This window comes from Podarcis liolepis (assembly GCF_965112155.1).
Source record: "Podarcis liolepis genome assembly, chromosome: 6".
Lineage (NCBI taxonomy): Eukaryota > Metazoa > Chordata > Lepidosauria > Squamata > Lacertidae > Podarcis > Podarcis liolepis.
This window is the reverse complement of record NC_139559.1, coordinates 87575205-87823876: the sequence shown is the minus strand read 5'-3', so window position 1 is coordinate 87823876 and position 248672 is coordinate 87575205. Positions and strand designations below refer to the sequence as shown.

At 43.6% G+C, this 248672-nt stretch overlaps 1 protein-coding gene across 5 annotated transcripts; it reads left to right on the top strand.

Annotated features, from left to right (window-relative positions):
* Positions 1-6861: 6861 nt before the first annotated feature.
* Positions 6862-226932, top strand: PBX1 (PBX homeobox 1). Of its 5 annotated transcripts, none has more exons than XM_083506828.1 (9): positions 6862-7543; positions 11123-11196; positions 177911-178155; positions 187344-187534; positions 188812-188947; positions 195418-195577; positions 203590-203702; positions 204887-204976; positions 207178-207796. In XM_083506828.1, the coding sequence occupies exons 1-9, from the start codon at positions 7353-7355 to the stop codon at positions 207214-207216; spliced, it is 1239 nt and encodes a 412-aa protein (XP_083362954.1). In that variant the 5' UTR covers positions 6862-7352; the 3' UTR covers positions 207217-207796. The 5 variants fall into 5 exon arrangements, with proteins under 5 accessions (XP_083362954.1, XP_083362955.1, XP_083362953.1 ...); XM_083506829.1 differs by lacking the exon at positions 207178-207796 and adding an exon at positions 221159-226932 and having other exon boundaries at positions 6863-7543; positions 195418-195466; XM_083506827.1 differs by lacking the exon at positions 207178-207796 and adding an exon at positions 221159-226932 and having other exon boundaries at positions 6864-7543.
* The last annotated feature ends 21740 nt before the right edge of the window (positions 226933-248672 follow it).

Sequence of the window (248672 nt, the reverse complement as noted above, 5' to 3'; positions counted from 1 at the left end):
AAAAGTCAAAAATATGTTGAATGTTGTGAAAGCTGCAGAATTGAGAAGGAGGCGTGAGAGCTCTGACAGGGTCCTAGAGTCCTCCTTCCTCCTCCTCAAAGTGGTGGGAGAGCTCTAGGACGCTTCCAGAGCCCTCAAACTTCCTTTCCAAAGCCAGGTGAACCTGCCTTGTCACTTTGATTCCAGTTCTGTGTGCTTGGATCTTTTCCAGCAGGATTTCGGGGGGCGGATACACATACCTACCCATTCTGTGCTGTGCATCTCTCTGTCTGTAAGGGACTCACCCTCGGGTTGTGTATTAAATTTGTTTAATAAATAAATAACCAATTAAATCCATTAATTGTGTATTTAAAGAGTGTGTGTGTGTAGTGTATATTAAATGATAACGATATTAACTATGTTGTGAACACTTTAATTAATGATATGGAAATTAAATTCCGTGTGTGGCCCAAAGGTTCTGTGTCGAAAAACTCTTGCGGTCCACTTGGCCTTATATTAGACCACCCTGATTTCTATCTGCAGAGCAATGGGATCCAGAACAAGAAGGTTTGGTTTGAGCTTGATACATCTTTTGCGACTTTACCCTTAAACGTGCCTCTGCAAAAGATCACAGGAATTCTCTGTACCTAGCATTCTATGGCATTATACTATAGCTAAGAAGTTCTGGTTCCTGGTAATTTGCATAAAGTAATATGTACTTGGTGGGGGACCACAGACCCTGCACAACTGTAACTTTTTTAAAGCATTGTTTTTAAAAATAAACAGAATATTTCATTTTTTTAAAAAAAATAAGCCTTGGCTGGGGAAACCCAGCCAGATGAGCAGGGTATAAATAATAATAAAAAATATTATTATTATTATTATTATTATTATTATTATTATTATTATTATTATTATTATTATTATTATTTACTTCTCCCTAGGATAGCAGTAAATCCCCCAAAGAGGTACAGTTGACAAGTTTATTTTAGCCTTCTGTTATCTAAAATGGAAATAATACTTACCGACACATTTCCTAAGGCTGTGGTGACAAAGAGCTTAGTGATACTGGATTTGCAAAGCACCTTGCACAACTACAGAATAATTAATACAGTCGTACCTTGGAAGTCAAATAGAAACATTTGGAAACCAAAGCACGGATTCTGATTGGCTGCAGGAAGCTCCTGCAGCCAATCGGAAGCCGTGGAAGCCCCGTCGGACTTTCGGCTTCCAAAAATAGTTCGCAAACCGGAACAGTCACTTCTGGGTTCGCGGCATTCTGGAGCCAGAACGTCCGAGAACTAATCTGTTTGAAAATCAAGGTACAACTGTAATGTGAGAAGTTAATGGAATAAAAAGTACTGATGGGGACCCCCTTAGTAGTTGGTGGTAGTAGTTGTTAGTAGTAGTTGTTAGGATGATTTCTGGCTTGTTGCTATGCATAAACTGAATCTTTCCTTATGTCTTCAGGGGGAGAGAGGTATCTTTGAAAGGAAGTCAAGGGGACAGACGGCAGTTTTCAAGTGGGATGCAGGAGGAGAGAGAAAGCTGAGTTTGGGCAATGTCAGTATTTGGGGCTTCTGGCTGTGTCTCTCTTGAGATCTGATGAGAGGCGGTAAGATTAGGCTCTGTGCTGGGAATGTTTAAGCTGTGCCTGCATCTATCTCAACCTTTACATTTGTGAATAAATGCAAATATTACAAAATGCAAATGAGCCTCCAGTGACGCCATTCAAGAGTAAATCAAACCTGGAATTTTGCCATTCGCCGCAATATGTTGTACTTTTGTACTGTTTTATTGTTGTTAGCCGCCCTGAGCCTGGCTTCGGCTGGGGAGGGCGGGATATAAATAAAATTTATTATTATTATTATTAATAAATGTGCACAGCACTAAGAGGAGTAGCCAATAGGAAGTCCTTCAGATGCTGCTGGGACTATAACTTCCATCATTCCTGACCCTTGGCTGTACCACCTGGGGCTGAAGGGCATTTTAATTCAGCAACAACTGAAGGATAACACGTTGGCTATCCCAGAAGTAAAGGTAAAGGTAAAGGTAAAGGGACCCCTGACCATTAGGTCCAGTCGTGACTCTGGGGTTGGGGCGCTCTTCTTGCTTTATTGGCTGAGGGAGCCGGCATACAGCTTCCGGGTCATGTGGCCAGCATGACTAAGCCGTTTCTGGCGGACCAGAGCAGCACACAGAAACACTGTTTACCTTCCCGCCAGAGTGGTACCTATTTATCTACTTGCACTTTGACGTGCTTTCGAACTGCTAGGTGGGCAGGAGCAGGAACCGAGCAACGAGAGCTCACCCCGTCACGGGGATTCGAACCGCCAACCTTCTGATCGGCAAGTCCTAGGCTCTGTGGTTTAACCCACAGCGCCACCCAGAAGTAGAAGATGGCAAAGCATCACTGAGCTCGTTCTTATATTTGTCTAGTACTAAGCAAGTTCCCACCGTGCTGAGCGATACTTCCTGCCCAGTGAACATGCATTGGACGGCAGCTATAAACATTCCTCTATAAAATATAAAACTTATTATAATGGCTAATATTAAGAGAAAATAAAACAATGCTAGTATTGAATCAATCATGCTTAAAATGCTGGAAGGAAGTTTTTTAAAAAAAAAATCTGGGAGCAGTGGGGAAAGTTGCAGGTGTGCTAAACTCGCATTCTTATTTATCCATATTTATCCATTTATTAAGGGACGCGGGTGGTGCTGTGGGTTAAACCACAGAGCCTAGGACTTGCTGATCAGAAGGTCGGCGGTTCGAATCCCCACGATGGGGTGAGTTTCTGTTGTTCAGTTCCAGCTCCTGCCCACCAGTGCAAGTAGATAAATAGGTACCGCTCCGGTGGGAAGGTAAACGCCATTTCCGTGCGCTGCTCTGGTTCACCAGAAGCGGCTTAGTCATGCTGGCCACATGACCTGGAAGCTGTACGCCGGCTCCCTCGGCCAATAAAGCCAGACAAGCACCGCAACCCCAGAGTCGTCCGCGACTGGACCTAATGGTCAGGGGTACCTTTATCCACTTATTCATATTAGGTAAACAATGTATCTTAGAACCAGTGGCAGCACTTCATGTTCTGGCACCAGGGGGGCAGAGAGCAGGCAGGGGCGGGGCTGGCGTGTGTCCTGTGGCTGTGGCGCGCCACCACAGGGGCGTGGCAGGCATCCTGGGTGTGTGGTGCACCACCTGGGGGCATGGTGCCCAGTGTGGGTGGGGAGCCAGCAGAGATGGAAACCCCACTGGGATTGCGCTGCCGGGGGTGGTGTGCTCCCCCCGTACTCCTCTTCCTCTGCCACTGCCTAGAACTGGAGCACCTATTTTCTACTGCCACCCAGAAACTCTGGCCTGAGGGAAAGTATTGCATACCAGCTCTTTTCCAGCTTTTGAAATACTGCACAGTATTGTTGTATACCCCTATACAACAACAAAACCTCTCACTGAGAGCCAGTGTGGTGTTGTGGTTAAGAGCGGAAGACTCGTAATCTGGGGAACCGGGTTCGCTTCCCCACTCCTCCACATGCAGCTGCTGGGTGACCTTGGGCCAGTCACACTTCTTTGAAGTCTCTCAGTCCCACTCACCTCACAGTGTTTGTTGTGGGAGAGGAGGGGAAAGGAGATTGTGAGCCGCTTTGAGACTCCTTAGGGTAGTGATAAAGTGGGATATCAAATCCAAACTCTTCTTCTCTTCTTCAGTGAAACTTACTGTCAGGTAAATGGACGTAGGATTGTAGTCACAGATGACATGGCAGGACCAGGTCCTAATCTTGCACAATCACTTGGGAATAAACCCTATTAGTATGTGCAGCACAATCCCCTGAATTTTTGCACAGAAGTAAGTTCCACTGTGTTTAGCAGGCCTTATTTCCAACTAAGCATGCGCAATATCACCATCTAATTATTATTTTGAATAATGAACAATAGTTGTTATAGCTTTTTTAATATAAAAAACAACACTGGCAGGCGGTGATGGTGTTCTACTCATTCCCCTCTCTTGCCAGATGCATATATTTTAGTCCTTTAGTCCTTTACTTACTTAAGTCCTTTAACAAAACTTATATACTGCTGGACCGAAACAAAAAAAAACCCCAAGTGGTTTTACAAGCAATCGTCGAATGATAATTCAGAATTCTTCGAAACAAGCAGTTTTAAACACTAAAAAAAACAGCAAAATTCAGGAGTAAAGAAGTAACAAGGGATCGGTTTGCCCAAAGATGCTCATAGCAGATGGCCTGGCACCTGCCCAGAGTCCGTGGGCAGGGATGGAGATGAAGAAGAACCTGGCAGATTTCTCCCACCCTCTCCGTGCCACGTCCAGCCACCCGAAGGGGTCCAGCAGGAAGGTGTGGGTAAGGCAGCCCTGTGATGGGCTGCACTGATGGCAGCCGAGAGACCACCAGCAGCAGCTTTTTCCTTTGGTGATCACTCGCAGCGGAGTAAGATTGTCTTCCATGAACACGGTTTTAACAGTGAGTCTGTAAGTGACTGTGGAGGCCAATTCTGGATCCACACTTCCTTCCACAGTGGGGACATTGGTTTCCTGGCGGGAGTTGATCACGGTGAGAGTTTGCCAAGTGTGCCTTCCTCTTAGCACGTTTCTCCCTTTCGTCCTGAGTTTGAGCATCTTCAAAGCCCATGACACCTTTGGTAAAGACTGTTCTCCAATTGGAGCGCTCGCAGGCCAGTGTTTCCCAGCTGTTGGTGTTTATACTACTTTTCTTTAGATTTGCCTCAAGAGAGTCTTTCCATTTTTAAGTTGGGAATAGAGTGGTTGCTTTGGAAGATGATCATCCGAACAACATGACCAGTCCAATGAAGTTGATGTTGAAGAATCACTGGTGATCTTTGCTTCTACCAGTACACTGGCAGTAATTCGCCTGTCTTCCCTGGTGATGTTTAAAATTTTTCGGAGACACCATTGATGGACTCTTTTGAAGAGTTGGAGATGGCGTTTATAAGTGGTCCATGTTTCACAAGCATACAGTACAGTGGTACCTTGGGTTAAGTACTTAATTTGTTCCGGAGGTCCGTTCTTAACCTGAAACTGTTCTTAACCTGAAGCACCACTTTAGCTTATGAGGCCTCCTGCTGCTGCTGCGCCGCTGCTACACGATTTCTGTTCTCATCGTGAAGCAAAGTTCTTAACCCGAGGTACTATTTCTGGGTTAGTGGAGTCTGTAACCTGAAGTGTATGTAACCTGAAGTGTATGTAATCTGAGGTACCACTGTACTGTATTTCATGCCTACTCTGATATTGACCCTTACTTTTGCAGCCTGCAGATGGGTTTGCAAAGGAGAGAGGATATCAGAGCAACCCAACTTATTGTTCCTTTCATCATCTTTCGAGGAGTTGGAGGTGGCGTTTATGAGTAGTCCGTATTTCATAAGCATACAGTAAAGTTTTTTTTTGATTGAGTCACTTAAGAGACATTCTTCAAGGGAAGTTGGAACCCAGTTTGCAAAAGAAAGAGCAAATGGAGAGTTTTGTTGGGGCCCAATACTGCTTCATGCTTCAAGTAGCTGAATAACCTGGATGGCCAGTTTTTAATGAAAATTGCTTTGGCTTTCCACATAGTTCTTCCTTCAGTTCTCATTTCCAGTTGTAGAGTAACAGTTCCAAATGAGAACTGTTAGGAAATAACGATCAGCTGGAAGGGTGCTGGAGCACAGCTTTACTGCAGAAGGCTACTCCAATTGGGAACCTTTGGGTTCCAATTCTGACACGTCAAATTCAGCAGGGCTAGTAGGAGCTTCAGGTTCTTCAGTTTCCATGGAAGATCAGTATTTCCAAAATACAGCAACTAGAGCAAGCACAACTAAAAGAGCCAGGATACATCCAACAATAATTGGGGTGTTGTCAGTTTCTATATCATCTGGAGGAAGCGTTGTCTGTGGACCTGGTCCTGGGTCTACGGCGCCCTCTCCTCCTTCTTCAGTGGTTGCATTTGGACCACCTGGGCTAAGAGTTGCGTTTCCGGGTTTGATGGTGGGGGCAGTTGGTGTGGCAGCTCAAACTGGACAATGAGAGAAACAGCAGCAGGAGCAGCAGCGGCGACGGCAACAAAGTTGGTAGTACAGTGGTACCTCGGCTTACATACGCTTCAGGTTACAGACTCCGCTAACCCAGAAAAAGTGCTTCAGGTTAAGAACTTTGCTTCAGGATGAGAACAGAAATCGTGCTCTGGCAGCACAGTGGCAGCAGGAGGCCCCATTAGCTAAAGTGGTGCTTCAGGTTAAGAACAGTTTCAGGTTAAGTATGGACCTCCGGAACGAATTAAGTACTTAACCCGAGGTACCACTGTACAATAGCTTTGCAAACAAGTATTTTGGTTTCCCTGAGAATGTCCTGGTCCTCAAACACTCTGCAACCTGGAAGGGGCTATAATAATAATAATATTTTTTTATTTATACCCCACCCTCCCCAGCTCAGGGCGGCTAACAACCAATAATAAAAACAAGTTGATTAAAACACAATTTAAAAGATTAAGATACCACATTAAAACTTTTAATGCTCCTGCATCTCCATCTGCGCTCTGCCCCTGTCCAGGGGCCGCGCGGCGGCGGCAGCAGCCCAGCCCGGGCAGCGCCTTGGCCCCGCCCACGCTCCCTCCCTCTCGCGGCGCCTTCCCCCGCTTGCCTCTTTAAGGGCCGGCGCCTCCCGCGCGCGCGGGGCCCACCTCTGAGCTCGCTGAGTGACAAGTAAGCGGGTGGGCGGGGCCTGCGACGCCGAAGCGAGCGGTGGGAGGCGCCGCCGCTTTCGTCCGCCGGCCAATGAGGGCTCGGCGGGCGGGCCTTCCCCCTGTGGCTCCTCCCGTGGCTCCTCCCCCTCCCGGCTCCCTCCCTCCCTCCTTCCCTCGCTCGCCTGGCGGCGCCTTCCCCGTGTCAGTTGGCGGAGTCCGGAGCCGGAGCCTGAAACAAAAGCGGTAGGCGGCGGCGGCGTTGGCGGCGGGGCTCCTGCGAGTTCGCCCGGCTGAGGCGCGGAGAAGGCGGGGAGGCGCGCGACCGGCGTCGTCGTCGTCCGAGAGAGAGAGAGAGAGGAGCGTCCGTGAGGGAAACTTTCTCCGCGCTTCCTTTCTCCTCACGCGGAGGCTCCGTCGGCGGGAGGCGAGGCAGCCGGACCGGCCTCCGGCTCCAGGGCGCCCGGGAGGAGGGCTCGCCTCAGCCGCTTCAGCCGCCGCCGCTTCCGGAAGGCGGCTCCGCGGGCACCGCCGCCGGAGAACAGCGCTCTTTCTTTCCCCCGCCCGCAAAAGAAGCGGAGAAGCCGAGCGGTTGCTCGGGGGGTCCCCTTCGCCGAGAAGGGGGCGAAGGCAGGCGGGCGGGCGGGCAGGCAGGGGCCGCCGGCCGCGCCTCTCGGGAGCGGGGCGCGATGGATGACCAGCCCCGTCTGATGCACTCGCACGCCGGCGTGGGCATGGCCGGCCACCCGGGCCTGTCCCAGCACATGCAGGACGGGGCCGGGGGCGCCGAAGGCGAGGGCGGCCGCAAGCAAGACATCGGGGACATTTTGCAGCAGATCATGACCATCACCGACCAGAGTTTGGACGAGGCGCAGGCCAGGTGAGCCCTCTCTCCCTTCCTCCCCCCTCTCGTCGCCACCATTATCATTATAATCGTCCTTATTATTATTATTATTGCACCACATTTCTTTTCGCGGCAGGATCCTGGTCCTCTAAAAGCCTGACTCGCAGCCGAGCTCTCTCTCTCAGTGCAGCAAACAAAAAGTATAGCTCTCCAGGAAAAACAACATCCCATTATCATTATGATCATCATCGTTATTATTATCGCACCACATTTCTTTCCGCGGCAGGATCCTGGTCCTTTAAAACCCTGACTCGCAGCCGAGCTCTCTCTGTGCAGCAAACAAAAAGTATAGCTCTCCAGGAAAAACAACATCCCGACTGGGTGTCTTCTGTGGAGCAACATGCCAGAATGGCATATTTAAGTGTACAGTATATAGGTGTGATTTCTAGTGGCGTGCGGGTACGTGAAAATGTTTAGAGAGAGAAGGCTGCTGCTCTTCTGCTCTTTTTTTTCTTTTTTTCTTCTAAGTTAGGTAGGGCTGAATTGGCTCCTTTGGTCGCCTTGTGCAGCTGCACCTTCCCATCTGTGTTTTGTGACACCTCAAGAGCTGAAAGGCTGGAGCAGCCACTTTCTTTGGCTAAAAGACCGAAATCTTGCCCTCCTCTTAGCTGAGCTTTGGGATATTTAGGGTCTTAAATGTTCGGCTCCTCCATTCCTGTCTGCTGAGTGGGGCACTGAATGGAACATATCGGTGAACGTCACACCAAAAATTATCTGGAAGACCTTTTAAACTTTTTAAACCTTAGTTTTATAGATCTGTTTTGAAGGGATCTGGTGACCTGAACTCTGTTTTTGAATTAGAGAAAAGGAGCAGCCATAAAAGGCCTTGTTTGCTGTACTGCAAACTTGGTTACTCCGAGTTCATTGCCACTACCGTTCTTTAACCGCAATCCAAGGAAGTTAAACTCACTTAATTCCATTTAAATGGGAAGGTTTATTCATAGATGATGCTTCGAGGATTGTGGCCCCTGTGTACGAAAAGGGCACATTTTCCTGCCCTCTTGTATTGGTGAATGTTGTGCTGCAACTGGAGCCTTGTAGCCATTTGTTTGTGTGTAAAGACACAAACAAGTTTTTTGTTGCTAAAATAATGAGTTGAACATATTAGCTGAGTACAGAGGCTCGTAGAGTCTAGCCACTAAATGCCGCTTCACATATGAACATACAGATTTCATTCACAGATCGTGCTTTCCATGTTGGAAATGGCATGAAATCTATGTATGTGTGTGACAATTGCACATGAGTATATATCATTAATAACACATATTGGAACATTTGGCAATCTACACTTACCCATAACAAGTATGTTTCAATTGTTGATTTTATCACAGAAGCCAACACACCATTTTGTGCCTCACACAGCTGAATTTTGGGGCAGGGCGTAGTATTTTAAAATAATAATAATAATAATTATTGTTACACAAATTTTGAAATATATAATATTTTTTATTTGGATGATTAAATGGTCTCATTGGTCAATATTGTGTGCACATTGGAAATTTAAAATACAATGCTTCTTAAAAAGAAACATGCCAGTTAAATAGCCTGGAATGCTGCACAACACTCTTAACATAAATCTACAAAATCATTATTGAAGTTGGAAAGGAATACATGGATTTACAGAAGAGAAGAATGGACAAGAAGGAAAAATAGCAAAACAAAAGAAGAAAAAGTTGCCCAGTGACCACTAGAATTTTATTACCTGAAAAAATCTTCACCTGCATTTTGTATCTTGCACTTGCCACAGAGATTTTCATTCTCTGCCTACTCGACTGGAGTAGGCAGCGTCCGTGTGTCCCTCAAAAGCTACACACATTACTAAATAGCTTTGCAGCTGCTATCTTGGTACTTAATCCAAAAGGCCTTAAAAAAACAAGAAAACACCTAGAATGAAAAATGCCAGTTGTATAAAACGCTTTTCGTAAAGCACTTGGCCTTGATGAGGAATAGTTTCTGTTGAATGATGCTTCCCAGTATTGCCGTTAGACAAAGGGGAAAGAAGCTGCTTCTGAAAGTTTAAGTTTATGTTTGGTGAAATGTTTTTTGTGTGTAAAGATACTGCACTAATTAAATTGGAAATCAATACAAATGTAAGGATTCTTTTTATAGCCAGTTACTCTTTACACACTCCTTTAGCCGCTCTGCTGGCGGGTCCCTTTAGTAATGCAGCCGTAGAAATCAGTTTGTGCATTTCAGTTTTTCCTATGGTTTTTAATTATATATCTCTTTATAAGGAACTGTAGAGATGTTGTGGTGATGGCAAGGCTGTGAAAATGTGGCTGTGATCTTTTCAGTGTCCTTTTACCCATCTTTGTGCTTGGCCAAAAAATATTTTGGAGGCAGAAAGAAGGTTTTGTGTACCAGATGCTCATACAGAGGGAGCCCAACTGTGAGAAGAAGAGAGGCAGGAACCTTAGGCAGTGATATGGGGTGCCATTTAAGGGGCAGATCCCTTAAAATGACAGGAGCTGTCCAAAGTCTTCACATGCCTTGTGAAGGAGACTTTCCTAGTGAGTTGTGTTCCATATTAATCAGTGGAAGGAGGGGGCTTCCTTAGATTTTTCTGCCTGAGGCACCAAAACACTCACAGACTTATGTAAGCTTCATTCAAAAACCCATTTTGCAACAGATGCTGGATGAAATTAGTCCTTTTGTACATGACAACAAATCTTTACATAGTGATTGTTTCTAATATTTAAGAAATTCTATTTCTTAGACATAAACAATCTGAGCACCTGCTAGGACATGAAACTGATCAGCCTTATAAACAGCAACTTGCTGGACCTCCAAGAAAAGAGGAGACTCAGAAAGATCCATTCTCATTCTGACCACTTGTGCAAATGCTAAATTAGCAAGGTTTTTTTGTCATTCTGATTCATGTATCGGAGTGTTTATGAGATTTCTTTTGGGAAACCGACTGATTCTAACACCTTCAAATAAGCAAGTAGAGCATAAAGGTAATAAGAGCATGGAAGTAATTATTTCCCTTCCCTCCTCATAGCATGTGTGCTTTCTCCTGGCAGTGCATTACTGCATTTCTGTGCTCTTTTCAACTCAGTGGCTAAAATTTCTGTACATCGGCTTTCCGTGTTGAAGCACCTTGTTTATACTGTGGCATCTGCACAATGAATTGAACCACATGGGTGAATAAAATAACAACGTTCTCTACACTGCCACGAGATGGTGGTTCAGAAGGTGATTAATAAATTGAGTGTAATAATAATAATAATATCTGAAAAAAGATCTTCATTGGACTTATGAATGGCTTATACATACTCCTATCATTGACCTACTCATAGCTTGGCCAGTAAACATGGTATATGAAAGCTACTGAAATGCTGCTATCAGACAGTTCCCTAAGCAAGTGGTATTTGTATTGCCATATGCGTTGGACAATCACCAAACTGGTGTCCCGTCAATTTAAAACTGTAAGCTGTTTTTCACCCTTGCATAATTTTCAGTGATGTCTTAACCTTCAATATTTCTGCCTAAAACATCTTTTTTTAAGGCCTCTGTGGCACACTCTAAATATAAACTATTTTGATCTTGTTGCAGAAAACATGCTTTAAACTGCCACAGAATGAAGCCAGCACTTTTTAATGTTTTGTGTGAAATCAAAGAAAAAACAGGTAAGGAGAAACGTATCGTCTTGCACCTTTTTCCTGTTTTGCTGCCTTTCACATTTCATGTATTTCTAAAAAAACAAACAAAAGAAAACTTGTTTTGGTTTAAATATTTTATTTAAAGGGGAAAGCAGCTATTGTTTTATTCTTCGGAGAATGCATTTTTCTATCATATAAATGTCTAAATAGCACAATGAAGTCATTTGTGTGCCTACAATTCAGGGAATATTTTTTTCCGGGCACTATATGCCTCATTACTTTCTTAAATATTACATTAGTTGAAAACAATCCAGAACTGGATTAATTCAGCTGCAATACTTAAATCGTTTTTTTAAAGGGAATATTTGCCTTAAGATTTTAAGAGCTACTGGGAAATACATGGCTCCTAATGTGGAAAACACACGGAAAAGCCTTCATTTGGCATACATTCAGTCCAGGTGATGCACACATAGACACTCAAAGAGGGGTGTGTGGGTGTGTACACACACACACACACACACACACACCTATAGATATGAGATTGTTGGCTGTTTAAGGATCTTGTTACTTTTATATCAAACAGTGGTTTTTTTGGTTACAAAGGTGCTAATGGCATGAGGTTGTTGATTCGGTCTGTGTTTCCCACTTCGCAGGCCTCCTGCCGTGCACTAATACACTTATAAAATGTCTCAGGGGGGCATTTAAATTTTAAAAGCAACAATTAAAAATAGCTGCCATCAATCAAGGGTGATCTTAAACAGCAGATGCTCAGAGAAGAGTGTTCAGTGACATGCAACACTTATTTATTTCAATTTTCAAATGGTCTTCGGAAGGGGAAATCCTGACTTACACCTTAGCCCACAGGAAAAGGTAGCTGGGAAGGCCACTGCTGAGTTTCAGCTCTTGAGTCGTCTGATGTGCGTTGCAAACTATCTACTACTCCACACGCCTCCCCCCCCCCCGCTTTTTTCCTAACAAGGATGTAACAGTCAGTAATTCAGATCTCAATCATATAAGTAAGGGGTATGACATGAATGAAAGTGACAACAAATATGATTGCAAACTCACTTGATATACATTGAAAAGTGATGCATAAAAGGGAAAGCAGCTTTCAGAAAATGTCTATGTGCCTTTAAACTATGGGTGACTATGTTTCATCGTGTGAACAGCTGAGTGAAATGGGATTATTTGACTCCAGCAATCTATATAAGATGACTAAGGAGGTCCTTTGTTAAATCTTGTTTGTGCAGCTTGTAACCTAGACAAAGCACCTAGCATTGGCATTCAAGCCTCTAAAGCCCTTAAGGCTGCGAAGCCGAATGCTGACCTTCTTTAGAAGCCATTCATTATGTGGCTCTTATAATATAATGTAAAGGGGTCTCTGAGGTCTTTCTATAATGCGATGTAATGCTGCTTGAATATATAAGTTTAATAACAAGAACATCTGAATCTTCTAATCTTTTTCTGTTACTCTATGTGTTTTCTCTCTCTCTTAAAAAAAATACTTTACATTGCCCCCTGTTTTCATATTCTCTTATTTGGGATTTTTTGTCTCTTGTGTGGCAATCTTCTTAATTGATTTCTGCCCTGATCTGAAATTGAAGTGCTTATGAAGTGGTAGCAGATGGTTAGTGAAAACTGAACCTCTTTAGAACCCCTCTTCCCAGTCTAATATTTGGAGAGGCTGGGATTTGGAGGAAGGTGAGAAAATCCGACTTTCACTACCAGTGGGCTAATTCTGGTTGTATTACTGGCACAACCAGTGAGCAGCAGCTTGTTCAGCACAGAGGGCCACATTAGAAATATTGTCAGCTGGAGGGGTGCAACTAATTTGCATACTATTTGCATGTCATTGTTATAATCTCTGTACCATTTGAACCTTGCATAATCAGCACCTGTAGTTGAAATATCTCTTAGACTTATTCTTGCTAAGACATTTTTGCACGTACAAATGGGGAACATTTGAATGGATCATTGCCAAATAGGGAGATGCCTGGAGTCTTCGGAATAGTAAATTTTGTGTTGAATTTCTCTCTCCGTTTCTACCTGATACTTTTGCATTTTTGTCATTACGTTTTCAAAAATCATCTCTGCATACACGGGAACAGGAAGCGGGGGAGGGGGAGAAATCCTATAATTCTCAGTTTTATAATAATGCTGGCTGTTCAGTAGTGTTTGGGGAGATAGGGACGGACTGCATGTTGATTGTAGATTGTAAATTGTCCACCTGACCTGCCACTCCGATGCACTGTGTGCGAGGTTGCATACAAAAAACAAGTCATATGTAGGGTTTTCTTTTTCTTAATGCTTATTGTTGTGCTGTTAGAAGTGTTTGTGTGTTTTAACCAGGCTTACTCCTGCTGGGTATACCCAGAGAACCATGCGTTCACACACCTATATCCATAGCATTGAGATTCGAGGTGTGAGTGGTTGCGGTTGCGCTCTTTAGCACTTTCAGCATAAAGCAATGCAGCCCATGGGGTGGGGGTTGTGGGTTCTGGCCTCAGGAATATTCCAGGCTGACATTTGCATGCTGGATACATTCTATGCCGTTGCTTAATTCAAAGTAAACCTTCTCCTGGATTGTTTGACAGGCATCTGGGCACTTTTTAATATTTTAACAATATTTAGCTTATTGAAATTATTTTCTGTGTGAAAGGATAGTTCCCTCCTCGTGCATTCATAATGCCAGTGCCCCATGGCAAAATCTCTGGTTATGGGTTTACTATACGTTTTGTAATTTAAAACCAAACTGTCATGCTAAATAAGTAGATGCAATTATTTTGGGGGAAGAAATTCCATAAGCTGCCGGTCAGAAAGGAAAGAAGCAGTGCAACAGAGGAGAGTAATACAACTGATTCTGTCAGAATCTTCTTCCAACAAAGATTGAAAGGGGAAATGTACTGATAGATCAAAATCTCACTCTGCTGAAATCATTTGCAGCTTCTACTTGGTGTCTCTGTGTTTTTTGTTCATCTCTTTTCACTCCTGGTGTTCCAGTGTTCTGAAATGGGCATTCACTTTTCTGCTACTTGATTTAAGTGACTCCAGAGTCTGCTGGAGACTTTACCACCATCCCTCGCAACAGTGCGGCTAATATTTCACAGTGTTAACATTGCCGGAACAAACCTAAAGTGTCTATAAACTTGTTGTAAAAAGAGGTCATCTTTACTGGCCAAAGAGATCCCCCTTGTCTGCTGATGTTTCAATTTATTTTAAAGGAAAGGATTTATGGGTGCTTTTTATGTAAGCTTGAGGTATAATACATTGAGATGTATGAAATCTGAGCATGTTGATTTAAAAAGAAGATAGAAGACAAGATTTAATTTTGAAGTAATGGGAGGGAAACAAATTTTGTTTACATGTTTCTCTGGATTGAATATGTACTTTTTTGGCAGGAAGCGAGTACTGTTGCGTAATGAAGAATTGAATTGTGAGGCCAGCTTATAGTGATTAATTGACTATTTAATATTTTATTTGCAAAATGTGACAGATTTCAGAGTTATTGTAATTTTAACTTGGGGATTGTTTTGTAGAGCATGGTGAGTGTGGAGTTTAAAAGTCAACTATCTGCATAATCAGAATTTCTGAGAAAGAATGAGAGCTGGTGTCCTTTAATTGCATAGTAGGTGTTAAAAATTAGACTTCAGTCTGTCATTTAGCATAGGTTTCTTTCTCTGATGTACAGGATCATTACCCAGTTTTGATGCCTCATTCATTCCTTCTTGTGAACTGTCTTTATTATTTAATTTTGCTTTCCAAGATCAGTTTTGGGATATAATGATCTTCCCTAGTGTTTTTTAAAGGAAAAATCTGTTAAACTTTCCAAAAGGAAAATGGAATTGTTGCACTACAAGACTATATTAATAATATGGAAACAAATGTACAGTTTTTAAACATGAGGATCTGAGTTCAGAGTTTAGAATTTGAGGAAACCTGAAGATAATCTTGAGTTTTGAAATCCTGATTATGTCTATTTAATTTCATTTAATTGCTTACCCCATCCATGTTTAAGTGGTTAAAATGTGTACACTTTATTCATGTTTTCAGCCTTAAGATACTATTTTTTCCTATACAGTAAAACATACTAAAAATATTTATAGGCAGCATTGACCAGTTCTTTAACTGTTAAGGAATAGTCTATTGCTCTCTCACGCTCACCACCAGTATACTGGTTCACACTACAAATATCTTCTGCTCTCATTCTGTACAATTATATCTGCTGCAAAGTTAACAGATATTTTGAGGAGGAACAGGTTTTTCCTTTCTTTTCCTTTCTTTCTGTATCCCACCACAATACTACATTCTTTATTTTCTTTATAAATTCTTAGGTTGGATTTCACTTCTGACACCTTTGTTGTTGTTTCTGCCTGTCACTTAAAATACATAGTGATTTTTAATTTTTTTAAATTTTTTTGGTTACAGATTTAGCTATATACAGAAACCAAATGCTTCCTGGCTGCACTCTTTTTTCCTCTAGTGTCCAACCTTTGTCTTATGTCCAACCTTCTTAAGCTCTGCTGTTGAGCTTTGTGTTGATGTTCTCTTTAAAATGATATCATGATCTAGCTAAAATTAAGCATCTAAGTCTCATTATACTTTCATGGGAGCCATGGAACTAATTCTGTTAACAGCAGAGGCTTGCACTGTGGTAGCCCAAGAAAGAAATGAAGACTTATTTGTGTCGGGAGCTGTACAAATACATAGAAGGGAGAACATTGCCTTTTATGCACCTGGTGTTTTGAACTGTACCTCTTACCTTTTTTTGCCTGGTGCCAGAAGATATGCAATGAAGGTGCCAGGGGAGCCTCCCTGGGGAGAGCATTCCACAAGTGGGGAGCCACTGCAGAAAAGGCATATTTTCATGTTGCCGCCCTATGGACCTCTCGTGGAGGAGGCATACACAGATGATGATTGCAGGCTTCAGATTGGTTCAAATGGGGAGAGTTGGTGCTTGAGGTCCTGAGTTGTTCAAGGCTTTATAGGTACCGTATTTTCCGCTCTATAACACGCACCAGACCATAACTCGCACGTAGTTTTTAGAGGAGGAAAACAAGAAAAAAAATATTCTAAACGAAATAGTGGGTATATGATTTTTGTGGTTCATGCTGTGGCTACAGACATGTGATCTGACAGTGAATTTGGAGTAGCCCAATGCAAAAATCCTGAGGATCCATGTGGATCCATGCTTTGTAACCACGGAGGAGGGAAGGAAGGGGAACCATGGATCCTCTGCTCACGACTGCAGCAGATCCCCCCCGCCACCTGCAGGCATTCGCTCCATAACACGCACAGACATTTCCCCTTACTTCTAGGAGGAAAAAAGTGAGTGTTATGGTGCAAAAAATACGGTAAAAAACAGCACTTTGAATGGGGCCTGGAAACAAACTGGCAGCCAGGATCCATGTAATATGCTCAAACCATCTTTCCCCAGTGAGCAACCTAGCTGTCGAATTTTGCACAGGCAATGGCAGTGCCTTCCACAGCACATGAAGGCAACTTGCTAGCTTAGTGGGTGCAGGACAGGCTTTGTAGCATAGGTTGCTCTGACGGGTCCCTTCCCCTCAGTGTCTGCTGCCTGAGGCAACCTCCTTACTCAGCCTAATGGTAGAGCCAGTTCATGTTGCCAGGTGGAACATGATTAAATTAGTTGGGACTTGGCATTTTTAACGAATTGAAAGAGCCATCTCAGGCAGCAAATCCCAGCTTTCCTGTCTCCATATCTGTGTGCAGCCGTTAGGTGCAGAAAATGTCCGGTACTGAAATTAACACAGAAACAGGGCTGAGGGGAGGGGAGAAGTCAAATAGAGCTCATATACTTTGTTTTTGATGTGCATTCATTGATGTGTATGGTGATTTGACTGACACACACCGCCAAATTTGTAGTGTGCAGGTGTAGCTTCGAAATATTCAGTTTGAATTTGGAAGGGGCTTACGGAGACAACTGCTTCAACTTTTACCCACACCCACACTGCCACACCACAAAGTAGAACTGAAAGTATGTTAGTAAGTGTGGACCAGGGCTGTGCAATGTCTGATTTTCAACACTGTAATATATCAGCAGTTAAAACATCACAATATTATGATATATTGCCATTGGAAATTGGAAATTGGGTGTTCGGATGAGGGAAGGAGCAGCCACAGAGATCACACAGGTGGGGGGCATGGAGGTTGGGCATGTGGGTGGGCGAAGGAGTGTGGAAATCAGGTTAGGGGGGGCCACACAGGGGCCCACTCCTCTCCTCCGCTGTGCCTCTTCCCATGTTGGGAAGGTGAAGTCCTTCCACTCCTCCCTAGACAGAAAAAGGGAGAAGGAAGAAGCAGTCCAACCGCAATTCCTGCTTGGGATAGAAAGTTGGAAAGCGGAGGCATGAGATGCTGAAGCAGCCCCCTCTTCTTCCCTCCCATGGGATGGGAAGGGCGGCTGGCTGAGGGTGAGCCACAATGAATTGGCTGGAGAGGAAAGTCAGGGAGCAGGACATTACAGTTATGGGGAGGCTGGGAGTGGGATGGCTCTGCTATTGGAGGTGCAGTTGTGCGGTTGTGGGGAAAGGGGTGTACAGTTCCTTCACAAACCCAGGCCAAGATGTCCTACATCTCCAATCCCATCCCTCCTGGTTGGTTGTGTTCAAAAGTGCTAATTTTGGACTGGGTGTCTATGTGCTCTCCCTCCCTCCCTTGTGGAGGGTGCTTAGGGTAAGTAAACCTAATTGTTTCATTTGGAACCGAACTCTTGCGAGGACTAAGCAGGCGGGCTTCCTGCCTCAAGGGTGTCTCAGGGAAGATACTGAACACGCTCTTCACTCTTCTTCCTTGTTCGAATGCGTTTGTTCTGCTTGTGCCATTGATTCTGCAATGACGACGAGAACAGTTTGGGAAGGAAAGAGAGACTCTTTTTTTTTTTTTAAAAAAAAAAGAACCCGGGACTTTATCTAGTCCTGACGTTAAGTAAACTTGAAAGGAACAACGCTGGTTAAGGAATCCTTACCTTGGCTAACCCTCACGGCCTCCCACTTCTTTGTATCTCAAATGAATTGAATCAATGAGATCCGACTGCTTGTCTGAATAGCAGCCACCTCAGTGTGATAAGAGCTTTCCATTTGAACAGTAGCCCCCCACCCCTCACCGCTTTAGGCTTTGCTGGTTTAATACTTCAGGGGGTATTGGTGAATGAGGGAGAGTTTGGCATGTGTGACAATGTTTCTCAAGAGTGGAGCTGGACCACCAGTGGGCATTAGGCCGCTTTCAGATGGGCCTCAGGGCTATACCCCACCCAGCCCTGCTCTGCCTCCTGGCTTGCCAGCCCAATCCACCTACCAAGCTAGAGCCTTTTGTTTAGACCAGCTCCAGAAGGAAAGGAGGGCACCCTCTTCTAAATGAAAAGGGCCTGAAAAGTGATAAAATGTTAGCATTTCCTGTCTCTATTACAGGGAATAGAAAGGAGAAGGATAAGAAAGGAAAGCTGTTATAGGAAGAAGTAGTCCATATAAAAGGACCAGGGAGGAAAGATGCATTTTTCTTAGGGTTGTGTCTGTGTTAAATCGGAGTGTGAAAAAACTGGTGAAGAAATCCATAGTTCTTACATCATTTGGTTAAAAACACTTTGAGATGGTTAAAACATTTTGAGAGGCATGCAGGAAGATTTTTTTTAAAAAAAACATAGCCTTCACATAGGGCCTCTGGGCTAAACAAATTCTGAATAAAATGAGGAGGGTGATTCATAATACAGGGAACTCTTCTTCCCCCCCCATGCCTTCCCTCCCACACTGGGCACTGGAATTCCCATTCTGCTGCTGCATATCACTGTCAAACAGCTCTTGCCATCCTAAAGTTCTTCCTGATGTTTAGTCAGAATCTCCTTTCTTGTAACTTAAAGCTAAGAGAAAACAAACTTGCTCCCTCATTGGTGAGGCTGGAGTCAGATTCATGGAGCTTTTTAAAAATCTTTTCAGGATTGCACTAAGAGTTGACTTTTCTTGCCTGCCCAATGAACATGTGTGGATTTGGGCAACCCTGTTTCCGGTTAGCCAGTTTGGAAAATAAAAATACATATCTCACCCTTTTTAGTCTTGCATGTCAGGGTTTTGTTACGTGCATTTCCATGTGTAACATGTAGTTCCACTCCTGATCTAGCTTCTGTTGGACTAGTGTCTAGATAGCCTGGCACTGCTTTCCACAAACTGGCATAGCTTTAGTTATAGACTTTCCGGCTGGGAGTTGGCAGCCTTTGTGTCTGGCTTGCCAGAGCTCCTGCTTTCTGCCATTAGATCTATGTTGCCCTGCAACCTTTGCCTATGGATTGCACCCATCTCTGCTTGGGGTCCAGACAAGCCCTCCCCCCCCAACTTCAACAGATGATTATTTTTAGGAAGGGAGGAAGATTTAGAGAGTCAACCAGAGCCAGGGCCAAATTGCACCAGCACCTTGAATTAATTATGATTTTAACTGACTTCACAAATTAATAAATTATCAACAAATAAACTCCAAAAATGCCCATCAGGGGAAAAATGCCTCCATTGTCTCGCTGCTTCCATGGCTCCTAATTCCTTTCCCCACCCATTACTGGTCTCACAACTGAAAGCTTTAATTTATTCAGCATACAATCTCTTTACTCCACTGCTTTCTGTAATTTATACCTTATACTGCCTGCTGTCTCGAATTATTTAACTCCGTAAGGCATTTAGTGAGAGACTGGGTACAAAATCGCTATGCAGAAAAAGGCTTGGTTAGACAGTCTGCCTTTCACATTATTAGCTGGATTTTAAAATATGGCCCTAATCAGATACTCCCAGAGGAACAGACGACAAGAAGAATTACACACCAAGGGCCAGTTTGCACAGTTATTTGCTTCTCCACGCGAATAGCCTGTTCCCAGTCACGTGTGTGCAGAGGACCTCATGGAGAAACAGAAGCATAAACTTGGATTTACATGGTTATAAGGCAGATCAGTTTCTGTGACCATGGCAGTTACAAAGAATGCTGCTGTGATCATGGAAATTGTTGCAGGACACAAATAGTTTAGTTCACACTTATGTTTCTTCCTATAATCATGAGCATTTGTATGTTCAAGCATGTTCCATGTTGTGATGCGTCTGCTCACATTGACTAAGAAGTGCTCATATAGACTGAATGTGCTGACCTGGGCATACTGGTCTGTAATCCTTAGCAGTTGCCAGTCACCAATCTGCAACCACTACAAGAAGTGTGCAGGGATGTTGGGGACATTCAAATGTAGCTCCGCTGTGAAGCAAGATTACATGGCCATCTCTAGTTAGTGGTAAGTTTTGGATGCTATGAATAGCAGCAGACATGTAGACCAGGGGTCAGCAAACCTTTTCAGCAGGGAGCTGGTCCACTGTCCCTCAGACCTTGTGGGGGGCCGGACTATATTTTGGAAAATAAAATAAATGAACAAATTCCTATGCCCCGCAAATAACCCAGAGATGCATTTTAAATAAAAGCACACATTCTACTCATGTAAAAACACGCTGATTCCCAGACTGCCCGAGGGCTGGATTTAAAAGGCGATTGGGCCGGATCTGGCCCCCGGGCCTTAGTTTGCCTACCCATGGTGTAGACTGAAGCTTTGACTCACAGAGTGCAATCCACTTGCACATTCTTGCACATTTTCTTGCACATTCCTCATTGAAATGAGTAGTAGCTGCAAGATAATAGGTTGTTGCAAGAAAGGTTTGGAAACAGAGTTTATTTCAGTATGATGGTTTGACCAATTAGCAGAGATAGGTTTGCTGGGAAATCTTAATTATTGGGAGGGAGTGGTGCAAATTTGCAGGACTGCAGCATGTTATGAGAAATTGATTTCATGTTGACATCATTTGCACTGGTTTCATTGTGGCCACTATGTTGGCTTGATACATCTAAATGATTAAAAAAAAGGATGAAGGTGGGGTGGGTGGGACACAGGGAAGGAGAGACAGAAGGGTGCTTGGGTATTTGTCTTGTGCTTTTCATTCTTGCAGGGTGGTTTGGGGACCCAACCCTGGAGCTGACATTTGGCTTCTGCTAATTTCTTGCCCATACTCTTATTCTATGAATTCTTGATCAAATACCCCGCTTGAGGCATCCGGGGAGGATTAAGAATGGGTGTATCTACCAAAGCTTTCTCCTCTCCCTTCCCCAGCTGCTTCTTGCTATTTGCAGAGCCTGTTTTTCAATGTTGCTCAACATTTCCCGAGGTGTCTGGAATTTGCTTTCTGCCTATTTGGGCCTTCCTCTAACATTTGCACACCTTGAGTGCCTTAAGCTTTGCACACAGGACAACATTGTGAAGCCCCACAGCTTTCCCCTACCGCCTCAGCTTAGTGACACGATGCAAGGAGCAAGCTCAGTTCCTTGTGCAAGTAGAGGACCCTCTTTGTTATTCATAGAATAGAATGGTACCACAAGGTTGGAAGGGACCACAAGGTTCATCTAGTCCAGCCCCCTGAAATACAGGAATCTTTCACCCAATGTGGGCTCGAACCCACAACCCTAAGATTAAGAGTCTCATTCTCTGCCAACTGAGCTATCCCAGAAGGTTTCAAAAATGGCATGAACAGGCATCCACTGGGGATGGAATTGTATGAAGAATATTATATTTGCAGGCAGGAGGTTGACTTGATAGATTCATGCCATCTTAAGTTTAGTCTCTTATTTTCCCTCTTTGGTTCGGTGGTGCTCATCATAAGGTGTGTGTGCGTTGTGTGGGGTGCACGTTAGAGTGGAGAGCAAAAAGATTTCGTTCTGAACTTAACGTGAGATAACTTTGAACATTCAGTTGCTAACACAGTTTATTGGATTTTAATACTTGATTGTAGAATATCACATTACCTATTTTGTGTCTTAGTATCCATGGCCATGTGACAGTTTTCTGTGGTCCCTGTTTGGTACTATAGGGTACCGTGCAGAGCTGGGAGCATGAATTAGTCCCTGGACTAAGCAGGTATCATTTTCCTGGAATCTTTCTATCCTGATTAGGAAAGAAGGCTGCCAGTCAGACTGTCCAAACCACAAAGGGACTGGTTGGTCAAGCCGAAGGACATTTCCATGTCTGCAGCACAGATTTCATCTGTTGAAGCCACCCATGAATGTGATATCTACAAAACGGAGACTTTTATTTCCTGGGACCAACCAGGCAACAAGAGTTTTTCTTAAGCTGTCCTTGTAGGCAAATCTAAAAGTGCTGCTGACTGCCTACTGAGGCTAATTTTTAAAACAGAAAATTTAAGCAAGTGTTAGCTGTAGGTCCCCATTGAGAGTGTAACATGGAAACACTGAGCCAAACAGCTTTTGAATCTGCCAAGACCTATTTGCAACTTTGTACACCCTTTGCTGTAGCCAAAAGCACTGCTCTATATAAAGCATAGGGACCTCCTTCCGGCCCCTGGCCTATTCTAGGCTTCAGTAAGGAGATACATAAACATACAGTCTGTGGGTCTCAAATTCAGAGCATGCCACAATAACATAGGTAGTTCTAAGGTGCTCAGCTCAATATTTTATTTCTGAATTTGCAGCATTAGCTACTTTTACATATCACTAGCATCTGAGTTTGAGAGTGGGGATATTTAGAGGTTCTAGCTCTGTACCTCCTTGATAAGGTTTGTGGTGGTGGTGAGGCATTCCTGTGGAATGTTATCAGAATGTATTGTCAGTTCTAAGAGCTTGCATTTTCCTTCTGGAAAGGAACCTGCTAGCATAGCCAGAGCAAAGTTTGCTCTGGTGTATTCTGGGAAGGATATGTCATTTGCCATGTCTTGAACCCAGTGATCCAGACTTGCCAGACCATTCTGGAAGAGAGAACAAAAAAGAGCCATATTAGACAACGAAAATTTTGACTGTAAGGGACAAATCTGGACTACTTTGTTTTAAAAAGCTAAACAATCTCATTGGAAGAAGATAATTTAGTGCATGCTTCTAGCTAATGACCTTAATTGGCCATTATCACAAATTTTGGCCTTCTCTCTTCCCTTCTCCCTTGTATTCCTGCTTCCTTTTCATTTACTGTTTTCAAAACATCTCTGCATCCAACAGCAACAACCTCCCTCCCAGAAATGCCTGTCCCAAGATTCAGGTTACTACCTCTTCACACTTGTTCACTTTCTAAACCTCTTTTCCCCGTTTCCTGCTTTCTTGTCATTCCTTGGTGTTGGTAAGAAAGCAGCAACAACAACAACATACTAGCTTTCCTCTACCTGGTGTGTGTGTGTGTGTGTGTGTGTGTGTGTGTAGTTGAAGCAGGGGTTGGAGGGCAAGGGTAAGGCATGAGACTGAACTGGCTAAGAGTTTTTTTTTTTTAAAAAATGGGGATCATAACATAACCTGCTTGCGTTATGTGATTGGGGCTAAACAGTGTGTGAAATCTGTGAAACCAAGGAAAAGACCAATCATTTTAGTTAGTCCTAGTAAAGGTCTGGCCAGTCCAACTGTGGATTTTGTGATTTTAAAAATAAAAAGAATTCCTCTTTGGGTTTTGCAAAATGCAGTCCCTTCTGGCTGGCCCCTAGTTCTGCTCCTGATGGATTTGTTTGAGAAAAGAGCTGTGCTGGCATCCGCCTTTACTGACCGTGCCCCCCTGGGAAGGCAGCTCTTATTGGAGCATGGTACTTCGAGGGGCTGCTGTTGTGCTGAAGGGGATGGAGAAGGACCCCTCCCCTCCTGATCTGTCTCTCTCTCTCTCTCTCTCTCTCTCTCTCTCTCTCTGTTTCTGGAAAGCTGCGCCTGGTGTGTTCACCCTGTTCTCTTTCCTTCCCAACAGAGTTCATTGAAAGTTCGTCTCTAACCAACGAACAAAGTGGCTCAGAACTTTTCCTGACTTCTTACCCTTTGTCCCCATCATTCCATTTAAGACAGGAATCCAACACTACCAGGGGGTGGCAGACGGGGCATGGTTTTTGCATGAAATTATACCCCCTAAAAAGAATATAGCAGCATACTTAAAAAAAATAAAAATACTGATCGGCACATACTACCCAACACCCTCATTCTGAAACTGTAGTGTGAAGGGTGGGATGGTTTTGCAAGTTTTCAAAATGTTAAGATGGAAGAGATTTTAAGGTTGGAGCAGGAACTGAATACTACCTGGGAACTTCAGTTGGCAATGAAGTTTGTTTATATAATGATTTATCTTGAAGCAACCAAAGAAACTTAACTTGTTTATGTGGATGGGGTTAAATAGAGGGTGAAGTCTGTTGAAACTGAGTAAGATTCCCTGGATAATTGAGAGGCTTGTGATTTTCATCTTTCGGCAAGTAGTTTGAAATTGTGTAAAGAAAACCAATCAAACACCATATGTAACCACGATGTTGGCAGTTCATAGTAAATGCACACTTGTTCGGGGAATCTGTTGGGGTGGCTTCAGGGCTAATGGGGTAGGGGAGCAGATACTTGTTTTTATCCGTAAGCTGCCTTAATTCCAGTCAGGAGGAAAGGTGGAATATAAATAAATAAATAATTATATATAACAAACAAACAGCTAGCTAGCTAACAAACTGATGACTTCTGTTACCACGGTCTGTTCTAAGCACCTGACTGCTGGAAAAAGCAGAGAGTAATCATATGAAAGTCAAGCACTACTTTGAATTATTTGTCTTCTACTAGAGCCCAGGTGCAGTTTAACTAGCATGGCTGCCACATTCTCCAAATTTCCAAAGTACATCCAAAATACAGATGTAGCAACTAATGTCCGCTTATACTGTATAGCCAAGTAAAATCCTGCTCATATACAGCATCTGGTGCAAGGTTTCTATTGTTCACTCTTTGGAGGAAAATGGTGGTGATATCCTTATTGATACAGAGATCTCTTTCAAGACATCCAAGCAATGACATAGGCCTCCGTTTGTTCATAAGTATGGAGATGGACAACAATTGTGTTGTATTGCTGTAACTATATCTGCAAGCCATTATTCACTTACCTAAATGTCCCTTCTCAGCCACCACTTTGCTCTTCACCAAAAGTTTAAAAACTTCCATAAATTAGTGTCTGCAATATTGCTTCAACGTGCTTTTAATAATGTGAAAAGACACACACTGATACCTTGATCCGTAAGGGCTAGGGGCCACTCCTTACTGAAAAAGAGTCCCCATTTCCTTAAGTATATTCCTACAGTTGCAGTCACTGTGGCCTGATTTACATGTGGTGGAAACCACTGAAGAGCACTTGCCTACATGGTCAGCACACTTTGAAAATCCTACTTTCAATTTGAAATATTAGGATAAAGTGGGGTGGGAAGAACCACAGACAGTTGGGGTGTAGTGAATAAGTGGGGAGAGCTAGGTTCAGATTTCCATGTTGCTAGGGCTGAGTGTTCTTGGGCCAACCAGCATCTATCAAAAAGCCTTAGCATTGTTGGGCACCTGTCAAAATTTACACCTCTGTCGTTCGTGGTGGTGGTGGTGGGTAGAGACTGATACCAACCCCCTGGCCTTACTGTTTTTCATCCTTGCCACAGTTGCCTGTTCATCTATGGTTTCCAACTAAGCAAAAAGTGAAAGGAGCAAAGAGCACTCTCTTAGTCCACACACCCTCATTCATAGAATTGTAGAGTTGGAAGGGATCCCTAGGATCATCTAGTCAGGAATCTCAACTAAGGCATCCATGACAGATGGGCATCCAACCATCATGTATCCAACCTCAACCCCCCCCCCCAAAATGCTGTGATAGGTTGCCTCTTCCTTAGGGGGCATATTTTCAGTGGCGTAGCGTGGGGGGTGCAGGGGGGGCCGGCCGCGCCGGGCGCAACAACTGGGGGTTAGGGGGCGCAAATCCACAGGTTAGGGGGCGCAAATTACTTGCCTTGCCCCGGGCGCTGACAACCCACGCTACTTCACTGCATATTTTGCCTTGCTTGTCTGACAGACTTGTCCATTTACATAACCCTTCTCCCTCATTTTAAATGAGGATCAAATAAGTGGCAATGTTTCTTGTTTTCCATCTGTAAATCTGCCCCTGCTTTCTTACTTTCTGCAGATTCCACACCCACCCACCCAGCACACACATGCTGCTTTCAAACGTGAGATGTACTTTCTGCCAACATTTCACCTCTAGCAGATAACTTGCTGACTGGAATACTGAGTGCCTTGGAGCTAAATATGAAACACTTTCCCACCTGCCACAGTTGTGGACAAGGGGAACGAGAGGTTTGGGACAGAATGATTTGATGGTTTTAAAATAACTCTCTGGGCATTTATATACAGTGTGGCTCAAGACTTAAGCATTGCTTCCTGTCTCTTAATCTGTCTCTTGTAGTTCTCTTTGATATTTGAGGGAGTTTTGATGTCCCCACTGTGGAAGGACGTGTGGCTCCAGAATTGGCCTCCACAGTCACTTACGGACTTACTGTTAAAACCGTGTTTATGGAAGACAATCTTACTCGGCTATGAGTGATCACCAAAGAAGAATGTCCTTTCCAATGTCCTTTATAATGGCTGCATTTTTAAAAGCTGATTTTATTCTTGTTACTTTGTTGTTGGCTTTTATTTGTGAATGGCCTTGGTTTTTCTTCTCAAAATGGTGTATATAAATTCTGATGGTGATATGATTTAGCAGAAGTGCTGTGATTCTGCTGCTGCTTCCTTCTCCAGTAACTAATAGCTGGATGCTATTCTAACATATTTAACTTCATGTGGCTTGAAACCCAAGTCAGAAATATATGGTTTCCACAAATAGTTTGCGGTCCAGTTGGAGCACTGGCCAATCTTATTGAGCCACATTGTTGCTCTGAAGCAGAGGTTCTCAACCTGTGGGTCCCCAGATGTTGTTGGACTAAAACTCCCATCATCCCTAAGCTCTGGCCTTGCTAGCTAAGGATGATGGGAGTTGTAGTCCAACAACCTCTGGGGACTCACAGGTTGAGAACTGCTGCAGGGAACTGAGAACATGCTCTCTTGCAGCTGCACATAGTGAAAGTCTCATAGTAGCGAGGAAGCTTCCTTTCAAGAATGCATGTCTGCCTTTATTGATCTTCTCATTTAGAAACTCCTGACAAGCTTCCAAGGACGTTTGCTGACAAGTAATGGACCCGAAATTTGTATTTAATATGGATTGTTGTTGAACTTGTAATGCTTAACTGTATTATGAACTGAACAGAATTTCCCCCCAAAGTTCTTCTCTAGCTCATAATGTTAGCTGAGATTCTGCACATGTGCCATGAAATTTCACCCTCATTTAAACCCCTCACATACTTCTGGATATAGCGTTTGAGAGGCCATTGGATTTAGCCAAGCTATAATTCTAAGGGAACAATATGATAACATGTGCATGGTGTCAAATTGCAAGCAGAAGAGAACTCTGAGAGAACAGATGTGCCCCCCCACCCCAATTAATCTACCAATAAAGCTAGTAAAAATTAAACCAATTGTGCATCAGGCCAATGGGAAGTTGACCCATTACTATTGCAAACCTTGTGCCAAGCACCCCAAATGAGAAAATGCCACAATGCAACTAGAAATATTAACTACTGCTGTTACTAGTGCTGCTGCTGCTGCTATGACAGAAGCTAACAAATTCCTGTGTGGAAGACTGGTACGGATGTACTAACTATCAGAGCTAAGGGAAATTGGAATAGTAGTGGTAGAATAGCTGTAGTGTGAACAGGACTGATCAAGTATTGTTCCATCTTTCCTTTAAGGAGGTTGTCAGGTGAGTCTTCTCCATTATCTGTTTTTGTTGCTTCAGAACTGCTGAATTATTTCTTTGTGCATTGCTCCCCATTCAAGCCAGTTTATCTCCATTTTTCACTGCAACACTAGGTAAACCTTTGCCTGCTGTTTTTACAGCGTTCCCATCTACAGGCTTATGCACAAACTTTTAATTCTGACTCCTTCTTGGGGTGGGGTTAATAGTTCAAACTCATCATTTTTCTTAGGGGTTGAAGTTGTACAAAAGCAGCCCGCTGTGAGATTGTTCTGGCGTCTTGGCCCTTGGCAGTTTGGGGGAGTAGGGCAAACAGAAGAAACAGAATCTGAAACTCTCTAGGGAAACTTGGGAAGGGTCTTATAGGCAGTAGGCTGACCTGAGAAGTCAGAGGAAGCCTGGTTTTTCATCCAAATTGCATTCCAGCGCAACCCAAATAGCTTACCTTTTTGGGACCTTGTGACTGGGAATTGTTTGTTTCTTTAGAAAGGATAGCTAGAGCCTTTGTAATTTTTTTGGTCATATCTTAACGTATTATAAATAACATCAAATGGGAAGAATGGCCACCTTAAACCACACAATGCTTTTTTATTGTAGAAATTACATAGCAAGGAACATCTTGGATGATTCCTGTAATTAGCCCACTCTTTGCATAAAAACTATCTGTAGTGAAGAGACACTCTAATAAGAAACATCCTTATACTTCCATATTAGTATTAATGGGACGTATACTTGAGCACTGATGGAACCAATACAGAACTAGGAGGATTTTATTTTTCAGTTTTGGACACTTGCTGAATTGCACTGTAAATTTTTAATGTGAATTGTCAGGTTAATTAAAACTTTCTTAACAAGACTGATAAGAGTTGGTTCGAACAAGGAAGAAACACTGTATTAATAGATTACGGCAACTTACGCTGCAGTCCAATGTGAGATTCTTCAGGGGAAGACAGACACTTTTTAAAAAAGCACAGTGGGGACTCTTGGAAGCACCCTCATGGCTTTAAGCCAAACTATGCCTTTCAGCTCCAGCTCTGGGGGAAATGGTGTTGTAAATGTGAAGCACTAGCTGGATCAGTGCTGATATGCTGGGCCTATATGTTGTCATCCAAAATCAACTCCATCCCCCAATTTCTATAGCACTTTTTATAAAGCCCCCCCCCCCAAATATTAAAATGAGAAAGGGATAAACAAATGCATTAACATTATTTTGGAACTTAGCTTAATAAAAGCACAGCCTAAAGCATGGGGGAAGGTTATTGGCTGGGCCAAAATTTGATTTTTTGATATACATGTAATTTCATTTGTGAAACTGGGAAGAATTTGGGCCAATCTTGCAGCCAAGGGACTCGCTGTTAGCTTTCTTTTTATGTTACACCTATCTTCACTCTTCAGTACTGGGCTGACATAGAGGCTAAGGTTATGCTGATTCGTAAGTTGGTGCATCTTTATTTTTAAGTTTTGCATAGTGTATTTTTAGAAGGGCATCTCCTTTTTTAAAAATCAATTCCTTAAGAATACTAGATGACTGCAGTCTTCCCAGTTTGTTTCACCATCTTGCTTGTTTGAACTTTTAACAGTGGATTGGAAAACATACTGCCTGCACATCCTTTGCCCTTCTCATTGTCAGCTGTTCCTCAGCCTCCACATCTGTCTGCTTCTCCTTCTGCTTTTAGGAGTGCTACCCAAAGGAGAGTGCACTCACTTGGGCCCTCAGGCCAGGCCCCAGGCCTCCCACCAGCCTTGATCCTCCTTTGTACTCTCCTCCTTGCTCAGTGCTTGGGTAATTGTCGCCTCTTGTCGGCTAATGATTATAAATTAGTAGCTGAGTGTATAAAAAGTTAATGAAGTTCTTGTGAGTGGAACCATTATGAGTTCCCAGGACGGCACGTAAAGGTTGGCTGCTCCAGTAAAAGAAGCCAGTTGAAGTTTGGCCTTTCAAGGTATAGAGTTTCAGCTTCGCTTGTTCTGGATTTCCTGGAGGAAGCCAAGCCTGCAGAACTCCAGCGAGTTTGGAGCAATGTGATGCCTGCTAGTTTTGCTGCTGAAAGAGATGCCTGAAACGAGACCTGTGCCTTGCCCCTCCTCAGTGAAATTAAATTAAGTTAACAAAGCAATGAATAATAAGAAAATGGGCTTTGTTTCTAAAGTATTGAAATAACAAAATGAATGACAGTGGAAAACTATACACTTTGTTAAGTCAGTTACTACAGAGAAGGCATGGATATTATAGCATTTTTCTTTTGCTTTCGTGAATTGCTTGTAAGTTTTTACAGGGCTGACTCTGTCTCCTCCTCCCTCTCCCCCCTCCCCTACCCATGCATGTGTGCACACCGACCGGTTCATCAGGGTAAGGCCTGGAATGTTTCAGTACCAGGGTGCCATGTGAAGGTGCCGATCTGTATAGATCATGCATTATCCCATGGACTTGGTACATGTTTCTGTAAAAAATAATAGTACATACACAATATACTTGTACATGGTTTTTGGTCTCTGAATTCATAAAGGTATTAGAAAGAACACAGATTAAAACTATCAAATGGAAGAATGAAACCTCAGTTTCTTTAATTCCAATTTCCTTCTCCTTGCTATACCCCAGTAAGGAGCCATTTCCTCTTCCTCTCCCTCAAGAAATTTTTGATGCATTACTATCATGACTTCTTACCTCCCTGCCGTTGGTGAAGTGTTCTTCGTACCTCTCTCTCCTCCTGCAGCACCAGTGAGCATGTGTGAAGTATCTTTCTCCCGCCATTTTGTGGTGGTGACACCCATCCTCATATATGGATTTCTGCATGTTGAAATGGCTCTTCCAGGTGGCATCAAAAAGCTAAGCACTGCTCTCATCTGTTTCAGCCTCAAGGCTCCACTTTACTCTCTTTGTGATTCTGTAAAATGTGCACAGACACACTGTGGCCTGGTCCACACATCACAATAAAATAAGCTATGGTTTTGATGTGAGCAAGCAAGCATGCTGGTGTAGTTTTGGGAACTTCTCCTCTCCTGCTTCTGCTGGGAAACCATTTATGGTTTGGTTTAGTGTTATCAGACCTGAGATTCATTATTTGCTTCTCTCCAAACAATGAGGGATAACTGAGGTTTGTTCTTGTCTTACTGTTCATGGTCTGTTTGGGGAAAACAAACCATGAGTCTGGCATCAGACACAACACTAAGCCAAACCATGGCGTCTTTGCTGGCATCATGGCAGTAACTGGAGCAGGGTTTGGGAGCAAAGTGCCAACTGTTTCAGCAGCATGCATTGACATGTTCATATCAAACTATTCTTTATTTTAACTATGTTTTAATATGATGGGCAAACTATCATGGTTGAGCTTCTTAAACCATTATGGATTGAAATAGAAGTCTTTTCTTTTACCAATATAGGTTTTCCAGGACCTTACTTGAGAGATGATGCTTGCACCTTTAAATTACATGAACTGCTGAGCAAAACTGCAGCAGGTCACAGTGCCTTCCTTTACTTCTGCTCATCCTTCTACCTCACTTGCTGTGCTTAACAATATTCTAATTTTGCCCCACAGCAGCCAAGATGATGGGAGAAGCCATAGCAGTCTCCATCCTGACTGCTAAGTGAAGTGACTGTAAAGGTTGCTTCCTTTTAATCTGTGTGTATTGTATAAACTTAGATTTCTTCTTTTTAAGCAAGGTACCAGTCCTTATGGATTCTTGTTAACATATGGAAAATGCCATGGAGACTTGGGAAGGGCTTCTCTCATTCAGGGGCCACAGTGTTTTACTTGGTCACTTCCTTGTTTACCTTGATGTAGAAAAATAGCTAAAGAAGCTGAAAACCAAGACCAAATAAACCAAATGAAGACAACCTAAGAGATATATATAAACCTTTTCCTCAATTTGCCTTTAGTCTGCTCTCTTTTTAATTCACTTCTCCCATTATTCCCCTTCTTCAAAACCTTTCTTTCCTTTCTGTCAAATAAAGCATTTTTCTTTCCTCTCTGCACTGCCCATTACCCTATTTCATCAATTTACCCTATTTTTGTAATTGTATCCATGTATTCTTTTGTAATTGTAACCAAGTGTGTGTTTTTTTTATAATCGTATCCAGGTAGGTAATTTTAAATTGTATCTAGTTTTGTTTTTGTTTTTTCTCTTGTAATTGTGTCTTTACTCCTTGTAAATGTGAATCCTTAGTGTGACCCTTAGGCAATTGCTACATTTGGCACCTTTGCAAATGGCATTGACCCCTTTGTATCCTTGTGGTTTATCAGTGTTTGTTCAACTTCTCAATGATTGTAACTACTTTCAGGAAAATAAGAAATGGAACCCATGTATTCAGATTGCATCACTTTATTGTAACCATGAAAGTATAAATGTTAATTTTAGCTTCAACCTAAGCACTTCCACTCAGCTCCCCTTCCTTCTTTCATAAAGGGCCAGATGACCAGATCCATCTCATTTGCCATCCCTTCTTGGATTTCTAGACATGACCTTACTCATGTGGATAGGATTTGCACCCCGCTTTGTATCTTGCACCCGAACCTCCCTTTTGCACCTTGCAAACCTGTACCTCCCCTTGTAAATTGACGAACCTGTGACGAATAAGACCACCCACAATTGCGACTGTATAAAATTCTGGACTTACCTTTGGGTGGGGTTCCTCATACCTTTTGTCACCTTTGCGTCGGGAACCTGTTTGCAACTAAATAAAGGGTCTTTGCTCTTAAAAAGCAGCTTGCTTCTTTCTTTCCTTGGTTGGACATCACCCGTCTTCTTCAACCGAAGCGGACCCTTTTGGGGCTCCGAACCCAAATTCTAAGTGTTTTGCATCAACCTCATGTTTATTCTTTTGTGCATGTGAGTGATTCTGCTAATATAGAATTCAGTCTATAAGAACCCTTCTGTTATTAGTCAATTTGGGAGAATCTGAAACTTAAAAACAGTAATATTGTCTTTCTTAATTTACACAATTCTAATACATATGTACCATATATACTCGAGTATAAGCTGACCCAAATAGAAGCCGAGGCACCTAATTTGACCACAAAAAACTGGGGAAACTTAGTATAAGCCGGTTCACCACACCACAAACCTGGTGGTGGTGGCAGCGGTGGAGGAAGAACAAGCAGCTCGAAAGGACCCTCACTTGAGTATAAGCCGGGGGGGGCGGGCCTTTTTCAGCATAAAAAATGTGCTGAAAAAGTCGACTTATACTCAAGTAGATACGGTAAGTTGCTAACGTGCTAAATCCCCAGTAGCAGATGGGGGCATGGCATGGTGGGACTTACCTGACCTCCTGGCTGCTTACTGGGAGGGTGGTTGGTGCTGTGCAAACACATAGCTGGGTACACCTTATTGGCTCAGGAGGTGTGTTTGCACAGCACAGTGCTCTCCACCATCATCTTCCTCCTGGTAAGCAGTAGTGACTCAACGGCTGGGAGGTCAGGTGAGTATCACTGTCCTACCGCACTGTCCACTGCTGCCTATCATAAGAGTTCAGTCTGGGCAGCTGCTTCTTCTTTTTAAATTAAATACCATATCACATTTTTAAAAATTGCAGAATTTGGAAACCTTTTAATACTGATCACACATTGCTCTGGTAACCATCCACCTTTGACTTTTCTGAGACGCCCAGATATGCAAAGAAGAGAGAAAAGGGTTATTTCACAGCCAAATCAAAGGGGGGAATTTGTGTGTGTGTGTAGTTAGATGAGAGAAGTGAAGTGTCTTGGTCAGGCCACATCATGCTAGCCTGGCTGCTTCCTGTTTAGTTTAGGGAGCTTTTGTTGAAAGTGGGCTTGGCTATTTTTATTAAAACTCATATACCAGGGGTAGGGAACTGCTGGCCTTTAGACTGGAATTGGCCTGCCCAGCCACCTACCAAATTGATTGTGGCACTATTAATGGCAGAGATGGCTTTTTGCTAAAGGAAAACACAAGACAGGTGAGGGGGTTAGTACTGGGGTGGTTTTTTCTATATTGATGCTGGAGAAAAATAAACTAAGTCCAGTTGCACAGAGTCCAGCAGAGTACCGGTTTGGTTTTTTTGCAGAGACATGTCCAACAACCCTTACAATTACAAATACTAAATACCATGTGAAATACTACACACACACACACACACACACACACACACACACAAATACTATACTAAATATTGGTGAGCAATTTCATTTGTGTTAGGGCAGGAATGATGAGAGTGTCTGAGGGCACAGTTATGAATTCATTTGATTTTACGTTAGTTTCTTGTCCAGTTAATGTAAGTGTATTTTGTTCATCTTTAAGTTAATGGGTGTGGTGTAAGTTTGTGTGTGGAGTGGATATTGGATCTCCTAATAATGAATATAATATTGAATTTGATTATGAATGTGATTTTTCAAAATTGCAAGCTGATTAGTTTTTAATGCAACTGCACTGGTTTCTGATAGGCATAGCTTGAAAAATGCAGCTGTTGGCTTTGGCCCCACCTACTTTTGGCATGTAACCACCAGAGGGTCTGCCAGAAAAGGCTTCCCCACCTCTGACATGAATTCCTCCATCAGTTAGCAGTGCCAACATTTTAATCTGGCCATTCCACACTGGGACGGTGTGAGTGTACAGCCTTGCCTCTGAGATATTAACCAGAGCAGTGGCACTTCTGCAAAACCAGTACCTTGGCCAAATGCCAACTTCAATCTCCCCAATTTACTCTGTCAGATTCCCACTGCTGCTTTCAGGTGGTTCTCCTACAGTTGTTCTAGCAGCATTGCACATAGTTACACACAGCTGTCTTGCTTCTTCCCAGAGGTGGCTACAGTTGGACTCATTTTAGGTGGTTGTGTGGCAAAGAGATGGTTATGTTTCTCTAGCACATGGACTTAATAAGAATATGAGTTCATCTCCATAGTTACAAAGGAGGTTCTTACAATGTTTGTTCTGTGCTCTAGTAAATACAATGCAAGGATGATGGATAGAGAATCTGCCTTATATGCCGATGGTTCTAGGTTCAGTTCCTGGCATCTCCAGGTAGCTTTGAGGAAAACTCCTGCCTGAAACCCTGGAGAGTCACTGCCAGCCAGTGTAGACAATGCTGAGCTAGGTGGGCCAATAGTCTTACTTCCTTTGTTCCTATGGGGAGGCCTTGCTCCCTGTTTCTCCATAGTTTCTGACAACAGTGGTATGTTTAGTTTGCAGGACTCATTTACTAGGGGAAGTGAAAGGGTAAATTAGAAGCAATATGACATGAACTCACCTGAGTTGTTCTGAACTCTGAAGACACACTCTCAGGACTACCCCAAGCCATTTTGTCACCTGAGGCAAACCACAAAATGGTACCCCCCTCCCCACCAGGGAAGAAGGGGTGAGTGAAGATCTACATCAGGAACAAGGGAGTGGAGTGAAGATCTGTATCAAGAACAAGGGAGGGGGAAATCAAATCAGCCTTATCCAAAGGTTGAAGTGGAAATCAGAGGCCATCACAGTGGGGGTGGGGGGAGAAGGGGCCTGCTCTGAATCATGATTGGTGGATGTAGAGCCCAGGAGCCCACCATTTCCTTCCTAGGGGTGAGAGGAGACCAGGATTGCCTCCTGTTCACTGAGAAGCCACTGTGGAGGCGGCCTGGGAGGGCTTCCGAGGAGGCAGCAGATCTGGCCTCCAAAGAGCGCACCACGGCTGTCGCTGCAGCATACTTCCCCTGCACATTGTTTTCTCCTCAATCCACTCTTTAAAGCTGTTTTTCTCCTAGCAGGAGTTGCTTTTGGTTGCAGAGCCCCATCATGTGTGTTTGTGTGTGGGGGGTGGGATTAAAAAAGCATTTTCAGGAAGAAAAGAATGGGTAAGCTTGGCAAGGGATGGCTTCAGTTCCTTGCCACCAACTCTGCTTTAAATTTCCACTCTGCCATGTTAGGATTTGGTGACATCCTGCTCCTGATTCCAGGGTCTTTTATTTTGCATAGGACTTCATTGGAAAGGAGGTGGTTCCTGACCTCAGGCCTGCACCTTTGTAATAGGGGCTGTTCGTTTTATTGCACTGCAAGCCTACCAGTGTCTCTCTCATGTCTGTGGATAATCTTGTTTCATGCTATATGAAAGGATATCTCCAGTTACCCATGGTAGGAAGTGGGGGAGTGCAGTTTAGGTACCATAGGCCCACTTAGCACAGTCCTGTAGCCACATGGTGTTACTTCCCTGTGATGCAACCCTACACAGCTGTGGTTTACTTGGAAATAATTCAACCAGGTGGGCAGAGCTGCTTGCAAAGACCTTCCTCACTCTTTTGTACTTGTCTCTTGCTAGGTAGCAAAAGCTCTTGCAATTGGTTCCACCCAAGAGTTTGCAACGTTTGCACAATGTCACTCTAGTTGGCTCTAAAACTGCTTAGTAGTCTTATCAAACTGCTGTAGAAGTAGCAAAAAATGAGAAATTGAAGGGTTACAGTTAAATCCTTGGAACCCACATTCTCTCCACTATCAATTCATTCCTTTTTCCCTGCGCCTAATTTTCTGTTAAGTGCAAGTATTTCAGGAATTTGTAAGGAATTATGATGGGGGTGGGGTGGAGGGAGTGATGTTGATGGAGAATGGGAGGTAGGGAAGACTCATCCAATACAAACCATCTGTTCTCCAGCTTCCAGAGCTGCAGCGTCTGGGATGAAGGCACTGATCTAAACCAGACGTTGTTTCAGACAATAAAACCATATTACATGTTAATGAGAGTGTACATCTCAGAAGAAAAGGTGTGAGGCTCACTGGGTGTTCTCACCCTCTTGGGCCAGGTGTGGCTCCAAAGCCAATGCATTGTCACTTGTTGTCATCAGAGGGCTTTTACGGCCAGTTAATGGGACCGACTGCTTTCTCTCTGGCCCTTATGTAGAAGAGATGCCCTCAAGTTTTGTTTTAGTCTTAAAAAAGAAATCACAAATGACCACCGCCCAGCGGCTTTTAGCCTGATGCTTCCTTTGAACTTTATGTAGGAATTTCTTACTCCCCAATAATTCATGGATTTGAAGACTAGGTGAGGTCGCCTTGACTTTTAGCATGAGAAATATTTTACTCCTGCTCTCCAAACATGTCTTAGGTTTGATCCATGATTTCAAAATGAACATGTTAAAAAATACAAAAGCTTGTTTGTTAGACCCATCGTTCAGGAATAACCTGAGCTGAAAACAGACCACTTGCTAAGCAGTTTTGTGAACTCTCTTCTGCCATGAATTTTCTGTGTAACTTTAGTCAACGCTACGTGTGGCCTGGTTCACGTCATGCTAAGCCAAATCATAGCTAAACATGAACAGCCAGCATGTGGGGACATGGAGCAAAAATCATGATTGCTCCGCTCCTCCCCCAGTCCTGCTGCTGTTTTGTTAACCAGAGCTAAGCCAGGATTTGGCTTAGCGTTATTTGACCATGACTTTTGCTCTGTGCTTGCTCATTCATGCTTAGCACTACATGTGAACTGAGTCATTATCGCTCAGTCACCATGCCATCTGCAATATGAAATGATACTACTAACTTATATGACAGGGTTCTTGTAAGGATTTCATCAGGACAATGTATGTGAAACACTTTGGACACTGTACAGTGCAATATGAATAATAAGTAGCAGCATTAGATATTAGGTTGGGATTTGCAAGGGCCATGTGTGTTTCCATGTGGGTTACAAGAAACAGGTTTGATAGGGACCACACTGGGCCACTTAGCTATTCTCCCTCCCCTGTACTTTTCCATTTAACATTTTGAACATAGCTCTGCCCATTTTAGTACAAAAAAACAAATTGCTTGCCTTTATAGAAGTTTAAACCTCTCTGCTACTCCCAACACTTGCCTTCTCTTTTAATGGCACTCTGGTAATTACTGCTAAGCAGAGCTATCTATCTCCAAAGCCTTTGGCATGACCTTCCCCCTGCTTATTCCTCTGTGTTCTCCTGAAGAAGAGGGGCTTATGCCCCAGACATGCCACAACTGGCATGAATAAGATTCTTTCCTTGGAGGGGAGGCTGCAAGAGATCGAGCTTGCTGATAAATTTGAAGTAGTGAGGCTTTGAGAGATGTGGGCTGAAGGCACAGTTCAGTGAAGGACCCATCTCTGGAGGCAAATGGCGTGCCCCCAGCAAGAACCACCTTTCTTTGCAAGAAGGTTTAAAAGGCTACAACAGCAGACACAGGAATAACTCACCAAATGCTCACTTTACTCTTGTGTGGATGTTTGCGGACTTGAGGTTTTGGCCAGTTCACATAATACGACTGTGTGAGGTCTGGGCCGTACATTACTGGTAGAGCACATGCTTTGTATGCAGTAACCCCCCATGTTCATGTTTTGCATCTCCAGTTAGAAAAGATCTGGGGTGCGGATCCTGCCTCTGAGACCTTAGAGAGCTGCTCCCAGTTGGAATGCTGAATACTAGGTAGACCCAGTAGTCTGACTTCGTAGAAGGCAGATTCATGCATCATTTTCTCCATGGCAAGGGGGTTATGTGCACAATTTAGAACTATACAGACGGCTGTTAAGAACTAGGGAGGTTTAAATGAAGAAGAGTCTAAAATTGTGGTTTGTGCTTAAATTAAATGATTCAGATATCCCCCCCCTTTCAAGTATGGTGCAATTCATTGCGCTTCATTTCAGTGAGAGGTGTGTGTGTGTGTGTGTGTGTGTGTGAGAGAGAGAGAGAGAGAGAGAGAGAGAGAACTTGTGGATTGTGCCCCATGACTCAGATCTGTCTCCCATTCTTCTGTCTATAATTGCACCCATAATCTGCCTCACCTTGATTCATGGTAGGGCCACTTCTGGCTTTTCCTGGGATTCCTGGGTTCATGGTGGGTACCATCCAAGTACTTGGCACATGCCTGAATTGTTCTAGTGCCAGCAGTGCCCTGGCTTTCTTTGTTGTACTGTATTTAACTGGAGTTGCAGCCTGCCTGTCGCTGCTCAGTTGGGCTCTCATTTGTGTTTCATTTCTTCCCTGAATCTTCTCTGGCAATAAATTTGGAACCCTTTCCTCCTCCTCCTTCTTGTCCTGCCAGCATTCTACTTCTTTGGTGATTTTGTGCTTTGTGTATTTCTGGAGCACTGCCTCCAAAATACAGTATTGCCTTTCTCCTATTGCCTTTCAAAACTCAAAAGTCTTATTTTAGTTTGTTTGGTTTCTTTTTGTTTGCCTTTCCATTGATTGTTGCCTTTGTTTGGGCTTTTTACCAGTTGCTGCCTTATATTCTCATTTTAATTTTCTTTCCTGCTAAGCCAGTCTCCACCATTCCTGAAGTCTATTTCTGATGCCGATTTTAAAACTGTTATCCCATTGTGCCACAGAGAGCATCAGAATGCTTTATTCACAAAACATTTTTTCCTCTCAGGATCCTGAACTGATTAATATATAAATAATTACAAGACTGATATATCTATAAGATTATTCTGTGGGACATCAGAATATAAGTGGCTCTAACGTATACCCCAGGAAGCTCTGCCTCTTAAAGTACATAAGACGCTTCCCCCAAAACATCACCAGATCCCTATCAATTGCTTTGACGGTGTCATGTTTTTCTTAGACTGTTTTTGGGTTTGCTGGAATTTTGCAGCTGAATAGCAGCAAAGGAGTGGAATTATTTTTCATTTCTTCTGTTTATTATGCATCGAGGGCCCTGAACTGGGTTTGGAAAGGAAAGAGGTGTGAATTAGTTTGGGGAAGCTTGAAAAGCCTCACTGGGGGATCAGGCAGCATAGATCCAAGGCAAGTTTCTGTCTCCAGTCTTGCCTCCCCCTCTCTGCCCCGAAACCTCTCTACTTAAAACAAGCAAAGAGAGCTGACAACCCACAACAATGGCTCCCTTTCTTCTCTGTTGCTGGTGTTTTGATAGTTTTATGTTACACCCCCCCACCCTCCGTTGTGGGTTGGAGCTATGGAGGGGGGCATGTAGAGAATCTGACATGAGCGACATGATGTAATGTTTTTTTTCCAGCCTAGAAACGAGGCAATTTTTCACCCAAGGTCAGCAAAATTTATGTCAAGCCCCCAGACTCCTAGCTGGCTGGGCCTTGAGGTGGAGTGGGGGGAGAAGGAAAGAGCATTTGGAAAGGCAGGCACCTAGCCTGCCCTGGCTGCACTTTTGTAGTTGGAGGGGCCAGCCTCACTCCACAGCTTCAACTAAAAGCATTGCATCTGCAGCCTATGAGTGGGGAAGACCATTTTATACCCCGCGTTTTGTTGATCAGCCATCACATCTGTTTCCTATTGAAAGCCTATTTGGAGGAGACAGACAGAGAGAGCGCCTTTTTATAGTTTAATAATCTTGGAGGCAATACGCCAGTCCCTTGCGGATTGTCCACTAATCGCTCCCCTCCCCCATCCCTTGTGGTTTTCATTTTAACTTCCACTAAAACAAAATAATCGTAATAAACCAACTTGAATGTTAGAGTTCCACCGAAATTATCCTTTTCAGCACCACCTCTGCTCTTTCTTGGGGTTCTAGAATATACAACGCACTTCTATTCAATCCCTTCCCTTTATGCTTTCCATTTTGGAGGGGGTTTTTTGTGTTGGCACTTAAAAGTTACATATGATAAGCTGTGAGTTGTCAGCTCTTTCTGCTTGCTTGGGGTAGAGGAAAAATGAGGAAAAATACTAGAGGGAGAAAGGATCCACCCACCTGATTTCCCCCTGCCCCTATACAGTGGTACCTCCGGTTACGTACTTAATTCGTTCCGGAGGTCCGTTTTTAACCTGAAATTGTTCTTAACCTGAAGCACCACTTTAGCTAATGGGGCCTCCTGCTGCTGCTGCGCCGTCAGAGCACGATTACTGTTCTCATCCTGAAGCAGAGTTAGCGGAGTCTGTAACCTGAAGCGTATGTAACCTGAAGCGTATGTAACCTGAGGTACCACTGTACCAGCTTTTCAAGCCTCTCTCAAACTAACTTACACCTCTCCTTCCTTCCTAGTCTAAGCACCACAACTGGATAAGATCCCCACCACCACTGAGGACAGACTAGTGTTCCTGAAAGATGACCTGGCTTTGCTGACTCTCCACATAAGTGATGCTCAGGGGTGGGCATGTGCTTGGGGAGTGTTAATGTGGCTTGCAAAGGAGAAACCTGGGTGGATCTGAGGGGTGAAAATGGGGTGGAGGAAGTACGTTCACCCCAAACCACTTAAGGCTTCCTGGATTAAACCCAGCACCTTGAATTGTGCTGGGGAGATTATCTAATTATGTGGGGACCAGAAGAGGCTTGGCCCGCTCTTTTGTGATGGCTTCCTTAGCCTCTGGTTTTAGAAGGCTCCAGAGGATCTAAGGTCAAACGAGGGCTTCTGGCGGAGTTTCATTACAGATGCTGAATTCCCTCTCCCATCAGCACTGCGCTGGAACACTTTTCAGGTTTGTAACCTCCCAAAGTGGGACATGGGTGGCGCTGTGGGTTAAACCACAGAGCCTAGGACTTGCAGATCAGAAGGTCGGCGGTTCGAATCCCCGCGACGGGGTGAGCTCCCATTGCTCGGTCCCTGCTCTTGCCAAGCTAGCAGTTTGAAAGCACGTCAAAGTGCAAGTAGTTAAATAGGTACTGCTCCAGCAGAAAGGTAAATGGCGTTTCCGTGTGCTGCTCTGGTTCTCCAGAAGCAGCTTAGTCATGCTCGCCACATGATCCGGAAGCTGTACGCCGGCTCCCTCGGCCAATAAAGCGAGATGAGCACCGCAACCCCAGAGTCGGCCACGACTGGACCTAATGGTCAGGGGTCCCTTTACCTTTACCTAATCTCCCAAAGTATTTTTTAAGTGGGTTTCTGGAATGAGGTTGGTTGGGGGAGTGATACAGGTTTTAATAAACATGCATCCAATATGACAGAGTAGCACTACAACAAATGAAACCTCTTGAAAAGCCTCACCTCACTACAGATGGTGCAGGAACTCACAAAAGAGCATCCGGTGATCTTAATAGTCCCGTTCTGGCGGCGGGGGGGGGGGGGTTAGGCAAACTGACAAGGGAGAAGGTAAGTCTCTTCAGATTCCCCTTTCTGTTCTCGTCAGGGTTTCTTGCTTGGGCACAAGACAGATATATCAAAATCTCTGGTTTGGGGAGCCCTTTGCCTCTTTTCTTGGGTCCCAATCAAACTCCCTTGTATTTTTTGCAGGCTGTTTTATTTTACTGATTCAAACATGTCAGCTGCTCCTATAATGAGGATGCTAATACCTTGACTCCTAGAGCTGCAGACAAATAATTGAAATTCCTAACTATGCAAATTTATTGCAACCTTTTTATAGCCCCATGTAAACTTTGATTCTGTAAATGGCTGCATCAACAACTTCGTTTGTCAGAATATTCTTTCTTTACTGTTCCTGCTCTGCTCAAATCCATGAATGTTGGCATTTAGTGTAGGTCTTGCAATTAAAACTGCAGCCCTAATTTCCCAATTTCCCAAGGAGCATGCATGAGCAAGTCCCACGGAAGGGAATGGGAGCTGCAGAAGAGCTTTTAATGTTCAACTTTTGTTCATTTCAGTAGGACTTGTTCATGAGGAGTTCCTCCTGGTTTGTGTCTTAGACTTACAGGGCTGGAAGGTGTAATTGGTGGGATTCTTCTGGAGCAAATCGCCAGTAAAAGACAACATGATTCTTTGGTCACATATGTCTTTTCCCTCTGACTTCTGCTTCCCCAAACTGGATGCACCCTGATCCTGAAGCTTTTGACTGCTGCTTCACTTCTTTTTCCAAGTGTATTCTTTTATCTCTACCCCCCTTTCCATTTTTGTTTAGCTTCATTGCTTTTGATGTTCCGAACCTCCTATCAGCACAGCTCCCATAATGCCAGCCCTGTGCCTTTCATTATCACGTTAACAAACTTGAGTCGTGCCTAACGAGGACGCCTCATACGTTATGCTAATGATCAAGAGACATGTTAATGATATTTTAGAAGCCTAATTAGTGGAATATATAACTATATGCAATTTGGTAATGGACTGTGACAACAAGTTGTTAAGAGGGGGCTTGACAAATCCGGTTGGATGTGGCCTCAGATAAACATTTGCTGAAAATGGATGAACAGGAACTGGTTGTGGGTGAGGGAAGAGAGATTTGTTGTGCATGTGTACATGCATGCATGCATGCATGCATGTTAACTGCATATAAATGCTATTCCAGCAAATCAGTTAGCTTTCCTCTTTCCCTTTTGACACTCAGATGCTGTTTTATGAGGAAGTAAGTCCCCAGTGATTTCAGTGAAATTTGCTTTGCCACAACTGCATTATGATGCAATCTCTGATTGGGTTTTTTGCACACATACAACTAATTTCCAGTCTTTATTCCAGAAACTAGTGTAAACCTACATAGAGTTTGGACTTAATATCCCGCCCTTCACTCCCCTGAAGGCAGGCATGTCCAAAGTCCGTTTCCAGGGCCTAATCCGGCCCACCAGTTGATTTAATCCAGCCCCCATGGCAGTATATGTCCTGGGGTAAAATCCTAAAAAGCTCAACAACTTCAATCCTAAAAAAACCCCTCAAAAACTTTGGTAGGCCCTCACGCATTTTCACTTCATCAAATCTGGCCCTCTTTGAAAAAAGTTTGGGCACCCCTGCCTTAAGAAGTCTCAAAGTGGCTAACAATCTCCTTTCCCTTCCTCCCCTGCAACAAACACTCTGTGAGGTGAGTGAGGCTGAGAGACTTCAGAGAAGTGTGACTAGCCCAAGGTCACCCAGCAGCTGCATGTGGAGGAGGGGGGAAGCGAACCCAGTTCACCAGATTACGAGTCCACCGCTCTTAACCACTACACCACACACTCTCTCCATATATATATTTAAAATAGCATAGAGACAGTGTTAGACAATGTCAGCAATGTACCAGTTTCACCATGTGTAAAATGGGCATCAGATGGACTTGCCTTAAAGGTTGTGTGGTATAACAGAGAAAATTGCTCTTGCTGCATCTCTAGCAAACTTGATCTTGAAGATGGGGTTGAATCAGTCTAAATAAATATTGACCTTCTTGTGAAGCAAGAATTGTTCAGCTTGCAGGTACTTCTAAATCCATCAAGTTCCCTGAATATGCTAGTATTGACAGGGTATTCTTTTTGCCACCTTTGCCAGCTGTGGCCTTTCTTGGAGAAGGTATATCTGGCATAAGTTTTCCAGGCCCTGGCTATTAGACTAGACTACTAGACTAGATTACTAAGTGCTTGCTATCTAGACTTGCTTTTATAAAAGCAACCTGGAAACTTTGGTGAAAAATGCTTGTTTTCTGGCACTGGAGGGTCAGATCACATTCTGATCTTATATAAATATGCAGTGGTTGTCCATTTGTATCTGGATTTAAAGTGCCGGCAATTCTCAGAAATTGCCTGTTCCCATATGAACTTGCCCAGCCTCTGCCCCCAACTGCTCCTGAGTGTTTTAATGCTTTAACTTACCCTAGGACCTTAGGGTAAAGGGTGGGTGATAAAGAAACAAACAAATAAATAAATCATGTCACGTTAACTGGTCTTCTCCAATTAACACACAGGGCTGGTTCAGACATCTGTGTGCATCATTTGACTGGTAGATCAGTTGCTGACATGTAGACAGAACTTGCCTCACACCTCAAACGGAGTGCTTTTCATTGGAGTTGAGTTCATGCGTTCAGCAGCTGCCAGTCACCAAGTGTAAAATGAGCAAGTTTAGAGAAATAAAGTGATGGGCATGCATGTATGGGCCAACGCACGCTCTTCCAGAGGCCCTAGTGGGATGGATACTCTCATCCTGGGGCTTAAACCTGCCTTGCTTGCCAGGCTTTCACCTCCCCTGGAGAGAGTTCACACTTTGTCTTGTATCACTGCCCTGGGAAGTACTATCACTGCTGTAGAATAGGCTTGATAATGAATTATTATCTATATTTGGTTCTGTTTGGTTAAAAAACCCCCAGAGTTTTTTGCATTTCTCCGGTGGTGTCATTGACCCCAACTTCTTGGGAAACTACAAAACTGGATAACTTCTCTTCATCTCGTAGAGTGATTGGTGTTTTGACAGGAGCCCACTAGCTATGCCAACTGGAAACTCAGTAAGAATTCTCACAAAGGACTGATTGACCCTGCAGAGGGGTAGCGGTTACTGTGATCCTACATATTTTTTTAGGGAAACTGAGGTTGAGGGACAAACTTACTTAGGGACACCAAGTGGATTCATGGTTGAGATGAGATTTGAGATGGGATTTGGAATGCAGTTCAAAAATGTAGTGGCACTGAACTTTAGATGTGATGTTGATGTTAAGTGTAGAATTTGGTGGATGCTGGGTTGTGAGCAAGTGGGAGACGATCACTGTAAGAAAGTACATAGAGAAAGAGGTGCCTGCATTGGCAGGAGGTTGGATTGGGTGATGCAGGAGGGATCTCAAACTTCAAGATTCCATGAATGTGTGGATACCTCTTTTGTGATCCAAGATGGTATTGTGGCTTATATGTTCTGCAGTTTTGTGGCTATCTTACAAACGGCTATGTTTGCTTTTGTTCAAGTATAAATTCTTTGGCTTCTGCAAAACGTGTACTTTGCAAGCTGTTAGTTGCTATAAATTGCAAATGTATACAAAATGAAAATGGAAATTGGTCCTGTTGCTTTGTGTTGCTTGAAGTTACACCATATCCACTTGTCCCCTTTCCCTACGTGTGACATGAGTGAGATGCACAAAATGAGTGGGGCTTGCGCTATCATATTTGACATAAACCATGTCACGATGCGGCATGAGTGAAGTTTGAAGGAAAATGGGTCGGAGTTATAACCCACTTGGTAAAGCACCAAATTAAAGAAATTTTTGGGACCTGACCATCTGTGTGCTTCTGATGCCCGTTGTGAAGGGGCCTCAGAAAAAACATCTGGAAGCATTGCCCAGATGCTGTGTTCTCATTACCTGTAGCTGCTTGCAGCTTTTCAGCAGCAGCAGGTCCTAGGAGAACGGTGACCATGTCCCCCCTTCAACCTCAACATCTCTCCCCCCACTCCACCCCAGCATGTCTGTCCTCCCCATCATTAAACAAGAACAGTAAAGCAGAAGAATCTTTACACACTGTGATTTTATACCATGGATCAAAGATCAAAGCAGAGCACAGTGACCATAAAAATAACTGCTTTTTCAATTTTACAATGCTTTCAGTGGTAAAGAATCAAATAAATTTAATATTAATTAAACACTTAGCTTTTAACCTCCTTCTGCATCCACATTTGGCTGCCTGTTGGAGAAAAATTAATTGGGCATCTTAAATCTTGCGTTACTAAATGCTTTGACAGAGGTTTCAGAAGCACTTATAACTTAAAGCTAAAGGCAATGGGACCATTTGTCCTTGCACTCACTTAATTGAAAAGTCTGAGATTGGAAGGTGGGGGGAGGGAGGAAAGTGCCATTTTATGGTTGAGTTTCATTCTTTCTTTTTTCCTTAAAAAAAAGCATAACTTACAGTTCCAGTATTACAACCTCCGTTTTAATTCCATCTCTGTAAGTGACACCTTGCAGAATGGAAACGATTGATCTTCTGTTACATGCGCCCTATTGATCCTGCACCATGCTGGAATTTGGAAGAAATTTGATATTTGTAGTTTTATGAGATGATAACATTTAAAACCTTTTTCTAGTATTCTTCTCTCTGCTTCACAGACTTGGATATGGAAAATAAAATCAGAACAAAAACATAAACAATTAAGTATTAAGAATTTGCATTGCTTTGTGAAATATTGAGCATTCATTTGAAAATGTAGCTGTTTTTGGAGCAAGATGCACCATACCTCTAGTTGCATCAGCACACACTGGATTAAGAATGCCAGTTGCTGGGGTGGCCAAGTGCTGAGAGCATTGTTGCGCTCATGTCCAGCTTTCGGACTTCCTGTTGGCATATGTTTAGCTACTGTGAGCACAGAATGCTAGACTAGATGGTTCATTGGCCTGATCTAGCATGACTCTCCATATGTTTAAGGCAGGAAGTAAAGAGGAATGGAGTGTTACACAACAGAATACTAGATAGTAACTTTTTAAAGTAGGAGAAAGCATGGGAAAGCAGAAGGAGCTACAAACCTATTTAGAGAAGTGACAGGAGCTGGAAATCAGTTGGAGTGCTGGCTTGGATTGGCTCCTTCAGTGACCTGCACCAACCTTCCTGTCACCTTGCCTCTTCCTGTCTTCTTCTCAGTAAGTGGCAGCGACACACCTACCAGGAACTGAATTTAACGTGGGAAAGTATGAGAAACTGAGAGAAATGAAACTTGACACTTTTGTCCATCCTTACCATATGTTCACCAGCCTTTGTGAGGGAAATTGTTGGGAGAGTCCTCATACCAGTTGCATCCCATATTCAGGTCGTCCAGCATGCTGTGGTTTTGTTTCTGTTTACCTGTACAGTGGTGCCCCGCAAGACGAATGCCTTGCAAGACGAAAAACTCAAAAGGGTTTTTCGGTTTTGCATTGCTTCGCTAGACGAATTTCCCTATGGGTTTGCTTCGCAAGATGAAAAGACTCGCAGAACGAATTATTTTCGTCTTGCGAGGCACCACTGTATATTGATAGGTAGAAAAGTCACAGTGACAATCTTCTATGATTAACTTTTAAAAAATATATATATATTTAAATGTTTGTCCATGGCTTTTCTTGCAGCAAAAGCAGAAAGGTGTGTGTGTGTGTGTGTGTGTGTGAGAGAGAGAGAGAGAGAGAGAGAGAGAGAGAGAGAGAGAGAAATCCTTACCGGACATCATAGAACATTGTAGGCACAGCTGACAGTTCAGGGGAGTCAGGGGAAGGGGAGACATCTCCAGAACCAGAGATGCCCCCATCTTCACAGACATGACAGGTTCTGAGGTGTCATGAACAGCAGAAAGTGCACTTGGGGCATGCAAGAGAACACAATCCAGCTTAGTAGTTGATCAGGTGAAGACTGAGATGAATAAAAAGAGAAGCAAGGAGTGTCTGTGTCTGTTCAACTTCCACCATAGATGGACCATGGCTTGACTGTTTCGGGAGCTCCACTGGACTGCAGTCTTGAACTGACTTTAGGATTCCAACTGGATCTTCTTCAGAGATGGGAAAGTGGCCTTATGGTTTGACTTTGAAGCTATATTTGATCATTGGACTCTAGCATTGCCATTGGTACTGTTGTCCCAATAGCACTTTCTTCTTAGACTATGCTGTTCGCTGTGTGCACTATTGGGACTTAACTCAGAGTATGCTGGGGTTCAGAACAGGTATAAGGAGCACCCTAAGCTGCAGTGGCCCTGCCTCTTCTCCCATAGTCTGGCCTCAATGGTTCCATTGCATGGACCACCATCTCCTCATCCCGAATCTACCTTCTCCAAGATGCTTATTATACGTGGTTAAGGGCTTCAGTAGGTGAATATCTTCATCTTACGCCTCCTATCTCTCTCTGCCCTCTTCCATGTCTTGATACTTTATATATCCTGGAAGCTCACAGGTACTCACATTTAGGTGGTGGTGGGATGTTAAAATATTTTTCTTTTAATTTACAAATGTATGGACTTCTGAGTGGAATCTCCCAAGTATGTAGAAACTACTACTTTATTATTATTATTTGCATGGACACTTTGCTTGAAACTGACAAGCACTCAACCAGCTGAGTTTGCTGTTCGAAAGAGTGAGGATGATAACGCCTGCGATATCTTTTGTTCTGGCATTGTCAAACCGATCTTCCTCCTCTACCTCTACCCGCCCTCCCCTCCTATGTCTTGTCTTTTCAACTGTAAGCATGAGGGACGGTGTCTCATTTCCATTCATTCACTACACTCTCCAGCAACATTTTTGTGCTGAATGTTAATTGCTGTAAGCCACTTTTTTTTGCTCACATGCTCTGGAACGTATTTCCACCAAATGTTTGTTCAGACCACTTTCCGCCATGCTTGTTACCTTTGCCTTCGCCCCAAACTGGCAATTGTTTTAATTCAGCAGAGCTGCCTTCTTATAGAACTGTAAAGTGCGACCTTAGAGAGAGACCTGCTCTGGTTGTAAGCTTGCAGCTTGCCACCTTTTTCCTGACAGAGGCTCTTTTAGCCTGTTTCCTTTTAACAGGCGCCTGCTTACAAGACATTAAACATATATGTCCTTTCCGATCATGGGCATGTGCTGTGGTGAGAAGATGGCACCCGTGGAGTGTTTGGTTTGCAGGCAGCTGTTGTGGAGGGAAGAAGGGCTACTGTAGTTCAGATGGGTGAATCGAAGTGAAGTGAGATAAAATAACCTCTGGCAGGACTCTTTTGACCTGAAGGTTTTGCAGTCTGGATGGTTGTTCTTCAGACAATAGCAGGGCTGCTAGCTCAGGAGAGGAAGTGCTAGAGTTGTTAACCAGCATTGTTTGCTCAGATTATACATTGCCTAGACTTAAAAGAATTTCCCCATTGGTTAACCTATTTACTTCTGAGTCCAGTTTAAAATGCTGGTGCTTCCCTTTAAAGCCTTAGACAGCTTGAGAGGCAAGTACCTTCTCTCATACCAAGTGGATGCTCTTCTCCAAACGGGAGTAGTGAATGTATGCCTCCTGGTATCAGCATCCTTGCTGGGGTTTTTTTTTAGGCATTGTGCAAAAACTTTTCTTTATTCACCCAGGCAATTTAAAACACTTTTACTTTCTTGGGTCTTTATTTGTGCTTTTTTTCTGCTGGTTGTTTTGAGTGAATTTCTTATTTTCTATTTTTGTATATCTTCTTGAAACTTTGATAAAAAGCAGAATACACATGGTTTAAATTATTAAATGGAGCTGCCAGCTTCTTAGACAACTGTCATGACTTGTGACTCTTGAATATAATCTTTCTTATCCGGCATGGCACAATTGGATTAATTGTTCATGTATACAAAGGCTGTTATTTTCAACATTAACCCAAACTTTGCCTTAACCAGCAGTGAAAGTGAATTTTGATGTTGCGTATGCAGTACTACATCCTTTAGCAGTGACATAACATACTTTTTAACGTAACCCTTTCTGACAATTTTTATGGACTGTGCTCAAAGAGTGGCCAGGTTTGCACATAATGAGAAGCCAGAGTTAAACCAAACAATAACTTAACAGGGAACAAACAAATGGGTCTGGTGCATGCTGCTCAAATCCTGCTTCTCCCCATCCCTGTCTTCACCATGCTGGGTGGAAACAAGCAAGAATAACCCAAGGATGAACCATGGTTTTTCTCCTGGGATGGTACTAGTACAACCCTTCTTGGCTGCACACCTGGTATGACTGCACTGCTCACCCTGCCCCCGATAGAGCCAAAGATCAGCACGGTAAGGCTCTTTGCACCACAAGGGCTAAGAACCTGAGATATACATGATGCAGACCATTATGTTCAGAAGCAATTTCTTGTTCACCCTCTTGGTTTATCTGCTCATATTTTCAGATTCATGGTAAGGTAAAGGTAAAGGGACCCCTGACCATTAGGTCTAGTCGTGGACGACTCTGGGGTTACGGCACTCATCTCACTTTATTGGCCAAGGGAGCCAGCGTACAGCTTCCGGGTTATGTGGCCAGCATGACTAAGCCGCTTCTGGCGAACCAGAGCAGCGCACGGAAATGCCATTTACCTTCCCGCCAGATCAGTACCTATTTATCTACTTGCACTTTGACGTGCTTTCAAACTGCTAGGTGGGCAGGAACTGGGACCGAGCAACAGGAGCTCACCCCGTTGCAGGGATTTGAACCTCCGACCTTCTGATCGGCAAGTCCTAGGCTCTGTGGTTTAACCCACAGTTGTGGTAGTTTCAGTTAAATGTACAGCTCAGATATGTTGTGATGTTTGGATGGAATCCTTTAGGAGGGAAATGCTCCTCCCCACCCCCATCTCAGGTGGTGTTTTTTTGGTAACATGTGAACTTGCAGGGGAATATTGTTTGATACATCCCAGCACATATGCCTCTTGGTACCCAGTCACGGACTACACCCATCAGCAAATCCTTTGCTCAGTGTGATTTTAAGCAGCCCTACCTCCTGTAAGCCCTCTTCATCACCCTGGCAGATAAGGCTAACTGCAGTCTTTCTGTGTACCCCTTTTCGCCCCAATCCATTTTCCCCCAACCTTTGCAAGCATGCTTTCTTTTCCTGTTATCCAAGGGAGGGGAAGCAAAAAAGAGAGAAGAACAACTGTATAAAAATGTTAATTTATTAATCATTGCCTATATAGCAGTTCATCTGAAATGCTGTTGCTATGCCAACACCCTGGGAGTTTATTTTCTTAATCCAAGTGAGGAGCTCCCGGTCTCTTGGCCCCCTACTGTGTCATTTGAATATGGTGCTGCTGCTGCCGCTGCCGCCACCACTGCTTTAAGGGGGGGCGGGAAGAGAGGGAGAGGGAGGGAAAGAGATGGGGGGGGGAGAGAAGGAGGAAAAGGAGGCTAAACCACCAAAGCAGTCAAATGCAAAGCAGTAAGAGGCCTTTCTCAGTACGACTTAGTAAAAATGACACAAATTAATATACTCTACTTAAACCAGACCAAGATTAATGGTTCTCTATCAGAGCTGCTTAGTCCAACTGTCACTCGGCAAGCACGCGTCGGACAAAATCAACACTAATCAACATTTATTCCTCTCTTGCCCTTGGGTCCGAGGAGGGAGAGAGGGCTGCGGCGTTCTCCCGCTTGTCTCGCCACGCTTTTCACCCTCTATCCAGCTTTGCCATATATCACCCTTCCTCGCTGTGCCTCTCCTTGTACAGATCCACACACTCAGCTATCAGACAACATTAGAGGCATGATAGATTTTCTGTTTTAATTTACATCTATTATATTACAACATAACAGTTCTTGATTCAGGGGAGGCTAGTGTCTCCTATAGATGGCCTCAACGGGAGGATTTCTGCATTAACTTATTAGGGCTGGTTAGAATGGGCTTTCAAATAGACTCCCCGCCCCCCACCCCTGCCTCTCTCATGCTCTTCCTTGCATGGTGAGTGAAGACACTTTGCTGCTGCCGCCCGTCCAGGAGTACTTGGACTTGTGTGCAGTGCTTTTCTTCACAAAGCTGGATGTTGTGCTTCGGCTGCCTTTCTAAAGGAGCACAGTGCTGAAGTGGAATTTGACACACACAAAAGCGCATATTAATATCAGGGGAAATAATTTCAGAGGGGTTTGTGCAGGTCCTAGGGAAGTTCCTGGTGCCGTGTGCCCGATGGCACTTCCCGAGGCTTACTTTTTACTTCATTGCTGTGTTTATCTAGATTGATAGCCCACCCATTTTAGCATTTTAACCCCTCCCCCTGGATCGTTCCAGCACCCCCCAGGGGGCGGTATCACCCACTTCGGGAAACACTGATCTAAATCATATCTGTGGTTTTATTGAAACTTTCATCCTTTTTACAGTGAATTGTTTTTTGTTTTGACTGTAAGTTACCTGAAATATATATATTGTAGAAACACAGTGTATAAATTTAAAAACTAAATACAATAACTAATAAACCAGCAACTAATAAATCAAGCACAGAACACTCCCCAGCTGAGTAAGCAAGGCCCTGCTAGGAACAGACTAATTTTCTAAATGCCAAATGGGGTTTTTCTGGCTTTCTGAAATTTCATTGACGGCCTTACTGGTATTTGCCCAAGGTGGAATACAAACCTAAAAGTACCTTAAGATAACCAGAATTTCGCACAACCGTAATAAGAATTCATGCTGGCAGCAAAGCATAATCATAAGCAGCAATGAAAAAAACAATTTAGAAGATTTGAGAAAAGATGTATTTTTATTTTGTTTATTTTTACTAGCTTGGCATACAGGAATTTGCCTTTCCCATTTTGCCCCCTCCCCTCTGGTTTGGGTAGGAGATTTTGGCTATTTTGCAGGTTCTGGGTGGAGGTGTGCCGGCTAATCAAACTTGATACCCATTTTGGCCTAGGGCTAGTATATATACAAAAGATGCAGGTTGGGTGCTTCTGTGTGTAGGGTTCTACAAAATGGATACCACAACAGAGAAGACCATGCCTTACCTATTAGACGCTCTCAGCTCATGTGTGTTGGTGCCACACGCAGCAGACTTTTTGTGTGAAGGTTAAGTATGTTGGATTTAGTGGACTCGTGGGACACAAACCTGTTCAAGAAGTCTCCAGCACACATCACACTGAAATGAGTTAGATCTGTGGAAGATCCCAACAGTGATCTTGTGCAGCTCCCATTTGTTTCAACAGGACTCCCATTGAATCCTGCCTTTTATCTCTCTCCCTGCCATCCACCCCTGACAGAGTGCAATGATAGAGCCACACTGTATGCCCAAGTGAACATGTTAGGTAATTTATAGTATGTTTGGAGGGAAGCTGGTAACTTGCATGTAAATTTTGTGTTCAGCATTAAAGTAAGTGATGCTTACTCAAAATTTGAGCTTAATATAATCACACTTTTAAAAAAAGGAGGGAAGGAAGATAATTCCAGTAATAGGAGGTGTTTGTGTTAACCATGTCTCAAAAGCTGGCCTCAATAATTTTAATGATGGGGAAGAGACTCTCGACTATGGAGGTTGGGAGAGGGAGGGAGACATGTAAAACACGGACATCCCTGCCCCTCTGATGAGCTGGCTGTGTTTATCCCTTTGTTGAAGCCATCACATCCCACTGGGTGCAGGAGAGATGTTCAGCATTGCTGCATTTGCAAACCACTCTTGTACAGTGGTGCCTCGCAAGACAAAAATAATCCATTCCGCGAGTCTCTTCGTCTAGCGGTTTTTTTGTCTTGCGAAGCAACCCTATTAGCGGATTAGCGGATTAGCGCTATTAGCGGTTTAGCGGATTAGTGGCTATTAAAGGCTTAGCGGCTTAGCAGCTAAAAGGCTATTAGCGGCTTAGCGGATTAGAAAAGGGGGGGGGGAGCAGGAAAAAATCAGAACACTCGCAAGACGTTTTCGTCTTGTGAAGCAAGCCCATAGGGCAATTCGTCTTGCGAAGCAGCTCAAAAACGGAAAACCCTTTCGTCTAGCGGGTTTTCCATCTTGCGAGGCATTCGTCTTGCGGGGCACCACTATAACACTAATAAAATGGGAAACACTGCTTTACAAGGTGGTTACTTAGGATAACTTCACTTCCATAAAATCTGGTAACCAGATCCAAAATATTCCTGATTGACTTTCAGGTGGCTTCCATTTTTAAAAGAACACACCCAAAATGAGACACCCAAAATGTTGGAACAATTGGATAATTCATTTGAAACTAAAAAGCCAATGGCTATTTTTTATAGATATTTATTATCAACAACTAAGTTTGATATGCAGAGTTTAATAAATGATTGGAATGTTCACTATTACCTAGACAGTGGGAAAATGTCTTGACATTGGTATCAGATGTATTGATGGAAATATTTTCAGAGGTGAATATGCTCTTGAACTATATACCCATTGTATGGAAATTGACAGCAGGACAGCGAAAATGGATTCAATGCACCCTAATGGTAGCCAAGCGACTGATATGGGTGAATTGGAAGAATTATAGATAATATTCCCCTTAATCAATAACTTGACAACATTGGCAACATCTGAACGGACAACTTATAGACACAGACTATTTTCGATAAATACAATGATATTTGGAATGAGTTTACACAGAATATATTTGATTCTTGATGATTATGTGTGTACTGTATTAGGATAATAAGAATATACATATATGCATGGTAATGTAGCAGTATTTTTTCTTTTTTTATTTCTCGCTTTTTTCTTGCTTTTTTCTCACTATCTTTTTATAAATGAAATTCTTCTAATAAAATATTTTTTTTAAAACCCCGCTTTCATAGCTGTCAACTTTTCCCTTTTCTTGCGAGGAATGCTATTCGGAATAAGGGAATTTCCCTTAAAAAAAGGGAAAAGTTGACAGCTTATGCCCACTTTTCCAGATCTCTGACTGGCTTTGCTGAATTTGTGCTAGAAAGAGTTAGATAACAGAACCATTGGCTTCACCTGAACAAGGTAGACTTGAAACTGCAAAAGTATTGGGTAGGATTCCACTAATCAGCCTCATCAGCAGAAGCTGATGTGAGTGAACATAGTGAACATTCCTGCAGAAAGACTTCTTTTTGCACAATGGGGCTTTCTTCACTCTCCTCCCCCGCTGTGCCTCCATGCCCACCCCCCCAAAAAAACCCTCAGAGTAGTGGGGTAGAAAAAGAAAGGGGTAATAATTTCACCTGGTAATGTTTGCACAGACAGAATGTTTGGAAGCTAGCAATGATGAGTTCTACTTTTTGGGATTAGTTAACAGGTGTCTGCCCAGCCACCTTCTTAGGTATCAAAAGAAACAACTGGAGTAATCATAAAGATTTAGCGCTCTATGAGTTTATCAACTAAACATTGCCTTCTGGTTTATTAATGGGAGGCATTGGCTGCATTTAGACATAGCAGTAAACTATGGTTCTATCTATCTTGTCTGTCTATCCCCCTGACAGGACTCAAGACAGCTTGCTGATCTTTACTTGAATGGCTTATCTTTACTGGAAGGAGCCTAGGCAAATCTTGTGTGCTCCCACTTTCCACCGGCACAGCCATGAGGAGACTGGAAGCAATCATTTCAATTAACGACAGTTTACTGTTATGCAAGGCGAAACCCTTAACTGAATGAATGAATGAATGAATAAATGGAGTTACTTTTAACGATGGCTTACAATAGTTAACTACAGAGAAGGGAGTGTGCAAGCCCAAGGCTTGCCTTGGATCATTTTGTAACAGTAAACCATAACTTATTGTTGTCTCCAATTTCAAGCACTGTTTGCAGTTCTCCAAATGGAAATTCTAAAGGAGATGGTTTTTGACTTAGAAGGGGTACCTCTATTGGTAGTACCCCTTGCATGCAGTACATGTCATAGTAGGCCACAGGCTGAACCTGAGTTGACAGTGATGCAGCAACAAAAATGGGATAATACTCTTCTGGGCTGCATCAACAGAGTTCTAGTGACCAAATCAAGGCATGTAATAGCACCACTCTATTCTGCCTTGGTCCGACCACACATAGAGTACTGTGCATCGATTCTGGGCACCACAATTTAAGAAGGATATTGACAAGCTGGAGCATGTGCAGAGGAAGGGTGAGCAAGATGTTCAAGCATCTGAAAACCAAGCCTTTTGAGGAACGGTTGATGGAGTTGGGTATGTTTAGCCTGGTAAGGAAGAGACTGAGAGGAGATAGGAACTTCAAATATCTAAAGGGCTGTCACATGGCAAATGGACAGAAGCATATTAATGTCTCTTCTTAGTTGTGACCCCTGAATTCACCAGCAGAGGTGGGGGTCCGAGAGGCATAATTGGTGGGTTATGTGTGACAAACAGCAGTTATTGGAAAGAAGAGAGGTTGTGCTGAGAGCATCTTCAGGTGTGCAGAGGTGCCTCTTTCTGGAAATCTGTCACTGGTTAGTGAATCTATTCCTTGTAGGAACACATGCTGTTTACTTACGATCTGCCTGTATTTGTAAAGAAGGCAAATATTACAAAGATGTCCTAAGTATCATTTTCTCTCTTCTCCAAAGAAACATAAACCTGGGAAGTGCTTTGCTGGTTTGCCCTTGGGCATATTATAGAGAAAGGTGGAAGGCACTGCTAGGTTCAGCCCAGTCAAGAGAAGATTGGGGGTGGGGTGGGGTGGGGTGGGGTGGGGTGGGGTGGAAAGTGTTTTTCAGATATTTAGAAGAGCCTTGTGAGAGTGTTTACCACTAAAGATGGAATAAAAAGAGATGGATTTAAACTACAGGAAGTCTGAGTCAGGCAAAATGTCTGAACTTCCCAACTACATGGACAGTCTGGCAGTAGGATAAGTTGCCCTGGGAAGCGGAGAAATGTGTTTTCTTGGAGGTTCTCAAGAGAGGCTGGGCCAGGAGGAGGGGGAGAGAGAATAGTTCTTGGCTGTGGGCCACCTGGAATTTGGCACCATGGCACCAGATTTAAAAACAGTTCCCCCTTCTCTTGGGTTATATGTGACACAATCTAGTGTAAGGTGCCTACTTTTAAGTGTTAGTCTCATTTTAGTATGCCTGCACAAAAAGCATTTTGGAGCATACGGTGGCTTCAGTTTGGGAAGAGAAATACTCTCTGGGACATAGGAGCCAGGTTCTAGGGGCTGAGGAGTCTTCGCCCCCCCACCAATAAAATATTTGAGCACCCCCCCCCCAGTAATGGGTATTGCCATTCAAATGGTGTGCATGCACCACATCATGTGATCGATTATGTGGGGTGGGGCTTACCTGGGCCTCTCAATATTTTATTCAAGTTGGCATCCCTGCTCTGGCACATGCCAAGCTCCCATATTCACCTTATCTGCAGGGTTTTCCATCCCTCATCTGGAGACAGCTGATGGTGGCAGTTATCAGAGCTAGGCTATTGAACAGGATGTTCCCTTTGCCCCTAGGCTGATGTGGTCTGACAGTTTCTAAATGTTGCTATTAGAAATACAAACCAGAAATGATCAAAGAGGCCCAACAAAGAAGTATAATTCTAACACACTGGTCCCTACCAATGCTCTTTGCGCCTTACGGTTGCCAGGCTCGAAAAAAGTACTCCTCTCTCTTTTGATTTGGCTTTCTTCCCAGCTGAGGACTGGATGACATCATGAGCAGCACATATCACAACAGGATTCAATAAGCGACCTTCTCCCTGGGTCAATAGTTGCCAGGGTCAGTTGGCTGCTAAGCTGCATATCAGCGATGCTTTTCTGTGCTGGTAAAGAAAAAGAAAAAAAAAGAGCAAAAGGAAGAGACTGCAGGAAGAGTCCAAGAAGGGAGGAGGGGCAAAATTATGTGCAAGTGTTTCTCTGCGCAAGGGCTGCTTTGAATGTCAGGGATGTGGTGCTCCAGAGCGGTGTTTTAACCCTTTTTTTCTCCATACTCTGCCTGCTGCAAATCTCCATTGCTCATCACAAAGCTCTGCAGTAGTGGGGGTGGGGGTGTGGGTTGAGTGTAAGCAGTGTTAGAAACTCAAATATATAAGCTAGGCTCCACATGGCTACTTAAACCAGGGTTACGGTTGCCAAAACGGAATGCCTAGTTGCCATTTTGTGGCCAGACTGCTCAAAGCTTGTATTTTTCAATAGGACTTTTGGGTACCTGAAATTCATTCTGCTTGTGCAGATAAAATATAATGGATAGAATTCTACAGGATGTGTTGCTAGTGTTAAACGGTCAAGATCCAAGGATCTCCAGACGTGCACCTCCAGGTGGTGGAGACATCACTGGCGCCTGGGCATCTTCACTTGGTCACAGGTGGCCAACAGCCAGATGCAAAACGCGCCTGGTGCTTAGTGAATTTCAGGCACTGAGTGTAGGAGAGAAAACAGAAACCCTCACGTTGCCTGTTGTTTTCTCTTGAGGGACTGATAGCAACTATTTGGAAGGAGGAGATTTACCTTGGGAGAAGGGCACGGAAGGAAAAGATTAAACACCACCTCCAAGAGCTTCACATTCCTGGTGTTCAGACCAACCCTATGGGCAAAATCATGGATGTTTGTTGTTAATAATAATAATAATAATAATAAATTTTATTTATATCCCGCCCTCCCCAGCCGAAGCCGGGCTCAGGGCGGCTAACAACAGAGTTTGTTGTTATGTTTGTTGGCCTTCAGTCTAGGAACATATTTTTAAAAGCCACAAAGGACTGAATGCTCTTGTGCATGTGCAGAATGCTTTCTATCACCACTTGTGTACATGCACTTTTGCTGCAATTAGACAGTTTACATTGGCTTCGAAGTCTAAGATCAGATGTGCTTTAACCAAAGTTTAGTGTACTTAAAAAGGCAAAGGACCCCTGACAGTTAAGTCCAGTTGTGAACGACTCTCGGGTTGCGGTGCTCACCTTGCTTTACTGGCCGAGGGAGCCAATGTTTGTCTGCAGACAGTTTTTCCGGGTCATGTGGCCAGCATGACTAAGCCGCTTCTGGCAAAACCAGAGCAGCGCACGGAAACACCATTTACCTTCCCGCCGGAGTGTTACCTATTTATCTACTTGCACTTTGACGTGCTTTCGAACTGCTGGGTTGGCAGGAGCTGGGACCGAGCAACGGGAGCTCACCCTGTCATGGGGATTCGAACCACCGACCTTCCGATTGGCAAGCCCTAGGCCCTAGTGTACTTAAGACCTGTTAAATGAACAAATGCATTAAGCTGTCCTTTTATGATTAACATTGGATGGCCATGCTCCTGATTTCTAAGAAAAGAATACCAAGACATTGCTGATCTTGCTTCTCCTGTATTTTTCATGTCCACATTTTCTTTTCTGAGCTCATTATGTATTAATTAATGAAGCTTAGGGAAGTTGTTTGGCTGGGATTTGGATTTTTTTCTTGCAGAGACTGTATGCTGAAGAGCCAAACATGGCAAGAAATCTTACATAGTACATAATCATAATAATAAATTAGAATTTATAAAATATGTAATAAAAAGCTAGTGTGTAATTACAGCATTTATATCTCACTAATCCTTGATGTAGCCTTGTGTGGTTTGCCAGTGTGCTTATTGCAAGCAATAAGAGGAATCCAAACAAATCTTACAAATGTACAGCAAAATGTGCCCCCAAAATATCTGCCTAGGAAAAACTATCCTTCCACCAAATGACAATGTATTTACTTATAATTTAAAATAAGACGGTTGAATTAACTCGCTTCCATCCTGATGTACAAGAAATATTCCCCATAGATTTGTTTCGGAACTCATTACACTAGAGCTGTTCAAAACCACATCAAACACGATGACTAAAAGATGCCATTTTTTTTGTCTGAGGCACCCTCTGACCTTCTACACCTTGATGGACTCACAACTCCCACCAGACCCAGCCAGCATGGCCAATGGTTAGGGATGATAGGAATTATAAATCCAGCAATAGCTGAAGGGCTGCAGGTTTCCCACTCTGGTCGAAGGAGAAATATTAGAATAGAATCATAGAATCATAGAATCATAGAGTTGGAAGAGACCACAAGGGCCATCGAGTCCAACCCCCTGCCAAGCAGGAAACACCATCAGAGCACTCCTGACATATGGTTGTCAAACCTCTGCTTAAAGACCTCCAAAGAAGGAGACTCCACCACACTCCTTGGCAGCAAATTCCACTGTCGAACAGCTCTTACTGTCAGGAAGTTCTTCCTAATGTTTAGGTGGAATCTTCTTTCTTGTAGTTTGGATCCATTGCTCCGTGTCCGCTTCTCTGGAGCAGCAGAAAACAACCTTTCTCCCTCCTCTATGTGACATCCTTTGATATATTTGAACATGGCTATCATATCACCCCTTAACCTCCTCTTCTCCAGGCTAAACATGCCCAGCTCCCTTAGCCGTTCCTCATAAGGCATCGTTTCCAGGCCTTTGACCATTTTGGTTGCCCTCCTCTGGACACGTTCCAGTTTGTCAGTGTCCTTCTTGAACTGTGGTGCCCAGAACTGGACACAGTACTCCAGGTGAGGTCTGACCAGAGCAGAATACAGTGGCACTATTACTTCCCTTAGACACCCCCACAGTTCTGAAATGGTTCTCCCAAGTGCATCCCACCCCTAGCACACCACCTGTTTCTCCCCCCCCCCCAGCCTGGTTTAAGGTCTGGTGTGATGCGGTATAGTGACTAATAACAGACCAAATCTTGAATTGAGAAGTGAGTGATTGGAATCCAGCCTCTCCTATGACAGCCTTATGGGGTTGTTTTTATTATAAATAAATAAAAACATTATGTTACATTTTTATGGTGCCCATTCTCCCCCGGACACGTGTGCACCACCCTGGGCTTTCCCCCATCCCAAGCACCCCTCATGCATGCTGGCACCGCTGCTCACTCTTGAAAGTAGTTGCTTGTGCATCCCTTTCTGAGAGTGATGAAGTGAATCCAGGCAGAATCTGAAAGCATAATAGAACAACAAAGTTGGAAGGGACCTCAGAGATCATCACCCCTTGCTGATGTACTGGCTTCTGCCTCCTTGAGAAGGGGCCATTTGACCTCGGCTTAAAAACCTCTAATGATTTGCATGTGTACATTCTGGCTCTAGCACTGCTATTTCCTAACGCCTAAATGGGTACCTCCTTCCTGCCTGCACCTTGCCCTACAGCTGATCAGTACTAACAGGGCAAGATAATCAATGGTCAGAGGTGCTACTTGCCACATATGACTCCTCGCTTATCCAGCAAATAACTCTTTTTAAGCTGGACGAGCGGCAAATGCGCGCTAAGTCTATGGCCAGAAATGAACACATACAGGGAGATTGCATCCACGATGATGATTTAACCTTGATAAAACAGTGTTTTCACCAAGGATGATGTTCCCCCATCTATCTTCATCCATCATGTTGCAGTTGAAATATGCTAATAAGGCCCATGGCCAGGAGCGCAATGCAGTTAAATGGGCCGTTGCAGCCATTCTCTGTACCCCATGACAAGGTGATGCTAATTACTGTCCCAGTTTGGTGTGGGAATCAGTGTATGCGTATGTGTGTGGGGGGGAGTTTCAGAATAGGTAGTAGGTCAGGGGAGTGGATCATCAGCGAAACAGTTTGTGTTGAAGTTGCTCAGAAAGAGTCTGAAATGTGGATTCCGTGATAATTTTCTGTGGTACTTAGTAGTCCTGACTCCTTGGAGTTTGTGCATGAGAGATTGCAGCATCTATAGAAAGGCATCCATGAATCTTGGACCCTCCTCCTTCCGGAGTCATTTGCTAGAAGTGATATACTAGCGTGATTCCAGTTCATTTCAGTGAACATTGTCCAAGAGAATTTCTCCGTGGATTGTGTCTATTGGCTACCATAATAGATGTTTGTACATTATTCAATCCATCACCCTTTCAGGTAAGGACAGAATAATCAACTAGGTAAGGGTTTCCATTGATATTTCACCAGATGTGAAACTAACAGTGAGTTCCTCAAGTGAAATTGTGGTGGAATCTGAAAGGAACAAGCAAGTTTCCTAGTGAAATTGAAGGGGTCAGGTTTCAACATATTTTCTAGTCTACACATAGTTATCTGACTCTTGACAGCAAAGTATTAATGGAAAATTGGGAAGAGGTAGCAGGACAGTTAGGTACTAAATTTTCTACTCCGCTTTGAACTTGCTGGGCACATTGGTAATCAACGAAGACCCACATTTTAATTCTCAGCCCATATTTTCTAGTCACTGGTGACAAAGTATGGCTAGAACTTGATTGGGTCCGCAATATGTTAGTTTCTGCCAGAACTGAACCGTGTGTGTGTGTTGAAATTTGCCTCTTCGTTGCGGAAGAACTGTTAATTAAGCAACTGCTCCAATCACACTGCCCCTCCAACATCAGAAGTGTTTCTCTGCTTTATTGTGGAAGTCTTAAAAACTAATTATAGCTCAATAAAAGTGGTAAAAAGCTTCCATAGCTGGTTTTAAGGCTTCCGGGATCTGTACAGTCTCCTGAGTGCAGGGCTAAGCTGAAATAGTCCTCTTAACTTCACAGCTTTGCTTGCAGACTGTAAGGAAACCTTTGCCCATTGTATACAGCAGGAGCTGCTGAGGTCAGCAAAGCTCAAACTATCCCCATCCCACTTGAAAATTGCTGGTAGACGACTAAATAATTTTTTATTGCTGTCAAATACTTTAATGACATCTGCCTTGCCTTTCAAATGCAATGGATATGTCAGTTTTTGAGAGAAAAAGTTATGTGTGAAGTCATTAAGGGGGGAAATAATCAGATGCAGAGCCAAGTACAGATATACTAAATACTATTTAAATAGTAATAATTCTTAAAAACCTATGACCCAATTGCTAGTAACATGTAGTTTCAGCTTCAGATCCAGCAGCACTGCATAATATCCTTTTTAACCCATAATGGATGTGGGGCAGACAGACAGGATCTCTGTGCTGCGGAGGGGCACTCCGCATCAGCTATGTCACCAGCTGTGCTCAACTAGCTTTTTTATGTGGGGCCAGGAATCATTGCTTTCCCAAGAACAATATAGTATAGTCTGAGCATTAGTAAAATGGGAAGCTGGGGAACTATGTTCAGATCCTGCACAGCAAATGGGCAACAGCTCTGTGTTTGTTGCTTGATAAGCTTATTGTCTATGCTTGGTCTCTGCTGAAATATCACACATATTTTGATTATTAAACTTTGAGCAAGATCTTGACAGTCTGGAAGGATTTCAGAGGAAAAGCTCAAAGATGAAGTGCTTAGAACATCAGGCCAAAGAGAAAAGTTTTGAGAAAGGAGCTGGGTGTGTGTTCAGTTCTACAGAAGAGAAGAAAGCTGGAACAGAGGAAAGCAGATAGTGATCAGACTGTTTGAACCTGTAAAATGCTGCCAGAATAGATGAAAGACGATTGTTCAGTGTGCAAGAGAAACTGGATTTGAACTGCAGAAAGGGAAGGATTTGGTTCATATCATAAATGGGTTTCTAGCCCCAAGAATGGAGACTATAGATATCTTAGGAGGGAAGTTTTCAAACAGGTGAGATAAGCCTTTGTCACTTCAAGCAGAAGCACCTGATGGCAGGCTCCCCACTTTAATCTTCATTGCTCTGGCAAGCTCACTTGGTTGTCTTCGTGACTGGTCTGTTCTTGGGAAGAGAGCATGCTGATACCTCCCCTAGTTTCTCAGTAATTCAATTTCAGCTACATAGCCATCCATCAGCACTTGAGTTTCGGGTTCTCCCCCCCCCCCCCATAGACATACGTACACGGAATCTCCCAACAAAATGTTGCCGCGTGAAGTGATCCTGTTTCCAACCAGTCATTATACACGCACACACAGTTTTTGTTTTTCTCTATCAACACACCATATGTTTGCTTTGGCCTCTGATTAGTTCTCATTGGACTGTTTTTGTTCCTCCATGTGGATTTTTTCCCCTTAAGATTTTATTTATTCTTCTTTTGCAGACTTTTCTCAGACCTGCAGGTGCCTCTTTCTGGTGCATGGGTTGTGCTGGTTTGGCTACATAAGGGTCAACTATCATACAATGAGTTTGATCCTCCTATATACAATATCTCCTGTCCCCCCCCCCCTGATAAAATTGCTCAGATTCAGAAAGAGGTAGACTCCACCGTGGTAGCCGGGCCAGGGCGGGAGAGTGCCAGAGCTCTGTCTGGTCAAGTTGTATGGGATCAGTTTCAACCTGTTACAGTGGTACCTCTGTGTGTTCGTTTGTGTGTGTGCAAGAGAGAGAGAGAGAGAGAGAGAGAGAGAGAGTGAGTGAGTCTGTCTGTGGATAAAGGAGCCATAAAAACAAAACTTTGTTTCACTGACAGAAGCTGCTATGCTGACTTTGGTTTTACTACATGTGCGAACTCCCCTCCCCCCCATTTTATTTTGTGAACCTTTAAAATTGCACCCAGTCTGCATGCAAGTCAATGGAGCATGAGACTTATGCTAGCAATTGATGGATGGATTTGGCCTGAGAGGAGGTCCAAGGAGGTGATATAAGTAGATTGACCTTTGCAGCAACCTGAGAAGTGTGGGGAATTTTTCACTGAGAATCCAAACCAGCTTCCAAACCCACTTCTAACCTGCCATGTTAGCAGCGGACTGCAGTTTCAGGGATGCCATGAACTGCTTTCGTAGGTCAGCCCTTCCAGTCTGTAATAGGGGCACAACAATAAGGTTGTTGTATACTACTCTGTCAACACAACATGTAACATGAGGATTAAAGCAGTGGTGAACAGTTCATGGTTGTTGTATACTTCTTTCTCAGCTTCTGCCCAACCTCAACAAGCAGTTGGGGTTTCATACCTCCAGACAATACCTGCAGGGGTATTGTAAGCCATCTAGAGCCTATCCTATGGGACATGTGGGTGGTTCTGTGGTCTAAACCACTGAGCCTCTTGGGCTTGCCGACCAGAAGGTTGGCGGTTCGAATTCCTGCAACGGGGTGAGCTCCCGTTGCTCGGTCCCTGCTCCTGCCAACCTAGCAGTTTGAAAACACATCAAAGTGCAAGTAGATAAATAGGTACCGCTCCGGCGGGAAGGTAAACGGCGTTTCCATGTGCTGTTCTGGTTTTGCCAGAAGCAGCTTAGTCATGCTGGCCACATGACCCGGAAGCTGTACGCTGGCTCCCTCGGCCAATAAAGCAAAATGAGCGCCGCAACCCCAGAGTCTTTTCAACTGGACGTAACTGTCAGGGGTCCTTTACCTTTACCTTTTTAGAGCCTATCCTGCAGTATGCAGAGTGAATGACACTGTAAGGCTAGATCTCAGCAAGAGCCTTTCCCAGCTGGCAGCAATAGGGGTTGTATTTGCTTTGGAATCTGCATTAGCAGGGCTAATTTTCAGTAAATAAGGTATCAGTTAAGAAACAGCAAGATCACTCTGCTGCTATCTCATGGGAGTTTGTTTGTTTTTGTTTTAGCAGTAGGATGGACAACACTGGGGATTCCCAATCCTGGCTACATCAACATTTGTTTCATTGATTTCTATGGTCATTTCTCCCTTTCATCTCTGGGGATATTTAAAAATAGTTTCTCAATGCAGTCCAGGAAATGATCTGTCCAGGCATTGATAAAGTTCTGTCTCTGCTCTGTTGCTAGTTTCTCTCAGTGAAGGAAAGAGAAAGAGAGCAATGGCTTCTCAAAATTCTCCATGGGTTGAAAGAGGGGAGCATTTTGCGAAACATTTTTTGGAGGGTTGGAGGATGTAATTATTTGAAGAAAATTCTTTCTTGAGAAATCTTGGCGCACTTAATGTTGAATAACACTCTGTTGCTAGTTGTAGTTGCTATTATAATTATTTATAGCCTGCCTTTTCCCCAGATCAGAACTCTAGGTGGTTCATAATGGTGGATGAAAGAAGTACAGTGGTACCTCGGGTTACATACGCTTCAGGTTACATACGCTTCAGGTTACAGACTCTGCTAACCCAGAAATAGTACCTCGGGTTAAGAACTTTGCTTCAGGATGAGAACAGAAATTGCACGGCGGCGGAGCAGCAGCAGCAGGAGGCCCCATTAGCTAAAGTGGTGCTTCAGGTTAAGAACAGTTTCAGGTTAAGAACGGACCTCCGGAATGAATTAAGTACGTAATCAGAGGTACCACTGTAGTGAGGCGGAATAGAACAGGTAGGGACCAAGCCCATGACTTCCTTAAAATATCATTAAACAATATTAAAACTGGAGCTACAGTTGCACCAAAAAATCATGGATGGTGAAACTAGAGAGGTTATATCATCAAATATTTTCCGGAGGAGGGGATTTTCCAACCATTCAGGTGGAGCTCAAAAAAGAAAATGGTACCAAGTTTCCTATCCCTTCTCAAGGTCACAAGGACCCCCAGAGCCTCAGGGGATGCTGTCTGCACTCCGCAGCATTTCCCCCTTCCATTCTCCTCTGTCCTCCACCCACCTCAGACTTTCCTTCCTTCTGTCTTTTCTTAATGCCTCAGTCCAGGTCCCCACTGCCTTGCATGGGACCAGTCTCTAGTGCATCAATGCATCAGGAACTTCCCTTTATTCTTTCTGGAGGCTCCTTTCCCACATGTTCCCTGCAGCTCCATTTCTAGCTGACCTGGCTCACCTACCAGTCAAGCTGGCAAATGATCATGCGGTCTCCCAACATTCTTCCCCCCCCCACCCCCCCCCAAAAATGGCCAGAAAGTTATTCTCTGAGAAATTTTTGTTTGTCCCTAGATTCTTGGCCTCATTTTTCCTAGAAAAGTCCTTGCACACTTGTGTGGGGGCATAAATCAGAGGGCTTTCTCGGTGGCTGCTCCCAATGTCTGGAACTCTTTCCCTAGAGCAGGGGTGGCCAACTCTCAAGAGACTGCAATCTACTTTCAAAATTAAAAACTGGCAGTGACCTACCCCCGTTTTTGGGGGGTTCTGCTCAAAGTTGTTGCGCTCTTTTTAGGAAAGAGGTTCTAAAATTTTTTTAGGGGTTCTAATATTTTTTGGGGAGGGGCAAAGTCACTCACAAAAAGATCCCTATGGATCAAGACAGCATTACAGAGAAAGCTCCATCTTCCCTTCCGGAGATCATACGACAATGGAGGAAGGGGCGAGGGGGCGGGGCAGGAGTCAGTTTTAGCGACGCTAGGGAAAGGGAGCCAGAGATAGACCGCAATCTACCAAAACCTTGTGGGGATCTACCAGTAGATCATGATTGACATGGTGGACATCACTGCCCTAGAGAAGCTAGCCTGGCTCCCTCCCTGTTGTCCTTCTGCCACCAGGCTTCTGGAAACTGACTGCTTTTAATGAAAGGACTAGTGACTCCCTGTTACAGTAATCGTCTGTATGTTTTTTAATATAACTTTTATATTTATATACAACTTTAATTTTCTCAATGTTTTGCCTTGTTTTTTAATTATACTTTTCTATGTTTTTAGCTGTTCCTATTTTATCTGTAAGCCACCTTGAGTCCCTGTCAGAGCAGAAGGCGGGGTTTAAATAAGTGTATAGTATATAGTCACCATCAGTGGCAGAGCATATGCTTTGTATTCATAAGATCAGAGGTTCAATCCCTGAGATCTGCAACTGAAAGGAACCACTTGGCAGGGATGAGGAAGACTATGGAGAGCCACTACCAAGTCAGAGCAGGCAACACTGAGTTAGAATGGCAAGCTCAGAATAAACAGCTTCAGGCATTCGGACTATTCAGCACGGTCAAAGGTCATTGTCCTTGCATGCCTATGTGCCTTGTCTGTGTCAATCCCGTGGCTGTTTGCAACACACACAGCCCAGCCAGGGGTCAGTCCACTGTCCCTCAGACCTTGTGGGGGGCTGGACTATATTTTTTTGGGGGGGGGATGAACGAATTCCTATGCCCCATAAATAACCCAGAGATGCATTTTAAATGAAACGACACATTCTACTCATGTAAAAACACGCTGATTCCTGGACCATCCGCAGGCCAGATTTAGAAGACGATTGGGCCGGATCTGGCCCCCGGGCCTTAGTTTGCCTACCCATGGTCTATGCAATGCCTTCCCCAACAAGCCCCACCCTGGCACCAGGGCCGCCCAATACATTTGGGCACCTGAGTCAAACTACAAAATGCCATCATCAGGGAAGAAGTGGTGAGTGATGATCTACATCAGGAGCAAATGGGGAATAAAGTTCTGCATTGGGAGGAGACAAGCGCACCTCCTATTTGCTCAGAGGCTGATGTAGAGGGGGCATTGAGGGACGCACGCACATGGGGAGGGCTGATGAGGTAATCCAGCCTCCAATGAGTACGTGGCAGCTGTTGCCACCGCTGTGGCAGCGATGGCGGGGGATACATTCCTTGGAGGCTGGATCTGCTGTCTCTGTGGATTCTGCCACCCGAGGTGGTTAGCTCACCTTGCCTCAGGGGTGGGCCAGGCACAGACATTAACTTCCGACCAGGTTAAGGCATCCCTCTTCTCCCAGCCAGGGAATATGATTATCATGCTTATCTGTGCAAAGGACCACTCCTTCCTCACCAACGCTTGCTCTGCTGTGAAGGAGAATGGAACAGGGCTTATGGAGTATCCCTTCACCTTTCCTGTCATAACCCTCCTCTCTCTCTCTGTCTCTCTCTCTCTCTGTGTGTGTGTGTGTGTCTCCTGCAGCTCATTCCTTGCTGCTGGCCTGGGTGAGGAAGGAGATGTTTTGTTTGTTTGCTGGCTCCTTCCTGAGAAGCCTTTGCCATTCTGTTGGATTTTTAAAGCTAATCCCAAGAGAAGCTACACTGTTATTTGCAAGAGAACTCCTGTTTTCCTCTCAAATAATGTTTCCCTAAGGGAGGAGAATGGGCCTGGTTCCCGCTGACATTTAAACTGATAAATGTAATTTGTATGGTAAGATGCTGCTAATTTAATTGCATTTCCTTTCCTTCATCTCCTCTGCCCCGCACCCCCACCCCTTTCTCCCCAAGAAGAGAGGATCGCAGTGAAAGGCCTTGGCAAGGTGTCGCTTTGCATTGTGCAGAATGGGAAAGGTCTCTACCTGACTTATTTTGTCCCCTTTGCTTCAGCTGTCACTGCTGACAGCCCTCATGTTTATTTCATCTCGCACGGTGGCTGTCTCGTTTCCCTATCCTCCGATGTCATTAACGCACAGAGAGTGGGGCCTGCAGTGCCGAGCCTAATGAAATCCACTGTGGCTCTTCATGCTCCCCACCTCGTTACCAAGGCTCAAGGTGTCAAATTAAATGCAGCCTGGAAAAGGAGAGAGAAAGTGAGGGGGAGCCTGGGGGTGGGGTGAGGGGGGAGAGAGAGAGAGTCATTAGAAGAGAAGAACTCATGAAATGCCTGCCCCTCATCTGGGATAGTGGGGTCTAACCCAATACCTGACCGTCTTTGCTTTGTGCTTCCCTTTCTGATGTTCACATTGGGGACATCTCTGCACTTACACTGAACGCCTTCCCCACAGAACAGGTGGAGCCTGCCTGCTTCCACACATTTACAGAACGATGACACGGCTCCCCAGTAGATGCAACCCTTGTGTCATCTCGGTTTAGAAATTAATAGTGAGCTCCATTGCCAGCAGAGCACATTACTAACTTTATTGATACTATTTTCTGTTTTCCCCTGACGAGACTCAAGGCAGCTTACATATAAAATTAAGAAACGCTAAAAGCATAGGGGAAAAAACACGATTAAAAATTGTTAAACTATATATATATATATTACACACACACACACACACACACACACACACACACATGATTTATTAAAATACATTCTGCTCCTCGCAAATTTACAATTCATTTCTCATCTTTCTTTTCCTCTTTCTAACCACTTTTCTCAGCAAGGGCTTCTTTTGCACACACACATGCCCTTTCTTCCTGCAGAAAATTTAATTTGTGTTCAGAACCCACCGAGAATCGTCTTCTTTTTCATTCAGTTCCTATGTGGAATCCTGGAATATGAGAATAAAAATGCCTCTGAGCGCATTCAAAGTGTATTTTAGCCATCATTTAATAGCTGCCTTCTCATGCTAGAATTCAGGAGCATCATATGCTTACACAGGATTTTCGGTATAAGTGCTGAGTTGACAATCTCCCCCACTACCACTCACAAAAAATCACATCTATTTTTCATCCCCCACTCCTGTCTTCCAGTGGTAAGTTCTTAAACCCCCCCCCCCCCAACACTGGAAGAAGGCACTTTACATTTTTAGTAATATTCATGTTGATGTCCTACCAATAAGTTAAACAAGGTGGTAGAAGCCAAAATCCCGTCCTTGGTCCCCAGCACTGGAAACTTCCATTGGAGCTCCAGCAAATTCAGGGGGCTGATGAAAACAGGAAGACAGCTCACCAGTAGCAATAGAAGCATCTAATGTTCATTTAACTCTGCAGGCTTGGGGGAGGAAAGTTCAGGGGCAGGAAAGCCAGGAAATGCAATGCAGCAGAGCCCATTTCATGTCCATTTCTTGGCTTGCCTCAGATATTGCAAGTTTAAATCTGGCATCAGAAGTAAAGAGGTATCTATGCAGCTTGTTTGTGATACATATAATGGGCTTCAGTTTTTATTGTCAGAACCATACAAATTGCCCAAAAGTTGTGGGTGGGGAATGGGAATGTACTTGATTCCTGAAATATTAGATGATTTGAGAGGGCTTCAGGATAGAGCTCTGAAAAAACATGGCAGACTCAGCTGATATAGGATAATTGGAGAATATAATGTAAAGGGGTGGGGGAGGGAATGTAATGAAGGGGAGACAAATAAGAGCAGGAGTTTATTAAATAGTTTTTTAAAACTGTAATGCAGATTTTGTTCTGTCGTACTGTGTTTTTTAACTCTTGTGATAAGTTATCAAATTCTGAGATTTCTGTTTTTTTAATTGCAACAATTCCCTAAGCCATGGAATGGGTACTAATACCTTAAGTGGTGGCACAAACCTGATGCAAGATGTGTTGTTGAAATGTCTGGGAGCAATAGATATGTAAGTGGGTAGTTGCTAAGAAAGTGCAACACAGTCACATATAACTTTTTGTGTGTGTGTGTGTGTAAACCATTTAAGGGTTTCCCCCCTATAATCAAGTGTATATAAATTTTATGAAATAAATAAAAAAGAAAACTAACAAATGAGGGAACTAGTGAAAAGGAAATGTAAAGCAAAGTAGGGATAGTCAAATCTCTCCATGATATACTGCAGAACAGGAAAGCAACCATCAGAACCAATAAGATGCCAGCAGGGCTAATGCATCAAGGAAGCTAATTGAAGGTTAGAAGACGTCTAAAAGGGATGCAGGTGGCATTGTGGTCTAAACCACTGAGCCTCTTGGGCTTGCCGATCACAAGGTTGGTGGTTTGAATCCGCCCAATGGGGTGAGCTCCTGTTGCTCTGTCCTAGCTCCTGCCAACCTAGCAGTTTAAAAGCACACCAGTGCAAGTAGATATATAGGTACCGCTGCAGTGGGAAAGTGAACGGTGTTTCCGTGCACTCTGTGACTCATCATGGTGTCCCATTGTGCCAGAAGCAGTTTAGTCCTGCTGGTCACATGACTTGGAAAACTATCTGTGGACAAACGCCGGCTCCATTGGCTTGAAAAACGAGATGAGTGCGGCAACCCCATAGTCGCCTTTGACTGGACTTAACTGTCCGGGAGTCCTTTACCTTTTACCTTAGAAGATGTCTTTCAGGAAATGAAAGTCTTGTCCAAATGAGGAGTACAAAAAAGTACAAATTTTGGCAATGAAGTACAAGTAGACAATAAGGAATGCGAAAGGGAAAAAATAATAAATTGGCCATTAACATCATTAAGAGAAATTCCACACCATGAGATGCAATAATGGGCTCTAACTTGGAGGTTGTCAAAAGCGGTTAGAGAAAACTAACAATGGCTATGTGCTTCCTCCACTGTCAGGGGCAGTATCCCAGATGGCTGTTATATTTAGTCTTCTAGTCAAACTCAGTGCTGAATTGCTGGCTAATAATGATCAGAAGCAATGCAAGGAGCAGGATTAGGGCTAAAAACCTAAAGTAGATTCTTAAAACTCCCCCCCCCCCATTGACAAATGCAGTCAGAAATAAAAAGGTAAAGGTAAAGGTACCTCTGCCCGTACGGGCCAGTCTTGCCAGACTCTAGGGTTGTGCGCTCATCTCACTCTATAGGCCGGGAGCCAGCGCTGTCCGCAGACACTTCTGGGTCACGTGGCCAGCGTGATGAAGCTGCATCTGACGAGCCAGCGCAGCACACGGAACGCCATTTACCTTCCCGCTGGTAAGCGGTCCCTATTTATCTACTTGCACCCGGGGGTGCTTTTTTGTTATATTCATTTTATTTTTATACATTAGTAGATCAGCAGATTAAATTTGGATTGTGATTAATTATCATCTCAATCCAATTATTAATTATTACCAATGCAGTGTCCTTAGTGAGCATTAGATTTTACAACAACAAAAATGGGTTCCCCCTCTGAGGAACTTGCAGAATAATACCCGTATGCAACAGAAGAATGAGTGGAAGAATGATTGGCAGCAGGGCAGTGTGATGGAATGGTGAGTGAGTTGACAGGTGGGGGGAGCTGGTTGAGATGGCGAGTAAGAGGAGTTAGTGAGATCAGAGAGCTAGAGAGAGATGGCAGGCCAAGGAAATAGAATAGATGGAAAAGTCAGGTATACTGTTTAGAACAGGCAAACTGCTTTTTTATTACCGTATTGGCTTGAATATAAGCCTCACTTAACCCCAAATTCCGACCGTGAAAAGTTAAAGTGCGGCTTGAAAAGTTAAAGGCGCCTGCCTTGTGCGTAGTCCCCCGTCCTCTCCCCCAAGGCCGGGAAGGGAGAGAGCGAGGAGGGGGGAAAGGCCGCTGGCAATGCAGCGTGGCTCCCACACCGCCGCCCAGCATGCAGCCAGGAGTAGCAAGGAGTGGAGTGGCTTATATTCGGATATTTTTTTATTTTTTTCACACACACCCCCCCACAATTTTAAAAGTGGAGCTTATATTCAGGTGTGGCTTATATTCGGGCCAATACGGTACAGTGGTGCCTCGCAAGACGAAATTAATCCGTTCCGCGAGTCTCTTCGTCTTGCGGTTTTTTCATCTTGCGAAGCACGGCTATTAGCGGCTTAGCGGATTAGCGGCTATTAATGGCTTAGCGGCTTAGCAGCTATTAGCGGCTGAGCGGCTATTAACGGCTTAGCGGCTATTAATGGCTTAGCGGCTTAGCAGCTATTAACGGCTTAGCGGCTATTAATGGCTTAGTGGCTATTAGCGGCTATTAACGGCTTAGCGGCTTAGCGGCTATTAACAGCTTAGCGGCTTTAAGAAAAAGGAAACAAACTCGCAAGAACTAGCAAGACGAAACGTCTTGCGAAGCAAGCCCATAGGGAAATTCGTCTTGCGGAACGACTCAAAAACCAGAAAACTCTTTCATCTTGCGCGTTTTTCGTCTTGCGAGGCATTCGTCTTGCGAGGTACCACTGTATTATTAAACAACTATGAGTGCTGTTTTCCATAAATACATATAGATGCTGGTTCTTAGACTGATGAATGTGTTTTGGTCTGGGTGAATTCTAGGAATAATATGCCTCACTCTACATGCCACCTTTGCTATTCTACATGATTAAGCATATAAAAGGAGAGTCCTATTGTTCTTCATAATACATTGGGTGATGGAAGCAAGAACCAGGGAAGGCTGGACTCGGCTGAGTGACTGAACTTTGTGTCCTCCAGGGGCCACAGCCTTTTGGGGACCCCTGAAACAGCACACCATACATTAGCAATGACTTTTAATTGAATAGGTAGCTGTAGGGACAGAAATAGCTCTGCTCAAAAGTTCATCTCCTCCTTTGCCGCTTTGTTTTTGAGATTTGTCAGTGAGTCAGTTTTTGATCTTGTGGTTTTAAGAAGTTTATTACACCTGAATTCCATGCAATGCATGCTGCGAATCAAAAGTGGCAGATGATAAATCCAAACCAAGGGAACCAGTGTCTTATTTCATTTCACTTTTAATTTGTATACCACCTTTCCATATTGCTATGCACAAGGTGGCTTACAAGCTGGAGAAACAACAACATGCACAACAAAACTATAACCATCTTATAACAGTCCAGTCCAATCCAATCCAATCTAATCCACTTTACCACCTGCCATTTTATCTAACTTGATAGATTACTTTAACGGGGTGTGTTTGTTTGTTTGTGCGGGTTGTTGTTTTATTAATATTGGCTGCAATAAATGAAATTTTGGGCTCCTAAATCATAGTTGCTAACATATTTTTTTTCACCATTCTTTTATATTACTGATACATTTCTCTTTCAATTGCCTGAGATGCCACCTGTTCTGTGTCAAGTCACTCAGGAGTTTCTACAGTTGCTAAAGATTTACATTTCTGAGAGTTCCTCAGCTGAGTTGTCTGGTTGTGAAATGCGGGTACAATGGGTTGAGTTTTTGTTTTTGTTTATTTGTGTAGGCTCTGCTGTACCGTGCCTTAGCTGGGAAAGATGGGAGTGCTCTCTTTCTTTTTTCATAAGGGGCACTCCTGTTGCTGCATCTCTCCATTAATGTTGTAAAACAGATGTGTTGGAAGGTGCTTAAAAATGACTTAAGATGAAAGGTGACAACCCCTCCTTTTCATTCCCTGATAGTTCCCAAGCCCCCCCCCCCAAAAAAAAAGTGTACTGGAGGGCTGGGGGACCCTCTGAAGCAGATTTTGAGGGTGCATGTGGATACTATAGGGAAAAAGCAAGGAAGATGAAGTGCCATCACAAATGTGGAAATGGGTTGTGCAGTCAGGTGGATGGAATTGGATATTGTCCTTAAGGTGAAGCCTTTGCTAGCAAATATTTTGAAATCCAACAGATTTTCCTGTTGCACCATTCCACTTTTGAATTAGAATTTGCATTTTTAATATATTTTAACATTCCATTTTATTGGCGTTTCTTGGTATTGGTATTGATTTGGCAGATTCCATATATGAAACACCGTCATAAACTCCCAGCTGTCAAATACCAACCACCATTGCATGTTATCTCTCAAATGTTGTAAGTTTTTAAAATACCTTTACATTTCAACTGTCAAATATTGTTATTAAAAGCTATCATGCCAATCACCCAATACTATCAAATGTGATATGCCAGCAGTCTCGAAACTGTTCTCCAGGGAACTATTGAGTTCTTTGGAAGCTTATTGTAATTTACTCAGTGAGAAGATCAGTGCTCATGGTCAGATTAAAAAAAAAAAGTCCTTTGCAATGTGCAACCTCAGAAAGCTGGTGAGCTGTGGAGAAGGAACATGGGAGTGTGGGTCTCAGAGAAGGGGTGATGGTATCATCCACCAGGGAACAGGGGGTCAGGAGGCATAATTAACAGACCCTCCTCGCTCTGGGGAGTGAATGAGATGATAACAAAGTCTTCAAGTTTTACTGTTTGTGCTGACTTAGCATAGAGGAAGTCAGAGTTGGAAGAAAATAATCAAGCAAGGGCTGCTGTGTTGCTGGGGATGTTGCTTTTGTTTCAAACATTGCAAGCTTTGGATGGGATGGATTGTTTAAGGAGGTGGCAGAGGGATGTTTTTAGAGTTGTTTGGCAGGGCAGGAAGCCTCGAGTAAAACTTAAGATATTGATGGATGCCAAAGAAGGAGGTGGACCTGCCCTGCCAGACCTTTAAATTTCATTGTGAACCATCTGCTTTTTGCTGGTTGAGAGAATGGCTGCTTCTTGAAAACACTGAAGTGTTGGACAATGGCAGACAAAGTTGATGGACTATATGGAATTGGAGGAAATGACTGGCAAGATCCGAGACCAGGGAGAAGAGTCGGTGGAAGAAGATTGGAAAAAGTTTAAAGACTATTTATAGAAATATTGTAAAATTAAGGAATGTTAGAAAAATGTTGGAATGAAGTTATATGGCTTTAGTAGAAATGTCATAAGGAATTAAGTATAAATAGATTAATAGAAAATTAAAGGAAAAATAAGGCAAGAATGTGTTAAGATAATTATAGGATAGAAAACAGAGTAAGATGGAAAGGAATTGCTGAAACAATTAATAGAAGTGGAATACAAAAAGGGAGGTGTGAGGAGGTCGTGGAAATAAGTGAATGAAATATAAGATATTGAAAATGTTTGAGGTGTTTTTAAATTGTTTTTGTTGGTTTTTGCTTTGTTTTGTTAGTCCATGTAGCGTTTTTGTATTGCATTTGTATTGTTTTTTCCTCTTTTCTTTTTTGTTTGTAGTGTTGTGTTGAAAATGTTGAAAAAGTAATAAATATCATTTTTTTAAAAAAAGAAAATAATCAAGCAAAGGATAGATTATTCTTCTTTCCTTTATTCATAGTAGCAATTGCAGTTGTTTTCCTAATTAAATCTAAAGGTTGGATTTCAGCCGGCTGAAGATCTTTTCTTAAAAGCTCCATGTGTTTTTACAAGTTAAACTTATGTGGCCCAAAGCAAGCACTGCTGTGTGTTCAATGGAGCTTCATTCTCGGGAAGTATACATTCAGGATTATATCCCGTGTACTGCTCTTCTGCGGGTGCTTTGTGTGTTTAATAATGGAGCAACACTGTCACCTGTATTTTTGGATTTTTCCATGGCTGTAGGAGCTCTCCTGAAAATATTGCCTGAACTTCAAAAGTTAACCACACCACCACGGATGGTGAAGCCTAAAGTTGCTCACATTAGCCTAGAGAAGTGGTTCTCAGCTAAGAACTGTGCACCCCCAGTTTTTCAAAAGTCAAGCCATGAACCCCCAACCTTTGAAAATTTTAATATCTCTGTGGCAGTTTTTGTTATGTGAATGGTGTCACGGACCCCCTGGGTGGGTTTTGCAGACCCCCTATGGTCCGTGCACCACTGATTGGGAACCATTGCCCTAGAGCATTGTGGGGTTTGCTTGTTTGCAAAAATAATGTGGACTGGAAACAGGCAGAGTCACTCATCCCCTTTGAACAGCTGTCTTTCTTACACACTCCTTTCATCACCTGGAGAAACCTTGGAATGTCCCCAGCATTGCCTGCCTAGTAACAGAAGCAGGAGGATTGCGGGAATAATAGTACTACCAGTCTCCTGTTTCAGACAATATATCTAAAGAAGAGTAAATGTTAGAGCAGCAAACATTATTTGATTAATCAGTGTCATTAATGGGGTAGAAAGAGAAAAAGGTTTATTCATAGTTTATAATTTTGTTTCTCGTTTAAATAGGTAAGCAAAAAATCCTGATTTAAGGAGCTATAATAGGTTGCACAGGCGTGCCAGTTGCCTGCTCAAGGATCAAATTGGATGACCACTTCTCCAAACCCCACAGTTAAAAGATATTTTTTCCTTCCTGTTTGTGTCCAAAGCTAGCCGACAGTTTGCCTTTCAGGGTAGAACTGCTGTGCCTTTTCCTTCAGCTATATAAGACCCACAGGCAACTGAAGCTGACAGTTCTCAAATGAAATCAGTGTCAATACATCTTTTAGAACTGGATCTTACACAACACTGATGGGCCTTTTACTGGAATGTTTTTTGAAGCCATTTAGGCTCTCCTGTGTTAACTGCTAATAGGAAAGGAAGAGAAGCTGACCACTTTTTTCCAAGACACCTCAAAACGTACATTCATTGTGGTATTGTGATATGTTCATTTTAATAAAAAGTGTAAATTTAAATTAATTCATTAAATTCAAATATTTTAATGTGTGTGTGTGTAATTGACCAGTAAAGATTGGATAAGGGTTTAGATCACCTCACTCTAAGAGGCAGGAATATGGGAGAGAAGGACAAGAGAGATGTTTTCAAATTATAAATGGTTGCAATAAGGGAAGACCCACAAGGAAGGACAAGAAACAACAGGGTTAAGTTTGCAGCTAAGAAAAGTAAGAGATTGGAAATGTTTCCTAAATGGGCAGTGGAACAACTTGCCTAGGGAAGATGTAAAATCTTCCTCTTGGGTGGTTGTAAAGAAGAAATTGGATCAGCACTGAGCATTGATGGGAAATGCTTTGAGCTGTCTAGGTATCCGGTTGTTTCAGGACTATCTGACACTAACTGGGACTATTCTGATTCTCTCTATCATTGGTAACTTGTAGGTCATTGATGACACTTCATATCTTTTATTTATTCATCTTTACTTAGTTTATTTTCAGTACAATTAGTGTTTCCGGATTAAATAACGAGTGGCCAGTGAGGAACAATTATGCATGTGGCCTTGCCTTGCTTTTGCATCCTTTGGACTTCCTGCATCATTTGTACTGTGTCTACTCCTTTTTGCTCCTAGACTTGCTTTACGTTAGCATTTTGCTTGATGCTTTTCTTCTATTAAAAAAAGGTGAAGTTGTTGCACTGACAGTGCCTTGCGAGTATCAGCATGACTGAGAGACCATGAGTTGAACAATCCTCCAGTTGGGTTTTCAGTTGACACTTGTTTCTGCATAGAATCCTCGGACTTGTACACTTCCGGTGTTCCTTCTGCCCAGTTTCATGGCTGTTTTTGTCCTTGCTGGACTTCCCTCCATCACCTACTGCCCTTTCATGAGAAGGCGAGGAAAAGAGGTGATGGATGGTTTTGTCCTGTAGGTCATGCTCAGCCCTCAGGCGCCTGCCATTCCATGGCACCACTACCCTGTGATGAGTCCCTGTCTCTGTCCGGTGGCAGAAGGACACAGCTGTGAGGCTCTGTATGAGACGCTTCCCTTTACATTTTCTGCAGCACCGGTGTCTGGGCTGCCAAGGCATAATCCGTCAAAGCGCCCTCCATGAGGAGAAAGCAGAGCAGGGGGCCTCGTGTTAAAGTCAAAGGAAGAGCTGCCTGACTTTAGCCTCCAGCTGCGTATGGGGCTCTGCTCTGGGCTTGGCAGTAAATAAATAAAAGATGGGAATTGGGAGGGGTGAGGAGAGCTGCCATGTGTAACCCACCTTTCTTGCTTGTCAGACCTCTTTGCCCATTGTTTCTGACTGAGAAAATGGTCTTAGGATCAGGCAGAGAGGCAGTGATTTGTCCAAGGCCACCCAGGAAGGCTATGGTGATGGAGCTAGGCTTTGAATTAAGGTTCTCTCAAAGTCTAGATCTCAAGCCAGTGCCACTGATTAGTGTTTATAGTTGTTTTTCATTACTCCATAATAGCTAAAATCTGCTTTTATGTCAGCATAACTGATTTTTTTGGTCTGCCATCATAAACCTTTCTTTGAGATGCGTATCTGTATGCAAAAATTCTAATTGATGAAGACTATGCTAATAAAAATATTCATTCATATTTACAACTAGCTGAATCTGCAGTCCTAAGCACTTGCCAGGGAGTAAGTCTCATTGAACTCAGTGAGGCTTACTTCTAAGTAAAGATTTAAAGATTAACACTATGGGGTTCTAAATCCCAAAACAGTCAGATGATTTTTTTTCTTTTTAGACAGCTTTGAGCTGAGTTTATGCATAAGAAATTTAGCTTCTACCATAGAATCTTCCTTTCAAGTCTCGTTTTAAAGACCCTTACCATAACACTAGTATTGCAATGAAAATTTTGCAACTCATGTGCATGGCATCAGTAAATTTGTTTCATCTCTGCTACCAGTTATTTGTTTTAATGTAATTTCCAACAGAGTTGGTTCCATGTTTCACCATTTTGAGGTGAGAAGTTTTGGTAGCTGGACATTGGACCATTTCACACAAGAGTTCCTCTCAATTGCTTGTAGCTACATTAGCAAAAATCAAACATGTTAACCAGATGGTCATAGATATCACTGGTATCAATTCTCATGATTACAGCTGATAGACAAATGGTGCTGTGATCCTGGGGATTGTTACTGGCCATATTTGTTTGGAGACACAGCTCCCCTTATCAGAAGATGTAAGATGGGTGTAACTAACTGCTGAACAAATTCCCCTGATGAACATCAGCGAAATGAATCAGGAATTTTTGATTTTTCTATTTATATTTAAGGAAGCAAGAACATATAACTCAATAACACAAGACTAAAGAATGACTATATGGCTCAGTTAAAATTAAATGGACACACACAAACAGAAAATACAAATGAATGAATGAAAAAAAAAATCTGGGCCATTTACTTCATGTTCCGGGGGGGCGGGGGGGATGTTGTTATTGGTGTTGGGGAGGGGATAACATTTTTAAAGAATAATTTTAAATATAAACATCAGGATGTTGTCTCCAGGTTTACTTACTTACTTACTAGTGCACCTTATTGTATTTGCATGTTTCATACTTTCATATTTTGCAATTAGCAATCAATTGGCATTTGTAACCAGGATTGCTAGAAAATGTAGTGTGTGAGCTAGCCCAAGGGATCTCACACAGCTGGCACCAGAAAGCTTTTATTCCTGCAGGTCAGATTGGTTCTCAAATATGCGTGTTCTCCTTCTCTTCTAGTATGTAGTTTGATTCACTTGCTTGAGCCATCTATTTTGCCTTTCTGTTCCATCACTCATACATTTATCCCCAGCAATGGAGCATATTGAGAAGGAGTGATCTCTATCATGACTGATGTGTGATGCACTGTACTGGGGTTCTCCCCACTAATGGGAAAGGCGTCACAGTTACCATTAGTGGAATAATTCGCTTGTTGCTGTTACATTGTTAAAACTGGTCAGGTTTCTGCACGGTTGGTTCCTGGATAGTCAACTGGCTGGAAGCCCCACAGGAGCTATTCTGCGATTTCCAAAGAGGTGGGGGGGGTATGATAAATATGACAGATTTATTGTGTGAGAATATTTTTGACAATCCATTGAATGATAAAATAGCATCATCCAGAAATTGCACTGCAATCAGAGATATGCCCAGTTAGAAATGTGATACTACATGTGCGTGGAAATATGCCCACATAGGGTATTTCATGTGCCTGGCCTTACTTGCAAAAAGGACATTCATTCAGTTATTCTGGATGTGGGATTATAAATGCACACTTGTTTCATGAATCTCTGGCATGCTGAACACTATACATGAAGCAAGGTGTTGTTTAAGGCTGCACATGAATTGCTGAATAGATAAAGGGTGTGAGATGTTGTTTTTGGTCCCATTTAAATCAGGCCTGGGAATGGACAAAGCTCAAGACTCCAGAAAGGAGTCTCTGTGGTATTACTTGTTGATAGCAATAAGCTAATTACCTGATTAATTAGATAGTGAAAAATTCAGAAACCCCCATGGAAATCAATATCCCTTTCTTTTTCTTTAACCTCTTTACTCAATGTAGGTCACAAAACATGGAAACCCGCCAAGCTGCAAAGGGTTATTTGGGTTTATAGGCTGTCCTATAACCTTTTATTTTCCTCACATCCCTTTTTAAAATAACTTCCTCCCTACTCATTCTGTTTTAGAACTGAGACTGAACTAGGGTTGATTCTAGCTGTTTTTATTTCCTGTATAGCACAGTTCTGGTTGGCACTGATACTTTAAGAGTAGTGGGGCTCTGGTTTGAGAATTCAGCACCCTGTAATTTCTTTAGCAGGACGCGGGTGGCGCTGTTGTCTAATCCACCGAACCTCTTGGGCTTGCCAATTTGAAGGTTGGTGGTTCAAATCACCACAACGGTGGTGAGCTCCTGTTGCTCTGTCCCAGATTTCTGCCAACCTAGCAGTTCAAAAGCAGGCCAGTGCAAGTAGATAAATAGGTACCACTGTAATGGGAAGGTAAGCGGCATTTCCGTGTGCTCTGGTTTCCGTCACAGTGTCCTGTTGCACCAGAAGCGTTTTAGTCCTGCTGGCCACATGACCCAGAAAGCTGTCTGTGGACAAACGCCGGCTCCCTCATTCTGAAGCGAAATGAGAGCTTCACCGCAAGGTTGCCTTTGACTGGTCTTAACTATCCAGGCATTCTTTACCTTTACCTTTACCTGTCTTTGACATTGCTGCTTTTGAATCCTCTGTGGAAGATTGCTGCTCAGCTTTTCTGTTTTGGAAACTGAGGCAGAGAATGAGTGATATGCATAAGACCACACAACGAGGCAATGAGAGAAGTAGGCCTTGAACCCTTTGCTTCCAATTTCCAAGCCAGATACCATTAGCCCTGTGTATGTGGTCTCTGCTTATGTTTCCAATTCTGGATGTAGGCATGCAGCTAGCATTTGCATTTGCCCCTCCTGGTGTGCATGGCATGGATAAGAGCTATCCAGGGGAATTCAGTGCAGTGGCTTGTCAGTAATACTTTGCTGCGGGCAGCAGGAGCACATATGGTCCGAAAGAGACGATTAAAGGAAGCTCCAAGCCCTGTGTTGCTGACAAGTGATAACTGGCTTCTTTAGCTCAGATCTGGAGGGTGCTCATGATTAGACTGGACACTATCTAAGGTTCCTAGCTTCCCAAGTCATCCCCTTTGCATTCAGTTGCCCTGCAGGGCTTCACTCTTGGGAATCACATTGGGTTCTTTTGTGTTTCCTTGTTCCCTGCTAGTTTGTATTGGCCTGACCCACTTCTCTGGAAGTGCATCTTTTATTTCCAGTTGGAGGCTGGGCCCCTGGGGCTAAAACTGCAATTGCCTGGATTTCAACCTCCAGATTTTCCATATCCACCTTGATGAATGCCAGAAAGAGTTCTAGCAGTGCACATCTGACAGATTTTGAACTCCAGAACCCACTAGAAAAATTTTGATCATGGAACCCATTTTTCAAGAGGTGAGAATTTCCTTTCAAAGTTGCATTTTCATAGTTTTTCAAAAACCAAGTATTAGAAAATTGCATTTGTCCTTCTAGCATCCAGGTGAGTGACATTACCCCTGCTATACTAGGGAAGGATTTTGGTATATAACAAACCTCAGTATAGGACTAGAAAAATCTGAAGCTCTTGGACATTTTGAGCAAGCATGCTGGAATCTAAAATACTTTTCCATTTATATCCAGAGCTGGCCTTAAAAAGGTCTGTTGCTGCATTTTAGGATCATGAAATATTTTTTTCGATTCCTATTACAGCAAGCCTGCCTGCCAGCAAGCAAGGGTCTTTCAACTAAGACTACTTTATCAGCTTGCAGGTTGTAAATGTCAAGCCATATTGCAGGGTGCTTTCTGTTTTGCCTAGCTGGCTAAGTTCAGTGCAGAAGGGTTGCCTCTGAAAACCAGTCCCTAGGAATTGCAGCTAGGCAGAGTGCTGCTGTGTTTATGTCCTGTTTTAGCTTCCAGGCTTCCCACAGACATCTGGTTGGCCATTGATAACAGGATGCTGGACTAGATCGGCCATGGGCCTGATCCAGCAGGCTCATCTTACATTCTTAAGGGTTGTAGCTTCCTGGAAAAGTACATTCTATGTTTGCAGACGGTTCCAGGCTGACTCACCAACATCACCAGTAACTGGGAAAGAGACAGATCTCAGATCTGATGTTTTAGCAAATTTCTCCTGCCGCTCACAATTAACAATATTGGGCTAGATGAACCTATGATCTGATCCAGGATAAGTGTCAGGAGCTGGAGTCCGGGGAAGATCAGCAATAAAACACCTGGTGTCAGTGAAGTTAAACAAAAACATAGAAGGCCTAGCGATCACAGCAGCTCTTCCCAGTAGTTCTTGCCCCAATGAGGAAGTTGAGAGAGCTGAAGGTCTCCACCTTCCCACTGCTCTCTAAGTCTCCTTCCCCAGTCCCTGGTCGTCTTGTCTCTCTTTGCTCTGGCCTCTTCCTTTCTCTGCATGGAGAGAGAGCAGGGGGGAGGAGAGCTGGTCACAGCAGGAGTGGGAGGTTCCCTGGCTTCTTCAGCAGCCTACATCATATCTGTCCCTTGACCCCCTCTGCTTCTGCCTATGATTCTTGACTTCTCTCTGCCACAGCCTCTCGCTGCTCACTAAACCCTGTTGCTACTTTAGCTTTCAACACCTCCTCCTCCCAGCCTGCTCCCTCTTCTCCCTCTGGCCACTCATCGTTGTCCCACCACCAATCCCCTGGCTCTGAGCCTTCTTCCTTTGGGGGTTTCCTGGGGATTTCCCAGCTGGTGCCTCCCACCACTCTGCTGCATCCGGCCAGTCCATGATAATAAGGCAGTTTTGACTTTCAGTGGGGCAAAATGTTCCCCATCAGGATTTTACCTGGACCTAAGTGTGCAATGCTTTTCCAAGTCTTGATGGTGATGGTATGACGTAAGTGGAACCAAGATTCAGCTCCAGAATCCTTGAGCATGTCTCTGAGCATGAGCAGTTAATTTTTCTCGCTAGTGACCAGACTAATGACGGGGAGCAGCCACCAGTACGTTTCTGAGCACAATTCAAAGTGTTGGTGCTGACTTGTAATGCCCTAAGCTGAGAGAAGTGAGGCTACAGGGAACCAGGCAGAGGGCCTTCTTGGTAGTTGTGCCTGCCCCATGGAACGCCCTCCCATCAGATGTCAGGAAATAAAACAACTATCTGGTCAGGAAAGTTTTTTAATGTTTGATGTCTTATTGAGGTTTAATTTGTTAGAAGCCACTCAGATTGGCTGGGGGAATCCAGTCATATGGGTGGCATATAGTTGTTATTGTTGTTGTTGTTGCTGCTGCTGCTGCTGCTGTTGTTACACAGCTCTTTTTGACAACAGGCCAATGGCGGCCATGCATTTGACATACATGTGGCATTAGTGCAAGGGCGGGGAGCTTGTGGTCCTCCAGATGCTGCTGGACTCCCTTCTTGTGTCTTAGCTGCCATCTACCACTCAGTGGTTAGGGCCTCTCCCCCACCCATGGAAAGTGGCCGAGTGTAATTATGCAGAAAGCTCCATTGGAGCTATATCAATAAGACAGACGTCTGTTGTATCATTCTCTCTCAGTAAGGCATTTCTTCTCCCCAATTGCTCATATAGAATCATAGCCTAATAGCATCCCATTAACATAATTGCCAACACAACTAGTGTTCCGTGTCTCAGAGCCATTTACTTACTTTACGATAAAAAAAAACAACCCACGTACCAAAACCAGCCTGGAAATCACACCAAGGAGGTGCACAGGGAGGATACTTTGGCTGCTTGCCCCCCTTTTGGTGCCATTTTGTTGTTTGAGACCCGGGTGTTGAAGGATAAACACGGGAGAGGTGGGCTCAGCTGCAGGACGTGGGATGCCGAGTAGTCGGACCAGACTCATGAGCAGACGTGTGCTAAGATCTAAACGGATTCTGCCAGGCGAAATGAAATTCCCATTATTTTTAATTAATCCTTAATTAAAATATATTACTCCGCAGATTCCGCAAATCTCTCTTAATATGCAAATGCAGCCCATTCAAGGATATTTACATATCATTAATTAAAACGGCACATTCTTTCAGTCTAACAAGCTGAGGGCCTTGGCTGCTGCCATGCTGGCACACGGCAACTGGCCCTGGCAGTGCCAAGGCCAAACAGCAGAAAGATGTTCAGTGTCAGCCACTCCACAAGGGGTTACAGCGCTGCCCGTTCACCTCTAGAACCCTGGTTGCATGCCCTGCCTTGGTTCAAGTGCGGTGTTCCCCCATCATGAGGCCAAGTGTGCCCTCCACAACATGCAGCAACTGCAGGGTGCCCAATTCATTATCTGTGGCAGCCTTCCTGTGACCTTGTACAAAAAGCAGTTGCTATGTTTGTCCATGGTCTTTTTGGGGAGGAGATCTCCGTGAGCATAAATTATAGGCTGTTTTATGAAGTTACAGCTAACCCTGAACTGAGCACCCTAAAGTGACCCTACACATTATAGACGTGACCCTGATTAAGGAAGTGGCTGACTTGGATTTCAAAAGATTATCGTGCTTCACCTTTCCCTCAAGTAGTTTACCTGGGCCATTTTTTTTTCTTGAGCCAGAGACTCAGGAGGAACATCATTTCTGAGAGCTATCCTACAGGTGGAAAGTTGTGGCTGGTGGTTTTCATTTCCTAGTTTCACCCACCTGCTGCAACTTGTCTCTGTGTGATGATGTCCAAGCAGACTCCAGATAGATTGGGGAGCAGAAGAGCCTGAGGGAGAGAGACATGAAGGGGATGGAGGGGCACAGCCTGATGTACATCATTAACTTTGGTGAAGCGGAAAATGAGTGGATTTCCTCCCGTCCCCAAGCACCATATTTGAAAGTGTACAGAGGGGGAGGGAAGAGGCACTCGGTGTCTTCTCAGAAGTGACAAAATATAATCTGCACTTCCGACTTTCATAGTTTTGGGCAGCATGAAAAATGTGAATTTGAAAAATTCCTTACGAGCTTTTCAGCGAGCAGGTTAATTTCAGAGAGCGTTTATTTGAAGTTGATGGAAATTTAAATCTGGATATTAATTCTTGACTCTCATTCTTGCCTTCGGTGATGTGGGTATGAAAAGAGTTGCTTTTTATACTTGCTTGCAGCTTACTATTATTCAGTTTTGCTTTTTGTGAATTGCTCAAAAGTGTTGCTATGGAACAGTATAAAACCTAATAACAGAACTGATAAATAACAAAACTCCATAATGCATGACAAGCTGGATGAAGACTAGAGTGCAATAAGTGGCAGAAGCATTGCACCAAAACTGACCAAACGCTGGCCAGCGCTTATCATAGAGCCTTCTAGGTGGCACTGTGGGCTGCAAAGAAAGCACATTTTGCACTGCATCCTTGAGGAGCCGGTGGGCAGAACTGAAGGTTACTAACTCTCATTGTGAGGGAAGGATCTCTAGAACAAACTATATTGATTGTCCCATTGATAGGGCTAAGTGGAAACAGGACCCCCTTTTAATGAAACAGGGGGAAAATGCTGGCACCACACACACACACACACACACAGCAGTCTTTGGGTGAGCGTGGCAGAAATGCTGACCTTCTTAAAGGTAACTTAATGGGGGAAGTTCGCTCATGGAGAACCTCAGTCTTCTCAGTTTTTGTTCAGCATAGATGCACATACTTTGCTGGAACAGACTGAGTGTGTGTGTGTGTGTGTGTGTGTGTGAGAGAGAGAGAGAGAGAGAGAGAGAAACAAACAGAGAGAGGGGAATCATAGAATTGTAGAGCTGGAAGAGACCCAACGGGTCATTTCGTCCAAACCCCCTGCAATGCAGGAATCTCAACTAAAGTATCCAGGACAGATGGCTACCCAACCTCTGCTTAAAAACCTCAAGGAAGGAGAGTCCACCACCTTCCAAGGCAGTATGTTCCACTGTCAAACAGCTCCTATCATCAGAAAGCTATTCCTGATCTTTAATCAGAATCTCCTTTCTTGTAACTTGAAGCCATTACTTTGAGTCCTACCCTCCAGAGCAGGAGAAAACAATCTTGTTCCATCTTCCATATGACGGCCCTTTAGCTATTTGAAGATGGCTATCCTATCTCCCCTTGGTCTCCTCTTTTCCAGGCTAAGCATCCCCAACTACCTCAACCATTCCTCATCAGGCTTGGTTTCCAGATCCTTGATCATCTTGGTTGCCCTCCTCTACATACATTCCGGTTTGTCAATATCCTTTTTAAATCATGGTGCCCAGAACTGGCAACAGTACTCCATGTGTGGTTATGACCAAGGCAGATTAGAGTGGTACTATTTGAATCAAACAAAACACAATTTATTGTGTACCATAGCTTTGCTCCTGGCGTTCCTTGGGAATTCTAGCAAACAAAAAAAATATGTAGTTAAAATGAGTGCTGTTCAGTCTGCCATCTTTATTCTCAGTGGCATCCAAAGATGAAAAACTGCTTCTCGATCTCAGGAACCATAATGCAAAATTTGGTTACAATATCTTAAGAGGTTTCCAAATGCAAAACAAACATACAAACAACTTTCCAAAATACATAGTAAGTTGAATGAATGCAGAGATACATTCATATTAAAAAGTGTCTTTGAGCCAAGGAGTCCCTGGTTGAAATGTTGCCTCAGCCATGAACTCATTTAGATAAGGTTCAAGAGTTTAGTGACATAAGCAAATTGGAAAGGGGAACCTTCGCTCATCACTGGAATGTTTCACTCGCCTGTCTCAGTTATACACTGCAGTTGCCAGACACTCCCGCAACTCACATTGCCAGGCTTTCCTGGGTTCTCTCACACCCCATTTGATCCCCTCCCGATCAGTGAGGCACCACACTTTGGCTCCCGGGCTCTTATGCTGTGCCTCAAGGTCTGAGCCTTAGGGGATCTAGCAAGCTTTCCTCCAGTTCCCCCCTAGTAGTATGGAGAGAGAGGTTGAAGTAAGCAAGCCTACTGGTAAAATAGGGAGATGGGACAGTATGAGAGAAGAGAGGATCATGCAAAAGTATGCAGGAAAGGATTTGAATTATTCCATGGGTATGAGGAACTGTATACATCTGATAAGCAAAGGATTCCCAGCTTGCATCTGCCAAAATTCATTTGCTACTATTTAACATTTAGTGCTAAATTGTACTATTCAATGGCCCCTTATCCTGGAAAGAAGTGAAGTGTCACAGGTTTCTGTCCTGGGCCCGTTGTTAGTCAACATGTTTATAATGACATGAATGAAGGAATTGAGGGGATCCTCGTCAAATTTGCAGATGACACCAAACCAGGAGGTGTACCTAATGCCACAGAAGGCAGAATTGGGATACAAGATGACCTTAGCAGATTGGAGAACTGGGCCCAAATGAACAAAATGAATTTTAATAGTGACAAATGTGAGGCTCTACACTTGGGCAGGAAGAACCAGCTGCACAATGTAAGACTGGGGACACATGGCTTGGCTCACAGTAGACCACAAGCTTCAAATGAGTCAACAGTGTGATGCAGCAAAAATAAATAAATAAAAATAATAAAAATAATAAAAATAATGCTATTCTAGGCTGCATCAACAGAAGTGTAGTATCCAGGTCAAGGGAAGTAATAGTGCTGTACTCTTCTGCCGTGGTCAGACCACACCTGGAATACTGTGTCCAGTTGTGGGCACCACAATTCTATTTTAAGAAACAATTCTATTTTATTTTTCATATTAATAAAGATATAAAATGAAGAAAACACCCCTAGAGCAGCGTTGCACTTTAAGGAAGCATAACCAATCTCACTTTTGGTCTTACCACCTTTCTTTTTAATGCCATGTCTGTGCTATGATTTAATCCTAGATCAGTGTGCTAATCTGGTTTGCATCCCTGAGATCTGGAAGGATAAAGAGCAGTGGGAAGTAGGCATCTTTTCTATAGAATGAAGTAGGTAGGTACCTCTAGTGATGATGGAGGAAGACTTGTAATGGGTGGGACAAAACACAGCTAAGAGATGGTAGTTGTTCCTGGTCTGTGAAGGTGAGGGTGGTCACCATTGCCTCTACCTGAGTGAAGTTGTTCTAGGTTATGAAGGACCTGTCTCAAGTGCAACGTCAGAAAGAAATGGAGGAATGCTCAGAAGCCCTCTGTGACCAATTTCCTCAGCATTTTTCAGATAAAAGTCTCTGGAATCCCCATGGACTTTCTCAGCAGTGATTTTGGAGGACTCTGAGGCTTCCAGTTGCCACGTTTTATGGGATAACTTTCAACTTGTTTGCCCTGAGTTTGTGGGCAGAATCCTTGGAGATGTTCGGCCAACTGCTTGTGTTTTGGATCCTCTTGATAAAGGTATCTTTGGACCCCTCAGTTTTGAACAATGAACTGACAAATGCCAGATGAGAGTGAAGAGAGTGTGGATCAGTGCAAAAGCTGAAAATAACTGGAGTTGCGAGTGTGGTTGGCTAGAGCCATCTTTTAAAAAATAAACAAATCTTAATGATATGTAATCCAGAATGGGATGTTAAAAAATCACAAGAACATAAAAACAATGCTGATGGATCAGATCAGAGACCCATCTAGTCTAACATTCAGCTCTCACAGTGGCCTAACAGATGGCAATAATTCTGGTCATTTGGAAATTTTGGAAATTCTGGTTTTGTATTAGTGTGTTAAATGTTGGAAGTATGGTTGAGTGGATATGTGGAATGCAAAGTCTCCCAAGATGCCAAACTTGGCAAGAAGGGTCAGAGGAGCTACTGAATCAAAGGGTAATAGTGCCAAGGAAGAGTTTGTAAGTATTGTGGGGGTGGGGTTCAGGGCTGCATTTATACGAGCTGGACAGAGCTGAATTGCTGGAGTATTTCTGCCATTATGGTTTCACTAGGGCTAAGCAGGCAAGCAGAATAGCTAATGCAAACAGCAAAAATGCTATTTCTGGATGAAGTATCCTCTAATAAATAACCTCAGAGTATTCTCCCCTATCAGTTGGTGACATCCTGCATTCTTCTTCCCCGCTGCACCAGCCCAAGACATTTAATGATGTGGTGCATCTTATGAGATGTGATGTTCATGCTAAGTATTTCCAGCTTCACAAAATAAGAGAGGGGGATGGAAAGGCCTGTTTCATCTGTCCCCCCTCCCCCCCGTTTCTTTTTTCCTCTTCCAAAAAAGGTAGTGCACTTAGCTATATTGCTAACATAATTATTGTCCACCACTGGTTTTCTTCACACCCTTACACAAATGCATCCACCACTAATTTTCTGCTGCCTTAACTGACAGAATAATCCTATTTTTACTCTATGCCAGGGATGCTGTTGTTGTGCCGAGGAAATGGCTGACACATACAAGGCATGCTCAGCCTGGGGAAAACACACAGGTAGAAAATGCAAGAATGGCACAAAAGTCACAAATACACCCATGGTTTGGGGAAGCAAAGGAACAGATTTTTAAATCCCACCCAGGGGAAATAGGATACATAGGGAGCTCCCAGGATATAAAGCCTACAGTCAGAGATCTCATGGGGCATTTTGCTCCCCCCACTCATACACCCCATACTCCGACCCAGCCTCAAGTGACTCAGTCATGGACACCATGAGCACAGCGGCTGCAGAGGACTCCTATTGTATGTTTTCAGTGCTGCCCCCCCCCCCCGTTTGAATCCAGAGTATACCCCTAATCTAGGAAAGGGAAAAGGTCCTTCCATCCAAGGAAACCTCAGTCAATCAGGATAACTACTGCATGGATCAATGTTCTGCTTGTTCTGCTCCATAAATCTGGGCTGTGATCCCGCAAGGCTAAGTTACTTAGCACTGGTTGGAATGAGGGCTCCACCTTTGCCAGCAGAGATCTTGCCTGCACGTGGGGCTGAGTGACCCCCTCGGAGTGTGGGGATAGCACCACAGAGTTCAGACTCAGGCCAGTTGAGTATTTTTCCCCTCCTCACTTTCGCGCAGGATCAGTCGTTCTTTACAAAAATGTGTGTGTGTGAATAAGTGAATATTAAGTGAATTTTAAGATGAGATCAGGGTTTCCTCCCCCTCTCCACCCCCCTTTTATTTACCTCTTCACTCCCCAAAAGACTTGCTGTCCCCATTCAAGTAACAGCCTGGCCTCTTTATTATTATTATTATTATTATTATTATTATTATTATTATTATTATTATTATTATTATTATTCCTGGGGTCCCCTGGGAGCATGGCTATTGTGCCAGGAGTGTTCTGTCCCTGGAAAAGTGCCTGTGGCTGCTGAGAGCAGATCCAGCCCTTTTACAGGTGGACCAGCTCTGCTGGTGGCGTGTCTCACTGGTGCACCCGAGGCCTTCTGCCGTGGGGATCTGTCATGGCAGCTGTGTGCCTGGCGATCCTACAGTGTTTCAGGCCTTCTGCCAAATCCTATGTAGCCCCGCAGCTGGCAGCTCATCCAATCTCGTAAGAAAAAGAACAATCAATTTCTGATATTCCCAGAGTTTGTGTTAATGGTCTCTCTAACCACTCTGATTAGCTGAGTGAGATTGAATTTTTCTTTTAAATTGCAGTGTGTGTTGACATTCAATATATGGGGAAACTTTGATGGAAGGGAGGTAGAGGGGGTGGGTGGGCCCAAGTTTCGCATTTATCCAAATGTCTTATTCATGTCCTCTTCATCATTTGCTTCATCTTTCCTGCCCTTCCTCTCCTGCCCCATCTCGGGGGGGGGGGGGCAGGCTGTATGTGTGTGTCCGTGTGACACTGGTTTCTGTGTTGGTACTGAGCAGTCTTTGCATTCCAAGCCTGCGTGTTTCTTTGAGGAGGACAGTTCTGTGAATTCACTAGGGAGAATTTGATCCTACCAATTGGCAAGTGGCGTGTGTGTATCTGTGTGTGTGTGTGCCTTCCTTTCTACGTTGTGCTAAGGTTTGTGAGGTCTGAATTCACAGTCGTGTGGGCAATTCAGTCCGTTTGCTTTTTGTCCCATCCCCCCCCCCATCCGCGAGTTCCCTTGCATTTCTAAAGGATGAATAAATTAGACTCAAAGGAGTACATGATGGATTTTCCATTATTAATTTCCTTTTTATTTATTTTTAGTCCCTTTCCCTCACATTCCCTGTCTCTCTTTGTCTCTTTCCCACTCTGTGCGACTATATTTAGGTGTGAATTCAGCAATAGCTTTCTGTCCGTTTGTACTTTTCGTTTTGATAAACTGACATCTCCACCCCCGCCCCCCCGCCCCAGAGCCCTGTGCGGGGATTTCATCTGAGCAATCCCTCGACCCTGTTGGAACACATTAAACACTCGCCCAGACCCCTTACTCTGTCTCCATCTCTGAACCTTTCACTCTCCTTTAATGAGAATTTCTCCTAATTATTTCAGTGGCTGCAGCACAGGGACCGCAGTGTACTTAGATCTCGATTCCGGGGACGTGACTGTTATGCTGATCAAGGCAAGGGATCAATAATTTAGGCTCCAGCTTTAATGGCAGAGCCGAGAGCTTAAGTGTCTGCAGTCAGGCTCGCTTCTGGAGATTCCTGGAGTATTAATGCTTTCCACCAGATTTTTGCTTGCCTGCTACAACTGCACCCTATATATTTAAACATGTATGCTCTATGTGTATCATACTTTTCAATTCCTCTTTCTGTTGCACTGGCTAATTTCAAATTTTCCCGATTTACCCTTAAAACCTGTATCTAGTTATTTTCAGGCACATCAAAAGTGAGAAAAAAATCTCTCTCTCTCTCTCTCTCTCTCTCTCTCTCTCTCTCTCTCTCTCTCTTTCTGACACACACACACAGAGGGAGGGAGGGAAGGAGGCAGAGTCTGCATATGCCTCAGCTGACCTGTTTTACTTGATAGGTACATATGAAAATGCATCTCTTCTTTACATTTATATGTCATGTAGAATGTGAAATATAAACAGGTGCTCTGCATTAAGGAAACCTGTCTTTGGCACTCAAGATAAATCATGCAGATATAAACCCACATCTATTTACTTTGCATAATTTCATCAGCTTTCAAGACTCCGGGTGTTTTTTTAAAGAAAATAAAAGAAACTGATTTATTAATTTATTTGCATTGTCTAGGGACTGAAGATGGGAATAAAAGGAAAGGAATTTGCGGGAGGGAACGCCAGATGGAACTTGGGGGCATAAAATAATAATGGGCACACATGAACACATATACTTTGAATGTAATCCAAAGTAATTAGATTATTTTCCTGGCAGGGCAGCTATATGTCCAGGGTCCTAATCTGAAGGAGGTGGGGACTGTGCAGCAGCCTTCAGGGTGCAAATTAGGCCCCCCACTCCCCGACCTTGATGCTATTTCTGGAGGCATTAGGGGCTGGTAGGTTCATTGGCTGAAGGGCATTACAGGTTTTCAGGCCCCAGTGGCTCCCTTATATTCATATGCCCAGTTGGGAAAATTGGAATTGTAGTTCCCATGGTTCACAACTGCCCTGGATAGAGCATAGTTGCGTGCAGGGCGGGGGGGGGGGGGGTCCTGCGGTGCTGGTGAAGCCTGCAATCTCTAAATTATGCCATAATTTGAAATGAAGGAGTTTTGCATATATATGCAAGCAGAGTTCATTTCCACCCCCCACCCCTTAATAGCCAGTTACTTTTTGTGATTGCTGGGACTCTACATCTCATGAGTCTTGTCCCTGATATCACCTTGGGCTTCTGAAGTACACTGTGAGATCGGGGATGATCTTGAAGCTTCCCCATGTTGCATCATTCTTCCAAGGTGCTTGGAGCACTTTCAGAGCATAGTGTAACTGAGGCCATCTATTTTCTCCAACTCCCAAGTTCAGGAGGTATGCTGGGGTTTGATCATTCTTCCCAAGGAGAAGATTGGTGCTCACTTTGACAAGTCTGGTGAGTGAATAATTTTTGGACCATCAAAACACCATGACCTAGGTGCACTTGAGACTCAGCCATTTAGCAGAGCATTCCTGAATGCTGATAAATTTTTTGGGGCAGGGGGCGGGGAATAGAAATGCATGTCTGCAGTGGTGGAAAAAAGGAATTGGGATATTGGAGCAATCTTTTTTATGATCTGGGCCTGATGCTTGGTAGGATCTTGACACAATGCATAAAAAGGCCAGGGTAGTTCACTTCTAAGTTCATGGTTATAACCTCCTTCCAGTTCCAGAATTCAGTGCTATCAATCCCCAAGGATTCTACATTTTAAAATAAAATTGTGTGCTGGATAAAGGACTGATTCTGTTTCCTGTCATTCTTTCGTGGAAGCACTTGTACATGCCTTGGATGTTCTGTGAATGCATAATTTGCACATTGTGATCCACTTCTAGATTCTCCTTGCCACTACTAAAACTTAGCTGGCGTATCATCACATCAAAATCTATGGATACCGTTATGTCCCCAATCCCAGAGAGTCTATTAAATAGGGTGGTGGAGGTCTAGTTGTGATTCAAGAACAACGTCTCAAATAATTAGTGATGATCTTAATGTGGAATTTATGTTCCAGTGGGCTTTTTGTAGGTATACAGCAAGGCACTTTCAATATTTGCAGGCAAATCCTATTGATTTCAGTGGGCCTTAGCTTGCCAGGCTTGCCTACCTACTTATTTTTCCTGGCCTTTGGCTTAGAATTACAGATCCCCTCAGTATATTTTAATATTCCGTTCATATTAGAATATGGAAAACAACTGGTTCTTTTTTGTCTTCTTCGACTCTTCTTTCTCTTTGACCTAGGGACGACTTATCTCTTGTCCTCTGCTCAGTCTGAATGGCAAACGCCTTCCCAGGTTGGAATAATGTGATGCTGGCAGGGGGAGGGGGCAGCCCTGGAGTCTCCTGGGGGCTTTGGAGGGCTAAGCCAGGAATGAGTGATTGGCCTCGCCAAAGTGTTTAAACACCAGAATTGAAATTAATGTCCCCTCATTGCTGGCTGGGCTGATGATATGTTACAGCAAAGCACCTCACTAAAGTGAAATGAATGTTTGTTTATCCTCATGAAATATATATCAAAACATGTTGGTGGTGGAAGCCTTAATGAGCGGAAGCACTGGGTTGCGTTTGTTTCAGACCTGGGGGGTGCTGTCCCACAACTTCATTTTGGAACTTTCCCCCACGCTAACCTGTCCGCAGCTGTGTTTCCTGCGCATTAATAGGACTTTAATGGAAATGCCGGCTCATCTGTCCAAAGAAATTGATGAGCATTTCACAATCATATTAATCATCTCATTGCAGAAAGAAATGAAGGGGGAGGAGCCACTGGCTTAATGTCAGCTGCCACTCTTAAGTGCAGCACTGCCAAGTGGAACTGGCTGGATTGTGTAAGGAAAAGGGTGAAACCTCCACTTCAGGATGACCCTATGGACTGACCGGATGAGGAAAATTCTGGGCTTCTATTTAACATGAAAATCATTAAGATCCTGCCAATAAATCCATTACTGTTAATTATATTGAGAGGGCTAACGATTTGTCAACAATATTCTCCCATTGATTTTCATTCATGCCAGATCAGGTCCTTGGCTTTAATCTCTGCTGGGTGTTTTTAGCTCTTTTCAGTGATGCGATTCTCCCTTTTCTGGTGATACAGTTTCCTCCTAAGTGCTGAATGTTTCTTGATAGGGAACAAGCTACATTTCTTTATGGCTTATGGCAAACTGCCTTGATTACTTCTACTGTTGTACCCATTATGTGAATTAAATATGTATTCAGTTGCACACTGCTTGCGATGTTATTGCAGGGTGACATATGGTACCAACTCAATTAGAATGAAGCTAGCATTAGATAACCCTTCTGACTGCTTGCCTCCCGACCCATTCTTTGGGCTGGCTGCTATGGTGTCAGCTGATTTCGCATTAATGGCAGGTCACAGTTCTTCTTCGGTGCTAGCATCCTGGCTGTGTTTGCAAGGGGCTGTGAGTGAGTGTGACAAGGGATAACCCCCTGCTTGTGCAGCCTTCTTGTTCCATCACTTGCTCCCTATTTTACACATGACATAACTATGACTCCAAGCTTTGAAATTTCCCCACAAGATGCTCTTTACTAGGAGCAGGGGTGCCAGCACGCGAGGGCAATTTGGGGGCCAATGTTGTGATGTCACGAGGAGCCGGGGGTGGAGCCAAATGCGGCGGCCGTGCAGCTTCAATGGCCAGCAGCTCCTTCTCTGCCTCCTCCTGGCGCTGCCACCAGCAAGAAGCTGCTTTGACCATCCTTCCTCTCTGCGGCAGGAGGAAGAGGAGAAGGAGCTGGCCACTGGAGCCGTGTTGTGCTTAGCTCTGCGCTTCACGGACATAGGAGAGGCCTGGCCCTGACCCTCAAAATATCGAAGGGGCCCAAAAGGGCTCAGTCCCCAGGAGCAGGTGGCCCTGACTGGGAATAGCATTTCCAAAGGAAAATAGCGGCTAAGATATTTTGGGTGGGAAAATGGGTGGGAGTTAAACCAAATATGCCATGTTCCCAATCTGGTTTGGTATCAGATTGGGAGATGGTATTCATGATACGAAAAGGAAATATTTGGTATCATGAATATCAACCCATGGCAAGACGAGCTTTTATTTCCCAGCACGCGTGCACACACACACACACACACACACACACACACACACACACTCCCCCCACTTTGTGTGTGTGTAAACTATAGAACAAGAGAATGAATGTGTATTTTTACAATTTCTTGCACTGCATCTCCTCTTCCAAACATGAATTATGAAATGAATTACTTGGGGTGCAAATGTTTGAAAATGCACATTAATTCATACTGCGTGCACACACAAATACTCATAGCCATGGAAAATGAAAGCTGATTTTGTTAAATATTCATAATTCTTTTTCATCCTATTTCATCCTTTGAACATGTTGAAAATCAGAGGTTGAGGTAAGTTTAGAAGTAGTTTCTTTCAGATAGCAGACCCTGCAGGACGACTTGCTGCTGCTTCTGAATTAATATTGCCACCTATTGGCATGTGCTCTTCTGGTGGTTCACAGAAGGAAAAATTAAAATATAATATTAAAAAAAGATACAGTTATTAAAATGCAAAAGAGGCAATAACCATACCAATGCATGGCGTTTACAAAACCTTTGCGCTAAACCTTGTCTTTGGGCCTATGCAAAGCAGGCACTACACAGGGCAGTATGTAAGGAAGGAAGTCCTGCCTCCCACTGCCTGGGGCCAACTATGGAGCAGAAAGATGCCTCCTTGACAACTCAGTGTCCTCTCACAATCATTTCAACCCTTGGCAGATGGATGATTTAATAATAGTACTGGTGATGGTCGCGATGACGATGATACACTATTGGAAGAATCCACACAACCCAAAAAACAACAACCCTAAGTGCTTTATTAAAACTGTATCTGAAGGAAGTGTGCGTGCACACAAAAGCTCATACCAATAACAAACTTATTTGGTCTCTAAGGTGCTACTGGAAGGATTTTTAAAAAAATTTTGATTTATTAAAAGTAAAATGAAGCCCAGGCCCTGTCAGTAGGCACACCTTCTTCCAAAAGATACACGGTACTTAAGGGAGTGTGACACATCAAAGGGTAAGGAAATGAACCCAGAATAGCAGAAGCTGCCATTGTTGTTTGACTTGGTTCCTAGGAGGAAACAGGGCACCCTGAATTCCCTGTGAGTCCACCATACTGGCTGCAAAAAGCAAAGAGAGCAGGGCAGGGTAGGAAATGGAGTACCATATGTTGTGCAGGGAAAATGCTGTTCTTTTATCTCCCCTTGAAGTGCTTTCCAAATTCCTTTGCGTCTGTCAGGTGGTTAGGATCCTGCTCCTCCCATGCATGTAGCTTTCTCCCTTTCCTCCTTTGTGAAAAAAATAAAATAAAAATATATTGAAAGCCCCAGCAGAAAGCAGGCTGTGATGCTGTCGTCCACAGCGTTGATGTTATTTATTTTCCTCAGTTGCTGCTCTGGAAGCCCGGAGTTGACAGAGCGGTTTTGTAGAATAGAAACATTATAGACTGTTACTGTCAGAGTGTTAAATGTGATGGATAGAGAAATAGAGAAGAGGGAGGGGACTTTATACTAGCCATGTCTGAGCGCCAGGGTGCTCATGGGAAAATAAACCATCCGCATATAAGAAATGAATGAGGTAATGTGGCGGGAGCTAATGGGCTCTTGCAACGCGCCAGAACAGAAATGCTTATTACAGGATGGGCTTAACCCTTGCCGTGCTCCTCGTTCCCTCGACACATTTTTATATTGCCACTAGCAAAATGCCCGTCGTTGTCATGGGCAGTCCGTGTGTGCGTGTGTTCCTGGATATTTAAGGCAGTGGGGTGGGGACAGGGACAGCGTGCATTTCTCACCCCTTGAATATATGTTGTCAGCCACCTAATGTGCAACACACAGTTGTCCCAAAGTGTGGCATTGCATCCCAAGGGAGCAAATGGCAGCTGTCCACTTATAAGGAAGAAAACGAAGGAGAAGCAGTCAGGATCGCCAGTGGGTTCTAAGCATTCCCTTTGCTCCTGGTGACACGTCTTTGAAGCAAATAATAAATTGATCCTCCTCCCAGTTATGGCCTGGTCAGATCCAGGTCAGCTACTATGATATAGCCCAGGGGGTGCCCTCCATATATTTTGACTTGCAGTTCCCATAATCCCTGATCATGCACCATGCTGACTGGGTCTGATAGGAGTTGTAGCCCATAGCATCTGGACAACATTGGCTATCCCGGTGTGACTTATGCCTGTGATCACATGAGTGTGATGAAAGATGCGTGCTCCCTCCCAATGGCATGGTTCCAGTCTAGATTCCCGCAAGGCTTCTATTCACACGTGTACTTGTTTACATTATTTGAACAAGTTCACATCTGTCTTGGCCCTCAGATGGATTTTTCTGAGTTTCTTAATAATTGATCCAAAGTTTGAAGATGCTTCCAGGTGTCAATGTGTCCGGAGGTTTTTAATGTTTGATGTTTTATTATGTTGTTGTATGTGTTGGAAGCCGCCCAAAGTGGCTGGGGCAACCCAGCCAGATGGGTGGGGTATAAATAAGAAAAATATTATTCTTATTCTTATTAATGTGCACATTCCAAAGCTGTGTATATTTTAAAGCACCTTCCTCTACCTGGTGCCATCTCAGTGATTTGGAGCGTGACTCCCTTCTGCTCTAACCAGTAAGATCATAGGACTGTAGGGTTGGAAGAGACCCAAAAGATAATCAGTCCAACTCCCCTCAATGCAGGAATCTCAGCTAAAGCATCCATGACACATGACCATCTCAAAGAAGGTGAGTCCACTGTTGAACAGCTCTTAACTGCCAGAAAGTTCTTCCTGATGTTTAGCTGGAATTTATTTCTTCTTTTTTTGTTACTTGAAGCCATTGGCTTGAGTCCTAGCCTCCAGAGCAGGAGAAAACAATCTTGCTCCATCTTCCATGTGACAGCTGAGAAGCATTGAACTCTCAAATCAGCTATGATCTTACTAGGTAGACTTAGACAAGCGGCCATATCTTGGTTTTTTGTGTTTTCTGCATGATTTACTTGATTCTCTACTATATGCATGGCCTAATATCCTTGAGTGATCTACTTAAGCATTTTGAATCCTCTCCATGGCTTTACTGATCATCCTGCAAGTGTGTTCACTCATCTTTATTTTAGTTATGGACTTTTAATTCTTGCTTTCTATGCTTCTGTCACAATTGTGTTTGTCGATTTGTATTGTCCTGTTGCTGGAATGTATGTAAAGCTCTCTGATAGGAGATGGGTATTTTTTAAAAAAATAATATATTATTCAATAATATATATATATATATTTATAAAACAAAAACCCAAACACCCAGCAATGTGCAATGGTGTGCTTTGGTTTGGGGTAGATAGGAAGGAGAGCTGGACAGTGAAGTGAACCTTGGTTTTGGAACTGGGGAGTTATATACATGTCTCTATGAAATGTTAGGAGAATACAATTTAGTAATCTGGACAAGTGCAGTAACAATGCTTACTTACCGTATTTTTCGCTCTATAACACGCACCAGACCATAACACGCACGTAGTTTTTAGAGGAGGAAAACAAGAAAAAAATATTCTAAACGAAATAGTGGATATATGATTTTTGTGGTTCATGCTGTGGCCACAGACATGTGATCTGACAGTGAGTTTGGAGTAGCCCAATGCAAAAATCCTGAGGATCCATGTGGATCCATGCTTTGTAACCACGGAGGAGGGAAGGAAGGGAAACCACGGATCCTCTGCTCACGACTGCAGCAGATCCCTCCCGCCACCCGCAGGCATTCACTCTATAACACACACAGACATTTCCCCTTACTTTCTAGGAGAAAAAAGTGAGTGTTATGGTGCAAAAAATACGGTATTTATTGCATTTCTATCCCACTTTTTCCTCCAAGGAACTCAATGTGGCATATATGGTTCTTCCCCTCCTCATTTCATCCCCCCCAACAATCCTGTGATGTAGGTTAGGCTGAGAGGCAGTGACTGGCCCAAGGTCACCCAGTGAACTTCATGGCTGAGTGGGGATTCGAACCCTTGTCTCCCAGGTCCTAGGCCAACACTCTACTCACTAAACCACACTCATTCAGTGTTATCACCACTATCATTTATCAACACTATTATTATTGCCTTTGAAGTTTTTTGGAGTTTAACAGCATTACAATCTGCTGTAACAATGTTACATTAACACGCTACTGTAAAATTATTTTATTTATCATTCTGAAAAAGGGAAAAGAAAAGTGTGGCTCTTTTTAGTCTCACCTGCAAATTTGCATTTGCTCTTCAGTCCCCCTGGTCTCTGCCCTTTTCCTGCAGGGCTCAACTCTGGAACCAGATTTTATTTTTATTTTTTTAAAAAAATTGTCTTGAAAGACAAGTTGGTAACCATGTGACACTGCCAGGCCCCACCAAATTTGGGATGCTGCTGACATTGCAAATTTGCCAGCATACCAGTGTCAGTTCTCTGGGCAAGTTTAAAAGTGTACATATAATCTGAAATCTGTCATAGGCCCAGTGATTAGATGTTCTGAACTCCAGATCAACATTCTCCTGTGCAAACATTTTGTGCCTTTTCTCTATAGTCATAATGGCTAAATGAAAGCTAAGATTTTCAGGCCAACAATAGGTACTTTGGATAGCACACAAGAAGCCCAACTTTATGAGCTACAGCCATGCTGTAAAGGAATGTGTCCAATATAACAAAGTATCCTTGCGTAATCCAGACTGGGACTTGCATTAAGAAGACTTGGGTTCAAGTGCCAGCCCAACCAAGAATTTAATAAGTGGGCCTGTCCTTGTCACTGCCAATTATCCTCAGTTGCTGTCTGAAAAACAAGAATAACTATGATAAAACTCATAAAGCTGCTATGAGAAATCAGTTTCTTAGTCCTCCTGGCCCTTTGACACAGCTTTAGAAACCTGGGACCAAGGTAGAAAGCTGTTTAGTGTGCATAGCAGGAATCCAAAACCATGGCTTGTTAGCATTTATTTATTTTATTTTATTGCTTTGAAAGGGTTCTTACACATCTCCAAAGATTCCAGTGTCAGCTCAACTCTGTTGTCTAATCAGATGCAACTTTAACGTTTCCTGTAGCATCTCGCAGTTATGCTTTTGTGTGCTCGAGAGAGGGCTAAGTTTCAGGGGGGTATGAAAGGAAGACCTGCCCCCACATTTGTGGCTGCTGCCCGAAAGGATTAACTTGTCTCCCCACCAACCCACTTGCAGCCTTGGGAAACATTCTTGCAAATTCATTTTTATGACTGTCCCTGAATCACTTTTGGATCAAATGACGAGTAAATGTAATCATTTATTAATTTTCCCCCCCAAGAAAAGGCAGCTCAGACTTAGCGTTATTTGGTAAAACGTGCAATTGAAGCTTGTCACAAGTAATTTATTCTTGCTTGCTATAATCTGAAGGAATACAGACACAAGACCTATAGGATAAAAAACAAAACAAAAAAAAGAGAGTAAAGTATTCTAGCTTTCGCTGACAGTACAAAGGTGTCATATACAAGAAGGATTGACACAGACCAAGGGGTCTTGTGGGAAATATGATAATAACTATAAAGAAGACAGATTATTCCCCAGTTGCCAACATTCAAACCTTTTTACAGTCAGTTCAAACATATAAAACTTTATTGCTCTAGCAGAAAGGGGAACAATTTCTAGTTGCACAGCTTTCCCTGGGCTGGCTTTATACCGTCTGTGTTATTGCTCTATAGTGGCATTTTAAAGTTTATTGAACAAGACTTTTACAATTGAAGGAAGTATATAAAACTGTAAATTTATTAGATTTTTCAGGATAAGTGCCCTTTCTAGTTGTGCTCAAGAATTCGGAGCTACGAGAAACCACTAGTTACAAGACTTATTAATATTAAAGACTGAAGGTGCGCACATTTTATACCTTAACTGATCTCAAAAATAATATTATTACATTACTGAAAGCCAGAGCTGTCACAGCACAGAGGTGTGAGGATAGTGAGTACAAGAATGCTGTGGATTTCTATGTGGCACTCAGCTTGAGCCACAAATCAGTTAAGCTGGATGACTTAAACCAGGTGGGCTTGCACGCCAGTGTAACCCAGTCTGCAGTCCAGTCAAACTGGCATTTCCTGCATTTAAGCTGATAGCAGTCAATGGGTTTAAATTGAGCTCTGATCCATGTTTTAGCTGATTTGTATATGGGAACTAAACATCCCATAAAACTCTTTAAGATGCTAATGTGCGGCAGACTCATCCATAATCTATGCATATGAATGGGGCCAGATAGACATAAATCCAAGCAATTTTGCTAAAGTGGATTGTGGATTGCAACCACAGTGTCTCTTATTGTATTAAAGTTATATCTGAGCAGAGCACAACACAGTCAAAGTCAAAGGAACTTATCTGGCACTGATTTCAATGGCAGTGTTTGACTGCATCATAAATACTGTTTTTGTAATGGTTTGTAAATTTCGATGGGAGGTGGCTGTTAGGGATCTGTATCTGGGAGTAAATCTCATCAAACTAATCAGGGCTGATTTCCAAGTAGATATGCAGAGGATTGGGCTATTTGATCCCTGACCTCAAGCTGTGCCATTGCAGGAACTCTGAGATGATACCCTGGTTAGTTGGGGGGGTTGGAAGCCCAGCACAACTGTGAGAACAATCCTTTCCCTTTCCATTTCCATTTCCAAACCTGCCAGAGTGGGTGGTGGAGGCACTCCAAAGCAGCTTTCTCATCAGATGCCAAAGGCAAACCTTTGTGGCAGGACCTGGTCTTGGTTGGAAACTTGGGTTGCATAATTGTCACATGACGGAGACAGACAAGCTACAGAACGGGTGGGGGGTTGGGGGGATAAGCAGAAGGTGTGGGGACATGGGTGGTGCTGTGGGCTAAACCAAAGAGCCTAGGACTTGCAAATCAGAAGGTCGGCGGTTCAAATCCCTGCAATGGGGTGAGCTCCCGTTGCTCAGTCCCTGCTCCTGCAAACCTAGCAGTTCGAAAGCACATCAAAGTGCAAGTAGATAAATACCGTATTTTTCGCTCTATAACACGCACCCGACCATAACACGCATGTAGTTTTTAGAGGAGGAAAACAAGAAAAAAATATTCTAAACGAAACAGTGGATGCATGATTTTTGTGGTTCATACTGTGGCCACAGACATGTGATCTGACGGTGAGTTTGGGGTAGCCTAATGCAAAAATCCTGAGGATCCATGTGGATCCATGTTTGTAACAATGTTTTTGCACCACTGCAGCCCCAGGCAACAGTGGGTGCGTAATTTTTTTTGGTACAAACTGTAGCCATGGGCATGCTATGTGACCTGATGGTGAATTTGGGGTGACCCAGTGCAAAAATCCTGAGGATCCATGTGGATCTGTGCTTTGTAACCACGTTTTAAGTGGGGCGGGAAGGAAAAGCACTTAAGGGACAAGGAGCACGCGTGGAGCAGGCTCTGCTTCTCTCCATCCCCCCCCCCCTTAGCAAGCTGAAACACTTTGCTGAAGGGACAGAGAGCCTGCTTGCTTTAAAGGAGCCTGCCGGACAGGCGCCGCTTACACGAGTGTAAGTGGCTCCTGTCCGGTAGGCTCCTTTAAAGCAAGCAGGTTCTGCTTCTCTCCCTCCTTAGCGAGCTGAAAAACTTTGCTGGAGGGACAGAGAGCCTGCTTGCTTTAAAGGAGCCTACCGGACAGGAGCCACTTACACGGGTGTAAGCGGCTCCTGTCCGGTAGGCTCCTTTAAAGCAAGCAGATTCTGCTTCTCTCCCTCCTCCCCCTCCCCCCCACCCTTAGCGAGTTGAAAAGCAAAGCGGGAGGACACTGAAAATCTTGCCTGCTATTTCCAGCAAAGCGGGAGGAAAGAGATACAGAGAGCCAGCTTGCTTTAAAGGAGCCAACCAGACAGGAGCCGCTTACACTCGTGTAAGCGGCTCCTCTCCCCTCTCGCTTTGCTCCTTTAAAGAAGCAGGCACTCTGTCCCTCTCTCCTCCCCATTCAGCGGCTCTTCTCCCGCTGGAAACCACGGAGGAGGGAAGCATTCGCTCTGTAACACGCACAGACATTTCCCCTTACTTTCTAGGAGGAAAAAAACGCGTGTTATGGAGCGAAAACTACGGTAGGTACCGCTCCGGCAGGAAGGTAAACTGCGTTTCTGTGCGCTGCTCTGGTTTGCCAGAAGCGGCTTAGTCATGCTGGCCACATGACCCGGAAACTGTACGCTGGCTCCCTTGGCCAATAAAGCGAGATGAGCGCCGCAACCCCAGAGTCGGTTATGACTGGACCTAATGGTCAAGGGTCCCTTTACCTTTAAGCAGAAGGCAGCTATGAGGTGTTTGTCTCACTAGGGGTGAAAACCGGGCCAAGTGACAGCCAGTTTCCTACTACTGATGTGACAATCTGCTCATTTCCTTTGAGCAGTGTGTGTATTTTTTGTTATAATCCAGAGTCTCTGTGAATTCTGTGCTGTTAAATGGTCTTTTCTCACTGTTGTATAAAATATATTGGGGTCCCAGGGTATGGTCTGAAAGCGCAAGGGGTCACTGTCTTGCTGCAGCTAAACAGGCCTATGGCTGCTCAGTGCCTGGGAACCATGTACCTGCATTGGGTTCCCACAACAGAAGAAGAGTAGAATATAAATGTAATGAATATTCATATGAGCTGCGTATAGAATATCAGAGATAGATGCGGATGGCGCTGTGATCTAAACCACTGAGCCTCTTGGGCTTGCCAATCGGAAGGTCAGCAGTTCGAATCCTTGCAATGAGGTGAGCTCCCATTGCTCTGTCCCAGCTTCTGCTAACCTAGCAGTTTGAAAGCACACCTGTGCAAGTAGATAAATAGGTACCGCTGCCGCAGGAAGGTAAACGGTGTTTCCATGCACTCTGGCACGCATCACGATGTCCTGTTGTGCCAGAAGCGGTTTAGTCATGCTGGCCAAATGACCCGGAAAACTGTCTGTGAACAAACGCTGGCTCCCTTGGCCTGAAAAGTGAGCCATACCCCATAGTCACCTTTGACTGAACGTAACCGTCCAGGGGTCCTTTACCTTTAAATTTACCTTTTATCAGATAAAGAAGTGTCATATACTTTGTGAATATCTTCTGGATATTCTGAGTAGGATGTTTTTCAATGGGATTTATGGAGGAGAACTTACAGGTGTGCTGTGACCCAGCTCATTCCTCTGTGTCATGGGCTTTTCTGGACACTGGTTCATCATTTGCCCAGGTTAAACCACCCCGCCCACTGCTTCAATTTCCAGCCAAGTGCTTTTTGCTGTGCCAAGCACAAACTGCCATACAGACATCTATCTATCCATATGACAAGAATGGTGATTGTGCTCAGAATTATTTATTTATTCAATTTGGGTGTTTATTGGATAGCACCCATAGCACAATTGCAATTCAAGTTTCAAATTCAGAATGGCCAGAGGAGAAGAGTTATTGACCTTACACTCCCTATAATCGCTCAGATTTTGCTTGATGCATCCAGCAGCTCACCCATAAGAATAAACCCAGCTAGCTATCCTACCTAAATGAAATCCACTCCAGCTGAGAAGAGGGTTAGCTGACCTTGCGTCCCTTTGGTCCCAATATGGCAGACGCAGGATAGGAAGGCAGGAATTCCTTCTGGGTAGCTACACTTCCTCAATGTGAAGCAAGCGTGGGTTCTTTTCTTTGAGGCTTTTGAGCAACATGAAACAGCAGCAAATGCAAGGGAGTCAATAAGGACTGAATTTTTGATGAGACCTTGGTTATTCTGATCACAGCTCTGCCGATGCTGAGATCAGAATACAGATTATGGAAAGAGAGCATTGGTGAATCAAAAACCCAGGCCTAAATCTTCCCAAGGATTTTAACTTTGCTCACTGTATGAATATCGGTTGCTGTTTTATCTAGCACTTTCCCTGCAGGGTGGTGAGCCACTCGGGCTGGGTGCTCTCCAGGAGCTGGGTGCATTTGCAGACAGAAGTGGCAGGACCATTACTGCAGCTAATGGAGCTAAGAACATTATCTTGCTGTATTTTTAATAGCAAAACAAGGCAGAGCTGCTGAACACTGTGAGCGAAAGAAAAGGAAAGCTTCCCAATCCCTTGTAATCCTACATGGCGCAGCGCTGCAGCATTGAAAGAGCAAACTGTTCTTGCTGAATTCATTTTGGGTCTCTTGAAGAAGGGAAAATAGACGAAAGGAGACCCTTGTGCTGAGATGAATTAATGCCAAAGTGCTTGTCTCAGGAATGCAAATGTGGTTAAGAATCTCTCAACTAAGCTCCCCTTTTGGGAAGGGGGGGGGGGAGGAGGAAGCTTGACATAAAAAGGGACACTGAGGGAATGTGAATGAAGGTTTACACCTCAATGAACCATCCTTCATTACAGCTGAACTGGTGCTCCTACAGAGATAACTAGCAGATCTGGCTAGTGCAGAGGGAGGGGGAGCTTCATGGATTGTGAGACAGACGGCAAATACCTTGCCATCAATAGACTTGAAAAGGAGACCCAGAGCCCTAGCCCAAGATTGTTGTGTGTGATATAGCTATTTGTTCAATTTGGGTGTTATTCTTGAGATAACAAGCAGCAGCCTCTCATCAGTTCATACAATTACTGGATTAATCAGGGTGAGCTGAAAGCTAGAGAAAGAGCCCCTTGATAGTTAGGTACTCTCGCATTGGTTTCATCAGTGGAATGCTGTCAGCACAAGCATGGCCATGCCATACTCGGTTTCACTTTTAAATAGGTTATTGAAATACATAGAGCTTGGTGATCACAACAACGACAACCACAAAAATCCAGATGCATGTTTGTAGAGATGCATCTACATCTGAGAAGGGAGAAGTGGTGATTTGTAGCTGTAAAACTATGAATGGAGAATAGCTAAGTACCTTCTCCTACAGTTGTGTCAGTTCAGAACCATAGCTTCACAATCTTTTCTTCATAAAAAGCACACCTCTCAAGGCACCTGTTCCATGCATTTGCATGGAACGTGTAGTTTCTTGCCCCATGCCCCAAGTGGCAGAAGAAAGGCTTGGGGCTTACAATTTTTTGGGTTCCCACCACTACCTTTTCGTATCGCTATCTGCATGAAATAATTAGTTTACAGAGCAATGATCTTCTGCTAGTTCATTTGAGAATGTATATTGACATTAAATAAACAATATAGCACTTCACACACATGCAGTGCATTTCAGGAGTTAAAATTCTTCACATATATTATTTCAGGGAGTCTTACAACATCTCTTTAAGGCTCTGATGAAATCGACAGTAGACCATCAAACCTTATGCCATAATAGATTTGTTAATGCTTGTTGTTGTTTAGTCGTTTAGTCGTGTCCGACTCTTCGTGACCCCATGGACCAGAGCACGCCAGGCACCCCTGTCTTCCACTGCCTCCCACAGTTTGGTCAAACTCCTGATGGTAGCTTCCAGAACACTGTCCAACCATCTCATCCTCTGTCATCCATCTTTCCCAGCATCAGGGTCTTTTCCAGGGAGTCTTCTCTTCTCATGAGGTGGCCAAAGTATTGGAGCCTCAGCTTCACTGTTAATGCTTAAGGTACCACAAGACTCTTTTGTCCTTTTTTTCCCCTGTAAGAAATTAGCACTGCTACCCCTCTGGAAACAATTTTTCTCATCTTGCAGATGGAAGGCTGAGGAGGATGTCTAAGCCCACCTAGTAGTGAATGATTTTGACTGGGGACTTCCTGACTCATCCTATTAGCCACTACATAATGCGAGCTCTCATACCCCTTCCTACATAAATCCATATTTTTAGAGGCTTACATGTGAAAATCATTCCCAGTAGGGATTTGAAAAAGAGGAGACAGCTTGGATAACAGTAGTGGGGGTGGGGAGGTGCTATAAACCTCAAAGACTGCAGTTGATGGGTTTTGGTGGGCAGACATGACCCTGATCCATTGAGTCTGGTGTAACTGTATTTTTATTAAAAAATATATTGTATTCTGTCCTTCACCTGAAAGTCATAGTGTGGAAATATGCACAGTTCAAACCAAATATTTAACAATGAGATAGGGTTGTCATGCACCTGGGATTTCCCAAACACGTGTGGTTTTGGGGGCCCAGCACCCCCATTCAGGCAGATTTTTTACATTTTGGATTAAATATCTGGGTTTGCGGTTTTATTTTTATGTTTTTGGTTTATTTATTTTTTTGTGGGGCATGTTCATGCCCAGAAGGCGCTGTGCCCTGGAACAGGAAGCAGGTGGCCTGGAGCGACCTGCTGGGGGTCATGCTAGGCTTGGTGTTCCCAGCTGCCACCAGGTCTTCTGCAGCCTTCCTGGGGCTCCGCCAGGCCCCGCTGTGGTCCTGATGACTGCCAGGCCTTGCGTGGCTTTCCTGGGGCTGCCCCGTCTCCCATCGTGAGCAGGAGGCTGAAGACAGCAAAGGTAAAAGAGGGGAGTGAAGAAGGGGGGAGCAGGCAGGCAAGAAGGGGAGCAGGGAGGGGGCAAGTGAGGGAGATGCGGGATGGGGGTGCCCCAATGATGGGGGGGGGGTCCTCTGGGTTTTTGAGCCCTGGAATATGGCAATCCTACAATAAGATCAAAACATCATAAAACAAAACAAAAAAAGAATTCCATTATTAAAAGCCCCCAGCAGCAGCAACAAAAAATCAAATGTCCTAAGCTAATGGCTGTCCATTTATTTCTATGGGAGAAACAGAACATAGCACTTAGGAATGTGAGCCCCTCCAGATACCTGAAATATTTGAGCCCCTGTCTGCTCTAATGATAAATATTTCACTAATAGAACTTAAGCAATTTTTGTTATTTTTGCACATTATTTCGATATGATGGAACAGATGGTCGTTTTTAAAAGCTCATAATCAAAATGTTCTCTTATTCTGAAATGCTAATCTTCCCATTTTGCTTTTAACTTTAGATACTATAAACAGTTCTGCAGTGACCTCTGACTCTGCCTAGAAAGGCACAAATGTAGCGTAACACATCTTGCATCTCCTACATCTACCTTAACTTGGTTCTGAATTGTTCCTGTGGCACATTCTAGAATGCACCCAGAACTTATAGAACCAGGATCAAAATGGGTCCCCTTCAGAACTGTGTCCCTTAACCTTAGGAGCCCACTGTGAAACTGATGAGACAAATACTCACCCTGGAATGCAGAAAAAGGCTGCTTGTGATAATACTTGTCATCTTTGTAATGGTGTTGGCCAATACAATTGCCCTGCTGTACATCAAGAGTAGATTGATATGTATTTCTCACATATGTAAAATGCCACAAGAGAGAAACTTCCCAACCTTCCTTCTGGAAAGACACACTTGTTTCAAGGTATCATTAGTACCTGTGAATGGATTGTTATGGTTTTCTGGACGGTGGCACAGTGACACTTGTTTCTAAAAATAACTGCTGGCTCTAAATGCATTTCAATTATGATTACTACAATGTTGAATAATAAAACAAATACAAATTTAAAAATCATAAGCATTTCACAAATGCTTTTATTAGGTGTCTGTTAGTAATGATAACTGTTATTATTAATTATTTCCGAAAGTTCAGCAATCTGGTATATAAACACAATCTGTTTCCATAACATCAAAGCCCCTGTGCAAACCTTACTAAAATGTAGGATGGTGTCTTAGAATAATTTCCTGCAGGATTATGCCCCTCCAAACAGGTCTGACTACATCCCCCCCCTTGTCCTCATTCTGTCCACTCCCTTTAATAGTGGCTCAGATCCACCACCTGCTTTTTTTTGGGGGGGGGGGTCCCTCAGCTCACCTCCTAGCAGGAAACTAGGTGACAAAGAGACTTTGCTTCTCTAATGTTTCGTTGAGCCCCTATGGCTTATGGCCTTATTATCTGGGTGTACGTATGTGCCTCTTCCCTTGTAGAATGTGGTTTGGCTCACTTGCTTGTGTCATCAGAGGTCATTATATTTGATTCCACATATTTTGGGTCCACCTACTTTCTCTAAAAGGGTATGAGAATGATGAATGGAGAATGCCCTGGATTGTGTAAATTAATGGGGAGTGTGGGGGGGGGGTCGGTGCATGAAAGTATCGTGCCTTTTTGGGTGGGAGAGTTCTCCATATGACCATCGTGATTCCTTTGAAATTTGGGATTGGACTATATTCATTGAGTAGGTGAATAAGGAAGAGGAAGAAGGATTAAGGGTACCTGTCTTTTGTCTGTGAAGGTTTGGGAGTTGCGATAGATTTCTCAGTGTGCTATAATCAAGTGCAATGTGGAAATGGGAACTTGCATTTTCCTGTTGGGAGAGAGGTATGTCTTGCCATTAGAGTTGTATTAGGTAGCGCCAAAATGTGTATTTTAGCATCCAAAGACAGAAAGAGAAAGAGAGAGAGAAGGAGAACAGCTGCCAACTGGGCAGTTGTGTCTGTTGTCTGCCGGCTGCTGCTACCCACTCGTTACAATTAAAATGAAGTGTCCGTCAGCGGCTATCTTCGCTGTGTGGCCCATATGTTTCTGAGCTGATACTGTCCGGATTATTCTGTTCGGGAAAACGATAACGGCTGTTTATAACCTTGGCAAAGACTGAGGCCTAATCAGGCTGGAGCACATTTTCGCAGACTGCCTGATAACAGGCTGTTAGCAGCCTTATCACTGGGGAGAGATAGGCCAAAATAAGCAGATCTGTGAGCACAGGAGCCCAACCTAGCCGTGCATACTCTGGCCTGGCCTTTCTTTTGAGATGCCTTTTCCCTGGCTGATTTCAGAGAGAATTGAAGGCACACAGGGGAGGATTAATCAACAAAGGGGATGATGTATGTCTGGGTGTTTCATTCACATGTAGCTTAAATAGAAAAGAAGGGAGATGGAACGGGAGAACAGAATCAAAGGAAAGGAAGCCTTAGAGATTTCTGAAGCTGCCATCTTTCCAACATCGCTGCCAGACTAATTCCAGTACTATGCTGCCTGATGTTCCCTCTAGAAAGTCAGTTCTTGCCCTTCTCTGCTGCTGTCTCTCAGAGACCTACCCCCTTTATGGTCCTGCTTATACAAGTGGATGCTAAAAGTATAACAGTCCATTTTAAAAAAAATGTGCCAGCTACCAAGCTGAAAATTATGTACTGCATGGTAAATAAATGTTGTTTCTGATTCACTCCTGTTGCAGATATTTATTGTATGGACTTTCCCCCCTTAGCTCACAAAAAAGTAATTTATTTTAAACATTAACAAATCTTCCTCTTCTCTTGTTGTCCCTATTGACACCAGACATGCAGGTACCCGGAGAACATAGTATGTGTGACCCAGGCTGTCCCCAGTTATACCTGTAGCTGCCTGGAAACAATTATTAGGACAATGGTGGCTAAACAATGACAAAAATAGGGGAAATTATACTGGATAAGCACATATTCTGTTCAGTGAGTGCATCACATGGATAACAGCCTGTAGCCAAACACCATCCCAGTGAATTCCCAACTATCAGCCCTCTTGAAAAACAGCAGGACTACATGCCTTGAGCAATTTTTTCCTGGATTTAAGCTTCACCAGGAGAACAGTGCTGGCAGTCTAGGAAAATAAACTACTTCTGGGTGGAGGAAGGCAAGCTGGAATCATCTCTTGCCTTCATGGCTGTCTCTTTGCTTCCTTTGCTACGTTGGGCAAATTGCAGGAACAAAAGGGCAGGTGCCTCATGTACCGTGCCTGGATTTGCACAATTGAATCCATGGAAAAGGTCCAGATTTCCCTACACAGGCCCTCCATGCTCTGTCTCTGAGTAGCAGGCAGGTGTTCAAATAAATAATGCAGCTAAAAATACCTTCTGGCAGCAACTGGGAGTTGTTCTCAGCAGCACTGGAGTGGCGAAAATGCCTCATCCGGTTTCTATGGACAGGTGTGTGTGTGTATGTGAGAGAGTGTGTGTGTTTAGAAAGGTAGAACAAACACACTGCAGGCACAAGACCGGCACTGCCTTGCAGGCTTGTCTCTGAACAAGGAACAAATCAGTGTTTATTCCATCCGCTCGAGCTGGGAAAAGATGCGTCGCTTCTTTATATGCTCTTTGCTTTACAATCAACCCTGTGCATGTGCTCTCTCTCTCTCTCTCTCTGTGTGTGTGTGTGTTTAAAGGAAGTAACGTGGTGAAGCCTATCTGCTTACTGGTCATCTGCAGACATCTTTTGATGAGACCTCCCTGTTTGCATCCAGAGTTACTCCAGTGGATGCATTCTTGACAGTGGGACTGTCCCTTGGGCCTTTCGATACAGTCTGCACAACAAATGTATGTTTGCAGCAAATTTGGGCTCTAGCACACTGGGGAGTTCTCTTCTGCAAGCTCCATTGAAATTAATGGAATTAGCACAGAAAACTCCCTAATACTTCTACAGTTTCCAATCATTTCGATGAGGCGTGTACTACTTGAGCTGCTTGCCAACTTGTAAACAACCTTGTTACAAGTGTTCGAAACCTTTGCTATCAGGGAACTGTTACCGGTGCAGGATTGTTGCATTTTGCCACCACCCAAGCCAGAATCTATCGCTGCTATGAAATTTGGATAGTTTTTCTCCCCTTCCCACCTCACCTCTGCCTCAGAATTAGCAAATTCATGCTTGATCTGAGGTCAGTGTGGAATGTGGCTGCAAGTGATGAGCAATGATTTGATCCTGGGATTTGTCACCGCTTCTCCCTATTCATGCTCCAGGGTGGTTACGAGACTCAACTACCACCAGGAAAGTTGCCAGGTTCCCTGAGAGAACCCGCCACTGCCACAGCCCCCTATACCTATTCCATTGTAATTTCTGGGCCCTGGCTGAGTGGAAGAAAATGGAGACAGCAGATTCTTTGTGAATGCCCTTGGACCTTGTGGGTCTGTGCATCTAACACGCACACAAATTTCTTGAGCTTTTGCAAGCATTCAGTTTGAAGGTTCACAGAGGCTTAGCCCCCTTTTGGAATGAGCAGTGTGGTGCTCATGGATCCATAAGAATAGTGACACCTACCTACCTACCTACCTACCTACCTGTATCCCTGCCTTTCTTGTGAGTGCAGCCCCGACAATTAGCTGGGAATTCGCTGCCCAAGTGGGCTGGATGAAGTGAGTTGGATTCAAAGTGCTTCCACCAGCACTTTGAATCCATGTTTTTTCTCTGGAGAGAGGTGGGAGATGGGACAACAACCTCAATTTAAAAACAAACAAACAGAAATTCACCATACCTTACTCAGTTTCCCCCAAGCTAGACTTTTGTGAACTTTTTGTCTTCCTTCCTTCCTTCCTTCCTTCCTTCCTTCCTTCCTTCCTTCCTTATTAAATTTGTATAACCCGCTTCATCCGATCTATCAGATGAAAAAGTTTTCATCTTTTCAATCCAGAGGTCCATTCCTGGACATCTTGACTGGCCTTAAAACATTTTTAGTATATCTGCATTGTTTTTGTGGGTCTTTTATATATAATCTATAATATGTATATATATTCCGTTTTTGTGTGTGTTTTGTTGCCTTTGTAAATCACTCCAGAGCTCCTTTTGCTGTGTGGTGTGATGTATAAATTGTCTGAACTAAAGTGTATTGAACCAGAAGTGGAATGCAGATTTATATTAAATGCAAATACTGCATGTAAAATGGGTAAAATTATTGGTGGTTCTGCAGCTTTCATGTTTGCTGGCTGGAAACCTACTCTGGAATACATGCATATAGGTGTGCTTGGATATATCCAGTCTACTTTAGATTCCTGTATTGCAGGGGGTTGGACTAGATACGTAACTGTGAGAGTCCCTTCACAGTCTACAATTCTATGGTTCTGTGATATGATTCTATGATTCTGTTCTGTGTGTTACTTTAATGAACCTTGTGACCCACTGTTGGCCCCAGAAGTGTGAGAGTAATGTGGGTGCTGCAAGCAGGGGGTAAACTGACTTTTTCTGTCTCGCCCAGCAAGAAGAATGAACATCCCCAAGGTAAGCTTGCAGTCTCTCAATGACCTTTTCGTAAAGCATTATAATCAAATCGAACATTTCCAGTTGCACCATTAATGTATGCCCCCTGGAGAAATGCGCCCTGTTATTTATTATCATTACTACTATTATTATTACATATTTCTGAGACACCCTTTGAGCTGAATACAAAGTGACCACTCCAAGAACTAGCTCCAGGGTCTCTGTTGGCAAGGAGAAGAGAGGCTGGATGCCATTCAGCTCTGTGCGATCTGTGCTGACCTCTCCCAGGACATGCTAAGTGGGGCATTTGGGTTTATCTTTTCTCCTCAGCTGCTATTCCTCTGGAAGCTTCTAGGCTAACAATGTCTTTTTTTTTATCTTCCCACTATAATGACTCCCCCTGTAATTGCTTCCAGATTTGTACCAGATTTGTCCTTCTAGCAGTTTCTCTAGTGAAGTAACTATGGCCTAATTCTCTCTAAGATGGTAAACCTGTATCTTGGCTGTACCACTTTCAGATTTGCAAGGCGGAATGGGGGCTCACATGGTTGAATAATCCTATTATTATTATTATCATCCTCATCCTCCTCCTCCTCATCATCATCATCTACACATTGAAAACTAGTAGGGCTGCAACATGTAATTGGTTAGATAATAAATTATAAACTTTAAATTGACTAAAAGAACATAGGAAGTGCTCTAATGCTGATCTAAATGATTCTCTGGGACCTTTGATAGTGAAGTGGGGGTGCTTCCTGGTTGTGTGTGTGTGTGTGAAAGGACAGGAGAAAGCAGGTGCTGAACGTAATAAGAGCCTGCTTCATCAGGCCAGTGGTCCACTTAGTCCAGTATCCTGTTCTCACAGTGGCCACCCAAATGCCTGCAGGAAACCCACAAGCAGGATTTGAGCACAACAACATTCTCCAGCAACTGGTCTTTGGCAGCATTTCTGCCTTGGCTGTTGGTGGGTGGTAGCAAGGAAAAAATCATGAACTTTGGGGTGGGGTAGCTTATCCATGTGCACAATTTCTCCACTCCCCCCCCCCCAGGACAGCCCACAATTTAAATCTCTATGTCTGAGCACCCCCCCCTTTTTTTGGCTCTGGAGCTTTTGTCGCAAAACCCCTCTCTTTAAAGCTCAAGCCGAGCAAATGGCAATCTGCGGGAAACCCAAATTGACATTTGCTGTGATTCAGCTTTAAAGAGCAAGTTCTCGCAGGGAAAGCTCGGGGCCAAGAAATATAAACAAGCTTGGACACGGAGCGTTAAAACACGGACCTCGGCCTAGAAAGAGTGAGGCGAAAGTTAAGTGCTGATAAGCCATTACTAGTTAAAGCAACCGTGGCTACATCTCCCCTCCCTCAACTTAAAAATGAAGCTTTTTTCACTGATTCGTACGGAAAATCCTCCAAGCTGTGGGCAGGGGGCCACCATGCCCCAATCGGAATGACACTATGGCATGACATACTGTTCCAGAAACATTGTGGGGAGATATGGTTGCCTGTCTGGTTCCACTTGAAGTGGCAGGAAAGCTTTCTTTTTAAGAAGAAATGCTGTGTGTGGCCAGGGGAAGAAAAAGAAGGTGCTGCTACTTTCATTTGGCCAGCAAGTCTTTTTTTACCTTAGCTGGATCTGCCTAAAGGTCCATGTGGTCAGCATCCTGTTTCCCACTGCGGTCAACCAAAAGCCTCTGGGGAGTCCAAGAACAAGGCATGAGGGATGTTGTTACCCAGCAACTGGTATTTGTGGCGTACCAAACCTAGCCCTGGATGTTTCATCTCCTGTCTTGTTGTGAAGCTGCTAACCATGGTTTCCCAGTTCAGATGAAGTGGCAAGGGGCTTATCCTGGTTTCTCAAGGCATCCTTTAAAAGGAGGAGTGTTGGTGCCACAGGCATTGGCAGAAGTCCTGTTCATTATCCAACTGGAACAGTAATGAAATATGAAATGGAAACTAAAGACTATTACATCTCAAATTATGGTGCACACAGAGTAGATCCCTGTACAGAAATATTATAATGTGTGAAGTAGCCCTCAGGCAGATGTGTTAACAACACACATGCCTGTCATTGGTTATGTGAAACTATGTGTCAGAAGAGGACACTTCAGAGGTGACTATTTAGTATTGGCTACATGTAATTGCTGTTGTTGTTTGTTGATAAGCATTTACACAAGAGTTTTAAAGGGTTTTACAATCTATAACTTGTGTTTCTCAAGCTAAAGTTGTGATGTGAGTTTACAATCCTATTTTACAAATGAAAACTGAATTGCACTATGTCAGCGATCCTTTGACTGTGTTGTGTTACAGATAACTTCTTTGCTTTTTGTTGCATTATGGCTGAAGGTTGTGCAGGCTAAGCACTTGAAACGCTCAACGTTTTGATTGAGTTGATTACTCAATTTTAGTAGAATGCTGCCATTATTAAAATGAGCCCCTCTTAGCATTACTTATGGATTTATTAATCATATTTGTATCCTATCCTTCCTCCCAAGAACTTGAGATGACATGAATGGGGTCAACCTGACTTATTTGCAACTTCAGCTCTGTTCAGTAGGTTGTGTTGAGTAAAAGAGATTTGCCCACAGCTGCCCTTTAAGCTTTATGGGTGAGCAGGTTTTGTCCCTACATCTCTGCACTGCCAAGTCTCAAATAAGATAGGCAAAGTAAGGCATAGGGAGTTCATAAATCCCATAGACAATTCATGTTGGGGCCCAGTACTGGCTTCAACCTATAAACCCTTAAATGGATCAGGACTGCAATACCTCAAGGACCACCTCTCCTCACATAAACCATCCCGGACCTTGCCATCATCCGAGGCACTTCTTTGTGTGCCTTCTCTATAAGAGGTCCAGAGGGTGGCAGCACGAGAGTGGGCCTCTTCTGCAGTGGCTCCCCATTTGTGAGATGCTCTCCCCAGGGAGGCTTCCCTGGCACCATCATTGCATATCTTTAGGCACCAGGCAGAAACATTCCTCTTTACCCAGACCTTTGGCTGATTAAACAATTGGTGGTCTTTTAAATGTGTCCAAGGGGTATTGCTTTCCTCCTCCTCCTCCTCCTCCTCCTCCTCCTCCTCCTCCTCCTCCTCCTCCTCTTCTGTTGTGTATTTTGTGTTTTTATACCGTAAACCACCTTGTGATCTTCAGATGAAGGACAGTATATAAATTTAAGAAATAAATATTTAGAAAAATGGGCAGGTGAGTGGTTCTTGACTGACCTCAGGAACCCAGACTGTCCATCCCTTGGTTGTAGGCTACTTCTGGTGGCTCTTCATTCAAGATCTAGGAGTGCTATATCACAATGAGTCACAAATCATGTAAGGCAGCTCCTTACAGGTTGGTCACTGAGAATCTGGGCATCTAGCTTCTTGAACTGCCCGACTTGGTATCCCTCAGGGGAAAGTGAACTGTTTTTCCATACAACATTTCTGGGGAGTGGGGAAGGAGAGGATCTGCTTCTGAACAATGCTTGGTGTGAATACAGAAACTATGGTGTGGAAAAGCCCTAAGGAGCATGTTTATGTAATTGCTTGCAGTATGGATTGCTAATCGGAAAATAAGGAAAGGGATGGGGTGGGTGAATGGGCAATATGTAGAATTCGCTATCTGCTAGCGCTAAAGTGCCTTTGTCATTTGAAGTGAAGTGAATGTCCACTCAAATCTACGTGGAGACATTATCTCTGGAGTGTGTGTCTGCTTAAAAGCCCTTCTGGCACAGCTGACATTTTGCTTGCAATGACTTGGAACGTTGCATATTTATGAAGAATTGGAGGCTCGCTGGGGATTCACTGGACTCGGACCTGTGACCTCCTGAGACACGGAACAGGGGATGTGGCTGGCTTATGAGGAACAGAGGCTTCCTGCTGAAACACTCTAGCCACTGCAGTTTCATCCTGTCAGCAAGGAGAGGTGAAACAGCATGTTCCCAAGGCATTCTGGGATGGTTTTGTTTTTTTTTAATTCAGCTAATATAGCTAACTCTGACTTGCATAAAGCTGGGAGTACACCCACAGAATTGCCTGTGCAATTGATCCCCCACTTCCCTCAGTTTAGGGGGAGGCTACGTGATCACCCATCCCTCCCCAGTCTTCTTTTATTGCTGCAACGTGTTAAGACTGCTACATTTGACTGCAATTCTTGCAAATCTAGGTGTGAGTTTTAAATTGCCAGCATATTCTGGTAAGCTTTTCTTTCTTTCTTTTTTGCAAACAACTTGACAAACTACTCATTGTTTACAGAGAGAATAGCAGGAGGCTTTGACCACCTAGCTGGTTCTTAACTGGTGTGACCAGGCCTCTTTTTGAATTGGCATTTTCCTTCGAATACCTTATTTGTTGTTTTTGGTTTTAAAAATGAAACCGATATGGTGGTACCCCCAAGCATCTCATCTGGTGATAGTGCAAAGCTCTGAGGGTTGAGAACTTTGGCAACAGTGACCACATGTTTTCAGGTGCAGAAAACTTCACACTTGTTGATTGGTTTGTGCACATGCACATGAGAAGAGCTCCGCCAGAGATATTAAGACCCGGAGGTCCACCGTCTCAGATCAAGTAGGCCGCAAGAGTACTTTGACACAGAACCTAAGGGCCACACACTGAATTAAATTTCCATACCATGGATCAAAGTGCTCACAATGTAGTTAATATTATTTAATATACACAATTAACATATTTAATTCAATATATGTAGAATTAAATACATAATAAATAGATTTAATATACTTATTTATTAAACAAATTCAATACACAAACAGATGAATGCGCTTTCATTAACTTTGCAGACATCAGTGGGGGGTCTGAGCTAGAAAATTCGTATTCGTCGCAAGTTGATCTCAGCCTAACCTGCCTCACAGGGTTGTTGAGGGGATTAAGTGAAGAAGGGAGAGAATCAGATATGCTACCTTGTTTTCCTTGTTTCAATGTGAACACCCTTTGGGTATGGGAAAGAAAGCCAAGAAAAAGGTAAAAGCCCTTAAAAGCACACATAAAAAGCATGGGAGTTTTGTGACCTGAAAGTTGCTTCAATCCATGTCCATCTTTAACTCTCAGTTGCTATGAATTGGCTGTTTCCTTCTGAAAATGGTGGAGGAGCCTATGCTTTTAAAGCTGTCCCTCCGATTGGCTGAAAAGCAATGACCTCTGTCCAATACACATCTGGGGGTAGGCTTAATGTTGGAGATACTTGGTTTTCTTGTTGTCCAGAGAGCTAGCAAGTCAATGCGCCATTTTGCAAAGAGGCGTTACCTTGCAGAGGCTGTTGTGGTGGTGATAATCTGATAGGCTTTCTGGCACATCATTCAGCGCTACCGTTGGTCTTGGGAGTTGGAACTGCTACCCACCTTGTGCTCGAGCATCCTTTGATTGGCTCATATCCATTTCGGTCATGCAGAGGGGTGGGCGCATTGTATTGGGCCCAGCTCTTTGATAGGTGGTAGGAGGAGGAGTCACAGCGTGGAGCACCCTTTTGGGATGGGTGGTGGGTGATGGCGGGCAGGATGAAGATGACCGTAGGGCCATTAAACAATGTGTGGCTCAGGTAAATGGGCAGGGATGAAGGAGGGGGTAAGCGGAGGGCCACCAAAAAGGTCTCTTGGGCCACATGTTGGATCACACTGTTTAAGGGGGCAGGGGAATACAGTGGTACCTTGGTTTATGATTTTAATTGATTCCAGAAGTCTGTTCTTAAACCAAAGCGTTCTTAAATCAAGGCATGCTTTCCCATAGCAGCGGGAGACTCAATTTATAAATGGAACACACTCAGGAAGCAGAACATGTTCTGCTTCCAAGGCAAAGTTCACAAGCCAAAACACCTGCCTCCTGGTTTGCAGCGTTCCTAATCCAGGTTGTTCATAAACTAAGCTGTTCTTAAACCAAGGTACCACTGTATAGGGAGAAGTACTCTGTCAGGTACTTGAGACCCAAGCCATTGAAGTTTTTATTGGTAAGCACCAGCATCTTGAATTTGTTTTATTAAATTTTATTTAGTTTTTTCAGATTTTGAAATTTACAAACAATTATCAAACAACCAAAATAGAAATAGAATTCTGAAGAATCTTCTGGACTTCCCTCCTCCCCTTTGTGGGTCCATATATTAACCTTTTCTTCCTTCATCGTGTCTATTAATCCAAATCTATCAAATCTCCATTTTAACCAAAATTTAACGTTAAACTACAAGTGTTACTCAAACCTACTAAAAATTTTAATTGTTTACAATGGTTTTTAATGTAAATTATATATTTTCCCCATTCCTTATAAAAATATTGGTCTTTCTGATTTCTGATTCTTCTGGTCATTTTTGCCATTTTGGCATAGTCCATCAACTTAATCTGTCATTCTTCTCTGGTAGGAACTCTGTCTTCTTTCCATCTCCGGGCTAGTAACATCCAAGCAGCAGTGGTCACGTACATAAATAGTCTTTTCTGATCTGTTGGAATTTCGGCACCTAGAATGCCTAAAAGAAAATCTTCAGGGTTTGTTGTTTTTTAAATAAAAAGTTATTTTAAACATCCCCCCCAGTTCATTATATTTCATTATATTCATGATGCATAATGAAATAATGATCAGCATCTTGAATTTGACCTGGAAGCAAAAATGAAGCCAATTTTACTCCTCCAGTATTAGCATCTATCTGGCCGCACTGGTCACATTCTGAAATAATTGAAACTTCTGGATTGTCTTCAAGGGCAGCCCCATATGCAACACATTACAGCCGTCCAAATGGGAGGTTACCAGAGCAGGGTCACCATGGCAAATCAGGTGTCTGTTGATGGCCTTCTCTCTCTACTGGAATTTACTTTCTAATCACTTCTCTTGCACACAAAAAGGAAATTGTTTTTGAGCCATTCTGATTACCTTCCATCAGTTTTTCAGGCATCCCTTCAGCAACTTGATATTAGGCCATGGATATTTCTATGCCAGCAGCAGGAGCCACTCATGCGCTGGTTTGAGTAGGCAGGAGAAAGAACTGTGAGCATTTAGGTCTCAGGTTAAATGGGATCAGAAGAAGAAGAGTTTGGATTTGATATCCCACTTTATTATTACCCAAAGGAGTCTCAAAGCGGCTAACATTCTCCTTTCCCTTCCTCCCCCACAACAAACACTCTGTGAGGTGAGTGAGGCTGAGAGACTTCAGAGAAGTGTGACTAGCCCAAGGTCACCCAGCAGCTGCATGTGGAGGAGCAGGGAAGCGAACCCGGTTCCCCAGATTACATGTCTATCGCTCTTAACCACTACACCACACAGTGTTATTTGCTTGCTTGCGTGCTTGAAGTATTTTTGCAACAGGCACGGTGGTGGTGGTGTGCAAAAGGAAGAGAACAATTGAAATGTAAAACGGATTAAAAACTGGACAGACAATCTTGACTGCTAGTTATAGGGGCTGATATCAATCACTCAAGCCAAGTATGGTTAGAGATAACTAGGATTTCCAAAACCCACCATTTGCAAATCCACTTCAACTCATAATTTCAGGGTAATCCTGGTTGGAGTGAATGAATCAACCACAGTGGGGCTGTAGCAATAAACTAAATAAACAATGGTTACAGCAAACGATGACTACCTCACAAGAGAGAAACTTCATGGTGAGTCCCGGCACCTATTTTTCCAGAGAGAGAAAAAGCACTGGCACAGCATATTAAGAAGCGGGAGAGCACTTGGTTGGGCTGCTGGTGGGTCTGATGCGATGTCTTGCCTTCACAGGGAGGCTCCTTGGAATTCTTCACAAGAGCACAGGCATGGGGTGTTGTTTTGTCAGGATGTCCATGTAGCTTTCTCAAAAGAAGATCTGATGGGTGACACAATCCGACAAAACATTTCTCGGTGCTTCTAACTGATGGGTGGGAATATTTCTTGTAGCCATTCCATGGAGGTAGAACTTTGTTTGGAGTTGGCTCTTGGCAGTATGGAATACATGCAGATCCCACCCTATGAAAATTCGTTATCCAAATACGAGGAATTAGTACCCAAACCTCGCTACACACCCCGCAGGTTCGGATATCCAAACAGCTAGACCTGTGTACAGTACTATAAAGAAATAAGCAGGCATAAACTTTTAGGGAAGCTTTTAATGTTTGATGTATTACAGTATTTTAACATTTTTTTAGAAGCCGCCCAGAGTGGCTGGGGAAGCCCAGCCAGATGGGTGGGGTATAAATTATTATTATTATTATTATTATTATTATTATTATTATTAAACAAGCCTGACTTTTTGTGTTTCGCTGGTCTGCGGCAGCTGTTTATCCAGAAACCAAAGTGGGAAGAAGGGGGAGTGATTGGACAATTAGGAGAGCTTCCCCCCCCCCTTTGTTTCCATTTTGCAAGATTTTGGAGGGTTTTCCTATTTTTGTTTTTGTTTTGGTCATTTTGGGGTCAAAATTCTGTGTTTGGGAACACATTAGAATTTCCCCCATAGAAATCAATGGGAATCATCAACTCGTTATTTGATTGCTCACCTAACAAATGATTTCCTGAGAATGTATTGTGTTCGGATAGCAGGACTTGCACGTATATATAAGAGAATTTAGCTATACAATCTAGCCAGACCATAATGGCCTGTGTGTGTGCAGGCGCGCGCACACACACACACTTTTCTCCAAGGTTCACTAGAGAGCTGTCCTCTGTCTCAGTCGTGCTTGGCTGTCAGAGGTTATATATCTCTGCTGTGCTCATGCTCATCCTCTGTAACCATTTTCTGCTACAGAATCTTCTGACTGCTCGGTGAAGCCTTAATCCCTAATGCAGCGATCAATGGATGTGCGCCTTTACCACTCGGATGCTCATTTTTTAATCCCCACTGCCTCCCTCAATGTCATCTCTTTCCATTTTTCTTTATAGAATTTCAGGTCTGCTGTACCTGCTGATTACTTAGTGGACATCTCCCTTAGTTAATTCCATCGATTTTCAAATCCCGCCAGGTTTGAGGTCCTTAGATTTTTGAAGCAGCTTAAATAGAATGTCTAAATTCCAGCATTTTCATTCTATAAATTATATGGCCAGCGAGATGCTTGGGCGGCAACACTTTACTGTTACTTTTTTTGGGGGGGGGAAGAGTGCATTATGGTGAAAAGGGCTGATTTTGTATGATTACACAAATACATGCAGGATAAGTCTATCAGTGGTTATAATAATGGCTGTAATGTCTCCAGTATAAGTGTGCTATGCTTCTGGGTACCTGTTCCTAAAGATTACGACTGGGAGAGTGCCATTGCACCCATCTCATGGTTCCTGGCTTCCCATATCCATCTGGTCAGCCACGGTTAGAACAGGAAGCAGGACTAGATGAGGCTTGGGCCTGATCCAGCACTGACCTAGCCAGGCAAAAGACTGGCTTATCTCTGGGGCAGGGCAAGCAGAAATAGTCTTTTGAATCTGTGTTAACTGAAGAACAGCAAAGAGGTAAAATAAGGTCAGTGTTTATGTGGCCCTTCCCGATTTCCCCTTCCCCTCCATCCTTGCTAACTTCTTTAGCAAACCCCCATCACTCCCCCTTTGTTGTGCCCACGTGACATATTCTGCGCTCCTTGGTCTCTGAGGTGGATCTGATCCACATATCTCCTGCATCATCTACACTGGGCGCAACTACAGTAAGCCTCTGCATAGCCCCAGAGCTGCCACACTTAACAATAGTTAGTGTGGTTAGCAGCTGAAGGAGTGTTTAAATTGCACTGCCTCCCTTAATGGCATATAGGCAAATGCCTTCACACAGAGGTCCCTCCCTCGGGGATCAGCTGTTTTGGTTAAGTAGGCAGAAATCCAAATATTGTAAGTAACGCAAGCAAAAGCACACAAAACATAGGCAGGAGACTCTGCTATCACTTAAGAATAAAACCTTACTAAGAGTGGTGGGGTTTTCTTTCAATAATACATGCAGATGATTGCATCTTTTGATTGCAAGCCTACCGAATAGACACCCCGTCACCAGCCCACAGCTTGCAGCAAACGATTAGCATTCAATATACCAATCATCTCCAATCTTTCCACAGTGCGTGGAGCACAATGTCTGGGCTTACCCTTCTGCGTGCTGGATTCTTAGGGCTCCTGAGGCTGTGTATTTTGAGAATATCCCATGCAGGCTTTGAATGGGAGGATCAAGATCTTTGACAACGTGTGCTGGAATGTTTTATCTGATTGAACAGAGGCCAGGACTCTGAAGAGAGGGCAAAGCATCCCTTCCCAAGCAAGGCAACTGCCCTGAGAAAAACAAGGTGTTGGAAATGCGCTAATCTCCATCACCATCATCTGAATGGGCCTGATGAGAGACTGGAGTGCAACTGAGGAAGACTCTGTTGCTATGCACAGAGAGCTTAATTTTTTTATTACCCTCTCCTATTTAATGTCTGTCTCCCAGGCAGCTGGTGATGTTTTAATGAAGCTGGAATTGTATAGTCTGTAGCCCTGGATAATGCTAAGCTGCCGAGTCAGAATCAAATTAATAATTCATGAAATTAAAGTGTATAATTAATTCGAGCTGTGCAGATGAGGAGAGGGCTCGAGCCTTCAGCTCGAAAGAAGCTTATGTTATGGAGAGAGAGAGAGAGAGAGAGAGAGAGAGAGAGAGAGAGAATGTGAGTGTGGTTTAATATCAGGTGCCGCCGCAGAGTGGCTAGAAGTTTAAGCTGCCGTAAGCATTTCTTATCTCGCCCCCTAATTTTCAGTTGTGTATCTTTGAGCCTCAAAGGGTCCACATTTATGAGAAATGTTTGCAGGCAGCTGTTTTTAGAAGGCTTCAGGGAAGCCATGATTTCACTCAATGGGAGGGGGGGAGGGCGATTTTCAGGAGATGGGGCTTCTGGATTTCATCAGCGGGCACACGCACACACAGCATTAATCAGACCGTTGGTCCATCTAGCCCTTCACTATGGTCTCTGACTGGCAGCAGCCTTCTAAGCTCTCAGGCTGCCAGCCCAGCTACCTGAGGTCTTTTCTCAGTTACGATGCCAGTGGTTGAAGCTTTAGAATGCAAAGAATCTATGCTGCCACCAGGCCTGCTGCTTTTTCTGTCTGATTCTTTGGCTGACACTTCCCATTCTGATATAGCTTTTAAAATATTAACTACGGTCTGTGTTTTCCTTTGCTGCATTAAAAAAAATTGCTTGTTCATACATTTGGTTTTCACAAATCTGTTTTTCTAGTTTTTTAATTTATTAGAGCACAGAAGCTGGCATTTTAAAGGGCAAACTGGCTGATTTGGAGGTTATCTTTTACTAGTAAAACAACAACAATTCAGTACATGCCAGGAAGTGGGACACTTAGGGAAAAATTGTGAACTTCCCACACATAGCCGGTATTCGGCTCTCGTAAGCATTGTTGAAATGTCCTGGAAAATCTGGACCCCAACCACTTTTGTGTCTGGATTTTCACTTTTTGAAATATTTTGAAATATTTTTTTAAATATGGCAACCCTTTATTAAATATAGGCAATGTTGTGGGGAGATGCAAGCTAGCTTCTTTCACCTGGCTCCCAATGATGGCTTTTCCTCCATTTCTGTACAAAGCTAGCAGATAGTTTGCCTTTTAGGATGACAACACCAAAGGCAATTCAAAGTGATGTTGCTCAGTGGAAAATCAGTGTAAACTGCACCTATTAAACCTGGATTGCATTCAGTACTTTTGGCTGTATCATGCTACTATAATACTTTCTATTTCTGGATTTGGTGAGAGGGTAGAGCTATCCATCCCTTCTAGGACCTTTTTTAATAAACTAAAAAATTATTAAAATGAGTTTCAAAATCCTGGGTGCGGAGAGCATCTTCACAAGTTTGCAATGTGTAGATTTATTTAATTGTCATTTACTTTTATTTAATCTGCTAATCTGTTGAAGGTATGTTTGATCCAAACAGAGTTGACTTTGGCTTCGCTTGCATGATATATGTTTTTTGAGTACATGAGATGCTTGTAATGAGCATCAAGTCTGTGTTGTCTGCACTAAACTGATGATCTAAGCATCTGTGCAAGTGTATAAGAGCAGGATGCCCCTCTGCTTGAATGGTAACATTTTTAACTTCAACTTTTATTTAATGTTTCTTTTGACAATTTATATACTGCTTAATTACATTTGTCTCTAAGCAGTGTCCAAGTGACTTGGTACAAGAAAGATAAAACAGTTAAACTGTAATATAAGAATTCAGTTTAAATGCCTGCTGAAATAAAAAAAGAAAAGTCTTCAATAGGCACAGCAAGTTCAACAGTCAAGGGTCTAGTCCGGCCTCAACTGGAAGACAATTCCATAAAATAGTAGACAGCATACCCTGCCTTTCTTCCATCAAGGAACTGAAGGCAGCATGCATAAGGTTCTCAAAGTCTACCCCTAAAAACAAACAGTTTGACTGAGGCAGCACATCATTCTCCCAGTTAATATTGGCAGGAGAAAGCAGGGCACAGGTACGAGCCTGCAGCTGGTAGAGGTTGGTACTTAGTTTGAAAGGGATGTGAGCAGCTTCCCATTTTCCTCCTTTCAGCTCCTGAACCAAATGCAGTGGGGAGTGGTCATTGGCCATGGAGGATGAGAGCCTGTCAGTGCATCTCCTTTGGCCCAGTACCCCCAGCAGGATCCTTTAAACTGCAGAGGCTCTGCTCCCTCACGGTTTAAGGTATGGGAAGGTGGGTTGCTGGCTGAGCTCCATCTCAGCCCTCAAGTTCCTTAGGGTCCTTTGGCCTACCAGCTCCACAAAGGCAAGAGGAGTTTGTGCCAGCTGCCAGCTAGCCTAGAGGAGAGCCCTCTGCAGCAACTGACCTTTAAAGTTGCAACAGGGGCTACCGTTTTGCAATTTACATTACCACTTTTCACCCGAGGATCACAGGCCAGCTTACAGTATAAAAACAAAAAAATACAAAATGTAGCAACAAACACAAGTAAAAACCCTCCACACAAAGTTTAAAAGGCGGATTAATAGTTTAATTCTCCTGCCAACCTAGCAGTTCGAAAGCACGTCCAAGTGCAAGTAGATAAATAGGTACCGCTCCAGCGGGAAGGTAAACGGCATTTCCGTGCGCTGCTCTGGTTCGCCAGAAGCGGCTTAGTCATGCTGGCCACATGACCCGGAAGCTGTACGCCGGCTCCCTCGGCCAATAAAGGGAGATGAGTGTTGCAACCCCAGAGTCGGCCATGCCTGGACCTAATGGTCAGGGGTCATTTTTAATTGTTTAATTAGCCAGACGCCTGAAAGAAGAAGAATATTTTTGTGTAACAAAGGCACCAGTCAAGTCTCCTTGCGGAGTGCACCCCACAGAACAGGTCCATTCTTGCATTGCCACCCTCTGGACCTCCTAATGGAGGAGGCACTCAAAGAAAGGCCTCAGATGATGATCACGGTGTCTGGGTCAGTTCATATGGGGAGAAGTGGTCCTTGAGGTTCTATGGCTCTGTCTAAGGCTTTATAGGTCAAAACCAGCGCTTTGAATGGGGCCCGGAACCTAATTGGCAGCCAGTGCAGTCAGGCCAGGATCGGTGTTATATTCTCAAACCACTTTGCCCCAGTGAGCAACCTGGCTGCCAAATTCTGCACCAGCTGAAGTTTCTGGCCTTCTTTGAAGGCAGCCCCACATTTAACACATTGCAGAGGTTGCAGAGGTTCAGCTGGGTCACCAGCTAAAGCTGATGGAAGGCACTAGTGGTGGAGTCAGGCTGAAATGAGCCCCACAGAATGCATGCCCTTAGATCTTCATTTTTGTGTTCAGCTCTGTTCCCCTACAGCAAGGATATCCAGCAGGTCGATCACGATCTACTGGTAGATCACCACAAGGTGTTGGTAGATCATGGTTCATCTCTGGCTCCCTCTCCTTAGCGTTGCTAGAACTGACTCCTGCCACACCCCCTCGCCCTGCCCTCCATTGTTGTTTTATCCCTGGAAGGGAAGATGGAGCTTTCTTTGTGGTGCTGTTTTCATTTATAGTGACCTTTTTGTGAGTGACTTTACCCCTTTGTCCCTTGCCTTTAACCACCCCCAAACTGAAGTCCCCCCCCGAAAGCTTCTTTTAAACCCCTAAAAAGGGGGATTTTCTCTTCCCTAAAAGAAGAAGAAAAGTTCAACAACTCTGAGCTGAACCCTCCAAAAATGAGGTAGATCACTGCCAGTTTTTAATTCTGAAAGTAGATTGCAGTCTCTTGAGAGTTGGCCACCCCTGCCCTACAGCATTTAATCCAGTGTAAATGGCATGTGCCTCCAAATGCATGTCGAAGTACAAATGGTCTGTCTGCACTCAGCATTGAGTGCTGAGACAATCTGTACTGAAATTATTATGTGGCTGCCTCTTCAGATATGCAATGCGAAACCTGTCTGCATGCACCACATTCCTTTCAAGATCACAATTAATGGCTTAGCTACACTTCCTCTTGTCCTGCTGCTTTGAACCGCGGAAAACCACTCTTTAGTGCTCAACTGGAGTAAATGGTAATTTGGGTTTCCCTTGGACTGCCATTTGTTCCAATCTATCGTTAAAAAGTGTTTCCCCTAGGAAAGCAGTGGGGCGAGGGTGAAACTGCTTGGACCTGGGCCTAGATAGCGTGGACCAAGCAGAAAACTGCTTCGTTCCATGATTCCTAGGCATGACACAAGCAGAATTGTGGCCAAGCCCTAAAGTCAGCTTTCATGGGATGCCGGTTGAGATTTGCATCCCCACATAAACTGTGAACCATGGCCTCAATACAGGTGCTTTTTTGACACAATATAGAAAGAAGTGCAATATAATGTAAAAACTGAATAAACAAGCACTGCTGCTTATTGTTAGAAGAAATGGCAATCACTATTTTTTTCTCTTTTGGTTCCTATTAGAATAATCCAACAAGGGCAAAATGCTTTCAAAAATGAACAAGGGTTCCCCTCACTCACCATTTAAAATTTGCTCCATCAATTGATAATCAATATATTGATTTCATTTGCATGCTTACTTGGGAATAAGCTGCATTGAAGCCAGAGGGATTTGCGGAGTTTAGGATTGGGTGTGTTGTATAGATTATATTGTAAGCACACATTTTTGGAAGCAAGGCTCATGGAAACCAATGTGACTTTCTGTGTGTGGATGAATATACTTTGGACTGGATGTGAAGCTTGCAGTCCTAAATAAAAATGTAAGTTACCTATACCTTGAAACATCTATTAAAACTGCAAGCAATGGGCAATCATTTTTTGCAAGAGTTCCTGGTAATTGAAGTCCATTTCCATTCATTTTGATAGTTCTCAGTACGTGTGGTGAAGATTCTGATGTGGAGGCGCTTTGACACCTTCCCCATATGTAGTTGGAGAACTCTTACAAGAAAAGAGATTCCAGCTAAACATCAATAAGAACTTTCTGACAGTAAGAGCTGTTTGACAATGGAATGTTCTCCCCTGGGAGGTTGTGGACTCTCCTTCCTTGGAGATTTTTAAGCAGAGGTTGGATGGACATCTGTCATGGATGCTTTAGCTGAGATTCCTTCATTGCAGGGGGTTGGACTAGATGTTCCTTCCAACTCTACAATTCTATGATTCTAGGAATCTATGGTGCTGCAAAACCCGTTTCCTTCTCAGGAAAACCCGAAAACCCCTTTTCTAGCCCTAATCTTGGCTCCCTTTCCTTATCTAGTGACACTTGTGGCTCCTTTTGCTGGCATCCCAGGGCAGTTTCGTTTTCTCTTTAAAGGCAAGGGAGAGGGGTCCGCAGTACAAATGCAGTTAAAAGGGTTACCAAGAAAAGCAAACAAAAACAACATGCAAATGAGGCTGCAGGCAACAGGTAGTCTTAATCAGACGCTGTCAGATGAATTCAGCATCTCCCCGATTGTCGCCTGCGTTAGGCTCCCTTTCGGAAGCCCTCATCTGCTCCAGATGTGGTTTAATTTACTGCGACTTGGCTAATTACTGTAATTAAGGATTAATTACTGTTAATTACTTTCACATAAACTCAACGCCAGTCAAAGAGCGGAGCCTTATGAAGCCTGCCACATAAGTGAACACAAGCGCACCAGGCTGGGTGGGCCTGGCAGGTCGCTCTTTATTTGCCTGGATGGCTGCGGCGACGCAGCATACCACTGCCAGCCTGCCATCACCTTGCTTATCAGGGGCCGGGAGAAGGAGCCCCTCAGTCCTGCGACCTCAGCATTTAAGCACAGCCCCCTCCCCTCCCCTTCCCCAGCCCCACAAGCCGTGTGGCCGCAGGAGAAGAGCCATGGAAACAGTCCAAACAGCAGATGAAGTAGCAGGCATTTAGAACCCAGTCCCAGATATACTCCTCCCCCTCCCAAACGATGCAAGGCAAATAGAAACATGTCTTGGCCAACACTGCAGACTCTTAAACACGCTGCCAAGGAGCTGAGTAAGGGACACTTGGGCTTTGGGCTTTCTTCTTTTGCGTAGCAATGAACTTGGGGCTGTGCCCTTAACAGGGATCCAAAGCCAGCTCTTTGTAATAAGGGTAGCTCTAGGATACATTTGTTTTCAAGCATGTTTTTGTTATGTTTGCATATCCACAAATGTCTACCCAAAATGGCGTATAGAGACTTTAAGCAATTTTTTTTCCGTAGGAGGGCAGTAATTCAGGCATTATGGGGAAACAACACATGGGGGGGTAAAGGAATGGGCACACTGGTGCCACCCCCATCACCTCTCCGCAAGTTGGAGAGTGACTTCCATAAGTGGGGAGCCTGCTTCTACTCATGAAGGCTCCTAACTAAGTGACTAGACAGCTGCCCTTCATTTTGCAGAGGGTGATAGGGATGCAAGGTGGAGAGCTGGTGTGGTCAGATCTTCAGTGCCCCCCCCCACCCCCAGCAATATACAGTGGTACCTCTGGTTACAAACTTAATTAGTTCTGGAGGGTTCTTAACTCAAAACCGTTCACACTTTTGCTAATGGGGTCTCCCGCTGTGCGAGCATCTCCTGCCTGCGATTTCCGTTCACATCCCGGAGCAAAGTTCGCTACCAGGAGACCTACTTCCGGATTAGCGGAGTTCGTTACCCGAAGTGCTTGTAACCAGAAGCGTTCGTAACCAGAGGTACTACTGTATGTCCTTTGTCTGATTTCCAGACTGCCTGCAAAAGGCAAACATCTCTATCATCACAAGGATACATTTTAACATTCTAACAAATGAACCAGTTCCGGCCTCTTGTTTATTTCTCCTTGCCTGCCTCTCTCTTGCTTCCACATTTGTTCTTCATTGCTGTGGATTTTTCTTCTTCTTGCAAATGATGCTCTGTAGCGAAGAGGAAGCAAGCTGCTGAGCAGTGAAATGTGTGAGATCGCCTGCAAATGCATTCTTTCCTTCCAAAGTGACACATCCACAGCCTGCTTTCCTCAGTAAGCAACAACACCAGGAAAACAAACAAAAAACAACAACAAGGAGGGCATATAAAGGGACAGTTAAACTGTGCATGCCAGAAAAAGCATGGAACAGTCTCTTGTAGTAATTAATATATCTCATAATGTGCATCATCCCCATAGTTACATTCAGTAAACGGAGTTCCAAATATGTCACTTGGGATATACTCTTTCAGTGGGGCTAGGCCTATTTTCTACTTCCCTTAGCCCAGGGATGGGAAATCTTTTTCCAACTGAGACCAGCATTCTCGAGGCACATGTGAGTGTGTGATCTGTTGGAGGCTGCAAGCTGACTGTGGGTAGGACCAGTGTGAGCAGGGACACACCCTTTGCCTCTTTCTTCCTGCCATCCCCTTCTCACACTCTCACTCCTCCTTTGGCCAGAGGTCAAAACTAATCACTTACAAAGGGCTTTCTTTCAAAATTACACCAACGGCCACACATTCCCCACCCCTGCTTTTTTTTGGGGGGGGGGTGTTTCTCGTTTCAAATTGGCATGTTAGGTTTGCACCCTGTATTCTTCCATTCAGAATCAGCTAGACTTAATTCAGCCTAGGGTCATTTACTCCCCCTGAGGAAAACATGCAAATGCAGATTCCTTTTCTGGTACCTCAGGGTAATTGCCGCTTCAAAATAGACTGGAGAGCACCTGTAATAAATATGCATTAGTAAGAACATGAGCTGTGCTGTTTGAACTGTAGAGGCTACCCTAGGAGTCGGCTTGAGTAAGATCCAGTTGTTTCTGTCTGCGAAAGAGCGAGTCAGGACATGTGGTGGGTGCATCCTCTGTTTCCACTCCTTTCTTCCTTGTAGAATGATGACAATGGGAGGAGGATGACAGCAGAGCAACCCAGGTGCTTTTTAATAACTTAAGAGAGAGAGAGAGAGAGAGAGAGAGAGAGAGAGAAGGATCTCTCTAGTTTTTGATGAGGCGCTTGCTCTTGGCAACAGCTTTCTGTTCTGCTGACACAACAACACCGGCATGAGGTTGCCTGTTGTCTGGGCATAATGCGCGAGATGGAATTGCTTCTTCTATAAATGCGTTAAAACAATTTGTATATGCAGTGTTTTCTGTGTAGACATGCGTAGCTGTACGAGAGGCACAGATTCAATGTTGTCTCTTCCTGGCGGATGAGGGATATCTGTCTGCCTTAGCTGGGGGAGAATCAGGGTGTACAAAGAGGGTGGGGGAGGAAAAGACGTGATTAAATTAGGATTGTTCTATCTGGCCTCTGTTTTCCTTGCAAGTGTTCTCCAGCATTTGAAAATGAAACATATTCATTTAGCTTTCAGAATGAATGGCTTTAATAAGGGCAGTGAGCTGGGGAAGGGAAAGCAGGACAAAGGGGGGAGGGCAAGAAAGATGCTGATGACTTGAGAGACCCATCAAGTCTTCCCCTAAGGCCATTTCCGCAGTGACATGGACCACACAACCATTAACACACTGAGAGCAGTGCATGTTTGCTACACTGCCTGTCTATCCCTCAGCCAGGTTTGGAACTGGAGAGATGTCTATCAGTAGTAATGAGATTGTTCCCAGGGACCCATGATGTAAGCAAGAAGACAAAGAGTGCTGTGCACTTTTGTGCCTGATTTATTGCACCATAAATTTCCACAAGGAAGCCTTCACAATATACATATGTGCCTTAGATATCAGTACTCGGGTACGCGACTGGACTTAAGGGTAGGGGTCCCTTTACCTTTACCTTTAGGACTGTGAGAGCTCTGCATCAGCCTGGGGTTGGGGAGGGGGCACTTTCAGTGGCAGTCAGGAAAACAAGTCAGAAAATGTGATAATCTGCATGAGGAGAGACTGTAGCTCAGATGAAGATGTTTAGAAATTATTTTATTATTTTTGCTTGAGAGCTTGGAATGCTACTTGCCAGTCAGACAATACTGAAGCTAGATGGACTGACTCATTTCGAGGAAGATTCATATGTGCGGGACTATTTTGAATGCCCAAACCATGTAGGTTCTTTCCTCCCCTTTTTGAATGACAGAGACCGTCCTGTTTGGTTCCACATATGCTCAGCGACCACATTTGAACTACATCAGAACTATATAAATCAGAGAGAGAGAGAGAGAGAGAGAGAGAGAGAGAGAGAGAGAGAGAGAGAGATCTATGGTGTGTTTTTTTTAGTATTTGTGCTTATTCTAAATAGCTCTGGACTAACGTTTGAAAATAAAAGTGAGATTAAAATTTGAAGGCAGATAAGTAGTTAGGGAGATACTGCTTGAGAGAGAGGAGTGATGGTCTAGTCATTCATGACACTTGTCATATTCAACAGAACAGCAGCAACACCCTGCCATCTCACACAAGCTGCTTCATGTACCGCTGGACTGATGTTCTGTTGGTTGTACCATAGTGCCCACTGGTGATCCACTTCCTTCAAAATGTAGCCCACTTTCTCAGCTTCGTGGTCTCTTTGCTGGTCCCTTGGTGAGAGGCAAAGCAGGCTGTAGCTTCACGAGACACTCCCCCCCCCCCCCCCGTATCCTGACTGCTTCATTACAATCTGCCTCCAGGCTCAATTTGGACTTCTTAAGCCTCAAATCATTATAATTACCATTATTAGACATAGCTGCAGGGGAACCACTGCAACACCAAATGAAACGTGCGAGGGTCCGCTCAAGCCATGGTCGCAGGTTTCCAGCTCAGGGGACCATGAGAGACGAAGGAGCCACCAAAGCTGGCTGATGCAATGGCTGTCAGCTCAGCTCACCCCAACTGTCAGGCACCGAATGCAGTGGGCTTCATTTTTTTAATTGACACTTTCCTCTTGCGCTCTTGTGCTTATATACGCCTCAGCCCCCTTTGCTTTCAGCTGCTTTCTTTTCTTTGGTAGAAAATCCTTCTTCTAGCCCCTCAAATAAAGAAGCATTGAAGGGTGGGAGACTTAAAAGGAGAATCCGTGCCCCTGAAGGATCAGGAAGGGCACACACATTGTTTGCTGCAAAAATAAAGCACAGCAGCAAAGGCGAGAACCAGGAAATGCACTCATTCCTTTATAAAAGGGCAGAGGAACCCAAGAAAGACTTTGGCCTATGTATGCTTATGTCAGATTTGGGTCTGCAGTTCTTTCTGGGTTTCCGCTGAGGAGTGAATTGACTCAGATTCTTCAGTTGGTCCATAATGCGGCAGCCAGATTGCTGGCTGGGGTTCTGTTTTGAACCCGCATAGCCCCTATTTTAAAACAGCTGGACTGGTTGGCAGTTCTTTTCTGGGTTCAATTCAAGTGTTAGTGTTTAAAGCCTTAAATGGCATATGCCCCAAATACCCGAAGGACAACCTGTATCCCTACAGGCCTCCTTAAGTGTTAATATCAGCAGAGGGTCCCCTCTTGGTGGTTTTGCCACCCTTGGAAGCAAACACAGTAGGGATGGGGGCTAGGAGAAAGACTTCTTTGCTGTAGACCATGGGTAGGCAAACTAAGGCCCGGGGGCCGGATTCGGCCCAATCGCCTTCTAAATCTGGCCCGCGGATGGTCCAGGAATCAGCGTGTTTTTACATGAGTAGAATGTGTCCTTGCATCTCTGGGTTATTTGTGCATCTCTGGGTTATTTGTGGGGCCTGCCTGGTGTTTTTACATGAGTAGAATGTGTGCTTTGATTTAAAATGCTTCTCTGGGTTATTTGTGGGGCATAGGAATTTGTTCATTTTTCTTTTAAAAATATAGTCCGGCCCCCCACAAGGTCTGAGTGTAGCCCCTAAGTTATGGAATTCCCACAGAGATATCTGGCACCTTCACTGCACAGCTTTTGACAGATGCTAAAGATGTACCACTTGATCCTGATCCTTGACACCTGAGATATATACTCCAAGAGGCTAGAGTCCATCTTGGTTGTGAGTCCTGGAAAACCACCTCCCTGCTTTACGGGCCTTTTCCCAGCTGGCTTGGGAGGGCAGGATCCTGACTGACTCCAGCCACAGAAGCTGAGGCTGCTGAACAGACTCTTCGCCTGGGATATTGTAGGGTTTTGTTTTGTTTTCGCTGTTGCTGACCTTATTTTTTTGTATAATTATTTTAGATCTTACTATGTTTTATGTGGAAATTGTTCAGCTTGGTTGTGTGTGTTTTGATGATCCGAACCAATGGCTACAAATGACAACAAAGGAAATTCCGAGTAAGCTTCTGGAAAAGCTTTCTGACGGGAAGAAAGAGTGGAACAGTCTCCCTTGGGAGGTTGTGGACTCCCCTTCCTTGGAGGTTTTTAAGTAGAGGTTGGTTGGTCATCTGTCATGGATGCTTTAGCTGATATCCCTGCATTGCATGTGGTTGGACTAGATGATCCTTGAAATATCTTCCAATTCTATGATTCTGTGTTTTTTATTTATTGTTTATGACAATTTTATAATTATGCCCATCTTTTCATGCTGTATTGAGCATGGTTTTAACTATGGAAAGACAGTATACAAATGAAATTATGATGATTATATTTATAGGCCCCACCACCCTCCTTTGGAATTGAAATTTGTTTTAAACCATTTGTAATGTTTTATTTTAAATGTGTATCCCATCCAACTTTTCAGTTCCACAGCTTGCCAGTTCAGGCAGGCCTCTTGTTTGTTAAAAAACAAAATAGTATATGTTAGTCACTATGGAATACCCAGGCACAATAAATAAATAACACACCAAAGTTGGAGTGCTTTTTAAATTGATAGACAATTGTTGATATGTTAGATCCAGAGAACAAAAGATACAGATAAATGAATGATTTATTTCAACTTCTGCCAATGCAGTATATCAGGTTTCACAGAACACTAAATTTGGCAGAATGGAAATATGGCTTACCCTCATATTTCTTATCAGTATTAATATCTATTTTTACAACAATTTGTTGACCAGGTGACCAGTTCATTGGATAATAAATGTCTGAACATAATGAAGCTCTAACTGCTTTGTGAATGAGTTGATCATTATCTACCTGGAGTGTCTAACCTTTTGCTCAGGCTATCTGGAACCCCATACTTGAAAATTGATCCCTGATTTTCAAACAAAATATCAAAATTCTCTGCAGTAAAAACATCTAAAAGATTAGTAATGAATTATTTAATTTGTTTATTTTACACATTACATAATTCAGTTGTCTTTTTGTCTGAATTTGTAATATGTGGTTTGATTGTTTTATCCTGACCATGTATAATATCCATAAGGGCTAGAATCTCGTGGATTAAAAATGCTGAAATTCTTTCTCAGGTGGCAGGGTTCCATTTAAAAGGCTGTAATACTTCATGGTGCAAATATAATTGTGCTGCTTTCTGGAGTCCTTGATCATGTGTAGTTGTTTTTTTAAAAAAATTATATTTATTAAAGTTTAACAATTACAAAAAAAAGAAAAGCAGGCAGTGATAAAAAAGAGAAAAGATTACAATACTTCAAAAATAAAAGAAAAATACAATACTAAGAAAAAAAAGAGAAAAGAAAAAAACAACCCAAAAACAGTACAACAAAGCAATAAGAGTGAAAAAACAAAAACATTTAAAAACACTAACACCCAGTATTTTCATATCTTTATCTTTCATTTACTTGTTTCCTTGACTTCCTCACACCTCCCTTTTTGTATTCTAATTCAATCAGTTGTTTCTTCAAGTCCTTTCCCTCTTTCTCAAACTTTGTTCCATAGTTTATCTTGACACAATTTAACCTTAAATTTTACACTTTGACCCATTAACAATCTATTTTTACTTAATTCTTTACTTGACCATGTGTAGTTAACTAGAAGCAGTTATTGGTAGTCTGAGGCCCTAGGTTTTTAAAACCAGAGAGTAAAACAGACAACCCAGTTTGCAGATTTTAAGCTAAGCAAGTGAACATTGCAAATCAAATCAAGCACATTTGTAATCATCTTGTAGTTGGTTTTTATTTCTGCTGTTTTGGTAGCAAACAGGGAAATGCATGCCCTTTTGTAAATAAGCGTGTGGAATTGCTTGGTTTTTGTCTGCTGTTTTTTTCTACGGAAGCTGAGATGTGTTACCTGGCAGGCCACATAGCTTAGTTCTCTCAGCACAGCTTGGGGTAAGTGCAATTACTCTGAGATTCAATGAATAGCCACTATTCCCTAACCACCAAAACTGGTCTTTTGTTAGTGGTTATTGAGAGAATAGTCACAGCCATTGACCTACTCAATTCTCCCTCAAAAGAAAGTAGTGTTCTCCCTTCCCCTCTCATTTCTATAAGCAGATACAGCAATTTGTTTCAATTGCTGCTGTTAATAGTTTCAATGAGCATTTAAAAAACAGAATGTTCTCTTCTCCCCAAGGTTAGTATGGTATTTGCAAATTGTAGGGAACTGTGGACTCTTAAAGATTTGGATTAAAGAGCTGGCAAGGAGCATTAGATATTATGTATGGTCTCTCCAGGTGTCCGTAGCCCCGTAGCTGAAACCCAAGTCAAGCTGATCTGTGCTATGGCGCAACAGCAGGTGTCAGAGAAAGAAGGAAGGGCTGTTGTATAGATCAGCCCGAACATTTTTCTGTCCCATTCTTTTGGGCACTGCTGAACTTTGCCTCTTTGAACAGAAGGCAACACAATTATAGTACATGAGCCAAGCCTAAAATTGGTACCAAGTGTTCTGAATAAGGTTGAATGCAATTATTATTACTATTTTACAAGATCTATATCTCAGTAGTTGGAAATTGAGTTATCCCTGTCATGTGTGTTTTTTATGAGGCTGAAGTTGCTTCCCAGTTCCTTATTCAACAAAGAAGCTGTGTGAATAGCCTGTACCAAAAAATATGAATTATAATGCCCCATATCACACATCTCCATCACCAAGAAACACTCTCATTGAAGTCTTCTGCAAAATGCCCCACTTCCTTGAACAGTTTATGAATATAAAATTCTCTCATGGAATGGAAAGATGGCCTTTTAAGGGTCTGTGTCATAGGCATTCTATGCCAATTAAGATTATTTATTAAATTTAATAACTACTCTGTGTGATCTTCCAGAATAAGGGAACGTGGCACATTGTTGTGACCCTGGCTTGGCCACTTTGCTGCCAACTGCCAGATTTGCCTCTCTAAGAGATAAGGCCGTGCTTCCTTCTGACCACGTGGCTGATGCCCTTTGCCTCACGGCATTGTGCAATTTTTAGTCCTTGGTAAACGGAGGCCATCAGTGCTGCTGCTAGCAAGTTTAGGCACTATTTGATGGACATGAAAGTTATAAGGGATGTTGGACGCTCCATAGAAAAGGAGAGCAGGAATCACTCCTGGTTCAGCACTAACTTCACATGGATCCTAGTAAATTGGCAAAGGTATGTCTTGTCTACATTCGTAAGTTTAGGAAACTGGAGGGGGGTAGTGGGTGGTGACTGAGATTAATGCTTTGTCAACATGTTACACATTTCTCCACTGACACCTACCTCTGCTTGCCTGGTGCTGTATTGACAACCCATACCCTGCATTGTCAACCCAAATTGTTTGTGTTTTCTTTGGCCCGTTGTCTTTTTCCTTGTATGGATTAGTTGTTGCCATATATTTTTAACAAAACTGACTCAGTTGTTCTCCAGATTAATTTTTTTTTAATCTCAGCAGTAGTAATTCAGAAACGGGAAGACTTGTCTTCTGAAAAGATATTTGGTGTTCACCTTTTCCTGGCAGTTTGCAGTGGGTTTGCAGTCACTGTGCCTGCTTCTGCAGCAGCAGCTCCTCCCCCTCCACCCTTTCAGTCCCTTCTAAATCATCCCAGCCAATCACAATGTCATGCTGCTGGACAGGATGACGTAAACCACATCAAATAGCCAATCTGATCTAGCTGTGTGCAAATACCAAATTAACTGCAATTGAAACCCAATAGAATGAGGGCAGCACTTCCTGTACTGGTCCTAAAGACCAGATGATTTGAGTCTTTTTGCCCAAGAATCTGTTATCTCATTTTCTAAATGTCAAAAATCTTACAATGAATTTTAAAAGAGCAAATATTCTAAGAAACGTGTTGCTTAAAAAAACCCAAAAACTTTAGAGATGACGTTTGCTAAAGGATCAAAGGGCAATTTTGCCTAGGACTTGTCCACACTTCCACTTGTGCTGCACCTAGACAGCATGGGTCCAAGCAGTTTTCTGCTTGACCCACATTTTCTATGCAGTAGTCGAAGCAGATTTCCCCTGGGCCTGCTCCTTTCCAAGGGAAAACCCGCCGTTTAGCAATAGATCAGAACAAATGGCATTCTGGGGAAACCCAAATTGCTGTTTGCTCTGACTGAGCGCTAAAAAACAGTTGTCCCCAGAGAAAAGCAGCAGGACAAGAAGGAAGATTGTGGATAAGCCCTGATTTGGGAGACAGGGTTTCTTAAACTCTGTAAACTTCTCTGCTCCACTTGATAGACTAATCCCGCTTCCTGATGCCTTACTAACAGTCCTTCAGTTCCATGTCTTCTTCCTTTCCACTGTCCCAACTTCTTCAATAGCATAACATAATTAGATGTCATAATATTCAATAGTAATTGTGGTAGGGCCACTTTTGCCACCAGATAAGACCAATTGCAAGGCAATGCTGTTCAATCCTTTCCTAGTGATTGGCTCAGGGCCAGGTTGGGCAAAGCCAAGTCTCACCTTTAAGGACTGTTTTCCAGCTCAACATCCTTGCAGGTACTGTTTGAATTGGAAGCCGCTACCTGAATATCAGACAGAAGGCATTGCTCTGTTGGCTAGGCAAAGACAGAAGCTCGGGCTGTAAGCATTTATAGCAGACCCGGGCAGTCTAGAGGTTTTTCTCATATTCCTTGTTAGTGACAGAGGCTGGTGTGGATCTGTAGCCTTTTTGGTGCCTGAAGAAAACTCCTTAGGACTGGTCAGGCCCCTGCCTCAGATCCGGAAGTGCCTGGTTTAACTCCTCAATTTATACTGTAACTCAGAGCTTTCCAAACTTATGTGTCGCGACACGTTAGTGTGTCGGCTGCATTGTGTTGGTGTGTCTTGCAAACGCTCCCTGCGCTCCTCCCGGGGCAGGAAAGGGGTTAGTTTAACCTCTGGTTTGCGAATAAAACTAAATTAAAGGTAAAGGTACCCCTGCCCGTACGGGCCAGTCTTGACAGACTCTAGGGTTGTGCGCCCATCTCACTTAGGCCGGGGGCCAGCGCTGTCCGGAGACACTTCCGGGTCACGTGGCCAGCGTGACAAAGCCGCATCTGGCGAGCCAGCGCAGCACACGGAAACGCCGTTTACCTTCCCGCCAGTTAGCGGTCCCTATTTATCTACTTGCACCCGGAGGTGCTTTCGAACTGCTAGGTTGGCAGGCGCTGGGACCGAGCAACGGGAGCGCACCCCGCCGCGGGGATTCGAACCGCGACCTTTCGATCGGCAAGCCCTAGGCGCTGCAGCTTTTACCCACAGCGCCACCTGCGTCCCCAAAACTAAATTACCATGTCGCGAAATGATGCATGTCTCAAAAGTGTGTCACCAACATGAAAAGTTTGGAAAGCTCTGCTGTAACTTAAAACAGGAGGCTGTTCAAGGACGCATGGTGATGGAAAACAGGAGGACAAATGGTACAGGAAAGGGGGGGGGATATCACCAGAGAACTTGCCAATAAAAACAACTGTTTCAGGTAGAAGCCTGTGTGGGTTTCCTGGGCCCCTGGAAGTATCACAGATCACCTCAGGGCAGTGCTGCTATCTGGGCTCTTGCTGCTTGCTTTGGTTGCTGGTCCCAGACTTCCTGCTTGACAGCACAATAGCATTTGAATAACTTTTCAAATAGCATTATTCACAGTGATTTTTCCCCCAGCTCCATTGTGTGAAAGGGCCTGCTTGCCATGCCAGGTTGGTTACGAGAGAATGTTGTTTGCATTTTCTGGATGGTGAGGAAATAAACAGAGGCCTGGATGTGCCAGAGACAGGTCATGGCGCATGGAGGGAAAGGAACCGTCACTCTTTGTATTAGTGTTCCTAAACCAGGCATGGCTTTTCCACGCCGTTGCTCCAGAAGCTCAGTGCTTTGGAGAAGTGGAGGGGCCTGTCTCTGCTCACAGGGCACTTCCCAAGACTCCCGAGGTTTTCTGAATAAGTAGGTTCTACTCACACAGATCACATGCCTGTTTGCTTCTTTGGCTGCTTTGTGTGCATTTTGCTGTCATTGTTGCCATCTATACTGGAGCAAAACAGAAGTTCAGCCAACCTCGTCATAGTACTCCTCTAAGACATGTAAGCAAGTTGAGAGACATGAACTTTTGGGAGTAAGGAGATGGACTGTGTGCACCTTGTATAAACCTCTAGGATATGCAAACTGGATGAGACAGGGGGAAATCTCCTGTGTTTATTTTTTACAAGTCTGTGTTGCAGAACTGGGTCAGAGCTGTGACACTAATGAATAGTTTTTTTAACGCTTTGTGGCATTTTCCATGTTAAAATGCCCCACTGAAGCTGCTAATTACTGCATGAAGGGAAAATATAGAGGTACCACTTATGTACATAGCAGCCAGCTCCTAGGGGCCAATGGGTCTTCAGACCCCCCCCCTAATATATTTGAGGCAGCCAGCCAGCCAGCGCCCCCCCCCCCGTTTACAGGCATTGCCATTCAAATGGTGTGCATGCACCACGTCGTGTGATAGATATTAGGCAGGGCGGGGCTTACCCCCAATATTTTATTCAAGATAGCACCCTTGCCTGTGTACCTGCATCACATGGCAAATAGCAGCAGTGGGGGAACTATTTGGATCAGAAAAAGGCATGGGTGAAGGAGTTCATCACCACGACCCATGCACATCCAAGTGCCACAGCACCTTTCCAGCTGAGGCCCCACTGAGGCTTTCAACTTCTTTGGAAAATGTAGGCAGTTCAGGATCAGATCTCCCACCCACACCTCTAGCTCTGCTCTGAGATCCACAGCAGAAACAGAACACAAGCAGGAAGTTGTGGTTCCTTTGCATACTTGTGTTGAACTATTAAGCTTAATTTTGCATATCCTCACAGTTGACGGACTCCACTTATTTATACAAGTCTGATTTAAACTGCTCTGTTTGCATTCAGTTTTGAAATCAATATATCAAGAAGTTAACTGAATTATTTTGCTCTTAGTGGAATATGTGGGAATCCACAAGTCATAGCTGTGCATGAGCATATAGCGGAATAATTGCACAAGTTAACGTTAATTTCAATAGGATGTGCAGGAAAATGTCCTGGTTTGATTGTTCTCATAAATTGCTGCACTCACTTTTTTGCATTGTGTTCGAACATTTTGCATGTTTGCATTTTGCTGCAAAATGCATAACATGTAGAACAATCAGGCATGATGTTTATTAACACAAAATGTTTGCCAAAAAAAGTCACATTTTAAGTAGCCCTGAACTAGCTACTTTGATACAGGTTTGTTGTTTTCCTATCCCTGGGTTTTATACAGAACAAATTTTACAACTGCCTGTGGTGCAAGAACCTCCGAAAGCGATGTAGCAGGAAAAAGACTGGAAATGGGAGGAGTGGGATGGTTATGAATGTATCCCTTTCTTTGATTTTCTTAACTGTCTTCCTCTATTAAAGGCAACCTGTGGATTTCAAATTCCTAAGAGATAATAGTTTCACTTTGTGTTCCTTTCTCTCTCTCTCTCTTTCGTTCTATTGCTTCTCTAGCTACCTTGTGTGTATATTTAAGGAGTGCACATTGTATAGCTTCTATGTGTATATATTTGTATATATGTCATAGGCATCGATATGGTATTTAAACCACATTAGCAAATGTTAAAAAAGGGAGATCCAGAAATACTGTATCATTTTATGATTATGTTACGGCTATTGTCAAAATAGCATGTTACTTTGACAGTCTCTTTGTCTTCCCGCTTGGAGCCTACAAAGAGAAACTAGTTTCTTAGCAACTAAAATGTATCCTCAAACAAGGCCATTGAAGAACAACCTTTTTATATAAAAAAGCATCAACAGCATGAAAAGCAGCTTGCGGTAACTGGCCAGCATACCCTCCTTGGAATAGATTGCAGGAAGAATGACTGGTAGCAGCATTAACCTCCTGGGCAAAGATGATTTAACTCTTGGTAAGCCTTACAAGTTTAGCGTGGAGCTTTGGAGGCTGAGTCTTTAAAGCATGCCCACTTCCCTTGGTGTGTTTATCTACATTAAGTATCCTCTTAAATGCGCACTGCTCATGTTCTCTCACTCTTCTCCACCCAACCTGCCTGAAGGAGAAACAAACTATGAGGGTGGGCTTAGTGCCATGTTAAACCAGTGTTTGTGATTTGTTTCTCTCCAAACCATGAGCAGCATCCAAAGTTTGTTGTTAGCTTACCCCTTGTGATTTGTTTGGCAGACACGAAACACAAACCACAAACACTGGTTTGCATATAACACAAACCCACATCTCATGCTTTGTTTCTCCCAGAGGTAGACAAGGTGGAGTGGAAGCGATTGAGCAGGGCGCACTGTTACTCTGCTCCTTCATAGCCCTGGTTTGCTTACAGTTACATGTGAACAAGGCCAGTGTCCGCCAGGCCATTGCTCTTCTAATTAACTGAAGGTGGGCATAAGTTAAACAGACCATGTCTTGCCCAAGGCTGTTCCTCAAGTTCATGGGAGAAATGTTTCCTAGATCCAACCCTGCCTCCATTCTATTTGAGGAAACTTGAATCTAGATGCACTTTTAAAACCTAAAAAGAATGAAGTGCACAGACTTCTGGTTTTAGACATTAGTGGTGTCAGCAGCAGCTGATGTGGGGCAGAACTGCAGAGCCCACCCCTTGACAAGAGCATTGCTAGAGCTTACCTGATTGGGGCTGGCGTGGGCCAAGATGCTGTTGAGCTTGAGGCTGTGATGTAGCATGTGCTACCACTGCCCAGGGTGGATGGGGCATGCAGGGGCCTCTGCTGTGGCCGTGCCAGCCCTTGCCACCAATGCCGCTACTTCCCGGTTGGTTGCCCAGAAAAGTATAAAGACAAGGAGAAGTTTCTTACCGTCCTTTTTTATTTCATTATTTACAGAGAGAGGGTATAGAACCCAGCCTCTTGAATAATGGCATTGTCCCAAGTGAATCTCCACCCCCCGTCTTTCCCACTTTCTCATTTATCATTCTCATTGTCTCCCCTACAAGTGCTGCTACGTTCCCCCTGTCTTTGAGCTTTTTGCTCTCCTACTTTTAAGGCTCACTGGGTTCTAGGAGATGTAGGGTCTGGAATACTTTCTAATGACAATGTGTCAGCCAGCTGCCCCTCCGGTTCTACCACCACCACCTCCTCCTCCCCCCATTATTTCCCAACTTTCCCCCTCATCTATCTCTGAGCTGTGACCTCCTGCAAACCACTGTTGTAAATTTATACTGTCTTTCTCTTCCTCCACCCTGGAAGGGTCAGGATTTGGAGGCGGTCTCTTCCATTCCTCCTGTGCGCAGACCCTGACACCAACTCTTCCACCCCAAGTCATGTCCTCTTCCTCCCTCCTTGTTGAGGGGGGTCTGTGCCCTTCAGCTACCTCTCGGCCAGCCCAGGGAAAGGGCACACACGGGAATCCCTTCATCGGCCATAAGTAGAAGGAGGCGCCGCTGCTTCTCCAGCCTCAAAGGCCCAGTCCAGGTGCAGATTCCCTCCCCAAGGCTCCAGCCTCAACAAGAGAGCCATCATGGGGGTGCCTGATTGCACCCCCTAAAAAAAAAACAAGCACCTGGGGCCATAACCCACCCCCCATTGCACCACTGACTGTATGTGCTGCCCAGCTCTCTTCAGGTAATGTGTAGCATGCAAGTGTTGGGAGAGCAACTCTGCAGGTCTGCTCTGCCACACCGGATGCTACTGAGCCCAGCATTGCCTTTTCTTCCTTACTCTGGTTGTAAGAGTTTCTCAGTCATACATGTTCAGTGGGACCTGGAAAGCTAGATCTGCTTAATTTCTGCTTCTATAAAACGCACAGGAGCAGGGCATGAGGACAAGTTTTCCTTAGTTGTGGGAAGTCTCGATAATCGGAGGGTGTGTCAAACGATCCTTGCAGTGCTGCAACAATATTTTGAAATTTTGTCCTGCCAAAGGGTCAAGTGTTAGCACCAATTGTTGGGAAAGTTGGAAATTGTGTGTGTTGAAAATAACTCTAATCTAGTTCTTATTTGTTTTTCTTCTTTCTGGTCACAGCAGTTTGGGCCATCTGAACTGTTGCTTGTAGGTTATTTGTTAAAAACACAACAGCAGGTGGTGCTGTAGTTATGCGAGAATAATTAAGGTTTCATTATTTTTATTACTTCAATTCATCTCAAAACATGTATTTTAAGATTTTGCATTGTATTTTGGTTTTGTTTCATTTTTTTACATGTATTGTGATTTACTATATATTCTTTGTAGTTTGATTAGTTTGTCAAATTCTTCTATGCTTTGTATGCAACTATACAGGGGTCCTTTACCTTTACTTTTTTTTTTTTGCCTTATGTTATATTGGCTTAACGCCACCTCAGTTATTGTGTATGTCACTATGGAAATTTTGAATTAGGTGTTTTGCAGCTCTTATTTTGCAAATTTGGTGTTCATTCTTCTTGTTAAAAAAAACAACAAACTTCCTTGGAGGTTATTAAACATCACCTCCTGGCAAATAGAAGGGGAAGAAATGGAGGCAGTGAGAGATTTTACTTTCTTGGGTTCCATGATCACTTCAGATGGTGACAGCACTCACGAAATTAAAAGACACCTGCTTCTTGGGAGAAAAGCAATGACAAAACTAGACAGCATCTTAAAAAGCAGAGACATCACCTTGCCAACAAAGGTCCATATAGTTAAAGCTATGGTTTTCCCAGTAGTGATGTATGAAAGTGAGAGCTGGACCATAAAGAAGGCTGATCGCTGAAGAACTGATGCTTTTGAATTATGGTGCTGGAGGAGACTCTTGAGAGTTCCATGGACTGCAAGAAGATCAAACCTCTCCATTCTGAAGGAAATCATCCCTGAGTGCTCACTGGAAGGACAGATCCTGAAGCTGAGGCTCCAATACTTTGGCCACCTCATGAGAAGAGGAGACTCCCTGGAAAAGACCCTGATGTTGGGAAAGGAGAAGGGGACGACAGAGGATGAGATGGTTGAACAGTGTTCTCGAAGCTACCAGCATGAGTTTGACCAAACTGCATGAGGCAGTGGAAGACAGGAGTGCCTGGTGTGCTCTGGTCCATGGGGTCACGAAGAGTTGGACATGACTAAACGACTAAACAACAATAAAACAGATGTTGGATGCCCACCTGTCAGGGATACTTTAGCTGTGATTCCTGCACTGCAGGGGGTTGGATCAGATGACCCTTGGGGCTTCCTTCCAGCACTACTGTTCTATCATTCTATGATTTTAATTATTCCTTTAAAAAAGAAGTATCAGGCGCAATACAAATACTATGTTCATATTATGCAACTACCGGTAATCTGTTTTGTTGGCATCGGTCTGTCTCAAAAGACCATGGAGTGTGTCCCCGGAGGTAAAGTCAAACCGTGGGAGAATCAGAGCCCCTGCTGTGGCTGCAGAGACTGCTAACTCATAACTGCATTGTTTTTGCTGTGTTAGCAGCACCAATGTGGCCTCTCTAGGACGCAAGCCTGGGCAGTGTGTATGGAGGTCCTGAGCTGCCCAGAAAACAAGACCACCCTCCCTCTCTGCTTCGCTGATGTGGCCCAAAGGAAAGCAGAGCAATATGTTTGGCAGCGGCTTGGCTGCAGGAATTGTTGGAAGGAGGAATACAAGGCACCATCCAGCTGTCCTAGGGACCAGTCCGGATTTGTGCAGGGTTTCTTCCTTAGCCTTTTCTTCTCCCGAAGATATCCTGCAAGGCAGCAGAGGTTTAGAATCAGAGTTTTCTTTCTCCTGGATAGGCTGCCTTCCCAGGTGTGCAAGCCCCATCTGCCACTCACTTCCCTCTACAGCACATGCAGAAACCACCTTCTTGACCAGGCTTCCTCAACCTTGGCCCTCCAGATGTTTTGAGACTACGATTCCCATCATCCCTGACCACTGGTCCTGCTAGCTAGGGATCATGGGAGTTGTAGGCCAAAAACATCTGGTGGGCCGAGGTCGAGGAAGCCTGTTATTGACCATTGGACCCCCTATGGGTCACATCTGCTCAATCCACCAGAGCCTGTCTTCACATGCAGGGGAAGTCCCTAACTTGCCAAGGGTTTGAGACTCACTGGCTCCCCTCACCTGGTTTAGCCAGCCAGTCAACGCCATTTCCCAGGGTTTAGCTGCTGTCACATGTTGACAGCTTCTAGGAACCACAAGTGAGAGCTGAGTGCAGGGTGAGGACCAAAGTTGAACAAAGTACCCCAGAAGGAGCACAAAGTGCCCCCCACCAGAGGTAGTACCCATCCCCTAACACCCCATAAGCCCATACCTGTAAGCAGGCTCTGCAAAAAAAAGACATTTATCCATGCCTGCCCTGAAATGATATGAACATTGCAGGTCGAGGCCCTAATTTTAAGATAATGGCCTGAAGAAATGTATGTGAGACAGTCCTGTGATATGTAATGCATCTTACATTTGTGGATAGAACAACCATCTTTTAAAAACCTCCAGAGGCCACAATTCATCACAAAGTGTTTGATTGTTTGTTTGTTTGTTTGTTTATGCCCCGCCTTTTCCCGTGATGGGTCCCTATAAAAATGAAAACCGCTAAAACAGACAAAAACAAAAAAGAATTAAACATTGTTAGAAGTACTTCCTGGAGTACTTTTGTTATGGGGCAGCTATATAAATTAAGTAGGTAAATAAATATGGGGAAAGCAAAATGTCAGAGAAGGATCTGAAATATTTGCATTGAAGCATGAATAATAATGATGATGATGATGATGATAAACCCTAGTGGGGGCAAACACACTGTTGTGGCAATTGCAGCCTAGGTTTAAAGTGCCATTTGGCAATTAGCTTAATATATCTAAGTTTCTAACACTGGGTTTAAATCCCGACTCACTGGGGGACCATGGGCCAGTCACAGCCTTTCAGCCTAACTTACCTCACAGGGTTGTTGTGAGGATAAAATGGGGAGGAAGAGAATGATGTGTACCATATTGAGCTCCTTGGAGGGAAGATGGGATATAAATGCAATCAGTCAATCAATCAATCAGAACTAAAAACTATGAATGCTACCTAGGACTGTGCTGCTGTAATGGGTGAAGAAGTCCCTTCCTAGCAAGAGTCTGACAACTGGCATAGGGCTGATGCTAAGCAATCGTTTCTTATATTTTTGATCACTGTGAGTTTGTATTTATTGTTTGCTGGTTTTGTTGCTGTGATTGTCGTGAGCCAGTTTGAGCTCAACATTGCTATTGGAAAAGTGGAGTGCAAATATTAAATCACATCATATTCATGGTTTTCTGAAATAGGCAGCTCAAGCCCCAATGTGCATGTGTGTCTGCTTGTCTATGCATGTATGTTGCAGCATGACAAAATCAGTTACAAATGGATATTTATCTTTAGCTGAATTGCTTTGCATAGCTGCAAAGCTACCAATGTTTGTATATCAGTTCAAGGAAGGGAATCTCTGGATCAGATGGCTCATTTTCTTTTTCTTTTTAAAAAAGTTTGTGTGATCAAAGGTTTATTTGCTTGTTTGTTTTTAAATTTTTGTATATGAGAGATTCCCGTCGGGTACTGTGGCATGTATTTGAAGTTGTAAGCAGTTGTAGGTTGTTTTGCTCTTTGATAATGAATCTCATCAACATACCACAGTCAGGTTTAAAACAACAACAAGCAAACCTATAATTAAAGAATAAAAATGGAAAATGAGAGAGAGATTGGAGCTCAAGTCAACCAGGAAGCCCTTAGTTTCTCATTCTAGATTTGCATGTCTGGTTTATGATGACGCTGTGAGGAAAGAAAGCAGGCACATGCCTAGAGACAATAACTGCATCCAGGTGTCTTGCAGTGCCCAAATTTGAGAAGGAGAAAATAGAAGCTTTTATTTCTGGTTTGTAGCAAACCATTGTTTGCCGTTGGGTCAGTTCGTTTACCCAAACCTGCCTAGGTTGCTGATGTCACTGGCTGCTGCCTCCTCATTTGCAGCTGAGCCTGACAGTCACGTTTGGCCCACCCACAAGACAAGGTGAGGCAACTGCCTCAGGAGCCACAAAGGCAACAAATCCTGCCTCCAAGGGATTAGCTGAGACCCTACCTGCCCACAGACTGTCTTGCCAGAGTGGTGCATGCTCTAGTTATCTCTCGCTTGGATTACTGCAATGCGCTCTATGTGGGGCTACCTTTGAAGGTGACCCAGAAACTACAACTAATCCAGAATGCGGCATCTAGACTGGTGACTGGGAGCGGCTGCCGAGACCACTAACACCGTTCTTGAAAGACCTACATTGGCTCCCAGTACATTTCCAAGCACAATTCAAACTGTTGGTGCTGACCTTGAAAGCCCTAAACGGCCTCAGCCCAGTATACCTGAAGGAGCGTCTCCATCCACATTGTTCTGCTTGGACACTGAGGTCTAGCGTCGAGGGCCTTCTGGCGGTTCCCTCGCTGTAAGATACCAAGTTACAGGGAACTGAAGGCAGAGGGCCTTCTCAGTAGTGGCACCCACCCTGTGGAACGCCCTCCCAGCAAATGTCAAAGAGAAAAACAACTACCAGACTTTCAGAAGCCATCTGAAGGCAGCCCTATTTAGGGAAGCTTTTAATGTTTAATAGACTATTATATTTTAATATTTTGTTGGAAGTCGTCCAGAGTGGTTGAGGAAACCCAGCCAGACTGGCGGGGTATAAATAATAATTGTTGTTGTTGTTATGCATTGCTTGCTGCTGCCGCCACTGTTGCAGTGTCAATGATGGCTGTGGCATGTTCCTTGGAGGCTGAATCTGCTGCCTCCTTGTCATCCCCCCAATGCAGTCTCTACAGCAGCCTCTTGGCAAATAGGAGACCCTGCTGGTCCCCGACACCCTTGTTCATGATATAGATATTTATTCCTCCCATATTCCTGATGTAGATCTTCACTCACCTCTTTTCTTGTAGAGGGAGGCACCGTTATGGTTCACTTCAGGCACCAAAATGTATTGGGCCGGCCCTGGATATAAATTGCAAGGCCCATAATCAGCCCAATCCATAAAGATGTTGTCCTATGTGACCCCCACTGAGATGGGACAGATGCGATACACAGGTTCATCATATCTGCTTCTGCACATCTCTAGAATTTGAATGAGGCTTGTGCAAGAGAACTTTCTGGTGGACTATACTTTGTGACTACAGAAGATTTTACTAGATTCCGGCGTATAAGATGACTTTTTAACCCCAGAAAAGAGGTTAAAAAGTCGGGGGTTGTCTTAGACGCCGGGTACTACCTCCGAGGCAGCAGTGGGCGCCGGGCGGCTTCCTCCCGACACAGAGACCACCATCCGCTGCTGCTTCGGAAGCTGCCAAAGCTGCTGCTGCCGCAGCAGTGGGCAGCGGGCTCAGCGCTGCGCCGGGGCAGCTTCCTCCTGCCCAGTGTATAAGACTGGGCTTATAAGACGAAACCCCAAATTGGCACTGCCAATTTGGGGGGGTCGTCTTATACGCCCAGTCGCCTAATACGCCGGAATCTACGGTACTCTTCCTGTTATTATTTTAATGGATCTTCTGAAACGAGCAAGCGTGATTGTGCTGGTACGTTGTAGGAATACATCTGCTCATTTGCCGTCTTGCGCAGGAGTAGCGTGTGCGCTTGCAAGTAGTCTGTGTACATTGAAATGGCTCCCAGAAGGTTGCTGGGAGGAGCTGCCTTCAAATTCCTTGGCAAAGGTTCCGCTGTTCTCTTTGGAGCCCTTCTTCTTTGAAGCCAGACCTGGATCTTGTGTCTGCGCTGACGTTTGAGAACATGAAGAGGGAGCCGCAGCAGGAGCCAAGTATCTGCCAGGCTGTGTCGGGAGAACTTTTATCATTTCTGTCAGAGACATCACAACTCGCTTGTCTTACCATACATCTTCCTAAATGTGACAGAATATTCAGCTGTTATTAATTGAATACTCTCTAATTTAATGGCTTAGCAGGAGAAAGAGTGGCTGGTTTGTTTCAACATGTATTGCCATTACAATGGTGTGTGTTGTGCTAGTGGAAGCCATTAGGAAGTGAAGTAACTCAATTAGGGTTAGTCATCTCAAATGGTGGAAACGCATGCACTGGCCCCAATCCTGCCTTCCTGTGTTCAGCTGTTTATGATAAGATCAAACCGGTTCTGCAGTTGCAGAAATCTCTGAAATAAATCCATCCAGCACAGAGGGGAGAGTTCAGTATTTCAAGAAACATTTAATTGATGCCATGCACTATGAGATAGTCTAACAGATATATATATATATATATATATATATATATATATATATATATATATATATATATATTCTAATTTTCTGGTCACACTACTGTTTTGGCTATAAGAAGTGGTAAGACTATAGTATGTTTATAACTGAACATGAAAACCTTGTTTTACCTTAAATACATCATCATCATTTTTTATCATTATAAAAAACTGTTTCAGAGTTGATACTTCAGACAAGGAATTTCAGGGCCTTCCAATTAAGTGCTAATCCTATGCTTACTCTCTGCTATGAAATTAAAGATAAAGGAAATGTCTCTTCCAAGGTCTGTTAAGGCAGGATCAAGTTCGTGGTGTGAAATTCAACAAAATCAGGCACATCCAAGACAGTATTGGAGAATTAGTCAAGAAGGGTCTGCTCTGAGGTGCAAGTCACAGGACACAGTATGTTAAAATATAACAGTGTTCCAAATGTCTGGAAGTGTGTGTGTCTGTGAGTCTGCTCACCTCTTACTGAAAAGCATGGGCAGGAGAGGTAGTATCTGAAAGGTGAGAGGGAAAAGAAGACTGTGTTAGGAGAATGACCATAGATCAATGACAGGCCATATGTTTTGCATGTACCAGAATCCAGGTTCAGACCCTGGCTTCTCCAGATAAAGGATTTCAGGAAGGAGGATTGGGTAAGGCCTGAGACCTAGGAGAGGTACTGTCTGTCAAAGTACTATCAGGGCAGTTAAATGTGATCAGTACTGTTTGCCCCTGCAAAAATTTCAGGGCAAGTATACTGCTTGATTTCCAATCAGGGCATGTTACACAACTTTCTGTCAAAATCCTGCAACTTTTTATACCGCAAATAGCCCAAGGTTTTTGTCTTGCTTTTGTCATGCTGTAGTGCAAGAGTAGCCCTCCAGATTGAAATGGCATACAGGCAGCGACCATATTCCTTGTGATCATAGCTGCTGACCCCAAAGTGCCCCAGAATGGGGCGGGACAGGCTTATATGTGCTCTGCAAACACGCACGGGGGTCAGGAATGGAACTCCCACACAAAATGATTGTGCCCTGTAATAATAAAAATGGGAAAGAATCACAGAACAACTAATAAAGCAGAATGATGTGTGGACAGAACAGTATTAATCCACGCGGGTGACGCTGTGGTCTAAACCACTGAGCCTCATGGGCTTGCCAATCGGAAGGTCAGCGGTTTGAATCTCCACAACGGAGTGAGCTTCCGTTGCTCTGTCCCAGCTCCTGCCAACCTAGCAGTTCGAAAGCACACCAGTGCAAGTAGATAAATAGGTACTGCTGTGGCAGGAAGGTAAACGGTGTTTCCGTGCACTCTGGTTTCCGTCATGGTGTTCCTTTACTCCAGAAGTGGTTTAGTCATGCTGGCCACATGACCCTCCGCTGCACATTACCAAATGTGGCAATTCACTGATGAATGTATGTACTGGCTCAATGGGAAAACTTTTAGAAATTCATAAAGAAAACACATTGTTGTAGCAATCTTCTCAGTTCCAATGGCATTTAGGACCCAGAGAAGTGAGGTATAAGGGGAGCAGTGAGTGAGCCCACCACAATCCCTGAGATGTACAGTCAGGTCTGCAGGACCTTCCCAAGGAGTCATGACCCGTGATATGCATTTGACTTGACTTGGGGACCATGAAACTGTAAATGCTTTCCTTTGTACATGTGACACACTGTATTTGAGTGACGGGCATGCCTGGATCTTAGGTTCTACATGAGGCCACACCTTTTCTGTGACATATCTATGATGTCTTGATGATGCTTCTGGAAATGTATTATGGGAAACTTTGGGAAACTTTAAAATACTGATGTAACCTTTGCTTGTGGCTTCTGACTGCTTCGTCTTTGTGGTAGTGGGAAGTTTTGTTGCAACAATAAAGATCAGGCTTACAGGCGGCTGTTTTGCCTCTATCTCCTTTCTTGCTTGTGACCTCCAGCCGGAACCAATGGGGGGGCCAAGGTTAGGCAACTGTGGGGTGCTCCAATGGCTCACTTATACAGGGTCTACATTCTCTATTTAACACATATATTTTACAGCGCACATAGACATGTGAAAGAAGGTGTGAAAAAAGCAAGTTCTGTGAAGGTGTGAAACCAGCTAGGGATGGTTTGGAAACAATGAAAATAAAAAGTTGCTAGTATCGTAATGCATCTATAGAAACAAAACTGTGGGACTGCAACATTTAGAACATTGTGTACAATTTTTTCCTCACCTCTAAAAGCATATGTTTTAGAGGAAATGTTACAATATTTAGGGGCTTTTTAGTTTAGAAAAAAGGCAAGTGAGTTTGGGGGGGGGCACAATAGAGTTAAAAACAGCATGGAGTAAGTAGACAGGGAGCTTATCTCATAATTCTGGGACATGCAGTGAAGCTGATTTGGAAGATTCAGGACGGCAAAAGAAGAGTACAGTGGTACCTCGGGTTAAGTACTTAATTCGTTCCGGAGGTCCGTTCTTAACCTAAAACTGTTCTTAACCTGAAGCACCACTTTAGCTAATGGGGCCTCCAGCTGCCACCGCACGATTTCTGTTCTCATCCTGAAGCAAAGTTCTTAACCCGAGGTACTATTTCTGTGTTAGCGGAGTCTGTAACTTGAAGCGTCTGTAACTTGAAGCGTATGTAACCCGAGGTACCACTGTACTCATTCACACAGCAAATAATTAAACTATGGAATTTGCTTCCGCCAGAGACAGTGATGGCCACCAACTTGGATAGCACTGAAAAAGGATTTGAGACATTTATGGGGGATGGCTATTAGCCGTAATCTGTCTCCATAGTTGGAGACAGTTGCCTCCATAGTTGCCTCTGAATGCCAGTTGCTGGGAATCACAATTGGGGAGAGCACTCTGGTGATGCTTACAGGTTTCCTACAGGCGTGTGGCTGATCACTGTGAGTTCAGAATACTGGACTAGATGGGCCATGGGTCTGATGAAGCTAGCCTTTCATGCATGTGGCAGCCTCACCCCCATCAAAAATATCCCAGGGCAATTTTTCGTTGAGTGACTTCTGTGTCCAGGGAGGGACTTTTGCTCTGAAGAGTAGGGTTTGCTGCTAGTGGTTGGGTGCTCTCTCCCTTTCCGCTCATCCCCATTCAGGCCTGCTTTACAAATAGATAGATCTTATGCACAATGCTTTTTTGACTATATCTGCTTCATCGGTTTAGGTCTGAGAGAAAATAATTTGAGGAACACTGATGAAGAATCTAAACATACTATAAATGCCAAGTTAACATATATGACGTGTGCCGAAGTAGCAGCCAGAATACAGATCTTTTTTCTGTGGTATGCGAATCACTCCATCGCTCTCTAGGATGCTTGTTAGCAAGCCACATGTTTTTGTTGTGTTGGTTGCCTTGGGGCAATCCACTCTTTGTTTCACCCGTTTAAATTGGAGCCTGAGGCTGGAGCATGGAAGGGCAAGGCCAGTGCCATTGAAAGCTGGGCAGAGGATTTCTCGTGGTTGTGTTTACCCCCGTTCTGCAGCAATACTTTAAACACAGACACTGCTGGCTTGCTGATCATTATTGCTTAAATATATCATTGCACTGTGTCATGGCTGAGGGCTAATGAAACTCCTGCACTGAGTGACTACAACCCGACTTGGTGAAAAGCAACATTGAAGACTGCAGGCGTTCCCTAAAGAGCCAGATTTTAGCTCTGTCAGATGCTGTGGATTGACCCGTATTCCACTGAGTGGAGGGTATTAGAGAGCATATGAAGTAGGGGTCATTGCCTAATGGTGTCTGCCAGAGACCAAGGGAAGGTGACTTTTTGGTGCTTGTGGCTCAGGAACAGCTTCCTCCCTCTGTAACAGACACCATTAACACAGATTCCAACAGCCAGGCAGCAGACAATAAGTAATGAAAAACAGGCTTAGAAATTACACCATTCTGCAGGTCTCTCTCCACTCTCCTCCACTCTTTTTCTTTTCTCAGAACATTGCCTTCCCCTGGTGAGCTACACCATTTGCAAGTTTAAATCTGTCTCTCTTCTTTCATGCAACATGTTCTAAATCCTTATTTGTTCTTAGTTTGATCCTCTGTGGCAAAAGAAACTAGCAGCAGCAGTTCACCTGAGGCCTAAATCACGCTGAATAGAGTGCTAGCATTTCTAACTTCTGTTTGTTGCATACCATTTGCATTTGTTAATGCAAGAGTCTCAGAAGGAAGAGACCTCATTCCAGTGTGGCACAGGTCAGAGTGAAGCAACCTTTTATGCACATGATTTTTGTATATCGCTCCTGTCTTGTTGAAATGCATATCTTGCGCTGGGTGGTTCAGACACAAGCCAGCAATCGGCAACATGGGTGGATGATGCCATGAATGTGACGATGCTGAACTGCACATTGGGTGGCAGCAGACCAGGATAATCCTATTTAAATGAGAAAGGAGTGGCCTGAATAGTTTACATGCCTAAAATGGACATTTTAGAAATACGAAACGTATTTGTAATTTAGTAAATAAGAAGAAAGGTTGCATCTTCTGCCAAAAATGCTCCTCAGCTCCTAGAGAAATTGTCATTGAATAACACTGTAAATTTACAAGGTGCTGCCAACATTTAAGATAGTAATTTTTAAAAGACATTGAAGTAATAACGTCTTTCAGTTTTGGACCATAATAAACTAGGGGGCATTGGGCGGAGGGCAGCTCTCAGTCACTTATCCTTTCTTTTTCTTTTTGTATATTGTTATTGATTTTCAAAAGCAATATATAGACACATAATAATAAAAATATTATCACTTCTTTCTAATATGGTTTTTGCATTCACCTCCCACATGTACGTCTCTAAACATGTTCAAGCATTCATAATCCTGTTTTTCTCCACAGGATTCTCCATGAGATTTTATGCTTTAACGTTTTATTTAGTCTGTGTTGCATCTTAAACCGAGTCTTCCCATTTGTCTTCGTTCAAGGTAATGTTCATTAGGGCTTAGAGTGCCATCCTATGTATGTTTACTCATAAGTAGGCCCCCCTGTGTTAGTTCTTATTGGACTGCAACTCTAGATTTAAACACAGAAATAAAACACTCTGCTTTTGAGCATGGGCAAAGTGCTACCCTCACCACAAATAAACTTTAATCAGCCCTAGATATTTGGTCAGCTACAGCCTAAACAACCTTCTAGCAATAGTAGATAGGTAGCCGTGTTGGTCTGCCATAGTCAAAATAAAAAATTCCTTCCAGTAGCACCTTAAAGACCAACTAAGTTAGTTCTTGGTATGAGCTTTCGTGTGTATCTGAAGAAGTGTGCATGCACACGAAAGCTCATACCAAGAACTAACTTAGTTGGTCTTTAAGGTGCTACTGGAAGGAATTTTTTATTTTGACTTCTAGCAATAATTAACCTCTTTATCTTCCCTGATGCTATAGATGAAGCTTCTTGTAGTATTGATTATATCAGCAGCTTTCTCACCTGTCTTGATATGATGGAGAAAGGCTAAGCACAGTGCCAAAAAGTCACATTTATCTTTACATAGTCAAGTAAGGTAAAACACTTAAGCGACAGTAGTATTGCCTCCATAAACAAAGTAAGGTATGGAATTGCCTCTTTTGGTTAAAACCTCTCCAAGGACTGCTGATCAATTAAAAGAGCTAAGTGGAGCAATTCTTTTGTCTTGTACACCATTCTGGATATGTTGCAAAACCACACATCCGTGCACTGAAAGTGCCTTTTTGTTTCGTTAATTCATGCACTAGAAAATCCAACTTTCTTTTCTTCCAGTGCAATCGTCACTTACAAGTCAGTTTTTTGTAACCCTGTCATTAAAATGCGAGGTAGCCTACAGTAATTTGAATATTTCATTCCGCCGGCTGCTAGTGCGCTCTGCCTTACAGATGGTGCTTGCTCCATCCTTCTGGACTGGGTTCAATTATAAATGAAAGTGGGGAGCTTAGATTTGTCTTTTTGTCTCTGCTTAGTTGGAATAACACAATAAAGCTTGATGGGTAGGATCTCCTCACACACCCCTCCCCTCTTGCCAAGATCTTTCCCCGCTTTAACTCTCTACTTGCCAGGGCTAAACTCACTTATCTCCAAATACTGACAAATGAACCCTTTGGCACTTCTTTTTTATTTTGTTTGATTTGGTTTTCAGTGTGCATCGTATGCATGATCAGCGAAGTAGAGAAGACACACATACTCCCTTCCCCAGTTGGGGCTCAATATTCTCCAATTCTCCAGTCTAGAAAACGTTGCTTTTCTCCTCTCTTGTTATTCTACGGGAGAATTTTGTGCTGAGTTCTGGAGGTCAAGTAGGGTGTTCCTTTAAATAAATGCATGAATAAATTCATCCTACAGGCTACATCTAAGGAGCCCAATTCTGGCAAGTGGACTTTCTAGTGCATGTTAGGTTTACTTAATATGCTGCATTGGTTTGTACCACAATTTGTTCAGTGTTTCTAAAAAAATTCTATTAAAACAAATGGATCTCTCCCCTTAAGAGCTAAGTTGTGATAGGGAATTGTGCTGGGAATGGCAAATGGATAACATTTGGGTGTAATTTCAGAGCACAGCTCCATCTGTGGGATTGGGTTAAAGGCATAGAAGAACGCAATAAGCGCTTTTTTTTTTTTTTTTGCAGGGGGGAAATACATATTTGAGGAGCTTTAGTTTTGGTGAGTTTGGAATAGGTAAGCTCATACACATATAAATTCACTTATTTATTAACACACGGACAGGGCAACTCCTAATGCATCCCAGGCACACAGAACATTTTGCCAGGAATACTAAGGGGAGGGCTGTTAGCAACAGATTCACACTGCAGCAGAAATGATACCAATTGGATATCAGGACACAAGCACCCATACGCAACTAAATAATACCAATGTCATTTAACACTACAGGTGTTAATATTACTTGGCCATGCATGTACCCTGATCATAATTATTCTCATTGGTATACTGACAGTAGTAACTATGATCTAATGAGAGGTGTTAATTATATTGTTGTAGTTAACTCCTCCTTGGTGGTAGACATGTACAAATGGTTATTCACCTATTTTAAGAAAATGATGTGTCTATCAGTGGTCATTTTTGAAATGCAATAGCCCATCATAGCTTATTTTGACATCAGTAAAGCCTTGGTCCCTGCAAGCCCAACATTGCTTTTTGAGCAGCGCTGCTTGCAGGGAGGACACTGGGAGCTGTTGTGTCTTTCTCACATCCTTCTGGGTGCAGGCAGGGGGTGCTCTGCTGCTGGTTGGACTGTAAAGACTGCACTTTATGTGGAAAGACTGCAGTCTTCTGCATAGTTACCTTGGGGTAAACTCCACTGAGCTCAGTAGTGTTCACTTCTGACTGCATCTGTTCATCTTGCAAAACACATGGAGCTTTAAGCAGAAGACCTTCAACAAGCTGAAATACAACAACTTTTTTTTAAAAAAAAATGTTGCCATTTAAACTGCTCACAGGGAGTAGGAACACCATCCAACAAAATGGAAGAAGTACCCAGCCTTTGCTGGACCTCTTTCTCCTGAGAACCAGTTGCTGGAAACCACAGAAGGGGAGAAGGTTCAGGCATCTGGTTGGCCACTGTAAGAACAGGATGCTGGACTAGATGGGACATTGGTCTGATTGTAATATTGTAATATTTATTTAAATAGTCCCAAAAAAGGCTTCCATTTTTCCATAAAACAGTCATCGTTAAGTTCTCTTATTTTAGCTGTTTGTTTTGCTGATTCAGCATAGTCCATCACTTTGCTTATCCATTCTTCTTTGGTAGGAATTTCCTCGTCTTTCCACAGTGGAAATATTTTAAATCTGCTTTTGGTCTGCAATTGCCAAGTGGTCCCCTGTCCTTTCTGAGTCACTCACTGCCCAACCACCCTCTTGTTCCTTGCACAACATCCCTGCTTTGTGCAGAATCCTATGAATCAGGCTGGCCCATCACTGGATGGGAGGTCCTTTGGGAATCCTGTTTTGTTTTGTTTTTAGCTCACTGAGCTCTCTGAAGGAAAGGTGGGAGAAAATTATAATTGTATGTTATATCATTATTACCTGTAGCACCATGATAATAATGATATATAAATTATGTTTTATAAGGAGTGCCAAACAGAGAGTTATTGATAACACTGCAATTCAACTGTTGCAGACTCATGAAATGAAGGGAGAAGGAGGCTGCCTGCTGCAGGAGGGTGAACAAGCAAACCGATTGCATGCGCTGCATTTCCTTTTCCCTCTGAGAAGCAAACATAATTTCACCTGAAGGAAGGACAAGGCTCTGGTGTACTTTTAATCTTATTTTACGTTTACAAGGACCAGATGGTTTGCTGGGGTATGATTTTGATCTGGTGCGCAGCAGGAGTTTTCTGCTCCCTTTTTTTCGGCCGCTGCCTGCTGATGTTGTAGGCTTTGCTTAACATAAGGCTGTCATCGTAAAAGAGGTAAAGCATATAAGAACGACCATCCGGCCAGGGACTGCCACATAGGGTCTCTGGTACCAGAGGCTGTTGGCTGTGACTACGCTGCCAGCTAACAGCTCATCAGCTTGCCCCATGCGCTTTTAAAAAACACAACTCAGAGGTTACTCAAAGATGGGTATCCGTTGAAAGAAAATGGGGGGGGGACACGCACACCGACCATTAGGATCTGCTCGCTTCATGCATTTCATCTTTGTTTAAATGACAAAACCAATCAAAGTAGATTTGCTCAGGTACTTACAGATGTGGAAGTCATCCTAACCTTAACCCTAACCCTAGGTATCTCTAGCTTGTGTAAAGGCCACAAGCCCTCAGAGAGACCAGTTTAAGCCAGGTGACTGTTTTTGTTTCAGTTGGTTGGTTAAACCTTATTTTGCATGGGACTGCACACATCCAGCATTGTTTGTATACCATGTCATTGATACCTCAGGAGCAAGCTTAGCGTGCCAGCACAGTGTAATCCACCCAGTGCAGAGATGCTAATAATGCAAGCATTAGTACATGGTGGTGCACAGGAAACAAACACTTGCAAAGTGTTCCCTTCCCTCCAGCATTTAGAATTCAGATCTTTAGCGGCACAGATGAGACAGAGGTTGCATCTATAGATTATGTTAGCTAATAAACAATAATGGATTTATTCTCTATCAGTGTGCCTAAACATTTTTTAAACTCATTTACACAATTAGCCTTCGCCATCTGCAGCCAGTTCTTAAAGTGAATCACTGCCTCTCTGAAAAGAAAAATTTTCTTTAGGCGAGGCTCCCTAGGGAGAGAATTCCACAAACAGCAGAAATCTCCCATGCCAGCTGAGGGCAAGCAGATGTGTATACACAACGAGGGCTATCTTTTCTAGTCTCAGATGGTCGAAAGGAAAGTTGGTAGAATGGTTAATCTTGACATATCCCTTCAAATCTGCATGTTGTTATAACTTGCTACTAAATTATGCAATTGGTGTTCAGATGGCAGATTTGGAGTTTTTGAGGACCCACAGATGCCAGCACCTTGTTTAATAGTATTCCTCTTATTGAAGAAAAACATCGTGACTTTGGTTTACTCCTGCTCCCACTTCTACCTCCTTGAGGTACAGTTACAGTCACAAGCATTTAATGCTTATTCAGGTGCGGTGAACCAAGCCGGCAAGTAACGGTTCAGCTAAAATACACTCAACAGTCAGACTCTGGTGCTCGGGGGGGGGGTGCTTCATGGGGAAGCTACCAGTTCCTGTGAGGTTGTTCTTCCTTTTTTCTGCCCACCTGAGGATGTGTGTGCTGGCCTGTTGAAGGCTTGCACATTAGTGGGATGAAGCAGCCTGCAAGGGGAGATGCTTTCTAGCTCAGGGTGGCCTTAGGTACAGAGACAGGATGGATTGCATTTCACTGCTGCAGCTGCAGCCTGCTAATCCCTCTCTGGTTAGGAAAGGGGAACTGCTTCATTAGATAAAGCCTCTTGCAACCTGGTGTGGGCTCCATGCTGAGCAAGGGCTCTGTTTGCATTTGGAATTAGTCGGCTTGGAGTCCATCCTCCCCTACCTTGAGTAAACTCGCCAAGAGGTCAGGGGTGTCAAAACAACCCAAAGGCTTCAAGCAAAGATATCTGAGGTCAGGTCAGGGACACCTAAAGGAGACCCTCCCCTGCAAGCACAGGAGGAGGCCCTTAAATATTTGTTTTAGTTTCTTCAAGGGGAAAAGAAGTTGACAAGATAATAGGATCCTGACAGTTTCGACCTCCTGGCTCCCAGGAGTTTGGCAGCTGGGTCAAAGATCAGCAGCAAAGTAATATTGTAGGGTAATTAAGTTTCCAAGGTTTACTTGCTTGTTTAATTATACTGAGAGTTGGAAGACAGCGAGGGAGGTCTCTCGCACCCGTGGTGGGATCTGCCGCTGTGCAATTTTCCTTTCCTACTTGGCTGTGGGTTTGGGTTTGTTTGTTTTTTCTAAAGGGTTGTGGAGTTGGGCATTTTAAAATCTGAATATCTAGGAATGAAATCTAGACTAATAAGTGGCTGCCATTTTTATTGTCCTATTCCTCCCTAGATGTGGCAATCCTTCCTAGCCACAATGAATTGGAAATATATTTTTTTCATGTATAAGGTTTTTCATATGTAGGTTTGCAGTCATTTGCAGCTGCTTGACTCTGCACTATCAGTTGCCTCCAGAACATTTTTTCCCAACCTGGTGCCCTGCAGATCTTGTTGGACCACAACTCTCATTATTCCTGGCCGCTGGCAATGCTATTAAGGGGGAAAGGCATCAAGTGGGCTTTCCTACATGTCGCTTGTGGTGATATCAGTGCAGCAGGGGAAGGAATTGTCCTAGGCAGGCAACAGTCTAAGGGTTCTCTGGCTGGAGTACTCTCTGCTTATGGGGCATGGGGAGGACCTGAAATGAAGCAGTGCATTCTGTACTTACATATTCATAAGCAGAGCAGCACCTTCAATCTCATTCTCTCTGTTCCTCTGTTGTGAGTGATAGCAAGGAGACAACCAGAGGGACAGGGTGCTAGATGCAGCCTTGCTCCAAGTTTTCCAATACACTGGCACTCTATCTGGGTTCCCATTGGATAAAACGTCCAGGTTTTGTCTTATAATTCTGTAGTTGACAACAAACATATTTGCATTTGATGCAGCATAAGAACATCGGAAGAGCCCTGCTGGATCAGGATGAGGCACATTTGGTCCAGTATCCTGTTCCCACAATGGCCCGCCGGATGCCTATGGGAACCACACAAGCAGGACACCACTCTCCCAATTTGTAATTCCCAACAACTGGTATTCAGAGGCATGCTGCCTCCAACAATGGAGTAGCTTGATAGAATCATAGAATTGTAGAGATGGAAGGCACCCCAAGGGTTATCTAATCCAAACCTTCAACGCAGGAATTTCAACTAAAACATCCCTGACAAAATGACCACCCAACCCTCTGCTTAAAACTCTCCAAGGAAGGAGAGTCCTCCATCTTCTAAGGGAGTTTGTTCCACTGTCAGAAAGTCCTTCCTGATGTTTAGTCAGAATCTCATTTCTTGTAATTTGAATCCATTGCTTCAGGTCCTATTCTCCAAGCAGCAGAAAATCTTCCATGTTGCAGCCCTTCAGATATTTAAAGATGGCTATCATATATCCTCCCTGTTTCCTCTTTTCCAGGCTAACCATACCCAACTTCTTAAATCTTGGTTTCCAGACCCTTGATCATCTTGGTTTCCTTCGCCGCACATGTTCCATCTTCTCAATCTCCTTCTTAAATTGTAATGCCCAGAAATGGACACAGTACCCCAGGAGTGGTCTGACCAAGGCAGGATAGAGAAGTACTATTACTTCCCTTGATCAGGCACTATACTTCTCTTTTATTTTAGGCTGTTGATGAGGCCTAGAGCAACATTAGGTTGTTGGGGGGGGGGGTTTGCTGCTGTTGACTCATAAAATCACAGAATCTTACCCCAAGGTATCTAATCCAACCTCTTGTACTTCAGGGTCTTATTTGCAGGGTCTCATTTGCATGCACTTTGCAGGGTGCCCAGCTGCACTGTAAGCAAAGTATTAAAGTTTTTTAAAGGGAATAATGGGAAGAGACCTGGGACCTAGTTAAAAAAAAACACACAAGGGTACAGGGGCCCTAGGCCACCTCGTAGCTACACCCCTAATTCTGAGGCGTTTGTTTTCACACTGCAACTGTGTGCAAACCACCTTCACCACACTTAAGACTGTGTCCAGGTCTTCCACAGGGGTGGAAATGCCCTGTGGCCATGGTGATATTCTATTCCCTCCCAGCCCTAGGAGCATCTCATGCCAACCACCCTTCTGAATGAGAAATCCCTGATTTCTTTTGGTTGACGGTTGCAGGAAGCAGAGCAGTGCCACTATGGATGCAATGTTACTGCCTCTTCCTCCTCTGGGGTGCCTTGATTTTCCCAGCACATTTTAAGCACAGTGGAGGCAGGAAAAAGCCCTTTTGAAAATCACAGACTAATCACTCCATCTGCTCCCGTGCTGCTTCTTGGAGCTGCCTGCCAGGATTCGCTCCTCAGAAACTAAGTAGCACATTATTTTCGATAAGTTGCAATCATTTACTTGAAAAACTCCTACCTGTTTAAATATCCCTCTTGGGGTGGGGGGGGGGGGAAGGAAAGCTATATGGCAAGTTGAGAAGAGAACCCTCTCAGCGTAGATTGCAATTAGAATTCCGGCGTCGTGTTTGTTCTGTGTGCAAATTCATTTCATTTGCGTGGAATGGTTGCCGGGGAGCGGAGGAGCAGCTTGAGCAAAGTTCCTGTTCAAGATTTCTGTGTTTCTCTCAACAAATATTTCCAGGAGCTAGAAATAGGGAAAAAAGAAATCCTGCCAAGTAACAGAATCCTCACTTGGAGACATCAATTAAATCTGCTGTCCTGAATTTCAAGATCAAAACCACACATTTAATTAAAATAAATTCCTCATTTTATTTCCTGTACTTCTGGATATACAAAGACATAGGGCGTTGGAAGGGAAAGTGAGGGTCATCTAATCTAAAGCCCTGCAATGCAGGAATCTCGACTAAAGTATCCATGACGCATGGCCATCTAACCCTCTGCTTTAGAGTCCACCACCTTTCAAAGGAGTCTGTTACACTGTCAAACAGCTTACTATCAAAATGCTCTTCCTGATGTTTCTTGAATCTCCTTTCTTGTAACTTGAAGCCACTGGTTTGAGTCATACCCTCCAGAGCAGCACTTTAGATATTTGAAGATGGCTATCCTATCTCCTCTCAGTCTCCTCTTTTCCAGGCTAAATATATCCTGCTCCTGCAGCCAATCCTCATAAGGCCTGGTTTCCAGACCCTTGACCATCTTGGTTGCCCTCCTCTGCACACATTCCAGCTTGTCAATCTCCTTCAATTGTGGCACCCAGAACTGGTCACAGTTCCCCAGGTGTGGCCTGACCAAGGCACAATAGAGGAGTACTATGACTTCCTTTGAATGGGCACTATATTTCTGTTGAAGCAGCCTAGAATAGCATTAGCTTTTTTTGCTGCTGCACCACACTATTGTTTCATTTGAAGCTTGTGGTCTACTGTGACCCAAGCCAGCTGTCCCCCATCTTATATTTGTGCAACTAGTTCTTCCTGCCTAAGTAGAGAACCTTACATTTGTCCCTATTGAAATTCATTAGTTTGGGCCCTGTTCTCCAATCTGCTAAGGTCATCTTGAATCCTGATTCTGTCTGCAGAATTGGCTACCCCTCCCAGTTTAGTGTCATCTGCAAATTTGATGAGCATCTCCTCAATTATTTCATCCAAGTCGCTTACAAAGACGTTGAACAACAACGGGCCCAGGTCAGAACCCTTCTGCACCTTACTTGTCACTTTTTTCCAGGATGGTGAGAAACCATTAATGAGCACTCTCTGGGTTTGGTCAGTCAACCAGCTACAAATCTACCTAGTAGTTACTCACATTTTATCACCTCTGCAGGAATATCATGAGGGATTTTGTCAAAACCCTTACTGAGATCAAGATACACAATGTCCACTACATTCCCCTGATCCACCATATGTGTAACTCCATCAGAAAAGAAATGAGATTTGTCTGGCATGGCTTGTTTTGGGAAATCCATACTGTGTCTTGGTAATCACAGCATCCTTTTCTAAGTGTTCACAGGCTGCCTGTTTAATTATCTGTTCAAGGACCTTTTCTATTATTGATGTCAAGCTCACTGGTTGGTCACCTGGATCTTCTTTTTCTCCCTTTTTGAAAATGGGGACAACATTTCCCCACCTCTGGTCCACAGGGATCTCTCCTGTTCTCCAAGAATTCTCAAAGATATAGGCTCTGAGATTACATTCAAAAGTTCCTTGAGGACCCTTGAGTGCAGCTCATCAGGTCCTGGAGATCTGAATTCATTTAAGGTAGTTAAATGTCCCCTTACCACCACTTTTCCTATTTGGGGCTGCCACTCCCTCCTTCCATCCTTATTTCTGTTATCACCAGGCATTGCTTTCCTTTTGGGTAAAGACAAGAGGAAAAGTAGGTGTTGAACAGTTCCACCACCTCTCCTTCACCCAATATCATTTCTCCCTCTTCTCCACACAGAGGACCAATTTTCTCCCTCCTGCTTCAAACATAGCCAAATAAAGCTTTTAAATTGTTTTGGACCTCTCTTGACCCACCTGACCTCCCCACAACTGTTGGCTACTCTTCCTTCATGGTTTCCCCTTTCTTATACATACCCTTCTTAAATTTCAGCTCGTTTGTAAACTCCTTATGCAGCCACACTGGTTTCTTTAGATGCCTCCCACTTTTCTTTCTTGTTGCAATTGTCTGCATTTGTGTCAGCAGTATCTCACCTTTAAGAAACTCCATCCATCTTGGACTCCTGTCTCTTTGAGTATTTCTGACCATGGGATTTCACCCCATAGTTCCTTAAGCTTTTTGAAATTAGCCTTCTTATAGTCCAGTGTGCATGTCTGACTCCACTCAGTTTTCCGTTGCCTGTATATAATGAAACCCAAGAAAACGTGATAACTTTCTTCCAAAGATCCCAGTACTTCCACTTGCATCAATCAGTTCCTCCATGTTGATGAGGACCAGATACAAGAGAGATGATCCCACTGTTACTTTTTCCACATTCTGGGAAATGACATTGCCAAAGCGGCAAGGGGCACAACCTCCCACTAGCCCATGATCTTGATCTTTGCAGTCTTGGATCAAATAGGAATGGTGGGAAAGAAATTGCGTCATGGGATTTACAAAAGGAGGGCAAACCCAAATTCATGAAATATTCACACATTGCAGTTCGATTAGGACTTTCCCAAGAACCCTGGAAACTGTAGTCTTGTGAGGAGGGCAAATAATCTCTGAGTGAGACTACGCCCTCACCAAACTTCAGGTCCCAGGATTCTTTGGAGTTAAACCAGGTTTAAGCCAATACAATCTTGTAGTGTAGGTGTAATCTCATATATTCAGAAATCTGAGCAAGAAGCCAGAAGTAAATGCATGTATAATGAAGGGGCAACTGAACAATCAACTGCACAGCAGTAGCAAATCTTTACTGCACTTACAATGGATGCCTTGCTGCTCTGTCACCTTGATTTCATAGCACTTCTGTTCCCAAGCACCCAGGAACATTCTCAACACATAACAAATTGTCTGTAGTTATTATTATTTTTATTATGGGGTTTGTTGGTTGTTAGGCAATTGGTTAGGTATGAGATGAAGATGTAATGGCTTCAGGTGTTACAAAGCGTTCAAGCAAGGATGGCGAGAAGAGCAGCCATTTCCCATTGTGGCTTCTCGGAAGAAGGGGGATCTCTCCTGACTCTCAGAAAGGCAATGAGGTCGAGAGGCCAGACATACAGACTATCAAGGGATGTGATATTTCCCTAAACAATTATGTAGTCAGTTATCAGTTATTGTTTATCATTTCTGTAACACATCTCAGTAAATAACTACTTTGCCGTTCTCTTCTTTTGCTTTGGTTTGTCTTCCTAGTAAGTGCTCAACTGCTCAAACTCAGCAGCCCTTTTTCTTTCTCTGACCTGTCTTGGGACAGGTAGATTATGTCCCGGTTGCTCATTCTGCAGATTGACAGAAAACAGCTCTTTGAGCCAGCTGGCAGGTGGGATGCTAATGCACTCAGCGGCTGACTCCATCAGCTCTGGAGACCTGCCCATGCCCTCCTATCAGGGATTCTAGTTCACTGGGTCAGGGCTGGATTCTTTGCTAATGAATTCCAAATGATGTATTTCGTTTCTTTGCTTTTGTCGGTAAGCAGGAAAACATCTAGATTCTTTTATTGGATTTTCATTCTTTTTATCTGAGTCCTGTAGTGATCGTACAAGATTCAACATTGTCAAACCACTAAAATGCTGGAACCTTTTGAGAGGGAACTAGCTGTTCAGTTAAACTTTGTACTATTTAGAATTTCCACTCATAGAATCATAGAATTGTAGAGTTGGAAGGGACCCTGAGGGTCAGCTAGTCCAACTGCCTACAATGCAGATATCTTAACTAAAGCATTCATGACAGATGGCCATCCAATCTCTGCCTAAAAACCTCCAAGGAAGCAGAGTCCACCACCTTCCAAGGAATCTGTTCCATTGTCAAACAGCTCTTACCATCAGAAAGTTATTCCTGCTATTTAGTTATTTATTTTTATTTATTTTTATTTATATACCTCCCACCATCTGAGGATCTCAGAGTGGTTCACAAGATCCCTTTTCTTGTAACTTATCCCCGTGGTTCACATCCTACCCTGTGGAGCAGGAGAAAGCAAGCTTGCTCCATCTTCCATATGACAGCCCTTTAGATACCTGAATATGGCCATGATATCTCCCCATTAGTCTCCTCTTTTCCAGGCTAAACATACCCAACCCGCTCACCTTTCCAGACCCTTGATCATCTTGGTCGCCACCATCTGCACATGTTCCAGCTTCTCAGCCTTTTTAAATTGTGGCACCTATAACTGAAGACAATTGTCCAAGGCAGAATTGTGGTCAGACCAAGGCAGAATAGTGCACTATCATTTACCATGGTCAGGCACTATATTTCTGTTCATGCAGTCTAGAATAGCATTAGCTTTTTTTTGCTGCTGCACCATACTGTTGACTCATGTGAAGCTTTTGGTCTACTAAGACCAGGATCCTTTCCACACGTTCTACTGGCAAGCCATGTGTTCCCTATCTTTTATTTGTGCAGCAGGTTCTTCCTGCCCGAGTGTCGAACTTTACATGTACCCATATTGAAATTCATTTTGTTAGTTTTGGCCCTGTTCTCCAATCTGTCAGTCATACTGAAGCCTGATTTTGTGTTCTGCGGTATTAACTACCCTCCCAGTTTGATGTCATCTGCGAATCTGATGAGCATCCCCTGAATTCCTTCATCCAAGTCGTTTAGAAAGACACTGAACAACAATGGGCCCAGGGCAGAACCTTGCGGCACCCCACTTGTCACTTTTTTCCAGGATGATGAGAAACCATTAGTGAGCACTTTGGGGGTTTGGTCAGTCACCCAGCTACAAATCCATTTAACAAGTAACCTAATCCAGCCCACATTTTACTAGCTTCTCTGCAGGAATATCCTGAGGGACTTTGTCAAAATCCTTACTGAGATCAAGATAAACAATTTCCACTGCATTCCCCTGATCCACCAAGCTTGTAACACCTTAAAAATAAAGAAATGGAATTTGTCTGGTATGACTTATTTTTGAGAAACCCATGCTTGGTCTTGGTAATCACAGCATCCTATTCTAAGTGCTTGCAGACTGACTATTTAAGAACCTTTCCTGGTATTGATGTCAAGCTGACCAGTCGGTAGCCACCTGGATCTCCTCCCCCCTTTTCCTTTTTTAAGATGGGGACAACATTTGCCTGCCTTCAGCCCATAGGGACCTCACATGTTCACTCACATGATTCCTTGGAGGCAAAGGGATGAGACTTGCAAAATGCTTATCATGAATATAAAGGCAGAAACACAGCCATGCAGGTCTCCTTTGCTATTCACTATAAGCAATGTCCTTCCTTAGCAAGCTTCCTAGGAGTAGGTCCCACCCACTGGACATTCTGAATACTACTCCAGCACTCGGGGCTTCTACGTGTCAGCTTCCAGTAATGGTGGGGAAAAGTCCCCCAGTGAGCTTGTTAAAGGCCATACTATTTTCCAGCGTGCAGAAAAAGCTTGATTATTTCTGTGCCCAATCTCAATAAGGTCATCAGGAGTAAATCGGGATCCATTCCCTCCCTCCCTTTTTGGTAGGAGAGTATCAGATGTAGGAGAGGAGAAGACCGTAGGGAGATTGCCCTCTCTTCTTTTTTATCTTTGCTTCTGTTGTGGCAACAGCAGCCATGGAAAGTAGAGGGCGAGGGATGAAGACTTGGAGGGATAGTTTAAATTAATCAGTAGCTCAAATTTTAATCCAAGATGAAGAACAACTTTCAGTATATACATCCATACAGTGTGTGTGTGTGTGTGTGTGTGTGTGAGAGAGAGAGAGAGAGAGAGAGAGAGAGAGAGAGAGAGAGAGGGTGTATGTGAACACAAAGACACACATATAAATACATGGAAACAGACACATATACCAGTGGGTTGTAGGAAGGAATCTTGGGCTTATGCATTCACGCCGTTTTATGCTTGTAAAAAGTCCTGGACGACCCAGGTGCTTGTCCCACCACTGTGCACCCCATTTTGCCTAGAGTGAGGGGCAATGTAAGCCTGAGAGTTGCTCCGGTACTTCACAATAGGTGAACCCTTTTCACTAGAGGACAGCATCTGCAGGCTGAAAATTGCACATGGATGCTGTCCCCCAACAGATAAGGGCTTGAGGTCAAGGCAAAATACAGACCTGGAGTGGAGAGAAAGAGGAATTCAGAGAGATCCATACTCCTACGTGGACCCATAGCTCTTTTGAATAGGGTTAAAAGAGGCAGTTCTTTGTCCCTGGATAGAACAAGTGAGCTAATTCTGACTTTGCCCAAGAAGACTGACTCCGGAGTTCCTCTATGTTTCCATGACACAGTTGGATAAGAAGCAGTTGGATATTGTGTCTGGGAACAAGGAGTGTGCTCTCTTCATGTTGTTTTTTATTATTACAATTATTTGTTCTTGAAGGTGTGCCGCTCCTTTGTGAAGAAAGAGTACCCTCTAGTGGATGTCTGAATGGCCAGCAGGTTTTCAGACAGTTATCTCTGTCTTCCTGATTCTTTAATTTGTGTCCTTTTCTCTCTCCCCCCTGCCCCCCCGCCTTAAATATTGAGTAATAAACGGGCACTCTATAGAGTTAACTTTAGGCAAGAAGAGACAGTGTGAAATGTTTAAGTGTTTACAGCACCTCTCTTGCAATGCTGCGTACAGACTGAAAATGACATGAAATTGTGCTATTATTTCTAATATCTTTTCAATTTTAACTCTTTCTGGAATTTGCCAGACAGACACTTTGGGGTGCTGTAAACCAGAAGAAACAAGATAGGGGGAAGTCTGGTACCGGTCAGGTTGCCTGTGTGTTGCTTATGCAGTGTGTTGCTGTGCGGAAGAAAGGCGGGTTGTACTCTGATCAGGATGCTGAGCTCTGTGTGAAGAAATTACTCATAGGTCGCCATCAGCATAACAGCTTTCTGGACTGTCACATCAGTGCTGTGCTAACCCAGAAGCACAGGAAGAACCCCTCACCAGTAAACAAGAATATCTTTCTTACCTTGAGGTTTTTTGCTTGTTACTATGTTATGTGGTTTTGCGTTTTTGTATTGTAAACTGCCCTGCGATCCTCGGATGAAAAGCGGTATAGAAATTGAATAAATAAACAACTAAGTTGGAAAGCTGACCTTTGGTGGATTCCCTTCTGTTAGGTGGACTGTTACATTCAGAAAGAAGATCTTGGGACTTGGAAGCCACGGACTTTGTCCTGCACACATCACTTATTTGCCTTTTCCAAGATTGCACCACAAGACAAAATCACTGTTGTATTTGCAAGCACTTCTTCTAGATGGCCAGATTGGACCCTTTCTCTTAAGCAGGTGCCTATAAATGGGGAAAGCACTTAAAAAAAAAAAAGCTTTCAGCATTTTGGAGCTAAAAGGCATGCTTAGGTAAATTCAAATTAGTTCTGTGAACAAAAAAAGAAGCGACAACTCAAGTCAGAAGCACACACGTAGTAGGAATCTGTTGTTTTGCTAAATTTACACCGCTTTGTACTAGCTACGGTTCCAGCTATGTAAATGAAACATCCTCCAAATTGTCAGTTCACCAGCACTGTGCTTTACTAAATGGCTTCCTGTTTCTACAAAATGTGTGTTATTATGCCCTACTATTATATATGTATAAAACTATATATTAGCAAACCCAAACTAGATTATCATAATGCTGTTCCATCTGAATGCGTACCTAATAGCATGGCATAATAGCATTTTCTCTATGTGAGTGTGTAAAGATTCATATTATTTTCACAACTGTCATTTCCATCATTCTACTCCTTCCTGAAGTTCCAGGCTGGAGTTTTGCTGTCTCTGGAGGCTGCCAGCTGTGTGTTCGTGCCTTACCCTTTTAACTAACATTGTACATTTCAGGCAGAGTGGGGAAAGGACTGGGCAAGGGAGGCAGATGTCAATGAAACAGGGGCCTGATGATACGCAGTTGATGTGGCTGTTGCATTAGGAAATGGATTGTCTAAGATGAGTGTTAGATCTGTGGCGTTGTAGGTGGGGCTAATTATATTAAAGAGAGGTAAAGAAGAGCTTTAAAATATTCCCTTTGTCCTCAGTCCCCATGTAGGACTTTCAGAAATAAATGCTTGGACACATTGGCCTTCTCAACACCTTTCCAACTGCATTATTACCCAAAGAATGTGTGTAATCATAATGAAAAGGATAATGTAGGATATGCAGGATTTACTTATGCAGAGAGTGGCTGGGGAAATCCAGTCGGATGGGCAGGGTATAAATAATAATAATAAATTATTATTATTACTATTATTATTATTATTATTATTATTATTATTATTATTATTATCATCATCATCATCATCATCATCATCACCACCACCACCACCCCCACCATCTATAAAGAGGCATGTCATATGTGTCCAATAAGTGTTTGTTTTGCATGGGTTAAAGATATATTGCTCAGTAATAATACTTAGGTTTCCCCATCTTGAACTGTTTGCAAAGATAAATTCATTGTGTGTTTGTATAGACACATGGTAGTTCAGACACTGATTACTTAGATTTTTTTTATATGGACAGTATCTCCCTTCTGAAGCCTACTCCCACTTTAGTGTGATTTTTCGGCAAATGCTCTTTATGAGACAAGCAGGCATCCAATCCCTTTCACGTTTTAATCCTTAGTATCTCTCCTGTTTTCTTTCCCCATTTCTTCAAAAGGTTTGTAACAGGGTTCACAGGATGCGTGGTAGACAGGGAAGAGTAATCTTTTCCATTGTTACTGCTCCTTTACATCCTATTTAGAGTGTGCACAGGGTGAGCTTTCATTCTAGTACCCTGATCCCAAATATTGGTCGTCATCATTTGCATCAGTGTTTGCATGCCAGATCCATTCAAGACTAAGCCTGGGAGCAATAATGGGCCAGAGACAAGAGTGTGGGTTAAATATGGCTACCACCTTATTGGTAAGCCCCTGTTTTGGTGTGGCCTTGGGCAAGTATCCATCTATCAAACAGCCTAGCTGGGGAAGTATCATGGATTGGCTGGGTGCAGAGAGTGTTGGGAGGCACCAGTTGGAGAACCCCCAAGGGAGCGCCCATGGGAAGACGGCTCAGAGCCAGGGAATGGGTGGTGGAAAGGTCATATGCAAGGGAAGTTACAGGACTTAGTGAGCAGGACGAGTCGGGGGCAGAGAGCAGTTCAGACTCTGAGGCAGGTCATTGTACCGGTATTATAAATAGGAGTCAAAATCCAAAGAAGTGCTTGAGACAGTTCACACCAAGGCCTTAGGCATTTCCCTTCCTTTGAACAGATGGAGTTCATGTCGAATTCAATATTGCTTTTGAAATCCCCCTGAGTTTCAATAGTAACTTTCTGTATGAAAGAGGGTAAGGGGAGGACAACCGCTCCAGTGAAACAAATATAAAGCCTCTTGTCCCCAATATATTATGAATTCATTAACATTATACATTTGGCTAGGGTGCTCTTCTGGTTTTTTGCATTGTCATTCATTGATTTTGCTTTGTTTGCTGCCGGGCTTCACAAACTGCAGTGCACAATCACACACACTAAAATGGCATAAAGTTGAGGCATGGATCCTAGATTGCAGCAGCTCTGATTCATTAGATTTCTCACATTTATCTTTGAATCTCAACATGGTCGTCTAACTAATATCTTCTATATGCCTGGCAACATTGCTTTATCGTTGCTTTTTGCTTTATTGTCATTGCTTTTTATTTTTATTTCACGTTACCTTTCCTGTGTTGGTTTTGAGTTGCCCTCGCATAAGTGAAATTTAATCGCACAAAAAATGCTCAAATCTTTGAAAGGATTTGTGACTTGACCACTATCGCTTTGAAGCAATTTAAGGTATTTAATTTTTGAGTTCTGGAATGCCCCCCCCCCCACCTTTAAATGTGCTTTCTGCCAAAAGTAATTTAATTATTCAGATTTTCGCACAGGACCGGGGGAAATAGTTCTTTGAAGCGATCTCATGATTGTGAAAGTGCTGCATTGAAATCAGTTGTCTCCATTGCTTTTCTGAGAGTGATCGGTGAGCCAGGGGTATTGAGGTTTAAACCAGAGTGCTTAGCCTTGAAAGACTGGCATGTGGGCCTCTGCTGCGACTGCTCTACCTTGGCGGCTGGCTTGGTCTTTGTGCCTCTGCTGTGCATTGCTCATTCCTTCCTATAAACCAGCTGTTAGCTTCTTGTAACCCCCGTGAGATTGAAGTTGTACTGGACCAGTCTGAACTACTTTTGTGCTGAAAATTTCTGTTGTGTCTTTTCAACAATTCTGCACCAGTTCAATGCCCCCTCCCCAAGGAGAGGATTAATCTTTGAGGAATTGGTAAACGCTGATAATTTTATTTTATTTTTTAATCAATAAGTGTTTGCTCTTACTTTAACCAAATGAGCATCTGACTCGAAGCTGGAATCAGCTGTGCATTTTCATTTGGCTCATAGAACCTCTGTTGACGATAAATAAGAGATCCGGCTGAGATGAAAATCTCCCCACGCGGTGGTGGACCATTCCCCATCCACCCCATCCCCTATAGGGTGGAGGGTATTCAACAGCACTCAAGAAATGGGCAAAGTCTAAGAATTTTCAGAGTGCTGGTGCTTACCTTTAAATTTGATGTGGCCAGAGATCTTTCTTTCCTTTGCCTTCTTTCTTACATTGAAAAAAAAAGAAAGGCTTACCACAGCTTCAAGCTGTTTTATGAAACAGCATTCATGTAGTACCCAATGGGGACAGCCGTCTTTCCACTTGCCCAAGAATGTCCCTGGGAATTATTCTACGTCATGATGACATAGGGTCATTCTCAGGGGCATTCTGCTGAAAGCAGCCAAGCTGAAACATGGCTTATTTGGGGGAGAAGAAAGAATGTGGTTTTCGTCACCAACAGTGTCTCTGATAGTTGGCCTTTGGCTGAAGGTATTGTGTGTGTGTGTGTGTGTGTGTGTGTGTGTGTGTGTGTGTTTTCTGATGGTATAGCATACAAAGTTGGCATTCTGACAGCACAGCAACACACCAACCAGAAGTATAAAATTGCTCTGATAAAGCAGTGAAACTTGGTTACTGTTTATCCTGCTGTGCTGGGGAGGTGGTAGCAATTCCCAGAGCCTCTTCAGGCCAGACCCTGCACATCTCCCAGCTGGGGCTGCCAGCTGAGCTTTGGAAGATGTTGTCTCAGCAAATGGCCAGGGTCATTTGAAGGCTTAAGAAGACTGGTAAGGCCTTCTCTTCTGGTGGCTCCATCCTCATGGGAGAGCTGCCTACAACCTTTCAAGAGCTCATAACTTATTCTGCAGTCGCATGCTCCAGCACAGCCATGGAACAGGGGTAGCTACATGGGAGTCACCCCCAAAATCTAAGCATGACAAAAGAGCTGCATCTTCAGGCTGAGATGGTAGTAGAATGGCGAGGGTGTCCCATCAGAGGGGTGCCTATGAGTCCTCTGATTCTGCATCCTCCTCAGAGATGCTGCTGCTGCTGCTGCTGATGATGATGATTTTATTATTTGTACCGTGCCCATCCGGCTGTGTTTCCCCAGCCACTCTAGGTGGCTTACAGCACAAAAAATTTAAAACATTAAACATTAAAAATCCCCCGATACAGGGCTGCCTTCTAAAAGTCAGATAGTTGTTTATTTCCTTGACATGTGATGGGAGGGCGTTCCACAGGGCAGGGCATTCCACAGGGAGGGCGTTCCACAGGGCAGGCACCGAGAAGGCCCTCTGCCTGATTCCCTGTGACCTCACTTCTCGCAGTGAGGAAACCGCCAGAAGGCCCTCAGAGCTGGACCTCAGAGAGATACTAGGACCCGGCTGCAGGGGACTTGACACAACTTTAATTCGATTAATTTACCAGCAACAGTTCCTTTGTGTTTATCTTTGATGTCTCCTTGGAGAGGTATGAAAGAAAGGTGTTTAAAACAGAAACTGTAAAAAAACCCATAACGAAACAAAAACACACACACAATCTCAATTGACTGTATTGAACAAAATTCAAAATTCTGCTTAGTGCTAATTTTCTGTTTTTATGACAGTAGAATACAACCATTCAATGGTCAGATATGTTAGGGATGGGCAGATGCATGACACTCTTCCAAAACTTAACAACAAACAAGAGGCGGATTGCAAAAAATTGGGAATGGTTTTCATAATTCACTCCGCAGCACTTCGCTGCCTGAACCTCAGAGGGCTGTCTGAAGTTGTATCAGATGCAGGGAAGAGAGTGGTGGATTGCTGTTTTACAAAAACAAAGATGCCACTTCAAGGCAGAGTGTGTACCAAGCAATTGTCCTGATTTTTCACAAAAGTTATGCGTAGGTTATGTGACGTTGCTGTCAAGTAAGTAGTTGTTGTTCTGCACCTTCTGTTGTAGATTTCCATCGCTTTTCTTACTTCAAAAAGTCTGCCTTTTTTAAATTTAAAAAGTGCATTAGCTATTACCATTTACCAGCGGGTTGTGAAAGTGCACTTTTATGGTTGTGCAGTTCCAAATGTGTGAGAGAGCCGTACAACAGTGTGACAGTCTGCACTTGTGGGCACTAGCAGAGAGAGAGAGAGAGAGAGAGAGAGAGAGAGAGAGGATGCAGAGCTGTGCTGATTCAGATCTAGTTACTGACTGTTCTCACCTTGATCACCATACGTTTGTGCAACCCTTGGAAATCTGAACATAAACAATTGCTCCATAATTATTTTATAACTGGCTGCCTGCTTTGAAAATACAGCACTGAGCCTTCTTTGCCATAAATGCAGAGCATGTGTAAACAGTCTTCTTGTCTGGTCTTATCATGTGAAGAACATGATGCCCCCAATAACTAAGTGTCCCCTCGAATTGGCCTCACATCCACCTTCCCTGTCACAGCCTCATGTGGCTGACCTGCAAAAGCTGCATATGTGACCGGAATTGGCAACAGCCTACAGGGTCTGACCAGCCGCGCACACAAGGGCATGGCATTTTACTTATTTACTATTTGAATGCACTGGCTGTAGCTTAACTCTTGTTGTGCCAATTGTAGATGGTTTTGCTTGCGCCAAAGTGGTGGTTGCTGACCGAATGTTGTCGTTTATCTGTAGTGCAGGCATGTCTAGCTGTGGGTCACTGTGAGGGGAGCAGCCATCCCCTTCCCCACCCTGTAAATTGCTTTACCCCTTTTAGGTCTCCATTTCTTGCACCCTCCCCAAAATAGCTTCTTTCTCCCAAAAACTATTCTGAAGTGAAGTGAAGAATTTCATTTTAAAATAAAGTAAATGCCTTTTAAAGACAATATTATGTTTGTTTGGTTGGTTGGTCGTTGGTTTGGTCAGTAGACAGAACTATTGCCCTCCTTCAGATGGCCAGGCTTTGTCTAGAGACTTCTAGTTGCTGACAACTTTCAGATGGTTTCCCTGCACCAGAGAACAGCAAAATAATATAATTTATCATTTTTGTGCCTAACTATTAAGCCATATTCATAAAGGAAGATATTTTATTAAAATTATTTGGTACCCTGATCTTCAGCCTTTTATAACAATTTATGAGAAACAACAGCAGACAACAATAAAATACATAAATATTGTTAAGGCAGACAAAGCAGCAGTGTACATCATTTTAAAAAGTATATAGTGCAATAAAAGACACCTTGATATATGAGAAAAACAACAATGAGAAGAAACACTTTAGAAACCAGCAGTAATTTAAAAGTGGGCAACAAATTGGAAGAGTAAAATAAATACTAAAAACAACCGGAAACAACAAAAAGTCTTCAGCAAGTGTCTGAAGGCTAAAAGAGATGGGGAGAAAATTTAACAAAAGTTCATTACTTGGTGCTGAATGACATCAGCTCAATGCCAGTTGAATCTCCCTGAGAAGAAAACTCCAAAGCTGGGGTTGCCACCATCAAAACAGCCCTTTCTACAGTCGCCACCCACCTTTCGGTCAAAGTTGGGGATACACAGAGAAGGATCTCTGATGATGACGATACTCAGAAGGGTCCCCACAGGAAAGGGCAGTCCTTTGTAGGACTGTAGAGGTTTATATCTTCGTATGCAGATACTCATTGGCGCCTACTCCTAGATACTTAGGAAGCGGTTGCTATCATTCCATGTTTTAATCTATGCATTTCCCTTTTGTGCTTTCTCACAGTGTTGAGTATTCGAGGGGCTCAGGAGGAGGAACCAACAGACCCCCAGCTAATGCGACTGGACAACATGCTTTTAGCAGAAGGGGTAGCAGGCCCTGAAAAAGGAGGGGGTTCAGCCGCTGCGGCTGCCGCAGCCGCAGCTTCTGGGGGTGCCGGCTCGGACAATTCTGTGGAGCATTCGGACTACAGAGCAAAACTATCTCAAATTCGACAGATCTACCACACCGAGTTGGAGAAATATGAGCAGGTACTAATCTTGTGCGTGGCAGTTTCCCGTACCACAGTAGAAGCCAACATAAAATGTTGGACTGCACACAAAAAAATCCATGGTCCTGTGGATAAGGTGCTAGATCTGGGTTCGAATTCCACCTTATCCTTGTTCTCGGAGTTTATGCACTCAGCAGAATAAAGCAGCAAAGCCATTTTTAGAACAGTACCACTTCATGATGCAGGTGGAAGAGTTTCATACATGGGTAGGCAAACTAAGGCCCAGGGGGCCGGATCTGGCCCAATCGCCTTCTAAATCCGGCCCGCAGATGGTGCAGGAATCAGCGTGTTTTTACATGAGTAGAACGTGTCCTTTTATTTAAAATGCATCTCTGGGTTATTTGTGGGGCATAGGAATTCATTCATTATTATTTTTTCCAAAATATAGTCCGGCCCTCCAAAAGGTCTGAGGGACAGTGGACCGGCCCCCTGCTGAAAAAGTTTGCTGACCCCTGGTTTTATAGATCCAAATTGGGATGCTCTCTATAAACAAAGCTTAATATAGAAAAATAACATTTTGGGGAGGACTGGTTTGTTAATTTTTTTATTTATCAAATTTCTATCCTGCCCTTCCTCTCCAAGGACTTGGCTGAATCCCTTTTCTGGAAATGCTGGTTTTCAACATGCAGGGGGATTTGTTTGTGGAGAGCATTCCTACAGGCTGCCTCCTCAACTAGATCCTAAAATGATGCAGTCCAGGAAAAGCTTTGCGGCTAATCATGATAGCACATCGTCTCACAGGACTACTCTGATGTTGGATTTGATGGTGAAGGATTCTTAAGACAAGCTGCATATGCAAATAATGTTTAGAGAGTTCACATCCCATTAACATTACTCAGTTCCTGCAATGCCGGAATCTCAACTAAAGCATCCATGGCAGATGGACGTCCAATCTCTGCTTAAAAACCTCTAAGGATGCTTCATATAAGATTCCGGCAATGCAGAGAATTGTACTAGATGACCCTTAGGCCCCTTCCAACTCTGCAATTCTATGACTTCCTTTCAGTCTCCTCCTTCCCAGGCTAAACATACCCAACTCCTTCAACCGGTCTTCATAAGGCTTGGCTTACAGACCCTTGATCATCCTAGTTGCCCTCCTCTGCACACGTTCCAGCTTGTCAACATCCTTCTTAAATTGTGGCGCCCAGAATTGGACACAATATTCCAGGTGTGGTCTGACCAAGGCAGAATGGAGTGGGACTATGACTTCCCTTGATCAGGACACGAGACTTTTGTTGATGCAGCCTAGAATAGCCTGAGCTTTTGTAGAAATTACTTAACATATGGCAGAGGCCATATCCACTCAATACATTTAAAGCACATGACTTTCCCCAAAGAATGCTGGTTACTGTTGTTTGTTAAGCATGCTGGGAATTGTAGCTCTGTGAGTGGTAAACTACAGTTCCCATGATTCTTTGGGGGAAGCCATGAAAATGCTATGAATGTACTCTAAATGTATGGTATAGATGTGGCCGTCAGAGTAATATACACAATTCTTTTCTACAATGAACCTCTAGGAAATTTTTGTGGAACTTCTTACTCCAACATGTGAACTCCTTGCAGCCTTTTGTGAATTAATCTTAATACATTGTGATGTACAGAACTGTTAAATCCTGACCTGCGGCTGGGAGGGGCAGGATCATCATGAGTTCTTCCCCGCTCCCTTAGCCTCCAGATCTCAGAGAAGCATGTTATCAAAATACTGTAATATCTGAATAGTACCTGAACATTCCCTTTGCAGTTTTGTCTAATATTTATAGGTGACAAACTCATAGTTCCTGAAAGATTGATTTAAAGGTTTAAAGTACTAAATAATACATTTCTGTAATTAGAAGCTAGAAAAGTTGTGCAGTGATTCTAGTACAACACAACCCGATCTAGTGGGTTGGATTTTTTTTTACAGACAAGGATATTCAATGCACACGCCTACTCTCCATATCACAGAAATCCATGTGCGCAAGGGATTTCCATAAATTCTTTTGTGCATAAGACACTGAACAGGGGCAGCATTCCTGAATTTTCTCTGGCAAAGATCACCTTCAAGCTGGTTTCATCTTTTTCCATCTCAGCAGATTTTTTAAAAGGATTCCCAAGATGAATTGTAGCATTTATAAGACCTATTCACTGCACCAAAGATATGCCCCAAAGCCACTGTTGTCACTTTATATTTTTAAAACGCTAATGAATTGACTAGACAGGAAAAACTCCCTCCTCTATTGAGAGTGGGTTTCTTTTAGATTTCCCTCCTTTTTCTGGAAATTCCAGGATATTCACTAAAAATGCCCTCTAAGGGGGGAATTCAGTGTTGTGCTATGATGAACATTCCATTTGCACAAGCATTTCATCTTGCCAGCTGGAGCGATCACCACTAGAGCCATCTTCCCCTAGCACTCTCCCAGCACACCAGGGCCAGCTCACCCATGATGCAAGGAGAGGTGACTGCCTCAGGCAGCAGCGTTCACCAGGGCATCAGATCCAGACGTCACTATTTCTTCCACCCTTGTTCCTGATGTAGAGGGAGATCTTCCCTCACCCATTCTTCCCTGGCAGGAAGAGGCTGTGCCATTTTGGGTCCACTTCAGCTCCTTTAAAATCTTCCCAGGTTTGGCCTCTGGGCTTGGCAAATTTGGGAAGGAAAAAGAACTTCATTTGGGAGCAATAGGGACAAGAAACGCTTGTCATTCCCCTAGAGATAGCGAGGAAGAAATAAATATATGGAAACTAGCTTTCTCTGTAGATCACTTCCTTGGTTTGCCTCTTTCTCATAAGAAAGAGTGGTGAGTAAACTTCGGTCCTATTCCAACTACACCCAGGATGGCACCCAGTTTCCTTTCTAACAAAGGGCAGGAATGTAAATAAAAGAGATCAGCAGTAATCCTACCTTTGTCTCTCGACAGGACTTACCCTGACAGACAGCCTCACCCAGCCGGGGGTTCTTGTTACCCCTGCTATGCTGCTCCATAGAGCCCAGGGGTCAGCAAGGTTTTCCTTCCCTGGGCCGGTTCACTCCAGCTGAGATCCCTCTGTGGGCTGGATTGCACGCACAGCTGCGATTTCCGGCACCTGAGCATGTGCAGACGTGATTTCTGGCACCGCAGAAGCGAGTCCCTGCACCACGCTGCGCCGGTTTAGTGCAGCGTGCAGGGACTCGCCACACGGGCGGCTCGGTTTGGGGGCAGCTCGTGAGCCAGTTAAACGACCCCCGTGAGACACTTGTGGCCCATGGGCCTTAGGTTGCCTACCCTTGATAGAGCCCTCATATTGTGTGAGCCTGGCTGTGGGGGTGCCCGACCAGCAACTGAATGGAAAACCATCCTCTTCCAGGTTTAGCGAGCTCTCTCCTTCAGTCTCACAGCCCTAGAAAGGCAGGGGGAGAGCAGTTCAGATAGGCTGGCTTGTGCAAGGAGCCAATCTGCCTGGAGCCTTTGTAAGACTTGGGGAATAAGAACCTCTTTACTGCCCATTCGTTAGTCTTTGCCTTTAGGCCATATATGTTTGCATCACATGCCTCCTCGTATCGTATCCCCACCTGGCTGAGGGAAAGGAAGACTCCTTGATACAGCCAGCGAAGAAACTGACATTAAGAATCCTCTGTCAAATTAACATTGTGGTCAGTCATCAAGAACAGGGCCCTCCAGAAACTGGGTGTACGAGCTTCTGGCAGCAAGATGCCTTTGGCACGTCTAATTTCAGTTATTACCTGTTTGCCCTTTCATGTCAGGGATCCTGATGTGCTCTACAACCCTGCTGCTTTGGCTCTAATTATTATCCTTGTTAACACACAGGCGGAAAACTTGCTGAAAGTAAGTGTCATGTTTTGTATTTGCAATGAGTTGATTCGTGTCATCCCCAAACCTGTGATAACTCACCCGCTCTTATCACCGGCCGCCAAAGTTTGGGCTGGCGTTAGTAACTGTCAGAGATTCCATTTCTATCAGAGGCGACCAGTGGGATTGTCAAGCAATAAATGCACAAGGCTGCTCAGCGGCAAACCCATTTGTGCATGTTTGTCGGAGGCAACTGAGGTGCTAATGGGGGTTGGGGGCTGTCCTCCTCCCAGTTGCTGTCTCCTAAGCCACCACTGTTTGCTGGGTGCCACCCGTCAGTTCCAGCTCTTGCCCTGGAAGGTGCATCCCTGAACCTATTGGGCTGCATCACCCCCAGTGCTCATGGCTACCAGGGTGGCAGAACAATTATTTTCTTTGGCCTGCTTCTATAAGGATCCCTGATCTATGACTCACTTCTAGGCCAGTTCTACACATGAAACAGAATACAGCGATAGGAATCATAGGTGACATTTTTTGAATTCTGGTCCATGTAAAAAGTTTCCTGCAGATTAATAATAATAATAATAATAATAATAATAATAATAATAATTTATTTATACCCCGCCCATCTGGCTGAGTTTCCCCAGCCACTCTGGGCAGCTCCCAATCGAGTGTTAAAAACCATTCAGCATTAACTATTAAAAACTTCCCTAAACAGGGCTGCCTTCAGATGTCTTTTAAAGATAGGATAGCTGCTTATTTCCTTCACATCTGGTGGGAGGGCGTTCCACAGGGAGGGCGCCACTACCGAGAAGGCCCTCTTTCTGGTTCCCTGTAACCTCACTTCTCGCAATGAGGGAACCGCCAGAAGGCCCTCGGTGCTGGATCTCAGTGTCCGGGCTGAGCGATGGGGGTGGAGACGCTCCTTCAGGTATACAGGACCGAGGCTGTTTAAGGCTTTAAAGGTCAGCACCAACACTTTGAATTGTGCTCGGAAACGTACTGGGAGATAAATAAATAAATACCCTACACACATGACAAAGAAATGCTCTGGCCCAGCCTATCTGTTTTCCAGTTTTGACACAAATACATTCACTGAGCTTAAAATGTAGCCAGAAGATACAAATCACACTTTTTGCTCACTGTCGGACGTATTAAAACTTTTATTTACAGATTTGTTTGTTGATTGTGTAAGAATTGCATACTCGTCGAGGGGCCCTGATCTGTGTTTCTGCATGAGTTGATGATATGGGAACATGTCCTGATCTGAAGGGGATTTGTAGAGAGATTCAGTGGACAAGTGCCTGTTCCAGTCAGGAGGAATGCCCAAAATAAGTGACTCATGCAGAGATTCAACAGGCATTTTCCCAGGCAGAAGGCAGGTAATCCCACTGTATCTCTGCACTGGGAGTGACTGAGTGATACAATCACACCCAGTCCAGAAGCACAGCACGGTTACCAGAATCCCGCCTGGAAGATTGCCTGTTGCATCTCTGCATGAGTCAATGATTGAGAGGAGGCAAGCCCAGTGATCTGTGGAGAGACAGAATAGGAAGTTTTCTCTGTATGTGAACTCATGAGATCCTTTCATTATATAATTAATCCATCTGGGATTATATATTAGCTGTTTTCTCATAACCCTGGCACATTCTGAGAACCTCATTACTATTGAGAGGGAAGGATGAATCTGCCAATTTCAGTTTCTCACAGTTTTTATTTTTTCAGTTCAGTTCTCCACAACTGTTTTGATTTTTGTTAAGTCTTCATGAAAATTAATCAACATTTTAATGTGATTTTCTCCTGATATGCACCTGCCTGTATGCAATTTTGCCCAGTATGCCCTTTTTACAAATCGATTTCCCCTTAAATAATGCATTTTATGTGTTGTTTTCATTAATATGTTGTTGTTGTTATCACCGTCATCATTTCATTTCTATACCACTTTATATTTTTAAGGGAAAAATCTGGAAGTGGTTTACAACCTACGTTAAAACATCAAATAAAACCGTCCAGAATTAAACAACTGAATTAAGTCACGTATAAAGTATACATTCAAAGCAACATAATGAGCAGGAAACGAAAATACTATCTTGAACATTTAAAAAGAAAACATTATTAAAGGAAGTCAAATATAAAGCACACACATAAAAGAGCAGAATTATCAAGATAAAAGAACATTGTCATTGGCATGGAACATGGCTGCTGTTGCTGCCAGTCCTTCCAAGGTAGCTGTGGAAGTTGAGGCTCCATGACCCGGGCCCTCTTCTACAGTCTCAGCTTTTGTAGTTGGAGTCCGTCATGGCCCTGCCTTCCCAGTCCAGGTGGAAAAAGGCCCGTAAGGCACCGAGAAGGTCTTCCAGGCTGAGTCACAGCCAAGATGAGTATATCCATAGTACTGCAGAATCGTAGAGTTGGAAGTTGGAAGGGACCCCAGTGGTCATCTAGTCCAACCCCCTGCAATATAGGAATCTCAACTAAAGCATCCAAGGCAGATGGCTATCCATAGAGTAGGTATTCATATGGACACTTAACCTCAGTATTTGCATTTTTTTTCACATGTTAAAAACAACAACAACATTAATAATACTTCACCCCTCTGACTGGCTTGCCCCATTTTTATGTGTACAATTATTATTTTTGCATTTGTGTGTACATATGCATACACACTTTTGTGCTTATTACCTGGCTAGAGAACTGCATTACAAAATTCAGTGTGGATTTTGAAGGATGGCTGTGTTTCAAAATATACAAATTAGATAGGTAAAGGTAAAGGGACCCCTGACAGTCAAGTCCAGTCACGAACGACTCTGGGGTTGCGGCACTCATCTCGCTTTACTGGCCGAGAGAGCCAACAGTTTTTCCGAGTCATGTGGCCAGCATGACTAAGCCGCTTCTGGTGAAACCAGAGCAGCGCACGGAAATGTCGTTTACCTTCCCGCCGGAGCGGTACCTATTTATCTACTTGCACTTTGATGTGCTTTCGAACTGCTAGGCTGGCAGGAGCAGGGACCGAGCAACGGGAGCTCACCCCGTTGCAGGGATTCAAACCGCTGACCTTCCGATTGGCAATCCCTAGGCTCAGTGGTTTAGACCACAGCGCCACCCGCATCCCTAAATTAGATAGGCTTGCCTTTAAATGTGAACTGATTTTTTTTTCAATTCAACACCCACCCACTCTGTAGCTTTTGTGCTGTTCGTTTCCACCCTCAGTCTTTGGCCTAGTTCTCACTGAGGTTTTCAACCTGTTTCTGAGCTTGGACCACTTTAGACTTCAGACAGGAATCCCACTCCTCTGCACAAAACAATTCCCTTCAAACTAGCATGTCCGGCAGAAGGGTTCTAGCATAACTTGTTCTCCCTGATGCTCAGCTCACAGGAATCTTTCCCGCTGTCCCATGTGTGTGCCTCTTCCCCCACCCGGTCTTGACATAGGTTTGTCACTTCCATAGGGTGTAATCTTCACAGCATTCACCATTGTTCTTCTGGAGGCCTTGCACCAACTCTCCACCAGCAAAATAAAGCCAGTTTCTTTCAAGCACTATCTGACCCTGTGCCAAACAAGTGTGGCGTATTAATGTTCCCATGATGTACGATGTCCCATATATATTTCTGCTTCTGATATCTTATGTGTGGATTTCCCCCCCTGTAATGTTGATTCCCTGTGTTATTGAAGAATATTAGCTAGCCAGAGAGTTTTTTAGCCTGGCTGAAACTGAACTCGTATGAGCTGGAGGTGGAATGCTTGTTTGGAACTGGATTGGTTTTATGCAGTGCAACGGACAGCAGAAAAATGTCTGATCATGTGTTCAAATAGTGTATTTTATGTCTTCTAATGGCAAGTCCATTCCAGAATCACATGGGCAGTACTTCTTATAGCCATATCAACAGAGCAAAGGCTCATCTCATCTCTGAGAGCATCTCATTAAGTAACAAAAACACTTTGCCTTCCCTAGACAATTTCTTTTCCTGTCTGCAAATAGACTCTCTCACACATCTGTGGCTCTGTAGTTGATACTTACACTGAGTTCTGGACATACATTTCGATCGTGCATTTGGGGAAATGATCATTCGTGCACAGGAAAAAAGCTGCCTGAGATTTTTGGTTTTGTTTTTTTTAAGGTAGGGGTATACATTTTTAAATAAATGCAAACAAAATAAATCAGACCATTGGCTCAGCTCTGTCACAGATAAGAATAGATGAACTTGTCAAATTGAGTTTTTCATTTGTCCAATCTTAAATTCGGTTCTCCTCATTTCTGCATAAATTTAAGATTTATTTATTTTTTTAAAGCATGAGAATCCATCAGCATTTTAGTTTGCATTTTTCCTAATATGGGCATTTTATATTTAATTTTACCTAATATACACATCGTTGCAAGCAGCTTTTCCTAATACAATGCATTTTCAAGCTATGTTCACTAATATATGCATTTATGCACACTTTCCCCTAATATATATATTTTGTATGCATTGTCTGGCTGGAGAACTGCACGGCCAAATTTGTAGAAGTGCAAATTTTGAAGGCTAGCTGTGTATTGGTAAGTGCAAATTAGGGAGGTTCACAATAAAATGTGAACCAAAGTGAATTTCTCCCCCTAGTCAGAAATTTGCTCATTTTTCTGTCCATGTGTGCATGCACATGCTTATGCTCTTTTGCATTTGCTCATGTCCTATCATAAACTGGTGTTGGATCTTTTATTCCATAAGGGTATTAGATAGAGGTATCACAGTAATCCGAAAGGTTCAATTTCTGACCTGCGTGAAATGGCTCCATAATCACCATATGCCTGTTTATAAAGAGGCGGATTTAGGGGAGTGTGACTGGTTCTCTTGCATTGGAAGGTGAGAGGACAGCGGGGACAGCGAATTTTGGCCTCGCACAGGGTACCACCAAAAATTTTAAAGCCCAAAGGCTGGTACTGGGTTATATCCAATTACTTTCTACTAAGGGAGTGATTATCAGTACATACAAATTCTTGTGGAAGTAATGGAGGCAAAAAAATGGTGGCTGGATACAGAAACTTCTACAGAAGCTCACTGGAGGTTGAAGAATCTTTATGCACATCCAACTTTGCATCCAATTGAAAGCAAAGAAGTAGGAAACGATTGAATTTAGCTGCACACCTAAATAAGGATCTGAGTGCACATCTTATGAAAAGCAAGATGTGTATTTGGATACATATTCCTACCTGCATCTTATTTTCATTGGTGGTTTCTCTAAATGAGACATAGTGTAGAGTTGCTCAGCAGATGTTGAAGACCATGGGGCAGAAAACCAGACAACGTTTGAAGGAATGAAGGGGCAGGATTCCTACATCCCTGCTGCAGCCGCCTCTTGCACAGCATGCAGTGACTCCTCCGGTCCTAAGGGATCTTCTCGCTCTTTCTCTTGTTGTCCCAGGCATGCAACGAGTTCACCACTCACGTGATGAATCTGCTGCGAGAGCAGAGCAGGACCCGGCCCATCTCACCCAAGGAGATAGAGCGGATGGTCAGCATCATCCATCGCAAGTTCAGTTCCATCCAGATGCAACTCAAACAGAGCACATGTGAAGCTGTCATGATCCTGCGCTCCCGATTTCTCGATGCACGGTGAGTTTACCCCAGGCATATCAAGAACCACTCACTGAAACACTTCTATGTGACTAGGAAGGAAGACTTGTAAATTGGTAAAGAGACTGTTCCTCTTCTCCTTTCTTCATCTTCTTCCAGTATGTTCATCTTCTTCCAGTATGTTGGGGCCACAAATGACTAACATATGTGGGAGCCTGAGCTAGTAAACATTTTTTTTTGTGGATCACTAACGGTAGACTGTTCTACCTGTTCCTTCAAGGTAGATTTTCAAGGCTGTTCTACCTCCCCCCCCCCCAAAAAAAAAAAACCAAAAACAAACGAAAGCTACTATTGAACCATTTAAAGGAAATAGCTGCTTAAGCTTGCTGGGGAAGAAGATAGATGAGCTACAAGGTTATTTCTGTACAAACTGAGATCAAACTATATGTATAACAAATTCAATTGTCAAAGCTAGAATTGAAAAGCAAAATAAAAATAACATGGACTGTACAAGTTCAGACTACAGGAAGGAGATGCCCTCTTTGAATGCTCTCCCATGCAAAAGTTCTCTGCAGGTAGAAAATTAGCACACTGGGGAGAAAAGTTATTGGCCAGGCCTCTCACTATTATGCTGATTTTTCTACTTGTTTGCCCCCCACCCCCTTACAGAGCAGAGCACAAGCTAGTTTCCCATAGTTTGCCCATCTTTCAAGTATGTGGCCAGTGCCATGTGAAATTCTTCCAACTTGCTTCACTGCCTGTTTTCCAATAAACTGGAATTATAAAGGCTACTTGGAAGTGGGTCGATGGAAGGTGCTCTGTTTAAAACGCAGCAAGTGATGTTTGCAGTGTAACCGACAACATGCTCCAAACTCCTGCAAAAGATCCAGAGATCTCCCCTAATATCTAATTTGGCACAGAGCTAAACGTTACACTCAAATGCAAGTTTCTCACATTTTATTTTTTTATTAAAGAATCTTTGGAGGTGGACATAGGGAGTGACAGCACAGCAGTTGGGGGGATGGCACTTAGCCCATCTCTTGGGTGGGTCAAAATCACCTTCCACGTTTGTGAAGAGCAGTCGGTGGAAGGTAATTTTCATCAGAAAACTGTCACATGAGGAAAGGGTTAAATGATTCGCTACTTTGCCAGTCAGATTTGCAGTCACTTTAAGAAGGGGGGAGAAATACACGAATCTGTATGGAACATCTAGTTTGACCATTTGAGACTGATGTGTTCCTGGTGACTTTGGGCTCCTCCTTAAATACATTGCTTTTAGGTCATTGAGTACTGAGCATCTGTTTCTTTTTGACCAGGCGGAAAAGAAGAAATTTCAACAAGCAGGCTACAGAAATCCTCAATGAGTATTTCTATTCCCACCTCAGCAACCCATACCCCAGTGAGGAAGCCAAAGAGGAGCTAGCCAAGAAATGTGGCATCACAGTCTCACAGGTAAGAAACCCAGGTGCCTGTTCTATGCCGAGAGCACCCGTCTTGTCTGTCTAGTTATCCATCCATTTATGTAATCTGGGAGAGGTGGAAAGAGCCCGCACCAAAAAAAAGTGTCTGCATAGAAAGGGAGTACCATTGGGAATGAAGAATGAGCAAAGAGGGGGATGAGGGACTGGGGAGCAGCAGAATTCTGAGGACATAAGAAAGGAGAAATCTGCTAAGCAAAAATGTAGAAGTTGTCTAGGGAAGGGATTGTATTTGGGGGGAAAACGAATCTTAAAACTCATGGCTCAGAGAGTAGAGCATGGGACTCTTAGGGTCTTGGGTTTGAGCGCCATGTTGGGCAAAAGATTCCTGCATTACAGGGGATTGTTGTATGATTCTGCTGAATTGTGTACAAGGATTGTATACGGCAATTGGGTATTCAGGGTCGTTTTTAGGCCCTTGAGTATTTTAATCCAAAGAAGAGCACTGTGTTGCTTGCACTAGAATCATGGGCAACTATTCTGGGCAACCTCGTGACGTTTAACTGGAGTTGCTCAATGAGAAAATCTGTAGCAGCGGGAAAAGATCATGAAAGACAACTCGTTGGATGTCTGCTGAGATAGAACCCTCATCACCTGGGTCAACAATGAGGCTTCTTGGCCAGAGCTGCATGTGAACTAAGAGCTCATCCTAGAATGTGCCCTGGATTCATCTGTAGTCCTGACAGTGGTTTCCAAGGCTGACAAAGCCACGTGGAAAGGATTCACTGAAAGCAGAACATTTGAAAACCACCACATTTAGGAAACTTTTGTGAAGACTATATTGCCATGGATGGACTGGGGGGGGAGGGGGGAGTTTCCAGGATAATTTCCATCTTGTCAAGCAGTGTACATAGTAATTACTCTCCCATTTGCTACTGAGCATAACACCTCCTTAATGTTCTTCTTTGTGCTATATTATGTGTTCCCACATGGTTTGAGATTTCTTATTAAGGTGACAAAGGAGCTGGGTGCTCCTAGAATGGAAAGCTCAGCTATTGGCCACCAGTTATTGGCTACCCTCAAGGATGGGACTACGAATGGTGGAATTATTGCTCCTCGCAACCTTCCCAAACTCTCAATGAAGCCTTCCTTGATAAGGAAGTTGCTGAAACAGATTGAAGCTGAGCAGATTTGTGTCACCAAGAACTGCATGAATTTATTACATAGGTTGAAACATAGAATAATAGAATTGTAGAGTTGGAACGTATCCTGAGGGTCATCTCGTCTGACCCCCTGCAATGCAGGAATCTCAGCTAAAGCATCCATGACAGATGACTATCCAACCTCTGCTTAAAAACCTCCAAGGAAGGAGAGTCCACCACCTCTCATGGGAGTCTATTCCACTGCCAAACACCTCTTACTGTCAGAGAGTTCTTCCTGATGTTTAGTCAGAATTGCCTTTCTTGTAACTTGAATCCATTCGTTCAGCTCCTACCTTCTGGAGGTACCTGGTTGATAACAAGACCACTCTGGCTGATTAGAAGAATCAAAACCAGCAGACCAGAGTCCCTCGGAAGGTGGTGGACTCCTTCATTTGAGGTTTTTAAGCAGAGTTTGGATGGCCATCTGTTATGGGTGCTTTTCTTAAGATTTCTGCATTGCAGGGGGTCAGACCAGGTGACCCTAAGGGTCCCTTCCAACTCTACCATTCTAGGATTCTTTGATTCTGTAATTCTATGGATGATGTAGAAATTGGATTTTGCTCCTTTATGCTATTGCCTCTCAAGTTTTTATAATGCTGTGACTTTTGCCATTCAGCCAATGGGCATTCCATGATCCAGGGGGCAACCTAAAAAGGTAGCAATGCCTAAGAGCTGTTTCCCAGTATATGCAGTTGGAGATAGCAGCAACCTTCTGCAGATTGCTTCCAACTGGGAAGTCCGGCCATACCAGTCTTTATTGAATTTCATGTTACTTTTTTGTTGACCATTTTTCCAGTTCACATATTTTTGATTCAAACTTTTTGTCATTGAAAGTGTTAACAATTCCTCCTCCTTGGTTTCACCTGCAGCTTCAAAAGTATGCTCTTCCATCACCCAAATCACTGATGAGATTATTGTGTTCCAGTAGACTCAGAGCAGAGATTATTGTGTTTCAATAGACTCAGCAGAAACTACTCTTGTTTTCTCTTGCCATTTGCATCTTGCAATGTGCATTTTCATCTAGACACATTCACCAGATAGAAGTTTTGTGTACTCAACCTTTCTATTTTTCTTTTGTTTCTTTCTCATGTGGGCTAGCAAATGTTTAAGTAACGATAGCTGTCAGGGTTCTCTTGTACTAGCCCCTTTGAAATGAATGAGACTTGTGCAGGAGAACTTCCTGATAGGTTGTACATCTGCATGTTTTTTATCTGCTAAATATTTTTTTTTAAGTAACGAAAGTTTGCTTAGGTATGAGTTGCTCTTGACTAATTCATATAGACTATTACACAACATTCTGTCTCTGACATTTAGATTCATTTATGTTTTAGTAACTTAACCAGATACTAAATTGAATTAATTGGCATTTATGCCTCACTGCTCTTTCAAGTTATTTATTAACTAATTAATGACATTTTGGACACACAAGCATACACATGCTCCTATTGTGTTTCTCTGTGAGGATTGTTCACCCCCAAGTTTTGAGATGTTGTATGCAAGCTGATGCTAGATTCCCCAACTAAAGGAGCTGCTGTTTTCTTTTGGCATGTTAAGGTAGTAACTGCCACAGCATGCAGAAGCAACTCTGAACTTTTAGTGGAATTGTTGGGTGATATCGATAACTCTCTTTCATCTTTCAAATCTGAATCTCCTGTTACTCTAAATTTGTATTCTCAGATTAAAGCATCCTTGACTTTGCTAATTTCTTGAGCAGAGAAATTGCATCACATTGTGAGCTTGTCCCTTGCCACCTGCCCAATATGGTTTAAGGTTTAGAGGTTCTGCATGCTGACATTTTCTATCATTGTTTAGTGGCAGATAAGCTCCCAAATGCAAACTTTAAAAAATATTCCAGTGCTATTCAGCACCAAGGAACTGATATGTCATCCATACTTGTCAAAGGGCAGTAGTTGTCAATTACTATATTTATCAGGTCAACCTCATTTCTCTCTTTCCCTGTATTGAGAATGCTTTGGTCAAACCTGAATTGTTGTCCAAGTATACAATACTTCCTCCCATATGACTTCCACTGATGCATAAAATATAGGATTTCCCATTTATTTGTCTGTTTGCTTACTCATAAAACTTCTATAACATCTTTTGTTCTGGAAAAGATATTGTGTTAATATCTACAGGACTATGTGGCAACCAGTTTTACAGTTTTACTTTCACAGTTCTAATAAGACTTTGAAGCCATGCTGTCCATTGGAACCAGTCAGCAGTCCACCAGCTGTACTGTAAATTCCTGGTGAAAGATACTTTTTTTCAACCAGAACTTGCCAGAACTCAGTTCCGGCACCTCTCAGGTGGCCACCGTTGCCATTATAAGAGAACAAGGGAGGTGTTCATGGTGAGTTTCTCCACCTCTTTTCCTAGAAAAATAGCACTGGTCACTGGCCTCACTAAACTTTCACAACTGAAAGCCATTATCAAGAAGCTCATGTGAGATGGGGCTTCAGTTAAGGATGGATAGATGGATCAGCCAATTCTCAGGTCTGTGTCACTTTTGAATGTGTTTAGTTATAAGCCAGCTGTGTCCCATTTCCACATTAAGCTGAGAATTACTTTTTTTTAAAAAAAAAGATCCTCATGAAAACGTGCACTTAAATTTGTATTTAAATACAAACTTGTCTTCTCAAGAACATGTTTTGTCTCCAAAAGAAATTATTTTGATACTTGTTTTGAGCCAATAACTGCATCACACAATTTAGAGAAGTGCAAAATCTAAAGGATAGCTACATCCTCATCTGTACATTGATCCTGGTGATATGGATCAGGTCAACTTATATCAGAATTCACAGGAATCATGTTCCTCAAGCATCTCATGCTGCAGCGTCCCAGAAGTTGGTGGAAGATTATGATCTTCCTTCTAAATCTCGGGGAAAGCATCCCACTGATGCAGTAATGTCACCTGTTTTATAGAAGTTCATTTCCACAGCAGGAAAGATGTTATCAGGCAGATTTTTGACTCTCCAAATAAACTGTATGCATGAAACATTTTATGCGTTGATTCTATTTCAATCTTTCAACTGATTTGCCACCCGCTTCATTTCAAAAGATCCAGTGTTAGCAATGCTCTTAGATATGTGCCAAAAAAGCTTCGCTATTTCCAACTTTATTCATGAATGGAAGCTTTTATGTATCTTGCTTTCAGACAGAAGAGAATGGTGCTCAACTCAGAAAGCAAACATAGCATTACTGAAATAAGTTCATGTCAGGGTCTTTCAGAAACTGCACTGAGAAGGTTAAGCTTATCCTTCTAGCGTGGGGTGGGTGAAACATTTTTGGCCAGAAGGCCACAACACACACACACGCAACCAACCAACCAACCAACCAACCAAGGGGAGCCCAGTGTTGTGTTGTGTTGTGTTGTGTTGTGTTGTGTTGTGTTGTGCAATGTAATGCAGTGCAATGCAATGGAGCCAACCTGCCACTCTTGTTCTTACTCGCTTGTGCAATGCCAAGCTGTAAAAAAAGAGAAGCCACTATGATGGACAGCGACGGAAGTTCTCATCTGTAAGCCATCAGTTCCAAGTGAGAAGCAAAAGCTGGCCAGCTATAGAAAGAATAAATGAGGCTGTCATCTGACTATATGTGGAATCCACACAGATATTTCAAAATCCAGAGCGTTATGCATTCATGTCTCGCATTTCAGGGAAGCTGTCCGTGCAGACATACAAGGGTCAGACCAAGATGGATTTAGTTCCGCCTTCTGCTTCCAGCAGCAGCAAGTTCACATGGCTCTGGGTGCTCGCAAGCATGGCATGAAGGTTTTTGCCTCTATTATCTTATATCCAAAGGCAGACAACCTCTGAATAAGAAGGTTTCCTTCGTAGCTAGACTGTTCTCCAGGAATTTGTCTGTTCCCTTTTAAAAGCTATCTAATCCCTGTGCTGAGGGGGTTTCACCTGCTAGCCTGGTCCCAGATTCCACAGATACAGAGTCTCATTTGCAGGAATACAGACATACAGCGGTACCTCAGGTTACAGACGCTTCAGGTTACAGACTTCGCTAACCCAGAGGCAGCGGGAGGCCCCATTAGCTAAGGTGGTACTTAAGGTTAAGAACAGTTTCAGGTTAAGAAAGGACCTCCAGAACGAATTAAGTTCTTAACCCAAGGTACCACTGTACACAACAACACCAATAGGCTCTGATTATCCTTTTGCAGCATATGGATTGTGCAATAAGATCCTATTCATGTTGCAGGATACACAGGATGGGCAGAAAGGATCTCCAGCTCATGGAGGTTTGGGGAAAGGCCCTTGGGTGGAATTCCACCCCAAAATGTTCATTTGTATGTTTAACAAAAGCCTGCCCAGGGCTTTCTTGCATTTCCACGTGTTGCAGTGAATTCTGTCTAGTGGTGAGAAATACATCAATTTTTGCCTCCTTAGAAAGTAAACGGCAACGATCATCTTCTAATCTTTGAGGATCTTCATGCTAAAAGATTTGTCCAAGTTAGCATTTCCATGATTAGTTTGATGTAATACCATTCCAAAGTCTTGGCTACATTTTATCTACACAAATTTTAAGCACTGTATATGACAGGATAATAATATCAAATTTATAAAAGAATGAATGGGTTAGGACATTTTTCACATATATTTGTATATCGGGGGAGCTTTTTCTCTACAAATGTTTGTGCCTTTTTATTTTTATTTTCTTCTGTTTTGCTTTGTATCACTTTATTTCTTTATAACTGAAAACTTTTCAATAAAAAAGAGCACTGTATATGACAGCTCCGTTTACAGTTGTTTATGCATTATAGCAACTGCAAGGGACCTGGGCATGGATGGGGATGCAAAGTTTTACAGCAGTTTCGGAGTCTTGGCATACCTTGTTCGTTCTCCTCTGTTTGTAGTAACAATTACATAAGTTAACTTCTTGAGGTGTGGGGCCGATCTGTGGAAGAAATGATCCCTTGGCACAGAAGATGCTCCTGATGGCTCTCTTTGACTCTTCTATGATTCTGAGATTCCATAAATCACATCAGGAAAATCTGGATTTCTATTTTAAATGGAAATGTATGGAAGCACAGTTTTAGCATGTGGCCCAAGGCCTATCCCCTCACACCAGAAAACATAAAAATCCACAGTGTGCGCTGTATATAAGCACAAAATCATATAGTTTTATGGGTCTGTCTTGTAAGTTCAGAGAGAGATTTATTCTAAACTATTAATCAGCATACTTAAACAGCATTCCCATTCTTTCCTCCCTTTCCGCTGGCTTCCCACCCTGGTCATATATTTGACTTCTTATTAACAGGCATTTTTTCTCTCTCTCTTTTTCAAACTTGCTCTAGGTATCAAACTGGTTTGGAAATAAGCGAATCCGGTACAAGAAGAACATAGGTAAATTTCAAGAGGAAGCCAATATTTATGCTGCCAAAACGGCTGTCACTGCTACAAATGTGTCAGCCCATGGAAGCCAAGCTAACTCACCCTCAACTCCCAATTCAGCTGGTTAGTTTTTTTTTTCTTTTGGGTTGTTATTGTTCTTTTCTTTTCGTGGGGTTTTATTTTCTTTTAGTATCAATGTGTGTTTCTCGTTTGCTTTTTAATTTGGTTTCCTCTTTGGTTCGTTCACTTTTGGGGCAATGTATTCATTTAGGATATTTTGTTCCTGTCTGTTTTTTCTGTTTCCGAAGGCAATGTAGTCATGCTGTGTGATTAAAAGTAATGTGTTGGGAATTTTTGCACGGAGAACGTTTTGCCTGATTTGCTGGTTCTCCCAGGAGAAAGGTCGTCCGTGCACATTTGAATGTTTCAACAGGGGAGAGACGTTTATCACTGGGTGACCCTGATAAATAACCCAACACATTCAGGGGCCACAATCCACCAGGAAGTTCTCCTGTACAAGCCACATTGAAATGAATGGGAGCTGCACACGAGCACACAATGTTTCCATGGGACTTTCGCTCAGAGCATCACCCAGTCATGTTATTTGGTGTCTGTATTGTGTGAACGTTTCTCTCTGGATTATTGCTTGCTTATTCCCATTACCTGTAGCTCACCTGTTTTGTGTAATTTTATTTTTCTTTGGTATCAGAATTGCTAGAGGGCTTTTTACTCCGTGAAAATTCAAACATGGCTTGTCCCTCTACCTTTCCAGGATGTGATCTTGTGTTTTTTGTATTAGTTATGCAAGGGACAAATTCATTTTAGGTGCCTTGAGTACTATTGCAGAGAAAGGCAGAGTGGAAATTTGGGGAATAAATTAGCCCAATAAATAGTTTATTTGATCTTGATATTTGAGATGCATGTGGTAAAGAGCTTGGATCAGGCTTGCTGTTTCATGTTTGCATCGTGTTAGACAATTGTTTATGACAAATTGTTTATTGTAAAATGGATTGTAATTTCCTGGGCCATAGAAAACTCGGGACAATCTTTTTGGGAAAAGGTCAGCTTAAGGACCAGTTTGTGAACAAATGTGTACTGTATGGCTTTTTTGTTTTAAAAGAGGAAAATGCCAAATACATGGGGTTGATATACTTTTTCCACGTTATGAAATTATATGGGTACAAATAAATACGAGGCATTTGCGTAAAGCTGCCGACAAGCTGTGCCCAAGACGGTGTAATTTGGATGTCTTCCAAGAGAGCTTAGATATTGTTAGAAAACATGCTATGTCTCCTGCTCTGGATTCTTTAAGCTCTGAAATAATAAAGCATTAAAGTAGAGTATCTTTCTTCCAGAGGAGTGTGTGCCCAAGGTGAGCCCTTGTTCTGAATCACTTCAGTCTTTATTCTAGTCCCCAGTTGAGATCAGTGTGACCAAGTGGCTAAAGCAATGGGAATTAGAGCTCTGTGATCTAGAACCTCCTACCCAAGTTGCTTTGGCAATGGGAGAAACATCTTAGATAGTAACCCATAGCTGAGCAGCACCGGCAGAGCTGGCATTGTGCTTTGGTCTTCTTTTGGGGGCGGGAGGGCTGGCCCTCCTCAGAACCCTTAACCAGAATGGACCTCATTGTCTGAGGAGCTGATGGTGCCATTTCTGTGCGGTGGGGAAGAGGCTAGAACTCCTGGTAACACCATTCATCATGCCTGGAGATGGTTCTTTCCTCTATCTCCTCTGATTGAAGCTTGTTTAGTTCCACTGGCTCTGCAGCTGACATGGGCCAGAGGCCTTGTTCCAGCTGACATGGGCCAGAGGTAGGCCCTCCTCACTCAAATGAGGGAGCGATTGACAGCGTGACTTTGTACGTGCAACAGGTTGTCCTGGCAGCTGCAGCCCCAGGGCTGAAGCCATTGCTGTTGGTGATCTTGCCCCCATTACGTGGAGGAGTACCAGAAATCAAATCTCACAAAGTAACACTATGCAGGTCACACATCACAAATTACAATCTGTTTCTCACTACTTTTGAAAATTGAGATGGTGTGTTTTGCCTTATTGGTTTATCATTTACTGTCTTCCTCAAGGCCTGTGAGTTACAAGAAGCAGCTTGGTAATGTAGGTGTTATACAAGAGAATTGACCTTTTTATGAGCTCCGCTCCCTGGCCTGTGAACAGCAGCCATTAACACCCCCCCCCAAAAAAAAAAAAAAAATCTAGACTTGCCCTTTTGCAGTGGCAAGGAGCCAAATCCATAGTAAACTTCCGCAAGACAACATTTCATGTTGGTTTCCCTAAGACCTCCTTGTAATAGGAGGAGTGGCTTTTTAAAGCAGTGGCTTGCTGGATAAGAGAAGTGATTTTGCCTGGCCAAATTTCATAATAGCCCAGAATGGCAAGAACATTTAGGGCTGTTTCACATGTTACATTTTATATATATATACCTGACACATTTTAACTGTGCAAGGAAAAACAAAAGTACACTATGAGTGCAGAAAGCACACGTTTGCTGAGATATATATCTTGCAGGTTCTCTTGTCAGAGAGCCCAAAGTGGCTTTTTCTCCCTGTTTGAAGTGTACATTTGGAAGCAAAACTGGAGTTGTTGCTGTGTTGTGCGTGAAACGACACCCCACTGAGTGAAAGGAAGGCAGGGGACAATAAGGGCTGTGCGGAAGCCTTTTAGGAAAGATAATAAGAAATGGACATTCTGTTTGGAGGATGAGCCTAACAGAAGAGGCTTGTGTTGAGGCTATGCAGTGGGGCATTCACCAACTCGCAGGTTCAGATCAGAAGAATCTTTATTTGCATCAGCCACTAGCCATAGCAATAAAATAAAATGTACTGAAGACAGAGGTAAAAACTTAACTATACAAAATACACTTTGGATGTTTATATCAATAATCAAATAAGAGATCTTATTCTAATTGCCCCTGCTAAAAACCTTGCAGTTTTTGCTGTCACCGGATTATTATTATTATTGTTATTATTTATTGAATTTATATACTACCCCATACCTGGAGGTCCTGATCATCTTGATCTGCTAAAAGAAAGGACACAGTAGCAATGGTTGAGCGACCCAACATGGACAATAGTAGAGGGGCAATAACCTCACTCCTCAAATCTTTATAAAGATTGCACACCAGAAGCATATGAGCCACTGACTCAGTACTGCCATCTCCACAGGAACATAACCGTTTTCCCAGTGCAATCTTTTGAAATTGACCCTCAAGTACAGCTGAAGGCAGTAGTATATTCAATCTTGCGAAAGTGAAAGCACGCCTGTACTTTGGAATTGTTAAATTTTGCAAATAGGGTGTCAAAATGACTAGGTGGAAAACAATCATACCATGGACAAAATTTCCTTATTGTGGCCAAATTATTGGTTGGTGGTTTCTTAGTTTGCTTCATGCTGAAAAGCAGCTGCTAATTATCTTGAAGTTTGACACCCTGTGTGACACCCTCTACTTCAGAGGTCAACAAACTTTTTCAGTAGGGGGCCGGTCCACTGTCCCTCAGACCTTGTGGGGAGCTGGACTGTATTGGGGGGGGAGTGAACGAATTCCTATGCCCCACAAATAACCCAGAGATGCATTTTAAATAAAAGCACACATTCTACTCATGTAAAAACACGCTGATTCCCAGACCATCTGCAGACCAGATTTAGAAGGCGATTGGGCCAGATCCGGCCCCTGGGCCTTAGTTTGCCTACTCATGCTCTACTTCTCGGGAGTCATTGACTGAGCCTCTTAGCTGACTGCTCTCTCCCCTTACTCCTATCCACTTGCCTACCTGTTGGGTCCATGTAAGTCAACCGTTGCTGATCTGGCCAGAGTCCCTTCCTGTTGGGTCCATGTAAGTCAACCGTTGCTGATCTGGCCAGAGTCCTTTCCTTTCAACTGCTGTAATGCACCATTTTCTTTTTCCTCTGCACATTGCAGATTCTCCTTTCCTCATTTCCACAAAAAAACACCTCTTTGTCTCTCCAGCTCCGACACCACCTCAGACTTTCATCCTACTGCTGTGAATCTCCTCTGATCTTCTCCTTCTCCCCTGTGGTGTAAATCAATCACTCTTGGCAAACTGCTGCTTTCTCTTCATGCAGGTGCAGTTAAGACAGCATCTTCCGTCTAGGCCTGAAAACAAATAATTGTTAATTTCTCAGTAATTTCAGCAAGAGTTAGCTAGACAGAACTAGGTCTCTCCCTTCAACTTGCTCTAAATTTAACTAGATTTGTATTAATCACATGAAATGGGAGGGGGTCCTCTTTTCTTCCTATAAACAGTTTTTGGTTGTTGTTTTTAAGTTCCACAACATTTCCCTTAAGGAGCTTACAGTTACCACCAATGTGAATTGTTATAAAAGAAGGCACCGCACATGCAATGGGGATATAAATGTTTCCATATTGGTTAAAAAATCATCAAAACATTTCCTTTCTATTTGATCCCTTTGTTATAAAAGTCCACATTCTAAAACATGATAAGAATTAAATATTGAACTTCGCTTTCAATAAAATCCAAAGATCAGTGTGATTCAGAAGATCAGGGGCTAAGGAACTTTTGTAAATAAAGATGGAAGTCAGGCCTTCTGACCTGTAAATGCTGGTCCCTTTTCCCAGATAAATCGGGTTGGCTTTAATGACTCATTGGATAAGAGAAAATCATTTTGCACATGTTCAAAATGCTGTTAATTAATGCTTTATTGAAATCTCCCTCAAACAAGCCACTGGTACTCAGGCAGGTATCGTGGAAAAGTTCACAAGCCAAGCAACTGAAAGTCAGGAGCGCATTGTCACTCAGCCGGGTGGCAGTTGTGACCAGTAGCCATTGACAGGTTTACCTTCCATTTTGGGATATAATATTTTATGAAATTGCCAACAGAATACTTCTGGAGCAAATGAGGCACTCTTGCTTCTGGCTTCAGAGAGGGAAGCAGGGAGACTGTTCAGAGACAGCAGCTCACAAGCCAGTCAGGGAACCTTAGTTAGTGTTTGACCATTTCAGTTCTTCATTCCACTTCTCCTACACATTGCTCAAAAATGTAAGTAATGGAAAAATAATGTCAAATTCTGCTGAAGGGGAAATGGAATATTGTTGGGAGGAATGTATTTCTGCTTTCAAAGCTCAGTTGAATGAACTATCCTGAAATTCTGGAGATGCTGTTCATTGAGGGTGGTGTGTGTCTTTGTTTTGATGTCATTCCTTTTCCCGCACCATTGTATTATCCCTTGGAGATGCCTGGCCATGGTAACTCTCCTTCCTGAAGATTTTGCATTGATGCCAAGAATGCTGAAGCAGCATCATGGATGACACTAAAGGTCATCTGAGCAATTACTGTTCTGACTCTATCTGTACGGTGTAAATTCCATTGGTGTGCACATTTGCCACTTACATATGTGCATTAATCTTGGGAAGACTTTGGGCACAATCCACTGGGACATTCTCATGCACAAACCTCATAGAGATGAATGAGAGCTATGGAAGAACACAAGTACTCTTGGGGCCCACCCATTCATTTCCATAGAGCTTTCACAGGAGACCAACCTGATGAATTGTGCCATCTGCATCAATATCAACATATATTCTGTAAATGGTATCTATCAATACCATTGTTGCTTTGAATGTAATTTTGTGACTGTTCCCTCTGCCCTGCCGATTCACCATCTGTCAAGTAAATGCCATTTCTACTTTTTTGGAGGGATGTTTTAAAAAGATAGTGTGGGGTAAAATACCCACACTTTTCAAGCAAATAAACTTAAAAAGCAACCTGTGCTGTCTGCAGAAAAGGGATGGAGGCACACAGCCTTCCTAGGGCCTCTTTGCGGTGATATCATTGGCTTGCTGCACGACCTTGAAAATCCAGATCATTTATTGAGGCCATCTGTTAAGGAGAGAAAACCATACTTTTACCCAAATCCCATGGCATTCCTGTGAGACTTAAGTAATTACAGTAGGCACATGTTGTATGCTCAGAAGGCGGTTGTCACAGAAAGGAAAATATTGGTATAATCATGGCATTTTTTGAATCCCAAAAAGTTGGTACTCTTAGTGCTGCACAGTAATGGGAGTTCTTGAAAAGTAATCGGAACCATTTCCAATAGATTATCTATTGTCAAAGTGTGATTAGATAGATAGATAGATAGACCTACAGATAGATTTATTCCTTGCCCTTTTAGTGACTATGCGCCATGCAGAGCAGCTTACAGCAATTTAGAATCACAATATCATAAAATGCAATAAAAACACAGCATTAAGAATTCATTAAAATACAACAGAGGTAAAGATCACAGCCAAAACATGACCTTTACAGCAGATACTTAGCAGGTAAAAGCATTCTGGAATTAAAATGTTTTCCCCAACCAGTGGGAAACAGCCAGAGAGGGGGTCACCTACGCTTCATAGGACAAAGTGCTTCATGATATTGGTGCAGTCACTGAGAAGGCCCTATCTCTTGCTCTCATCAAACACTTCTCCATCCTAAGTAGAACGCAGAAAAGTCTTCTGATCTTATGGAGTAGGCAGGGTGGTATGTAAGGAGGCAATCCTTCAGTTACAGGGTTTTTTCCAAAGCCTGATGAAGTCAATTGGGATGTTTCCACCATACACTAAAGGAGACTTTGAAGAACTTCTTATCCCTTGCTAATTATTGTGACATTTTAGACTCTCTCCTTCAAGATGTGTTTACATAGGAGCAAAAAAAGACTTCATGGGCAGGGGAGATGTTTGCAGGGGAACTCACCGTTGGACTGTTTCTTGTCTTCTGATGGTTGTACTCTTCAGATAACTACACCCTCCCTCCATTTGTTAAGTGTTTAGCACAGATGTTGGAAACCTCTGGCCTTCCAGATGTTGGTGAACTGCAGTGCCCGTCATCCCTTGCCATTGGCCATGCTTGTTGGCACAGATGGGAGTTTTAGCAACACCTGGAGGACCAAAGGTTTTCCACACCTGGTTTAACCAAAATATTTGCAAAGAGAAAGTATAGTTCAAAGGTTCACAGAGCTTTTATCTGTATTTCACTGTTGGGCAGTTGCAAAAAACCAAGCAAACCAACCAACCAACCAACCCTAGACATAGTAGTTATATATCTTCCAATATTGAACAGCTTAGCATTGCAAAAGTGCAATGGAATTGACCTGGGCCCCTGAAGTCTCTCCCTTCAAGCCTAATGTCATGCTTAAAACTAAACCTTGCACGTTCAGCTTTCTCATTCTTAACATCAGTTGCACGAGAGTTTCAAAATAATCCTTTCCTTCCAGTCTATCTCATGCAGTTAGGTTGCTGTGTCATAAAGTATATTTTTTTGCAGGGGACATAGGGGGAAAACTGAAAGGGAGTTACGTCTGGAATAACACCTTTCAACCCTGTGTGTGGTTGAGATTATTGAGATAACGTGATCTGGCGAGTTCCAGATTTTGCCATGAGACAAAGACAACACGGAGGAGATCAAGAGAGCCTTACCACATTCTTGTGGCCCATTTTCCCTACACTCCAAAGTTGGCACATTATGTGCTCCTCTAGATGCGTGGGGCGTGAGGGACTAGCGGAAATCCCTGGCCTTTGTTTCTATTCTACATTTTGCTATCCTGCCAAATTGGCCAAGATAGATTCATTGTGGGCTGTGACTGGAACCCCTCACGAAACTGGCGGTGTCTTAGCATGGCATGCTCCACAAACATTTTCTAGTCATCTATATTTATGGGAGTCATCTTCTAAAAGCAAGATAAGACTGCTGTCCAGGCATCACAGCTGAAAATATCAAAGCTTGCTAAGACATTAGTGTGCTGTCCACAGCAACAAAGCAACCTCCCAGCCACAAAACAGGAGCTATGTGCCGCACCCTCCATCAGGAAGCACTGAATTCTGAAGGACTCATTTCTGTTGAGAAGTTGGTTGGAGGGCGAGCTTTTTTGAGATGTGATATTTATAGCTCTTACAGTGCATCCTCTCTCTCTCTCTCTCTCTTTTAATTTTTAATTTTTTATATTTTTATTTTTTGCTTGCTCTGTCCTTCGTGCTACTAACCTGTTTTGTCTCCTGTTTGGGGTTGCTTTGCATGTCATTTCCTTCTTCTTGGCTGACAGGCGTGTGGTTGATCCTCTTCCTTTCTATGATTCAGGTGCCTCACTCTTTCCTTTCCAGGTTCTTCCAGTTCTTTTAACATGTCAAACTCTGGAGATTTATTCATGAGCGTGCAGTCACTCAATGGGGATTCTTACCAAGGGGCCCAGGTTGGAGCCAACGTGCAGTCACAGGTAGGGATCCATCGGATGTACTGCCAGTGAATGCATCAATATCAGAATGAAGAGCCTTTGATCCTATTGGCGTTCCCCATTCCTGTCCCAAGAGAGGAATCGAAACTCCGTAACCAACCTAAACCAGTCAAAACAAAAACCCCAAACCAAACAATTTTATTTATTTATTACCAAAAATTGTCTTTGGGGATGTTGCCCACGCTTTGTGAATGCATTTGGCTCTGGCTTCCTAGTTACAGTAAGAAGAAATCAGTATTTGAACAGAAAGAGTATTACGCAAGATGCAACTTGCTTAGTGGATTTTCTAGGAGAAATGACCAGATATTTGTACCTCGGGCTTATTTTTCAAGATGTCCATATTGTCATATTCTGCTTGGTTTAATGACAAGAGAGTGGTGCTGAACTACAGAAGTTTCCCTTTCCCCCATTTCAGTGTCAAACTTCATTTAGCCATCCTATCCTAGAAGCCAGTTTGACAGGGAAGAGTGCAGGAAATAATCACTGGGGTGTAAGCCACTTCTTCCTGATGCAATGGTTGCAACAGCTTCTTAGGTATTTGCTTACCCCTTCGGGAGTCTCCTTTTACCCTTAGATAATGGTGCCAACCATTCAAACATTTCCATCTCATGTCAAGGTGCATTAAAAGCAAAGCTAGGTTGCATTGCTACCCTGAATGCAGAAAAGAAGGCATGCTAGATGGCAGGCGGCCTCGCGCGGTCAAGAAGGATGAATGGTCTCGAGAGGCAAGGCATGAACCCTCGTAACACTCATTTGTATTAAGTCAACTCTCTTCAGTTGCAAGTGGCACTGAGAAACCTTGGGTTGAATAACTGGTGTGGATAGCAGGGGTGACAGATTTGGACGGAGTAGATTTCTTACCCCCATATAGGAATTGCTAACTCAACCAAGGACCTCCAACCAACTTGCCTCCTTGTATATTTTTCTCCCCACCATTTGCTGCACTACTCAGAATCCAGCACGGGCTGCTGCTGCCGCTGCCACTGTTGCTATCAGGGATTATAGTGGGATGTTTGGAGGGAGGGAGGCATCTTCACTTATTGCTGCTTGGAGTGAACACTGGGAAATCTTGATTATATCATCCTATTTTAGTCACCCCCAAAATTAGTCTTGCCTTTTAATATCTGTGTTCCTAATTCTCTCTTTGTTGTTGTTGGTCTGTTTAGGTGGATACCCTTCGCCATGTTATCAGCCAGACAGGAGGATACAGTGACGGACTCGCAGCGAGTCAGATGTATAGTCCGCAGGGCATCAGTGTAAGAAAAATAGGCTTCCTTTTTTCTTTTTTCTTTTTCCCCCCTTTCTTGTTGGTTCTCTCTTTCCCAATTATTTCAAAGCCATAGGGCTCAGAATGCCACTTAGTAGGACTTGTCTTAGCTTTACGGTCACCTAGTTTATTGCTTCTGTATCGGTCGTGCCAACGGCAGAGTTCTCTCTGCGAAAAAAGTGGCGATGGGGCAGGCCTTGTGCAGGCAGCTGGCGTCTAGGACTGTCAGACGCAATCAATATTCACATGGCACCTGCGGCCACTTGCGTTCTGCTGAGAGAGCTGCTAAACAGGTGACACCTAGTACAGTGGCAGGAGGGGACCCAGACATCTCCAACGAGAAGGCCAAGGGCTGGAGTCCATTGCAGCTGAACGTACCATCTAAAATAGTGGGTGGGCCCTCTCCCATTCTAAAAGCCAAAAATGGATTATTAACAGATTGGTGATAATGACGACGACGACGATGATGCTAATACAGAAATTAGAGTAAGAAAAACCGAGGGGAGGGGTGGAGAGAGGGGGTGGAGAGGAGAGGAACATCTTCTACTTGTTCTGGGTTGCGCTGGCGGCTCCTCACTAGCATGAAAATTCATAGCGACAAGCTGTGTCGTACAGAGTGAAATCGATCAGACAGACACAAGGAGAACCGAGTGTAGATTCGGGACAGCAATCCAACTTCATTTCTCAGATCAATCATCCGCCATCTCAGTGGCGGTGACAGCAAGCTGGGAGAAGAGGGGAGCCTGGAAAAGGAGACTGCCGTACACTGTGTCGGGGGCTTCTCTTTGCCCCTTTAGAGGTCAGGGGAAGAGTTGCGCTCGAGGATTAACCTGAAAATACTGGGAGGGTAAAGCATGGTCCTGATGTGTTGACTTTCCACTGCATGCGTGCCTCTGACGCGAGGAGCGCCCTTTGAGGGTGGTGGCAAAGGGCAGTACAAGGTTTAGAGGCTTCTCTCCCACCCTCTTTAGATAACCTTCAGGATTTCTACTGTCTGCATTGCTCACAACAGTGCTAGGCAAAGCAAGTCTTTTCTCAGTGGGGAATCGTACAGCATGCTGCCGTTGGACCTGCTAGGCATTCTCCATGAGCTCATGTCAAGTTGAAATGAAAGGAAGTGCCAAGGATAGGATGTGATGGATGGGAAAGTCTTAAAACGGCTTGCCAAGACCCCCCCCTCTCTTTCTCTCTCTCATCCTTTTTGTTCAAGTACAAAATTTGAGGCGTTAAAAGGCGATTGCTTAGATACCCAAAGTAAGTTGAAGCTCATGGGTTGGCAGGTTGGGTTATATAGGAGTGCATGATGTTTTTTTCTCTGGGGGTGTGTGTTAGAGGAATCACGTGCCAGACAGAGCAACTCCAAGCCAATGTACATTGTGCAGGATGGGGCAGTCGCCAAGTTAGCTGAGAACAGTCACGTGTGTTGTTCACCTTTCTGTCTGATTCGTATATAAAGTGAGAGGTGAAGGAACTAATTTAATATAAAAAGCCACACAGTTGAGGGGAACTGTATTCTCTCCCACTTTTGTAAGTGTCCAATTACAATATTAGGGGGAACCTGATGTGACAAATTGTAAGGAGAATGAGGGCTTATTGTTTTTTATTTGACATTAAAATTAAATGCCCCTTCGAGGACATCAAATATGGCTGTGCCTGCCATTTCCAGTTTGACCTAGGGTGGTAGAATTCTGATCTGTATCACTTCAGACACGTGAAAGGTCCCATTTTTAATGCTCTCCTGTATACTTTCAAAGCCCTTCATGGAGTAAATCACAGAGAATAACTTTGCCTGGTATGTTAGTTTACTACAGGCATGGAAGCGTTCAAAAATATGCATTTTCCTGCATTCTAAAGTGATACAATCCATAATTCTGCTACCTTGTTCTGCCAAATGTATACATGCGCTCTAGAAACCCAAGGGGGGTAATATAATAGAAGGGCTTAATCCTTACTACCCTCTGAGCTATATAGTCCAACGACTATATTGCTTCAGCATCTTTTCAATATTTATGTGTCCTTTTTCCAAAGCCGTAAGAAGAAACTTGGATTATTGGCAGGCTTCTAATCATTAGGAGGAAGGAGGATGCTCCCTTGAAGCCATTGGTGGGCATGGTGGAGGGGCAGAAATGTTGTAAAGCATGGCGTCTGACTTTGTTGTTGGAATTCTGAGCTGACTTCTTCTGAATTTAGCACAGGCATCCAAGCACCCACGTTTGCACCGAGCCCTGACGTCACCAGGCAAGGACAGTAAAGCATTCTGAAGTAAATGCAACTGAACATGTGCAGACAATTATGTCTGATTATATAAACCCATTGCAAAAACCGGGCTTGAAAATGCCACATGAAAGAGCCTATCGTTCCACATTAATCTCTGTTAGCCGAATTCATTTCTATTCTGGCTCTTTAATACTGAGGAATAAATGAATCGGAGACTGATCATGATAAGATATGATACTTCTGTACAAATTAACCCTGCCCCCACCCCCCAAGGAGAAGCCCAGCTCACTGCAACTGAATATATATCTGAACACAGTAGTTTTCTAGGCTAAGCCAAATCACCAGGGGATGCTCTGCTGAAGAAAAGAGCTAGGGAAAGGGCATGCGAGAGGAGATGAAAGCCAGCATGGATTCAGGTGCAGAACTGAAGCTAATTTGGTAGTCATTAATAAAGGGAAGCTGCAGAATGGGAATCAGCACTAATACCAGAAGGGACATGGTGCAGTTTCCTTTATCTTCAGGCCAGCTATTTTGGAAGAGGGGAGAAAGGCCTCTCTTGAAAGGAATGGCTTGCAGAAGAGGGAGAACAATCAATCATAGTAGATGCTTTCCTTGGCAACCTGAGAGCTTCCTTGCAATGATATGGTCCTTTCCTGCCCAGCCCTGCCATTTTCTATATTTAAGAATAGAAGCTGAAATGGAATGGAATTGGGGGAGGAGTTAGCAGCCAGTAGCTCTGTTAAGCTGTTTGCAGCCTCTGGGAGCTTGTGACCAGGACTTGTAAACAGGGACATTTGCCAAGCGAGGCCTGGAATGCTACTTCACGGTGTCCGTAGGACCAAGAGACATGGATGGCAAGGGAGTAGCTGCAATGACCTGCAACACCATGTCTGTCTTTCTGCCTAAGAATGTGCAAAACTACACCTGCAGTAAGTGCAAGCCGGTTGCCTTGCTGGAACAGAAGGTACAGCAACATGAGGCCCACCTCTTCCAACTTTGAGCTATCCGGGAAAGATGAGGACTTTCTCAATGGAGAAGAGTGGACCGTCTTGGAACAGCAACATGGGTGGGGTGCCCCTAAAGAGGAGAAAGATCCCATTGCAGGGGATTAACCCCTAGAAGGAACATGGCACACAGAAAGAAGCAAGACTGTCAGGAGCCATGCTGTGTCACTGGAGCTGCAAATTTGATTCCAGGCCCACTATATCCCTATGTTCTTCATTCTTGACTTGGAGGCCTCTGGCATCCGCTTGCAAATACAAGTTATTATATATCATTTTATATATATATATATATATATATATATATATATGCAGGTTTTGGTGTCTTCGGGTGTCTTCCCGTGTAGGAGTTGGGGTGTCTAGGCGACGTTTCGACGAGGTCTCACTCGTCATCTTCAGGCTGGTGCTTACGGCTTCTTGTTACTGGAACAGAGCAGGATCTCAGTGTTTGAGTTCCTATAAATACTGTTGAGGGGGTGTGGTGTATTCTGGGCAGAGAGGAAGTTCCCAGGATAGTGTGACTTTTCTTCTTTTGTTCCTTAATTACTTGAGGGATATCTTGAGTGATTTCTTGAGTGATATTCTGAGTACCACTTAGGAGGGTCATTAAGAGTGGATTAGTTGCTAAAGCTTTCGTGTCTTGACCTCTTGAGCTTGTGAAGAGTTTTTCTGGGAAGATGGCTGTACTGCACTTTGTTGTGCTCTGGCTTGGCTTCGTGTATAGGGGCGAGCTGTGGTTTTGTGCCCTGTGCCAGTCAGATCTGTGTAGGGATTGCAGGGGGGTGTAGCATCCGGAGGTGCCACTATGGTTTGGCTACTGGATGGTGTCTGTAATTTATCTGTGGAGAGGGTCTGGGTTTGGGTCTGGTGTGGTTGATTGGTGATGGCGTTCTGTGTGCCTCTGGTTCTGGTGTCGGTTTTTGTGGGGAGGGCTAATTTCCAGATGTCTGGCAGGCGGGACGTGTCGTCACGCTTGTTCATGTTGTGAGGGTGTTTCTCTATCTCGATGGCTTCCATGATTATTCTCTTGTGGTGATGTTCCATGTTAAAGAGCAATTTGGAATCTGCAAAATTAATTTCGTGTCCTGTTTCTTTCATGTGTTGGAAAAGAGAGGAAGTTTTTTCTTCTTTTTTGACGGCATTCTTGTGTTCTGCGATACGTGCATTTATTCGTCTGTTTGTTTGTCCAATGTACGTGGCTGGGCAGACTTTGCAGGGTATTTCATAGACCCCTTGGTTTTCCAACTGGATTTTATCTTTGGGGTTTCTGAGGATATTGGCTATTTTTTGGTTGGTGCAAAAGGCTGTTTTGATATTGTGTTTATGGAGGATTTTGCTAATTTTATCTGTAGTGCCCTTGATATAAGGAAGGAGGGCCATGCCATTGTTTTCTTCTGTGTCTTGGTTTTTGGGGGGTGTTTCTTTTTGGATTAGCTTCGTAACCCTGTTTTGCTGGTATCCATTGGCGATTAACACATTTGAGAGATTCTGTAACTCAGTTGTCAAGTGGTCTTTGTCAGCCAGGCGTTTGGTTCTGGAGATGAGAGTCTTGGCTACGGAGTTTATTTGTGCAGGGTGGTGGTGTGATTGTGCATGTAAGTAGCGGTTGGTGTGTGTTTTTTTCCGGTAGATGGTGTGTCCTAGGGAGCCATCAGGTTTTTTGTAGATTAGGACGTCAAGGAAGGGAAGTTGGTTGTTGGCTTCTATTTCCATAGTGAATTGTATTTTGGGGTGTAGGCTGTTGAGATGTGTGAGGAAGCTATCTAGTTTTTCTTTCCCGTGTGGCCAAATTACAAAGGTGTCGTCAACATATCTGAGCCAAAGTTTGGGTTTGTGTTCTGACTTGTCTAAAGCATTGGTTTCAAAGTGTTCCATGTACAGATTTGCGATGACCGGTGAGAGGGGTGATCCCATAGGTGCTCCTTCTATCTGTTTGTATCTTTGTCCATTGTGGATGAAGTACGTGTTGGTTAGGCAGTGGTTGGTCTATGGGATCACCCCTCTCACCGGTCATCGCAAATCTGTACATGGAACACTTTGAAACCAATGCTTTAGACAAGTCAGAACACAAACCCAAACTTTGGCTCAGATATGTTGACGACACCTTTGTAATTTGGCCACACGGGAAAGAAAAACTAGATAGCTTCCTCACACATCTCAACAGCCTACACCCCAAAATACAATTCACTATGGAAATAGAAGCCAACAACCAACTTCCCTTCCTTGACGTCCTAATCTACAAAAAACCTGATGGCTCCCTAGGACACACCATCTACCGGAAAAAAACACACACCAACCGCTACTTACATGCACAATCACACCACCACCCTGCACAAATAAACTCCGTAGCCAAGACTCTCATCTCCAGAACCAAACGCCTGGCTGACAAAGACCACTTGACAACTGAGTTACAGAATCTCTCAAATGTGTTAATCGCCAATGGATACCAGCAAAACAGGGTTACGAAGCTAATCCAAAAAGAAACACCCCCAAAAACCAAGACACAGAAGAAAACAATGGCATGGCCCTCCTTCCTTATATCAAGGGCACTACAGATAAAATTAGCAAAATCCTCCATAAACACAATATCAAAACAGCCTTTTGCACCAACCAAAAAATAGCCAATATCCTCAGAAACCCCAAAGATAAAATCCAGTTGGAAAACCAAGGGGTCTATGAAATACCCTGCAAAGTCTGCCCAGCCACGTACATTGGACAAACAAACAGACGAATAAATGCACGTATCGCAGAACACAAGAATGCCGTCAAAAAAGAAGAAAAAACTTCCTCTCTTTTCCAACACATGAAAGAAACAGGACACGAAATTAATTTTGCAGATTCCAAATTGCTCTTTAACATGGAACATCACCACAAGAGAATAATCATGGAAGCCATCGAGATAGAGAAACACCCTCACAACATGAACAAGCGTGACGACACGTCCCGCCTGCCAGACATCTGGAAATTAGCCCTCCCCACAAAAACCGACACCAGAACCAGAGGCACACAGAACGCCATCACCAATCAACCACACCAGACCCAAACCCAGACCCTCTCCACAGATAAATTACAGACACCATCCAGTAGCCAAACCATAGTGGCACCTCCGGATGCTACACCCCCCTGCAATCCCTACACAGATCTGACTGGCACAGGGCACAAAACCACAGCTCGCCCCTATACACGAAGCCAAGCCAGAGCACAACAAAGTGCAGTACAGCCATCTTCCCAGAAAAACTCTTCACAAGCTCAAGAGGTCAAGACACGAAAGCTTTAGCAACTAATCCACTCTTAATGACCCTCCTAAGTGGTACTCAGAATATCACTCAAGAAATCACTCAAGATATCCCTCAAGTAATTAAGGAACAAAAGAAGAAAAGTCACACTATCCTGGGAACTTCCTCTCTGCCCAGAATACACCACACCCCCTCAACAGTATTTATAGGAACTCAAACACTGAGATCCTGCTCTGTTCCAGTAACAAGAAGCCGTAAGCACCAGCCTGAAGATGACGAGTGAGACCTCGTCGAAACGTCGCCTAGACACCCCAACTCCTACACGGGAAGACACCCGAAGACACCAAAACCTGCATTCCTGTACCCGTGAAAATCTACGAAAGCATATATATATATATATATATATATATATATATATATATATATATATATATATATATATATATATATATTATGATATATATGATATATCTTCTTTAATATTCTTTTGGAAGCCGCCCAGAGTGGCTGGGGAAACCCAGCCAGATGGGCGGGGTATAAATAATAAATTATTATTATTATTATTATTATTATTATTATTATTATTATTATTATATCCCATCTTTGCTCTCTTGAAATAACAGTCTGTTCTTCTATATGCTTGCTGTCACATTCTGTCCTATCCCATATTTAAATGACTTGGCACATTTACACTGGAAATGGCGCACATACTCAAATCAGGGAGATTAGATATGCAAACCCTGTGTGTGCGCGCCCTTCAATGGGCTAACCCAAACCCATGTCTAGATCAATCCTCAGAACTGGTCACAAGTAGCCGCCTCTCAACTGCTTGTTTACATCCCCATCTTTAGTGAGGAAACATGGGTCAAGCTCTAGGTGCCACACAGATACAGTAAGCATGCTGGCTCCCCTTAAGCATTTTGTTAGTGCTCAGAATAAATGATTGCAAAGTCCAGATTTTTTTCCTTTTAAGACAAACAGGAATGTTTGCCTTCATCATCCCTGGATCCCCTTCATTGCCTCCATCCATCCCATGCAGATGACCCATTTTTAATAAGAGCCAGCTCTCACTGGCTTCCCCCAGAAATCAGTTTAAATACTGCTATGAGGCACCAGCAACCTCTCTTGTACAGAATCAGCTTTTCCCAATTGTCCCCTAGTGCCTAGCCAAAACTGAACCCTTCCTCCCAACAGCACCTTCCTCATCCCTTCATTGAGACCTCTCAGCTCCGCCTGTCAGTCTTGTGCATGCAAAAAGTAGCATTTCTGACCATACTACCCTAATGGTAGTGGACATAATATTCTGCCCAACAAACTAAATTTGGCCTCCAGGAGCTTGCAACATTGGTGCTGATGTGTGCTGGTCACTGAACTCTCCTCTGTGCAGCCTATCAGCCTATCTGTGCAACGCATCATGTGCCCCATGTTCCCATGAGGCATGCAAGTCACATGTGTGTGGCTGGGGGAACCCAGTCAGATGGGGAGTAGAAGAAATAAATTGCTGCTGCTGCTGTTTGATGGGCAGGATATAAGAAATAAATGGTTGTTGTTAGTCAGCTCAACCCGTCTCTCAGTGTTTCTAAAGATCATGTCACATGCCCCTTCCAGGAAGTCTCAAGCATGCACCTCTAGAGGCATATTGATGCAAGAAGACTATTGTTCCTTACCATGAATCATTTACCTCTTCCTCAGTGTGACACCCTCCTAGCCTAACCCTCATCCTCTGTGGTTGCAGACAAACTGGATGCTTCTACCATGTCCCTGAAACTAGTATGCAGGAATGAGGGAAATAAATGAAACAGTGTGCTATGTTTTTACATAAGCCAGCCTTCTTTCCTTCCTTCCTTCCTTCCTTCCTCTTTTTTTTTGGGGGGGGGGGGGGTTAAACAATTCTAAAGCCAGATCAAGCTGAGGAAATTGCAGCAGCAGGTAATTTACCTGCTTCCACGTTCATAACATTATCCCCTACTTTAAATAAATAAAGTCTGGAGAAATAAGATCTCTGAATAAATAAGGTACACCTGCCAAAAGGACCCCTTTGAGTATATTTGGTCCCTTACAGAGACCACATTTTGCACTGATCTGATTTTTAGGAACAAAATTTAAAAAGTCCTTCCAGTAGCACCTTAGAGACCAACTAAGTTTGTTATTGGGATGAGTTTTCGTGTGCATGCACACTTCTTCAAATATCTGAAGAAATGTGCATGCACACGAAAGCTCATACCAATAACAAACTTAGTTGGTCTCTAAGGTGCTACTGGAAATAATTTTTTTATTTTGTTTCTACTACGGCAGACCAACGCGGCTACCTACCTATATCTGATTATTAGGGTCAAGGCTCCGGAGAGTAGAGTCTGAAGCAATGGATTCAAGTGACAATAAAGGAGATTCTGACGAAACATCACGAAGAAGACAATGGAACAGGCTCTATCGGAAGGTGGTGGATTCTGCAGGTTTTTAAGCAGAGATTGGATGGCCACCTGTCAGGGATGATTGAGATCCCTTCATTGTAGGGGGTTGGATTAGATGACCCTCAGGATCCCTTCCAACTCTACAATCCTATGACTATGAATCCGGTATTGAGGATATAAGATGCAGAACAAACAGAAAAATAGGTATAAAAAAATATTACAAGTTACGGAGGAACACCAGTTTCTCCCTTTATTCTCTATTGCAGTGATATTGTAAAGAAAAACAAGTTTATTGTGGGGGGAGGACCTTTAAATTTATTTGATTTTTCAAATTAACGCTTTACACTCACATATACAACATAAATCATAAAACCGAGATTCCAAAGAATTTCCTGGACTTCCCTCCTCCCCTTTGTGGGTCCTATTGTTAGTCATTTACTCCCGCGCCTTTTATAATAATCCAAATCTTTTACATCTCCATTATATCCAGAATTCCCCATTAAACCACAAGTGTTTCATTGGTTTGGTGAGGCATAAATTTCATGCTCTGTGGTTTCTAGGGGGGAAAAAAAGATTTCACCTCTGCATTTTAATGCATCACATTTGTGAAGTACTTCCATGTGATTTCTTGTGATTGTCCATGATTGACATTAATTGTGAGGAAATTCTGATATCATAAAATCTAATGAAATCACCTATAAAATATCATGAACCAGATGCATAGTGGGTAGAGCTACAACTATATGACCTGTTTTTCATCCAAGGACCAGGGAGGGTGTGAAGTTGCCCCAACACTTCTCAAGCTGTGCATAAAAGCGCAGGTGGTTCTGTGCTCCTTAGCCAGGACTCCCTGACCTCTGATTTCACTTCCATTTCTCTTCTCCAGTTACAGAGGCAGAGCTAGGAAGTGGGAGAAGCAGAAACGCCTCTCCCGCCAGCCTTCCCTTCCACTCTAGGAATTGGCAGCTCTGTTGCTATTGTTTACCTTTGCGGAGCCAAGCAGCAGGAACCTCTTGGTTGCTCCAAGCAGAGAGCAAGGAGAGGTTTGTGGGGCACTGGTGCCAACTGTAGAGAGCCCTGGGTGCCCAGGCACCCACAAAAATCTCGACACAACCTCCAAGGCCCTGCAAAGCCTCCGACACAACTTCCGCAAGGCTCCTCTGCTGCATCAACAGCTGCCTTTTGAGCGCAGGTCTGCCCCGTTCTCCCTTCAGGTCTTTTGGATGAACTTGTGGCTCCCTCCCAGCCATTGTCCGCCTGTTGGTTGCTGCCTGTGGCCACTGCTTTTGGCACCATGTTCAGTCACGGGACCCTCCCAAGTGAAGCATCCCAGGGCAGTTGCCCTAGTTAAGGGTGGCTCTGAGCAGAAGCCACATGCAACATAATAATAATAATAATAATAATAATAATAATAATAATAATAATAATAATAAATAATACAGTGGTGCCTCGCAAGACGAAATTAATTCGTTCCGCGAGTTTTGTCGTCTTGCGATTTTTTCCGTCTTGCGAAACACGGTGTTGGGAAAGTTTTGGAAAAGCTTCAAAAATCACCAAAGTCTTTAAAAAACTCAAAAAAAAAGGCTACCACACCGCGTTCTATGAGTTGCTCCTCGAAGTCAAGTCACAACTGTATTAACGGTGTTAAGAAAAAGGAAACAAACTTGCAAGACGTTTCCATCTTGCAAAGCAAGCCCATAGGGAAAATCGTCTTGCAAAGCAGCTCAAAAAACAAAAAACCCTTTCGTCTAGCGAGTTTTTTGTCTTGCGAGGCATTCGTCTTGCGAGGTACCACTGTAATAATAATAATAATAGTAATTTTATTTATATCCCAGCCAAAGCCGGGCTCAGAGCTGCTAACAACAGTAAAAATAACACAGTTTACATAAAATCACAATCAATTAATTAAAATACATCCAACAACCAGTTCATTCTAAAATCAATTCAGAGTCAAATTAATGGCAACCATTGGGCTAGAGTTCTATGAGGATTACAGAAGGAGGGGGTCAGAATGTGCCTTGGCCAAACAGAGACAGCAATCATATGCATATGTGGGCACAAGCACAAAGTGGACACTGTATGGTGCAAGTATGTGTGTATGAGAGAGAGCATTTGCCCACTACGCTGCCAGCTTTGGGCATGCCCTCTTTGGCCACACCACCTTTTGTTTTGACTGCATCTGCCACTGGCTTGCAGCCCCCTAGAAGATTGACAAAACATCCTCACTCCTTGGACCAGGATATCTAGGGAAGTACAAGGGCAGGAGCCAAGACAAAGCAAATTAGCTCCCGGCTGTTGGGATCACGGTCTTGTAGCAGGTTGTTGAGCATGAACCTGCCTATGCACTTCTAGTTTGGGGACCGCTTTGGTATTGTTGTGTCCTTTGTGGATATAATTCTCTTTGTATTTTCAAGCGCTCCAAATCAGGTACTGCACTGTTAACGTGGGAAATTATTGCAGCAGTGTGGTTTGGGCTTTTTTGTCCCATCATAAATCTCCCATCTGCTTTTCAGCATATGCATTCGCACATGAGTTGTATTTCACAGCCATTCCCACATTACAAAGTTGCCACACTTGTGGGCCTGCCTTTCCAAAAAACGCAACAGATTTTTGGAATTGCTCTTGAGTCGAGGACTCAAGCTCTGGGATCCATATTTCATGATGTGCAGCTGCAGCCATAAGAAATCCTAGAACCTCTCAGTGTTAGTCTAGCTCTCCTTTTAAGGCTTCAGGGCTATTCTGTACAGTGGTACCTCGGGTTAAGAACTTAATTTGTTCCAGAGGTCCGTTCTTAACCTGAAACGGTTCTTAACCTGAGGCGTGCTTTCACTAATGGGGCCTCCTGCTGCCGCTGTGCTGCTAGCGCGCGATTTCCGTTCTTTTCCTGGGGCAACATTCTTAACCTGGAGCAACCATTTCCTGGTTAGCGGAGTCTGTAACCCAAAGCGTCTGTAATCCGAGGTACCACTGTATTAGGAAGGAAGCTTTTGGATTGAATCCTGGAGACACTGCTACAATTTGCAGAGGGTGGGGTCCTTTTCTTGCTTTGGAAATAAATCATATTGTCAAGTATGAGTGAAGTGGGGGGTGTACCGGGTTCCAGAATATTTCTGGGCTGAGAATGGGAGAGTAAGATTTAAATAGTAAGGATCTCTGTGTTGTATAAAGATTATCTCTTTCTCTATCTCGTTTAATTGGGTGTCTGCAATAAAGCCCCTTCTAAAAATAAGTTGAGTACACAATAGGAGCCCTCCCCACTCCCCCCCCCTTACATTTCCCGTTCCCTATAATGACCCGGCAAACACTAAATGTCATTTGAGTGCATTAAGCAGCAAACTCTCCAGTGACATAGCAATTACAGTTCTGAAATAGATTTGGTGTGTCACCGAAGATAAGGGTTTTGAAAGTTTCTGTTGTGATTATAGCTTGTAACTCCCACAAATAACAGGCTTCAAAATAAGAGGCTGCCAACAGGGCCATTGTGGCTTTCCCTCAGTGATGGCACGTAAATTGCTATTAATGTCCTGAGTGTACTTGAATATGCCAGTCTCCGGGCGGCAGAGTTGGCTCAGTGTCTCTCTTTACCCGGCTTGTCACTGTCGGGCTGATAATCTGTGGTAATTGCTGCCTCTTGCAGTGGTCAGGACGTGGAAGTGTATGAGCTGGCTGCATCTTCTGCAGTAAACAATAAGCCTGTCTGTAGCAAAGTAGGAGGATATGCAATACAACCTCTTTAGGATGTATGAGTAGATTAAAACCTAATGCGGAAAGACTGGATCTCCCAGGAATCTTTGCTTAGTTGTGTGTGTGTGACTTAGAAAGGTGAAGTAAGCCCAGCCATGCATGCAAATAGGTTGACTATGAACTGAGATTTACAATTTCTAACTGCCTAAACTTTAAATTGAAAGTTAAAATGTGTGCTAAATGTAGCTGGCAGCAAACTAGGGCTCCGGATTTTTGCAGACATTCTGGCCACCTAGTTGATTTAATGTGATTTTTAAGTAGAAAGATTTTAAACTGGTGTTTATTTCTGGTTTGCATCCAGAGCTACCTGAAATTGGCTTTTTAGCATCAAATGACTATGGGCTTCCTTTCAGCAAGTGATTCCCAAACCTTTATTGCCACGGGCTACTTGAGAATTGCTGAGGGTCTTAGCTGACCACATTTAATGCAAAGGATGTACTGTCTCCAGTCTTCAATCACAAATCCACAGACCACCTGGATGAAAATCATGGACCGCTGGTGGTCAGTAGACTACAATTGGAAACCATTGCTTTAAGCTGTAAGAACTCAGCTGTATGTTTAACTGCCGTGTGGCTGGGAAATGGTCAGTATCAAACCTTGGAATAACTTCCGGAACCTTAGCATGTTTTTGTCTTGATACTGGTCATTGATTGTAATAAAATGACTACTGCTGCTACAATGGTATGTTATCATGGGACACGGGTGGCGCTGTGATCTAAACCACTGAGCCTCTAGGGTTTGCTGATCAGAAGGTCAGCGGTTTGAATCCCCGCGACGGTTTGAGCTCCCATTGTTCTGTCCCAGCTCCTGCCAACCTAGCAGTTTGAAAGCACGCCAGTGCAAGTAGATAAATAGCTACCGCTGTGGCAGGAAGTTAATCAGTGTTTCCATGCACTCTGGCACTCATTGCGGTGTCCCGTTGCACCAGAAGCGGTTTAGTCATGCTGGCCGCATTACCCAGAAAACTGCAGACAAACGCTGGCTCCCTCAGCCTGAAAGCGAGATGAGCGCCGCAACCCCAGAGTCGCCTTTGACTTGACTTAACCGTCCAGGGGTCCTTTACCTTTTTACCTATGTTATCACTGTGAGCCCTCTTGTACCTTCAGTTGCTCACATAACTCGTGTTCACATGAGTAGCATTAGACCAGAGGAAAGAACTCACAGAAAATCACAGTTAGCTTCTCACTTTCATGAGCTACCATCTTCTCCAACTGTCTTGTGCATTTAATATGTGAACAGGTCTAAGCTGAGAGATCCATACACAACACTTTTTCTTGCTGTAGTTGGACGTTTGGATGAATGAGGACTTGAGAATAAGAGCAGCTTATATACGACTTCTCTGCATGCCAACCTTGGTTTGCCACCAGTCCTCTACAATTCAGCTCATTAGGAACATGTGGTTCACATTTCGGTGTTTCTAATATGGTATGCGTTATACTGCACAAAAATTCTGGAAATACAGTTTCCTTACTTTTTTAGCAGGAACTTGAATTCCGGTCAATATATTTTATTCTATATTTATACCTCATCTCTTCCTACCTTTAAGCACGTAAATGTTCCTCTTGGAAATTTGCATTTAAGGGCAGGCAGGATATTCTAGTTCCAAAAATGTCCTGGGGAGGGGAGGCTGAATTGTCAAATGACAGCAAAGGAGCTAATTCCTGGGGGCCGAGGGGTCTCTCCCCTCCAATAAAATATTTGAGGGGGCCGCCCCCCCAAAAGTTGATCAATTATGTGGGGCAGGGCTTACCTGCAAGCCCCGCCCCATATTTTATTCAAGTTGGCACCCCTGACACACCTGCCTGATGTGTATCTCCAAAATGGAAGATATATTTGGAATTTGCAACGTGCATTTGAAATCTTAAAATTGTATATTTTTAACACAAAAACTGAAAGCATGGATTTCAAAATATGAAAGTCCCTCTGTGTATATGTGAGTGAGAGAGAGAAATAAATGGCTATTTTAGTGAGTTTTTCTAGTGAATTTGCGCCCTAGCTTATAGTGCAGGCTGCTTAACCATTTGAAAATTCTCGTGTTACAGATTTAGCATCCTTGGTTGGTTAGATATGGCTGTCATAATCCTTTGGACCATTTTTTGACACACTGAAATAATATACTTGTATACTACAATGGGGAATGAAGATGAGGCACAGATTTTGAGATAGCAAAAATCCAGAGCTTTATTTCCTTTTTAAACTGGATCAGCAACAAAACAATAACTCTTGCATACCCTACGCTCAAGGTGTGTGTACGCCCTCTTGAGTGAGCTCAACCATGGCCCTGAACGAGAATCAGTAAGGTTACTGCTCCCATCTTGTCATGGCCTAGCAATGAGATTTGGTTGGACTTCTTTAGTTTCTAGAGAGATGGTGGGCTCTTCCCCATGCCTTCTCTTGGGGATACTCTCGCTCTGGATTTCCGGGGGGCGGGGGCTGCATTTCAATAATTTATGAACTAGCATTCATGGAACAGGTATATAAGAACTGAGTCGAGGAGCACCAGGCTCCTAGCCCCAATTGGTCAAGCTATGGGGCAGGGCCAAGACATATTTCCTTTTCTTCAATCCATCTCCCATATAACAGCAGCAGGCTTTAAGCTTTCCGGCCAGGCCTCTATCGTTGCGCACATTAGTGCAAGGGCCCTTCTGAGCTGCCCTAGCCACCCATTGGAATCTCAGAGAATGAGGGAGGCTGGGGCCCATTTATTTGACCTGCACCAGAACCAGGTGAGACGCCCAAACCAGCTAGGGACACAGCTTGCTGTAGATTTTGGCACCTCCATGGGCACAGCAGTGTCAAACCGGCATCTGTTCAGGGCTTCCCTGAGTCGCCCGGCTACTTACTGTAACCATGGTGAGTTCTGGCACCTATTTTTCTCGAAAAAAAGCACTGCTTATTATGTATCTTACGCTATCACGTGCAATATGTGCTACCTCCAAAAATAAGTGAGCATTACTGAGAACCAACATTTTGTTAATGGGCTTATATTGCTTTGCGGTTCCACTTCTAGCATCTGACAAAGTAGACTAACAACAGAAGCTTATGCTCCATGACAATGAGTTATTCTTACTTGGATCAACCTTTCAATACCGTATTTTTCGCTCTATTAGACGCACCGGACCATAAGACGCACCTCCTGCAAAAAGCCAGGGATAGCCGCGCAAAGCCTCCGCAGGGCTCCCCTGGCAGAAGCCAGAACAGCTAGAGGGAGTGCTGCACAGCCTGGGTTTCCCCTGCCAGCCCCAAAGAGCAGCTCAGGAGCGTGCCACACTCGGCAATTTAGCTCCAGGGACCACACATTCGCTCCATAAGATGCACAGACGTTTCCCCTTAGTTTTTAAGAGGAAAAAGGTGCATCTTATGGAGCAAAAAATACGGTAACTGTCATCCTTTATACAACTGTCACCCACGACTAATGCGGCTGATCCCAGCGTAGGCATTGTGGACCTTAACAACAGCCGTCATCCCCTTAGTGAGAGGGGAGCTCCTGCTGGGAAAGCTTTTGGGGGCTTGAGCCCCTTGTTGTGAAAGTGACTGACAGCTCTCTCTCTGTTCCTTCTAGGCTAATGGAGGCTGGCAGGATGCTACAACTCCTTCGTCAGTGACCTCCCCCACAGAAGGCCCTGGCAGCGTTCACTCTGATACCTCCAACTGATCTCCCAGCAATCCGGCATCCCTGGCTGCCCCACCCTGCACCTGGCAGAAGTGGGGGCCGAGAAGGGAGGGGTTTTCTCTCCTAATGTTGACGCCATCAGGCTGGATCCAGAGCTGATCGGCAGACACAGCTAGAGTCTCCTTCTCTTCTCTCGGTTGGGATGCTTTTTTTCAGCCAATCTGGACACTACTTTATACTCTCTTCCCTTTCTTTTCTGGGTAGAAGCCACCTCTCCTTTTACTCCTTTTTACATCGCCCATTCTCTCACACCAGAATATTTTTTCAGCCTGAAGGAAACAAACAGCCTCTTGAAGTATTTGTGCATTTTCATGATATCTTTTTTTTCTTCCTTTTGAGGAGTCAGCCTTTACCTCCCTCCAGCCTATCTGGCATCCACCTCCTTCTGTTTCTCTGATGTTCTCACTACCTCTTTGCAGGAGCCACCTAAGCCCTTCCCCCTGGCCTTTTGGGCGCCATTCCTCCTCCTCCTCTTCCATGTAAGGACAATTGTCTGTTCTTCTTAAGACCCTGAACCCTTGATGAAATTGCCTTCCAGGATATTCCCCGTTACAGGTTGGATAAATGCAATTCGGGTACTGCAAAGGTATGTCCACAACATGCCACAATATAACCAAGATGACCAGGAGAATGCGGGCAGATCTACTTCTTACCATCCCGTTGTGCCTTGTATCAAGCCCCAATCACGTCTCCTGCCATTGGTCACTGCCGCTGTTTCCCATTCTGCACCCCCACCCCAGAGCTGTAAAATTAGGGCTGCGCATGCTTTCGCACCAAGGAAATTCACGTTTGGTGCTTGGAATAAAGCAATGCAAATGAAGTCAATTTGCATAATTTATTCCAGTTCCAATATTTGTGTTTTAAAGATTTGCAGGGAAAATGCTTAGGGGTTTTGTAGGAAAGCTTACAATAATTAGGGGAAAGTAGGGGAAACTGGATAAGGGCAGAGCGATGGGAGCCATGCACAGCACTGAGGCATTCAGCATTTTACCCTCATATTTCTGAGCCTTATCCAGCTATTGCCTACATCCTTCCTAGTGTTTGTGCACAGTCATGCTGTTTAGAATCTTGGTTTATAAAAAACGACATCTGAACTTCTCGAGATGCGACATTCTAAGCAAGGCACCCAACTATGGGCTTGCACAGTGAAGCTGCAGAAATCGCAACATACCCACAGCCCTGAATACACTCTTATCTTGCCATTTAACTGCTTAGAGGCCATTTTGGCATATAAGCAGTATTCAAATTATATATTTTAAAAAATCTGTTAAGAGGGAGAGGAAAGTGGGAGCCCAGCTCCTGATGTTAAGGTCCTAGGATGCACATTGTATTTTACTGGTGCACATATAAACAGGGATTGGGCTTGTGTAGCTTCACACCTTACTTACAGGTTTGTGAATGGATCCTTGCTAAAATGGTTACGGATGTCTTGATCTTGAAAAAGAGAATTATAGTTTGACTCGCCATTTTCCTAGTGGAAAAATAAATAATAAGGAAATAGGCAGACTAGTTTGGCTTGCATATTGGACCCACAAAAACCCTTAAAACAGATATCTCTTTGGCTAGCAAATTTTGAGAAAAGATATTTGCATGCCGGATTTAAATTATTACCTGTTCCCAGACAAAGCCCTCCTCCCACAAAGCAAAAAGAGGTAGTTGGCCCAGATGGCAGAGAGGGAGACAGACAGACAGACAGACAGACAGACAGACATTTCAATGAGGCTTGCTCAAAAGCATTTCCCAGTGGATTGTATGCCAGACAGCCTGAAATATGCAAGTGTTTTGGGCCTTTGATGGTATGGAGGCTGTGAAAATATGTCTCAAGTGCTCTTTCACACCTCTGGAGGGATGAAGAGATACAAAACCATCTCAGCTATGGGCCATGGCATGCTAGTGGTAAGTCAAAGAAGTAGGAAGCAACTGAGAGCCTCAAGAATTGCATGATCTCGCCCAACATCTGTTGCCTTACGATGGCACTTCTTCTCAAGAGGGTGGGTTGAAGCTGTGGTTAAGATGTTTTCTAGAGCGGCACACTCACAATCGCTCCATGAAGATCAAAGCTCCTTAGCACTCCCAAGTCTCCCTGCCCATTGTAATTGGGATGGTGAATATGTGTGTGAAGTTAGGGGGCTTCTGTCTATGTTGTGATCATCCGAGAAAAGAAGACTGAGGTGGCAAATAGCCAAGACTGATCAATGCAAATTGAAAAAAGCCAAGTCTGAGATGCTCCAAAAAGCTCTGGTCCACCCACCTCAGTGCTTTGTAGCTGCTAAGGAGGGGCGAAGCGGATTTTGCTGGTGCAATCCTGTGCATGCATCCTCAGGTGCAAGTCCCACTGAATTCCATAGGACTTACTCCCATGTAAGTGTGCATAGGATTGCAGGCTGTGTCCCCTTCCCTTGTGAACATTCTATGAAGCTTCCTTATATCGAGTCAGAACATTATTCCACCGAGTCCTTATTTTCCTGACCCACTGGACGCACTTGAGATTAAAGCCAACAATTTGTTCGCCCGAGGTGGTTGATACCTCTGAGGAAGTGCGAATGCCTGTATTCAGTTTCCTGATGTAATTAGCATAGTTTTGATGAACTGCGTTTCTTGTATGCTATTTACTCCGTATCTCTCCTTGCAATGTTCATGTGGACCATTGTATCATCGGCTGTAATGTGTGAACAAGAGGCATAATTCACTGGAAAGCAAATCTTATTCAAGCCCCATTTAAATGTGTAGGTGGATAGTCTTGTGCAGTAACATTCACTACTTTCACCTCGTACTGGACAAGGATCTGAATTTTATCATTTCACTTGTGTGGCAGTAGAGACAGGGGAGAGAAATGGATCTGCATTTATCTGCCTGTAACAACATATCTTCCTCCTTCTGGTCTGTCATGGTATACGGTACTAACTCCTTAATGGTACGTACACTGGTAGTAGTTCTCTGCATATCCAGATTTACTATTTTTATTTTTATTATTATATGGATTATTATTAATATTGGTTATTTTGATTACCTGTGAGCTGCCTTTTTCTCATACACTTTTGCTTCATTATTTTCTGCCCAGAAAACCCCGACTTCGATACCAAAAACAAAAAAAATTAAAAACTGCAGAAACTTAAAAAAAACTTAAAAATTTTAAAAAAATTAAAAAATTCAAATCTTTCAGCTTTATTAACATTTTCCATTGTTTCTTGCGATTTGTGTCTCGTTCTTTGTAGTATTGATGATAATGAACATTTGATAATGAATGTTCTTGTATATTCAGATAAAGGGAAAAAAACCAAAAAAGCAGTCTGAATTTAATAGTGTTTATAATAAAAATAAAATAAAAAGTTACCCTCATAGCACGCATCAAAGGACAGGCCCCCCCATCCTGTCTTTACTGTGGCAAACAAGCTCTTCATACCTGTATAGTTTTTAACACCAAACTACCTACATTCAACCTTCCTTTGTTTCCATTTTTTTAATTATTATTTCCATGCATTTGTGAATTAGTTCAAGAATGCTAGAAAAGTGTAGAGTTGTGCACATTCATTTCCTGTTACACAATGTTTTTTAAAAAAGTGACAGTAATTCATTTTGTAAAACTTTTAAAAATGGTTGGAATAGTGAGCATAATAGGTACACCTAATACTTTATGTTTACTAACTTTGAAAGCCAGAAGTTATTTTTCTTTTCCATTCTCTGTTTTGCATTATTTGAAGGAGCTTTTATTTTAGGGCCCAATCCTCTGGGAGATTCTCCAGGGCAAGTCCCATGGATATGAAGGGGAGCTGCACCACAGAATTTCCTGCGCAGCTCCAGTTCATTTCAACAGGGCATGACCCTTGGTTCAATTTTGTTTTTTGTCAGACTACGGCCTTGAAAAAAACATCTTCCCTGCTTCCTCACTCCTTAAACCTTTTTACTATATTCAAAGTGATGTGAAAAGCTTCATTAGCAAAAAGCAAAACAAAAAAAAAACCATCTAATTATTTTCCCCTGTATTTGCATGATTTGTTCTTTTAATAAAAATATTATTATTATACATCAGTTCGTTGCTTAAGCTGAAGGTGAAAGTACAAAAATGAGCATGGAATTTGAAAGGTGGGACACTAGCAAAACATTTGAGTACATGCCTGAAATTCACTTAAACCTCAGTCTGTGATTGCTGAAATGATTTGTTGAATATGATTATGAAGCACGTTTCTTGAGGACTGCTGCATGGAACTCCCTAATGAGGATAAAATTCAGCAGTCCTGGGAAATCTAAACCCCTACCCAACAACTGGCTTTCTTCGACAGCCTTTTTGAAAAGCAAAGGTGGGCCAGTGTCTCAATCCACTGCCTGTTGGGTGAAAATGCAAATCCTTTCCTATCCATACCAGTGTTCGAAACTCCCATTGTTCTAGGCGCGTTTTGCGACACGGAATTTCATTAGCGCAAGCAGTTTATGAGCTCTGGGCGCAGTACTGCGCCTAAGATTTCAGATAAAAACTGCAGAGTGGAAGGAAAGGAGGACCGTTTTCTGCCTCTCCACTTCCAGCTACTCTCTGAAGACTGGAGAAGAGACCCTCTCAAGAATATTAGTGGGGGTGGGCAGGGGAAGGACTAGACCATGCGAAAAAAGAACATAATATTTTAGCTGCAGCTCATTCATTTCCAGCTTTCTATTCTTGTTATAAAAAAAGAAAGCGCCTAGACATTCCGTTGTTGTGCCCATAATAACCAAGGTTTAAGGTGCCATTTAGCTCCTAGCTTTCATATCTCAGTTTCCAACACAGATCCATACCTGAGAATTTTGAACATTCCATGGACTGAAGATCCTTCTATTCCCACGTTCCATCATCTTGGCCACCGTGAGCCTAGGTCATCTCAAGTGAGCCCTTGAAAACCTGTTTAATCCAGGGACTTAGTTCCGGAATAAACAAGTAATAATAACACTGATTACAATGTGCCTTGCCCTCACCTCTAAGTAACCTCATCTGGGATTAGTGAGCAGCACACTCAATTGAGAACCGGGCTACCCAAGCTCCTCCTTCTCCTCAAGCTGTCATGTCCCTGTGGCAATCCATGCGGTTGGGAGGAAGTCTGTATCGGGGCAGGTTGCTGAGTGCTCAGGGTTCCAGCTCATAGGGCCAACCAATGCATTTTGGTAGGCTGCCCTCTTCTAGACATCCTCCCAAACCTACAGATAGCATTGGGGTGGGGACTTGAGGGCATGGCAAATGTGTGCAGCCCCCATTCTGCATCACAGAATCATAAAATTGCAGAGTTGGAAGTGACCACTAGATTCATCTCGTCCAACCCCCAGCGGTGCTGATTTTTTTTAGCGCAACATGGGGCTTGAACCCCCAGCCCTGAGATTAAGAGTCCCGTGCTCTACCGACTGAGCTATCATGTGCCGTTAATTGCATGTGATTGCATACCTCAATAGGGTTTCAAGGTCAGAGGTTTCTGAGATATGTGAACCCCAGTATCTCCTTTAAGCATCACTTAGCCATATTGCTTATGTTAACTCCTTGAGGGTCAGGGGTGATAGGCAAGCAGGTATAGAAATTTCATTAATAGTACTAATAATAATAATAAGCCACCCAAAGTTCCTCACTTTGATCTACTAGGGTTCACTTGAGCCTTCAAAATCCTGACTCCAGGCCACACCAACTACCCAAGGCTGAAACGATCATGAAACAAGATAATAGATTTTAAAATACAATCTAGCAGAAATCCAGTTTTCAAATGCTCAAAGGAGCACCGAGACTCGACATTTCTCAAGTGTTTAAGATTAAACGGCAGATTTTACATTTAGTTTCATCCTGCCTTTCTTGTAAGTACTGATCTTAATGGCTTGGCTGCAGGTCCTAGTCAGTCTTAATTCACAGGCAAGCTTTTTCCAGCAGCAGAAATAAGTTAATGTGTTGTTCTTCGGTGTGACCCGGCAGTAAAACACTTGCAAGTTTATCTTGCTTAGCTTAATTGCCAGTAACATAGTTTTGGGATCACAGATGAAGAAATAAACACTTTGCCAAACACACATGACAGCCGCCATTATAATTACAATGCATCAGATAATGTTAAAAGCAATGTTTTATTCATGGGCTGCTTAAGGACATGCAGTACCAGCACCCATTTTTTTCCAGAAGAAAAGCACTGATTAAAACTAAGTAGAGCTGAGCTGGGAAGGGCGGGGGCCTTTTGTGCCTCTCAAAAAGCGGAGCCCCTCCGTCAGCGCTTTTACATAAATATATCCCCAGATATGTCCCATTGCTGAAGACAACCAGGTTGATGCTCCCTGTTATGCCATTTCAATCCCCACGGTACAAAACACAAACAAGAAACAGAAAGTATTGGCCCAAGTGCCTTAGCAACAAGAGCGTACACCAACACCATTCAGAATTAAAGCAAAGCAGTGGCCTTTATTTGTGCTGATTGGCATTGCAATGTAGCCAACTCTTCTGTCGACGTAGCGCCACGACATCATTACACTATATTTCTCGTGATGAGTTGAGATCAAAGGGAAGTCTACCTCCTCTTGTGCATAGAATTGTACAGTTTGAAGGGGGCCCAAGTTTCATCTAGTCCAACTCCCTGCAATGCAACTCCAGCATCCATGACGACCCTCTGCTTAAAAACTAACAAGGAAGGAGAGTCTGCCACCTTCCAAGGGAGTCTGTTCGACTGTCAAATAGCTCTTACCATCATAAAGTTCTTCCTGGTGTTTAGTTGGAATCTCCTTTCTTGCAGTTTGAAGCTGTTGGTTTGGGTCCTACCCTCCAGAGCAGGAGAAAACAAGCTTGCTTTATCCTCCATGTGACAGCCCTCGAGATACTTTTAGATGGCTATCATATCTCCTCCCAGTCTCCTCTTTTCCAGCCTAAACATACCTGACTTCCTCAGCGGTTCCTCAAAAGGCTTGGTTTCCAGACCCTTGATCATCTTGGTTGCCCTCCTCTGCACACGTTCTAGCTTGTCAATATCCTTCTTAAATTGTGGTGCCCAGAACGGGACACAGGACTCCAGATGGGTCTGATCAAGGCAGAATTGAGTCATAATATGATCAGATCCCTGTTCTTCTGTTGATGTAGCCAAGAACAGCATTGGGGGTTTTTTGCTGCTGCATCACACTGTTGACTCATGTGAAGTTTGTGGTTCACTAAGACCCCTAGATCCTTTTTGCATGTCTTAAGTGTATGATCTTAACATTTGTCCCCGTTGAAATTCATTGTTCATGATCCCATTCTCATTCTGGAAAACTGAGAGAGGGGATTTCAGCCATTTTCTCATGGGGCAGGAGAAATTCTAGGGATCTTCAGGTGTTGGGAGCATTTTCCATTAAAAATGCAATCTGAAACAATTTGCATTCGGGGCTGCCATTTTCTCTCACAGTCTCCCATTGGAGTGACGCTACGTCATGACATTGTGGGGAGAAATGGTGCCCTGTTGGAAGTGAATAGTTGCAGAGCTGAGCAAGTATATTTAAGAGAGAACCTTTTTTCTGCTTTCTTTGTAAGCCCTTGCCCCTCAAAAGTTTGGATTTTCTTCTTAACTTTCTCATCGCCCAATTCTTTTTTGGAGCAAACCCTCAGCCTTCACAGGATCACATTGTTAAATGGATCCAAAATCAGTCCAGTTCAGCACAGTATTTGCCCTATATCTGCCCATGTGTAGACGCAAGTACCGTATTTTTTGCACCATAACACTCACTTTTTTCCTCCTAGAAAGTAAGGGGAAATGTCTGTGCGTGTTATGGAGGAAATGCCTACGGGTGGCATGCCTACGGATTTTCCTCCTCTAAAAACTACGTGCGTGTTATGGTCGGGTGCGTGTTATAGAGCGAAAAATACGGTAATTCATTCTGCTTCTCTGTCATCTTATCTTCCTCCAGCTCACCTTTGATGCCCTTGCCATTCAAAGGTGCAACAGCTTCTTTAGCCAGTCCCTTGCTACTAATTATTTACTTTTTTGGTTGGTCTTAATGTTTTAGCAATGTGCTCCTCAGATTGTTATTTTTAGCATTCCTTGTTGTCTGCTTGCATTTATTTTGCCACAGTTTTTGCTCCTTCTTATTCTCCTCACTTGGAGAAGACTTCCATTTTCTAAAGAAAGCTGTCTTGTCTCTAATTAGGTAAAGGTAAAGGTACCCCTGCCCGTACGGGCCAGTCTTGACAGACTCTAGGGTTGTGCGCTCATCTCACTCTAGAGGCCGGGAGCCAGCGCTGTCCGCAGACACTTCCGGGTCACATGGCCAGCGTGATGAAGCTGCTCTGGCGAACCGGCACCAGAGCAGCACACGGAACGCCGTTTACCTTCCCGCTATAAAGCGGTCCCTATTTATCTACTTGCACCCAGGGGTGCTTTCGAACTGCTAGGTTGGCAGGCGCTGGGACCGAGCAACGGGAGCACACTCCGCCACGGGGATTCGACTCTAATTACTAGAGTCGAATAGCTTGTTTGACTCTGTTTGCTAACCATACATTAACCACACTGATATTATCTTTGCTCTGGTGGTACCTTTCTTAATCTGTGGTATACAGTATAGCTGAGCTTCTAATATTGTGGTATTAAACAACTCCCAATCATTTTGGCGTGATTTGACCCTCTTGGCAGCCAAGTTCCTTCTTCCCAATATCTTTTTGAGGAAGCTTCCTATGTTGAAGTCAAATGTGACTGTGTTAGATTTTCTTGGCAATCGCACATTTATATTGAATTCAGGGCATAGTGTGGGGGCTGTGACCCTGGGCGCAGAATCTGGGAGGGGGGCACAAGTCCCTGGGTGAGCGCAGAGGGTTTTCTTTACCCTCCATGTCCCCCTGCTCCCACCCGCCAGCTGACAGGCAAATGCCATGTGCTAGGTGGGGCAGGACATGAAGGGTTAATAGCATTCTCTGCACCCCTCCCCCATCCCATGCGACACCACTGCATGAAGGACCAGTAGCATTTCAGAAAAAGCTACCTTGAAGGTTCTCGCTTTCAACATCGTCACCGCAACCTAAATTTCACTTCCAGGTCCTCATGACAACATTTCCCCATGTCATTCATGCCAGCCTGAATGATGAGCATTCGCATTCATCAATCTGTGTTCCTAATGGTTGAATCGCCCACTGATAAGATCCCTTCACCCCACCCAGAGGAATATCCTCAGCCTGAGAGGATAACTGCTCATCTCCCAAGGAAATGGTCCCTTCTAAGGGATCGTTTCTGTCTTCCTCAGAGTGGTGGCCTTCTTTCCAGAGACGCTCATTCTTCATGACAGCAGGGATGCTGTCATCCTGGGAGAGCGACACAGGTATCATGTCCCTGAAGGCCTTGCCACCAACTGCTCTGCCCCTCTTTCTGCTCCTCCAGCTCAGCCATCTTGGCATCAAGGGAACAAACCTAAAGGCTAGGGTTCGCTTCACCCACAACCTTTGTCCAGCAGGCAGACAGCCGTACATATGACAGTGCAATCTGCTGGCGGGAAAACCACAGCACAGTTTCTGGGTTTCTAACTGCGTATCTGTTCATGTTGTTTACCAGTGAGTTTACTTGGGAGCTTGAGATTGGTTGGATCAAAGGGCAGTCTGCCCTAGTCTCCTTGCTCTGCTACCAAACTCGCTTAGCTGCTTAACTCACCTGTTAGCTTGACAGTTTGTCGCTGGGGAAAAGAACGAGGTGAACTTTACAAATCTCAACATTTTTCTCCAGCTCAGATTAAAACAGGCATCCCCAGCCTTCGGCCCTCCAGATGTTTTGGCCTACAACTCCCATGATCCCTAGCTAACAGGACCAGTGGTCAGGGATGATGAGAATTGTGTTACGATATAGAAGCAATGCGGTCGCGAGCAGCTGCTAGCATGAAAGCAAAACATAATGGGAATGTTGGGACTTTTCCGTGGGAAACACAGGGACAGTCTATTCACAGTGCAAAGCACAGGAATTAGCTCAGAGTGTAATTTGAGCTGTACAGGAAGTACAGGAGGTGGAGTTCGTTTTCTCTCTGCTGTTGGAGTTTGAAGAGAGCAGACGTGTTTTTCTGTAACGCTGCAAAGACAGAAATAAAGGCATGTAAATACATTTCTGTCTATCTCTTTCCCCTGCCTGGGGGGGGGGGCAGGGAAGAGTGGTGTGTTCTTCTCACGTTTGAGGAGGATCGCCGATCGTGACCTAGCCTGTATCCTGCTCGGGAATGCAGACAGGGAGGTCAACAGGAGATCAAGTCGGGTGCCTGGAGAGTGGCCAGTTTCTCCTGATTGAGGCAAGATTTCCTGACAAATTGTAGTCCAAAACATCTGGAGGGCCAAAGGTTGGGGATGCCTGGATTAAAATCGACACCATTTCTGGCTTCCCCACTCCCGTAACACCCTCTCTCAACTTTCCCTTTAGACTTATGGGCCACTGATGGTGGCTTCAGCACCAAGGAGAGCGAAAGCAGAGCATCTGTCCCCCTCTCCCAATCTAGTCACTTGGTGTTCTTTTGGTGTAACTGCTGTGCAGAGGAGGGCAACCAAGATGATCTAGTGTCTGGAAACAAAGCTATATGAGGAGCACTTGGTGGCGCTGGGTATGTTTAGCCTGAAAAAGAGGAGACTGAGAGGAGATACGATAGCCATCTTCAAATATCTTAAGGGCTGTCACATGGAAGAGGGAACATGTTTATTTTCTCCTCTGGAGGGTAGGACTCCAACTGATGGCTTCAACTTACAACTAAACATCAGGAAGAACTTTCTGACAGTAAGAGCTGTTAAGTGGACTCTCCTTCCTTGGAGATTTTTAAGCATGGCCATCTGTCATGGGTGCTTTAGCTGAGATTCTTGCATTGAAGGGGGTTGGACTAGATGACCCTTGGGCCCCTTCCATCTCTGATTCTATGAATCTATTCAGTGGGTCACAGAATCAATGGCCCTCCGGAGCCTCTGTGAGAATTGCATTTTCCATGGACCACTGTGCTGTTCATCCTGGTGCAACAACACCCAAGTATGGGGGGGGGGAGTAGGGGTAGGAAACAGACTTGCACTGCCACAGCTCCTGTTGCCCACCGCTGGTAATTCTTCTAAGAGTGGGGAGGATATTTGGGAGACCAAAGGCACTAGCAAGGAAGGGTCAGGTTGAAGTTTTTCTTTTTCTTTGAAATAACTTCCACAGTATTTGGAAGTGGTTTTGACTTTGTAACTAAAAGCAAGCCTAGCTAGGCATGCACCCACTCTGTTAGGTGAGCAAATACCACACCCCTTGCAACTAGCCCTAACGGTGCTGATCCAGCAGATTTGCAGGATCTGGGCCCACATTTAGAAGGCAAACTCATTGAATGTATGGTAGCCCAAGCCTCACTTATTTCCAGATTTAAGGCAGCCCCAAATCACTGTTACTCTATATGTGGGATGACTCTGTATATAGTCTGTCAGGATGAAATCTCAATCTGGCAAGAGTCTATGTCATCTATCTCACATGGCACAGAGAAAGTGGTGCTCAACCCAGCTAAACTTTGTTTGGTCAAAGATGGTATCTCAAATCAGCACTGAAGCTGCCATTTATTCTTGGAATGGGATCATGGAGTTATGGAGTCAAATGTGTTTTAGGCAGGATCAGACATTACTTTTTCTTGCGATAAGGAAGAGCCCATAACTTGTCCTTGATGATACTGTGTTTTAAAGGATTTGCAGAACTAAGCTAATTTTGCAAAGGCAGTTTGAGCTACAATTTAGCACCTCAAAAATTGGCACTGTAAAATTGGCCTCCTTATTTGCCATTTATTGTGAACTTTTCACATCACACTTTGTATCAGTCCCTTACTTTTCCCATGCAACTTTACCTAAAGCTTCTTGAAAATATTATTACCCTTGCTATTATCAAAAATGTATTATAGCATACATTGTTTTTGCTTATCACGAGCCCTTTTGTTGAGTGTAAAGACACCCTGCTTTGTTCTGAATTGCTTTGTCTTCATTCTTTTGTTTCCAGTAGGTTCCCCGTAGAAACCCTAGGAAGCATTTCCTTTGATTTACATCAAGCTTTTCTGCTCCTTTAAAAACAAAGGCCTCTGTCTTTTTAATTCCCACTGAAACTCTTCTGTTCTATAATAATACTAACAAGGTGTAGGTTTTACAGTCTCCTGATTTGTACTGGTAATGCATATTCCAAATAAATAGTTTCTTTTGTTGCAAAAGTGGTGTATTTCTTGCACACAAAATCATTTTTTCACCCTAAATTCTTAACACAATTTAATAATTGGATACTAGACAGGAACTGTATGGTTCTCCATTCCACCCAGCGCTGCAGAATAAGGGTCCGAACCAAATCGGGGGCAGCCCATCTTGCCCCCAGGAGGATGGCAGCTGTTTCTAGCAATTTGGAAGTTGGCTTAGTATGAGCATTGAATCAGAAAAGGAAAACATCTAAGCAAACATTAATTATAAAGCACATGATTATCACAGGGTCTAGTTTAATTTTCAGTTACCACCTGGAGAACTCCACTTCTACATGCAAAGCACAGCCATTTGGTATTTTACAGGAAACCACAATCAGTTCTTACAGGAGGACCCAGAAGCCATTTTAAAACAGGCACAATTTAAAATTGAATACAGTTGTTGAAATGCTCTGAACCCACGGGGAAAGGTGAACTAAAAATAAGAATAAATAATCTATTTTATCACCCGAGCAAGCCAGTGTTCCAGTTCCTTTTCCAATAGTGACAATTTCTGGGAACCTTTTCAGGAGCTATTTCCATTGAAATGAAAGGACATTGCACAGAGTCCTAAGACTTTTTCAGAACGCTTTAACATCACCACTCTTGCAGAACTAAGTCGCAGAACACCCAGGAAATAATGCAGTCGCAGTATTAGGGAGTGGCTAAACTTTGGATATTTTATGGAGACTTGCATAGCCAGGATAAATGAATGAACCCAAGAAGAAATATGACAACATGACAACTGTTCCATACCTCTGGACTCACGAACTAACAAAACAAAAATTTTTAAAAAAACCAGCCTTCAGAATTGAGGACAATGTGGAGTCCAGGTCTCTGGAGAATGGAGTGCTACAAAGGCACAAAGGTTTTCAATTCAACTTATCTCTCACATCACCCTAAGAAGCATTTTTGCAAATAAATCAATCACAAAGGTTCCAGAAATATGTGTTTTGAATCTAGGATTCCCAAGCCAGTATTTCTCCCCTGCTTACTTCAATGCCAACTTCTTTTTCTGTCAAAGAAAGTGCCTGGAGCAATTTCATGATAGCCAGGGATTTAAGAGGTGTGGTTCCTCCAAGATCTGGAGATGCAAAATAAGCAATACCTGTTGAATGGCTGTCTTTTAGGCTACAATTAAGGGTGCAAAGCCTGAGGGGAAACAGCTCAAGCTTTAGCAACCCTACACCAAGCTCATTATGGCAGCAGATTTGCTCTCCAATTCTTCCCTGTTTGCAAGGCCAGTTTCCATTTGCTTAGGTAAAGGTAAAGGGACCCCTGACCATTAGGTCCAGTCGTGGCCGACTCTGGGGTTGCGGTGCTCATCTCGCTTTACTGGCCGAGGGAGCCGGCGTTTATCTGCAGACAGTTTTTCTGGCCAGCATGACAAAGCTGCTTTTGGTGAACCAGAGCAGCGCACGGAAACACCGTTTACCTTCCCGCCGGAGTGGTACCTATTTATCTACTTGCACTTTGATGTGCTTTCGAACTGCTAGGTTGGCAGGAGCGGGAACCGAGCAACGGCAGCTTACCCCGTGGTGGGGATTCGAACCGCCGACCTTCTGATCAGCAAGTCCATTTGTTTAGCAGTGCCTTGTTTCATTCTGCACACAATAAACATGCACCTGGGTAGTATTCCTGTCCCCAGCCCTTCCAGTGTCTCTCTTTCGACACGCCTCCCACTAGAAGAAGAAAAAGAAGAGTTTGGATTTGATATCCCGCTTTATCACTCCCTTTAAGGAGTCTCAAAGCGACTAACATTCTCCTTTCCCTTCCTCCCCCACAACAAACACTCTGTGAGGTGAGTGGGGCTGAGAGACTTCAAAGAAGTGTGACTGGCCCAAGGTCACCCAGCAGCTGCAGGTGGAGGAGCGGAGACGCAAACCCGGTTCCCCAGATTACGTGACTACCGCTCTTAACCACTACACCACACTGGCTCTCTCACTAGCTGTTCCTGATACGCAGCCTGCCCTTCTGTAAGCAGCAAATACAGGGTTAACTCAGGGATCATTTGCTGGAAGCACCAGCAAAGAAATAGTTGGTCTCGCTTTCACTGTCAGACTGAAATGCCTGATTATGGACCTTAAGAGCAAAGTGCCATTGCTGCAGTGAAAAAGGTCAGGGCTGCTGCAAATACTTTCAGAATGCACAAGAATGTATGCATCTTAAAAGAAAGGCTTTACAATGCCAAAGGGGGAGATGGGGTCCCAAGAAAAATGTGGTCTTCTCAATCTCTGATCACTTTGGGTTTCTAAGAAGTAATCATCAGGTGCTAGAAGGATTAAAGCCTACAGGTAACATACCGTATTTTTCGCTCCATAAGATGCACCTGACCATAAGATGCACCTAGTTTTTAGAGGAGGAAAGCAAGAAAAAAAATATTCTGAACGAAACAGTGGGTGTATGATTTTAGTGGTTCATGCTGTGGCCACAGACATGATTTGATGGTGAATTTGGGGTGACCCGGTGCAAAAATCCTGAGGATCCATGTGGATCCGTGCTTTGTAACCACTTTTTTGCACCATTGCAGCCCCACGTAACAGTGGGTGTGTGATTTTTTTGGTGCAGGCTGTAGCCATGGACATGCTATGTGATCTGATGGTGAATTTGGGGTGACCCAATGCAAAAATCCTGAGGATCCATGGGCTTTTACCTCCCCCCCCCTCAGGCAGCCTCCGCTAGCGTCCCTTATCTCTCTTCCGATCCCACTGATCAGCTGTTTCCTTTCAACACTCCCTTCCCTCTTGTTTGCCTTAGTGTAGTATCTTTTCCTTAGCTGAAGCAGAATTTTTGCTCCTCCTTTTCTTCTAATTTCTCTCATTACTTTGGTCTTCCTCCCCCCCCCCTTTGCAAGTTTGCTATCTTTTTCTCCCCCCTCCCAGGCAGCCTCCTTTATCTCTAGCATCCCTTATCTCTCTCCCCGATCGGCAAATAATCAGTGGCTTTGTTTCAACACCCACTTCCCTCTTTCAAAAAAAAAAAAAAAAAAAAAAAGCACGATCTGCTTTTTGCCCCTGGGCAATTCGGCTCCAGGGACCACACATTTGCTCCATAAGATGCACAGGCATTTCCCCTTTTTAGGAAGAAAAAGGTGTGTCTTATGGAGTGAAAAATACAGTAATTAATTTCTCACTTTGCAGTAGTGTGCATTGTCCTGATAATCTGTTACAGTTGTTATATCATTTGTTTATTAATTTATTTATCTATGTATTACATATATATACACCACATTTTATCTTCCAAGGATCTCATTGTGGTCTATATGGTTGCCCTCCCCATTTCACCCTCACAACAGCCATGTTAGGTACGTTAAGCTAAGAGGCAGTGAATGGCCTATGGTCATCCCATGAGCTTCATGGCTTATTGGGGATTCGAACCCTGCTCTCCCAGATCCTAGTCCAACACTTGATAACCATTATGCCCCACAGGCTCTCTTGTATAATTAGTTTGGTTTGCCCAGTCATGTCACCAGCTGAAAATTCAGGAATGCCCCTGCAACTTTCAATTCACAGCTGAACTAGAAGGTGAGTCAACAAACCCCTGTGTTGCAAAATACAACTCAGCAACATTGAAAGTTCTTCATCAGCCAATTAGTTCAACAAACACTCGTAAGTAGAAAGATGTGTGATTTCTTGATTAATCTTTTTTCGAATTGATATAATATACATGAGAATGAAAAATACTCTGGAACTGAAGAACTGAACGAAACACTGTTCAGCAGAGTTCAGAGTTGGACATCAGAATTGGACATTTGCCGATTATACAAAGCCTTACAAGTAAAGTCTGGCACCGTGACTTATTCAAGGACTTTCGGAGACTTCAGTTTGGTAGTTTTCATGTTTTGCATTATTCCATAAAGTTTTCTATACTGCAATTGTTTCTGGCCATCGTGTTGCTTTCGATATTGCTGAGAACTAGAAGATGAGACAACCACAACGAGCCGGTTTGCTCCAAAGATAAGAGCAAAGCATGACTCAGAATGAATGCCTGAGCATGAGTTTTCCCGGAGAGGAAAACTCCTGGAGAGAGTTTTCCTCTCTGGTCCTGCTGCTGCTGTGCAGCTAAGGCACAGTTTGTCTTGGTGTGCTGTCTGAAACAGAGCTGCTGGTCTGTCTCCTCCTGGTGGCGGACCTTGGGGTCTCAAATTTTGGGGTCAGCCCCACCTCTCACCTTCCATTCTTCATCATAGTTGTGACGTCCCCTGCAGTGCCCTCGAGGCTCCGTGTGACCCAACTGGTCAATCTCCCCTAAATCAGCCCCTGCTCCTCCATATGTACCACAAACTGCAAACCTTGGTTACGATTTGTGGTTTGTCTGCAGTTATAAATTGTGGGTTGCCATGTGATTTATTCTGATTTTAATCTGATTTTAAGCTGTATTTCAGTCGATTGCTGGATTTTAGGTAAAGGTAAAGGGACCCCTGACCATTAGGTCCAATCGTGGCCGACTCTGGGGTTGCGGCTCTCATCTCGCTTTATTGGCTGAGGGAGCCGGCATACAGCTTCCAGGTCATGGGGCCAGCATGACTAAGCTGCTTCTGGCGAACCAGAGCAGCGCACAGAAACGCCGTTTACCTTCCCACCAGAGGGGTACCTATTTATCTACTTGCACTTTGACGTGCTTTCGAACTGCTAGGTTGGCAGGAGCAGGGACTGAGCAATGGGAGCTCACCCCGTCGCGGGGATTCTAACCGCCGACCTTCTGATTGGCAAGTCCTAGGCTCTGTGGTTTAGCCCACAGCACCACCCACGTCCCTGCTAGATTTTATGTTTTAATTAATGTATTATATACTTTGCTGATAGCCGCCCTGAGCCCGGTTTGGCTGAGGAGGGCAGGATATAAATGAAAATGTATTATTATTATTATTATTATATTATTATATTATTATAAACCATGATCCTGGGCTTGGACAACACGCCAAACCATGCCTCTGCCATAGCTGCAACAAGATGACTGAAGGAGGAGCCAAGCAGCCACCATCTCCTTTCCTGGCGTCAACAAACTCACACATTAAGGCTAACTAAGCCATAGACCTGCTGTTAGGTGCAAAACCACCAGGGCTGGTGCAAGACATTTTGGCACCTGAGGCAACCACGAAATGGTGCTCCCCCTCCCCACCAGGGAAGAAGAGGTGACTGAAGTTCTACATCAGGAACAGGGGGCGGGAATAAAGATCTACGTTGGGGTCTTCTGCCCCCGTGGATCCTGCTGCTCAAGCCAGTCCCCTCTCCTTGCCTCCTCCATGGGCTGGCTCTGCAAACCACTTCATTCTCTTGCCCTGCCCCCCCTTTTTTTGCCTCGTCCTGTCCCTGACCACCTCCCATGTTCAAGTGTGCGGCATACCAGGTGTGTTGCTCAGCAGAAGAAAAACAACAGTTGGATGGAAAGATCAGGGACAAACTGGCAGGAAAACACTATGGCTGTCTCATCTCTTGATTCAGTTTCAAAATACAGCAGGAATATTAAGCATGCTAGCCTAGAGCTCTAGATTAAAATGCTAATAATTGAGATTTTTCAACTGGAAAGTCTTTCTTTGGGCAGGATCTCGGTAATTTTATTGGCTTAAAAACCTTTATCTATAGACCACTCGTAATTCAAGAATATTCAAGAAGTTCACACCAACTAAAATACAAATTAATTAAAAGCAGCAGTAACTGATTAATTTCAATCTACCTTTCATTTATCCCTTTCAGATCATTATCACTTCCCTTAATGCCTGGATTGAACAAAGAAAGAGTCTTATTCTTGCCAAGCTGCTTGCTTCCTGCTCTCTTGACATTTTCTTGGCAAACGGTCTTCCACATCTCGTTTGCCCAGGGCAATTTCAGGTTAAAAGTTCAGCTCCTATTCTCTCCTATCTTTCCATCTCACATAGCTTCCTTCCCAGTCAAGATGAAGCAAAGGAGGGGATTATCTGGAGAACTTCATGTCAGAAAACCTCTAGCTATGCAAGTTTTCAGGTGGCATCTCAAAAACTTGTAAGAACTCATGTCTAAGGTAAGTCTAAGGTATTTCTAAGAACCAGTTTGGTTTGAAAACTCTTTGTTTTTCGTTGCAACCTGAGATAAGTCTAGTCTTCAACTGCCTGATCCTTCACCCATCCATAAGCCATGTAAAGAATCTCTTCTTGTCCCCTCAAAGGTGGTTAGTTTTCCTCAGCAGAAAAGGACAGAGCAAATGTATCGGTTTCAGAGTGGATGCCACCCATTAATCCAGAGATACAGTGGTGCCTCGCGAGATGAAATTAATCCGTTCCGCGAGTCTCTTCGTCTTGCGGTTTTTTCGTCTTGCGAAGCACGGCTATTAGCGGCTTAGCGGCTATTAACGGCTTAGCAGCTTTAAGAAAAAGGAAACAAACTCGCAAGAACTCGCAAGCCCATAGGGAAATTCGTCTTGCGGAACGACTCAAAAAACGGAAAACTCTTTCGTCTTGCGCGTTTTTCGTCTTGTGAGGCATTCGTCTTGCAAGGTACCACTGTACTGCGGTGAAATCCTGGCACCTCAGTCTTGGCACGAAAACAAAGCCTGTGCGAAACCGTGGTCAATGGCCCAGCGCTGTAGGCAAGAACAAATACTTAGCTTTGGCTCCAATTTAAATGGTACGATCCTGAAACGAACTCATGACCTTTGGCAAAAGCCATGCAACAAGGCAAGCGGTCGCCATTTTAACTGGATCTTGAATAGCAGCTTTTCAGCATGGCATGTTTTAAGCAACTTGTCCAAACACATGCAAAATCTACTGGGCCTGCAACGAATTGCTTCCAAAGTGAGTACAGAGGAAACAGAAAACAGCTCAGGGCTGTAATACCTCAAGGACCGCCTCTTTCCATGTGAACCTACCTGGATCCTGAGATCATCTTCTGAGGCCCTCCTTCGTGTGCCTCCTCTTTGAGAGGTCCAGAGGGTGGCAACACGAGAACAGGGCCTTCTCTGCAGTGGCTCCCCATCTGTGAAATGCTCTCCCCAGGGAAGTTCGTCTGGGACCTTCATTATACACCTTTAGGCACCAGGCACAAACATTCCTTTTTAACCAGGTCTTTGGTCAACCTGATTGACATCCTATACCCTTTTGAAATGTGGCTCTTTTGGGGGGGGGATTGTTATTGGGTTATTGTTCTTATTTTGATTTTATATATTGTGATCTTTTCTGTGAATCACGAGAGACCTCTGGGTATAGGGCGGTATATAAATTCAATAAATAAATATTTGAAAAAAGACTATCATCATCATCAAACCTTTTATTGGCATCACATCCAAACATCCAAAACAAATCAACACAGAATTACCACTTCTCCAGTGGCACAAAACATTTGCTAAAAGAAAGGAGGCAAAGCAGTCTGTCGTCAACATCTCTTGGTCTCCAGGGAGATCAGACGTCTGCAGTGTATTTTGACGACAAAAAACCAAATAGAGATATTTAGCCACTAACTTAATGAGCTCCTGATCATTCCCCAGTAATAGAAAAAATATGACCTCCAACACTGGTTTCCATTTGGGGATACAGAGTTGATCTAGAAATTGCTGACAGAGATCAGCATATAGTTTACAATTAAGAACCATATGTGTGAGGGTTTCCACCAGGTGGTCTTCACATGGGCAAGTTCTTTCTCCTTCCACCCTGCCTGAGAACCTTCCCCAATGGATTTGAATTAAACCTGGCCAGCGAAAACGCCCTTCTTTCTTGAGGGTTAAGCAGAAATTCAAGGTAATTGTGGTTAGTTTCATGTGCCCAAGAAAGTTGAAAATGAAGAGGGGAACATGTTTTCTCTGCTGCTACTGTTAGTTCTTGGCATTCAACATCCCTTCGGTCAAGGGGAAAGACTATTAGGAATGCACACTTGCAATCCAGGGATGAAGCTTCGAATAGTACTCACACCTACCTTCTCCCAAGCTTGCAACATGCCAACATTTCCACAACGAAGAGGGTACATGAAAGAGCATCCACCACAAGCAGTCTCTGCTGCCGCCACCATCTTGCAAAAACACCAGCAGCAACTCCAACTTGTTTCCTGCTTGGCAGGGGGTTGGACTCGATGGCTCTTGTGGTCTCTTCCAACTCTATGATTCTATGATTCTATGAACTCCAGGCTCAGGCTGTCATCTAAAAAGTATTCTTGGTGCCAGCAGAATTAAATTACCCATTTTGTTCCAAAACAGAATTATGCTCCAGGCTTCTTGCTGCTTCTCTCTCTTGCAAGAACATGACAAGAGTCTCCATAAGGCTTTGAGATACTGTAACTAGAAGATCTTTTAAATCCACTGCAGGTTCCATGCTTTTGGTTGGAGAGAGCTGTCCCCCGTCCGTCCCACTTTAATCTGTATAGCCTTGCCTCAAAGTCTGGAAAATGTTGGAGAAAACAAGGACACATCCCTGCAGCTGAAACCTGCAATATTTTCCAGGCGAAGGGAGTTTTGTGTTTCAAGTTTCTTGTTGCCTCCTAATACAAGAGAAACATGTGGAGGAGCACGTTATTTGTTCTCCGCTTCAAGCGCTGCAGTTTTAAGAGTCCCCTGAGTTTTGTGGACTAGACTGACTGCCAAGAGTGTATCAAACCCCACTGCCTAAAGCCTGAAATCGTATTACTTTAATGGTTATTTAAAATTGATTCTCTGCTTGTTAATATGAAATTTACTTTGCAAGGCGATTTGGATGTCTGAATGCTATTTCGAGGGAAGGCAAGGGGCTTTGGGACTTTGACTTCTGTCGAAATGATCCTCATTTGGAATTAACGCTCCCCTTAATTCTCTTTGCCTTGTTAGCCCTTTGCAGGATTCTCTCTCCCCATCCCTTGCAGAAATCCCAAAAGGTCGCCTGCCAGAGAAAGTGGTCTCTTCCTCTGCAGGTCCACTTAACTCAACCCTAAAAAGCTCCTGCAGATTCATGGTTTTTGTACATGGATTTGCATGCTTATAGGGGTGGGCTGGGTAGTTTCTAGTGGAATGGAAATGGAATCTGAAAGTAGAAGATTTTCAAAATTAGATACTGGACACAAGCCAACACAGAATTAAGCATATTTAGGCTCACTTAGTTAAACCAGTTTTAAATGCACAACTCTGTATTAGATTATGTCTGTGGATTCTGGGATGCATAGAAAACAGAGATTTAAGGACGTTTAAGGGTAAAGGTAAAGGGACCCCTGACCATTAGGTCCAGTCGTGGCTGACTCTGGGGTTGCGCGCTCATCTCGCTTTATTGGCCAAGGGAGCCGGTGTACAGCTTCATGTGGCCAGCATGACTAAGCCGCTTCTGGCGAACCAGAGCAGTGCACGGAAATGCCATTTACCTTCCCGCTGGAGCGGTACCTATTTATCTACTTGCACTGGTGTGCTTTCAAACTGCTAGGTTGGCAGGAGCAGGGACCGAGCAACGGGAGCTCACCCCATCGCGGGGATTCTAACCGCTGACCTTCTGATCAGCAAGTCGGCAAGTGGTTTAACCCACAGCGCCACCTGCGTCCCTTTAAGGACGTTTACATATTACTTAATCACACGCACACACACAAACACACTTGCAAATCACTTCCGGATTGGTAAACATCTCCTGGCCCCATGAGCAAGAAAGACTCTGAATCCCACACTTTCAGAGAACTAGTAAATAAATGTGGTACTTTTTTAAAAAGATAAAGCTACAATCCATTCATGTTAGGGCATTTGAAAATCTGATCTCACCAGCAAAAGAACTGATGGAATTTTCTGACTATGGAATTGGTAGTTATTAAATCCCCTCTCTTCTCCTCCTCAACCCGCACTCCCTAAATCTGTTCTGGGGTTTCCCCCAGTGGAACAGATTTGGAGGGGGGCTCCTGTTTCACAATCAGAAATTATTATGCTTATGGGATGAACTATTAGATATAAAGCATTGGTCAGATCTGCCCTGCCCCTGCTTAAAGGCAATCTTCTAAACAAGGGTTGCCAATGTAGAGCCTTCCAGACTTTGAGACTACAACTCCCATCATCCCTAACTATTGGATATGCTGGTTGGGGCTGATGGGAGTTGTAGTTCATAACAGCTGAAAGTCACCATGTTGGTTTTCGGTGCTCTACAATGAAAGAAGAAGAAGAGTTTGGATTTGATATCCCGCTTTATCACTCCCCTAAGGAGTCTCAAAGCAGCTCACAATCTCATTTCCCTTCCTCCCCAACAACAAACACTCTGTGAGGTGAGTGGGGCTGAGAGACTTCAGAGAAGTGTGACTAGCCCAAGGTTACCCAGCAGCTGTATGTGGAGGAGCAGGGAAGCAAACCCGGTTCACCAGATTATGAGTCCACTGCTCTTAACCACTACACCACACTGGCAATAAACAGATATACTACAATAACTGCAAGATGTGAAGAATGATCTGAGAGAGTGTGTGTGTTGCAAGACACATAATATGTTCATATGGAGAATTGTCAGAAAAAGTTTATTATTGTTTCATTCTATAATGTACATAAAACAGAGAGAACAATGATAATAGGCAAAAATTCAGACAAGAGAAACATAAACTGCAAAATGGGTACATAGAATGTGTAGTTGCGCATGAGTTAAAATAACCAAGTCCAAGTAAAGACTATCAACTTTTATCAGATCATCAAGCATAGTTCTAGGTTTGCCAGGCTTGTGACAATGGCTTTCTTGAAAGTGATAGTTTTGCTACACATTTCATAAAGGAATACTAAATCATATGAAAAGCATCTGGAGGTGCTAGACCTTGTCAAAATATCAAATTATCTGTAATTTTCTCTGTTATAGCTATATTTCAGTAAGTATCCAGTGTAAGAATTTGGGCTGTTTTCTATTGTGTTGCAATTACAGTGGAACCTTGGAAGCCAAACATCTTTGAACTCGAACATTTCAGCTCCCGAACGATTGAAACCAGGAAGTGATTGCTCTGGTTTTCAAATGATTTTTGGAAGCTGAACGTCCAGCATGGCTTCTGTGGCTTCTGATTGGCAGCAGGACGCTCCTGCAGCCAATCAGAAGCCATGCTTTGGAAGTCAAACGAACTTCTGGAATGGATTCCGTTTGACTTCCAATGTATGACTGTACTGTTTGTGCTGACAAAATCATATATAATACCAATTCTTTTGACAATATTTTTACATTGGTATCATGAAAAATATTCAGTAACATAAATTTAGTAATATTTATCATTTCTGTAAAAATTAAATTCACCAAACCTTGCACCAACCAACATTCCCACCATAAATGATAACATGTACCAAGCTTATTGCAATCTCTCCAACAATTAGGTGATGTAGAAGAAAACATTTTGATATTTGCAAAAGAGTGTGATGCCATATGTGTAATAATTTTTCCCTAAGAAAACTAGAAAGAGGTTTTTAAAAAATCAATTCTTATTAAAAGTTTTCCGCATAAAGTACAATAAAAGCCAAACTAATCCAGAGAAGAGAAATAAGGAAAAAGCAAGAATAAGAAAGAATAAGAAAAGGAAGAAAATAAAGGTGAAAGAAAAGAAGAGAAGAGAAAATGAATAATCACAATTCTTCTTCTTTGGCAATCACTCGTAGCCGAGTAAGATTGTCTTCCATGAACACGGTTTTAACAGTGACTGTGGAGGCCAATTCCTGATCTACATGTCCTTCCACAGTGGGGACATAGGTTTCCGGGTGGGAGTTGATCACAGTGAGGGTTTGCTAAGCGTGCCTTCCTCTTAGCACGTTTCTCCCTTGCGTCCTGAGTTCGAGTGTCTTCAAAGCCCATGACACCTTTGGCAAAGGCTGTTCTCCAACTGGAGCACTTGCAGGCCAGTGTTTCCCAGTTGTCAGTGTTTATACTTCATTTTTTAAGATTTGTCTTGGGAGAGTATTTCATCCTCTTTTGTTGACCACCAGCATTACGCTTCCCACTTTTAAGTTTGGAATAGAGCAGTTGCCTTGGAAGAGGCATCCGCACAACATGACCAGTCCAAAGAAGTGGATGTTGAAGAATCATTGGTTTGACACTGGGGATCTTTGCTTCTTCCAGTACACTGACATTAGTGCTGCCTATACAATGCCCCCTGCTCTTGCTGTGTGTGTGTGTGTGTGTGTGTGTGTGTGTGTGTCCGTGTGTGTGTGTGCATGCCTGCGGAAACTTGACGCTTTGGCCAACGGGTGTAATGGAGCCAATGGCTGCCTGAGCCTCAATATTCTTCAGCCAGGCTCCTCCATCAGCCTTTGACACGGTCTGAGCTGCTGCTCGCTGTGCTCTTAGCATCCCCTGATGGATTCCTTGTCAATGATTATTCAATTTCCAGCTTGACCTTTCGATTCTAAATAACATGGCAATATCAGTGTGGCCCAGCCTGCAGCTCCAGCGCGAAATTAACTGTATCAGCCGCACACAGGAGACCTGTGAAATCCCGGCGGAAACTGAGCTCAGCCAGCTTTTCTAAGCTGCTCCAGGAATTATCTCCTCCTCCTGCAGCCCCTCTAATGTTCGTCTAAATATCACTGCGCTCCCAGCTGTTTAATTCTAATAAATACTCATCTATTCTCCAAACAGACAAATGTTAGGTCTCAGGTGGGGCTTCAGCTAGTCTGTAGGCAGAAGGGGGAAATAAAATGAAAGGCAGCAGCTGCTGCCAGGAAACACCAGGGAAACTGTGTGTGTGTGTGTGTGTGTGTGTGTGAGAGAGAGAGAGAGAGAGAGAGAGAGAGAGAGAGAGAGAGAGAGAGAACGCACAATGCAAGGAACTAGATATAGCAAAGAGGTTCCTTTATTTGGAATTTTCAAGGTTCAACACAGATATGTTGAGCACGGTGGCTATGATCATGGCCTCCAGGCACCAGCAATTGCAGAATATGGCCTCCACTGCAAAATTCGTGTTTCCCCCCTATGAATACCCGTCTATTCCCACCATGTAGTGAAAATCCCATTTCAAAATAACTTAGGGACAAAAAGAGACACCTTGGCAATACCAGATGTCGTACAATAAGGCCAGTCCTCTATGTCAGTGTTTCCCAAACGTTTTTGGGCAACGGCACACCTGTTTACCGGGAAAAAATCTCGCGGCACACCACCATTAAAGCCCCGCCCCGTGACGTCAGCGCGCAGCGTCACGCCGGGAGGGACGCACAAAAGTGAAAGTTTTTTCCCTTCCCCTTGCCGGGGTGGGAGGAGGCAGCAGAGCGAGGGATTGAGGGACGGCGGCAGCTGAGGCGGCGGCGGCTGTTGTGGTGGTGGCGGCGATAGCGGGCGGAGGAGGAGCCGTCGCCAGGAGTTGCTGCTGCTGCTGCTGTTGCTGCTGCTGCCCGGACATGCCGGCCTCCTCCTCCTCCGCTGTCTCGCGCTCCTCCCTTTTGCGCGCGCTGCCCCGCCGCTCGGCACCAGCACCGCGGAGCCGCCCCCGGCTCGACGCGGATCCTCGCCGCTGCCGCCTCTCGCCACCCGACTCGCCCGCCTCCCTCCCACGGCACACCAGCCGGTGTCTCACGGCACACTAGTGTGCCGCGGAACACCGGTTGGGAAACACTGCTCTATGTGAGGCACGGCAGTACGCAGAATTGCTCGTGTTGTGACTCAAAAAGTATTACATATCTGCTTTTTGTTGACAAGTCCCAAAACTGCAGCACCAGAGTCCACAAAGATAAAAAACAAACAAACCACAAAAACAAGAACCTTTCACACGCTTCTGTCTACATGATTTTGGAGAAAGCCGAAAACACACGTGATGCCACTTGGAACTTAGATTTTTATCCGAGTGGGAGGAGAATTTGCAGCTCCTCCCCCCGATATCTCCTTGTCTCCAGTCCTTGCCACACACCTTTCTCTCACAATGGCTGTGCAGGTCCAGTGGCAACAACGGGACAAGCCAAAAGGGACCCCTCTCGCTTCCAAATTTATTTGCTGACCACAAAACCCCCAGAGAGTGGCTTGGTTTTGCAGCTCATGTTCTACCAAATGAACATGAAGTAAGGTTAAAAAAAAAAAAAGGTAAAGGACCCCTGGATGGTTAAAGTCCAGTCCAAGGCGACTATGGGGTTGCAGCGCTCATCTCGCTTTCAGTCCGAGGGAGCCAGTGTTTGTCCACAGACAGCTTTCAGGTCATGTGGTCAGCATGGCTAAACTGCTTCTGGCGCAATGGGACACTGTGATGGAAATCAGAGCGCACGGAAACAATGTTTACCTTCCCGCCAGAGTGGTACCTATTTATCTACTTGCACTGGTGTGCTTTCAAACTGCTAGGTGAGCAGGAGCTGGGACAGAGCACCGGGAGCTCACTCCGTCTCGGGGATTCGAACTGCTGACCTTCTCATTGGCAAGCCCAAGAGGCTCAGTGGTGTAGACCACAGCGCCACCCGTGTCTCCATTTATCTTACAGGGGAATGTCTTATGGGGCAACGAGGAACATGCCAGGAAGCTCTATTCATAGCAGCTGATCCTGAGACATAGGAGCAAAGCCCTATTGGACAGGCTTGTTGGACATAGTGACCAGTAAACAGTAAACCAGACTGATGTTAAGCCAGAAAGAGAAATTTGCATGATATTCTGCAGCTGTCTAAGTCCCTGTGGCAACTGATGTTTTAAAAATTAGAGGGGATTCTTTATTAAAACACTTATATCCCCCTTTCCACCGCAGAACAATGCCCAAGGGGACTTACAATTTTAAAAAAATAAAATAGGGCAATACACATAAATAAATAATCTGATACGTCATCATGAAAAATATGAGTGATCAGGCCTAAGCAACAGAAATCAGTTGAACCCAAAGGCTCATTTAAATAAAATATTATTCATATGCGTTCATTATGTTTCTTCATTTTCAGATATTAAAGCAAGCAATAAAAGATAAAATCCAGAAACAGAAAATAATATTGTAACTATAGCGTCAAGATATTATCATGATTACAGCCCTCCCAATGTTTGAACAAAATAAAAAATAAAAACACCTATTGGAATTTGCTTGCTTCAGTAGTTTGATGCAGGTCATTTCAATCTTTTTACACGCCTTTCCATACAGTAACAGACCACGTGTACTTTGTGACTGCCAATCATGGTCCTTTTTAGAAATATAGCCAACAAAACTTAACCAAGTAATATGAAAGTTGTCTTTCGTTTGGCGTTCTCTGAACGCTTGTACTTGTCTTAGGCACTTAGCACAAAAGAAAAAAGTTTTTAAGCAACTTACAAAAATGTCTTCATTGCTCTTTACCCCTTTAGATCACAGTCATTCATATTTGCCAGATGGAGACATGAAATAGCTTTCACTTGGTAATGAAACATCACTAGAAAGGTGTTAATGTAGATCTTCCAGGATAAGGAGGTTCCAAGTTTGAGGACCAC

Excerpts from the sequence above, each read along its gene's own strand:
- PBX1 (XM_083506827.1), top strand. The coding sequence starts at position 7,353 with ATGGATGACCAGCCCCGTCTGATGCACTCGCACGCCGGCGTGGGCATG. Across the intron at positions 178,156-187,343 it reads AGTTGGAGAAATATGAGCAG|GCATGCAACGAGTTCACCAC; the intron begins GTACTAATCTTG and ends TTGTTGTCCCAG. Across the intron at positions 195,578-203,589 it reads CTCAACTCCCAATTCAGCTG|GTTCTTCCAGTTCTTTTAAC; the intron begins GTTAGTTTTTTT and ends TTTCCTTTCCAG.